Raw genomic sequence first — 231,882 nt, 5'->3', positions numbered from 1 at the left:
TTGGCACCAAGTGAAATACTCACTTCATAGCAGAATTAGCTTTGTATGTGGAAGAAATATTTTAAGTGCTGGGGACTGTGGCCATTTTCTTTTTCATTCATTTTAAACTTTGCTAGGATTTCAAAAGAATGATATATTTTAGCATGTAATCTATTTAATTTTATTTACTGGTCTTCCTTGTGTGAATATTTTCTCAATTAAATACAAAAAAGAAACTAAATATTCATGTTAATTTGTGACTCATTTCATGGCCATATATATGCATTATAGAACTTTACCAATTGTCTTTCTACCATTCAGTGAGTCAGAAAATACTTGATCTGTGTTACTTTGTTGGAATTGATATGGATATTAGAAAGTTAGTTATTTATGCATCACAAGGAAGCAAACATAAGATTATTAAAATATTTTTCAAGGTATTTTAAATGCAATTTAGTGAGGTAAAGCTGATATAAATATGTTCCAAATTGTTGGCTGCGTGCTACCTTCACCAGGTTTTAGATGTCAGATAATGGGAAACTCAATATTTTAAGAGTCAGAAGAGTTCTCCAGATGGAAATGTTCTCTGAAGTTCTTGACATATTTCCATCATTAAAGTATCTTTATTCAGCTTCATTCACTGCTTAAATTCAGTGTGGGATTTTATTCCCCATTAGGGAGAACAGTGTGGAGAGTGCAGTGACTTGTACAAAGTTCGAGTTACCTGGTGTTCAAATATGTGATTGGTACAAAAGTACCATGCCACTGTGGCTTTTTGAGAGATGCTACTGCTGCTGTTCAAATAGATCATTTGGAGTCAAAAAGAGTGATTGAAGTGGAGAGTTTATATCTTCAGAATCTTTAGATACCAAAAGAAAATGCCATGGATGCGGGGAAAAATGAAAGCGCCTTTCAACAGGTATGCAACAGCAATGAACACAAGGGACAGAACAAAGATCATACATGCTCTTGAAATAGTAGAATACTTGAAATAGGAAGTAACTGATTTGCATAATAACATTGTGAGTAGTTTTGGGTCCCATATCTAGGAAGGTTGTCCTGGCATTCCTCGAAGAGGACCACAACCTAGTCATAAGATTTGGAGGCTTGTGTCCCTCAATGACCTGGAGAGTTATGTTAGTTGGAGTTGGCTCTTTGGCTCTTCATAGGGTCACCCATGCCAAACAGATCAAAGGGTAGAGGCCAGACTAAGAGTTGTCTACCAGTCCTCCAGGTTTGGGGATTCAGCTCGGGACCAACAACCCTGGCTGGTCAAAAAAAAGAAATTGTTACGGAACCAGCAATGAGGAATCCTTAAGGGACCTTTATTGTTCCCAAAATGCCCTTGGCATAAATGACAGCAAGTAAGTGATGTCCTGGCATTGGAGGGTCCAGACAATGATCCCAGGAATGAATGGGTTAACATATGAGGAGCACTTGATGACTCGGGGCCTGTACTCACTGGAGTTTAGAAAAAGGGGGAATGGTGGGAGGAAATCTCATTTAAAACTACCAGATATTGAAACCTTTGGACAGAGTGAACATGGAGAGTGTGATTCTCATTGTGAGAGAGGCTGTGACCAAAGGAACAACCTCGCAACAGAACAGAAGGACATTCCTTCAGAACAGAGATGAGGAATTTCTTTAACCAGAGGCTGGTGAATCTGTGGAAATCAATACCGCAGACTGTTCTGGAGGCAGAGTCATTGAGTATATTTAAGGCAGAGGTTGATAGGTTAATAAAAGTGTCACGAAGGTTATGAGGAGAATGGGGTGAAGAGGAATATTAAATCAGCCATGACCAAATGGCAGAGCAGACTTGATGGGCTGAATGGCCCAATTCTGCTCTTGTGTCTTGTGTTTGTATAATGCATTCATGCATAATGTAGGAAAAGAGAAAAAGAACGAGAAGATGTTAAACACACAACTTTGAATATATTCCACACTTCATGAAAGTTGTATGTGAAAGACATAATTTAATACCAAGTTCCACTTTCAAATCTGATTAGATTTGCAAAGAAAATTAGCATGGCTTCATGAGTGCCCTCTTGTGAGGCAGTCTCATTTAAAAACAGAATTATTGTTCAAACTGTGCCAAACTGCACCTACAAAAAGCAATTGATATTTACCAAGCGACAGAAGCTAACAGAACATTTGGGAGTAGAGCAGATGTCACTTCATAAAATGGAAGGAGTAAACAGATTAAGCTGGTCAGTAATAGATGGTGAGGTGCAATGTGATTAGGAAAAAGTACTTGAATGAATAAATCACAAAGTGCATACACTCAATTCCCATTTTAATAGGTATACCTGTACACCTTGTTAATGCGAATATCTAATCAGCCGATCAAGTGGCAGCAACTCAATGCCTAAGAGAATGCAGGCATGGTTAAAGGTTTAGTTGTTGTTCAGACCAAACATCAGAACGGGGAACAAATGTGACTGAAGTGACGTAACCATGTTGGTGCCAGATCGGGTGACTTGAGTATCCCCAAATCTGTAGATCTCCTGCGATTCTCATGCACAGCAGTCTCTAATGTTTGCATAGAAGGGTATAAAAGCATCCAGTGGGTGGCAGTTCTGTGAGTGAAAATGCTTTGTTAATGAGAGAGATCAGAGGAGAGTGGCCAGACTGGTAACAGTAACTCAAGTAACCACCCATTACAATAGTGGTGTGCAAAAGAGCATCTCCGAATGCACGACATGTTGAACCTCAAAGTGGATGGGCCACAGCAGTAGAAGACCAGGAACGTACATTCAGTGGCCACTTTATTGGGTATAGGAGGTACCTAATAAGGTGGCCAATGAGTGCACTGTATATGCAGAACAGATTAATTTTATTTATAATATGTAAAACAATCCTATTAGAGAAATAATATGATCATGGTAGGGTTGATGTTGAATAGTGGGTGTGATTTAGGAAAAGAGTGCTGAATAGCATGGTGGCTTTCAGTTGAACAATAAATTGTTCTTTTTAAGTTCACGAGCTTTTTGTAACGTCCAAGGACGAAGCATACGAATAGTTCAGTTGAGACACAGGCCAAGAGCTAAAAGGCGTCTTCACATTCTTCTTCATTGTAGTGTCCAAATATCTGCCACTTTGCAGGCACGTCTGAGCTGGATTTAGCCTTCTGCTCGGAACTCGCAGAATGGAGCTGCCACGCCGCCTGCCGGCACAAACTTGGGGCTGAGCCCTCATCCTGCTGGCCAGCTGGGGATCCGATATCAAATGTCCCATCCCAGAATTCCCTGGCATCCTTTGACAAGACGCATGGTTAAGATGATACTTGCCTCCTGTCAAAGGTGAATATGCTTTTAATTAGTTGTTTCATAAATATGTTTTAATGGTGTAAAAATTAAACAAGTAACTAATATCCAAATACTTTAAAAATAGGTATGGGTATTAGTTTATTATTGTCATATGTACAGAGAAAATCTTTGGCATGCATGTGGATAATGCCATACATAAGTACCTTGAGGAAACAGAAAGAAAAGTAAAATGCAGTGTTGCAGGTACAGAGAAACTGTAATGCAGGTATGCAAAACTAAGAGCAAAGGCCATGACAATGTAGATTGGGAGATTAAGGGTTCATCTTTAGTGTATGAGAAATCTGTTCATGAGCCTGATAACTTCAGGATAGTAACTATCCTTGAGTGTGGTGGAATGTACTCTTGAGCTTTTATACTCTCGTCGGACAGAAAATGGAAGAAAGAATGGGAGGGGCCCTTGACTGCAGGCTGTTTTTTTTCCCTGAGGAAAATGTGTTAAAACACTAAGAACTATGAACTTAAAATTACATTAAAATGCTTGGAAATAATTAAAGTGATAAAATAATGTTCTTGCATTTTAAAAATCATATTTTTTCATCTCTGTTCCAAACAGCATGTTCACATGCAATAACTGTTTCTTATCAAAAAAAACCTTTATATTTCACACATCATTGTTTTATGCCAATCTTAAATATTTGTATTGCTTGATTATACCTTTGCAAAGCATTAAGTTGTTTTTCAGTCTATCATTCTTCCTGACTTTCTAAGGTTATAAAATGTTGACAAATACATATCTCATAAAACATTACCAAGAGTTCAATGGTAATTGATTAACTGCGTACTTACCTATTCAACCTATTCAACCTATTCAAATGTTTGAAGTTCCCTGCTGATAACTCTGCAAATATTTCATGGTTCTTTAAACATTTTAGGATTACAATTGCTTCAGGTTAAAAAGGGAACAGGAAAATATGATCACACAGAACTTATCTGATACTTACTTAAAGACATGCATTTTGCCTTACTAATACTTTATCTCTGAATTGGTTAAAGCTCCATTTTGAGTTCATATGCGGGATCATCTAAATTCTGGTTGGCTGCTAGCAATTTTCCATTTCAAAACTCTGAACTGCTTCTAGCTTATTAAAGTAATTGCAACTCACTTTGCCTGTGTGCACCCGTTGATAAATACTTTATTCTGATTAACTTGGAATGGCACTTTTTTAACAGCTAAAAGTCAGAGAAATCAAATGTGCTGGAGATGAGAGATAATAAAGTGATGATTAATAATTAGACATGAGTTTGTTCAATTGCTTAACGCCAAGATTTCAATGCTTAACTTGCTCCTTTTGTCAGGTGAGTGACACATGAGATAATGATTGATGGAAATTGATTTAGAGGTATACTCAAAAGCTTCAACACTGCTTTAAAGTTATTTTAAAGTGAGCATGAAGAAAATGGAAGACTCCAGCCACACAATGACAAAGAAGGCAAATAGTGGGCATGATGCTCCTGCACTGAGTGATGAGAAAGAGGGAAAAAAAGTAAAGGTCCAGACTCGGGAGACTTGGTCTCGAAAGATTGAGTTCATGTTGGCAGGAATTGGTTATTCCGTGGGATTGGGCAATGTTTGGAGATTTCCTTTCCTGTGCTATAGAAGTGGAGGAGGTAATTTTATTTTTAATGCTCATTGATGAAATGCCTAATTCTAAAAGCCTTGGATGATTGGGTTTGTGAGTTGAGCATTTACTTCTAAAAATATCTTTGAAAGCTGTTGCTTAAGTAAGTGGAATTTTTTTTCTTGATCCCTGATGACTGATTAATGGTTTTGTTTCATTAATTCACTTATTACAGTGTAGATTTGTATTCTTACATTCATTCAGAACAGTTGCCTGGAAATCCATTGCTGAACCCAAATTATAGCAAACCAATAATGAAGGGAAATGGTCCCTTGACCTTCATTTAAAAATAACCAGGATCAATATTGTGTATTTACATTCTCTCTGTATTTTGCCAAGCGTTCACCTTAATGTTTTGTGCACCTTTAGCACAGTTTAAGGAATAGCATGTTTGTTTTTCTCCCCAAGATCTAATGATATCAAATTAAAATGGGTTAAATTAGTAAACCAGTGCCAAGGAGTACAGGGATCCCAATGGACAATTAACCTACAACCAGAACTGCTGAGCCTATGTTCCTGCTCACTTCAATTATTTCAGAACACTGCCAATCTAGTCATGTTGTTTATTGGCTGTGTGCCTCATGAAACATTCCAATGTTCTGAGTACCTGATTTTGTTTAGCCTGCAGAACTTAAAAGGAGGTATGTTGTGGTGGAGCAAGTTGTTCTGTAGTGCTCCAAAGTAAATATGCTCTGAGAAACACTTTTTTAAAATATAGAACTGGTTAAGAAACTCTCTGGGGAAAGCAAGTGGTAGATCCTATTGGAAGAGTTTCGAAGCAAATTGCTGAGGTCATTCGGCAGAATGCCTCATCAGTTAAACATAAAAGCAAACTTGCCTGATACCGAGAAAGGCCTTCCCTTTAGATCTATCATGTACTGAATTCTCATTACATCCTTTTCCGAGAGCTTATCTCTTCTGCTCATCCTCCTCGTCATATGGTGCTTGAGGTGTTGCTAACACAGTGGTTAAGGTATTTCCAATGTGCCATAGTTAGCAGTGACCGGTTGATATGATCTCGTAGTTATTTAACAATTGTTGTTCAATGTTGTAAGGGCAAAGGCAGAAAATTGCCCTTCCCATCATTGAGAGCATCTTTAAAAGGCAGTGTCTGAAGAAGGCAGCTTCCATCGTTAAGGATCCTTACTCTTTGGGTCATGCCTTCTTCTTATTACCACCATAAGGGAGCCTTACAACCTACATTTAACAATTCAGAAACGGCTCCTTCCTCTCCTCCATCAGGTTTCTGAAGAGTCTGTGAATATGACCTTGTTATTTCCTCTTTTACACTGTTTATTTGTAATTTATGGAAATTTCTACATCCGCTGCTGCAAAACAACATATTTAGCATCATACATCAGTGATAATAAACCTGGTTCTCACTCTGATATGATCACATCATTTGATGGGAGGGACTTCAAAGAAGTTTTCTTGATGCTAAGGTATGGGAGAAGGAGGAACGAGTGCACTAGGTTCAGTGAAAACTTCATCTGTGGAATCTTCTAGTAATTATTGATAATAGACTATTAACTATTCTTTGCCTGTCCATCCTATGCTGTCATTGCACTTTCTGTATATGATCTTAATGCACAGTTTAATCGAAAGGAAATTTCATAAGCTTCCACTGCTGTTGGAGGAGAATGGAAAATAGACAGCCTTATCTGCAGGAAGTAATTCCAGGTAGTTTAAAGGGCAAAGAAAACTCACTGTGAAAAGCTGATCCCAAATACAGAATAAAATTTCTCTATCTCCTCCCTTCAAACTGTTTCAGCTGTTAGAGCTCAAACCTCAGCTTAGCAGAGAGCTGGCGAGTAATTATACCTCCAATTGACACTTATCGCTATGATGTTGGGCACTAGCAGGCACATTTGTAGGATTGTCCTTTAAGGAGAAGGGAAATTAGGATTATTTTAACAGTTGAAATTGGATAAACAGAATCTTCTGTCCTATTAGCATTTAAATGCATCCCAGAGTTCAGAATGGGCCTATGTTCCATCAATCTAAAAGTACTTTAAATGAAATAGCCAACAATTTCAGAACATCTCTAGGTGAACAAAATACAGCCAAAGATCCTAATTTGCCAGCGTTAACGGTTAAGTATGACAGCAATCTCGGTAATGTATTTCCAATTTAACAGAGGTGTAAATGAAATATTCAACTGTAATATATACTGATGTTCAGAGAAAAAAGACAAAAGTAAAAATATTTTCTTTGAATTGTAGGCACCACTATACATTTAAAGAATGAATGAAATCATTTATCTTTTAACTATACCATCAAATAATACAACACAGGAGAAGGACTGTCAGTTCATTACTCCCGGCTAGGTCGATTGGCTCTTTGAAAGAGATACCGAATTTCTTCCAATTCCTCTTCTTTCCCCACTTCCTTTCATGTTGACTTTAATTCCAATTCCATTTTAAACTATCAATGGATGACCTCACTACTGTACACTCCACTCACACCTGACTGCATGGCCAAGTAATCACATTGTCAAGTTCGCCGATGACATGACAGTTATGGGGCTCGTCACCAACCACGGTGTGACGGCCTATAGGGAGGAGGTGGAAGAGCTTGAGGTCTGTTGCCAGGCAAGTAACCTCTCCTTTAATGTCAAAGGAGATGACTACCGACTTCTGTAGAGCTCATACTAATCACACCACCCTCCTCCCCCTGTACGTTGGTGGCACAGCAGTGGAAAATGCAAGCAGTTTCAAACTCCTGGGGAGTGCACATCTCACACAACTTCTCCTGGTCCCAAAACACATCCTTCACAGTCAGGAAAGCTCACCATCGCCTCGACTTTCTGAGGAGGCTGGACAATGCACATCCACTCTTGCGTCGTTCTACAAATGCACAGCCTTCTTCTTTCTCCTTCTTCTTCGGCTGACCATCAATTTCGATGTTGACTGAGGCCTGGGCAAGGTTGTGTTGAAGACCGGCATTTGCCCATGCTGCAAGTCTCCCCTCTCCACGCCACCGATGTTGTCCAAGGGAAGGGCACTAGGCCAATACAGCTTGGCACCGGTGCCTTCGCAGAGCAACGTGTGATTAAGTGCCTTGCTCAAGGACACAACACGTTGCCTCAGCTGAGGCTCGAACTAGTGACCTTCAGATCACCAGACCAATGCCTTAACCACTAGGCCATGCGCCAACACAAATGCGCAGTAGAGGGCATCCTAACAAGCTGCATGGTATAGTACCTGCACTGCGCCGGACAGGAAGGCTCTACAATGGGTAGTCAAAACTGCCCAATGCATCATTAGCACCAGTCTACCCGCCATCAAGGATATATATACACAGAAAGATGCAGGGAAAGGGCCAGTAGCATCATAAAGGATCTCACCCACCCTGCTCATGGATCATTTGTCCCACTCCTGTCAGGGAGGAGGCAACGTAGCATCCACGCCAGGACCTCCAGAAAACCAGTTACATTACCCAAGCAGTAAGACTGATCAACACTTCCACCCACTAACCCACCCTTCCACACTTCCAACAACCACTACTTTATTATTTCCTGTCAGTCACCTTATGAACAGATGCTCTTGTGCCTAGCATGATTTTATGGACCAAAAAAATCTGTCTACGTATGTAAACTATCTTAGGTATTTTTTATTTATTGTGGTTTTGAAATAATTATTGTGTTCTTTATCTTTTTTGCTGCATTGGTCAGGAGTAACAATTATTTCATTCTCTTGTGTACAGGGAATGACATTAAACAATCTTAAATATACTCAGTGGCCAGTTTATTAGGTACCCCCTATATTTAATAAAAAGGTCACTGAATGTCTGAGGTCTTCTGCTAATGTAGCCCATCCACTTCATACTTGGACGTGTTGTGCATTCAGAGATGCCCTTCTGCACACTACTGTTGTAAGGTGTGGCTATTTCAGTTGCTAGCACCTTCCTGTCAGTTTGAACCAGTCTGGCCATTCTCCTCTGACCTCTCGCATTTACAAGGTGCTTTTGTCCACAGCATTGCCACTCACTGGATTTTTTTTTTGCTTTGCTTTTTGCACAATGCTCTGCAAACTCTAATTGTGTGTGAAAATCCCAGGTGATCGGCAGTTTCTTGAGATACTCAAACCACCCCATCTGGCACCAACAATCATTCCACAGTCAAAGTCACTTAGGTCACATCTCTTCCCCAATCTGATGTTTGTTCTGAATAACAAGTAAACTTTTTGACCATGTCTGCATGCCTTTATGCATTGAGTTGCTGCCGCATGATTGGCTGATAAGATATTTGCATTACTAACAGGTGTATCTAAAGAAGTGGCAGCTCAATGTAGAATTCATGTTTTAATGTTCATGTTTCTCGGCATTACAGAACTTCAACAGAATTGATGCTGTTTTAGGAACAGAAGTAGCTGGCTAAGCAGTTTGCCAGGTAGTTGAAGATGGGAATTTATAGTTTATAATTTTTACTATTTCCTGTTGGATTTTCATTCACTATATGCAGAGGAGATTTCACCGAGTGAGTCTCCAAAGAATGGGTCTCAATTTACTTCATATCTGATCAATTCCTGATTGAGACCAGCCATCAGTCATTTTTTGATGTGTATTTAATATTCCAGTTACATTTGAGTAATCTTGTGTGTATATATATCAGTTGATTAAGCACTCTTGTTCATTTAAATTATTCATTATGAGTTATATGTATAAATGAGAAAATTACACTAACACATAATACACTTGAAGTAAATGCAAAGTTAGAGCTGCATTCCTGGACACTTGTGTCTTCCTTTGAATTGGTTTAATGTTTCGAAGTTACATACGTAACGCTGGTGATGAACCCAAGACCATTACCAACCTGTATTGAGCACAGTGAGACGCTCAAACTAAAAAACAAACAGCAAGAGCTTGTCAAGTTACAAAAAGCAGCACAGCAAGTGTTCCTCAGAAGGGAAGACATGATTGAGCTTTTATTTTAAAGAAAGGCAAAAAAGCAATATGGTTTACACCCAAAGTGAAGGGCAAATTTATTAAAATGGAACCAGATACTGCTTCAACTGTTTCAGCCATTCCACCAGATGAGTTTGAATGACATTTCAAAGATACTAAACTGAAGGTTGCAGATATCCAACTAAGAACGTATACTGGAGAAAAGATCATTTCTGTGGGACTGACATTTGCAACAGTGAAATACAGAAACCAACAAGCCAATTTGAACTTATATCTGGTACAAACAGGGAACCTGCATTGTGGGGGTGTGATTGGCTGAGACAGCTATAATTTGATTGGAGATATTATATTTGCATGCCGCATACCCTACAATAAAGTCAACTGAAAGAAAGTTAAGATACCACAGCAGTTTTCAAGACGGTATTGGGAAACTCAAACTTATCAAGGGTAAAATAGAGTTAAATGAAAATGTCGCACCCAAGTTTTACAAAGCCTGCGCAGTTCCTTATACCATCCATGATACAGTAGCCAGTGAACTAGAACGTATGAAGGCCAAAGGAGAATTTTCCAAGGTTGTGAGGAGCCCAAGGGCAATGTGAGTGGTCCCAGTAGCCAAAAAGAATGGGTCTGTCAAGATCTGTGGTGATTTTAAGGTCACCATCAACCCAGGACTGAAAGTAGATCAATACCCTCGGCCCAGAGTAGAGAATATTTCTGCAAACCTTTCTGGAGGAAAATAGTTCAACAAAGTGGACTTACCTGAAACCTACTTTCAGCTGGAGATGGAAGAAGAGTCCAAAGTGAGTCTCAGCATAACCACTCACAAGGGGCTCTATCGCTGTAATGGGCTTATTTTCAATGTAGCATCTGCTCCTGAACTCTGGCAGTGCTACCCGGATGACATTGTCGTTACCAATAAGGATGACAAGGAACATCTCCAAAACCTCAAGACAGTTAAAAAGATTAGAAGATTAAGCACACAGAGAACAATGCAAATTCTTTAAACCAATCATCACTTACTGTGGTCACACTATTGATGCACAAGGTTTACATACATGTACTGAGAAAATTCAAACAGTGGTAGATGCCCCAAGGCCAAAGAACGTGTCACAGTTGTGGTCCTTTTTAGGACTTGTCAACTACTATAATAGGTACCTACCGAACCTGGCTACTGTGTTCCACCCCTTATATTCATTACAGCAGAACAGGAAGAAATGGCAATGGGCAAAGCAGTGTGAGATGACTTTCCAAAAGGTAAAAGAAATGGTGACGTCAGACACTGTACTGTCACATTATGATTCACATCGTCCAGTGAAGCTTCCCTGTGATACCTCACCTTGTGGTACTGGTGCAGTCACGTTACATGTTATAAGTGATGGAAGTGAATGACCCATAGCCTTGGCATCACATTTTCTTACCACTGCAGAGAAAAGTTACACGCAGATTGACAGAGAGACCTTAAGTCTAGTTTGGGGTGTGAGATGGTTCAACTCGTATGGGAGAGGGTTTACCCTCATTACTGATCATCAACCACTAGTGTCCATTTTCAATCCACAGAGGGGTGTTCCACTAACAGCAGCAGCACAAATGCAGAGATGGGCTCTGTTTCTTGGAGGACACAATTACAAGATCAAATTCATGAGGACAACTAGTCATGGAAACGTTGATGGGTTGTCCTGTTTACTTTTGGAAAAGGAATTACAGGAAAAATTTACAAAAAAAGACACTCCTCTTGATGTAATCTCCCTAATGCAAATTGAAAGTCTCCCTGTTATGACAGAGATGATCCAAAGGGAAACTAGAAAAGTTCCCTAACTCTCTCAGGTCCACATAGCAACCCAAAATAGCTGGAACGTGCAGTAGAAGCTCCGGTTCCCCCACTTTTACCAGCGCTGAGATGAACTTACCCTTGACAGAGGTTGCTTTATGTGGGAATTGAGAGTTGTTGTAACATCCAAGCTGAAGGCTGAAGTGTTGAAGGAGTTCTATACCAGTCATCTAGACATAGTCAAAATCAAAGCTTTGGCTCAAAGCTTTCTTCTGGTGGCCTGGGATAGATCAACAGCTTGTACGGGATACCAACTTGTTCAAAGTTCAAAGTACATTTATTATCAAAGAATGTATATTTGTCTCCTTACAGGCAGCCACAAAACAAAGAAACCCAATAGAACCTATTGAAACAAAAGAACACAGAAGTGAATCCACAGCCAGGCAAATTAATTTGAAGGCCGCAGCCGCAGTCAATGCAGAGACGAGTCAACCATAATTGCATCCAGCCCCAACTCTCTAACATTATTATTCTTGCCCAGAGCTTAAATCATCCAAGCCTCAAATTGTTCCTTGTTTGCAGACCGCTTCACTTCACTCTCAGCCTGAGCTCCACTGCCTCGATTCAGCCCAAACCTAACATTTCCAAATCAGCTCAGCACTTAAATCGATCAAAACTTGGATCTTTCCTCACTCTCAGGCCCAGGCTCTGCCCTAACTCCGCCTCGTCTCCGCTCTCCTCACTTTGGTTCAGCTGCATCAACTTTGCTCCAGATCCACTCCAGCAATGGTGATAGATCAGGCTCATTCCCCGCTCTCCAGTCCGGGCCCAGCCACAGTGACTTGGCCTGTACGTGCCACACCACAACCTTCCTGCACCTTCAGGTCTTCAGTTCACACCATAAAAATGTCAGATCGTACAGGCAGTTCAAAAGCTCAACTCGGACGGATAAATTGCAGGCTATTGATCATTTACCAGAAAAATATATGATTAATAAAGTATTTAGTTGTTTACTTTGTTGTATTTATAAGTAGCCGCTGGGTTTAGCAGCACTATCTTAAACCAGAAGATGCCAAGAGCAGCACCTCTCCAACTCTGGGAAAGGCCTACATTGCCCCAGTAGCGGATTCAGGAGAATGTTGCCGGACAATTCATGGTAGTAGTGGATGCAGCTACAAAATGGCCAGAAGTGTGCCCAATAGCCTCCACTACAGCCTTGCAGACTGCTGATGAATTGAGAAGCATTTGGACGGACTGGTGTTCCAGAACACTTGGTCAGTGACAATGGACCAGAGTTTGTTGCAGGACAGTTTCAGTCATTCCTGAAAATGAATAGAATAAGACATATTACATCTGCACCATAACCGCCCAGCTGCCACTGGCTTGGGGGAAGGTTTGTTCAGAGACTAAAGAACACATTGCAAGCACTGACAGCAGAACATTCTCCACCCCACCAAACCAGAAGCTCGCCAATTTCCTCCTTGCATATCGCAATGCAGCATACTCCACAATCAACAACTCACCAGATTTGCTGTTCCTGGGCCGTCCCTTGTGCTTATGCTTGGATCTCCTCAAACCCAATCTCAGAAGGAGTATGCAGGACAAAGAGCTGAGACAAATTGTGGACTCCTCGAACAAGGAGTTTTAATGTTTCACACTGAACAAATAGTCCTGTCGAGGGACTGCAGAGGTAATCAAAAGTGAGTACTCAGAAACATTAAGGTCAGGACTGGATCACTCTCCTACACAATGAAGGCTGTGTCTGATATCATCTGGAGACAATAGATCAATCAGTTGAGAAGAGCAGAGTCAATTGTTAGAGAAGAAAGTTGGCTACCTCGATCAGAACCTCTTCCTGGAGCCTCCGAGTCAACTCCTACAACCACCATGGAGGCAGCCCCCAGAACGTGAGATTGTTCTCACAATTACAAGTTACACACGTGATGCACCATCTATAACTCTCGGAGACGGGAGGCGAACGATAGGCTTTTATTAGCTGCAAGAGACCACGATTAGCAGCAAGAGACCACCACACAACATCCTAGAGACTGAAGGGGGGGAGCAGTGCCTCCAACCGCCTTTATACAGGGGTTTATGGGAAGAGCCACAGGAGCAGTCAGCAGAGGGGCGTGTCCAGACAGGTATATGTAGTTCACCACAACATGCCAAGCATTATGACCACCCTTGTGAGGAAAGATGCTATCCCACAAGAGTAAGAGATCCTCAACAATGATTAAATCTTCTGGCTTGAATGAAAGCATTTAAAATTTACTATGCTGTGGATGTCTGCATGTTAGTTGTGTTACGAATGTGCCACAACTCTGAGGGGCTGAAGGGTACAAAATTGCCCCCTCCTTGTTGAGGATCGCAAGATCGCTATTAATTCAGGTCTGGGACCCACGAAATGAGAGAGAATCCTCGTTTGGAATGTGTCCTGGCCTCTGCAAGACAAAGCCACGGATACCGGCCATTGTCTCTTGAGACGGAATTGTGTATTGATTACTGTACTATTCATTGACACCCTCAGGGGATGACCAGAGTGGGCTGGTTGAGGGATTGCATCATCCCAACCTGATTGACATCTGAGACCCCGTGAGTAAGGATAAAAGAGGGTCTGGGGAACAACCCCTTTAGACGCACCAGGAGAAACGCTAGAAATCCTGTGACAGCGTTTAATAGCGACAGCCGGTGGAGGGCTTGCGTGCATCCTTTTCCCTTGCCTGGGAATTGGCGAGCTCGCCACGGAAGAACGGCTTTAGCTAAAGGAGAGGCCACACCAACAGAACTCTCGAAGGATCGAAATCATAAGAAGGAAAAGCTGGCAAGTTTCTAAAAATCTCTCTCTTGACTCCAACCAAAGGCTGCAGCCTGAATGAACTGAGTGACTGTTATATTTCCATCGGACAATACATTATCCCCTAGACAACGATAGAGTTTATTTCTTATTGATTATTATTATACCCGCACTTTTAGATTTAGTATTGACGACGTATGTTATCTGTATGTTTGCATTGATATTATTTTTGTGTATTTTTACTAATAAATACTGTTAAAAATAGTACCATCAGACTTCAACGGACCTCTCTATCTTTGCTGGTAAGTGACCCAGTTACGGGGTTCGTAACAGTTGTATTATATAGTTTACTGTGTATATAGTTGAAATACCTTCTATATCGAGATGGAGTTAATAGCTAACTAGAGAGGACTGTTATATATTTAATATTCCAGTTATATTTAAGTAATTATGGATATACATATTGGTTGATTAAGCATTCTTGACCATTTAAATAATTCATTATGGTTTATATGTATAAATATGAGAATTGCTAACTCTTCCTTTGAATTAGTTCAATGTTTTGAAACTTATCAATTTTCACTGATCATTCACATGCATTTCAACCCCAAGTATTTGTGGCAAGGTGTCGATTTCTCCGCAGAGATGCATGAATAGATCTTCTTGAAGCAACAAACTGCTTTGATGTGGTGGAGATCTTTGCGCGTCGAAGAATACTGAACCCATACTGAGTGAGGTCGCTCACTGGGAATCTTGGTGGATTCTCAGGCAGTGAGCCAGGATGGCTCAGTGAAGCTCTTGACAGAAAACAGAAACCCCCTCAGAAAGCAGCCACCCTGTGGCTGGCAGAGCTGGAAAGACGTGCCGAGGAATTCAATTATATGGCACTGTTTTTCTTTAGTATTATGCAACTGAAAAACACTTCTTGTCTGAAGAGAGATAAGATGAGTGAGTGGGGCCGCTCTCTGGGCTGCTACTTCATAGTTTCAGCATCTTAGTTTCACCACTGATCTCCAATACAGTCTGTGTTGAATCTGTACATTTGCCATGTGCTTTGGGTATTTACTGCTCCGATTCCATATTCAGATTCAGATTTATTTATCAAAACGCAGAATGAAATTCATCGCTGCCGTTAACAACCAACACACCCAAGGATGAGCTGGGCAGCCGGCACTTCCCATTGCTAACGCAGCAGGACAACACAAAATGCACCAAAACTGAACATAGCAAGTGAAAAGCAACAAGAGCAAAATAAGACTCTTCTCCTCCCCACTCACCCAAGTGCAATACACAGTCCTCTAACCCCAGACAGGCCATCTTGTTTGGCCTCCAGCCTCTGGCAGGCTCATGGATTCGCAGACACTGAGCCTTCGACTTCCCCAGCAGACTCGCAGAGATTCACAGACTCAGGGCTTTGGCCGCTGGGCCTCGACTTCTGGATGCCCACACTTATGACATAGAGATCTCATGTTGTGGCTCCCTCTAAACTGCGCACCACAGTGTTAGAGAATCTGCATTAAGGACACCTGGATACAGCCAAGATGAAGAGTCTTGCCTGGAGCTATTTGAGGCTGCCAGGAATAGATAATCAGATTGAAGACTTGGCTAAAAATCTGTTTGGGATGCCAACAAGTTCAAAATGGACCCCCACAGGTACCATTACACCCGTCTTCACCATGGCAAAGTGCGCATATTGATTTTGCTGGGTCATTCAACTCCAGCAATTTGGCAAAGAGCAATAGACCAAATGATCCAAGATATCCCACTAAGGAACACTATGATGAAATCATCATGACTGGCAAGAATGATGAAGAGCACCTCCAGAGCCTGGTAATAGCTGAGGGATTTGGATTTTACAAAAGGAACCAGTCAAAGAATGAAAGCATTTCTGAATTCATTGCATATCTGCGCAAACTTTCCCAGTACTGTGACTTTAGAGATGGACTTTCTGATACGTTAAGGGACTGGCATGCATGTGGCATGCATAGTGAAAGTACTCAACAGAGGATACTGTAAGAAAGAGATTTAACCTTAGAATGGCCATCGACCATTGCAATATCATTGGAGACTACAGCAAAGGATGCAGCAGAACTAGAATGTGAAATGCACAAAATGCACTAAATGATGCAAAAAGCATAAAATGTTATCGATATGGCAAATCTTCCCATGATGCAAATGACTGTTCATTCAAAGAAAAAGTTTGCAGAAAGTATCACAGACAAGGTCACATAGAGAGAGTGGGCAAGGCAGACAAAAAATACAACCGAGTAAAAAGTTGCAAATATAAAACTAAGCAAATATATAAAGTGAATTGAATCAGACAACACAGCATCTGACAAAGGTGGGCTGTCATGCCTAGAACTGCATAGTATTACTGAAGCAGATTACAAAACCATCTGAAAATGGAGCTGGATACTGGGTCAGTTTGGCCATAATTCCAGAGGCTGACTACAGCAGACTGTTTTCAGAGCTACCATTAGTGAAGACCTCAGTGATGCTGAAGACTTGTACAGACGAAAAAGTGTCTCCCAAAGGCAAACTGAAAGTGAACGTGGTGCATGGAGGCCAAACTCAGCAGTTAGAGCTTTATGTATTGAAAAGTGAAAGGATGGCACTTTTTGGTTGTGAATGGTTGAGAAAAATCCAATTAGACTGACACACAATCAAGGCTCTCAATGTGTTATCAGCAGGCATCTGCAGCCCAAATGGTAGCACTAACCAGAGATTGTCACAGCTGCTTAATGCCTAGAGAAGGTATTTGAATAGGGGATTGGTAAACTCAAAGGCACAAAGGCCAGAATTGAATTGAATGAAGCATTAACACCAAGATTCTATAAAGCATGTCCAGTGTCTTACGCACTACATCCCAAAGTGGATGCTGTACTGCAGAGCTTGGAGATGTCCAGAATTCTCTCCAAGGCGGAGTGGAGCGATTGGATCATGCCCATTGTCATGGTGATCAATAAATGGAAGGCCAAAGCCATTCATATATGTGGGAATTTCAAGGTGAGCATCAACCCCTGCCATGAATAGAAGACATTTTTGCACCTTTGGCAGGTGGGGAGAGGTTTTCAAAGATTGACTTATCACAAGCCTATCTGCAAATGGAAATAAAGGAGTCAGGCAGGAAGTTCCTCTCAATCAACATTCACAAGGGACTGTTCCAGTATAATCATCTTGACTTTGGCATGGCATCAAATCCAGCAATTTGGCAAAGAGCAATGGACCAAATGATGCAAGATATCCCAGGAACACAATGATGACATCATCATGACTGATAAGAATGATGAAGAGAACCTCCAGAACCTTGTTAAGGTGCTTACCAGGCTGAGTGAGTATGGTCTGCGAGCAAAGAGAGAGAAATGTGAGGTTTTTGAGAATGAAACCTCACATTATTGACATGTCATTGCCAAGCACAGCTTATGTTAGTCACAAGAGAAGATTGAAGCAATGCTACTGGCACCCAAACTGGAAAATTTGTCACAACTCAGATCATACTTGGACCTTGTAAACTACTACTGCCAGTTTCTCCCAAACATTGCTACACTGCTGCACCCATTGAATGCATTGTTACAGACAGGAGCAAAGTGGGAATGGTCAGAAAGATGTGAAAAAGCATTCGAGGAAACAAAGAGACTAATAACATCTGATGAACTGCTCACTCATTATAACCCATCACTACCCATCAGACTGGCGTGCAATGCATCCCCTTATGACATTGGAGTTGTTTTATCCCATATTATGAAAGATGAATGTATACGCCTGATTGCATTTGCTTCAAGATCATTCATGAGCACAGAATACTACTATGCACAGATCGATCGAGAGGCCCTTCGTCTAGTATGGGGAATAAAGAAGTTCTATGACTACCTCTACGGACAAAAGTTTACACTAGTGACAGATCACCAGCCTCTTGTGTCCATTTTCAATCCCAGGAAGGGAATTTCAGTGATGATTGCTACCTGATTACAACATTGGGCATTGTTCCTAGGAGTCCATACTAATGACATAGAGTTCAAGGCACCAAACAAGACAGCAACATTGATCATGCACTGTTGGCAACTGAAGAAGAAAAGTCTTCATACCGTGACCCAGCAGAAGTTTTCCACACAGCACTGGAGGACCAATTGCCAGAAACAAATTTGAAAATACAAAGGGAAACAAGGAATGACTCGACATTGTCAGAAGTCTGTGAAATCACCGTCCAGCTCATGGTAACTCTGTTTCCAGAGTTCTCAGTGAGAGGAGACCAACTGTTGGTATGTCAAAGAACCCTAATGTGTGGATCTTGTGTTGTGCTTCCCTCTAAACTGCGTACCAGAGTGTTAGAAAATCTGCACGAAGGACACCTGGGTACAGTCAAGATGAGCCTTGCCTGGAGCTATATGTGGTGGATGGGAATAGATAAGCAGATTGAAGACTTGGCCTAAAGCTGCTCAGGATGCCATAAAGTTGAAAATGCATCTCTACAGGTTCCATTACACCCGGTGGGAGTGGCTGTCTTCACCATGGCAAAGAGTACATATTGACTTAGCTGGGCCATTCATGGACTCCATGTTTCTGGTTGCTGTGGATGCTCGTTCAAAGTGGCTGGAGGTTATACCAATGAAATAAACCGCCTCAGCAAAGACTGCCTCCACTCTGAGGAATATCTTTGCCAGAAATGGATTATCAGAACAAATTGTGAGCGACAACGGACCACAATACATGTCAGAAAAATTCTGACTGTTCCTAAAGAAAAACAGCATCTGACATTTCAATTCAGCTCCTCACCACCCAGCAGCAAATGTGTTAGCTGAAGAAGCCCATTAAAGTGATGGACAAGAAGCACATTTCTCTAGAGCACAAAGTGGACAATTTCCTTTTTGTGCTTCAGATCTCTGTTCATGCAATGACAATCAAACACCTGAGATCTGAGATCTCGCATAGACCTCCTGAAACCAGACCTCCCGGGGGAAGTGCAGAATAAACTGTTCAACCAGTTGCCAAGAGAAGCAGCAAGGAGCTTCGAGATTGGACAGGAAGTCCTAGCGCATGGTTACTGAAAATACAAGTGAACACCTGGTAGGACAGCTACAAGAACTGGACCAGTGGACGTTGAAGATCAGGAGATGTCATTTGGACCAAATACTGGATGCTCAACTGAAGCAAACACCTGAGGTTATTACATCCCACAAGATGGGCACATTAGAGTCACCTGACTTACCACTCGGTGATGATCATATCACTGACAGCAACTTTGTCTTAGACAAGACACCTACCAAGCCTGAAGCTACGCCACAGGTCCAGAGCAACTACCCTGAAAGAGGCAGAGTGCCACCCAAAAGACTGAATCTTTAGAACTGTGAAGTTAGTTGTGGACTGTTATTGTGAAAGCATGTTTATTTGGATATGATTTATGAAAGGGAAATTTAATGTTTTGTACACGTACAGCTTTATATTGCATTAATCTAAGTGGGAGGAAGTGGAATGTATGGGTCTATTTCTTTCAGATTCCTTTAGCCCTACGTAAGATCTGTTGTCTGCACAAGAGTATTTGGGTTTTCAGAAGGCTTTTGACACATGATGCAGCTTAACAAGCCTCAAGGCCATGGTATTACAGGAAAGATTCTAACATGGATAAAACATTGGCTGATTGGCAGGAGGCAAAGTGTGGGAATAAAGGGTGTCCTTTCTAGTTGGCTGCCAGTGACTAGTGGTGTTCCACAGGGGTCTGTGTTGGGACTGATTCTTTTTTACATTCTGTAATTTGGATGGTAGAATTGATGGCTTTGTTGCAAAGTTTGCAGACAATGAAGTTAAGTGGAGGGGCAGGTCGTTTTGAGGAAGTAGAGAGGATACAGATGGACTTAGATAAGGAGAAAGTGCAAAGAAATGGCAGATAAAATACAGTGTTGGGAAGTATATGATCATAAACTTTGGTAGAAGAAATGAAAAGGCTGAGTATTTTCTAAATGAAGCGGAAATACAAAAAAATGTGGTACAAAAGGACTTGGGTGTCCTTGTGCAGGATTCCCTAAAGGTTAATTTGCGGGTTGGGGCTGCAGTGAGGAAGTCAAATGAAATGTTAACATTCATGTCAAGAGGACTAGAATATAAAAGCAAGGATGTAATGTTGAGACTTTATAAATCACCAGTGAGAACTCACTTGGAGTATTGTGAGCAGTGTTGGGTCCCTTATCATAGAAAGGATGCACTAAATCCAGAGAGGGTTCAAAGGAGGTTCACAGAAATGATTCCAGGATTGAAGAGCTTGTCGTCTGAAGAGTGTTTGATGGTTTTGGGCCTGTATTCACTAGAATTCAGAAGAATGAAGGGGTGACCTCATTGAAACATGTCAAACAGTGGAAGGCCTTGATAGAGTGGATGTGGAGAGGATATTTCCTATGGTGGGAGAGTCTAGGACCAGACAACATACCCTCAGAATACAAGGGTGTCCTTTTAGAACGGAGATGAGGAGGAATTTTTTTATCCAGAGAGTGGTGAATCTGTGGAATTCTTTGCCACAGGCAGCTGTGGAGGCCAAGTCATTGTGTATATTTAAGGCAAAGGTTGATAGATTCCTGATTAGTCAGGGAGAAGGCAAGGGATTGGGGCTGATAAGAGAACTGGATCAGCCATGATGAAATGGCAGAGCAGACTCGACGGGCCAAATGGCCTAGTTCTACTCCTATACCTTATGGTCTTAGTGTAGAGTGACATGGTAAATTTCATGAAGTTATGCTGTGTTTTCATTTTAATGTGGAAATGGCACTTATTCAGCAGTTCATTTTTAAAATATCAGCAATTCTTTTTTGTGAGTCTATTTATTGGATGAATGAACTAATGAAATGTCATGAGACGAGCAGTGCATTCAAAAGGGTTTTTTATTGTGTTTGCTTTCATCTCTGCTCCTCCCTTTCACCCAACATGCATCCCTCCCCAACCCACCCTGGCCTACTACACAAACCAACTGTTGACAAATGTGTATCTTCACTCACATCACGTTCCTTACACTTCGAACTGCAATAGCTTCCCAAGTCTGTAACTTCACCATCCTTGTCTTCTACCAATCGCAGTTTAGTTATCTCTTTGAAGCTGAGAACAGCATTTAGATCTTTTATATTGGGCCCAGTTCACATTCCCTTTTCTCTACCGGTTATTAACTTCCTGCCTATTCTAGAATCATCTCCCCTGCAGTTTTCCTGGGAGAAGCTACCCCTAAGATCATTCCATCACAACTTTACCAAACTAGCATTGCAACCTCTCCCTGCCCTGCTATTACATTGCCACCATTGTTCTCTTCCACAGTTCCCACCATGTTCACTGTCCGTCTGAACGGTGATAAGAATGGTGCTCGTAATCTGAGGAACACCAGATACACAAGAGATTCTGCAGATGCTGGAAGTCTTTACCCTTCATGGATGCTACCTTACTTGCTGAACTCCCCCAGTATTTTGTGTGCCTTGCACCAGATAATTCAAGAAGTGATGGGCAATTGATTGATCGGTGTTGAAAGATGTATACCAATGTATATAACATAAAATGGTACAGGTATGATCAAGTCACTATTTTACTTCAAAATTTTTGAAGTAGCATATAGGATATTTAAATCCAAGTCAAGAACCACCTCCATACTTAAAGAGTGCTGAAGGGTTAATGTAACCTGATAGAGAAGATAATAGAGGCAATATCAAGATGACTGCGACCATGGGAGAATTGGAATGCTAAATGGACATTCTCTTATCATTGGTCCAGAGTATTTTCTGATGATGTAAAAAGGTGCTGGGTAGCTTTTCCGTCCAGATACTTTCTAATTTCCCTCTTCCAGCTGACATTTGAGATTCTCATAACAATTGCCACATGACCTTTGCTGCTGTCGCTTCCTCACGCTCCATTTAGTATCTTTGTTGCTCTGCGCAAAGGAGGTGCTTGCTTTGCTTGGTAATCCTTTGTTTGAAAAGAAAACTAAAAGGTTTAGTTTGTCGTGGTGCTGCCGCCTCACTCTATTGAATGACCCGTATTTCACACATGCCTTTGTTACTCAAAGAATCACGAAGAAATATCCAGACTCAGATTTCTTTACCACATGTGCATTTGTGTGAACAACCAACATACCTGCCAAAATGATGGGGACAGCCTGCAAGTGTTGCCACAGATTCCAACTCCAACAAGGCAAGCCCACAATGCTCAGTGGGCTTCGGCGAGAATAGGCCAAGGCTAAGGGTGCTGACTTATTTGGAATTTATTAGTGCTGTGCTCAGTTCTGGTCACCTCACTACAGGAAGGATGTGGAAACCACAGAAAGGGTGCAGCGGAGATTTACCAGGATGTTGCCCGGATTGGGGAGTATGCCTTATGAGAATAGATTCAGTGAACTCGGCCTTTTCTCCTTGGAGCAATGGAGGATGAGAGGTGACCTGATAGAGGTGTATAAGATGACGAGAGGCATTAATCGTGTGGGTGGTCGGAGGCTTTTTCCCAGGGCTGAAATAGCTAGCACAAGAAGGCACAGTTTTAAGGTGCTTGGAAGTAGGTACAGAGGAGATATCAGGGGTAAGTTTTTACGCAGAGAGTGGTGAGTGCGTGGAATGGGCTGCTGGAGACTGTGATGGAGGCGGATATGATAGGGTATTTTAAGACCGTCCTGGACAGGTACATGGAGCTCACAAAAATAGAGAGTTATGGGTAACCCTAGGTAATTTCTCAGGTAAGGACATGTTCAGCACAACTTTGTGGGCCGAAGGGCCTGTATTGTGCTGTAGGTTTTCTGTGTTTCTATGTCTCTTATCACTTCTTTTGTTGTAGAATCTAGCCTTGAGCAGTTAGTCTAAAAGGTATGACAAGCTCAGAAATGGCTGAGAAAGTGACTTAGGTGACTGTGAAACTGAAAGGTTTCAGAGAAAAGGCACAGGTAAGAACAGAGATATATTTTTTGTTGTCTGTATATCCTTAGTCCTTAATTCAGTAAGCTTGATGGTAGTTGAGGCCATGGAGTGCTCATCCTGTAAGATGAGCGATTTCAGGGTACCTGACCGTCTCCCTGATGAATACGTCTACAGGAAGTGTACCCAACTTCAGCTCCTGGAGCTGGAGCTGGACATACTCAGGATCATCTGAAAGACTGAAAAACTCACAGGTGGAACTTCTACTGAGGTGGCCACACCCAGAGTGCAGGCTTCAGGCTTCAGACAGTGGACAGGTGAAATAAAAAGAGTAGGCAGTCAGTGACCATTGCCCTCAGCAACAATTATACAGTACAACTTCGGATACTCCTGGGAGAATGACCTGTTAATGCACAGCAGCGGCAGCAGCTAGGCTAGTACCGGGGCTCAGACAGAAGGGTAAAGACAGGCAGAGTAACAGTGATAACAAGAGGGGCTGGAGATCCTGTGGCCCCAAAGGGATGGTGTGTTGCCTCCCAAGTGGTAGGATCCAGGATGTCTCAGAGTGGCTGCAGAATACTCTCAAGGGGGGAGGGTGAGCACCCAAAGGTTGTGGTGAACATTGGCCCCAATAACTTAAGTAGAGAGGGGAAGGAGGCCCTACACAGTGAGAACAGGGAGTTAGGGAAAAAACTGAAGGGCAGGAACTCCAAGGTAGTAATCTTTGGATTGGTCCTGGTGCCACGTGCTAGTCAGGACAGGAATAGGATGATAGTACAGATGAGTGGCTGAGGAGCAGGAGCAGGAGAGAGGGTTCCAGGTTCTTGGATCATTGGAACTCTTCTGGGGTAGAGGGTGACATGTAGATGAGGGTCAATGTTGCTGAACTGGAGGGAAACCAATATTCTAGCTGGGAGGCTTGTTAATGTCACTCAGGAAGGTTTAAACACGTTTGGCGGAGGATAGGAACCAGGCCAACAAGTCACACGGTGCATGCATGGGGAGGAAAGTAGATGTCAGGGCCAGTAAAAACGAGCAGGAGCAAAGTAATAGATGTGATGAGATGAATAGTTTGATATGTGCATACTTTAACGCTGTTTAATATGGGTAAAGATGATATTGTCCTTGATTGATAGTGCAACTCCCCCATCCCATGCTCTTTTTCCTCCCTCTCTTTCTTTTCTAAAACATCAAAACCATGGGGCATTAAGCACCCATTCCTGTTCTTCTCTCAACCAAGATGCTGCAATGGCCACAATATCATAGTTCCATATACTGATCCATGCTCTAATCAAGGACAGTATCACAGCTGCCCTCGGAGAGAACATAATGCAGGGCTCGTTCGTGAGGTCTCTATGGGTAGAACTCAAAAAGAGGAAGTGTGCAATCACTCTGATGGGATTGTACCACAGAGGCCCCATAGGCACCAGGACATTGAGGAACAGAAATGCAGGCAGATTAAGGAAAGGTATAAAAACAGAAGGGTTAATGTCATGGGGGGGGCTTCAACTTCCGTTATATAAGCAGGGACCTTCTTAATGCAAGAGGTTTAGATGGGGCAGAGTTTGTTAGGTGCATCCAGGAAGGTTTCTTAAGTCAATATGTAGATAGTCCAACAAGAGGAAGGGCTGTACTGGACCTGGTGTTGGGTAATGAGGCTGGCCAGGTGACTGATCTTTCAGTGAGTGAACAGTTAGGGAACAGCGGATCTCGATCAGAATCAGATTCAGGTTTAACATCACTGGCATTTGTCATTAATTTTTTTGTGTGGCAGAAGTACGTTGCAATACACAATAATGAAAACTATACATTGCAATAAGAAGTACATATACAAAAGAAAATTAAATGATTAGTGCAAAAAGAGAAGGAAAAAATATACTGAGATACATTCATAGGCTTGTTGTCCATTCAGAAATCTGATGGCAGTCCAACTATTGATAGATCAGCCTTTTGGTGTGCTATGTGATAGTATCAATCTGGTCTGCAAACTTCCTTGAACTAAATAAGTTAGACAGTGTTGTCTGGACTGATTGCCTTACACTGTATCTCTTAAGCAATCAATCTCTGCTCTATAGACTGTTGTTAGTTTGCAAAGTTGTCCTTTTAACTTCAGACTAATTATTGTTTGCCCTTTACATTAAGATCTGAATACTGGCTCCCGCTTATGATGAGAAGCTGCATGAAGAATATTGGTTCGAGGTTTAACTTACTCAAAAACAATTCTATGATCTCTACAAGTGTCAGCTGCTATGTTAGAAAGCTAATTCGCAATTCAAACTTGCAAACATAAAAATTTAATAAGATAGCACTATTTTAATGCACCATTCTAATGAACATTGCCACTTCCTGCAGTGGAATATTGACCACCTGGGTTCCCATGTTGTTTCAGGTCATTATGAAAATTTGCTTATGCACTTCCTGCTATGAATGGTACTTTAAAGTGCAAATAGTAAATGCAAAGCTTGTTATTACAAGGATTATTTGATATGTATATCACATTTGATTTGATGTGCTAAATGGATGTAGATAAATGAGGCGAGAAATGAGGGAGATGTTGAAAAGACCCAAGTGGAGCAGAAATGCTGGAGGAATTTGGTTGGTGTTAACTTCCATTTATTTCCACTGTATGGTAGCGCTGTGTAAAAATAATGGTTTTACACATCTCTGTCCTGGCTCAAAGTGCAGCCAAAGCTGTTGAAATAAATAGGCTTAAGGGGTCTGACTGACAGCTGGTGGATTTGTAAAGAAATGCTGGCTGCCCAACATTCCCAGATCAGCTTGTTCACACCAGCCCAGCCAAACATTGAGAGCAAGAGATGGGATCAGATGCTTGTACATCAGACCGTTTGCTCCACTGCCAGACTCAGTAATGGGCTGACTGGTGGAATTGTACCAGTTGTTTCTTGTGTCCAGCTCCTCAGCTTTACAGTGTATCTGGCCAGCTTACTAACAGCAACCCATTGCTTCACCAACTTTTCATAGAAAGGTAAGTAAGTTATTTTATGTCATATTTTTCAGGCCACGTGGTATTTTAATTAAATTTATTTCTACTTTTATATTTTTATGTTTTTAATAGTGTAAAGGGGGTTTCTTCTTTTTTCTTTGTTACTGTGTATGTAATCAAAAGGGCTTCTTTTGTTTTGTTAAAAGCAAGAATGTTTCTTTGTTGCGAGAGAGTGCTGGGAGAATTGTATTCCTTTGTAAACCAAATGGGGATTAATGTTCTTTCTTCTGAGTATGTAAGCTTTTGTTGACGGGCTTTTGGGGAGATCGGCGCGAGGGGGTCGAGAGAGAGGACGCAATGCTGTAAGCTGGGCGAGGAACGGACCCCAAGCGGGGGTCTGAGGCCAGGAGATACTCCGAGGAGGGGGGATGAAGCTAGATGTGCTTGGTTGACCACTCAGAGGGTCCTGAGCTGCATGTCGAGGAGTTCGGAGGGAATCGAATGGTGGCCAGAAGACTTCAGTAATTGAGCTCCAACGGTTGTGCACGAAGTGGTTTGGACTTTGATAAATTTGGCGCCTTTTCTTTATTTTTTCTCTTCATATATACTGTATCGTTATTAATCACTTAGTTATAGTAACCTTTATAAATTGTACTCATTTAATCGCATATGGTGTACTGTCTGTTTTTGGGTGAGGCAGGGACATCACACAGCATCCACACCAGCTGATTACCCAGTTTGGCGGGGCCGAAGGCTGCTCCCCCTAGACGAGAACGAGTGTGAGCGAGTCTGAGGTGACCCGGGGGTTACGATAGTTTAATTAAATTCAATTATAGAATCAAATATTTAATTTTCAATATATAATACATAAATAATTGAAAACATAATTATTCAATTTTATTTCAACAATCTGTAAATACCCTACAGTCATTGAGTCATAGATCATTACAGCACAGAAACAGGGCCTTCAGCCCATCTAGCTGGTGGCAACTTGCTTTTCTGCCTAGTCCCAGCTGCCTACAGCTGGACCATGGCAGTCCAATATCCCTCTCATCAAATGTTGAACTTGAACCTGCATCTACCAATTCCACTGGCAGCTCCTTCCACATTTGCACTGTGCTCTGAGTGAAGAAGAGTCCACTCAAGTCCCCCTTAACTATTTCACCTTCCACCCAAAACCTACCATCTTTAGTTCTAATCCCACCTAACCTCAGGGGGAAAGGTCCGTGCGTATTTACCCTATCAATACCCCTCATAGTTGTACATGCCTCTATAAGATCTCCATTCATTGTCCTATGATTCGGGAAATGAAGATCTAAGCTATTTATCCTTTCCCTATGACAGTAGAGCACTAATGGCTGAAGTTTCTGGGAGCAATTCGGGAAGAGCAGGATAGATACATCCCAAAGAAGAAGTATCCTAAAGGGAGGATGAGGCAACCATTGTTGACAAGGGAAGTCAAAGACAGCATAAAAGCAAACGAGAGGCATATAATAAAATAAAAATTTAGTGGAAGGCTAGAAGATTAGAAGACTTTAAAAAAAACAACAGAAAGCAACTAAAAAAAAGAAATAAGGAAGAAAAGATGAAATATGATGGTAAGCTACCCAATAAATTAAAGGAAGGTATCAAAAAGTTTTTCAGATACATAATGAGTAAAAGAGAGGTGACAGTGGATATTGGACCACTGGAAAATGACTCGGGAGAGGTAGTAACAGGGGACAAAGAAATAGTGGAGGAATGTAATAAGTATTTAGTGTCAGTCTTCACTGTGGAAGACACCAGCAGTTTCCCAAAATTCAAGAGTGTCAGGGAGTAGAAGCGAGTGTCGTCGCTATTAATAAGAAGGTGCTTGGGAAGCTGAAAGGTCCAAAGGTAGATAAATCACCAGGACCAGATGAACAACATTCTTGTGTTCTGAAAGAGGCAGCTGAAGAGATTGGGGTAGCATTACTAGTAATCTTTTTGCTGCCAGAGGTGAAAATACACTAGACCTGGCTCATACTAACATATCAGGTCCCTATAAAGCAGTCCTTCAACCCCACATTGGACTCTTAGATCACTTACCAGTAATATTAAATCCAGCATACAAACCAGTGATCAAACGGGTCAAACCCGTTCTAAGGGTGGTGAAAACCTGGCTTGAGGGGGCAATCTCAGCACTGCAGGACTGCTTTAATAATACAAACCGGAGAATGTTCAGGGAGGAAAATGTTGATTCTGCAACCAGCTACACAGAGAAGTGTACTGAGGATGTTACCATCACGAAACACATCTGGGTGAGGGCCAAGTGAGAAGCCATGGCTTACCGCAGAGATCTGTACATTGCTGAGGGATCGTGATGCTGCCTTTAGATCGGGGGATGTGACAGCTCTCAGGGAAGCAATAATTCTGCTTTCCCACTCCATCAGGAAGGTGAAATGGGAGCACTCTCAGAGAATTCACTGCCACCTCTGCGATACCAGAGACATGAGGCACATTCGGCAGGGAATTCAGAGGATTACAGAGTACAACTTCACCCTGCATGTCAGTGACCAGGATGCTTCACTCCCCGAGAGGCGGAACAGCTTCTATGCCCGGTTCGATGCACAGAATGAAGTGCTGGTGAGGAATGCACCCACACCTCCCCCACCCCCCAGGGGAGCAGACACTCCTTCCGGTTGAAGCTGAGGTGAGGAAGACCCTGGCCAGAGTCAACCCACGCAAAGCTGCGGTGCCCAGTACGTTACCAGGTGGGGTTCTGAAAGACCGTGCAGCCTAGTTGACAGAGGTGCTGACGGAGATATTCAATATCTCTTTGGAACAATCCATTGTCACTCAGTTTTCAAGAGAGCAATCATCATTCTGGTGTCAAAGAAGGTGACAGTAACCTGCCTCAATGACTATCATCTGGTAGAAGTAACATCAACCATTATGAAATGCTCTGACAGTCGGGGGACGTCACGTGATGACGTAGGATCGAGACGCTGGAACCCAGCCCTCCCGTAAAAAAATTAATAAATTAATGTTTAAGTGAAGAAAAGTTAATTAATACTTTTTTAAGGTTACTTATAAATTACTTTGGATTGTTTTAAGCTATGCCTCATAAACAGAGGACGAAGAAAACTGCTACCGTGAAGACCGCTCAAGTTGGAACAGAATCAAGTCCTACTTCTACTGAAGAACCGCGGACTCAGGTACAACACACCACCGGTGAAACAGAAAAAGAGACCGCGGCAGCATTGGCCATTTCTAAAGGAAAAGATCAACGAGAACTGCGCAAGCGTAAAGGAACGAGCATGCACAAAAGAGAGCAACCAGAACTACAAAACCCAGCAACGACTGAAACCGACAGTGAAAGTGAGTCTGAGAGAGAGTCGGACTCTCTGGAAAAATCAGACGAAGATGGAGAAGAAGAAGAAGATGAAAGTTCCTCTGAAAACACAAAAAAGACTTTGAGGCAAATAATGCATAAATTAGAAAAATTAAATGCATTAAAAGTAATTAAAAGTAACCAAAAAGTAATTAAAGAAAAAATAACAAATATGGAGGCTATGTTTGATAAAATGACAAAGAAACAGGAAAAAATGGAAAAGAAAATTACAGATTTGGACGTCAAAATGGAAGAAATGGATGGAAGAATGAAGAAGATGGAAGATGATAATGATGCCTGGACATCAGAAAGAAAACAACTCGTGGGAAAAATTGATAAGCTTGAAAATTTTAGTAGACGCAACAATATTAAAATTGTTGGACTTAAAGAAGGTACCGAAGGAGAAGACCCAATAAATTTTTTTCAAAAATGGATTCCTGAAAAATTGGAAATGGGAGAAGAAACTTTAATTGAGATTGAAAGGGTGCACAGAGCCTTAAGACCAAGATCTCAAGATGATCAAAATCCGCGATCAATTTTGATAAGATGTTTAAGATACCAGGATAAAGAAAAGATTTTGAGGGCGGCTGCCCAGGGTGCTAAAAGAAGAAAAGGTCCGTTGATGATAGCAGAGAAACCAGTTCTTTTTTATCCTGATATAAGTTATAACCTTTTGAAGAGAAAGAAAGAATTTAATCCAGCTAAAAATGTTTTATGGGAAAAAGGTTATAAGTTTTTAATGCGTCACCCAGCAACACTGATAATTTTTTTGGAGGAAGGAAAAAGATTTTTTTCTGATTATCAAGGCTGGGGAGCTTTGAATCAGTTACTACGGGATTCACGTGTGTAATCATGGCGATTGCCATGACCTGTACAATAGAGGGGGGTAATGTGTTTTTTTTTCTTTCACAACATTAGTAGGGGGGTATTTTGTTTTTTTCTTTATTTTCTATTTTTCTTCTATTCTTTTGCCTGGATGATTGGTGGGGACACACATAGCAACATGGAGACTTCTAAAAAGATTTCCCAGGATACAATGAAAGTTGAAAGATTAGGTATTATTATAGATTGGAGTAACATAAATAAAAATAATGACTAATTTATTGAATTTTTTAAGTTTAAATTTTAATGGGCTTAATGGACCAATAAAAAGAAAAAGAATTTTAACATATATTAAAAAAATGAAAATAGATATAGCTTTCTTACAAGAAACTCATTTAATGGATATAGAACATCAGAAATTAAAAAGAGACTGGGTTGGAAATGTTATTGCAGCTTCATTTAACTCAAAGGCAAGAGGAGTTGCAATTTTGGTTAATAAAAATTTACCAATTAAAATACAAAATGTATTAATTGATTCGGCAGGAAGATATTTAATTATACATTGTCAAATTTTTTCAGAACTATGGACTCTTATGAATATTTATGCACCAAATGAAAATGATGTAAAATTTATACAGGAGGTCTTTTTGAATTTGGCTAATGCACATGATAAAATATTAATAGGTGGAGATTTTAATTTTTGTTTAGATCCAGTTTTAGATAGATCAACAAAGGCTATTACAAAATCAAAAGTAGCAAAATTAACTCTATCATTGATGAAAGATTTAAATTTGATTGATATATGGAGAAGAATCAATCCAAAAGAAAGGGATTATTCATTTTATTCAAATAGACATAAAACATACTCAAGGATAGATTTTTTCCTATTATCAACAAATACTCAAGATAGAGTGAAAAATGTGGAATATAAAGCAAGAATATTGTCTGATCACTCTCCTTTAATAATGACAATGATAATGATAGATAAAGAGGAATCAATTTATAGATGGAGATTTAATTCAATTCTACTAAAACGTCAAGATTTTTGTGATTTTATGAAAAAGCAGATTCAGTTCTTTTTAGATACAAATTTACATTCAGTTGATGATAAGTTTATATTGTGAGAAGCAATGAAAGCATATTTGAGAGGCCAGATAATAAGTTATACTTCTAAAATTAAGAAGGAATATATGATAGAAATAGATCAATTGGAAAAAGAGATTATAAAATTAGAAAAAGAATCTCAAAGAAATATGACAGAAGAAAAACGAAGACAACTTATTAATAAGAAGTTAAAATATAATACACTCCAGACTATCGAACAGAAAAAGCAATTATGAGAACTAAACAGAGATACTATGAACTAGGTGAAAGATCACATAAAGTTCTTGCATGGCAGTTAAAAACAGATCAGATTTCTAAAGCAATAAATGCAATTCGAACAAAAGTGAATGAAATTACTTATAAACCTCTAGAAATTAATGAGGCTTTTAAGAATTTTTATTCTGAGTTGTATAAATCAGAATCAAAGAATGATGACGTTAAGATAGAAGAATTTTTATCACAAATAACTCTTCCAAAATTAAATACAGAAGAACTGAAGGGATTAGGTATGCCTTTTACATTGAAGGAAGTTGAAGAAGCTTTGGGATCACTTCAAAGTAATAAATCTCCAGGAGAAGATGGTTTTCCACCTGAATTTTATAAAAAGTTTAAAGATTTATTAATTCCTCCTTTTATGGAGTTAATATATCAAGCGGAAAGAACGTATAAACTTCCAGAATCTTTTTCAACAGCTATTTTAATAGTATTGCCAAAAAAAGATAGAGACCTTTTAAAACCAACATCATATAGACCTATTTCTTTATTAAACACCGATTATAAAATAATAGCAAAAATCTTATCTAATAGATTATCTAAATGCTTACCAAAATTAGTGCATATGGATCAAACAGGATTTATCAAAAATAGACAATCGGCAGATAATGTAACTCGGTTATTTAGTATAATCCATTTAGCACAAAAGAGGGAGGAAATGAGTGTGGCAGTTGCTTTAGATGCTGAAAAAGTATTTGATAGATTGGAATGGGATTTTTTATTTAAGGTACTGGAAAAATATGGATTAGGAACATCATTTATAAAATGGATTAAAACCTTAAATACTAATCCCAAAGCTAAAGTAGTGACAAATGGTCAAATTTCAACATCATTTCAGTTAACAAGATCAACTAGGCAAGGTTGCCCACTATCACCTGCTTTATTTGTGTTGGCAATAGAACCACTAGCTGAATTAATTAGAATGGACCCAGATATTAAGGGTTTCAGAGTTAATCAGGAAGAATACAAGATTAACTTATTTGCTGATGATGTTCTACTTTATTTAACAGATCCATTACATTCACTACGCAAATTATCTTATAGACTAGAAGAATATGGGAAAATATTGGGTTATAAAATAAATTGGGATAAAAGTGAATCAATGTCGATTAATAACTCAATTTAGATGGCCAGCAAATGGTATAAAATATTTAGGTATAAGAGTTGATAATGATATAAAAAACTTATACAAATTAAATTATTTACCACTTTTGAAAAAAATTCAGGAAGATCTTGAAAAATGGATGGCATTACCAATAACATTAGTAGGTAGAGTAAATACTATAAAAATGAATATATTCCCTAGATTACAATATTTATTTCAATCATTACCAATACAATTACCCCAGAAGTTTTTTCAAGAGTTAAACAAATATGTGAGGAAATACCTCTGGAAAGGTAAGATGTCAAGAATATCGTTGGAAAAATTGACATGGAAATTTGATCTAGGAGGATTACAACTTCCAAATTTTAAGAATTATTATAAAGCAAATCAACTTAGATTTATTGCATCTTTTTTCGAGAAAGATAAACCGGCATGGATTAGAATAGAATTAGATAAAATAGGAGAAAATGTACCAGAAGATTTTATATACAAATGGGAATCTAAATGGATACTGGAAAAGAAAGAATCTCCTATATTAAAACATTTGATTGATTTATGGAATAAGATAAATGTTGATGATGAGACAAAAAATCTTTATTAGCAAAGAGATCTTTAATTCAAAATAGACTTATTCCTTTCACAATGGACAATCAACTTTTATATAATTGGATTCAAAATGGGATTAGATATATAAGGAATTGTTTTGAAGGAGGTATATTAATGTCATTTGATCAATTAAAGAATAAATATAAAATATCAAATAACACTTTATTTTGTTACTTTCAATTAAGGGCTTATTTAAGAGAAAAATTAGGTCAAACAATGTTATTGCCGAAATCTAATGAAATAGAAATTTTAATTCAAAAAGGAAATATTAAAAAATTTATATCTTGTATGTATAATTTGATTCAAAGACAGGCAATTAAACAAGGAGTCCATAAGTCAAGACAAAAATGGGAAAGTGATTTGAATATTAAAATTGAAGAAACAAATTGGTCAAGACTATGTCTTGATAGTATGACAAATACAATAAATGTTCGGTTAAGATTAGTGCAGTATAATTTTCTACATCAATTATATATTACACCACAAAAAATAAAAAAATTAAATCCAAATTTATCGGATCAGTGTTTCCGATGTAACCAGGAAACTGGTACTTTTTTACATTCGACATGGTCTTGCTCTAAAATTCAACCTTTTTGGACAAATTTAAGACTTTTACTGGAACAAATTACAGGAACACAATTTCCTCATAATCCAATATTACTTTTACTAGGTGATATTGAAGGGATAAAACCGAAACTCAAACTAAATAAGTATCAGAAAGAATTTATAAAAATTGCACTGGCAGTAGCCAAAAAAGCTATTGCAGTTACTTGAAAATCGGATACACATTTAAGTATAGATTCTTGGAAGAAAGAAATCTATGGCTGTATTCCATTAGAAAAAATTACTTATAATTTAAGAGATAAATATGAAACATTTCTGAAAATTTGGAGCCCTTATTTACAAAAGACAGGATTAAATATATAGATGCTCTGAAGATGAAACAATTGGTTATTAGGGGAAAGAAATAAATATACATATTAAAGTTATTACGAATTCCATGGAGCATGTGGAGATCTTCCAACAACCAGGCATTCTTTCTTTCTTTCTTTTTTTTCTTTCTTTCTCTTTTTTTTCTATAGGGCAGTTAGGGGGGAGGGGTTAAGGGGAGGGGGTAAGGGTTATATACATTGTTTTTTCATACTTTACTTTGTAACTACTTAAAAATGCAATTAAAAAAGTTTTTAAAAAAACCCATTATGAAATGCTTTGAACAGCTTGTCATGGAGCACATTAAAGTCTTTCTCCCGGCTACATTGGACCCTTTCCAGTTCACTTATCACTCAAATCGATCTACTGACAATGCAATAGCCTCTGCCCTCCACTCTGTCCAGTCCCAACAGGAAATGGCGACTCATATGCCAGACTGTTGTTTATAGACTTCAGTTCGGTGTTCAACACCATCATACCCCAGAAACTGGTGGGAAGCTGTCCTTGCTGGGTCTCTGCAATTAGATACTGGATTTCTTAACAGTAAGGCCGCAGTCAGTTCGTGCGGGCAGCAACGTCTCTAGTCACATTACACTGAGCTCTGGCGCTCCCCAAGGCCGTGTGCTCAGCCCGCTGCTTTCACACTGCTGGCGCATGACTGTGCGGCAGGATCCAACTCAAACCGTGTTAACGGTGAATGGCCTCATCAAGAATGACGACGAGACGGAGTATAGGGAAGAGTGGAGCGGCTGGTGGTTTGGTGTGAGAAGAACAACCTAGGCCTGAATGTGGAGAAGACAAAGAAAATCATTGTGGACTTCAGGAAGGTGCAGATGAACCATCCCCCTCAGCAAATACATGGCTCCTCCATAGAGAGGGTTAAGTGAACCTAGTTCCTGGGAGCTCTCAGCACAGGTGGCTTCACCTGCTCCCTTAATATCACCTCCCTGAACCAGAAGGCACAGCAGCGCCTCCACTTCCTAAGAAGATTGAGGGAAGCAAAACCTCCCATCTTAACTGAATTTTACAAGAGCACCATTGAGAGTGTCCTGACAAGTTGCATCTCCATTAGGTATGGGAGCAGTTGAGTATCAGGCCAAAAGTATTACAGGAAAGATACTGGCATGGATAGAAAATTGACTAACTGGCAGGAGGTAAAGAGTGGGAATAAAGGAGACCTTTTCTGGTTGGCTGCAGGTTGGGTTTCTACAGGGGTCAGTGCTGGGACCTCTTCTTTTCACGTTATATGTCAATGATTTGGATGATAGAATTAATTGAAATGAATTGAATTAACTTTATTACTTAAAAACTTCATATATATGAAGAGTAAAAATCTTTATGTTACATCTCTGTCTAAATGTGTAATGTGCAATTTATAGTAATTTATAATAAATAGTATATACAACAGGATAATCAATATAACATAGGAATACAGTTGAGTCAGCATGAGTTCATCAGTCTGATGGCCTGGTGGAAGAAGCTGTCCCAGAACCTGTTGGTCTTGGCATTTATGCTGTGGTACCATTTCCCGGATGGTAACAGCTGGAACAGTTTGTAGTTGGGGTGACTTGGGTCCCTAATGACCCTCTGGGCCCTTTTTACACACCTGTCTTTTTAAATGTCCTGAATAGTGGGAAGTTCACATCTACAGATGCGCTGGGCTGTCCACACCACTCTCTGCAGAGTCCTGAAATTGAGGGAATACAGGTCCCATACCAGGCAGTGATGCAGCCAGTCAGGATGCTCTCAATTGTGTCCCTATAGAAAGTTCTTAGGATCAGGGGGCCCACATCAAACTTCTTCAACCATCTGAGGTGAAAGAGACACTGTTGTTAAAGCTGTTCACCCTCTCAACCCCAGATCCATTGATGACTGTGGCCAAGTTTGTGGATGATACCAAGATAGGTGGAGGGGTAGGTAGTGTTGAGGAAGCAGGGCAGCTGCAGAAGAACTTAGACAGATTAGGAAAATGGCAAAGAAGTAGCAGATGGAATATATTGTAGGCAAGTGTACGGTCATGCAATTTGGTAGAAGGAATAAAGGCATAGATTATTTTCTAAAAAGGGAGAAAATTCAGAAATCAGAGACTGATCCCTATAGAAACCCATCCTGCAGCCAACCAGAGAAGGTCTCCTTTATTCCCACTCTTTGCCTCCTGCAAAGGAACATGGGAGTTCTTGTGCAGGATTCCCTAAAGGTTAACTTGCAGCTTGAATCAATGGTAAGGAAGACAAATGTAATATTAGCATTCATTCTGAGAGGGCTAGAGTACAAAAGCAAGGATGTAATACTGAAGCTTTGTGAGGTATTGGTCAGACCACACTTGGAGTACTGTGAGCAGTTTGGGTCTCCTTATCTGTGCTGGTATTGGAGAGGCTCCAGAGGGGGTTCACAGGAATGATTCTGAGAATGAAAAGGTTTACATACCAGAAGCATTTGATGGCTCTGGGCCTGTACTCACTGGAGTTTAGAAGAATGGGGAAGGGGGGGATCTTATTGAAACCTACCAAATATTGAAAGGCCTAGACAGAATGGATGTTTCCAACAGTGAAGGAGTCTAGGGCCAGAGAACACAACCTCAGAATAGAAGGCATCCCTTTAGAATAGAGGTGAGGAAGAGTTTCTTTACCCAGAGGGTGTTGAATCTGTGGAATTAATGGCAGCGGAGGCCAAGTCATTGGATATTTTTAAAGTAGAGGTCGACAGATTCTTGATTAGTCAGGCTGTCAAAGGTTGCAAAGAGAAGGCAGGGGAATGGGGTTGAGACGGATGATAAATCAGAAATGATGGAATGGCAGCCCAGACTCGATGAGCAGAATGACCTAATTCTGCTCATATGTCTTATGGTCTTGATCTGAGATGTCTGGGAACGTTCAAAAACCCTTAACAGCAGCAAGCAGTCACTGATATCTACATGCTGCAAGGACAGGGTATCAGCAAAATGACCTCCTGGGCTCCATTTAGATTCTATCCACCCCTCAGGATTATCTCCTTGAAACCTTCACGCCTGGAGAAGCCGGTGGGTGACATCTTGGGTAGGAAGCCCAGACTGCAGGCTGGGTAATTGTCAGGAACTTATGCTGAGTGAGTTTGGGAAAACCCAGTCTAATTCAAAGTGGGCAGCACTGTGTAATTGCATCATGTGTTTTGACATTAATTGACAATGTTGGCTGGGAAGCTGAGTAATTCTAGCAGTTTTTCTTTGTGCCATTGATGAAGTTCGGTGTGAGAAATGGAAAATATGCTGCATTTGCTTTCTGTCGTGTAACATGTCAAACAAAATACAAAGAAACTTGCCATTCATGCATATTTCCTTAATGTGACATGAAAAGGAAGAATAATATCACAAACTTGATTTACTTCTACATACTTCAGATCCCTAAGTGATGATTGGGTAGGGATTGTTCTTGGATTAAGTGCACTTTGTCATACAGCCAGAAACAGGATATAACAGGGTGCTAACCCTCTAGTCATATATTCTCCTTGCAAAATACATTGCATGCTAGCTGAAGCATTGTGTTAATGTGGTTCTCCTTGAAGAGGATTTAAATAACTTAACATTTACCCAGGCTCAGATAAAGTGGCATCTGTCACTCAGAATATTGCAACATAGCCAAGAGCTGTGATGGACCTTCTCACTGCTGGCAATGTGGCCATAATATTCGCAATATCTCAAGCAGTTTGCCTATCTGCTGAGAAGAAGGGAGGCATTGGACACAATGCCGCTGTGGTGGTATTGCAGGCCACAGCCGAGTTTGGAAGAATGCAGAAGGAGGAGGAGAGTATGGGAAGACTTTCCAGTTGAGCTGTTTGCTGTCTGTCAGCAACAAGGGGTGAAAACTGTGAATTGCTGTGTGTTCTGTGGATGAATAAAACTTGAACTCCGATCCCGTCACTGAAATTGATGGAAGTGAGGACTTTGAATCTTTTTGTCCACTCCTGTTTATTCAGTAGCTGAGGTTAGGCCCCCCTTAGAATTTATCATACTTCATTGTATTAGGCTGTGAAATCTTTATTGGTGTTTATAAGACCACAATACCATAAGGTATAGGAGTAGAATTATGCCATTTGGCTCATCGGTTTTGCTCTGCCTATTCATCCATTTTCCCTCTCAGCCCCAGTCTCCTGCCTCCCCCCATATCCCATCATGCCCTGACCAATCAAAAATCCTATCAACCTCTGCCTTAAATATACATGAAGACTTGGATTCCACAGCTGCCTGTGGCAACGAATTCCACAGATTCACCACTCTCTAGCTAAAGAAATTCCTCCTAATCTCCATCCTAGAAGGACATACCTCTATACTGAGGCACTGTTCTCTGGTCTTAGACTCTTCCATCATAGGAAACAGCCTCTCCACATCCACCCTATCAAGACCTTTAACCATTCGATAGGTTTCATTGAGGTCATCCCTCATTCTTCTGAATTCTAGTGAATCCAGGCCCAGAGCCATCAAACCCAGAATACAGGCCCAGAATTTGTGTGAATAAAGATGCCTGCTTGCTGGAACTGTAGGGACGTTACTCTTGCTGGAGTTTATGGAGGTGTTAATTACTGGTTGAATTTTTTCTTTCTTCTCCCAGAATGCCCTTTTCATGACCACTTTAGAAACCCCACATCAGAAGATCCTTGTTTCATAAAATATGACAGAATTAATGGGATTTTCTATAGAGAACCAGGTCCTTTTGTGGATCAATAATATTTCTGTATTGCTTCTGGACCCTTGCTGAGATGGGCTTTCTTGATAAACAGATCTCTCACTCATGTGCAAACACTTTTTCTGAGGGTTCAAGTAAGGCCAATAATATTTAAGCACCTTCTGTTATGAAGTACCCATGTTCTCCCTACAGATCATGGGCAGGTTGATCATATCAAAGCTTAGGAACCTCCAACTATTCAAAGGGGAAACTTTTTTTTGTTGTTTTGTCTGCCTGTAGTGGGCATGGAAAATTTATTTTCTGGGAAAGACTGAAATCAGAAAGCACCTTGTGGTCTCACAGTAGATGTATCATAAACTGCTTTCCAAATCCATTCACTGATAATATCCTCCGGGTTTGTACTACCACTGCTGCATGGAACCTCCTGCCCGGAGTAACCCTCCTCTTGACAAAACAAGTAGATATAGTCTCTCACTGACAGAAAAATTTCCTAATCAATATGAACTAGGGATCATTGAATGCCATTAGATGTCAGCAACACCCCCCCCAATCCCGAGATCTAGAAGGCATGTACAGAATATTGCTATTGATTAAAAGAGAAATAGCATTTCACAAAGTAATAAATATGTGGAAATAGTGTCACATCATAAAACATTAATTATAATGCACATGGAATGATAGATAGAAAGGGAGACTGGCAATAAAATATAAACCAATAAATCAAGAAAACAAAGTATAACGCATTTACAAATCAATGTGGCCGCAAAATTAATTACAGGCTCCTTGTCACTTCATTGTATTTGTTTATTTTCTAAGCAACTTACGGGAATTTGTCACAACAGCTTTGTTCTTATTTATTCACCAATAGTTCAATTTGCTGTGGACGTTGACATCCTGAACAGTTCATACAGTTAATTTCCACCGGCGTCTGCAGTAAGGTATTAATGACTGGGATGTAAGCACAGCAAGGGTTTTGAGTGATAAATAATACTTGACAAGCAGAAAATAGCAAAATCACTTCACGTTAGAGATTATTAATCCATTCCAGTAAACAAGCAGATAGCTATATGTTTGGTGCTGGTTAAATCATTCTTGAAAGTTGCATTGGTCCATTTGATTTCTTCATAGGGCTCAGATCATTAACTGCTACATTCTTTAATACACAGTGCTCTCAAGCATTTGATTATTATTCCCCTGTTGTTGGGAATAGTTTTAAGGGGAGCAAGGGGCGGGAATGCCACTATTTTCATTGATGTCACAGACAGCTCGTTGAAAGTTACTTTATGCTCGAGCACATTGGAAAAATTGACATTTATCTGATTCCTGTGATTAATTAGAAACCAATTTCCCTGTTCATTACCATAGTTTTAAGGTACCATCATCCATTTGTGTTTAGGTAACATAGCTAGCTGGGTGTTAAAAGTGCATTGCCAGTATTTGAATGGAAGTTCAAACCCATGCTATGACATGCATGTTATGTTGAAAATGAAGCTCTAAGATGATCTGAAGTGTATATTATTGTACTCATTGTAATACATGCTTGCACTTACTCAAGCAGGAGATGGAACATTAAACACAATTGTGAGAGTCTTCATGACCTCAGTAGTCCTGTCAATTAACACTTCAACTATCACTTCAATAATGATAGTTGAAGTGTTAATTGAAGTGATTGGTCTGGAATAATGATATTGCTAATACAGGCTTTTCCTGGTAATCATTCACAATACTTTGCAAGTATTGAGATGAGTAAGAGGAGTTTAGATTGAAACATACAAGACCATGACCAGTCTGAACATACTGGATTTGGAAAGGCATTTGTTCATGTACAAATCTTGAACTAGAGTTTACTAATTTAAAAAGGAAGGGTTGGTCATTTTAGACGCAGATAAGGCAAAGTTTCTTTTCTTTCAAATTATCATGAGCCTTTGGAATTCTCTTCCTCGAGGGACAGTGGGAGCTGATTGTTTGAATATTTTAAGGATGCAGATGCATAATGACCAAGGGAGGTAAAGGTTAATTTCGATAGGTACCCAGAGTTAAGGTTACAACTGGATACATTAGACTGTAAGATATAGGAGCAGAATTAGGTCATTTATTAGCTGTGAGTCTGCTCCTCTATTCAACCATGACAGGTTTTTTTTCAACCCCATTCTCCTGCCTTCTTCCTGTGCCAAGAGAGAACCTATCGATCTCTGACCTCTTGACCCCGGCTGCCTTCTGTGGCTATAAATTTCACATATTCATTCTCCTCTGGCTGAAGAAATTCCTCCTCATCTCAATTTCAAAGAAATGTCTTCCACTTCCACTCTATCCACACCTTTCAGTATCTGGTAGGTGTCAATGAGATTCCACCCTCTTTCTTCTGAACTCCATCGAGTACAAGCCCAGAGCCATCAAATGCATCTCCTACATTAAGACTTCCATTCCCAGGATCATTCTTGTAAACCTCCTCCGGACCCTCTCCAGGGCCAGCACATCTTTCCTTCGATATGGGGCCCAGGCAAATCTTATTAAATAGTGGAGAAGCTCAGGAAGCTGAGTAATCTACTCCTGAGACTAATTCATACATTCATAGTGTGTCCATATTCCCTCCTTTTAAGAACTTAAGTACAGTGAAGACAGCTGTGAGAAGAACAATAAGGAGTCATTTTCACTTTGTATGAAAGTATAAAGTAATCAAGCCATTTTACATCTTCCCTGATTTTTATTCCTCTTGATCTCAATGGATTCAAAATATCAGGAGAGGTCTATTCTGGGCTTAACACATTGATGCAATCATGAAGAAGACACTCCAGGGGATTTACTTCGACAGAAGCTTGAGGAGAGCTGGTGTGTCACCAAAGACTCTTACAAATTTCTACAGTGGTGGGCCTTCTAACTGGCTGCATCATAGAGCCTCCAATACATACGATCACAAGGGACTGCAGCAGGTTACAGACTTGGCCAGTTCCATTGCGGGCACAGCCATTCCTGCCATCAAGGACGTCTTCAATAGGTGTCGCCTCAGGAAGATGGCATCCATTATTAAGGACCCCCACCAGCTGGGACTTGCCGTCTTCTCACTACCATCAGGGAGGAGGTACAGATGCCTGAAGACCCACATTTAACTATCTTCTTCCCATCCACCATCAGATTTCTGAAAGGTCCATGAACCTCTGAACACTACCTCAATATTTTTTTTGCACTATTTAATTGTTTTTTCATAACTTAAAGATTTTCATGTCTTTTCAATGTACTGCTGCCGTAAAACGACAAATTTTACATTATATATTGGTGATAATAAGTCTGATCCTAAATGAGCTGCAGGTTCACTATCACCTGTGCCACAGCTGAAAGCAACTTCATTTAAGTTTTAACTGAAAATTAAGCTAAGCTATCTATACTCTTCAATTCAGAGCTAATTCTGCTGTGACCGTGTGTCAATGAAATGGTGCACAGTCCATGTTTTCAATATGTCAACAGAAATAAATGGGAGTAGATATTTTAATCTGCTAATGAGAATAGAGAATACGATTGTAAAGTTGACGAACTTCAAATGAGGGATACCATAAGAGCACGAGACCAAAAGCCATAGGCCATTCAGCCCACTGAGTCTGCTCCATCATTCCGTCATGGCTGATTTATTATTCTGCTCAACCCTATTCTCCTGCCTTCTCCATGTAATCTTTAATCCCTTAGATCTAGAACCTATCAGTCTCCACTTTATATATACCAAGTGATATGGCTTTCACATGAATTCCACGGATTCATTGCCCCCAGGTGAAAGAAATTTCTCCTCATCTTTGTTCTGAAGGGATGTCTTTCTATCCTGAGGCTGTGCCCTATTGTCCTAGACTGTCCCAATATTGGAAACATCCTCTCCATGTCCACTCTATCTAGCCCTTCCAATATTCAATATTCTCAGATCAGAGTAAATGGGAAATCATGATAAGCATTGAACATTTCATCCAAATTAAATAGTTCTCAGTATGGCACTAATAATTTAAACATAGATTTGTTTTTTTGCCAACTGTGACAATTCTGATGCTCCAGCTGAGCTCCTGTGTTTGGTGTTGTAGTGTGTTAATGCTCTTTCAATGAACTGAGTTTACTACTTTTCAAAATATCACTCAAGGTTATAATTACTAAATGAATGTTTATTTGGATAAGTACAGAATAAGTACAAAAGTTACAGATTCCAGTCCAAATATTTGTTGAAAGTATAAAAAATAATCCAAGCCTCTGGGAAGGAGAGAGGGGTTGGCGGAAACACAGAAAATTAGGTGGGATGTGAATTTGACATTTCTCCAATAATCCTTGTCCTCATCTGAGGCGGAGGGAAGAATGGTTAACTTCTCTCCTGATGCCAGCTGTGCTGATTTCTTATCAAAGGCAGCAGAGCAAGGATGAATAAAATTGAATACAATCTCGAATAGTGAATAAGAGTTTCATTAATTTACCTATGGGAACTAGGAAGCCATTTTTAGAACCTGTTGTAAACTGATGAGTTGATATACTGGAGTCCATGACAGTGAGAATGAATGTGCTATGCTAAAGAAACAGAGCTGGAGCAAAAAGAAACTCTTTCCCATGATTTACAATTTTAATTTCAGGTAAAGCTTTTGGTTAGGTATAGTGATCAGGGAACTATACAGCAATGTGGTATAATACAGATATTAACAAAACAAATTCCCATTGCATGAAGTGTACTGGGAGTACTAAGCCTAGGAAATGGGAAAACAGCTGACGATTTTATAGGATCATTTACCACTTGCCTACAAGTCACAAAAAAGCAAAAGAACAGAGAGAAGGATTGCATGTGAAAGGTATCACGGGAGAAATGAATAACCTCACTTGAAAGAAGAAGTTGACCGAGAAAGGGAATTACTATAATTATCATATTATTTATTACAATCTTATATAACCATTCTCGCTAACTAACATGGAGTGAAAGAACAGACATAGAAACCTGACTGAGATCAAGAAAAAATTACAAACATACATTAAAAAAGAAACTTTCTTCAGAAATATTGGTGGAAGGAAGGAGAAAATTATAGGGTATTGAGACAAAAAGTGAAGGACCATTAAACCCCATTCTATATCATTAGACTAATTACTGATTTATGTTCCGATTATAATCATTTTAATCTCACTTTATTTCCTCTCTTTCAGGAGCATTTCTGATTCCTTTCTTTATTATGCTTGTGCTGCTCGGTATCCCACTTCTCTACATGGAAATAGCAATTGGACAGTATTTTAAAGTTGGGCCAGTTAAAGCTTTAGCCAAGATTTGCCCACTGCTCAAAGGTCAGTGCAATCGATTTATCTACTGCCAATCAGGCAGCCTTGGAAGTGATGCACTTATATATAAAAAAGGAATTAAATGATAACCTCGAGCTGCAAGAGTTTACTAGAGCTGCAGGGGCAAAGGAATCAGAGCTATCGATAAGGTCAAACATTGTGCCCAGAAATGAAATTATAGAGGTACACGGCTCAGAAAGAGCCCAACTTATCAAGACCAAGCAGGATGTATTCCTGAGCTCGTCCCACTTCCCAGCCATTAGTCCGTATCCCTCTTAAGTTTCCTATCCGTGAACCTATCCAAATGTCTTTTTAACATTGTAATTATCTCTATCTCTGCCAGTTCCTTTGGCATATTGATCCATATACTCACCACAATCAGTGTTAAAAAGCAAGTTCCTTTTAAATATGTCCCCTCTCACTTTTAACCAATGTTCTTCGGTTTTAGTCTCCCATAACCCTGGTAAATGTTTGTGATAATCCATCTTCTGTACAGAACATAGAACAGTACAGCACAGTACAGGCCCTTATGCCCATGATGTTATACTAATCCTTTAACCTATTCTAAGATAAATCTAACCTTTTCTTCTCACATAACCATCCATTTTTCTGTTCATTGATGTGCCTATCTAGGAGTCTCATAAATGTCCCCAATGTATCTTTCCCTACCACCACTCCAGGCAATGCATTCCATGCACCCACTGCTCTCTGTGTAAGAAACCTACCTCTGATGTCCCCCCGATACTTTCTGCCAAACGCCTGACGGTCATGCCCCCTCGTATTAGTCATTTCCACCCTGGGGGTAGGGCTGGAAATTGCAGTGGCAGCGCACTCTAGCACTGCATCTTATCATCTTATATACCTCTATCAAGTCGCCTCGTACCCTCCTTCAAAGAGAATTACCCTAGCCCACTCAACATGTCCCCATAAGATATGCTCTCTAATCTAGTGCTCATCATGGCAAATTTCCTCTGCACCCTCTCTAAAGCTTCCATATCCTTCCAATAATGAGATGAGCAAAACCTAATGCAATACTCCAAGTGTGGTCCAAACAGGTTTTTATAGAACTGCAACATTACCTCATGACTCTTGAACTCATCCCCCTGACTAATGAAGACCTACACACCATACACCCCTTAACCACTGTCAACTTGCTCTGGAACATTGAGAGATCTATGGTCATGGAGCCCAAGATAGCTCCATTCCTCCCCACTGTTAAGGCTCCTACCATTAACCCTGCCTTCTGCCTTCAAATTTCACTTTTCAGAGTGAATCTCTTATCACTTTTCCAGATTGAACTTCATCTGCCACTTCTCAGCCCAGTTCTGCATCCTATAGATTTCCCAATTAGCACTGCTTCAATATTCAGTTTCCTGCATATCATTAATTCATGGGACCTCATGTGGAAGAACCATATCTCCTCCATTAACAAAAAGTTCAAAGTTCAAAGTAAATTTATTACCAAGCTACATATTTGTCACAATATACAACCCTGAGATTCGTTTTCTTGTAGGCATTCTCAATGATAACCATAATAGAATCAAAGAAAGACTGCAATGACAGGGTAGACAACCAGTGGGCAAAAGACAACAAACTGTGTAAATACAAAGAGAAAGGAAAGAAAAGAAATAGTAAATAAATAAGCAATAAATACCTAGAACATGCAATGAAGAATCCTGGAACGTGAGTCCATAGGTTGTAGGAATATTTCAGTGATGGGGTAGGTGAAGTTGAGTGAAGTTATCCCCACTGGTACAGGAGCCTGATGGTTGGGGGGTAATAACTGTTCCTGAACCTGGTGGTGTGAGTCCTGTGCCTCCTGTGCTCCTAATAGCCACAGCGAGAAGACAGCATGGCCTGGGTGGTGGGTCCCTGATGATGGATGCTGCTTTCCAATGACAATGCTCCCTGTAGATGTGCCCAATGGCAGGGAGGGCTTTACCCATGGATTGTGTCATATCCATTACCTTTTGTAGAATTTTCCACTTAAGTGCAATTGTGAAGAAAGCACGGCAGTGCCTCTACTTCCTCAGGAGTCTGTGGAGATTCGGCATGACATCTAAGACTTTGACAAACTTCTATAGATGCCTAATGGAGAGTGTATTGACTGGCTGCGTCACAGCCTGGTTGGGAAACACCAATGCATTTGAATGAAAAATCCTACAAAAAGTAATGGATTCAGCCCAGTGCATCAGTGGTAAAGCCTTCCCAACCACTGAGCACATCATGAAACATTGTCCTAAGAAAGCAGCATCCATCATCAGAGATCCCCACCACTCAGGCTGGGCTTTCTTCTCACTGCTGCCGTCAGGTAGAAGGTACAAGAACCTCAGGACTTGCACCACCAGGTTCAAGAATGGTTACTACCCCTCGACCATCAGGCTCTTGAATTCAAGGGGAAAACTGCACTCACTTGCCCCATCATTGAGATATTTCCCATAACCAATTATCTCACTATTTACCTCATTATCTCATGTTCTTGCTATTTATTATATTTGCATTTGCACAGTTTGTCATCTTCAACTCTGGTTGATCTTTCGTTGATTCTGTTACAGTTATTATTCTATAGATTTGCTGAGTATGCCCACAGGAAAATGAATCTCAGGGTTGTATATGGTGACACATACGTACCTTGATAATGAAATTTACTCTGAACTTTGCACCACCCCCTATCTATTACCTCAGTCATTCCACTGCACTGTAAACACTTTTAACCTCTTTTTATAATGCTGTTTGCATTGTAAATACAGGCTGTTATTGATGTATTTATGCATATTTAATGCAAATCTGTATTTTCAATTTTATTTTTATATATTTCTTTATTCTGTATGTTTGTTGAATGTTGTCCCTTTTTGTTGCATGTGGCTGCAACAGACCACAGCAATTTCCTAATATATGTAAATTTAGAAATGGCAAGTACAGTTGATCCCTGATCCCTGATCCATTGCAACCTACTATAATCTTCCACACTATTCACAACACCAACAACTATTGTATCAAACTTATTGACCCAACTTTCCACTTCCTCATCCAAGTCATATATAAAAATCACAAAGAGCAGGGTCCCAGAATAGATCCTTGCAGAACATCATTCATCATTGTACGCCAGGCAAAATCTACTACAAACCCTCTGCCTTCCATGGGCAAGCCAATTCTGAATCCACACAGCCAAGTTTCCCTAAATCCCATGCTTACCCTGGAGAACTTTGTTAAATACGTTACTAATATCCATTTATACCACATCCACCACTCTATGATTATCAATGTGTTTAGTCACTTCCTAAAAGAAGTCTATCAGACTCATTTAGGCTCTTCCTTAACATTGGCATTTTCTAGCATATTATTCTGTTCTACCTAGACCTTACATTCATCAAGGTCCTTCTCAATGGTGAATACTGAAGCAAAATATTAATTGTGGAACTCCCTTGACTACTCCAACTGCAGGCATGTTGCCTGTTTTATCCCTAATTGGCCCTACCCCAACTCTAATCATCCTCCTGTTTTTCACGAGCATGTAGAACTCCTTGGGGTTTTCCTTAATCCTACTTCTCATGCCCCCTACTAGATCTCCTAAGTCCATTCTTAACATCCTTCCAGGCTACTTTGGAACTGTCTAGAGCCCTGTCTGATTCTTCCTTCCTAAACCTTAAGTTTGCTTTGTTCGTCCTCTTGACGAACTGCTCCACATCTCTTGTCAGCTATTGTTCCTTTACCCTAGCATCCTTTCCATGCCTCAATGGGACAAACCTATTCAGAACCTGGGCAAATGCTGCCTGAGTAACTTCTACATTTCCATTGTGCATTTCCCTGGATACATCTGTTCCCAATTTATGCTCCCCGGTTCCTGCCTAAGAGCACTGTATTCCCCCTCCCCCGCTTAAATACTTCCCCATACCATCTGAGGCTATCCCTGTCATGGAGTTGCGGTCACTATCGCAGCAGTAGTGAGAGCTCACTGAGAGCTCTGTCGCCTGAACAGTATCAGATCTAATATGGCCTCTTCTTGAGTTGGCCTGTCTACATATTGTGTGAGGAATTCTTCCTGGACACACCTAACAGATTTTGTCCCACCTAAACCTTTCTATTAAGGAGATACCAATCAAAATTAGCAAATTTTAAGTCCATAAAACAACCTTGTTATGGTTGCATCTTTCCAAAATCTACCTCTCAATCTGGGGTTGGAGAATACTCTTAACAGAGTGGTTGCTCCCTCTCTGTTTCTGACTTCCACCCATTCTGACCCAGTAGACAATTGGTCCACAATGTCCTCCCTTTCTGCAGCTGTGATACTAACCCTGATTAGCAATGCCACTCCCACACTTCTTTAACCTCCTTCTTTGCCCCTCTAGAAACATCTAAGCCATGAAATATCCAGCTGCCCTAGTGACAGCCAAGTCTCTGTAATGGCTGCGGTGTCTTAGTTCCATCAAGCTCTAAGTTTATCGCCTTTTCCCAAATACTTGTTACATTAATATAGACATATTTCAACACATCCAACTGACTGCAGTTATTCCCTTTCTACTGTTTATCTGTCCTCACAGTCCCTTTACACGCTGCGTCTCCTTTACAACAACTGCCTCATCTTCTGACCTATCACATTCATTCCCATCCCCCGCCCCCAAGCTGTAATGAACATGTTCACAAGTATATTGGTCTCCCTCCCCCCCCCCAACCCCACCAAGTTCAGATATAACCTGACCCTTTTGTACAGGCCATATGATCCCCGGAAGAGATCCACACCAATTCCTCAGCCACACATTCATTTGCCAAATCATCCCATTCTTACCCTCACTGGCGCGGGGCACAAGAGATTACTACCCTTGAGGTACTGCTTTTCAGATTCCTGCATAACTCTCTATATTCAGGACCTCATCCCTTTTCCTACCAATATCATTAGTACCAATACCAATGAATAGTCAATACTTTTGGTCACTCACGTTCCTCCTCAAGAATGCCATGGACTTGACCTGAGATGTTCCTGACCCTGGCACCTGGGAGGCAACATATCATCCAGGAATCTCCTTCATGTCCTCAAAATCTCTTGGCTGTTCCCCTGTCTATTGAACCCTCCTATCACCATGACTCTCCCTTTCTTCCTCCTTTCCGGCTGAGCCACAGAGCCAGACTCAATGCCAGAGACCCTTTGATGGCAGTTTCCCTGGTAGGTCAACCCCCAACAGTATCCAGAGGGGTATTCTGGTTACTGGGGGGGGGCAATGACCACAGAAGTACTCTGTACCAATTCCCTTTCCCTCTGCTGGCAGTCACCCAACTACCTGCGTCCTGCAACTTAGGGGAAGCTACCTCCCTGTAAGTCTTATCAATCACCTCCTCAGTCACCTGAATGAGCCAAAGGTCATCCAGCTCCCTAACCTGGTTTGTAAAGGGGTGCACCCAGATCTCCTACATCTTATACGATGACATGGGATCAATTCTCACAGCTCAAGCTGGGCACTAATAAACAAAGAAAGAGAAACCTGACAGAAACTTCACCTAGCCTCCACCTCTCTCAACGAACACTGTTGGGTTAAAGCCTCTGCTCCCTACTCTAACCCTCTCCCACTTCCACAATGGCCACTCCGCATATACCCAACTTCTTTTTATTGCCCCTTGCCCAGTGCCTCTTAACCCAAGTGATCTTATTGCCACAGAATGTCCTGACAGGCCCCGCTTACCTTTGAAATCTGGTACATAAACTCTACAAGCAATTGTCTCCAAGAAACTCCCGAGACTCCACCCACCTTTAAGATCTGGCCCTTAAATCTCCTCAGGGTTTTATAAACTTAAGATCTTCTATCCTCTCTCCTCTAGGTGTTGGGATTGCATCAGTGGCCATTTCCTTCATTTTGTGCACATATTACAACCTCATTATAAGCTGGTCTCTTTATTACTTAATCAACTCTTTTCGGAACCCGCTGCCCTGGCACAGTTGCAACAATACCTGGAACCATCCGGAAACCTGCACAGGTAGCCACAGCGTCAGCAACACCACAGAATCAGCCAGCCAGCAATTCTTTGAGTAAGTCCTCCATGTTACAGCACATTAAAATATTTAAGAGGATTATAAGTGATGTAGCAGAAAAGGTACCTGGCCTAATATGTGTGGCAGCCGTCGGTTGTGGTCGACCATGGGGACTGTGCCTCTGGTAGTCACTAGGAGTGGACTCTCCAGGGCGCAAGCCAGGGCAGAGTTGATATGGAGATCCATCTGTTGCCCCTGCAGTGGGATCACCCCCACCCCTATGCTGAGGACAGGTCCAAAGGAATGACGAAAGTTGGTACAGTTTGATGCCAGCAGCTTCGCAGGAGTTGCCGTGCCGGTGCTGGGTACAGCAGTCAGCCGCCTTCGGGACTCCGACTCCGGATTTTCCCTCAGGGTTTACTCCCAAAGCCTTTCCCGTGAGCGGGTATAACCGCAAGGCAGCGGAGGTTTGAAATCGGAGTTTGCCCTTTCCTAGATGAGCTACCGTCCGTGGTTAACGAGCCCCATCTGCCCGGAGCAACTGGTTTTAAGGTGCCAGTGGCCCGTCTTTGCCCCTTCTCCTGTCAGTGAGAACAGCTCTGCTGGGCATAAGAACTGTGCCACACGTGAAGGCCAGGAGTTGGACTTGGTTGTCAGAGGCTGTTTGAGACGCACGCCATGAAGAGCATTTGTTTAGCGGTGCGAACTCGTCTCCACTACCACCCTTCGGCTATGACTACCTGACCTAATAACACCTGCAAAAATAAAACTAGGGGGTCACTGTTTGAAGCCTCACCTTCACCGTGACCCCTAAAGACTATAATTAGCGGTCACAAAACTGCACGCCCAATATTAATAATGCAGAACAAACCTTTCATTTTCAGAAGCTTCATTCAGCTTCTTCTAAAGAACCTCATTGAACATTGGTAAAATTATGGAGTTTTTTTAAAGCAAGAAGGTAGAGCTTGAGAAGGCTCATTTCTCATGGCCCTGCTTTGCAGAGTTTCTTCCGTGCCTTGATTGGTTTTGCTGGTTTGGCCTCCAATGTTTTATTTTAAATTTATCTCAGGGGTTTGCATGATTATTGTTCTGGCTTGGACATCGCACTTCATAAAGAGATGAGACTGAGCAGTTCTTTGGGAATTCCAAGCATTCCGAGAAGGTAAAAGGTTTGTAACACAAACACGAGACAATCCGCAGAGAGAATGAAGGGTCTTGGCCTGAAACATTGACTGTTTACTCTTTTCTACGGATGCCGCCTGGCCTGCTGAGTTCCTCCAGCATTTTGTGCATATTACTTTGGATTTTCCAGCGTGTGCAGATGTTCTTGTGTTTGTGCTACTACTACACTGCAAAGTCGCTTCCAGGGATGCCACGCCTGCAAAGGTTTAAATCCTCCCTTCAAAACCCTCTCTCACTGCTCCCACTCTATGATCTCTGCTGCCCTCTAGTCCTGATGAAGGGTCTCAGCCCAAAACACCGACAGCTTACTCTTTTCCATAGATGCTGCCTGCCCTACTGAGTTCCTCCAGCATTTTGTGTGTGTTGGTTGAATAGGATTGTAAGACAGGCTGACTGACTGATGATACCAGCAAATTAGTGAGTGCTGGTGCCTTGCTACTGCTCGTAAATTATGAACCAACATTTCATGTGTAAACTGTAATATTGTTAATAAATTAGCAATTTTATTGGAATGGTGAGGGCAGGAGTTTCAGATAAACGTATTTAACAAGTTTATGAATAACACAACAATTTCGATGACGCACTTCAGATAAAATGGATTGTCCAAAATCCTTTGTAGCAATATTATTTTAGGGGGTCAATTAGAAAGGTGCTGGGTAATTGCTTTTCATTGTGCTGATGCTCTCTCTCTCTCTCTCTCTCTGTGAATATCAATGACACCACAATAGGGTACATTCCAAAGTGCAGAGCACACCGAGCCCAAATACAGATGCTGCTGCTTCTGAATATAATTTGCTACAAAACAAAGCAATTAAAGACAAATCTAATTCTGTAAGAATTACATGCCACTGCAGACATGCAGTAAAATTCAAAATTAAGGAAATTTTTAAACATAAAATATAGCAATAATCAGGGATTGTCACTCCAGGCAGCATCTGTTGTGCTTTCATTCATCAGCAAGGATGATTAAGTTACCAGCATCTTTACAAATTATATAATGTGACACCTGACACAAAGATCTAGGTCTTGTACTGTTCATCTTCAGAAGACAAACCTACACTTGTCATACTTCCTCAGTTCATTCAAACTGAACTAAATCCTGATTTGAATTTCTTCTTCTGCTCTTTTCTGTACTTCCATTACTTTAGTACTTCCATTACTTTAGTTTGCTTTAACTTTTCTTAACATCCTTAGCATCTTTCCTATAGTTGCGGCTTAGTGTGATGAAATATTGGAAGCAATTACTCTAGCATCAATTTCAACAATGCAGTACAATGCGGGATTGTTATCTGTTCCATTTGAAAGCAAAATATTAAATCTGTGCCTCCTCTGAGATGCAGTGAAATGAACTCACCTGCAGTGAAATGTAATAACTAATTATGAGGGCAAACACATGAGGAAGTGTTCTACGTGGCTCGATTACATGCTGCTTTGATTCAGACATACAGTGCGGAAAAAGGCCCGTCCAGCCCAATGACACTGTGCCACCCAATTATATTCATGGGACCAATTAACCCACTAACCCGCACACCTCGTAAAACGGGAAGAAGCTGGAGCACTTGGAAGAAACCCATACTGTCACAGGTATAACTCCTTAGAGACAGAAGCAGAACTGAACCCAGGTCACTGGCACTGTAATACCATTAAGCTAGCTGCTGTGCTGTTTAAATTTTTTGGTATCTATGCTTTTCCTCCAAGGCAAGAATCTATTGCCTGCCTCAAATTGCGCTTGAGATGGTGAGCTGCCTTCTTGGACCACTGCAGGCCTCAAGTCAAGTGCTCCCTGTGCTTTTCTGGACGGTGTTCTAGGGCTTAGATCTGGCAACACTGAAGGATCAGCTGCATAATTCCAAATCAGGATGGTGTGTGACTTGGAGGGTAACCTTCAGGTTGAAGTGTTGTCATGCACATGCTGCTCGGGTCTTTCTTGCTGATGGACGTCAAGGGTTTGGGAGGCATTGTCAGTGTAACCTGAGCATTTAGTAGCTGGAGGGGAAAAACGTTCAAGGTGGGTGCCAACATGCCATCAGATACATTGCATTGCCCTGGATATTGTTGAGCCTCTTGATGCTGCAAACTGAGAAGCTCCCATCATGCTCCTGACTTGAGTCCTGTAGGTGATGAAAGACTTTGCACGTCAGGACATGAATTAATTACCACAAGATACCCAACCCCATACTTGCACTATGGATACAGAGTTTCTGTACTTGGTCCATTTGAGCTTCTGGTTATGGTGATACTCCAGGCTGTTGATGGTAGGTCTTTGATGATGGTGCTGCCATTGTTGTCAATGGTAGATTGTTAGCAGATGGACATTCCCTTACACTTCTGAGGCATGAATGTTACTTGCTACTTCCCTGGGCTACCAAGATCATTCTGTTCAGACAGGGTGCTGAATACTGACCTAATATTGCCATTTGAAAATGGTCCAGACTAATCTATATCTTTATATACAACATTTTTACACTCAGTCTTCATCTTGCATTTCAGTAATTTTTCAACAAACTTCACTCCGCCCCATATGCATAACTACTTACTCTGCCTCCTTCCCAAGTTTCAGCATAGCTTAAGACAATTTCAATTTGAAAAAGCTAAAATCTAGCAATATTTTTAATTATCGTTAGAATCATAGTGAACCATTAGAATCCAGCACAAAGATGGCCCTTGAGCCCATCGTATCTATGCCAACCATTATGCCTACCTTTACCGATCCCTCTGTCCTACATTAATTCTACCCTCTGTGCCTTACTTGTTCAAGTTCCTTTCTAGATGGCTGTGAAATGTTTTTACTGATCCTGCCTCCAGCATTCCTCTGGCAGCTCACTCCAGATACCAACAGCTCCTCGTGTGAAACATTTACCCCTCAACTCTCCTGTAAGCCTCCTCCCTCTCACCCTAAAACTATCCCTACTTGTTTTAGACAGTCCTACCATGGAAACTTAAGCAAGCTTTCTACCCTATCCATGCCTCTCATTATTTTATATACCACTGCCACATGACCATTCAGCCTTCTTTGCTCCAGGGAAAACATTCCCAATCTATCCAATCTTCCTTTATGACTCAAATCCTCCGATCCCTGTGAACATTTTTATTTTATTTGGAAATACTGCACGGTATCTGCCCTTCCAGCTCACCGAGCCTACGCCTTCCCCCAATTACACCCGTGTGACCAATTAACCTACTAACCCGGACGCCTTTGAGAAATGGGAGAAAAGCAGAGCACTCAGAGGAAACTCATGCAGTCAAGGGAAGAAAGTACAAATGCCTTACAGGCAACAAAATGGGAATTGAATTGGGTTGCTGGCACTCTAAATCTGTTACACTAACCACTACACTACCGTGTCGCTGCATCCTCTCTAGCAAAATCACAATATTCCAACCAGAACTGCTCACACTACTCCAAGCACAGCCTAACCAACATTTCATACGACAGTAACATAACATCACACGTCTTGCACTCAGTATCTCAGCCAATAAATGCAAGTATGCCATATGCTGGCTTCACCACCTTATTTAGCACTCTAAGGATCTATTTACTTGTTTTTCTGCTCCATAACATTCCCCCCTACCCAACCTCCCTGCCCAAGGCCCTGACATTCATTGTGTACGGCCTGCCCTGGCTTAACTACCCATAATACATCATTTTGCACTTCACACTAACATCACAGTTCTGAGAAATCAGTGAAGACACACATTTCAGCGAGGGACAAAAGCTGCAGGTTGGTTTACTGCTTCCCTGATTCACAAACTGAGAGTCTGAACAGGGAGCCACAGGTGTAAGGGTTTTAACTTTACATGTTACTGCCACCTACTGGTGTGCGTCTGAACATCCTCTAGAAGAGATTGTATAAGAAATGCATTCGATTATGAGAGGAGCAGATAGAGACAATGGCAAAAGCCAATACCAGAGGGCACCCATTTAAGGTAATTGAAAGAGATGTCAGATGTAGTTTTTATGAAGCTCTTTTTGTAAGTCATGTGAATCATGGAATTTATAGGATTGTAATATATATGATGCTGTAACCCCAGAATAAAGCTCCTTTGAAAAAGGGGAAAAAAGGAGACCTGGTGAAAATAAAGCCAGTGTGCGTCAAGAGAAGACACTCCCTTCTTTGGAACATCTGCAGTCCATTTTTTGAGAAGGGCGACTTTTTGTGTGCAGCTCCCGAAGGAATCAAGTATTTCCATTTGTAAATACTCCAGCTGAAATCTGCAGCCGCCAAGACATTGGGTCAAGCCGTTTCAGTAAGCTGGTAATTTTCAGAACCAGCAGACCGGGCACTGCAGACCACCCAGGGGGTGAGTGCAGCAGCCGTAAGCTCAGGGAAGAGCGCCATAGGTTCAGGATGCATGGCTTTTGTGGAGGGTTCCAGTCAATACCAAAATGCCCACACCATCCCCCTGCTAAAGTACAGTGCCTGAAAAATAAAACTGAAGACCTCAGGGCAAGATTGAAGTAGCACAGGGACACCAGACACTGCTACATAGTCTGCTTCACAGAGACCTGGCTCACACCCGACAATCCTGACGTGGTGCTCCGGCCCAAGGGCTTTACCTTCCAACACACGGACTGGGCAGCAGCATTTGCCTCATGATTCACTCATCATGGTGCACAAAAAGTGGCTTTCTCTCATTCCTGTTCCACCCCCCAATCTGGAGCATCTGGAGGTCAGCTGCTGCCCTTTCTGTCTGCTGAGGAAGATCTCCGCTGTCGTTCCAAGCGTGGTGTATGTTCCACCCCTGGCCAGTGCCAGGCTAGCACTGGAGGAGCCGGGCTCTGGCGTCAACAGCCACGATGCCTTCCCAATCATTTCAGAGGACATCGACCAGGCTAGCTGAAGAAGCAAGGATCAGACAGGGGCCTAGAGAGTGGCAAGGTATCCAGGAAAGAGGTTAAAAATGGACTTAGAGGAGCTGGAAAGGGACATGGGAAGATCTTGTTGAGTGGGATTAAGGAAAACTCATTTGCAGATGACGCAAAGGTGGGTGGTGGTGTGGATAGTGCAGAAGGTTGCTGAGGGTTGCATTGACAGTATGCAGAGCTGGGCTGAGAAGTGGCAGATGGAGTTCAACCCAGAAAATTATGAAGTGAATCTCTTTAGAAAATCAAATTTGAAGGCTGAATACAGGGTTAAGGGCAGGATTCTTAGTAGTGTGGTGGAACAGAGGGATCATGGGGTCCACATCCTTAGATCCCTCAAAATTGCCTCTCAAGTTGATAGAGTTGTCAAGAAGGCATATGTTGGCCTTCATTACTCAGGGGCTTGAGTTGAAGAGCCATGGGGTAATATTACAGCTCTATAAAACCCTGGTTAGATCACGCTTGCTCCCAGTTCTGGTTAGCTTGTTACAGGAAGGATGTGGAAGCTTTAGAGAGGGTGCAAAGGAAATTTACCAGGATGCCGCCTGGTTTGGTGAGCATTCTATGAGAATAGGTTGAGCATGCTAAGAATTTTCTCTTTGGAGTAAAGAAAGATGAGAAATGATTTGATAGTACTGTACAAGAAGATATGAAGCATAGATCAAGTGGACAACCAGAGAATTTTTCCTAGGGTGGAAATAGATAGTACAAGGGGAAAATTTTAAAGTGACTGAATGGGGGTGATCTCAGTGGTAGGCTTTTAACACAGAGAGTCGTGGGTTCATGGAATGCATTGCCAATTGTGGTGGTAGAGGCAGACACATTGGGCGGGCGAAGAGAAAAGGCAAGAGGCCAGAGCGGGGAGTAGAAGAAGAGGGAAGGAGAAAGGGAAAAGAAAAATAGAAACAAATTACGAGAGAAAACGGTGTTCGTGCCGTCAGGTTGAAGGCTACCTGGACAGAACGTGAAGTGTTGCTCCTCCACCCTGAGAGCAGCTTCATCATGGCAGAAGAGGAGGACTTAGATAGGTATGTCAGAACGGGAATGGGGTCAGGAGTTAAAATGGTTGGCCACACGAAATTTCCGCTTTCTGCAGATGGAACAGAGGTGCTCAACAGAGCGATCTCCTCAATTTACATCAGGTCTGATCGATGCAGAGCAAGCCACATCAGGAGCACTGGGTACAATAGATGACCCCGACAGATTTGCAGCTGAAGTGTTGCCTCACCTGGAAGGATGATTTGAGGCCATGAATGGAGGTAAGGGAGGAGGTGAAAGGGCAGGTGTAGCATTTCTGTCACTTGCTGAGATAAGTGCCAGGAGGGAGGTTAGTAGGAAAAGATGAATGCACAAGGGAACCATGGAGGGAGATATCCCTGTGGAAAGTGGTGAATGGAAGAGGAAGTAAAAGTGTAGGATCCTGTTAAAAATGGTAGAAGTTATGGGGAATGATGTGTTGGATGTGAAGGTTCCTGAGATTGCAGGTGATGACAAGAAGGACTCTTTCCCTGTTGAAGTGGTGGGAAGATAGGGTGAGCGCGGATGCTTGGAAAATGGAGGAAATGCAGGTGAGGGTAGCATCAATAGTGGAGGAAGGGAAACCCCATTCTTTGAAGAAGAGAGATGTCGCTGATGTCCTGTAAAGGAAAGCGTCATCCTGGGAACAGTTGTGAAGGAACAGAGAAAAGGGATTGGCACTTTTACAGGAGACAGGGTGGGAAGAGGCATAGTCAAGATAGCCGTGCAAATTGGTAGGTTTATAAAAGATGTCAGTAAGCAATTTGTCTCCAGAGATGGAGACAGAGAAATCAAGAAAAGGAAGAGAGATGTCAGGAATGGACCAAGCAAATTTAAGGGTAGGGTGGAAGTTGGAGGCAAAGTTGATGAAATTGATGAGACAGTCATCAGTGTAGCACGGACAGAGATGGGGAGCATTTTCAAGGAATGCTTGGAACACAGACAGTTACACATAGTCAATGAAAAGACTGGCATAGCCGGGGTCTGTGCAGGTGTCCGTGGCTACCCCTTGAGCTGAGAAGAAAGGGGAGGAGCCAAAGCAGAAATTGTTGAGGGGGAGGATATTTCAAGAAGCCTTTTACCACTTCCTTAATAATAGATTCTAGTATTTTCACTACTACTGATGTCAGGCTAACTGTTTTCTGTTATTTATCTAACTCTTTTTTTTAAACAATAGGATTACATTTGTTACCTTCCAATTTGTAGGAATCTTTTTAGAATATACAGAAGTTTGGAAAATGATAATCAGCCCATCTACTATTTCCATAGCCACCTTCTTACAAGTTCCAAGTCTTGAGTATTTGTTACCTTTCAATCCCAGTAATTTGTCCAACACCAGATTTTTCCCGTACTAATTTACATGAGTATCTCAATCAATGTGGAACTGCTATTCTGTTATATTTCTGCAATGTCTTTTTGTATCTTCTTCCATGATGACAAACAAAAATAGAAATATTTATTTAATTACTTGGCAAATTCCATATTCCCCAATATATATTCTCAGTGTCTAAATCTGTTAGGAACCCACATTGGCTTTTGCTGTTCTTTTTTATATACGTATCTATAAAAGCTATATAATAATTTTATTTCTGTTTCTCATTAACTTCCACTGTTTTCTCTTTCGTTATCAATGCCTTTGGGTTCTCCTTTCCTGATTTCTGAAATATCCTCTGCCTCGCTGTTTTTTATGTTTTGGCAACACTTTATATTTTTTTTCTGAGCAACGCACACAAAATGCTGAAGAAACTCAGCAGGTCAAGAGCATCAGTGGAGATTTATTCCAGCCCTTTGTCCTTTAGCTGACAACAGTAGTTTTTCTGCATCATAGACAGGAAAAAATAATCTTTGAGTCATTGTCCTTTCATCAGAATTACTTTTAACTTCTCTTTGGAGCCACATTGGATCATTCTCCCTTTTTGACTTAGAAATACATATAAAATACACTGTATATGTTTCAATATATGTGTATATAATTTATCGATATTTATATATTAATTCTTCAAAAGTTAAACATTGCTTATTTACTGTTATGCCTTTCAATGTAATTTCCCAGTGTAACTCAGCCAACTCTTGCCAGAGCTTTTCCATACTACAGATTTAAGGCTCCATCTTCAGATTAACTAATACGCTTTTAATCTTAATTTTTAAAATGATATTTTGATCAATGTTCCCTACTCGATCTTCAATGAGCTCTTTCTCATTACACAACACAATATCTACTTGTTCCTTCACTGGTTCCTCAGCATACTGGTCAAGAAAACCACCCATTTAACATCCCATGAATTCATTTGTTGCTCTACTACTGCTAATTTGATTTGCTCCATTTATAGGTAGATTAAGATCCTCTGTGATTATTGATTTACCTTAGCAATATGCAGCTTTAATTTTCTGATTTGTATTATGCTGTACTCGTTGAGGGCCTACAAGCCCAGGAACCAGATTGCAAGCAATTGACCATCGCTTCCATGGTAAATACATTTAATGCCCATCCATAGTTGTCGTTGAGAAGATGGTGGTGAGCTGCCTTTCTGGACTGCTGCAGCCCACGAGGTGCGGCTTTATCCACAATGCTCTCAAGGAGGGAGTTGACTCAGTGATCCATTTACAAGTCAGGAGTGTGTGGCTCGCAGGGCAACTTCCAAGAGGTGGCGTCGCCTGCTTTTGTGGCTCTCCTCCTTCCAGATGGTTAAGGTTGTGAGTTCAGAAGATAGTGTCTGAGGAGACTTGGTGAATGGTTGCAGTGCATCCTGGAGCAATTCACCAGGATTACTATGTGTCGTTACTATGTGTTGGTGGTGGAGTGAGTGAATGCTTCTGGGTGCCTGTTGAGTGGTCTGCTATGTCCTGAATGGTGTCAAGCTTCTTGAGTGTTGTGAAGCCGAACACATCCAGACAAGTGTTGATCCATGAATGTGCCGCTTTAATTCTAGTGTTTAATCTCCACAAAACCAGCTTTCAACAGAGCAACATCAGGATCTGTTTGCTTTGAGTACTTGTGTGTTAACACCACTAGTACTGTGGCATCACCTGAACTCATGTCGCAGTCGTGCCAGAATTGCAGACAGCTGCTGGACTTTACTGAAACAAAATCGGGTTTATTCTAGCTGACGTATGTCGTGAAAGTTGTTTTGTGGCATCAGTACAGTGCGAGACATAAAGTTACTAAGTTATAAGTTACCTAAATAAGTCTCACAAAAGATGAATTATGAGTCAGTGTTCATGGGTTCATGGACAATTCAGAAATCTGGTGGCAGACAGGAAGAAGCTGAGTTTGGATCGCCTGGCTCCTTTTCCTTCTCCCTGTTGGCAGGAAGGTGAAGAGGGCATTTCCCAGGTGGTGAGGGTCCTTATTAATGGATGCCACCTTCTTGAGGCACCAACTCTTGAGGATGTCCTCAATGGATAGTAGGGTTGTGCCCATGATTTTTAAGGATCCTTGGAACACCATAGATTTCTCCTTATCACCTAATTCCAGCTTCTGGCTTTCAGTGAACTACAGAAACTTTTCCACAACTTAGGGTTAACCACAAAATATTAGTATGCATAAAACTAGTAAAACTTCATACACATGATAACCTTCATTCAGCTCTATGTCTAATTATCTGTTCATAGCTGATACAGAAGTGCTACATTATCAAACATTTTCACTGACGTTCTGTTAATACCCTTGTAATTGGTAATGAATAAAACATGGAAATCTATTAAAAATATTCCATTAGCAATTTGAATTGGCATTATGGTAAAATTACCAACTGCAGGATGCTCTTCGATGTTTTGAAGCTCCCAGATTCTGTCTGCACAAACAACAGACATGGAAAATGGAAACAGAAAATATTGAGTTAATATCTCAGATCGATGATCCTTCATTGGAGATGGGGAATGGCTTTCAAAACTAATCAGTAAGAGGTTTCAAAATTCATTGGCCCTCTCTGAGCTTCTGGAAGCAGATGGACGGAGCAAGTTTCCAAAGCAAAAAAAAACAAAAGTATGGAGTTTTTTCTTATAATTAGAATATGTAGACATTATGTCTAAATATAAGGCTAGACAGAGTAAATTAAAGGATGCATCTTAGATAGTGCATTCACTGACAGACTGTATAATTAGACTGGTTAAGTTCTACCTTCAGCTTGCCCAGATAACTTATTTACTGCATGTGGTTCCTTATTAGTAGAAACATAGAAACATAGAAAACCTACAGCACAATACAGGCCCTTTGGCCCACATTGCTGAACCAAACATGTACTTACTTTAGAAATTACCCAGTCCTCTATTTAGCCCTCTATATAGCCCTCTATTTTTCTAAGCTCCATGTACCTATCCAGGAGCTCTTAGAAGGCCCTATCATTTCCGCCTCCACCACCGTTGCTGGCAGCCCATTCCACACACCCACCACTCTCTGCGTAAATAACTTACCCTAGACATCCTCTCTGTACCTACCTCCAACTACCTTAAAACTGTGCCCTCTTATTATTACTTACTAGTATAGTGGTTAGTATCCCTGCCTGTCATTCAGAAGACTGGGGTTCAATTCCCTGAAAGGGAGGTGTTTATTGATACAGGTACATTAGAGCCATTTAAGGCAAGCCTAGGGAGGTACATGGATGAAATGGCAACAGAGGGCTTTTGGGGGGGAAGAGTTAGATTGATCTTGGAGTAAGTAATGGGCCAAACAGCTGTATTGTGCTGCAATCTTCTATGTTCTATGTTTAAAATGTGGTTATCACTGGCAATGCTAGCATTCATGATTACCACAAAGTTATGAGTCAATCACATAATGGATCAAGAGGACTGTGCGGGTCCTAATCAGGTTAAGGAGAGCAGATTTCCTCCTCTGAAGAATTGGACCAACTATGATTTTATAATGAGCCTGTACCATCAAGGAAAACATCGCTGACACTAACATTTACTGAAATCAGATGGTGAACTTAATTATCCAAATCTAAACTCCACAGTTACTTCCATGGGAATCATGAAAAGAAGGAAATTAAGAGGAGCTGCCCATCTGATTGCTATCCAGAAAGTCCGTGTCAGAAGCGGCCAAATCTGGACGTTAAGGAGAGGATTAGACTAAACTGTAAATCCTTATGTACAATCACATGTTCTTGATGGTTATTTCAGTGAAGAGTTTCTGAATGGGGCATAATTATGTAGCACCAAATTAATACTTCAAAGAACAGAAGGTACTGAAGAAATTTGGCAAAGTTAGGGATTGAGAAAGATGAATAAAACTTTATAAACAGTCACTGAAGTAAATGATAAAAGGATGCTGATCATTGCACAAAAACTAAGCGAAAGGCTGGTTGAAAAGAAAGATTTTCAGAAGGTCGTTAGTGACAAAGAAAGGAATCGTTGTAGGGTATGACTCAGAGAGGTTATTCAGTGACTGGCTGAGTCAATAGTGGAAGAAGCCAAAAATAAGGAGCAGTCAACACTTCTGATGATGGATAGATTGGTGAATATATGGGAGGTCAAGACAATTTTGCCATCATTGTCCATGTCGAGATTTCTCTCAAGAATCTTCGCCATCATTATGTGCCATGTTGTATGACGTAGGTGATAATGGCTCCATGACCATGACTGTTATAAGCAAATTTTTCTACAGAAGTGCTTTGCCTTCTTCTGTGCAGTGTAATTATGAAATGGGTGACCCCAGCCTTTATCAATGCTCTTCTGAGTTGTCTGTCTGGCATCAGTGGTCGTATAACCAGGACTTGCGACATGTACCAGCTGCTCACATGACCATCCACCACGTTACACCTTACATATGCAGGCTAGCGGAGGAAAGGAATGCCTAATTCCTTCTTTGGCAGAGACGTATTTCCACCCCACCACCAATATCAATGACAGCTGTCCAAAATACTGCAGTCTAACTAGAAACAGCAACAAATGGGAAAGTCTTCTTTCTGCACTAGATAAAGGGCATTCTGATATTCCAGGGAAAGTTACAGTTATCCTGGTGCATTTACACTTTGATGAGTATCAAAATAAGTTTTATATTTCAAAGCACAGATATGAAACCATGACCATTTACAATTTTAAAGTTTTTTTATTACCAAGTCTACCAAGCTTTCATTCTTCTGTTTCTCCATCAACAGAAATTACCGCTTTGGATACTGTTTGGGGATAGGGGGCAAACTACTGGGGGTATGACTGGGTCTCTGGCACTGTGGCTCAGTAGGGAATGGGGAGAAGAGGACTGGAGTAGTGATACAGGATTCCATAGTTAGAGGAGTAGATGTGAGGTTCTGTGGACGCGATAGGGACACCTGAATGGTATGTTGCCTCCCAGGATTAGGGATATCTCGTATCGGGTCCGTGGCATTTTGGAGTGGGAGGGTGAGCAGCCTGAAGTCTTGGTACATATTGGCACCAATTGCATAGGTAGGAAAGGGAGGAGGTCCTGAAGAGAAAATATTTGAAGCTAGGTGGAAGACTGAAAAGCAGGGCCTCCAGCGTAGTGATCCCTGGATTGCTGCCTGGGCTATATGTGAATGAGGGTAAGAATAGGACAATCTGGCAGATGAATGCATAGCTGAGGAGCTGGTGCAGGGCGGCAGGGTTACAGATTTCAGAATCATTGGGATCTCTTCTGGGGAAGGTATGACCTGTACACAAGGGACAGGTCACATCTAAACCCAAGGGGGTCCAATATCCTTGCAGGCAGGTTTGCTAGAACTGTTGGGGTATGGTTTCAGCTCGTTTGGCAGGGGGATGGGAAACTGAATGATAGGGCTGAGGATGCGGCAGTTGGTATATAAGGGGAGACAGTGGGTAGTAAACCTTATCAGAAAAGAGAGGCTGATGATAGGGCAAAATTGTATTTAGTGGAATGAGTTGCTGGTTAACAGGGGGACAAAATCAAAAAGGATGATGAACACAACATTCAAGGAGTTATATCTGAATGCACATAGAATACAAAATAAAGTAGATGATCTTGTAGCACAGTTAGAGGTTGGTGGGTAAGACATTATGGGCATTACTGAGTAATGGCTGAAAGATTATATTTGGGGACAACATCCAAGGATTATATCAAAAGGATAGGCAAATAGGCAGAAGGAGTGGGGTGGTTCTTTTGGTAAAAAATGAAATCAAGTCCCTACAAAGAAATGACATAGGATAAGAAGATGTAGGATCATTGTGGGTAGAGTTAAGGAGCTGTAAGTGTAAAAAGACCCTGCTGGGAGTTACAGTATATGGGGGTTGGAGGGATATGGCCCAGGTGCAGGTCAGTGGGACTAGGCAGAGAAATGGTTCGGCACAGCCAAAAGGCCTGTTTCTGTGCTGTAATGTTCTACAGTTCTATGGTTCTATATACACAGTAGCCAGGATGAGGGATACAAATTACAGTGGGAGATAGAAAATGCATGTCTGAAGGGCAATGTTACAATATTCATGGGGGATTTCAATACGCAGGCAGATTGGGAAAATTGGGTTGGTGATTAATCTGGTTCCCAAGAGAGAGAATTTGCAGAGTGCCTATGAGATGGCTTTTAGAGCAGCTTGTGGTTGAACCCAGTAGGAGATCAACTATTCTGGATTGGGTTTTGTCTAATGAACTGGATTTGATTAGAGAGCTTAAGGTAAAGGAACACTCAGAAGGCAGTAAACATAATATGATAGAATTCACCCTGTAATTTGAGAGGGAGAATCTAAAATCGGATGTATCAGTATTACGATGAAATAAAGAGAATTACAGAGGCATGATGGAGGAGCTTGCCACAGAAGGATACATGAGTAACAATGACAGCAGAACAACAGTGGCTGGAGTTTCTAGGAGCAATTTGGAAGCCACCAGATAGATACATCCCAAAGAAGTATTCTAAAGGGAGGATAACACAACCGTGTCTGATAAGGGAAGTCAAAGCCAACATAAAAGCAAAAGAGCAAAAATTAGTGAGAAGTCAGCGGATTGGAAAGCTTTTAAAAACCAACAGAAGCAACTAAAAAGCCATAAGGAGCAAAATGATGAAATATGAAAGTAAGCTAGCTTATAACATCAAAGAGAATATCAAAACTTTTTTCAGATATGTATGAAGCGTAGAGAGGGAAGAGTAAATATCAGACCACTGGGAAATGAAGGTGGAGAGGTAGTAATGGGAGACAAGGATGTGCTGACATTGGAGAGGCTTCAAAGGAGGTTCATGAGAATTCTGGGATTGAAAGGTTTGTCAATGAGGAGGACCTGATTTAGAAGAATGCGGGGGTATCTCATTGAAGCCTATTGAATGTTGAAAGGCCTAGATAGATGGTATGAGGAGAGGATGTTTGCCATAGCAGGCGAGTCAAGGACCAGAGGGTACAACCTCAGAATGAAAGGACATCCATGTAGAATGGAGATGAGGAGGAATTTCTTTAGCCAGAGGGTGTTGAACCTGTTGAATTTGTTGACACAGGTGACTGTGGATGCCAGGTCATTGGGTGTATTTAAGGCAGAAGTTGATAGCTTCTTGATAATTCATGGCATGAAAGGTTACCAGGAGAGGCAGGAGAATGAGGCTGGGAGGGATATGAATCAGCCATGATCAAATGTCAGAGCAGACTCGATGGGCCAAATGGCCTAATTCTGCACATAATTCTTATGTTTTAAATAAAACATTCTGAAAGAAAACAGCTTTTCAGAATCTAATCACCTTCCAGTTCAATGTCATTTTGCCATTTTGGCTTGAGGGTTGTTTGTAACAAACAGTGTGGTATGTAACCATGGCCAGTTGCATCTAAAATACTAAGAAGAAAACTGATACACTGCTGTTATTGCCAGCATTACTTGAAATTTGAGTCAGGCTCTCCTTGGGACAATAAATTATAGTGGCTGATCTGGCAATGGGCGGGAGCTAGAAGTTGCATTTTATGCTGTATCTCCATGGGAAAGAGAAACAATTAAAAACTTGTTTTCTAATCATAGTCTAGCTTGGTGAGAAAGAAGTTCTTGATGGATAGGGATGTGGGAGGATTGGGTGCGGGTAGGGGGTGTTGAGAGATTGAGGTAGGAGAGGATGGGGAACAATACTGTAAAACACCAAAGAACCCCAATCTGCCTCCACACCAACCAATTCCGTCAAGAAGTGAGCAGCTAAACAATTACTAGGAGGCAGTCTGGTTATTTGAATATGTTAATGAGACAAAGAAGTTTCCCATGTTGCAAGTTTGGACTATTGGGAAGGAAGTGGATGAAGAACAATGCTAAGGAGAGAATGAATGCTTCCCCCAGCATCCCAGTAACCCCTCTTCTCCACAGCTCACTCAAGTTCTATGTTGAGCAAACATTGTAAAGAAAAGAATTAGAAGCCTATCCTCTCCCTTTCTCCTGACACCACTAATTTAAGATCAGGGGCATTCCCTTGTTCCTTGCCTTACTGGGAGACAAAGTAAGCATTCAAGAGCAAACGCGAGGAAATCTGCAGATGCTGGAAATTCAAACAGCACACACAAAATGCTGATGGAACACAGCAGGCCAGGCAGCATCTATAGGGAGAAGCACTGTCGACGTTTCGGGCCGAGTCCCTTCATCAGGACGAAGGATCTCGGCCCGAAACGTCGACACTGCTTCTCCTTATAGATGCTGCCTGGCCTGCTGTGTTCCACCAGCATTTTGCGTGTGTTGATTCAAGAGCTAACTTCTGAGTAAAGAAGTTGTCAGTGACAAATGACACAGGCAAATAAGAGCCCACAGCCTGTGTGAAAGTCCAGGCCCACCTAAAGTTCTGCTCCCACCCTATTCGTGCTGATTAGTTTAGTTTGCATAAATCGTGTCTTATTAAGCCATTAGCTCTTGGGATCCACTAATACAACCACGGCCACAGAATGGGATTCCATGGAAGACCATACACCATGAAACAAATGGGTCTGCCCTAATCCTTTCCACAAATAGAAATTCTACATACCTCGCTTTGTTGTTCTGAATGAAAAACACGACTATTTTGGGATATCTTTATAGGATTTTTTTCCTGCATAAATGTCCCTTTTCATTTTTTAAAATATGATCCTATAGTTTAGACTGTTATATGTCTGGCTACAAGCTCATGTTAAGCTATTGGAGGATCAAGAAACTGTTGTTCATTGCTGGTACAATTTCCTGTGACACCCAGATGGTTAATCATTGCCTCTGAGTCCCCAGTGGATGCACCTTGTGTTACAGTGACCAAGTCTAGAAAACGATCCCGATTGTAACAGATATTTATACAAGTTTAATGGCCACTGCCATGTTAATCTTTCAGTTGCAGCTAACGCAGTTGCCCATTCAAATAGAGTTCAGTCATGTTTTTAATATAACACAATATCTTAATTTCTTCAAAACTTCACATTTGAGTATGTTAGCCAAGTGAAAGAATCGTCAACAATATTCTCATCCAGCAATTATTTTATAAGATGTCACCATTGAACCATGGCTAAGTTCTGTGGGTTGCTTACAAAACTTCTCAATATACTTCTTTTGAATGACTTGCACTGCAATTTGCAGCATGTAATTTCCCCTTAAGCAACGTAGTTTTGAACTGACTTAATGAACTACAGATTTCACAATATTCTGAATGACTAGCGGACATAACTCTCCAGCAAGAGTTATGTCCTTTAAAAGCACCTTTAAGAGGATGAAGGTCATCACCTTGGCCGGGGCAGCTCAAAGCCAGGCTGAAGCACAGAGGAATGAGACCCACTTGACCCAGAATCTTGTTAGAAAATAGGCAGACACTGGAGAACAAGATGGAGAACCTAAGGGCAAGATTTCTATAGGGGAGGGAAATGAGGGATTGTTGTGTTCTGTGTTTTACCAAGACTTGGCTTGCTCCAAACATGCCAGATTCAGCAATCAGACCCAAAGGCTTCTCAAAACACAGGATGGACTAAACTGTTGATTCAGAAAAGGCAAAAGGTGGGCATATGTGTTTCATAACAGACTCTTTATGGTGCTCCAATGCGGCAGTTTCGTCAAACGTGTGTTCCCCCTGACCTGGAACACCTAGCGATCATGTGCTGCCCATTGTATTTACCAAAACAGTTCTCCTCCATGATCCTGAACACAGTTTACATACCACCATCGACTAGGAGAAAAGGATAGTCTGTTCTTTGGAATGCAGGTGAGTTGTTAACATGAGCCTGGACACTTACACAAAAGCCAAAATACAGGAATTCATATCCTTCTTCACAAGCATAAACATCCACAAATACACTCACCACAATAAGATCACTATGACATTGCACAACAAATCACCTTTTCAGGGGCCAGCACTCTCCCACATCCCCCACTGAGCACGCACCACCACGAACAGGCACCTTTTTTAAACATCCACCCATCAGCCGTCCTGCATCCTTCAGCTGGAAGGAACGACAAACGGGAAGCATCAAAGAATGCCATCGTCCTGGAGTGCGCAAGTGCAATCAAAGCCGTCCGTGCTGAGCATTAGCCCAGCATGTGCACCTGCTAAGCACAATGTCAGCACTGCCAGACAGGGATTATGAGAATTACAGGGCTACTGGGGGGAGGGGAGGGGGAAGAAATTACTTGGAAATCACTTGGGCTTGCAACAACAAAAAATCGGCGATAAGGTCGTTAATTCAGAGGAGCAGTGCCAATATTTACCCCCAGGCCATACTTCGCAGTGTTGAGATCCTAGTTACACCCATTCAGTTGCATATAGGGCAGGCTATGTCATCATCAGTGTCTCAAAACAAAACCGATGTTCTGTGCTCTGCTGTAGGAGGACATTGCCAGGCAAACAGAAATGTACGTTCCTTCAGCCTCTTAGAAACATCTTACTCACGACCACGCATTGTGGGGAAGGGGCTTTCAGAAATGTACTGAGAACATTGACACTTGGCCTCAGGAACGCAGAGAAGTGCGCACGGGGACAGAGGGTGTGCAGACCTCACAATCTACCCGTTCGCCCTCCTTTCAGCCATTTCCTGCCTTATCCTATTTCAGCTTCACGAACTTCAGGACCCACAAAGCCAAAGTGGAAGGAAGACATCCTCAGTCCCTAGGAAAACAATACGTCTGAGGAGTGGCAACGCCCACCCCCCCCCCCCCCCCGCACCCATCAAATCGAAAGGGCATGAGATATGTGGAGGAGAGTTGCAGGATATGGCCAAGGATTCCTCACACCAAGAGTTAATATTTTCTGTAAAGGTTCAGGAGCTAGGGGAGTACTGGGGGCTGAATCCACTGTTAAGTGAATTAACAGTAGTGATCTCTTAAAACCATCTACTTATAGATGGTTAACCATATATTAGGTCAGGTATCTTGACTGTCCCTTTTGTATATGGGCCAGATGTCTAATAACTGTGAATCCGTTACTGTTCCCTTCTCCCTACTGAACAAAATGGTGGCCAGCTACCCGTTCCTATGGAAAGGGACCGTCAGTCAACAACAGGCCTGAATCCAGAGCTCAAGAGAGCAATCTGCAAACTCAGCATTCTAGTTCCTGCATTACTCATGATGGGAAAACTAGAATCTGTACCTTTGTTTACCCACCTTTAACTCAGACTTAATTAATTTTAATTAAAATGAACATTTATATTAAAACAAATTTATATGTGACTTACAAAAAGCCCTTACTTGGTCTAACTTTGTATTAAGACTGTAAGATATAGGAGCAGAAGTAGGCCATTTGGCCCATTGAGTCTGCTCCTCCATTCAATCATGGGCTGATCCAATTCTTCCAGTCGTCCCCACTCCCCTGCCTTCTCCCCATACCCTTTGATGCCCCGGCTAATCAAGAACCTATCTATCTCTGCCTTAAATACACCCAATGACTTGGTCTCCACAGCCGCTCGTGGCAACAAATTCCACAGATTTACCACTCTCTGACTAAAGTAATTATTTGTCTGTTTTGTAGCTTTCACGTTAACTCTCTTTAGTTTGTTCTAAGATAAATATTTTGTCCATTGTTAAAACAGAACAGGAGATGGACACAGAATCTATAGAAGCAGCAGTGAGGTCATGGATCCTATACAGATTACAGAGGAGGTGTTTGCTGCCTTGAGGCAAATCAGGGTGGATAAATCCGTAGGGCCTGACAAGCTGTTCCCTCAGACCCTGTGGAAGGCAAGTGCAGAAATTGCAGGAGCCCTAGCAGAGATATCTAAATCATCCTTAGTGACAGGTGAGGTACCAGAGGACTGCAGGGTAGCTAATTTTGTTCTGCTGTTTTAGGAAGGGTCTAAAAATAAACCAGGAAATTATAGGCCAGTGAGCCTGACATCAGTAGTGGAAAAGTTATTGGAAGGAACCGAATATATGAGTTTTCGATAAACATAGACTGATTCGGGTTAGTCAGTATAGCTTTGTGCATGTTAGGTTGTGTCTAACCAAACTTACAGAGTCTTTTGAGGAAGTTACCAGGAAAGCTGATGAAGACAAAGCAGTGGATATTGTCTACATGGACTTCAGCAAAGCATTTGACAAGGTCCCGCATGGGAAGTTGGTCAAGAAGTCACTTGGCATTCAAGATGAGGTAGTAAATTGGATTAGACATTGGCTTTGTGGGAGAAGCCAGAGAGTAGTAGCTGACTGGAGGCCTGTGACTAGTGGAGCGCCTCGGGGATTGGTGCTGAGTCTGAATGACCATTGGATCAGCAAATTTGCAGATGATAGCACATTTGGGGATGTGGTGGACAGCGAGGGAGACTGTCAGAACTGGCAACAGGATCTGGACCAGCTGGAAAAATGGACTGAAAAATGGCAGATGGAATTTAATGCAGACAAGAGCAAAGTTTTACACTTTGCTAAAACCAGTCAAGGTAGGTCTTACACAGTGCACACCAGGTCACTGAGGAATGCAGTGGAACAACTGGATCTGGGAATACAGCGCCATAATTAATTGAAAGAGGTGGCAGAGGGTGGTAGGGTCAGAAAGAAAACTTTTGGCACATTGCCCTTGATAAATCAAAGTACTGAGTACAGGAGATAGGACGCTATGTTGAAGTTATATAAGATGTTGGTGAGGCCTAATTTGCAGTATTGTGTACAGTTTTGGTCACCACCTACAGGTAGGATAAATGTTGAAAAAGTACAGAGAAAATTGACGTGGATGTTGCCGTGACTAGAGGAACTGAGTTTTAAGGAAAGATTAAATAAGTTAGGACTTTATTCCTAGAATGAAGAAGATTGAGAATGGATTTGATATATACAAAATTATGAGGGATATAGATAGGGTAAATGGAAGCAGGCTTTTTCCACTGAGGATGGGTGGGACTACAACCAGAGGTCATGGGCTAAGGATGGAAAATGAAATGTTTAAGGGGAGCTCTTTACTCAGTGGGTCGTGAGAGTGTGGGATGAGCTGCCAAGCTTAATTTCAGTGCTAAGAGAGGGTATGGAGGGTCATGATTCTAGTGCAAGTCGATGGGAGTAGGCAGCTTAAATGGTTCAGCACGGACTAGATGAGCCAAAGGACCTGTTCCTGTGATATACTTTGCTATGACTCTATAAGATCTGTCAAATCTCTGGTTGCCATTTTGAGGGAACTGGTAAATACTAAGGAGCTTCTCCTTGACTGCTCACAATCAAACGTAGTTCCCACAAAATTAATACAAAATGGAAGTCTATCCACATAGTATATAGAAACTAACATTATCTTAGGAGGATAACATTTTGCATTCCCAACCTTGTATATGTATTTTGAGATCACATGAATCCCACAATAACACCAAACCTGTTAGGGTGAGAGTTGGATGTGAATCAGTGAAATTTGTTGCCACAACAATAACATATTCACCATGTTAGAACTGAGTGCCAACAAATAATAACTTCCATATGGTACCCTGTTACATCATGTGGAAGGGAGCAGTCTTAAGTACAACCTTAATCTTCAGTATATGCTTGGTTCTCAAGAGCCATTAAAGTGGCCTAGAAAGTCATTAAATTGTACAATGCATTGAGAGAAGTCAAAAAACTTAATCCCTACCTTCTCAGGGAACTAAAGGTATGCTATAAGTATAGCAACAGTAGTGTTATGTACATCTCAGGAACAAATAAAGGGTCTTCCTCACCTGTATTAATCCTGAATCAACACCACAGTAACTTCATCACATCCAAAATTCCCCATCTTAATCCTATCTTCATTAGTAGATTTCCATCGCAACACACACAAAATGCTGGAGGAATAGGTCAGGCAGCGTCTTTAAAAATGAATAAACAGTTTGGACCACCATCCATTAGAAAATCTCCAGTTTTTTTATGTGTTTACTTATTGTTATCAATGGCAGTAATTCTTGCTCATCCCTATTTGCATCTTAATCTAGTAATTTGCTAGGTTGATTAGTGGAGTGTTGCATTAAGATTGATTTGAGAATTATCCCACAGGTAAGAGTGACTGACTTCCTTCCCTGATCAATTACCTGACTAATGATGTTTAACTGAAAGTGCTGTTCCTACAGTCTAGCGATGAATGCTCCCATTACTCTGCATGTGTTTTGTGTATAAATTTGTAATCATCATTGGCTTCCATTTTACTCTAGTCAATTAACGTTTAAGAAAAAGAAATAACTCATTAACAATTAATCACAATTATCACTGCTATACTTCTTTTTCAAATCGAAATATTAAGAAACAAATGTAATTTGATGGCCACAAAGGGATTCCCTGTCCTTCTAATTAAGTACTGTTTCCACTTTTATTTTCAATGAGGTTATTCATGATGATTACTCAGCTTTAAAGCATCAGTCTTTTTTTTTGTTATCTTCCGGAAGACAATGAAAGAACTAAAAGCGCAAGCTAATAAAAACGGAAGCTTTTGTTCAGCTTAAATATTTCTTGCTGCTGGTAAATGGTGTGGCGTCCACAAGGAAACGTGGCAAGCAATATCGTCTGCAGTTCTCTTTTTCTATGGCATTCACTTTGGAACATTCCATTTCGCCATCTGACGAATCGACAATCCATTATTCATAAAATGCAAGTTTAATACCTAGATGAAAATACAGATAGTTTCCAATGCACAAAAAATGTCACCGTTGATCCCTCCCCCATCACGGAGTTCAGTCTGATTTCTCCTATATTCCGCTAGTTCAAGATTACTTCGAGTCTCAGCGGTAATTTGTGTAAAACATTGAGAAGTCTGGACAACCCCAATTCATTTTACTTGTTTTCCTTTGTTGTGCTTCATTTCAGTTCTGCTTCAACTATCTTTTCTCATCTCGGTTTCTGCTTATTGTCATTACCAGCAATGGAGAAGAAAAATCTACTTGTAAATGAATTGTGACCGCTGAGATTGCATTATCTTTGCCTCGTTTGTTTAGTTACCAGGTTCTTCAGAAGACAAGTGGTCTGGATAACCTTGGAAATATGCGCTGGGAGCTCTTTGGTCTCCTTGCCCTCGCCTGGGTTATTGTTTACTTCTGCATATTTAAAGGGGTTACCTGGACTGGAAAGGTAGGTTTATAATCAGTTATTAGACAGTCTGCTGGCTTTATTTGGTCACTATTTAATAGGTGACCAAGATTGTAGTGTGATAGCTATTTCATAAGCCCAAAAAAAATTAAGTACTATTACACATTCTAGTGTGCCTCGCTGTAATTTCAAAGCATTTAATCTTCTCACCTCTCTCAAAATCTTGATGCTTGTTAGAGTATAGGCACAAGAGAGTAAAGTAACTCATTCGAGTGTACATCCATCCATGGCCGCTTCCACTGTCGTGATGAGGCCACGTTCTGGTTGCAGGAGCAACACTTTGCAATCTGTTTGGGTAGCCTCCATGGCGCGAACATCAATTTCTCAAACTTCTGATAATGCCCCCCACCACCATTTCCCATTCCCTTTTCCTTCTCTCACCCTGCCTCCTTGCCCACCCTTTGCCACCCTCTGGCACCCTCCCCTTCCCCCCCACTTTTTCTTTCTTCCATGGCCTTCTATCTCTTTCACCAGTCAACTTCCCAGCTCTTCATTCCTCCCACTCCAAGTTTCACCTACCACCTTGTGTTTCTCTCTCCCCTCCCCCCCCACCTTTTAAATCTACTCCTCAGTTTTTTTTTCTCCAGTCCTGCTGAAGGGTCTCAGCCCAAAACGTCAACTGTACTCTTTTCCATAGATGCTGCCTGGCCTGCTGAGTTCCTCCAGCGTTCTGTGTTTGTTTCCAGCACCTGCAGATCTTCTCTGGTTTCTCATTAGTGCATGGCTCCTTCAGCAGTGAGTGCTATCGTTGAGTCTAAGAGAATACTAGAGCTTTATAACTCGAATGTAGAGCATCTGATTCATTATATCATTGCTGGCCATTTAATGGAGCAAACCAAATTTAAGGTAAAAAGCACAAACTAGTGGAGGAACTCAGCCGGTCAGACAGCATCTATGAAAAGGAATAAACAGTCGACGTGTCGGGCCAAGGCCCTTCATCAAGACTGGAAAGGCACGGAGAAGAAGTTAGCGCAAGAATGTGGAGGTAGGGGTACTAACTGGAAGTTATCAGGTGAAGCCAAATTAGGAGAAGTTAGGCAGGTGGGGGAGGGGAAATGAAGTAAGAAGCTGGAAGGTGATAGGTGGGAAAGGTAAAGTGCTGAAGAAGAAGGAACCTGATAGGAGAGGAGAGCAGACCTTGAGAGGAAGGCACCAGGGGGAAGTGATAGGCAGGTGAACAGAAGAAAAGGAGTAAGAGGGGAGCCAGAATGGGAAATGGAGAAAGAGAGAAGGGGGAGGGGAGAACATCACCAAAAGTTAGAGGAATTGATGTTCTTGCTATCGGTCTGGAGGCTATCCAGACAGAATATGAGCTGTTGCTCTTCCAACCTGAGGGCGGCCTCATCGTGGTAGTAGAGGAGGCCGTGAATCAACATGTCAGAATGGGAAGTAGAATTAAAATTGGATTTCTCTAACATCTAGTAAGTTCTCCCCAGGGTTCAATGCAATATTTAAGGGAAGTTTAGATAAGCAGATGGATAGGAAGGGTATGAATAGCATGGTCCAGCTGGGATGAAGGGCCTGTTTTTCTGCTGTAGCAGTCTATGACTCTCGGACCAGGGGGAGCTGAGGACTCGCCCAGCTTCAGATTCACATTCAGATTTGTTTATTTCTATGCATTCCAGTGTGCAATGAAATTCCTTGTTCGTACAAAGCTCGCGGGGTAGAACAGCATATGCAGTAATAATAAACGCAACAGTAAACACAGGGACATTGTAAACCAGCAGAATGGTGCAAAGTACAATAGACTGGTGCAAGCAGGTGGGAAGGGCAGGCATTCCTGACAGGTCCCCCACACAGCAACACTGGTGGCAATGCATCGTTCTATATATCACAATGAGGCACTTTAGCACTCTGATTCAATGCGCAGCCTCGGCCCTGGGAGCACATTCTGAGCACCATGCAAAGCACCAGTGTATTACAAAGAGCGAAACAAAGAATGGGACTGCAACTTGAGATTAAGACAGGAACCGAAAGTATCACGAAAAAATTATTTAAAATGTTTAAAAATAGCAACCATTCAACCAAGGATGAAATTTTCTACATGGCCACTACAGTTAAATCTCTCCTTTCACACCTTAATGGCCCTAATTGCAAGCTAATTATTCTTTTACTTTATATATGCTTACAAAAGTCTTTCGTTTCCTTTTATATAGTTAGCCTTGTCACAGATCACTTAAAGGCCTTTTAATTTCCCTCTCCATCTTCCTAATGCATTTTGTATTGTCATGATTATCTTTAGCTGTATTAGTCTGAAATCTTTGTCATATGAAGTTAATGAGTTCCTAAAATTTAATGACCCATTCCAAAAAATTACAGAAAATTTAACATCAGACTGCAAGAACATTTAGATCAAAATGTCATTGTCTGTGCCCCAATCACTCCTGGCAGAGATTAGCACACTAATAGCAACATACATGAAATGCTGGAAGAACTCAGCAGGTCAGGCAGCATCCATGGAGATGAATGAACAGCCGACGTTTCGGGCACTGAGAAGGAAGGGGGAAGATGCCAGAATAAAAAGGTTGGGTAGGAGGGGAAGGAGACTAGCTGGAAGGTGATAGATGAAGCCAGGTGGGTGGGAAAGGTAAAGTGCTGGAGAAGAAGGATTCTGACAGGAGAGGAGAGTGGACCATAGGAGAAGGAGGACAGGGCCCAGGGGGAAGTGATAGTGACATGTAGCTGAGAAGAGGTGGAAGGTCAGGGTAGGGAATAGAGGCAGTGGGAGGAGATTTTTTTTTACCAGAAGGAGAAATTGATTTTCATGCCATCAAGTTGGAGGCTATCCAGACGGAATGCAAGGTGTTATTCCTTCACCCTGAGGGTAGCCTCATTGTGGCATAAAAGGAGGCCTTGGACCGACATGTCAGACTGGGAATGGGAATGGGAATTAAAATATTTGGCCACCGGGTAGTTGCGCATGTGGTGGATGGAACATGGCGTCCTTCGCACACGAATAGCTTGCCCAGCCTCCTGCATCCCAGGTTCTTCATCATCAGCTTGACAGTGGACAACATACTCATTCCCTCTAACATCAACAGTGTCAGAACATAGTCATCAATAGAAGAAATTAATGGATTATTTTTTATCTGATCTTCACTGATCACTACATTGCTAACTATTGTGCCTGTGCATTGCCACGCTGAAGTGTGGTCAAGCACGACAGAGCATTTAACTCCCCGTTCTGCCCCTGGACTCGGCACAGACAGTGGCTGTGAATGAGGTCATGCTGAGATAATGAGTCCAATCAACTTCCTGCCCCTTTAACTTCATGTTAGGCAGAGCAGGTGTAGGTCCTCCCTGGGTACTGAGCATCTGACTTATCGACACTGCGTACCTACAGTACAGGCGAGTGTTTGGAAGACCCACGGGTCAAATATTCCACCTACTCAGGGCTTCCAGGCTTCTCCTGCCAGGTGACAAAGTGTCTGCTCCACATGCCTTCTCTCAGCACGCCACCCTGCTCCACCCCCACACCCACCCCCCCCCCCCCCGGGCTGTAACATCTGGGGGTTGGTTTGAGCCCGGCAGAGCTGGGAGCGCTGGGTGAATTCACTCACCCTCCCACTACATCAGTGAGGCCGGCTGGCAACCATTCTCCCCTCCCATCACAACATTCATTTCCAATTTATGAACTGATTGAGTCACGAACGGTTCTCATGAACCAAACCCAGTGGTAACCTGTGCTCTGACATCACCCCAAGGGCTCATCAAGCCTGGATTCAAAAGATGAGAGCAGGTGTTTATATTTTTCTTATTATTAATATTTAATTAATTTATTGTTGAAATATGAATTTAATTTAGTACTTTTAATTTTTTAATCTATCCCATCTGTTTTTAATGACAATTAGAAACGAGGAACTATCAAAAAACTGTATGCTGTCTCCAGGCAGGGCCTTTGGGCCCTTGTCAGGTTCTAGGGACCTGCAGTAGGCCATCCGCTCCAAATAAAGGCCGCATAGCAAAGCCTACAGTACAACTCGATGTGACCCATGAAAGGAAAGGGTGGTCATAGGAATGCGGTGGGGTTGAATGCAAGGCATAGATTGTATCGCACACAGTCTGGTCTTGCCACTCCATTTTTTTTCCCCCTGCTTATCCCAGAGGTGTATATGCTATCACAGAATGGTATTGTGTACACCAGATTTTTCTGCTGTTTGCAACAAGTCATTTGCAGTACAAACGCAAGAGGTTCTTCAGATACTGGAAATCTTAAGCAACAATCACAAGTGCTGGAGCAACTCAACAAGTCAGGCAGATCTATGGAGGGGCTGTAAAGAGTCTGCATTTTGGGCCGATGAAGGGACTCGGTGGGCTGTTAATTCCCCTCCGTAGATGATGCCTGACTTGCTGATTTCCTCCAGCATTTCGAGTGTGTTAAGGTGACCTTTTCAGCATTAGTTTTGCACTTGTCACATGCACGTTGAGACAGCGAAACGTGCAGTGGAGTGCATTATTTTGTGCCAATGACCAACACAGTCCGAGGATTGTGCAGGGGACAGCCACAAGTGCTGCCATCTGCCAGTACCAACTTAGCATGCCCACAGCTTACCAACCCTAACCCGTTTGTCTTTGGAATGTGGGAGAAAACTGGAACACCAGAGGAAATCTATACGGTCACAGGGAACACATACAAACTACGTGGTCTCATTCTCCTCGATTCCTCCCCTTCCCCACACTGGCCCACCCTAGCATCCCTGTGGGGTTTTTTTTCACTCAGAATTTACTCAGTTCCACCTGGGAGCATCTAGAGAATTGAGGATTCACCACTTCTTCAGGCAGAATCGTCCAAGTCATTACAGCTCTGTGTTGGCCTTAGTTCTAAGCTCTTTGACCACTGGAAATGGCCTTTCTTTATTGGCACTTCCACACTTTTCACTGACCTTTTATAGTGAATGTCTGAGCTAAAGCCAAGCAGAATGTGAATGAATGGTAGGCCACTTTAAGAAAATGGGGAATTGATGAAGGAAAAATGCTTGTGGATTCAATTGTTCTAATTAACTGCAATTCTCAATAATTTAAGAAATATCTATTCTTGCATATGTTTAAAAGTAGACCTTCTCAAACTGTTAAATGTTAAAGAGCTTTTAGTGCATTACTCACCGCTAGGTAATATCACAAGATTCAGTTCTATTTTATTAATATTGGTACCAGATATTTTAATGAGAAACTGAAGGATTGTCTGGCATTTGATGCTGCAGTGTTTGCTTTCTGCTTAGAGAAATGATGCTTTTGTTGTTGTATCTATTTCATTAGTGGTTTAATAATAGCCTGGGACTGTTTCATTACTTCACTACAGAAAATTAAAGTGATTAGTAATTCTATCATTTAAAATGGATAACTGTGGAATAGCTGAGTCAGCTGGAACCCCTCAGAGAGAGAAAATGAGATTTGTGATCATTAACATATGGCTTCCATTTTACAGTCACTTAATCCATAAATGGTGTATACTAAAGTTGCTATCTACAGCAAATATCCAGATCCTATGTTTTGACATAACTGATATTTTAAGGTTGTAGTGCTATTTCAACAAATAAAGCTCCACGGGAACAGAGGCAGCTCAATCAATCCTTCAGCTCTTTATTAAATATGGGGATTATTATACCCAATGTCCTACACTTTTCCCTTGATTCCTTTTTCTTCAAGTATCTATCTTCTGTTTAAATACCTTTCAAACTTGCATCTGGGGGAGTACATCTTACCTTCTTTCACTCATTGCATCAGAAGATCTTCTCAGATTTTATTTTAACTTTGAAACTGAAATTATTTATGCTTATGTCTGCCAGATTCTTACCTGCCAGTGCTCTGTGAATTCCCCAACACCTCAATCAAATCACTCATCACCCGAATTCTAGAAACAGGTAGTTTTACCTGCTAAAGAAGCCTCATTGTAGTTTTGCCCACTACTATGAAACTTCTTTATCCTAAGTACCATCGCACACAGTTGGCAATGTATTTCCAAGCTTTTGTCCTTCCAAAGGTGAAAACTTCACTTCAAACTCTGAATGATGTCTAAGCTGTGCCCTGTATAATTGCAGAGGGGTTTCCTTCTGCCTATCTCCTAACCTCCTTGGCATGAAGCACCATTCTCTAAGCTAACTTTTAAGAATGTATTTCCCTGCTCGCAACATCCTTCGATTCATCTGCCCCATCTCCGTGATGAGTTACTGTTCAGATTTTTCCTGGAAGCCATTCCCATTAATCAATTGGAAGTGTATTTGTATTTCTCTCTATTCTGCCAGTTGAAGCACCCCCCCCCCCCCAACTTACCCTCCCCTTCACCTGTTTTCACCTAGCAACTGCTAGCTTGTACTCCTCCTTAATCTGGCTTCTTTCCACATCCCCCCCTCCTCTCCAGTCCTGATGCATCATCCTCTCCATAGATGTTGTCTGACCTGATGAGTTCCTACGGCAATTTGTGTGGGTAAGCTCCCTGAATTTCATAATTTACCACACAATAAACTATTAAGCAAAATTAGACTGGATGGTATTGGAAGCATTAAATAAGATGCTGGAAGAACTCAGCAGGTCAGGTTGCCCCTCTGGAGAGAGTCTGTTACACAAAAGAGTTATTCCTCATGACATCTACTTACAATTCTCCCTTTCAAAATCTCTTTTCTCCCTACCTTGCTCCTACCGAGACATAATTCCACTGGCTCGAGTTGGTTCCCATTCTTTACATGTGCCAGAAGGTGTTTTTGCTGCAGGGTCTTTGTTCTTTGGATTGCTACCCATCGAAGGATCAATTGTACTGCAAGCTCCCAGTCCCATTTGTGCCTTTCATTGTGGAAGTGGTACAGAGTTTGTTTTATGTCATACAGGGACTAAACATCCCTCAGCTTCCATTTGCTGTCGATTTGAAGCACAAGCTAGATAAATGGTAATGTATAGATTATTGTAACACCCAACCAGCTGGAGAAGGATGAGGTAGACAGGTAGAGTAACAGTTAAATATATCCCAAAGATCATCTGCAGACACTACCCTAATGCTTGCCCATCCTTTCTTTGTAACCAGATTGTGTACTTTACTGCGCTCTTTCCTTATGCAGTACTGTTGGCCTTGCTGGTTAACAATACACAACTCCCAGGGGCTCCGGATGGAATCAATTACTTTGCTAATCCGAAGTGGGAGAAACTTCAGGAAGTCCAGGTAAGCGTTCATGGATATTTTAATGGATTTTGGAATGTCTAATGTTGGTTTATGTTTCAATACTTCCGCAAAAATAAAAAGTAAATTTGTTGGGATGTCCCAAAAATATTTCTTCAACAGTGAACGTTGTTTTTTTTCTGCTTTTAATTGTTTAATGCGAAAAGGAGTGATAACTATAGTTCACTCTATGCCACAAATCATCCCTGTGACAGTAGACACAGGGATGATTTTTTTAAAACTGGAAATCTGAAATAAATTTTAAAATGCTGGAAGCATTGAGGCAGGACATACAAAATTCTGATGTAGGGTCTTCAATCTGAAACATTCATTCTGTCCCTCTTTCCACAAACGCTGCCTGGCTTGCTGAGTAATTCTGGCATTCTCTCTTTTTGCTGCCAGACGTAATGTTTTTAACTTTCAATGGGCGCACTGGTGTTTAACCGGAGGAATCTGCATAAAGCACTAACATTAGTAAGCTTGCTGTGAAGCTGGGACTCTCTTACGTTGTTGTATTTGAATGCAGGAGATCTGGAGAAAAAAAGGAAGAAATACATTTCCTTCTAACAGGTATTTCCATCCTAGGATTGATTAACGATCGAGGCAGCCTATTGCCCTATCAAGTGTTTGAATCAGATCAGTCCATGAAAATAGATTTGACTTTTTATGAGCTTTCATTGATGTGTAACTTCCAAAAACTGCCTCACCCTTCCAGCTTGTGGTCTGATAAGAAAGATCAAAGTCAAAGTCGAGTTAATTGTCATGAACACAGGTACCTATATGCACAGGTGCAAAAAAACCTTACTTACAGCATCAGAAGAAACTGTTACGAACCCCGTGATGGGTCACTTACCAGCAAAGATAGAGAGGTCCGTTGAAGTCTGATGGTACTATTTTTAACAGTATTTATTAGTAAAAATACACAAAAATAATATCAATGCAAACATACAGATAACATACGTCGTCAATACAAAATCTAAAAGTGCGGGAATAATAATAATCAATAAGAAATAAGCTCTATCATTGTCTAGGGGATAATGTATTGTCCGATGGAAATATAAAGTTTACTCAGTTCATGCAGGCTGCAGCCTTTGGGGACCATTGGGTTGCAAAGGTTGGACAGAGAGAGAGATTTGGAGAAAAACTTGCCTGCTTTTCCTTTTATGATTTCGATCCGTCGGAGTCTTGTTGGTGTGGCCGTTCACTTGTGGCCTCTCCTTTAGCTAAACCATTCTTCCGTGGTGAGCCCGCCAACCCAGGCAAGGGAAGGACGCACATGAGCCCCCCACCAGCTGTCGCTATTAATTGCTGTCACGGGATTTCTAGCGTTTCTCCTTGTGCGTCTAAAGAGGTTGTTCCCCAGACCCTCTTTTATCCTTACTCACGGGGTCTCAGATGTCAGTCAGGTTGGGATGATGCAGTCCCTCAACCAGCCCACTCTGGTCGTCCCATGAGGGGCTTCAATAAATAGTACAGTACTCAATACACAATTCCGTCTCCAAGAGACAACGGCCGTTATCAGTGGCTTTGTTTCGCTGAGGCCAGGACACCTTCCAAACCTTGTGGATTCTGCGTGTCTCTCTCTCGTTTCCTGGGTCCCTGACCCGAAGTAATAGCGATCTTGCGATTCTCAAAAAGGTGGGGGCGACTTTGTACCCTTCGGCCCCTCAGAGTTGCGGCACATTCGTAACAAAACACATTTACAAGAAAAGCCTAAGGAAGGCTAAATTATGTGCAATTTTTACAAAAAGAAAAGAATTCAAACATAACAAGAACATAGGCAAGAGAAGAGACTGCTGGGGCCTTGACCATGTCCTCTCTAGCCACAGGTGAGGTCCCAGAGGACTGACAAATAACTAATGTTGTTCCATTAACCAAGAAGGGAACCTGGGATAGTTCTGTGACCGGTGGGTGAGTCTAATGTCAGTGGTAGGGAAGCTACCAGAGAGAATTCTTAGGGACAGGATTTATGAGCATTTGGAAAACTGTGGCCTAATTAGAGAGAGCCTCCATGACTTTTAGCAAAGCAGGTTGTGTCTTACTAACTTGATTGAGTTTTTTTTTGATGAGGTGACAAGGGTAGATCTGTGGATGTCACCTACAAGGTGTTTGACAAGGCCTCTCAATCAGAAAATTAAGATGCATGGGATCCATGGTGAATTCAGAACCGTTCTGCCCATGGAAGACAGAGGGTGGTGGTTGATGGAGGTTTGTGATTAGTGGTGAGCTGCAGGCACCTGTACTGCAACTGTTCGTGCAACTATCCCAATGAAAATGTGAATGGGTGGGTTAGTAAGTTTGCAGATGATAGGAAGACTAATGGAGTTGTGGATAGTGTAGAAGACTGGCAAAGTGTACAGTGTGAAATAGATCATTTGCAGATATGGGTAGAGAAATGGCAGATGAAGTTTAACCTGGCCAGATGTGAAGTGTTACACCTTGGTAGGTCAAATGTAAACAGAGAGTACATTGCTGGAGGACAAGACCACGAACAGCGCTGATGAGCAAAGGGATCTTACGGTCCAACTTCATAACTTCCTGAGAGTGGCTACACAGGTAGGTAGGGCCCTTAAGAAGGCTTATGGCACACTTGTCTTTATTAGTCGAGGCACTGAGTTCAGAAATCAGGACGTTATCTTGCAGCTTTATAAAGCTCTAGTTAGGCCTCATCTGGAGTACTGCATCTGGGTAGCTCCACATCTAGAGGATGCAGAGGAAGTTTACCAGGATGTTGCCTGGATTAGAGGGCATTTGCGATATAGAGAGGTTGGGCAAACTTGGGTTGTTTTCTCTGGAGTAACGGAAGCTGAGGGGAGATCTGATAGAGTTTTATAGGATTTTGAGGGGCATAGATGGAGTAGACAGACAATATCTTCTTCCAAGGGTTGAAATGTCTGGTATCACAGGGCATGCTTTTAAGGTGAGAGGGGGTAATTTCAAAGGAGAAGTGAGGGGCAAGTTTTCTACACAGAGAGTGGTGTGTGCCTGGAATGTGCCTCCTGTGACGGTGGTGGTAGAGGCAGAAACATTAGAGACTTTTAGATGGAAATGCAAGGAAAATGAAAGGATATGGACATTAAGTAGGCAGAAGAAATTGATTAATTAGCTGTTTGATTACTAATTTAATTGGTTCAGCTGTAGGCCAAAAAGCCTATTTCTGTGCTGTATGGTCGATGTTCTAAAAACCTCACTCCAGCGCAGTGGTCATAGTCTATAATTTATTATTTGTTTATGGTTGTGCAGGTTTGTTCAAGAACCTCATGGTTGAAAAGAAATAGCTCCTCTTGAACCTAGTGATGTGGAGCTTCAGGCTTTTGCATCTCCTGCCCGGTAGTAGCTGTGAGGAGACGGCATTGCCCGGATGCTGGGAATATTTGATAACAGATGTTGCCTACTTGAGGCAGTGCCTCATGTAGATACCACATATGGGAAGAAGGGATGTGCCTGTGGTATCTAAGGCTGAGACCACTATTCTCTTATGTTCCTGTGTATTCAGATAGCCTTACCAGACTGTTTTAATTTACTTATTTAGAGATACAGAAGGGAAACAGGCTGTTCAGGCCCAGTGAGCCCATCCTATAACAGCCGTGTAACCAATGAACCTACTAGCCTGTACGTCTTTAGAATGTGGGACCCAAAGGAAATCCATGCAGTGTCAAGGGGAACATACAAACTCTTTAGAAACAGCATCAGAATTGAACCCGAGTCACTGGTGCTGCAACAGCATTATGCAAATGCAACACTACCATCTCGCCCCAAAAAGTCGATAACGTGGATCCTAATGTACTGGTGGGTTATTTAATGAACAGTATAGAAGAAAGTCTGTGGCTAGAGAAATAAAGTCAAGACCGAACCTTAAATGAAGCACCAAGTTTAAAGCAATGAACTCGTAATCCCTAGAGATGAACGTCCCATTATAAAGGGATGAAAGGAATCCTGTTCGCACTGATATTTTCACGTGTAACACTCGCTTCGCCTAGCGGCTTGATCTTGGGGGTGATAAACCCCACCCCCCTGCCCGGCCAAACTTAAGAAATCTCATTTGGTGGATGCTGGGCGATGTCCCCTGTTACAAATCAGTACCCCAAAATAACAAACAGTACACGATATGCAATTAAATGATCAAGCTTTATAACTCTTACTTTGACTATGTGGTTAGTAGAGAAACAAAATATAAAAGAAAAAGGGTACCAATTTTATTAAACAGTCTGTGCACAATCTTTGGAGCTCACTTCCTTCCACCATTTGATCTCCCCCAAGTGTCACCGACCTTTGGGCCCCCGCTCGGAGTCCTCTCCATCTGGAGGCCCACTGAATCTCTCCATTCGCGTCTTCTCTCTTCATCCCCCTCTCGCCCTCTGGCAAAAGCCTGCAAAACCAGCAGCTTCCAGAATCACCAGGCAGGGCAACAGAATCCAGACTGGCTAACATGCATAATTATCTCCAGCCATAATCCAAACATTTCGGCTACAGAGAAACCATTACCTCAGCGGTTAACATTACAAAGAAGCTATTATATTAAACTTAGCAGTGAAACTTTACAAAGAAGCCATTACACACGTTTTAGTATCCAGCAAACCATTTATCAAATGCCTTCAGGATATTCACACTATTAACATCTATAATGCATGAGATAAGGGATGATTGCATTTCCCAGTGTGGACGTTTAAGTCCACCAAAAATCATCAGTTGTATTTATTTACACAACCTGATAATGAATTTCACTTATTTCAACAAACACCACACAGGATAGTGTCACAAATTAATTTTCTCCAAGGGAAAATAGAAAACTGTTTTTTAGCTTAGGTATTTAGAATTCAAACTGTATTTTGTTCAGTTTTGAGTGTCCTGTTTAAATGGGAATGGAATGAAGTTTCATTTTTAGAGTTTAGTGATAGATCCATTTTATAACATTAATAATGGGGCTCTGAGTTTCCTAATGCTGAGAGCAGAATGCTAATTTTAGACCGAGATACATTTTTGCTTTGCAAACATTTGCACTGACTTCTTTTTAATTTATTTAGTATTAAATTATAGTTAGTTAATTAGTTTGGTTATCAGTGATTGATGTGACACATGGCTGTGCTCAAGTTAAAAATCACACTAATATATATGCTCCACTACAGGACATTCCATTTACATTCTTATAGTCTGTATCATTACCTGAAAGACATTTCATCTGGCACAGGAAATACTCACCCACTTAGACATTTGTCTACTATCCCTGAGGATTCCCGTGGATAAACCTGTCAAATATTGAAAAGCCTAGATAGAGTGGATGTGGAGCAGATGCTTCCTATGGTGGGGGAGTCTAAGACCAGAGGCCACAGCCTCAGAATAGAGTGATGTCCCTTCAAAACAGAGATGAGGAGGAATTGCTTTAGCCAGGGAGTGGTGAATCTGTGGGGTCTGTTGCCATGGGCAGTTGTGGAGGCCAAGTATAAGGGAGAGGTTGATAGATTCATGATTGGTCAGGGCATGGAAGGATGCTGGAAAAGGCAGGAGAGTGGGAAATGGATCATCCATGACGAAATGGTGGAGCACACTTGAGGAGCCAGGTAGCCTATATCTTATGGTCTTATCATCTTGGATGGATGATGAATTGAGTGAAGTGACTGAAGTAAGGAACAACATTCAAGAGCCGCTTAGATGAACACATGAACAAGCAGGGAATAGAGGCAAACTTGTGTGGATAAAAATGCTAAAACTATTTTGTTTATGGCCATTGTAATGGAGCCCTGGACTACGTCCATGTAATCACTGAGTCTTTGCACAAGTTCGAACTGATTCCATCTCAATTCACAGAGCTCCTCCTGTTGATTGCACATCAAACCTCTCTGGTTTGTGTTGAATTGGTGCTTTTGTTCTGACCTTGGAGTCTGTGTGATCTCCCCATCTTCCCTTTTATTTTTCCTCTTCAACTTCCGCAAGGATTGTGAAGATGTTTTTGATTTTCAGTCTTTAACTGGAAATTGACGAGAGACAGATTTTGAACCACAGCTGCATGATTTGGAAGCAGAACTGGTGTCTTCATCATGATCCCTCTGTTCAGCACTGGCATCCTGACTGTCGTGCCGGTGTCGCTGGTATGGATGACTATGGAAAGTGGAGTTCTTGTGCTTCTCTTCCATAAGCATTGTCTGGTCATCTTTGGTCTTGTGAGGCCACGATGAAATTTCTTTCCACAAGGTTGAGTCAGTCTTAATATTGGCTGTACTCTCTTATCTACAACCAGTAGTTGTGCCCCTTGTGTGTGAAGTTCAATATACAGCCTCCTTCTATCAGAACATTCTTTTCAGTATAGCCAGTCACTTTTAACTTCACTGGCAAATCTTGCTCTTTACTTTGAGATTCTAGTAAACATACATGGATAACAGATTCACCTGGAGTCAAGCTTGAATGGATTACTGTCTCATTCACAGTCACTGGATCAATCCATGCTGTCTTACCAGCACCAGCAGTCTGTAGAGAATCCACAAAGACTTCCTCCATTTCTTCAGCAACAGTGTGCACCTTTCTCTTGCTAGCCCCGGTTTTGCAGGACTTTGCAAATTGTTTCTTCTTCCCACAATTGTTGTGGGACTTTCCTTAAGCAGGACGCTTCTTTGGAAAATGCCTACCTCCACACTTGCTGCTTGAGCCTATCTCAACATAGAAACATAGAAAACCTACAGCACAATACAGGCCCCTCAGCCCACAAGTTATGCTGAACATGTCCTTACCTTAGAAATTACCTAGAGCTACCCATAGCCCTCTATTTTTCTGAGCTCCATGTACCTATCCAGGAGTCTCTTAGAAGTCTCTTTGGTTTTCCGTTGCTTTATGAAACACTTTGTGCTCTGTCCCTGTTTTTCACAGCATGCACTGTGCAGCTCTTTAGCTTGTGCTTGTGTAGTCTCCACTGCCCTACACATATCAACAGCTTTGTCTAACATTAAATCTTTATCACTGAGCAGGCTTTCTCCAAGTCTATTATCTGGGATTCCACAGACCATTTGACCTTTAGCTGGTGAGTCTCTCAAATCACCAAACTCACAGGACTTACTCAGTGTATGAAGTTCAACTAAGTGTTGGTCAAAGCTGACACTTTGTTTCTGGTCACAGGGGAAGAACTTCTATCTCTTAAACACGATGCCCTTAAGTGGGACAAAATACTCCTCAAATTTTGTCATCAGCATGTCCAATTTAAAGTTTATCTCATCAACTTGAAAGCTGTTGTAGATGTCCAAAGCATCTTCGCCAATTACTTGTAGAAAGATAGATACTTTCCATTTTTCCTCTGCCCCGCCGGGTTTGCTCGCCACTAGTTATATATTGAATAGCCATTTGAAGTGTTTCCAATTATCAGCTAGAATGATGGTAAACTGCATAGGTGCAGGTGGACTTGGAATATCCATAACTGAATATTTCAGGCTTCTTTCACCCAAATCTCTTGGTGAACTTTGAGACAGCGTGCTCTCTTGCTGACAGCTTCTATCCGTCAGAACCTAGCGTCTCTTTCTTAGATGCTCGCAGTATTCAGTAATGCTTCATATTTAGACCTCACGATGACTTCTGTCACCGTGTTATTTTTGTTCTTTAACAAAGACAAATAATTTTATTTACAGATTTACAGAATAGATTCAGCTCGACCACATTTTCCTTGGGAAACTTTAGCCCACCAAGAGTGTGTCTCCCATTCACCAACGTCACTTCCAGTTCCGGGTGAATCACCCACATTGCACACTGGAAACTGAAGTTTTTTTTATTATGTGCATACATAATAATTGAATTTAGTTCAAATTGAATTTCTTACATCCTTCACATACATGAGGAGTGAAAATCTTTATTATGTCTCCAAGTAAATGTGCCACGTGCTATCATAATAATTTATAATAAATAGAACAGTCAATGTAATATAGAGTACACTCAAGTCAACGTGAGTTTATCGGTCTGATGGCCTGGTGGAAGAAGCTGTCCTGGAGCCTGTTGGCCTGGCTTTTATTCTGCGGTACTGTTTCCCAGATGGTGGCAGCTGGAATAGATTGTGGTTGGGATGGTTTGGGTCCCCAACGATCCTACGGGCCCTTTTTACGCACCTGTCCTTGTAACTGTCCTGAATCATGGGAAGTTCACAACTACAGATGTGCTGGGCTGTCCTCACCACTCTTGCAGAGTCCTGCAATTGAGGGAAGTACAGTTCCCATACCAGGCACAGATGCAGCCAGTCAGGTTGCTCTCAACTGTGCCCCTGTAGAAAGTTCTAAGGATTTCTAAGGACTTCCTCAACTGTCTGAAGTGAAAGAGGTGCTGTTGTGCCTTTTTCACCACACAGTAGGTGTGCACAGATCACATGGTGTCCTCGGTGATGTGGATGCCGAGGAACTCGACCTACATATCTTTAGAACGTGAGGGAAAAGCAGAGCCCCTGAAGAAATCGCACCTGCTGATATTGAGAATTCACATGGCTTTTGAGGTCAGGATTGAATGGGGGCTGCTGGAACCGTGTGCTAGCTGCACACTACGCCGTTCCACACCGTGTCGTTTTAGCCTCTTTGTGGATAGGCCTCACTGCACACCAGCGAAACGACGACAGGAATCAACAATTTGCCACGGAGTAATACCCTGCCGCTGTGAATTAGACACACACTGCCCAGTGATCCCACGAATTCTAAGTTGTCGATAAGTTTGCCAGCTTTGAGTTTAGGCAGCCAGTTCTGGCCCAGAGTTTTGTTTTAACCAATCTTAAAGCTCATCTGGCTGTGATTGGGCACAACCGTTTGCTCTCAGGTTTGCTCCTGAGTTGTACATTTTCCCCTGCCATTCAAAGTTGTTTTACTGTGCCGTTAGTACCTTAGCTGTGTTTAAACAACAGGATTTAGAATGCACACGGTGTAAAAGGCAACTCTCATAAAAAATAATCAGCATGAACAATTTCTGACCCACTGTGTTCAACTTAGTGCTTGTGCACTTAAGCTCCTGGTATGGAAAATTATGTATCTACAGCTTCCGCTATCACTTCCATATAGAATTTAAACATTTTACACACTTCTTTACAATGAAGTTTATCTTTTTGGTGATTTATTGTTCATTTAATGAGGCAAAGGGAAGAGTTCTCCTTTATATTTCAAAGATTGAATTTAGTTTCAGAGAAATGCATACAATATACATCCTGAAATGCTTTTCCTTCGCAAAACATCCATGAAAACGGGGAAGTGCCCCGAAGAATGAACGACAGTTAAAAGTGAGAACCCCAAAGTCCTCCCAGTTCCCCCCCCTTACATCAGCAGCATCGAGCAACAATCCCCCCTCCCCCCAGCAAAAAAAAGCGCACCCGCCACCGAGCACAAGCGCGAGCTAAGCGATAGCAAAGACACAGACCTTGCAGTTACCCCAAAGACTATGGCAATTCATTCGGCAACCCACAGGTTCTCCCTCTCTCCCATTTTCACATTGAGCGGGAGACACGACGACAACCTGCTGGTTTACGGTGTTGAAAGTCCGTTTTGTCACTTTTTACAAGCTCTGTGGCCGAAGATGGCAAAGATCTCAGGTCTTCGGGCCTACAGCGAAAGATTTTCCGGCCCCCACGACAACACACGAGTCTCCTGCCGTGTGTCATCTTAATGCCATTTGTTCTGGTGTTCAGGATCTAAGAGTAAAAGACAGCCTGTGGTACTCTAGTTATTGAGTATTGGGTACTGAGTGATAGAGTTAGGATGCCTTTTAAGGTTGATCAAGCATTCATGTCAAGAGCTCAAATAAGTATCAGACTGAAGCCATCATCAGGAGAACTGATGAAGTATCTTGGATCTGAAACATTCACTCTGTTTCTCTTTCAGTGCAATTTTTGTTTTTATTTCAGATTTCCAGCAATGACAGTACTATGATTTTCAATAGAGCTAACCCAGGACTGAAGCTTCAGGGCTGCTCTGAGGAAGGGAAAAGATGAGGAAGAGATTTTTTTTTCATACAACCACGCAGGCATTTTGCAGCTGCAGTTGGTTCAGTGTAACTGATAGTGGTTATTTCGTAAAGCTTCCCGTCAATGCCTCACTCAACAGTGCAGAAACTTTGCCCAATACTCTCTGCACTGCAGCTGCTGCTTTTGCTCTGGTTCCAACTCTAAACCTTTGTTTTCTTCTCAGGTCTGGGTTTACGCTGCAGTCCAAGTCTTCAATTCCCTGGGTATTGGTTTTGGCTCATTGATTTCCATGGCGAGTTACAACAAGTTCAACAACAAAATACTTAAGTACTTTCTCCTTTTTCTTGTTTTGCCTTTATAAACTGTACCAGTCTTCATTTACTGCAGTCAACATAGCCCAGCCAAGGAAGTCCAAGAGACCATAAGACAAAGGAGCAGAAGCTGGCCATTCAGCCCATCAGGACCCATTTTATCATGAGCAGATCCATTCTCCCATTTAGTTCCACTCCCCCGCCTTCTCACCATAACCTTTGATGCCCTGGCTACTCAGATACCTATCAATTTCTGCCTTAAATACACCCAATGACTTGGTCTGCACTGCCGCCTGTGGCAACACATTCCACAGATTCACCACCCTCTGGCTAAAAAAATTTCTTCGCATCTCTGTTCTGAATGAGTACCCTTCAATCCTTAAGACATGTCCTCTCGTACTAGACTCCCCCACCATGGGAAACAACTTTGCCACATCCACTCTGTCCATGCCTTTCAACATTCGAAATGTTTCTATGAGGTCCCCCCTCATTCTTCTAAGCTCCAAGGAGTACAGTCCAAGAACAGTCAAACGTTCCTCATATGTTAACCCTCTCATTCCCGAAATCATTCTAGTGAATCTTCTCTGAACCCTTTCCAATGTCAGCACATCCTTTCTTAAATAAGGAGCCCAAAACTGCACACAGTACTCCATGTGAGGTCTTACCAGTGCCTTATAGAGCCTCAACATCACATCCCTGCTCTTATACTCTATTCCTCTAAAAATGAATGCCAACATTGCATTCATCTTCTTCACCACCGACCTGTGCCAAAGTCCTGTACCAAAATAAAACAGAGTGTACCGGAAGTACTCAGGTAGCTTCTGTGGAGTTGAAGAAAGATGAGGGTAACACAGCAGGTCAAATGCATTTCATCAGATCAACAGCTAGAAACTTCAATGGTTTCTCTTCTCCACAGACGCTGCCTAATGTGCTGACTATTTCTTGCATTTCTGTTCTCAGCCAGGTTTGCATCATCTGCTGTATTTTCCTTCTAAATCCTGTACTGTATCCCTTTTTGATTCCACTTTCAAATGGGTTTTATGGTTGGACTAATAAATGAAGGAGGTATTGCGATTTCCCTCAGGATTCTCACAGCCCTTGACTGCAATGAGGCCCCATGTTTTCAGTACCACAAAAAGTACAAAAGATAAGCAATCTATTCCTCCAGTGCATGTGAATGAAAGCTTATCTCAGTACTACCGAGCCCACAGAAAGCCATTCATGGTTCATACAAAAATCTGTTGCATAAAACTGGGAAACTGGCCCAGAGCAGGATGAAGGGGCAATAACAACAGACGATGCATTAGAATGTAAGAAATTGGACCAGTGACCAGGCAAATGGTTCCTTAAGCTCATTGTGTGATTTAAAGAGACCGAAGTTGATCTTCACTTTCCTGCCCCTCACTATAACTCATACTGCCCAAACATCCATGGCTCTGTCTCTTCTGTTACTCAGTAACTGAACATCAGCAGCTCTCAGGGATAGGGAATCTCAAACTTACACGCGTCTCTGAGTAAAGCAATCCCTTCTCATTTCAGCCCAGGGACTACGGTCTCTGGTTTTAGATTGTCCAGCCAAGCATGGCAACCTCTCTGCAACATACATTATCAATCACTCTGTGATATTTCATACATCTCGTGACTTAACCCGTCCTGGTACATTTAAAGGGTGACTGTTTTAAATACATGATCTGAGTTGTAGCGATGGTTTACAGGGGCTTGTCAACCCGGTGATCATTAAAACAGTCATGCTGTGTTGAACTCCTTGTTTGAGTCAAAAAAATTACACAAGGAAACCTAAACATTACACCACTTGTCCTTAGAGAATGTGAACCCCATTCACTCCATTTCTCCTCTTGGAACAGACTTCATCCTAGGAATCAGACTGGTGAATCCTTCTTCCGTTCTCTGTCTTGCTAAAGTTAAGGTGGCCAATACTGTACAACTGTCAGCACCTCCAGTTGAGCTCAGTCTTATTGTGTGTGTCCCCCCTGGCTGTCAGTCTGTGATTTTGTATTGCCACGTGCTCCTGTCCCCACTCCTGCTCCACTCCGGTCCCTGTATCACTGCGTCTCTCATCTGTTTCTCATTGTTACCTGTATTGCTACTACCTGAGTCTCATTGTGCTCCACCTATCATCTGCCTCTCTGTTTATTGCTCAGTGTATTTCAGTCCTGTGTTTCCACCTGTTTGTGGCTAGACTGTACCAGTGAGTTTTCCTGAGCCTTTCCAGCATTTGTATCTGTGCTCTATCCATCTGAATATTGACTCTGCCCGGTTCCCGATTCTGGTTTTTGGATTTCTCTGGATGTTTTGATCTCTGCCTGAACTTTGCCCCAACTTCATTTGCACCTTGGGATTTGTTACTCAATTGAGTAACAGTACTGGGTCTGTGATTGGATGACTGCTCCAGCAGCCTGACAACATCATATTCCAAATGGGTCCCTCCAAAGCGGTATAGCAGCAATGTTGCGGTGAACATTCTTTGAGCAACAGACGTTCTCTGTTCAATAGACATAGCCTGATTGATGGTCCTCCTCAAGCAACTGGCATTCACTTAGCAAAGAGCATTCTCTGAGCAACGCATGTTCTCTGAGGAATGAACGCTTTCCAAGGATCTCTGAGCAAAGAGCACTTAGTGAGCAATTGGTATTCCCTGAGCAATTGATGTTCTTTTCTCAAAGGATGTGTGAGAAATGGCTGTTCACTGAGCTACTGACACTCTCTGAGCAATACACACATTCTACTCAGCAGACATACCCTGAATAACGGCTGTTTCTCGAGCAAATGACAGTCCCGAAGGGATGGGTTTTCTCTGGGCGATGGAAATTCTCCAGCCAATAGACATACGCAGACGATAAAAATTCCCTATACAGAGCTCCCCCGCACCAAATTAAAATTTAACCCCAGACTTAAAGATAATGAGTTAGAAACATTTCTGTTCATAAATCTCAAATGTTTGATTAATTTGTACACACAGAGCTCACAGCTACAAATTAACACTTGGTAATAGTTTTTCAATTTCCTTGCAGTGACACATTAGCCATCTCACTGACGAACACAGCTACAAGTATACTTTCTGGATTTGTTATCTTCTCTGCTTTTGGATACTTGTCCCAAATGGTTAACGTTCCAATCCATGAAATCGCTGTGGATGGTGAGTGAGCGTATGAGGTGCAACACAAGGTTGTATAAGTTGGTGAGATCTGAACTAGGCTGACGTGTTTTAACCACAGAGGGCATGGGATTTGTTAATTGCACATAGACTATTTCTGTTGCCAATAATTTCAACAAGAACAACTATAAACATCAAGCAGAGTGCATGGATATACAGTATTCAGGCATTTCACGTTGCAGTGTAGAGAGGAAAGTACGGGGCAAAATTCCTCAACGCGTTTAGTGAATGAAGGAGAGTGGAGTTTGAAATCTGCTCTTTATTAATGTGAACTCAGTCAAAACAATGCCACAAATAATCTCTGCTGCTCTGGGTGAGAGACAGAGAAAGGAGAAACTGAGTCAAAGTTCCTGCTGTCGCTCACTGCCCAGCAAGGACTCTAGTTATATGGTTAAAAGAGATAGAACATTTAGAACATAGAACAATACAGCACAGTACAGGCTCTTCGGCCCTCAATGATCCTTAAACCCAGCCTCCCATATAACCCCCCACCTTAAATTCCTCCACATACCTGTCTAGTAGTCTCTTAAATTTCACTAGTGTATCTGCCTCCACCACTGACTCAGGCAGGGCATTCCATGCACCAGCCACTCTCTGAGTAAAAAACCTTCCTCTAATATCCCCCTTGAACTTTCCACCTCTTACCTTAAAGCCACATCCTCTTGTATTGAGCAGTGGTGCCCTGGGGAGGAGGCGCTGGTTGTCCACTCTATCTATTCCTCTTAATATCATGTATACCTCTATCATGTCTCCTCTCATCCTCCTTCACTCCAGAGAGTAAAGCCTCCCTTAATCTCTGATCATAATGCATACTCTCTAAATCAGGCAGCATCCTGGTAAATCTCCTCTGTACCCTTTCCAATGCTTCCACATCCTTCCTGTAGTGAGGCGACCAGAACTGGACACAGTACTCCAAGTGTGGCCTAACCAGAGTTTTATAGAGCTGCATCATCACCCCGCGACTCTTAAACTCTGTCCCTCAACTTATGAAAGCTAACACTCCATAAGCTTTCATAACTACCCTATCTACATGTGAGGCAACTTTCAGGGATCTGTGGACATGTACCCCCAGATCCCTCTGCTTCTCCACACTTCCAAGTCCTAACTTCTGAAGTTGGGTAGGTTACCAGTCCTTGTGTCACTGGAGTCTGGGCTCTTTTAGAAACAAAGAAAACCTACAGCACAATACAGGCCCTTCGGCCCACAAAGCTGTGCTGAACATGTCCCTACCTTAGAACTACCTAGGCTTACCCATAGCCCTCTATTTTTCTAAGCTCCATGTACCTGTCCAGGAGTCTCTTAAGAGACCCTATTGTATCTGTCTCCACCACCGTCACCAGCAGCCCATTCCACGCACACACCACTCTGCGTAAAAAAACTTACCCCTGATATCTCCCCTGTACCTACTTCCAAGCACCTTAAACCTGTGTCCTCTTGTGGCAACCATTTCAGCCCTGGGAAAAAGCCTCTGACTATCCACACGATCAATGCCTCTCATTATTTTGTACACCTCTATCAGGTCACCTCTGATCCTCCGTTGCTCTTTTGGTGCACTAACCGTAGTGCTTGTTACACTATTGTCCAATCTGACGTTAGAAAAGTAAATTCTGGAACTAGGTAAAAATCCACCGGCAGTGGAATTCTGCTCAGCAGTTTGTGAGGCAAAACAGGGTCTGTGTGGCTCCTGGATGCAGCGCTCTCACCTCATGGCCATCAATGTAGAGCTGCAGGAGAGGCCAGCACAGAGGAAGGAAAGGTGTTGAGGGTGGGAGAGGGGGAGAGAGACACTCCAGTCTGAACAGGCCCGATAAACTCCAGTCCTGGGGGTGAACCCACAACACAACGGGCCAGCATCCGAACAAGGCCCCAGCAATCACAACAGGAGGTTCACACTTGATCTCAAAGCTGGCTGCAGTCACCTCCATGATAGTGATCACAGGACACGGTGGCTGGGAGCCACTGTGGGTGGAGCCCTGATATATTATTGGTATTGGTTTACACCAAGATATATAACTCCATAAGATATAGGAGCAGAATTAGGCCATTTGGTCCATTGAGTCTGCTCTGCTGTTCCATCATGGCTGATCCAATTTTCCTCCCAGGCCTGACCTCCTGCCTTCTCCCCGTATCCCCTCATGATCCCAACAGCTCACTGACAGTGTAGACCTTTAGTCACTACCTCAGTCCCAGATCCTGCACAATGTCCTTGCCAGCCACCTACAGGAAAGATCGAATGAGCGCAGGGAAAATTTACAAGGATGTTGCCAGGACATGAGGAACTGAGTTATAGAGAAAGGTTCAGACTATTGCCTGCAGTGCAGGAGAAGAAGGGGAAGATCTTATAGAGGGAAACAAAGTTATGAGGGGTATAGATAGGTGAAAACATGCAGGCTTTTCCCACTGAGGTTGGGTAAAGCTTGAACTAGAGATCATACTATAGGTTTAGGGTGAAATATTTAAGGAGATCCTGAGGGGGAGCTTTTTCACTCAGGGTGTGGCACGAGCTGCCAACAGAAGTGGTAGATGCGGGTTCAACTGTAATGCTTAAGAGAAGTTTGGATAGGTACATGGTTGAGAGAGGTTTGGAGGGCAGTGGTCTGGTGCAAAAGTAGATGGGCCTAGGCAGAAGGCCAGGTTGACATGGACCAAGAGGCCTGTCTCTGTGCTGTAGTACTGTGTGACTTTATGTGTTCTCGTGTGCTTTGTGAGTGAACAGCTAAGGTCGTCTCTTTCCTCCCTGGTGAAGCTCCACTGTCTGCCAGCAGTGGAGGAGACTCATGGTTCTCAGGCAGAAACTCAGGAGTGGTACAGCTGATGCTAGCCTGTGACAAACAGAAGGCAGAAGCATTTGGGGCAAAAAGTGCATGAAGTGGTGCCAATGCAAGCTAATGTGTGGGAAATCAATCTCTGGGAGGCATGCACATAAAAAACAAATGGGCCTAATTTCTAGGCCTCAGTACCTTCCTCACATGTAATCAGTGCGCCGCTCTGACGACTTTTATTATATAGGAAGACTGCAGATCACTAACTTCAGTTGACTCCGAGTGCTCATGCACAAACTGGAGCCTGCGGCCTACCTGTCTCAAACACTCAAACGTGTATCACAAAATGAAAACTAAAAGAGAGATTCCCTCTGTTGTTTGCAGAGCTGTACCCAGCAAGAAATCAACAGCTTCAGAGGAAAAGGAGGGGATAAAATAGTAAAAATGTTGGAATAAGGGACTCCATTTGTCTGAAACGCCATTTTTTACTTGTGTTGAATATTTTATTACTTACTAACACTGTGGTTGGTAATTCTTAAAATGTTTTTTCTTTCCTTCAGGCCCTGGATTAGTGTTTGTGATTTACCCTGAAACTTTCATTACAATGCCTGTCTCTCCATTGTGGGCGATACTGTTCTTTATTATGCTGCTGTTTTTGGGACTTGACAGTCAGGTAAGAGTCACTATTAAACTCCGCATCTTCACTCGGACAGTGTTGACTGCTAAAAGGGAGCACCTGCTACATCCAGTTCAGATTACGTACAAGCTGAAGCTGATGAGCTGCATCATCACCAGTGTTCTGAACCAGTCAAAACTTCTGCTGAAAGCTGAGACTCGGGAGAGTACAGATGCTGGGATCAGGGGCAAAATAAAAAGCGCTCCAGAAACTCAGTGAGACAGACAGCATCCGTAGAGGAAAATGGAGACTGATATTTAACAAGTTAAGAGGCCATGGTATTACAAGATGGACAGAGAATTGAATATTCGGCAGTGAGCAAAGAGGGGGAATAAAGGGAGCCATTTCTGATTGGCTGCCAATGACGAGTGGTGTTCTGTAAGGGTCGATGTTGGGACCGATTTCTTTAGCCAGACAGTGGTGAATGTGTGGAATTCATTGCCCCAAGACAGCTGTGGAGATCAGGTCATTGGGTGTATTTAAGGCTGAGATCGATAGGTGCTTCATTAATCAGGGTTTGAGAGGTTATGGGGGAAGACAAGGGTATGGGGTAGGGAGGGAACTGGATTAGCCATGATGGAACAGACTCAATGGGTTTATTGATCAAATTCTGCTTCAATGTCTTATGATTAATAAACAATAGACAATGGGTGCAGAAGTAGAACATTTGGCCCTTCGAGCCTGCACCGCCATTTTGAGATCATGGCTGATCAACTACTATCAATACCCGGTTCCTGCCTTGTCCCCATATCCCTTGATTCCCCTATCCATAAGATACCTATCTAGCTCCTTCTTGAAAGCATTCAGAGAATTGGCCTCCACTGCCTTCCGAGGCAGTGCATTCCAGACCCCCACAACTCTCTGGGAGAAGTTTTTCCTTAACTCTGTCCTAAATGACCTACCCCTTATTCTCAAACCATGCCCTCTGGTACTGGACTCTCTGGAACATCTGGAACATATTTCCTGCCTCTATCTTGTCCAATCCCTTAATAATCTTATATGTTTCAATCAGATCCCCTCTCAATCTCCTTAATTCCAACGTGTACAAGCCCGGTCTCTCTAACCTCTCTGCATAAGACAGTCCAGACATCCCAGGAATTAACCTCGTGAATCTACACTGCACTTCCTCTACAGCCAGGATGTCCTTCCTTAACCCTGGAGACCAAAACTGTACACAATACTCCAGGTGTGGTCTCACCAGGGCTCTGTACAAATGCAAGAGGAGTTCCTTGCTCTTGTACTCAATTCCCTTTGTAATAAAGGCCAACATTCCATTAGCCTTCTTCACTGCCTGCTGCACTTGCTCATTCACCCTCAGTGACTGATGAACAAGGACTCTGAGATCTCTTTGTATTTTTCCCTTACCTAACTCTACACCGTTCAGATAATAATCTGCCTTCCTGTTCTTACTCCCAAAGTGGATAACCTCACACTTATTCACATTAAACGTCATCTGCCAAGTATCTGCCCACTCACCCAGCCTATCCAAGTCACCCTGAATTCTCCTAACATCCTCATCACATGTCACACTGCCACCCAGCTTAGAATCATCAGCAAATTTGCTGATGTTATTCTCAATGCCTTCATCTAAATCGCTGACGTAAATTGTAAACAGCTGAGGTCCCAATACCGAACCCTGTGGCACCCCACTAGTCACCACCTGCCATTCCAAGAAACACCCATTCACCGCTACCCTTTGCTTTCTATCTGCCAACCAGTTTTCTATCCATGTCAATATCTTCCCCCGATGCCCTGAGCTTTGATTTTACCCACCAATCTCCTATGTGGGACCTTATCAAATGCCTTCTGAAAATCGAGGTACACTACATCCACTGGATCTCCCTTGTCTAACTTCCTGGTTACATCCTCGAAAAACTCCAATAGATTAGTCAAGCATGATTTACCCTTGGTAAATCCATGCTGGCTCGGCCCAATCTTATTACTGCTATCTAGATATGCCACTATTTCATCCTTAATAATGGACTCCAGCATCTTCCCCACCACCGATGTCAGGCTGACAGGTCAATAGTTCTCTGTTTTCTCCCTCCCTCCTTTCTTAAAAAGTGGGATAACATTAGCCATTCTCCAATCCTCAGGAACTGATCCTGAATCTAAGGAACATTGGAAAATGATTACCAATGCATCCGCAATTTCCAGGGCCACCTCCTTTAGTACCCTAGGATGCAGACCATCTGGACCTGGGGATTTGTCAGCCTTCAGTCCCATCAGTCTACTCATCACCATTTCCTTCCTAATGTCAATCTGTTTCATTTCCTCTGTTACCCTATGTCCTTGGCCCATCCATACATCTGGGAGATTGCTTGTGTCTTCCTTAGTGAAAATAGATCTAAAGTCCTCATTAAATTCTTCTGCCATTTCTCTGTTTCCCATAACAATTTCACCCAATTCATTCTTCAAGGGCCCAACATTGTTCTTAACTATCTTCTTCCTCTTCACATACTTAAAAAAGCTTTTGCTATCTTCCTTTATATTCCTGGCTAGCTTGCGTTCATACCTCATTTTTTCTCCCCGTATTGCCTTTTTAGTTAAGTTCTGTTGTTCCTTAAAAATTTCCCAATCATCTGTCCTCCCACTCACCTTAGCTCTGTCATACTTCCTTTTTTTTTAATGCTATGCAATCCCTGACTTCCTTTGTCAACCACTGTGGCCCCATTCCCCCCTTTGAATCCTTCCTTCTCTGGAGGATGAACTGATTTTGCACCTTGTGCATTATTCCCAAGAATACCTGCCATTGCTCTTCCACTATATTTTCTGCTGGGATATCCATCCAGTTAACTTTGGCCAGCTCCTCCCTCATGGCTCCATAGTTTCCCCTGTTCAACTGTAACACTGACATCTCCGAGCTGCCCTTATCCTTCTCAAATTGCAGAAAAAAATTATCATATTATGATCACTACCTTCTAATGGCTCCTTTACTGCAAGATCGCTTATCAAATCCTGTTCATTACTTAATACTAAATCCAGAATAGCTTTGTCCCTGGTCGGCTCTCGTACAAGCTGTTCCAAGAATGCATCCCGTAGGCACTCTACAAACTCCCTATCCTATGGTCCAGCACCAACCTGATTCTCCCAGTTCACCTGCATGTTGAAATCCCCCATAACTACTGCGACATTACCTTTGCCACATGCCAATGTTAACTCCCTATTCAACTTGCACCCAATATCCATGGTACAGTTTGGTGGCCTGTAGACAACACCCATTTGGGTCCTTTTGCCCTTACTGTTCCTCAGTTCTATCCACACAGACTCTACTTCTCCTGACCCTATGTCCCCCCTTGCAAAGGACTGAATCTCATTCCTCACCAACAGGGCCACCCCACCCCCTCTGCCCACATTTCTGTCCCTACAATAGCACGTATACCCTTGTACATTCATTTCCCAGGTCTGATCTCCCTGCAGCCATGTCTCCGTTATCCCAACAACATCATAGTTACCTATTCGCACCTGAGCTTCAAGCTCATCCGCCTTATTTCTGACATTTTGTGCATTCAGATATAGAATTTTTAGCCCATTTCTCCTCTCTCTGTTTGAATCTCTGCCTATCACTGTTTAACCCAGCTCCCCGAACTCCCATCAGGCTATACGCCCCTAGAATTTTGTTGCCCTTCCTAAATTTACTTATTCTTTCAACACATTTAACTTCATGTTCCGTCAGACCATCCCTCTGTACATGTGTCCTCCTTATTACTTGTTCCGCCTCATCTTTCTCTACTACACACTTAATATTCCGGAACCGTGTAGTCCCCACCTGTCCTTTATTCTTCCTCTCACTATCCTCTCTCACATTCTGGATCCCCGCCCCCTGCAAATTTAGTTTAACCCCCCCCCCCCAAGAAGCACTAGCAAACTTCCCTGCAAGAATGTTAGTACCACTCCAGTTCAGGTGTAAACCGTCCCTTCGGAACAGATCCCACCTTTCCTGGCACAAAGCCCAATTATCTACAAACCTGAAGTCCTCCCTCCTGCACCATCCTCTCAGCCACGTATTAATCATTATAATCTTTCTGTTCCTACCCTCACTCGCACGTGGCACAGGTAGCAATCCTGAGATTGTTACCCTGGAGGTCCTGCTCTTCAGCTTCGCACCTAACTCCCTGAACTCCCTATGCAGGACCCCCTCACTCATCCTACCAACGTCATTGGTCCCTCGAGCTTTGGTCGATGTTCCAATAAGGCTGAATGTCACCTGAGGAACTGCATCTAACGTCTGAATAGGTCCTTAAGATCCAGCACTTTCAAACTATCAGCCACTCCAACCTTACTTCACATTTCTGGCAGGGGTTTCTTCTCCTCTGTTATTGCAGATATTATTGGTCTCTGCACATTTACACCTCCCTGCCATACATGTCTCTTTCAGCCACACCATCTCCAGATACACCTGCTGGGACCCCTGTCAGGAGAGAGACCTGCAGGAGCTAATAATAAACTACTGCTCCTCCTGCTGTGACAGCTGTTTACAAATTATTTCACTATGGTAAATAGCATATGAACTTCCCTGATGTCCAGGCCATTGTGCATTCTTCAGCCAAGTGCTGAAATAAATAACTTGGTCATCTACTTCACTATTACTGTCGGACTTTGAATAGCAAAGACATCCCGCATCCCGACATGTTTTCCTATGACTTTCCAAACTTCAAAATTATTTCTTCAGCTGCAGAAGAATTTGTACACTGAATACCTTACTTACAGCTACAAATCCTTTCTCTCTCCTTTCAATTCTAAGTATAAATGTTATTGTTCATAAATAATAATAGGCATCCGTTAGTCTCGTGAGACCATGGATTTGTGCCTTGGAAGGTTTTCCAGGGCACAGGCCTGGGCGGGGTTGTATGGGAGTTGCCCAAGCTGCAAGCCTTCCCCTCTCTACGCCACCGATGTTGTCCAAGGGAAGGGTACTAGGACCCATGCAGCTTGGCACCGGTGTCGTCACAGAGCAATGTGTTGTTAAGTGCCTTGCTCAAGGACACAACACGTTGCCTCAGCTGAGGCTCGAACCAGTGACCTTCAGATCATTAGACCGATGCTTTATCCACTAGGCCACACGCCAACACAGTTCATAAATGGTATCAGGTATATTAGCCCATTTCTTCTGGATCTTGAGTGATGAACTAAGTGCTGGAGGAACTCAGCAGGTCCTGCAGCATCTGTAAGGGGAAAAAGCTTTGCTAGTATTTTGGGTTGAAGCCCTCCATTAGGATTGGAAATTTCCCATCTCCTCCACCTGCTTCTTATTGGATTCCTGTCTGCGGATTTGCCTTATTTAAGAAATCATTCCACAAGTGTCTGCTTGAAAAGAAGTGTTTCTTTTATATTCTCCAGGCAACTCAGATTCAAAAATTAACAGGAATTACCTTAACTAAGAAGGCAAGCCAATCTTGGCTGTGCATCCGAAATGCATTACTTTTTCTATAAATGTGACATAATTATATTTTGAATGTTTCACTCCCACCTCACACTATTTACATTTCAATGGCTCTCCCCTAATCAAGCAACAATCTCAGGATCACGTCAGGCTATAACTAGCTCCAGTATCCTTATTACTCAATGAGTAATGTTTAAAATGACAGCTACTGAAAAAAAAACAGCAAAGAAGGCATACAATTTTAGTAATATTTATGATTCACTTCTACTTTTTGTATTGAATTGAGTTATTGTTGTTCCTTTCTGGGCTCAACCCTGCTGTTTCTTTTTCCAACGCTTAACCCAGCATGTAAGGAACCTGCCGGATTTGAACCTGGGACCTGGGATTTGAACTTAAAGTCCAGTGCTGATACCTCTACACCACCAGCCAACGTGTGTATTGAGTTGTAATAAGGAAGAAAGGGTTAGAGTTATGAGATTTGACTATTGGCTATTGATGGCAGCAGTGGCTGAGTTGGGGAGGGTTGATGGATGGGATGATGGTTGGATGTTGGGGTGGTCACTGACTTGGGGTAATCGACTGAGGGGAAATCAGTGATTGAGAAGGGGGAGCATTGCTGAACTGGGAGAGAGATCAGCGACTGGGAAGTTGCCAGTGACTCAGAACGTGGGGTTTGTGCTAGCAAGGCTTGGCTCCTGAGGGTAGGTCGTGAGGGAGGGAAGGGTTGGAAGAGTCAAGCTAAGGTCATGGGCTTGGTGGGTGATGGGTGAGTCAGAAGCATGGATGAGGAATGAGACAAGCAAAATAAAGAGAGCTGATCTCAGTCAGGTTCTCAATACTAGGCTGATACCCACTTGAAATCAAGCTTGTGAAGAGAGGGTAGAGCTTCTGAAACCTGATTGAAGTAAGAGGGCAGCAGATACATCGCTGAACAACATGGTGTACCGCCTCTCATCCACACTTTAACTGCGCCACACACAAAAAGCTCAGAAGGTCTGGCAGAGTCCATGGAGGGAAAGGGACAGTCGACATGTCCTTTTGAAAGGTTTTGGCCCAAAGCCTCAACTGTTCATTTGCCTTCATAGCTGCTGCCTGATCTTCTGAGTACCTCCAGCATTTAGTGCGCATTGCTCAAGATTCCAGTATCTGTAGAATCTCTGGTTTCTACTTTAAGTGGACAGCGCAGCAGAAGTGAGCCCAACCTAGAACATGAACTTCTTCATGACCAGAAGCTGGGGAAAGAATCAAGCTTCCTAGAATGCACAGAGAAAGACAGTTCTATGTGATCAGACGACTGGGCACGTCTCCTCACTTTGTACTATCGGCAAGTTGGGACTCATTATCTGTTGCAGATGTCTCAGGTTTAACCTGCTGCTCAAGTGGGCAGATCTTCTGGTCTCGGAGGTGGAAGTCCATGGAGAACCCACAGGCTCAGAAACTCAAGCAGCGGGCCATAACACACTGCCAAAGGCTCAAGTCTGTCCTCATCCAAGTCTTTTATAGAGATCGCAAACAGAAGTGATCACATCCCTGCATCCTGTGGCGCTCCAGCAGTAACAGTTATAACAGCCTAATCATAGCCTGCTGCTCTTCATCAATGCTAGTACGTGACTCCTCAACTCCATCAATCCTTTACTTTATGTCAGAAATTTTGTCAAAGACTTTGTGTCAGTGACTGAGCCATAATGTTAACTCTGGTCTGCTAACTATTCCTATCATTTTCTACTTTACTTCAGAAGTCCAAAATATGGGTTTTTTTTTTTTGCTTTATTCTAGGGGTCATTATGAGTCAAATATCAGTATTGGCAGACAGGAAATGAGTTGCAAAAGCCAAGGTCCACAAATTTTCCTTGAAATGTAATTCAAGTTAGCACTTAGCTGCTCTCAGCTATGATCTGGTAAACTGCTCAAGTAGGGAATGAGGAATAAACGCTGACTTGGTTAGCGACAGATTTTAATGCAACAGGTATACCTTCCTCAAGAAACCAAGAACATATTTAAAATACGTTCATGAAGTCGTCTGTTTCTTCTCTTCCTACTCTGCAGTTCGCCATGGTTGAGGTGATGGTGACAAGCCTCATGGACACGCACGACAAATACCTATTAAAATACCTGAAGCGGAAGGAGTTCGTGGTTCTGGCTGTCTGTGCGGTGGCCTTCCTCTTAGGAGTTCCAAATGTGACCCAGGTAAATGCCTTCCATCAGCCACCACTCAATCAATCCACAAATGGGCTTTAATCTCCACAATGTTCGATGAGCTTACTCGGATCCAGCTACCAGGGAAGCCATCTCTCTCATCTTAGCATTTGCTACTTTGAGTGAAACATGTGGGTAGTTTTCTCCTACAACAATATTTTTGTCCTGAGTTCACTCTGAAGTTGATCTCTGGGATAAGGCTCAGAGAGCAACACAACTCAGGACCTCTTTAAAGAGTTTATTAAAAGCTGGCCAAACGCCACAAATAAAATAATGCAAATACAGCCAATATAAATGATAAAACTTATGAAGTTGCATTGAGTTATCAAAGACATGATATGAAACGTTGAGAATTTCTGCTTTCTTATGGGACCTCTCTATGCTGTTTCATACACACTTAAACCTTTAGATTCAGCTGCTGAACCCTCTCTCCCCTTAGGTTTTCAGCTGCCTTACCGGTTACTCTTTTAACTCCTTCAAGTTCAGGTTATCCTTCAAGTTCAGGTTGCTTGAGAAGGAACTCACCAGGCCAAATTAGGTGACATAGCTTCAAAGTTCATGGGAATAGATTCAGGACAGATATGAGGCGAAACTGTTTTACCCAAACAGTAAATTCTGTGGCATTCTCTGCACAAGGGAAGCAGTAGATGTTACCTCATTAAATACATTTGAATCACAGTTAGCTAGAATCACAGTTAGCATAGCAGGAGAATTAAGGGTCATGGGTAAAAGGCAAGTAGGTGGAACTAAGACAACAGCCATGTTGAGTTGAGTTGGGAATTCTTTTCACCTGCAAGAGGTGTCGACAACTGTGTTGTGATTTTTTAGTTTTATCTGTGTGGGAGGGTTTGATGTTTTTCTTTGAATGACCTCCATGGTTTTCTTAGTTTTGTGGCTATCTGGAGAAGACAAATCTCGGAGTTGTATACTGCATACCTACTTTGATAATAAATGAACCTTTGAACTTCAATTAGCCAAGATCTTATTGAATGATGGAGCAGGATCAACAGGCTAGACGGCCTAGTGCTGTTCCTAATTCTTATGACCACTCAGGTCATTCTGCAGCTGGTTCCTCACAGAGTGTCCTTTCCATGCCTTTAACTCTCAACTACAGCCGTTGCTCTCTCTCCCTAGGCATCCTTTTCTTGTGATCCAAAGAAAATCACACCTGTGACAATATGATTAACCTTTTGAAGGTACCACCTCCAAACTGTTTTTCTTTCCCTTCCTGCTCACAGTGTGTTTGAAACATTTATCTCTGACGCTGGGCCCCACAACACCATTAAACAGGGATCTCTGTCAACCTTTTGTTCATTTTTCAGTCACGGTGAATCATGTATTTTTGCTACAGGCATCTGACTACAAACACTTCAATAATTTAATATTTGCACAATTTTTAAGTGGGCTTAATCATACTATTGAATAATAATGAACATTTGATTTGGGAATGTGAGCCTATTGTAAATGTCAAACTGTTCTAAGAATTTGCAGCTTATTTTATTCAATGGCCTCTTCTTTCCCTGTAATCCTATTCAGAATTTCTACCCAAATGCTCCAAGTTGGAACAGATATCCACATTTCATTTCTGTTGATCCAAATGACATTGTGATAATCCGAGTCCTCCCAGTCAGTGGAAGATACTTATCTGAATCATTCCACCATGGAATCATAGAAACATAGAGAACCTACAGCACAGTACAGGCCTTTTGGCCCACAAAGCTGTGCCGAACACGTCCCTACCTTAGAGCTACCTAGGCTTACCCAAAGCCCTCTATTTTTCTAAGCTCCATGTACCTATTCAGGAGTCTCTTACAAGACCCTATCATATCTGCCTCCACCACAGTTGCCGGCAGCCCATTCCACACACCCACCACTCTCTAAGTAAAAAAAATTACCCCTGACACTTCCTCTGTATCTACTTGCCCGCACATTAAACCTCTGCCTTCTCGTGTTAGCCATTCCAGCCCTGGGGAAAAAGCCTCTGACTACCCACACGATCAATGCCTCTCATTATTTTGTACACCTCTGTCAGATCACCTCTCATCCTCCATTGCTCCAAGGAGAAAAGGCCAAATTTACTCAACCTATTCTCATAAGGCATGCTCCCCAATCCAGGCAACATCCTTGTAAATCTCCTCTGCACCCTTTCTATAGTTTACACGTCCTTTCTGTAACGAGATGACCAGAACTGAGCACAGTACTCCAAGTGGGGCCTGACCAGTGTCCTATATAGCTTTAACATTACCTCTTGGCTCCTAAACTCTATCCCACAGTTGATGAAGGCCAATGAACCATATGCCTTCTTAACCACAGAGTCAACCTGCGCAGCAGCTTTGAGCATCCTATGGACTTTGATCCCAAGATCCCTCTGATCCTCCACACTGCCAAGAGTCTTACCATTAATGCTACATTCTGCCATCATATTTGACCTACCAAGATGAACCACCTCACACTAATCTGGGTTGAGCTCCATCTGCCACTTCTCAGACCAGTCTTGCAACCTATCAATGTCCCACTGTAACCTCTGCCAGTCTCCCACACTATCCACAACACACCCAACCTTTGTTTCATCAGAAAATTTACTAACTGATTCCTCCACTTCCTCATCCAGGTTATTTATAAAAATCACAGTCACTTTAATCCATAATCCAAATAGCATTTGCTATTTCGACCGTGAAAGGAAAATGAGTACATTGAAGAGGGTACAGTGCTCTTTCAGTGGAGAAGAGCACATTCCAGTTTATGGTTTGTTCATCTAATGCTTCATCATATTCAAATATTATATTTTCTTTAGGGACCAATATGTGTCAATAAAAATGACCATGGGTACTCCAGCTTACTTTCTTTTCACTCTATGGACGTGGGCAGGGTGTATCACATAGTGAGGGAGGCTAGGACTATAGGGTGCAGCCTCAGAACTCAACAATGTCCCTTTAAAATGGAGATGAGGAGGAATTTCTTTAGCCACCAGAGGGTGGTGAATCTGTGGGATCCAATGCCACAGACAATTGTGGAGGCCAAGCCGCTGACTATATTTAAAGCGGAAATCGATAGGTTCTTGATTGGTATGGGTATCACAGGTTATAGGGAGGAGGCAGGAGAATAGAGTTGAGAGGGATTATAAATCACCCAAGATGCAATGGCGAGACAGACTTGATGGGCCAAATGGCCTAATTCTGCTCCTATGTCTTATGGCCTTTAATACCTCATCTTACAGAGGGATATATTAATGATTGTCTATTAATTATGCTTATTTGTTTCTAATGGTCTTCCTCCGATCTTTCAATATTCTTGTGTGTTTTATTTTAATCTTGGTATCTTTCATTTGAGCATTGGCACACCAGTAACATCCTGTCTCCATCACATGCCTTGAACATCATGTCATTTCAGGGTGGGATTTACGTTTTCCAGCTCTTGGACCATTACACCGCCCAAGTATCCATCGTTTTCCTCACCTTCTGTGAGGTGCTCGCAGTTTGTTGGCTTTATGGTAAGTCCACCGTCAGTCTTATTGTCAACAATTGTTAATATAGATTTGATCAAATCAATTGGTGTCAAATGCACAACATACAGCAGTCCCTGGCTGAAAAGCAGTTGGTATGATCACTGTCATGCAAAACCTATCAAGCAATGGAAAACCAGGTAACACATATCAATCTTTACCCTGATCGTTATGGGAATTAAATTTAATTTATCCTCCTGTAATTACCCCACTGCGCTGGAACTATTAAGGTGACATGCATCCACAAATGAGAAGGCACTGGAAGGGCCAATCACAACTCAGGACCCTGAGAAGGATGTCACATTAAATGATTTCTCACAGTAACCACGATCTACGTGCTGGAGATGGTGAGGGCTTATTCGCGCTACCCCATCTGCCCCCTGATCATCCAGGGACAACGGTTGCATCTGCACAGAACCTGATGCATCCTGCTCACAGTCAAGTGAGAGTGAATGTGAGAGTGATGGTGAGAGAGTGAGAGTGTGTGTGAGAGAGAGAGAGAGAGAAAGAAAGAGAGAGAGAAATAGAGAGAGAGAGGGAAAGAAAGAAAGAAAGAAAGAAAGAAAGAAAGAAAGAAAGAAAGAAAGAAAGAAAGAAAGAAAGAAAGAAAGAAAGAAAGAAAGAAAGAAAGAAAGAAAGAAAGAAAGAAAGAAAGAAAGAAAGAAAGAAAGAAAGAAAGAAAGAAAGAAAGAAAGAAAGAAAGAAAGAAAGAAAGAAAGAAAGAAAGAAAGAAAGATAGATAGATAAAAAAACATAAAAAAACAGTTAGGACCTCCTTGGTCCTGAGATGTCTGGATGATCCTGGTCCAAGATCACCAGAACTTCAGTTGTGACACAGCACATGCTTAGAGGGCCAACTCCAAGCTATTGTCAGCTTGTTCACCAAAGCACAGCAGAAGATACACAAGTCTTTCGATCTGCCCCACTGCACAAATTCTAAGAATAAAAAATGCTGGAGAACGTAAAGCATTTCTCATATCTCCCAAGCCACCATTCAATGTAAGCAGGGACTGAAGCTGAAAATAAGCTCCACTTTCCGTTTGAAGGTCCAGGCCTCGGACCTGACACAATAGTCTGGCAATCCAGCTGCCTACATTGATCACTCCCCTCTAAGGGTCCTTCTGAGGCCGGGGCCACCTAGCAGAGCGAACTCGGGGCACAGGAATGCACCATTATTGCCACAATATCTCCAAACTCACTGGGACGATGAATGAATCACTGCCAGTGTCCTGTCCTAGACCAACATCCACAGTTACACTCAGTCATAATAGTCACCTCCACGCCCAGCAGCAGGGTCCTGGGTCAGGCACTGCATGCTGAAAGAGATCAGAGATACACTGACAGCTTGTGTGAAAAATGACACATCCCCTCTAATTCCTGGGAATCGCAGACCCCATCGCTGCTCAGAGTAGGGATGGAGCAGTCAGGGTGCTATTGAGAACCTCAGGGTCTTGCGTTGGATGCACAGAGAAGGCCTGCACGAGTGGCAGAAAGGTTGCATCACCCGACAGACGTCAGGTGGTTCCTGCTCTCGCTGAGGGAAGTTTGTAACTCCCACGTCAACCATCACAAAGCCAGCAGAACTAGAGTGGCTGTAAGTTACCTTCAATCTGCAGGGACGTCCCATCAAGGGGCAGTGAACTTTCACTGCTGGCAAATAGCCCTATCATGCTTAATACGCAAGAATATTTGGTGTTCTTTTAAATGTTATAGCACACATAGTTCCATTATCTATCCACTTTGGAAATATTTTCCTTAAGTAAGTCAAAGAGTTTGCTGAGGGAGAGTTTTGGTTTTGCAGACATTAGCTGCAAATTTCGAGATTATCTTCGCAGAGGCAAGATCTCTTAGGAGAAATGAAATGTGCTGAAACGGGGGATGGGGGGGGATTTGCCATTGTACTAATTCATTTCACGTTATCTGAGCAGTTTAGTCCTGCAGACAGCCTCCTGCAGGGCAAAAGTGAAGACTACTGTTGCCTGCAAACAGCTTTCCAGACAAGTGGCAAATCATAATCAAGTTCAATATCACCAGCATTTGTCATGAGATTTTTTGTTTCGCGGCAGCAGTACATTGCCATACATATCAGTGAAAACTGCAAATTACAATGAGAAATATCTATTAAATTTTTAATTAAATAAGTAGTGCAAACGAGAAAAAAAGTAGTGAGGTAGTGTCCATGGGTTCATTGTCCATTCAGAAATCTGATGGTGGATGGGAAGAAACTGTTCCTGGAACATAGCAATCCTTTTGCCATTCATTCAGACCTTCCCAGAGCAATCATTTTAATTCCGATCCCCATTCCCATTCCGACATGTTGGTCCACGGTCTCCTCTTCTGCCATGATGACACCACTCTCAGGGTGGAGGAGCAACACCTCATATTCCATCTGGGTAGCCCCCAACTTGATGGCATGAATATCGATTTCACCTTCTGGTAACTTTGTTCCCCCCTCTTTTCCATTTTATTCCATTCCCTACTCTGGCCTCTTCCTCTTCTCCTCAACTGTCTATCACCTGCCCCGGTGCTCCTCTTCCTTCCCTTTCTCCCATGGTCCAATCTCCTCTCCGATCAGATTCCCCTCTCCCCAGCCCTTTGCCTTTTCCACCTATCACCTCCCAGTTTCTTACTTCATTCCCCCCCCCCATCCCACCCCACCCCTGAGCTGGCTTCACTTATCACCTTCCAGCTTGTGGTTTGTCCTCCTTCTCCTGCCCCAATCCTTTCATTCTGACATCTCCCCCCTTCCTTTCCAGTCCTGATGAAGGACCTCAGCCCAAAACCACGGCTATTTATTCCTCTCCATAGATGATGCCTGACCCTGTTGGGTTCCTCCGGCATATTGAGTACGTTGCTCCTGAAACATTGCTTCTTCAGACCCCTGAACCTCTTCCTTGATGGTAACAGTGAGAAGAGGGCAGACCCTGGGTGATGGGGGGGGGGGGGGTCCTTAACCATGGATGCCATGTTTTAAAGCATCACCGTTTGAAGACGTCCTCGATGCTGGTGAGGTTAGTGCCTATGATGATGCTGGCTGAGTTTACAGCTTTTTCAGATCCTGTGCAGTGACCTCTCCATACCAGAAGGTGATAACCATATAAACATATAACAATCACAGCACGGAAACAGGCCATCTCAGCCCTCCTGGTCCGTGCCGAACTCTTAATCTCACCTAGTCCCACCTACCCGCACTCAGCCCATAACCCTCCACTCCTTTCCTGTCCATATACCTATCCAATTTTACCTTAAATGACTCAACTGAACTGGCCTCTACTACTTTTACAGGAAGCTCATTCCACACAGCTATCACTCTCTGAGTAAAGAAATACCCCCTCGTGTTTCCCTTAAACTTCTGCCCCCTAACTCTCAAATCATGTCCTCTCGTTTGAATCTCCCCTACTCTCAATGGAAACAGCCTATTCACGTCAACTCTATCTATCCCTCTCAAAATTTTAAATACCTCGATCAAATCCCCCCTCAACCTTCTACGCTCCAATGAATAGAGACCTAATTTGTTCAACCTTTCTCTGTAACTTAAGTGCTGAAACCCAGGTATCATCCTAGTAAATCGTCTCTGCACTCTCTCTAATTTATTGATATCTTTCCTATAATTCAGTGACCAGAACTGTACACAATATTCCAAATTTGGCCTTACCAATGCCTTGTACAATTTTAACATTACATCCCAACTTCTGTACTCAATGCTTTGATTTATAAAGGCCAGCATTCCAAAAACCTTCTTCACCACCCTATCTACATGAGACTCCACCTTCAGGGAACTATGCACTGTTATTCCTAGATCTCTCTGTTCCACTGCATTCCTCAATGCCCTACCATTTACCCTGTATGTTCTATTTGGATTATTCCTGCCAAAATGTAGAACCTCACACTTCTCAGCATTAAACTCCATCTGCCAACGTTCAGCCCATTCTTCTAACCGGCATAAGTCTCCCTGCAAGCTTTGAAAACCCACCTCATTATCCACAACACCTCCTACCTTAGTATCATCGGCATACTTACTAATCCAATTTACCACCCCATCATCCAGATCATTTATGTATATTACAAACAACATTGGGCCCAAAACAGATCCCTGAGGCACCCCGCTAGTCACCGGCCTCCATCCCGATAAACAATTATCCACCACTACTCTCTGGCATCTCCCATCTAGCCACTGTTGAATCCATTTTATTACTCCAGCATTAATACCTAACGACTGAACCTTCTTAACTAACCTTCCATGTGGAACTTTGTCAAAGGCTTTGCTGAGGTCCATATAGACTACATCCACTGCCTTACCCTCGTCAACATTCCTCGTAACTTCTTCAAAAAATTCAATAAGGTTTGTCAAACGTGACCTTCCATGCACAAATCCATGCTGGCTACTCCTAATCAGATCCTGTCTATCCAGATAATTATTAATACTATCTCTAAGAATACTTTCCATTAACTTACCCACCACTGATGTCAAACTGACAGGTCTATAATTGCTAGGCTTACTTCTAGAACCCTTTTTAAACAATGGAACCACATGAGCAATACGCCAATCCTCTGGCACAATCCCCGTTTCTAATGACATCTTAAAGATCTCCGTCAGAGCTCCTGCTATTTCTACATAAACTTCCCTCAATGTCCTGGGGAATATCCTGTCAGGACCTGGAGATTTATCCACTTTTAAATTTCTTAAAAGCGCCAGTACTTCCACCTCTTTAATTGTCATAGGTTCCATAACTTCCTTACTTGTTTCCCACACTTTACACAATTCAATATCCTTTTCCTTAGTGAATACCGAAGAGAAGAAATCGTTCAAAATCTCTCCCATCTCCCTCGGCTCCACACATAGCTGACCACTCTGATTCTCTAAGGGGCCAATTTTATCCCTCACTATCCTCTTGCTTTTAATATAACTGTAGAAACCTTTTGGATTTACTTTCACCTTATTTGCCAAACCAACCTCATATCTTCTTTTAGCTTTTCTAATCTCTTTCTTAAGATTCCTTTTAAATTCTTTATATTTCTCGAGCAATTCCTTTACTCCATGCTGCCTATATCTATTGTAGACATCCCTCTTTTTCCGAACCAAATTTCTAATAGCCCTTGAAAACCATGGTGCTTTCAAACCTTTAACTTTTCCTTTCAACCTAACAGGAACATAAAGATTCTGTACCCTCATAATTTCACCCTTAAATGACCTCCATTTCTCTATTACATCCTTCCCATAAAACGACTTGACCCAATCCACTCTCTCTAAATCCCTTCGCATCTCCTCAAAGTTAGCCTTTCTCCAATCAAAAATCTCAACTCTAGGTCCTGTCCTGTCCTTCTCCATAATTATATTGAAGCTAATGCTATTGTGATCACTGGACCCGAAGTGCTCCCCAACACATACATCTGTCAGCTGACCTATCGCATTCCCTAACAGGAGATCCAACACTGCCCCATCTCTAGTCGGTACTTCTATGTATTGTTGCAAAAAACTATCCTGCACACATTTCACAAACTCTAAACCATCCAGCCCTTTTACAGAATGAGCTTCCTAGTCTACGTGTGGAAAATTAACATCTCCCACAATCACCACCTTGTGTTTACTACAAATATCTGCTATCTCCTTACACATTTGCTCTTCCAACTCACGCTCCCCATTAGGTGGCCTATAATACACTCCTATCAGTGTTACTACACCTTTCCCATTCCTCAATTCCACCCAAATAGCCTCCCTAGAGGAGCTCTCTAATCTATCCATCCAAAGCACCGCCATAAGATTTTCTCAGACAAGCAATGCAACACCTCCTCCTCTGGCCCCTCCTACTCTATCACACCTGAAGCAACTAAATCCAGGAATATTTAGTTGCCAATCACACCCTTCCTACAACCATGTTTCACTAATAGCTACAACATCATAATTCCAGGTATCAATCCACGCTTTAAGCTCATCCACCTTTCTTACAATGCTCCTAGCATTAAAATAGATACATTTAAGATACTCTCCACCTCCTCCTCTCTTTTCATCCCTAACAATGCATTCAAATTTATTATCCTTTTCTTTCTTCTCCCCTACATCTTTGGGCTGAGCGCATCCCTTCTCCATCACCTGCCTTTCCTCCCTCACACACTGTCTCTTTACTTGCTCTACTGGTGAACTAACCTCCTCTCCCATAGTTTCCTCAAATTGATTCCCACCCCCCCCCCCATCTTACTAGTTTAAAGTCTGCCCTGTAGCTCTAGCAAACCTCCCCGCTAGGATATTGGTCCCCCCAGGATTCAAGTGTAACCCATCCTTCTTGAACAGGTCATGCCTGCCCCAGAAGAGGTCCCAATGATCCAGAAACTTGAATCCCTGCCCCCTGCTCCAATCCCTCAGCCACGCATTCATCGTCCACCTAATTCCATTTCTACTCTCACTGTCGCGTGGCACAGGCAGTAATCCCGAGATTACTACCTTTGCAGTCCTTCTTCTTAACTGCCTTCCTAACTCCCTATACTCTCATTTCAGGACCTCTTCCCCTTTCCTTCCTATGTCATTGGTACCTACATGTACCACGACCTCTGGCTCCTCACCCTCCCACTTCAGGATATCTTGGACGCGATCAGAAACGTCCCGAACCCTGGCACCAGGGAGGCAAATTACCATCCGGGACTCCCGATCACCTCCACAGAACCGCCTGTCTGAACCCCTGACTATCGAGTCCCCTATTACTATGGTCCTCTTTCTTCTATCCCTACCCTTCTGAGCTACGGGGCCGTCCTTTGTGCTGGAGGCCCGGCCACTGTCACTTCCACCAGGCAGGCTGTCCCCCCCAACAGTACTCAAACATGAGTACTTATTGTCAAGGGGTACAGCCACTGGGGTACTCTCTAGTACCTGCCTCTTCCCCTTCCTGACCGTGACCCACCTATCTGCCTCCCGTGGCCCCGGAGTGACCACCTGCCTGTAACTCCTCTCTATCACCTCCTCACTCTCCCTGACCAGGCGAAGGTCATCGAGCTGCAGCTCCAGTTCCCTAACTCGGTCCCTCAGGAGCTGCAGTTCGGCGCAGCTGGAGCAGATGTGGACGTCCGGGAGGCTCAGAGACTCCAGGACCTCCCACATCCGACACCGAGAACAACAAGCTGCCCTCACACTCATGCCTCCCAAATAATTGAAAATACAAGAACTAAAAGATAAGCCGACTGTGCACTCCTCCGCCTAAGCCCCCTGAGCCCAAGCCCAACACTCTGCTCCCGGTGCACTCCGCTGCCCGCTTCTTAAGGCTGCGTTCTTTTTATATCTTCCCTCCTTCCCAGGCCTCCTCACGCACCTGCGTAGTCCCGCCTCTCAGAACTCCGATCTGAGACGCAATTGGACAATTTGAAAACGGCCGCCACCGCACTTCCTTTCAAAGCCTCGCTGACCTCTTCCAAAAGAAGATGCAGCCTGTTAGGATGCTCCCCACAGTGTATCTGTAGAAATTTGCAAGAGCTGGTAACATATTAATTCTCCCAAACTCTTAATGAAATTTAGCTGCTGTCATGCCTTCTTTGTAATTGCATCAAAATGTTGAGCCCAGGGTAGATCTTCAGAGATGTTGACACTCAGGTGAAACTGCTCACCCTTTCCTCCTCTGATCCCTCCTTGAGGACTGGACTGGTGCGTATTCCCTTGACTTCCCCTTCCTGAAATCCACAATTCATTCTTTGGTCTTACTGGCACTGTTGTTACAACACCACTCAACCAGCTGATCCACCTCGCTCCGGTACGCCTCTTCGTCACCATCCGAAATTCTGCCGACAATAATAGTGTCACCGGAAAATTTACAGGTACCGTTTGAGCTGTGACTAGACACGCATTTGTGGGTATAGAGAGAGGAGAGCAGCGGGATAAGCATGCATCCGCGAGGTGCGCCAGCCTTGATTGACAGCGAGCAGGGGATATACTTTTCTGACCCACACTGCATCAACATCGAAAATCCGTCACTGACGCTGAATCCTTTTAGTGGCTCCAACTGCTGCCAAACCTTGTCAAAGTCTTCCAGACCCTTTCTGCCATGATACCAGTTCATTTAAAGCGGGCGATTGCTAGAATGCAAAACCTGTTTTGTTTTCGAACAGGTCCTTTTGATTTGAAACACCCTGGCCCGGCATTACGTTGTTATTGCCCGTGGAAATTGCGGCGTGATTTTACAAATGACGGTTTCCTGTTTTGAAGGAGTCTCTCGGTTGTCACAGAACATCACAGAGATGCTGGGAAAACCACCAAACATTTACATCCGTGTGTGCTGGCTTGTGCTGTCTCCCATACTGGTACTGGTAAGTTCACATTACCTGGTTCAAGATTTTAAAGTGTACGTCACATGGCCCTGCGGCATTTGAGTCTAGTTTTAACCAATGACTTTTGATGAGCAAAGATTTGGCTTGATGGCGGCAGGCCCAGGCCTATTGTAATTGAATATTTAAAGCAGTATAGATACTGGAAATATGAAATAAAATCCACAAAGCTTGGAGAGGCGAAGCTGCCACACCGCTCCAGCAACTCAACTCGGCCTCTGACCTCAAGCGCTGTCTGTGTGGAGTTCGCATGCCCCGCCAGTGGCCGAGTTGGTTTCTCCCGGGTGCCTCCAGTTCCTCCCAGGCCACAAAGACATGCAGGTGGAATGAATGGCTGCTGTGAGCGCCCGGACTCAGAGGCGAAAGAATCCGAAGGGGAGTGGATGGGTGTGGGAGACACAATGGGTCACAAGCAAAATAAGTAGGGGTCAGGATGGATGGATTTGCTCTAACAGACAGTGTAGAGTTGACGGGCTGAATGGCCTCCTCCACATCATAAGGAAATATGAGCAACATTAGTGGGTCCAGCTAATTTAACTTATATTGCTATATATTAACTTTTTTAATCCACTCTGGTCTCAATTAAATTGGTTTATCTCTGCTTATTACTAGAAGCATCAATGTCCTCCCAAGGTAGCTGCCAGGACTGATGTCTTGAACAGTTTGTGATTCTGCTTTGTGGATGAGCTCCTTGCAGAAGCTCTGGTCATTGCATCAGCCCGCCAGTAATATTTTGGTTTCCGCAAATTCTTTTGCCCCTCACTATTAAGTTCTTCTAACGCGAAATATAATCATCCAGAATTACTGTCAGAAATTGTTGGCAGAACACTGCATGAATTTGGATGTTTTGGTTCTTTAATTCCTTGGCCCTTTCATCTGCCCCCCTCAGATCCTCGCTGTGTGCGTTGTCCTTGAATTTGAGCCTGCACGTTACGGCACCTACATCTACCCGGGGTGGGCCCAGGGCCTCGGCTGGTTTGTTGCCCTCGCTTCGCTGGTTTGGATTCCGATTGGCGCTCTCCACACAATGCTCACATCCAAAGGCTCCTTCTGCCAGGTGAGTTGCCCCATCAGCAGGTGTCAGTGGCCGTAGACGGCCCTGAAAGCAGAGTGTGGGTAAGCCAGCTCGTCTGCACTTCAACGCAAAATGCTGGAAGCGCTCAGCAGGTGGACGGGCATCCGGGGAAATAGAGGCCGATTAAAGATTCCGGTTGAAGAACACATCCCTGAACTAAGCAGAAGCTTTGACCACTGTTAAAGCCCCAAGCTCGGGAATCTCTCCCTAAACCCCTCCATCTGCCTGCTTCCTTCCTCATTCACTCCTCAAGATTCAAGTACGTTTATTATCAAAATCTGTATAAATTACACAACCTTAAGATTTGTTTGCTCACATGCAGCCACAAAGCAAGAAACCTGAAAGAACCCAATTAAAGAAAAATTTTTTTTAAAAAAGACCAACACCCAATGAGCAAGAGAAAGAAAAAAATTAAAAATTATGTGAACAATTGAAGTGAACAACTACGTCCTGAACCAAAATTGAGTCCTCAGATTCAGACCTCAGAGCAGCATGGAGTAGGCCCAAAGCCTCACTTATCAGTTCATCATATTAGCAGGCACGGATTACAGCAACCAGCCGGGCAGTTTTCATAGCCTCAGTACCATGGAGAGAGGAGTGACCATCATGGAGAAAGAGCAAAATCAGCTCTCATCTTGGATCCCGATACCCTGTCTTTTCTGTCTATCTGAGTCAGCATTTAAATTGATCAAACAATGGGCAGCGTAAGGCTCCAGTACCCTGGAGGGAGGAGTGAACAACATGGAGAGCGAGTGAAATCGGCTCTTGCCTCCGATCTGGGCTGGTGCTTAAATTGTCTAGACAGCAAATCGTACCTCCCACTTGTACCCGGCTGTCGCGGATGGCTCCAGGCCTAGGCCACACGGCCCAGTGCCTCGCTCGGGGCCCAAATTTCTCCGCCCAGCCCGAAGCCGCTCTCAAGCACTTCAGATCAGCTTGGCAGTCAGAGCAATCCAACCTTACACCCAGGCCATTCATAACGGCATCAGAACTGCATCTGCAACGATTCTGCAACACACCATCCCCTGAACTCGCCTCACCATCGCTCGCCCCTTCACTGTTTGCAGCAATGATTTAACACAGATTACCTGAGAAAAGGTGTTTTTAGTGATTTCTTAAAAAATTGATCTTTTTATGCATCTTTTTATGTGACAAAAACTACAAGAGATTAATACAGTGCAAGATAAACATACAGTAATAATATGGTTCAAAATAATGATGAAAAAGCACCCAAAATAAAGTCATGTAGAGTTAGTATCCACCCCCACCCCCCACAGAAAAAAAAACTCCAGACCAACCACTGCAAGATGTAGGAAATATAAATTGGAGCATTCAAACCCCCAAAACTGTAAATGAAAATAAGAACAAAAGATAATAATGCCACGGAAAAAGAAAGCTGAAAGTAAGGGACTGAAAAAAAACTTAAACTAAAGAAAAGTTATGGAAATATTCAAGAGAAGGTCCCCACACCTTAGGAAACTTTATGTCCGAATTAAGAAGTGAGTAGTGAATTGTTTCAAGGTCTAAACAGGACATAATATCATTGAGCCATTGAACATGAGTGGGTGGGGCAACATAAGAAGAATTAAATGTCTAGCCAAAAGAGAAGCAAAAGATAATGCTCGACATTTAGTCGGACACAAAGGTATATCCCTCTCACCCAAGGTACCAAAAAGAGCAATCAGAGGGTTAGGTTCTAAGTGACAATTAAGAATATGGGATAAGGAGTTTGGGATATGTGATAGTGATGTTTTGAGTCAAATTTCTTATCTTTTTAGCTACCAGAGGGCTGTTGTACGCGTTTGGTAGCAACATCTTAACCAGAAGTTTGAAACCTAGCCGTCTGGCCATGCTTTTATTCATCTCCTTCTGTGGGTAAATGACAAACTTTGTTGAGAATACTTTGAGAATATTCCTTTCCATCAACAGAGTTTCTTCAGTGCAAATGATGACTGTTGTTAAAAGGGTCCGATCCATATCGAAGGAACTGGAACACACTCCTGGAAATGCTGGGTCACACCACAGGACGGGGTAGATGGAGATGAACAGGAGGGTGTGAAAGTTAAACATGGATTGAATAGTTTTATGCTCAGTCTCAGAGCAGTGTCCTAGGCCCAGCCACGTTCAGCCGCACCATCAAGGACCTTCCCTCAATAAGTCAGAAGTGAGGATTTTTGTTGATGACTGCACAATGTCCAATTGCACTCTCAACTCCTCGGACGATGAGGCAGTCCATGCCTGCGTACAGCGAGACAAGGCATAAATACCAAGTAATAGTTATGCTAGGGAAGTGCCAGGCAGTGGTCAGTTCTAACAAGAGGAAGTCTTGCCATCTTCCCTGGGCATTCATTTCCATGGCCCACGCCATCAGCATCCCTTGATCAGAGACTCGGACACATAAACGCCATAGCTACAAGCGCAGATCAGAAGCTAGGTAACCAGCAGTGATCTCCTGCCACCCAGAAACGCTTTCAGCATCTGCAGGGGAGTCATCTGATGGAATACTTTAACTCACCTAGATGTGAACGCAGAGCCACCCAGGACTAAGAAGTCACCCTCCCCCACCCTGGATGGTCTCCTGCCTCCCTTCTTCCATCGAGCAGTAGAAAAGACTGAAAGCACAGACTACCAGGCAGCAGGGCAGCTTCCGCCCCGCTGTTATAAGACTATTAAACCGCTCCCTCATACGATAAGGGACTCTACCTCAAAATCTACTTCCCTATGATCTTGCACTTTACCTGCACTGCACTTCCTCTTTATTCTGAATTGTCGTCATTTTCCCTTGTACTGCCTCAACACGCTCTGCAATGATTTGATTTGAATGAACAGTATGCAACGCAGGCTTTTCACAGTACGTGTTACAGTAAGAAACCAATACCCATTTCTTCCATCCCAAACATTCATTCCCTCTGCCACCCGACCAGAACACCATCTACAAAACAGGCTGCTGTCACTCACCCAGAGCTATGAACTCTAACTCCCAGGAGGCCAAAGGAACTCCACCGCCCAGGTGACTCCCTTCCAAGTCACATACCTGCCTGATGGAACCATTTTGCTGGTCCCTGGGTCCAAATCCTGGAACTCCCTTTCCCCAGCAGTGCAGTGATGTTCAGATTCAAACATTCACATTTATCACGTGTCCGTTGAAGAGAAACCATGAAATGTGTCATTTGCTTTAACAACCAACACGACCTAAAGATGTGCTGGGGGCTGCCCGCAAGTATCGCCTCATATTCTAATGCCAACATTGCACGTTCACAGTACTCGGCAGAACAACACTAAATACACACACAAAAAAGAACAGAACAGAACAAGCAACAAAATAACAACAGCAAAACAACCCCTCCCCCACTTTCCTCCCTCCCACCCACTCATCTACGCAGGCAGTCCTCCAACCCCAGGACTGGCAGCTCCGGTCTCCGGGCTTCGAATTCTGGACTTCTGCTCAAACTTCGGGCTTTGATCTTTGGTGTCAACCCCAGGACTGGCCAATAACAGGACCCCAAACTCCAGCTCAAGCTCTGGTCTTGCCCACTCGCCGGTCCACGAGCCTCCTGCCCACACTGACATCCAATCCCAGGACCGGTCAGTACCTTTCACCAGTCAGACTGCAGCTTTTCAAAGTCGCTCACTGATACCTTCCCGGGGGCAGTTTAGGGATGTACAGAAAATGCTGGCCCTATAATGGTCTCATCCTTAAAACAAAATGTTAATGTCCTGCACAGTCTTCCTCACTTGGGAGTCTGTCAAAGGCCTGAGCCAAGTACATATTTGGCTGGATCCACTGATCCTTCAGGTATCTGGGCACCACAGTACTTGTTCTGGAGCAGTGAATATCAGCTCTAATGACAGCTCCAGTGATGAGTGGGTGTCAGGGAGAAGGTGGGCACTTGTGGAGAAAAGGAAGGGGTAGATTAGAGGCCAACTGTATAACAGTGGTTTATCAACTCCCTTGTGGTTCCAGTGACCCCGGTTCAATTCCGACCTCCAATGATGCCTGTTTGCGCAGAGTTTGCACGCCCTCCCTGCAACTACACAGGTTTCCCCTGGTTGTCCTAATTTCCTCCCACTTCCCCAAATCAAGTGGATTGTTGGTAAATTGCCCTAGTGTGTAAATAAGTGGTAGAATCTGAGAGGACTGGGTGGAGAAGGGGTTAGGGTAAAAATGGATGCTTTATAATAGGCATGGACCAAGGGAGCCCGTTTCAGTTTGTTCTCTCTCTCTCTCTCTCTCTCTCTCTCTCACACACATACACACACACACTCACTCAAAGCACATCAGTAGAAGGGAGAGACAAGTCAGTGACGGTAAAGGAAGTGAGCCACATAGATTTATTTTGACAGATATTTTTGTTATCTGAACTCATCGCTGGAGGACTGTGATTATGGTTTCCCCAGGAGTACCCAATGACCTCCAGGATGTTGACAGACCGAGGAAAATCTGGAAAATCCAAAACACCGCACACGAAACGCTGGAGGAGCTCAGCAGGTCAGGCGGCGTCTATGGAAAAGAGTAAACAGTCGATGGTTCGGGCCGAGACCCTTCTCCGAGGCACGTGAAGAAGTTTTTCGGCCCGAAATGTTGACTGCTTGGCCTGCTGGGTTCCTCCAGCATTTCGTATGTGTGGTCCAGGATATTGAGCTCTGTCTCCTGCATGTCTCCAAATGGAACGCCATACAGGGAATAACACCACCACACAAATCAGCCATGAGTGAATCTCAGCACAAAGCCTCAGCTGATCTTCACACCTGCCATATTTTGATCAGGAAGTAGTTGCATACAGCACACAATTTTCTCTGGATTAGATGGAATTTACATGATTTGTTGTTTTTTCCTCTGCACTTTGGGTCTCTGACGGTCTTTCTTTTTAATGGGTTTGTTCTGGGTTTCTTTGTTTTATACCTGCCAGTAAGGAGACGAATCTCAAGGCTGTATAATGTATACATACTTTGATAATAAACGTACTTTGAACTTCGAACTTAAGCCACGTGGCACTCAGTGGGGTGAACTACGTGTGCCTGTCTGGACACGCCCCCTGCTGACTGCTCCTGTGGCTCCTCCCACAGACCCTGGTATAAAGGTGATCTGAGGCCTATGCTCGGCCTCTCAGTCTCCAGGACGTAGTATAATGGTCACTCACTCCTGGTTCCTTCTTCCAGTCAATAAAAGCCGATATCTCGCCTTACGTCTCAGAGTGAGTTATTGATGGTGCATCACTCAGTGATCAGATTTCTCAGAAAATGGCTTCCTGAGAAGGACACAGGTACGTTAAAAGCAGGAGTAGGCCTCTCAGCCTTTCAAGTCTGCAATTGGTTTATTATTGTCACATGTACCAAGATACAATGAAAAGGTTGTCTTGCATACTGTCCATACAGATCAAATCATTACACAGTGTACTGAGGTAGAACAGGACAAACAGCAGAATGAAATATAACCTGCACCACCATTTACTGAGACCTAAACTGATCTCACTGTAACCTCCATTCTGCATTCTCATGTATGCTGGTAACCTTTCACCCCTTCGCTTATCATGAATCAGCCCCCTCCCTTGCTTTAAAACCAAAGATCGACTCCACCAACCTTTGAGAAATAAAGTGAAGAAGATTTGCAACTATGATTTAAAAACATTGCTTCATCTCTAAGTGATTAGAGGACCAGAGATGCAGAAACCCATCAGCATGCCATTTAAAAACTAATAGTAATATGACTGTGAGCTCACAGTTGCCCTCACTTGAAGGCACTGGGAGATACTTACCCAAAATGGCCACCTGGTGGCGCCACCTCATTGCAATCAGGGCTCCCCAATTGAACTATTTATTCCAGATTAGCAACTGAATTCAAACCCAGGGAGACTGTTTTGCTTCATTAGCATCTAATATATTTTTAATAGCACATTCTATTTAATGTAATAATTTTAAAAATAATATATTTTGTTTTGATTCTCTTGATGATGTGAATTAGAGCTGGAAAAAAACAGGACCTGAAAAGAGAATTGAATAAAAGAAAGGTTTAACCTGTGAGCCTTCTGTTAGCTCAAATTTACAGCCAAGACACTAAGGTGGCATTTCTCTCTTCAGGACCCTTCCAGCATTCTCTATTTTTAATTCAGCAAACTTGGTATCTTTTTTTTATCTGCAAGGATAACATTTTCCCAATATTGTGATGGGCAAAGTGATATTACATGGTACGTTTTTGGAGCTAATGTTGCCTCATTAGGTGGCCTTAATGTTCTTTAGCCTCACAGTTGCCATCTGGCTGTGCAGTTCATTTTGGGCTTTCCAGCTCTCCATGGTGAGGGCTTCACTTTCCCTTTTATATCCAACATGTCTTCTCACTCCTTCCTTTCCAGCTCACCTGGAGAATTACTTTCAAAATCAGAATCACTGACTCAAGTGAGGTGATTTTTTTTTTTTTTGGCTTTGTGGCACAGCACAGTGATGAGACATAAAATGACTGCAAATTATAGAGTGCAGATGGAAAGGAATAATGAAGAAGTGTCAATGGACTGATCAGAAGATTGTTCCTCGATTACTGAGTTTAGGTCTTCCGGCTCACGTACCTCATCCCTGATGGTAGTAACCTGGATAGTGAGGGTCCTTCGTGAGGGATGCCACCTACTTGGGTCTCCTTCTAAAGATGTCTCTGAGGTTTGGGAGGGCTGTGCCCGTGATTGAACTGGCTGCGACTACAGCCCATCTAGAGCCTCTTGTGACTCTGTGCGCTGGAGACTGTGATGCAACCGATCAAAATGCGCTCTCATGGTGCTGCCGATCACGTCCATAGCTCTGAAAATAAGAATACCTAAAGATATCGGCCTGGCGTTTTCAGACATTGCAGAAAGTACTCTGAAACCCCAACTCTCTGTGAGAGAGGCTAGCAGGCTTTACTTTAAATGACTGAAAATTGAGACTTCACCACCATTAGATGGGAGGGAAAGTGTTTTCCATACATTACCATGTATATTTTAACCGTTTGTCCTATCATCTTCACTGGGTTTAGTTTGTTTCTCTTCTGTTTCCAGTTAACAGCATATTTTCTTCCCAGATGCTGGGGGTAGAGTATTCACTGCCAGCATTTAGACTTCTCAATTTCCAATTGTTTCCATTTTCCCTGTTTCTGTTTCACAAATAATTCAGGCTTAGATTTTGAAAGACTTTCTTTAGATTTGTTTTTTTTTTCCTGGAGGTTAATATGGTATCTGCGAAGGTTTGATATCCGCAGTAATGAAATCCTCATTATCAGCAATGAACCCCACAACTCAGGCCAATTCTGTTAATGTGATGCTTTAGATCCTTACTCATCTATAACACAGCCAAGTGCTGTAATAGCATGGAAAATACCTTTAATAGAACATCTTTACGAACTTTCAGCAGCTCTTGAATTCTAACAGTTAGCCATCGTTTCCTTCCCTTTTATTTCTTCCCAATCATTTCACCGCTATTCCTGGACCTTTACTATCTACCTGATTCCACCTCCCCCTCTCCCCAAGCAACCAATCTCTACAAGAGACTGCAAGATGTTGGAATCTGGAGCAACAAACCATCTGCTGGAGGCACTCAGCAGGCTGCCCAATATTTGGTGGGAAACTGTCAATGCGTCGGGTCAGACCCCTGCATTGGGACTGATCTGGTCTTGAGAGGAATATTTTTCTTTATTCCCCACGAATTATCTTCATGGATTTCAAGCCCCCGTGATGCTGGCTCTTCTTCTATTGTCTTCACTTCTGTTGTTTTTTTCTCTCTTCACTCAGACCCCTTGCACCCGGACATAGCTAGACCTCTCCGGTATTAACTGTTGATGAGGTATTAACCGTCCCAATTTCTCCGCTCCACGTACCCTGAATTCCTGCTGTGGGTGGTGAATCCCCTGCGAACGTTTAAAGAAGCAGATAGGTCATTGAAGAAATTGAGATATATGATTTAGTTTCAATTGGCGTAAATGTGAATGCTCCAGTTGTCTGAGAGAAGTGGTTTTTATGCAAATCTGAGCCCTCTGCAAGCATGTAGTTAAACTGGATCACTGGAGCCAAGGATGGAAAATGATTGTTGTGTAGTTGGATGCTTTTTGCTTCAATGAGCACAATTAGCTCCTTGGCTTAATCGGTTCATGTATAGCCCATTCATACATGGGACTCGGATATTTCCCGTGTCTTAAGGCTAGGCTTCACTTGGACCTAAGGTAACTTTTTGCTCTGGTTTCTTTTCAGAGGTTAAGTAAATCAATCGTTCCTGTGGCTCTCACCCGCGAGTTGAAACCGACCGACGCCGCTGTCACTGAGACTGCCTTTGCGGTTTCAACGGGGGAAATGTCGCCACCGCCGCAAGTCGACGTATTAAAGAGCACGCTTGTTTAACTCCGGGGTTACTTCGGAAGCACTGCTGGTCCGATTTGGATCGGGTTCAGATTCAGGCTAATTTATTTATTACTCGCCCACCGGAACGCATCATTCGTATTAAGAACCAGCTTCGAGATCCAGGTTGCCGGTCTGGAGTCAGGTCCGACTAGACTCAGCGTCTAGACGTCTCGGCTGTTGTTACGAAAGTTCATACGTTCAATAAAGTAAAATGTTGTAATTTCATCGCAGATGTGGGTTTGTTTTATGCGAGTCCATGGAGTATAGGTACAGCGCCAGGAAATTCTCGGTCAGTCTGGACACCCCGACTCGCGGAATATTTTACAAAACTCTCGGTGGCAGCAGTCCCGAGAATGTGTAATTACACCGAGAGGAGCCAAAAATTCCCGGGGCTGGAGGGCGCAACTGACTGCAATTTGGCAGCTCTGCACACCCGCTGTGAAGTCCCAGTTCCACGCCAAACACAGGAGGCGGCGCCGGGAGGCGAAGTACAGTAACCAACCTCCCGGTCGACGTGAGCGTGGCCTCGGGATAATGGCTCCGTTATCTGCAGAATCCTCTTGTGCTGCTTGTTCATTTTACTTTCAATGTCAGTGCTTGAATGGTCGGGGAGAAGCGTTGCACAAAAACTTTATAACCAGGTAGTCAAGAACGCTTGGAATTTGCTGACGGAAATTTTACGTACGGCAGTACCAAGTTCCCATCACAAGAGTTTACGTTTTTCACAAGCAATTCTTGTGAAAAGCTCAACGACTTCTGTTTTTGTTTTGTTCAATCCAGTTAAACTTAGATTGTTGTGAGGTTTTCTGGCTGGTTGAACAGATTAACCAACAGCTGGGGCAAGTATTTCCACCGGCTGCATGCGTGGACTGCTGACTAAGATCACGTGAACCTCTATTGCGCGTATATTCCACGTAAAAAAAATCTTCTGGGATGTTTCTTTCTCGAGACTAAAATTTATGCAGGCGAAACACAAATTCCCCAACATCCTTGGAGCAAATACTGGTGGCTACGTGCCGGCCCGTATGAAATGGGCTTCCAAAGGACAGGGAGGGGACTTAAAAGAGATTGAAGTTCTCGAGCCTGTGTCCCAGGTTCTCAAAATGAACGTAGGTGTACTGTAAATGCTGCAGAGTGTGTGCAGGCTTGGGGAGAGGAGCAGACATCCAGAAGCCAGGGTGAAGGGCTTCCACAGGCAAAGGACGGCCGACTGACAGCTCGGCTGGATTAGCCACACATGCTCAAGGATGCAAATGTTTAACTCGACTCCGCAGGCCGCACCTCATGTGTGTGACAGAGTGACAGAGGAAACCACAGACACCAAGGGCAGTGCAAATCCACACAGCCACCAATTTTTTAATACTCTCGTTTCACTCCAAAGAATCACAGTTCAAGGGCTTTTTTTTCTCTGTGAAAGAAAGATAATGATCACTATTCCAAATGATTTAGGTAAACAATTAATTCCGAACTATAGGAGTCGAACATTTGTAATGATTTTTGTGCCTTTGTCTCAACAGCCAGACCAGAAGGCAAGTAACAATTTTGAAAAATTCACAGTACAAACCATCCATTAAAGGCTAATGATTAAAACACTTAAAACACATTTAAATGCTTTATTTAGTGAAGCAGTACACAATTCAGTGGTTAATTATTACACTCCAGCTTCATTAGCAAACTGGGCATCGATTTCAAATATCTTTAGTTTGTGATACAAGAGAGAAGCTTCATTACTATATAAGACCAGGTATTGCATCATAGCAAGTGCAGAAAGCAATGGAGCTCAATAAGGGTGATTGTGATTTAAAAATAAACTAAATTATTCCCAATTAGAGGATGGACAGCTTCTCTGTTAGTAGTAACTACATCAAGATATCAATGTCACATCAATGCAGAGATGATGTCTGCTAAGTTGCAGCTACAGTTGCCAATTGAACCAAGGCCTTCATATTCAACCAGGTCAACAAATAGGCCATCAACTGCTAAATACAGAAAATGGTGTACACAAGAGAATTAAGAACACAAGACATCTCAAATGGAGAACTGATTCTTAGTTTAGTATACAAATTAGGAGGGGAATTTGAGTACAGACTGGGCACTTTTGAGTGCTCGATCTGAATACTAATTTGAGTACTAATTGGTGACATTATATATTGAACTTGTCACCAATGTCTATCTGTTAATTGGAAAGCTAAAGCTTTAGAAAACATCGCATTTGACTATAGCTTCTCATCAGTGATAACAATGTATTTTAGCTCAGTGGATCAAGTGCCATTACCAACTTTGCTTCACTGGTCGAATGGTAATTTCTCCAACCTAGACAGGAAAGAAAAGGCTTTGAGTTCATTTTTGCAGATATACAATATTTGTTTTCAGTTCACTTATCCTGACAGAGAGTGCAGTTATTTACAATATTAAAACATCAAGATTATATCCTTATATTCTTTCTGCAGCACTTACAAGGGTTTCCAAAGGAATTCATGCAAATGAATAATTGGGACAACATGGAAAACAAACCCACAGAAACCAAATATTTCTCTGTGTGTCAAGCTGATGACCCAGAGTAGCCCCATATCATCTCACCACCTGCACAAATTAAGTATCAAGATGATTTGGGGCAATTGATCAACTAAAGTGCAGATTTTTTTTCTTGCCAAAGATAGCAATAGGCAATGAGAGAATCTGCTTATTGCAGATTTATCAAAATAGGCATGATCAGAGACTCACTCCCAATGCACTATGCCCTCTAGACACCTGTGGTGTAAACTTGACTGCCTACTCCTTTGTGGACTGTGCTCTTGGCAAGAAGCTCTGAAAAGGACACAAGGGTTCTTGTTAATGTTCATCCCATGGTGCTGTGCAGCAGAAGACTCTCTGGTCTCCGGGCTGTTCCTAGCAATGAGCAGCCAAATGATAAACATCAGCTGCTGCTGGAAAATCAATAACCTGGTGAAAAAATGCCCTCTGGACTGCCCTAACTTTGTCTTCCAGTGCAATGGGACATCCATCACAGGGCACAGGGATACTTTCTCAAGCTTGAAAATAAAGATTTCATGGAGGACCACAGTCTAAGGTCTTCCCATCATTGAACACACCCTCTTAAACACTTCTCAAGTGTATTCTTTTAAAAGCAACACTGGTAGTTTTGATTATTTGTGATGTATTCCATCACAGTCATTGCTCATAAAAAATACAAGAAATACAAAGTATACTTTAAAAAAATATTAAACAGGCGAATGTCTTAGTGAGATTAAGTTAGTTAAGTGCTATCACTTGAAATAAATTTACAAGTTAACACAGCAGATAGAGATACCAGTTAAATTCTCTTACATTCAAATTCGGCGGAGCACTGAGGGCAAATATCACAGCAGAGGAGACGTCCTCTCCACTCAGAACCTTCAAAAAACAAACAAAAAAATTACAGGGAGAAAATTTATTGGTAGAACCATAGAGTCATAGAGCCATATATCACGACACTCACAAAATGCTGAGGAACTCAACTTGTGAGTGTTATGTTGTATGGCTCTATGACTTTAGCATCTATGGAAATGAATAAACAGTTGACATTTTGGGCTGAGACCCTTCAGGACTGAGAAAAAAGGGAGAAGACCCCAGAATAAACAGGTGGGGGGGGGAGGGAAAGGAGGCTAGCTAGAAGGTGATAGGTGAAGCCAGGTGGGTGGGAAAGGTAAAGGGTTAGAGAAGAAAGAATCTGGTAGGAGGGCAGAGTGGACCATTGGAGAAAGGGAAGGAAGATGGGACCGAGGGGGAATGATAGGCAGGTGTGAAGTGGTAAGAGGCCATAGAAGGAAAGGGGAAGGGAAGGGAATTCTTTTTACTAGAAGGAAAAATCAATATCAGGTTGGAGGCTCCCCAGACAGAAGATAAGGTGCTGCTCCTCCAACCCAGGGTGGCCACATCTTAGCACAAGAGGAGGCCATGGACCAACAAATCAGAATCAGAATTAAAATGTTTGGCCACTGGGGAAGTTCAACTGTCAGTGGAAGGAGCAGGGGTGCTTGATAGAGTGGTCCCCTAATTTGCAACAGGTTTCACCAGTGTAGAGGAAACCACATCGGGACAATAGACAACCCCAGCAGATTCGCAGGTGAAGTTTTACTTCACCTGGAAGGACTATTTGGGTCCAGTTCAATGCTACACCTGCCCTGGGGTGAGGAACGAGGTGAATAGGCAGGCGTAGCACCTCGGCTGCTTTCAGGGATAAATACTGAGAGGGAGATTAGTGGGGAGAGGCAAACGGACAAGGGAAGCGGCGAGAGGGAGCGAGGTAAAGATAGGTTTAGTGGCGGGATCTCTTTGGAGATGATGGAAGTTGCTGAGGATGATGGGTTGGATGTGGAGGCTCACGGGGAGGTAGGTAAAGAGCAGAGGAACGCTATCACCATTAAAGCGGTGGAAAGATGGGATGAGAGTGGATGTTCTGGAAATGGAGGTGCAGGTGATGGCAGCACCAATAGTGGAGGAGGGGAAAGAGGAAGAAGGAGGACATCTCTGACGCCCTGGAAAGGAAAGCCGTGTCCTGGGAACAAATGCAATAGAGGCAAAAGAACTGAGAAATAGCAATATTTTTTTTATAGGAACAGCATAAGAGGCATAGACAAGATAACTGTGGGAATCGGGAGGTTTATTAAAAACGTCTGTTGAGCCATACAACTTAGAATTAGACATTTTGCTCCATCTGGTCCATGCCGACTAAAATACTGAAAACCAAGTTAGTCCCATTTGTGAGTGTTTGGTCCATAACCTTCTAAAGTTTAAACCTTCCCATTCCATGTACCTGCCCAACTACCTTATAAAAGTTATTGTACCTGCCTCGACCACTGGTAGCTCATTTCACATAGACATACCTTCGTGTAAAAAAAGTTCTCTCTCAAGTCCCTCTTAAATCTTTCCCACCTTATCTTAAACCTTTACCCTCTAGTTCTTGATACCTAAACTCTGTGCACTCCCCTTCACTTTAAGGAATAAAGTCCTAGCCTGCCCAACCTTTCCTTATAACCGAGTCCCACAAGTTCAGACAGCATCCTTGTAAATAATGTCTACATTTTTTTCCCAGTTTAATAACATCTTTTCGATACAAGGCAGCCAAAAGTGGCATCCTGTACATCTGCAACAGTGACCTGCCAACTTTATAGTCAATGCCCTGACTCCTAAAGGCCAGTGTGCTGAAAGCCTTTTTCATCACCCAGAAGAGAGAGCTTTGGACACATTGGCCTTCATAAATGTGGCCTTTGAGTGCAGGAGTTGTGATGTTATGTTGAAGTGGTGAGGCCACCTTCGGAGAATCTTGGAGCCACAGTACACTACAGCACAGAATCTGAAGATGGTGTTGACAAGTGGCGACCGTTGCGTGCAGCTCCAATGGGAATCAATAGATGTTCCCATTTAGAACAAATACAGCTGAAATCCTCAGACACAGTTTTGTGTATTTCAGTAAACAACGTCGATTTAAGACGTTTAAGAAATCTATCGATACTCAAATCTAACGATATCAGCAGTTCCCAGATGGCAGACTCAGGTCATGAGTATAGTTCCTCTTTAAGAAAATGGAAGCACAGAAAACATGTCGGTATGCAAGTATATCTGAAGCTCAGAGGTTTTAGTCCCCTGCTCCTGACTGTCCTGCTGGTGAATGTACAGTCTCTGAAAAATAAAACTGAAGGCCTCAGAGCAGGATTGCAGTACCAGAGGGACACCAGGGACTGTTGTCCCTGCTCACAATCGCCATTTTGGACATAGCGCTGCAGCCCAATGGCTTCACTGTTGTCCACAAAGACAGGACAGCTCTGTCTTTTAGAAGGTAGAGGAGGTGGAGTATGCTTTAGGATTAACTCATCGTGGTGCACAGACATGGCAGTTCTGTCTCAATTCTGCTCACCTGACCTCAAGCATCTTGTGGTGAAGTTCTGGCCATTTTATCTGCCGAGGGATTTTTTTCCCGCCATCATCCTGATAATGGTGCGCATCCCACCTCAGGCCAACATCTGACTGGCTCTGGAGGAGCTGAGCACCATAATCAGCAGTCCTGAAACTGCGCACCCCGATGTTTTCCCTATCATCATGGGGGATTTCAACCAGGTCAGCTCGAAGAAGTCTCTGAATAACTATCACCAGAGGGGCCAAAGTGCTTGACCACAATTATACCACTGTCAAGAACTCTTACAGTGCCATCTCACGCCCACTCTTCGCAAAGTCCAATCGCCTGATTGTACTTCTACTCCCAGTGTATAGGCAGAGACTAAAGGCATGCAGCACCGGCGGTGTGGACCAATAGTATATTGACAAGGGAGGCGCAGCAGAGCTTACAGGGATGCTTTCAATATGCAGCAATGCTTACAGGGACTGGGCAATATGCAGGGACTCGTCTTCAAATCTGAATGGACACGCCACAGTTGCCACCAACTTCATCGAGACCTGATGAAGTGTGTGCCTTCGAGAACATACCTAAAACAAAAGCTGTGGATAAACCAGGAGATTCATAATCTGCTGAGGGCTAGATCTGTGTCAATCAAGACCAGTGATCCAAAACTATATAAGAAGTCCATGTTGACCTATGGAAGGCTATTTAAAAAGCAAATAAATAATTCCTACTGAAGTTAGAGACAGAATTAGGTGTACAGTAGGGTTTGCAGACCAATGACTTCCTACAAGGCAAAACCCAACATCATGAATGGCTGTGATGTTCCAGTTCCAGATTATCTCAACACCTTTTAGACATGCTTCAAAAGAGAAAATGAAACTAGATCTGTGTGGATCCCTGCAGCATCTGGTGAACCCTTGCAAAGCCCTCTGGCCCTGATGGTGTACCTGGTAGAGTGTTGAAAATCTGTGCCAACCAACGGGCAAGTGTGTTCAAGGACACCTTCAATCTCTCCTGCTGCAACTGGAGGTTCCCACCTACTTCAAAAGGGTGACAATCATACCAGTGCCCTAGAAAAGCAGGGTGATCTGCCTCATTGACTATCACTCAGTGGCACTTACATCTACTGTGATTATGTGCTTTGAGAGAGCGGTCAGGGCCAGAATCAGCGCTTCCCTAAGCAAGTACCTGGACCCACAATAGGTCTACAGCAGATGCAGTCTCACTGGCTCTCCACACGGCCTTGGATCACCTGGTCAATCAGGCTGCTGTTTATTCACTTCAGCTCAGCATTCAACACAATCGTACACTGGGGTCTAATCAACAAGCTCCTAAACATGCGCCTCTGTGCCCCCCCCCCCCTGCAACTGGATCCTCAACAGGAGTCAGTGGGAATCAGAAATAACACCTCCTCCTTGCTGAGAATCAGCACTGGCGCACATCAAGGATGCATGGAACCACTGCTCCACTCGCTCTGCACCCGTAACCGTGTCCCTAGGCACAGCTCAAACACCCACATAACTTTGCTGATGACACAACTATTGTTGGCAGGATTTCAGATTACGAATGGTGAGGAGGCATACAGGAGTGAGATAGTTCAGCTTGCTGAGTGGTGTCATAACAACAACCTTTCACTCAACATCAGTAAGACCAAGGAATTCCCCTCTGGAAGGGGAAGTCAAGGGAACACACACCGGTCCTCATAAGAGATCAGTAGTAGAAAGGTTGAGTGATTTCAAGTTTCTGGGTGTCAACATCTCCAAAGATTTATTCTGGGTCCAAGATATCAATGCAATTCCAAAGAAGCCACGACAATGCCTATATTTCACTAGGAGTTTGAGGAGAATTGGTATATTATCAAAGCACTCTCAGATCTCTACAGATGTACTGTGGAGGGCCTTCCAACTGGTTGCATCACTGTCTGGTCTGGAGGAGCCACTGCACAGGGTTGGAAAAAGCTGCAGAAAATTGTAACTCTACCAGCTCCCCATGGACACCAGACTCCCTAGCATCCAGGACACCTTCAAAGGGTGATGCCTCAATGAGGCTGCATCCATCATCAAGGACCCCCATTACCCAGGACACACCTTCTTTATACTGCTACCATCAAAGAGGTGGGACCGGAGCCTGAAGCCTGAAATATATATACATTTCTTATTGCAATGTATGGTCTTTAAAACTATTATTATGTATTGCAGTGCACTGTTGCTGCAATCAGCAAATTTCACAACATATGCCAGTGATATTAAACCTGATTCTAATTCTGAAACAGGCCCTTTGGCCCATCTAGTCTCTGCCAGCCTGATTGTCTGCCCAATCCCATCTACCTGCACCTGGACCAGAGCCTTCCATACCTCTGTCATCAATGCACTTGTCCAAGCTTCTCTTAAATGTTACAAATGAACCAGCAGCTACCACTTCTGCTGGTAGCAAATTCCACACTCACACCAGTCTCTGAGTGAAATGGTTCCCCCTCAGATTCCCTTTAAATGTTTTGTCATTCACCTAAACCTATGACCTCTAGCTTTAGTCTCACCCAACCTGAGGAGAAAAAGCCAGCATGTATTCACTCTATCTATACCCCTCATAATTTTGTATAACTGAGCAAGATCTTCCCTCGTTCTGCACAGCCAGAAGTCCTAACCTAGTCAAACTATCCCTGTAACTCAGCATGTCAAGTCCCAGCAATATCCATACAAATTCTCTCAGTATTCTTTCAAGCTTATTGATATCTTTCCAGTGGAGAGGTGACCGGCGCAGAACACAACAATCTAAATTTCACCTCACCAACATCTTATACAATGTCAATATAACATCCCACCTCCTGCACTATGTGCCTTAATTTTTGAAGGCCGATCTGCTCTCTTTACAACCCTATCTGTTTGTGATGCCACTTTCAAGGAATTATGGATCTGTATTCTGCTGCATACTTCAGTGGCTTACAACTGACTGTGTAAGTCTTGCCTTGGTTTGTCCTCTCAAAGTGCAACCAGCTGATCCCAATCACCCTACAAGTTTTGATAGCTCTCCTCACTGTCCACTGCGCCCCCAGTACTGGTGCCATCCGCAAGGTTGCTGATCCAATTTACCACATTTTCTAAATCATTAATATAGATGACAAATAGCAAGGCACTGATCCCTGTGGCATACCACTAGTCATGGGCCTCCAGTTAGTGAGACAAATCACTACCACCACTCTCTGGCTTCTGCTGCTATGCCAACATTGAATCCAATTGACAACTTCGTCCTGAATGCTAAGCGAATTAACCTTCCGGACCAGGCTCACATGGGGAACTTCGCCAAATGCCTTACTAACAAAGTCCATCTCCTTCCCTTCATCAACCTTCTTGGTAATGTCCTTGAAAAACTCTATAGAATTGGTTAGACGTGACTGACTACGCACAAAGCCATGTTGACTTTCAGGCCCTGATTATCCAACTCACAAATGACATCAGGCTCACCAGCCTATATTTTTATTAGTTTCTTTTTTAATACATTTTCTACATCGCTACAGATAAAAAAAACCCAGATCGAAATGAAGAAAATTAATACAGTGCAAAAATAAACATACAATAATAATATAATACAAAAGAAGATAATTGAGAAAGCACCCAAATTGAAGACATGTAAAATTAGTATCCTCCCCAAGCCCCGCAACAAAAAAAAACTCCAGACCAACCACAACACAATATAGAGAATATAAATCAGGACATTCAAACCCCCAAAACTGTAAATACACTTAGCAACAGAAGATATTAATGCCTAGTACCAAAAAAAAAGGAGCTGAAAGCAAGGGACCGAAAAAAAAACCTTAGTTAAGAGGAGGGTTATGAAAGTACTCAATAAAAGGTCCCCAGACCATATGGAACTTTGTATCCGAATTAAGAACTGAGTAATGAATTTTTTCAAGGTCTAAGCAGGACATAGTATCATTAAGCCATTGAGCATGTGTGGGCGGGGCAACATCTCTCCATCTAAGGAGGATTAAACGTCTAGCCAGGAGAGAAGCAAAAGATAATATTCGACACTTAGTCGAACTCAGACGTAAATCTGTCTCACCCCAGAAACCGAACAAAGCAATTAAAGGGTTAGGTTCTAGGTGGTGATTCAGAATATAAGATAACGTTATGAAGACATCTTTCCAGAATTTCTCCAAGCTAGGACAAAACCAGTACATATGAATGAGAGAGGCCTCGCCCCTTTTGCATTTATCACAGAGAGGACTAATGTTAGGGTAAAATCGAGATAGTTTGTATTTAGACATATGGGCTCTATGAACAATCTTAAATTGTAAAAGGCAATGGCGAACACAAAGAGAGGTTGAATTAACCGATTTGAGAATCTAGTCCCAAGTCTCATCAGATAAGGAGATATTTAAATTGTTACGTACTCGTGACACATGACAGTGGTACCCTTGTCATGTGACTGGGGTTGAAGCTATACTGGACTTGAGGTAATGGTCTTGTGATGGTGGAGTGACGTCATTTTCCCGCCAGTAGAGATCATGTGACAGGTTTTTTTTACAGGTTATAAAAGGAAGACCCCACCCTGTGAGGAGGGGCAGTTTGTGGCTGGATTTGCCAAGTTGACTTCATGCCACTGCGTGATTTAATGTGATGAATCAGTTTAGTTGAAAGATGAAGTTTTATCTAATGTCTAAAATTTAAAAGGTCATTGCCAGCAGTTTCTTTACAATACTGCTAGTTTGAGAAATCAGTGGAGAGTGAAGATCGGAGTTTGGGAGTTAAAGATCGAGGAGTATCGCTTTACGATGGTGAAACAGGTTCGACCTTTGTTTGATCCTTATTTGGAAGGATTTCATTGACTATTCTCGTGTTAATCCCTGGGAATACCAGAAAGGATTGAGGATAGTGTGGAAGGAAAGGTCAGTGCCTTTAAGCCGTTCCGTTTCGTAAAATTCTTCGTGGGAAAAGTTCAACATCGGGGACTGAAAAAAAACGACGTGAAAGAGAATTTAAATCGTCTTATAAAGTCTCTCCTTTTAAATGAACTGTGAGCATGTTTGAACTTTTGGCAATACTACTTTAAAGAACTGTTTTTGCAACATCGCTTTAAGAGCTGTTTGAGCTGCCGCACAGCAGCTGATTTCCGGTTACTTTAGTGTTTGTTTACTTTTGGGGGTTTGTTTTCAGTGCTTAATAAATGTGTTGTTTGTTATATAAACCCTTGCCGAACTCATATATTTATTGTTGCCTGAATACGTAACAAAATCATGCTCCCAAGCCATTCTAATTTTATCCACTGGGGCACGCCATAAGAATGCTAATTTATCACGAATAAATGATATTAAACCTTTACCTAGTGGATAAATAGAAAGAAATAAATCCATAACATTTTTTCAGGCATTTCAGGGAAGTTAGGAATTAAAGGATTAATAAAGTGTCTAATTTGGAAATATCTAAAAAAATGTGCATTGGGCAGATTGAACTTGGCAGAGAGCTGTTGAAAAGATGTGAAGCGATTATCAATAAAAAGATCTTCAAAATGTCTAATGCCCTTCCTATACCTATCATGGAATGCTGAATCATACATAGTAGGTAAAAAAAGGTGATTATGTAAGATAGGGCTAGAAAAGGAAAAACCATGGAAACCATAAACTTTCCTAAACTGAGCCCATATACGCAAAGTGTGTCTAACAAGAGGATTAACAATTAATCTGGACAAACTACTAGGGAGTACAGAGCCAAGAAGTGCAGAGATAGATAAATCTTTAGTGCAACTCAACTCCATTGCCACCCAATTAGGGCACTCGGGTTGGCCATGGAAAAAAGACCAAAAAGTAGCACAACGTATATTGGCTGCCCAATAATATAAACGAAAGTTAGGTAAAGCCATGCCACCCTCTTTTTTAGATTTTCAGCCTATATTTTTAGACCCTTTCTTGAACAACAGGACAACTTTAGCTACCCTCCAGTCCTCTGGTACATCACTCGTGGCTAAGGACATTTTAAATATCTTTTCCAGGGCATCTCCAATTTCTGCACTGGCCTCCCAAAACATCTAAGGGAATACCTCCTAAAGTCCTAGGATTTATCACCATAATTCTCCTCCAGACAGCAGCACATCCTCTTCCATTTTGTCCCTTGCTATCCTTTTGCTCTTAATAGAGCTGTAGAACCCCTTGGGATTCTCTTTCATTTTATCTGCCAAAGCAACCTTACATCCTTTGGTCGTCTCTGGATTTCTGACTTTAGCATTTCCTATACTCCTCAAGCACCTCGTTTGATCCTAACTGCCCATTCCTGGTATGCTTTCCTTTTTTTTCTTTACCTAAACCTCAATATTATTTGATTACCAAGACTACCTAAACATGATAGCCTTGCCTTTTATTCCAACAGGAACAAACAAACCTCACACTCTCAATGTTTTATTTATCATGCATCTCTTTGCTGGAGAACACCCACTGCAGTTCATGTCTACGAGATCCCTTCTGATGCCACCAACATCGCCTTTCTCCAATTTACTTATTTTATTGAGACAAAGCGCAGAACTGGCCATTCTGGCCCTTCGAGCTGTGCTGTCCAGCAATCCCCTACGTAACCCTAGCCTAATCATGGGACAATTTACAATGACCAATTAACCTACCAACTGGTGCATCTTTGGAGGGTGACAGGAAACCAGGGCTCCCGGAGGAAATCCATGTGGTCACGGGAACATCATACAAACCCCCTGCAGGTAGTGGCGGGAGTTGAACCAAGGTTGCTGGATCTCTAAAGCGTTGTGCTAACCACTTCACGGCCGTACTGCTAATTTCAAATCCTAACCCGAGGACCAGTCCCAATCTACTCCATAATTATCTTGAAACTAACAGAATTATGATTGCAAGATCCAAAGTGTTCCCCTGCACACATTCTGTCACCTACCCATCTCATTCCCTAAGAGGAAAATAGTTCTCCTTGTGTACTTGTACCCCAAGGTCCTTCTCCACTACAATACTCCCAGGTCTCTGTCATTCGTTGTCCATCCTACCTGGGTTTGGCTTTCCAAAATGTAACAGCTCACACTTATCAGAATAAAGTTCAATTTCCCATCCCTCAGTCCACTTAGCTGGTCCATATCCCCTTGTGATGTTTGGTGACCTTCTTCATTGTCCACTACACGTCAACTGCAAACTTACTAACCATGCCTTGTACGTTCTTATCACTGATATAGATGACAATACACCTCTATCAAGCCGTCTCTTATCCGTCTTCACTCCAAATGCATTTTGCAGCTAGATGCACTTGTCGAAGATGTAGTGATCAGGGACACTGGAGGTCTCCATGATTTCCCACATCCTGAAAGAGGTGCACACTGCTATCCTGACTGCCATTCCCACATCACTAACTGTGCAATAAGAATGAATATTCCTTAATTTTGTTGAAGTTAATTGCAAATAATACTTACATCTAAGTACTACATAGACAATACAATGACAATTACAATTACAATGGGACTGCACGTTTATAGCCCAGCGGCGGCAGTTGGTGCAGTATGGACAAGACAAGACAGAACTATGTCTTACCCTTTCATCACAAAAACTATTTTTGATCTTCAGGTCTCAAGTACTATTTGTCAGCTTTATTGGGGATCATTCTGGAGTTATGACATTATGGATAGCTAAATAGTAGATTAACTAAAATGAGAATCAGTCTTCAGGAAATAAAATTGTACACAATTTAACTTTGTGGCTAGTGAATCATTCTGATTCTGTCCCATTGAAACTATGTAGGGGAGGTTAATTGCAAATAATATTAAATATCAATATTGTAGAAACATTAGTAGAAATATATTCTACCCTTTCAGCACAAAAACAACTTTTTAATCTTCATATCTGAAGTGCTATTGCCAGCTTTACTTTGTATTCTGATGCCACTTTCTTTTTCTTTAACGATGCCCTGCTGCTGCTTGTGTGTGGGAGGGGGCTTTGGGATCTAACGTTTAACTATCATTCAATCTTTGGGGCACTCCTCTGTTTTCATGGATGTTTACAAAGAAAAAGAATTTCAGGATGTACATTGTATATATTTCTCTGACCTTAAATGTACCTACTGAAACCTACTGAAAGGAATACGTTAAATCAAATCGGCTGGTGAGTTTTGGAATTCCCCCGGCTTCCCAACATTTATCTTTGAAACATACTTCTTTGACCAAACTTTGAGACCTGCCATAATACTGAGATCTTTTTCTGAAACTGCTTAAGAAGTCCTTTTGAATGTCCTTGTACATTAAAACTGCAGTCACAGTCTTTCGCTTGGATACTCTGACTACTGTATGGTAACAAATTAACTCACTTTCTCATCAAGATCTTCACTTGCTTTCTGCTCACCTCTAGCATCTGTGTGACTTACCTTCATTCTGCCATATAATTTGGAAGCTGAAATTGAAGTATTCTCAAGCAGGCGATAAGCAAACTCTGTTTTCACCAATCCAGGTGATATACTCTGAAAATAAGTACATCATTTAGAACCATTAAGTTGATCTCAAGTTCTTAATAAAGAGAAGATGATAACATGATGTAAAGAATTTGCATGAAATGAAAACATGACACATCGAATACTGGTGATGTCAGAGGTTCCCAACCCTTTTTTATGCCATGGACCCCTACCATTAACCAAGGGGTCCGTGGACTCCAGGTTGAGAACCCCTGGATAATGGGGCTGTATTCTTTAATAACTGCACAGCAAAGTAATCTCAGGTATAAATTAGTTTAAGAGGGTTAAGAGTGGCAAGATGTGGCTTGTTGGCAAGGTTCAGAGGTGGGATTGTACAGTGGCATGCAAAGGTTTGGGCACCCACGGTCAAAATTTCTGTTGTTGTGAATAGTTGAGTAGAAGATGAACTGATCTCCAAAAGTCATAAAGTTAAAGATGAAACATTCTTTTCAACATGTTAAGCAAGATTAGTGTATTATTTTTGTTTTGTACAATTTTAGAGTGAAAAAAAGGAGAGGAGCACCATGCAAAAGTTTGGGCACCCCAAGAGAATGGAGCGCTCAGCTAACTTTTACCAAGGTCTCGTAATTAGCTTGTTAGGGCTATGGCTTGTTCATAGTCATCATTAGGAAAGGCCAGGTGATGCAAATTTCAAAGCTTTATAAATACCCTGACTCCTCAAACATTGTCCCAACAATCAGCAGCCATGGGCTCCTCTAAGCAGCTGCCTAGCTCTCTGAAAATTAAAATAAGTGATGCCCACAAAGCAGGAGAAGGCTATAAGAAGATAGCAAAGCGTTTTCAGGTAGCCATACCCTCAGTTCGTAATGTCATTAAGAAATGGCAGTTAACAGGAATGATGGAGGTCAAGTTGAGGTCTGGAAGACCAAGGAAATGTTCCAAGAGAACTGCTCATACGATTGCTAGAAAGGCAAATCAAAACCCCCATTTGACTGCAAAAGACCGTCAGTACGATTTAGCAGACTCTGGAGTGGTGGTGCACTGTTCTACTGTGCAGCAACACTTGCACAAATATGACCTTCATGGAAGAGTCATCAATAGAAAACCTTTCCTGTGTACTCACCACAAAATTCAGTGTCAGAAGTTTGCAAGGGAACATCTAAACAAGCCTGATGCATTTTGGAAACAAGTCCTGTGGACTGATGAAGTTAAAATAGAACTTTTTGGCCACAATTTGCAAAGGTATGTTTGGAGAAAAAGGGTGCAGAATTTTATGAAAAGAACACCTCTCCAACTGTTAAGCATGGGGTTGAATTGATCATGCTTTGGGCTTATGTTGTCTTCAGTGGCACGGGCAACATTTCACTGGTAGAGGGAAGAATGAATTCAATTAAATACCAGCAAATTCTGGAAGCAGACATCACACTGTCTGTAAAAAAGCTGAAGATGAAAAGAGGGTGGCTTCTACAACAGGATAATGATCCTAAACACACCTCAAAATCCACAATGGACTACCTCAAGAGACGCAAGCTGAAGGTTTTGAAATGACCCTCACAGATCCCCTGACCTAAACATCATCGAAAATCTGTGGATAGACCTCAAAAGAGCAGTGCATGCAAGACGGCCCAAAAATCTCACAGAACTAGAAGCCTTTTGCAAGGAAGAATGGGCGAAAATTCCCCAAACAAGAACTGAAAGACTCTTAGCTGACTACAGAATGCGTTTATAAGTGGTGATACTTGCCAAAGGGGGTGTTACTAAATACTGACCATGCAGGGAGCCTGAACTTTTGCTTTGGGCCCTTTTCCTTTTTTATTATTTTGAAACTGTAAAAGATGGAAATAAAAAGGTAATCTTGCTTAAAATATTAAAAATAATGTGTCATCTTTAACTTTATGCCTTCTAGAAATCAGGTCATCTTTTACTCGCTTAGCTATTCACAGTAACAGAAATGTTGACCAGGGGTGCCCAAACTTTTGCATGCCACTATAAACAGTGTACTTAATACCAGTTACTTGAAAACTATCAAGACAGCCAATTTATATTTAAGCGCAATGTTCCATACAAAACAAATGAATGAATTCTCAGTTAATTGGTCTTTGATGAAATTAGTAATAGGATCGTAGTAAACAGAAACCCCGACACTCTTTTAATAATGCTGGGGATTTTTTTATGTCCATTTATGCAGGTGCATAACATATATTATGATCAGCAGAGAGTCCATTCCTCTGATCAAAGGTTCAGTGGCTCCATTTAATATTGGAGGATGCATACAGTATACACCCTGAAGTTCTTACTCTTCACAGACATCGATGAAATAGAAGAACCCCAGAGAAAGAGCCCCAAAGAAGAATCATTGTGTCAGCATAGATCTTGTCCTCAAGGTCGGAAATATTAAACACTGTCTTCTTTTTCTGCAAATCAAAGCATCACCTATGAATTAAATGGTACCTACAAATGAAGTATAATACACAAAATATGTTGGTACAGTTGACTGTTAATTTTGTTGTACAATGAGACCATAGCACAGGGGTTCCAAACCTGGGGTATGGACCCCTTCCTTAATGGCACTGGTCCATAGCATAAAAAAAAGAGTTTGGGAACCCCTGCCATAGAAATTCCAGTCAACTTCAACCTACTCCAATTTGCCTACCACTGGCGGATGTTATCAGCCTGGTCCTACACTCCCCTCTGGAGCATCTGGGTGGTAAAGACACCTCCATTAGACTATCATTTATGGACTGCAGCTCCACCTTCAATATTATAATTTAAAGTAAATTTATCACCAAACGCCAGAACCTGGGAGTCAACACCTCCGACTGAAACCGGATCCTCTACTTCCTGACCAACATTCTACAATCCACTAAGATAGGCAACAAAACATTGGTGCTTCACAAGGTTATGTCCTCAGCCCCCTACTCTACTACTTGTACTCCCATGACTATGTGGGCAAACCCCATATACAAGTTTGCAGATCAGACCTCTGTAGCGACCTGTATCTCAAATAATAAAGAGTTGGGAGTACTGGAAGGAGCTAGAGAGCTTCATAACATGGTGTCATGACAACACTCTCCCACACAAAATCAGCAAAACAAAAGAGCTGGTCATTGACTTCATGAAGGCCTGGCCCCATCGGCAAGCGTTGAGGTTGCTGAGCTCCTCCGTTGATCAGGAGTGACCGTGTACATTAATCCGAGCTGTCTGGATACACAAGCTGGGGCAGTACAATATGGAGAGCAAGCTGCTGCCCTCTCCATGCAGGTGATGAGTCCAAAGGAACGGGAGAGACAGATACAGTTTGGCACCTGCAATGTTGAATGAGTCGCCAGTCAGCGTTGAAGTCAATGTAGGACCACCTTAGGTTCTCCAACTCCAAATTTTTCGAACGGGTTTACTCTGCCGTGAGTGGGTATAGCCACAAGGCAGTGGAGGTCTGAGATTAAAGTCTTCTTTCTATGAGGTGAGCTGCCATCTGCCTGAAGCGACTGGTTTTAAGGTGCCAGTAACACACCTTTGCTCCTTCTCCTGTCAGGAGAAACTTTTCCACTGTGCTTAGTAGCTAAGTCGCACATGAAGGCCAGGAACTAGACTTGGTTGTCAGAAGCAAATTGAGACACACACCATTGAGAGCTTATCCCCACCATAATAACCTTAAGGAGCCTAGTAATGAAGCTGAGAGCTTCCAGTTCCTAAAAGTGAACATTACCAATAGCCTGTCCTGGTCTGACTGTAGACTAGAAAAAGCTCACCAACATCTCTGCTTCCTCAATGGGCTAAAGAAATATAGTATGTCCCATTAACCTTTACCAATGCACGTAGAAAGCATCCCATCAGGATACATAACAAATTGGTACAGCAACTGCTCTGCATGTGACTCCAAGGGACTGCAGTGTGTTGTGGACGCAGCTCAGCACATCTTGGAAACCAGCCTCCCCTCCGTGGACCGTCTGTACTTTTTGCTGCCTCAGTAAAGCAGCTAGCATAATCAAATACCTCAGCCAACCCTATCACTCCTTATGTTTCAGTCCTGGTGAAGGGTCTTGGCCTGAGACTCCAACTGCTCATTTCCCTCGGTAAAGTGCTGAGTTCTTCCGACATTTTGTGCGTATTGGTCAAGATGCCCAGGGTCTGCGGAACCTCCTGTAACCTCCAAACATTCACCCCCTCTCCCCTCTCCCACTGGGCAGAAGGATGCACATGCCACCAGGCTCAAGACGGCTTGGTTCCAAAGGACAATCTGATGGAGTCTAACTGCTCACAATCTTGCAACCCTGCTGTCTACCCGCACTGCAGTTCCTCTGTAGCTGCTACACTTCAGTCTACATCCGGTTATTTAACTTTATTCAACTGCAGTCCACTGTGTAATGATTTGATCTGCGCCAACAGTACGCAAGACAAGCTTTTCATTGTATCTTGGTGCATGTGACAATCACAAATCAATTACAGTTCACGACACGGCCGTCCAGTTTATTTCGCTGCGCTGGCGTTATTGAGTTTTAATTCCATTTATGTTTTCCCAAAGTAGCTTTGCATCACCCTTAAGTTTTGAACTAGGTTTCAATTAAATTTGAAGAAACCTGGGGACCATTTATTCGACACTTTCATATGAATTAATTTGGCCTATTTCAGATCCTTCTCTCTACTTATCCTTGTTCAGGTATGGAGTTCCGGAGTTCTTTTCTTGACACCTTCATATATTTATAAAGTGCTATTATTGCCCATGTTAGTTTAGTTTAGTAATTTTTTTTCAATATATATTTTCTCATATATATTTTCAAATTTTTTTTTCTTCTTTTTTGATGATTATTTTTGTTTTTTTTTCATATATATTTATATAGACTTGATTGATTTATGTACCTTTTGTTGATTGATGTTTAATAGGATATTATTATCCTATTACTAATGTAATTTCAAGTTTATTGAATTTGTAATCTATTCATTATCATGTGTTGTTTTTTTAATATGAAATTTAATAAAAAGATTGAAAAAGAAAAGAAAGTTTTGAACTAAAGTTTTTTTACATTTCAGCGACAGTGTTCTCTGCCTTTATCAGCCAAATACAATTTTAATTTTATTTGGAGATACAGCGCAGAGCAGACCTTTCCAGCCCAGCAACCTACCTGTTTAATCATAGGGCAATTTACAGTGACCGATTAATCTACTAAGCGGTCCGTCTTTGGACGGTGGGAGGAACCCCACACACTCTCGGGAAAGACATACGAAGTTCTTACAGAGGATGCCGGAATTGAACGCGAGCGCCCCGAGTTTTAACAGTGTCACGCTACTGTCGCCTATCTGGGTAAAGAAATACAATCTAAATCTATGCATTAAAAAAAACCTTCTGCCTTTCTTGATACGGCAATGTTCATTTCATTGGTTACACCGATGACATTCAATTGTCAGAGACTGGATTCTATGCTATCCGAAAAATATAAGCAACAGGGGGGAACTGGAAGAATCTGGTTATCTTCAGAAGATAGAGAACAAAAGGCATTGGGACAAGTCACCCTCAATTGCTCACAATGCTCTTTAAATTAATTTTTTAGAAGGAATTTGAAAAGATCTGGACGCTTGGGTGTGCAAATGATACTTTACACAAAGTTGTTCTTCGTTCCGGCTCGCTAAGGCAGAAAGAAAGAACCCCTAATTATCGACTTAGAACTACAAAACTTTGTTTATTAGGACATAGTAGCAAAGCATTAAAACATTTATGAAGGCGAGTTCGAGACCCTCACACACGATGTGCGGCGCCGTTTGCGACCAGCCGGTCGGCGGGGCCCCGAGAAACAACCGAACCCCCAGACACTCGTCATTGATAATGAGGTGTTGCTGTAAGTACGTTAGCACCAGATCAAACCAGAACTTGCCACCGCTCTCCACGGGCCTTCAGCCCCGTGTTCGTCAAGCTCGCAGGTCCCCACCACCGTGACCCTCACGGCCACCGCGGCGTGATCGGGCGGTACATTACAGTACATTCTCAAAGCCGAGGTGGCGAGACATTCGACAAGCACGAAGATTAACCCTTTACAATACAGGTACAGCAGCGTTAGACACATAAAGGAGAAGGAAAATCGAGGCACAAGGCAGAGAAGCGTGGAAATGCAAAATCACCATGCATGGTGAAATACCAATTACTAAAGGGGAATTTTCGTCGTTGCAAGAACAGGGATGAACTTTACGGGGATCGTTAACTTGTGATGTCGAGGATGGACTTACTGTGGCACGGATGCTGCTACTCTGGTCACACAGTTCATACCGAAGTCCTTCAGTCAGTGCAGTCACAGCATACTTTGTCACACCGTAAAAGTGGACCAGGTTATTTGGGTGCGGAGCGTGGCCCATTACGCTGAAAGGAGAGTGAATGCAGGCCATTATAAAAGAGGCAACTAAAATATTGACGCTGGAACAAAGTTACATTGCAGTCAGTAAATACTAATTGCTTTTATGGTTCTGCCTTTGCTAAACTCTAGAAAAACTTCTCAAATAACAGTTTTTAAAATTATGAATTTAAAGTTAATATATTCTTCCTTGTAATGCAAGTGTTGCACACAGAACCAACTAACCCTTTCAATTATAGATCAGGGGTTACGAACAAAGTTTCCAAAAGCTGTACAGGAAGGCAACTTGGCAGCGCTCAACCTGCTATTTCTCCTCAAATTTGCTTGTCAGCTTGTATTTTCAAACTAAGAATGGAAAGTTTACCTTTTCAAATTATCAAATTATTATTCTATGATCAGCTACATATGAACTACATAAACGTGTGCAGTTGAAATGCAGTCTAATATCCCTACAAAAGCGTGTCCTGTAACATAAAACTGTAGCCAACTTTTCCAAACAAGACGTGACAAGAAAGGAAAGCAAAAAATAAAGCCAAAATTTTCATTTTATAAGCCAGATCAAGATTTACTTTAATTTTGTCTCTGACAGCACTAATGAAAATGGCCAAATCAATCCTCTGTAGGTCGCACGCAAATGGATTCTGTAATGTAGATCAGCTTTACCATTCTTAAAAATGTTTGACTAATTTATATACTTAAACTAAAAAGGATAACATCAGTTTCTGTCTGTAGGGGAAAGCATCTAGTCTCACATGGGTTCTTGAAAATTAAACAGATTCACAATGACATTGCTCTAATGTTGAATCGGTCCACAATGAAATGTTGGGGAGGCAACTGATTATTAAACATGGTCTGCTGAGTTAAAATGGAAAATTAATATTTAATCTCTTAAGATTTGCTGTACTTCCACACCAGAGAAAACTTCTGTTTAGTAAGTTACACAGAGTTGAAATCTTACTTGGGTTAAGTACAGGCAACTGACTTAAATTACTTCATTGACACATGAGCCTCTCCAATTCAGCATGCAAGGTGTAATCATACATGCATGATAATTATGGGCAAACATACTGCAAATTAATTAAAAGTACTGGAAGCTCAAATGTAGTGGAAAATTTGCTCCAAATTATTTTTGACATAAGTCAGTTAAAACAGTTCAATAAAAACGAATTAATTGTCTGATGGAATATTTGTGCATTTCTTGCCTAAAAGCAATGTTCCTTTCTGGCTTGGGTAGTTGATCTAGATAAACTTAGTTGCCAGTTAACCACAACTGTGAGATAAATGGCATTTGATAATTAACAAATACTGTGATATCATTGCAACTTAAAATCATCAAAATGCTTGGCAAAAAAAAACAGTAACCACAAAACATGCAGAAAGTTTTGCTTTGGAGAAAATATCATTTTATAAATTCTATCATTGAATTATTGAAATTCACAGCAGGAAGAGGCTATTCAGCCTGCTGCACTTTGTGTCAAGTAAGATAAAGAGCCATTCAGACTGACCCCATTTTATATGAACATAAATTCTGCAGACGCTGGAAATCCAAAGCAATACACACAAAACTCAGCAACATCCATGGAAATAAACAAACACAGTCGATGTTTCGGGCCGAGACCCGTGATCCGTTGCGCGAAGATTGCAGAAAATTATCTGAATAATTTCATTGAATCTAAAAAAGGTTCTTGTTTCCACCTCTCCCTCAGGTGGCAAATTCTGGACACACAGTTGAGGAAAAGCACCCAGATGATTCTACAAATGACCTTAAAACTAGTTAAGATCCTCTGCTGAATTTCCCCATTCTGTCTTTCCGAGGTTCTCAATTTTATGCATCTGAATTACTTCTCCTCGCAACCTCTTCTGCCTATCATTTACCCTAGTCGCTCTATTCCTACACTTAAAATTCTTCAGATCTGACGTAAATCTGCACCCACTCCAATGCCTCCAGTAGCTATTTGTAATGTGGTGACTGGAAATGTCCAGGACTCCATCACTGAACAAAGCAATGATTTTGTAGTTTATCAAACACTCATCATATTTCAAGCCTCAACAAATAAAGCATTCCATGCTCCCTCTTAACTGCTTTTTTGATGAATGATGAGCTACTTAATATGTTACCTCAGATTCTTTCTTTGAAGGTGCTGCCCAGTTGGCTGAGTATTTCCAATATTGCTTTATTTCTAATTCCTGACAGTCTTTCCTTTTTGAATCAATCCCGTCCACACTTTCTGCTATCTTTAGAGGTCTGTGGGGCCATAATCTCATTGTACTCCTCCACACTTCTCAATATCCATCATTTATTATGCATCCCCTTGTGGGTTTTGCCCTCATTGGGATTTCCACAAGTAAATTAATTTGTCACTCTGCCACTCATCTGGCTAATCTATTGATACCATCAAAGCATTATTAAAAGACACCAAAAGATTCTGTCTCTCTATTGGGGGGAAAAATCTGGATCTCTCCTGACATATTGAGATGAAACCACAGTTCACCCTTCCCTCAATATTTTTTGTCATGTAGCCAAATCTGAGAATTTGGGCCCAATCCAGACTGACTACATTGCCCAAGGTGCTACTTAGAATTTCCATGTGTGCAAATGGAAATAGTCAATTTCACAATCCTGTGATGTTACCAGTTTCAATCCTGGTATCCGATGCCATGAGGAGTTTCCATGATTTTCCTATTATTCAGAGCCTCCTGTCGGGGTTTATGATTTCCTACCACACCACTGAAGCCTTGTAGGATTGGAGATTAGTTAGCCACTATAAGCAGCCTTGAGAGAGTATAGGCAAGAGACAGAATCTGGAGATGGTTGATGGACTCATGTAGTAAACAAAGTCGGAGCTTGTTGGTCAGCTGGTATCAAGTAGGCCAGAGAGAATGTTGCTGTTCTGTATGATTCTATGAATGTGTAGGTATGCTAGACAAATTTATCACAACTATCATCAAATACAGATTAATTGTTCATCACACAAGCATCAGACAACAATCTATTATCCTTTAGAACTGCCTGTTTTGAAGTCCTTTGGTACTGACTTTCCATTTATCAATAACCTTCAGCTATAAAAGGCAGCACAAAAGTAATATCAGAGGGGGAAAAAACTGCTGGAAGAACTGAGTGTGTCAACAACATCTGTGGAGGCAAAGGGGTGATTAACATTCTGGGCTGAGACCCAGCACGAGTTCCTCTGGCTGGTTTTTAATCACTCTCCAGATGCTATCATCTGTAGGCTCATGTATCTCCATAAGAATAATACACATGCTTGGAAAACATCTGTAGTTCCTTTCATCCATGCATTTCTTTCAAGAGTCTATAATTATGTATTTGGCTCCCAATCTTTGCTTCTGCCTACTCTTCCCCACCCATCCCCTGACAAGTATCCATTTCACTTCTATGTCAAGAATTATATACTGCATTCTTGAAAGTGCTAACTGCAGTTAATGTCCAGATCAAAATTCTGTGGAAATGTGATGGAAAAACTCAGATAAGGTGGCATCTGCTTAGAAAAATATCATGATCTGTAACCTTCTGAGTTTGAAGTTACAGAAGAGCAGGTTTTATAAGGCAGAGAGAGAGAGGGATGGAAAGAAAGTGGATGTGTGCAATAGGCTGGAAGGCATATATTATGTTGCCATGGTATAAGGTGTCGGGTGTTCAGTTTAGGTCACTCTGCTATGGGAAAGTTGCTATTAAATTGGAAAGAGAATAGGTATAAGGATGTTGCTGGGACTGGGTTATGGAGAGAGGATGAGCAGGTTGGAAAGTTTTTCATCATAGTGTAGGAGAATAAGCTTATAGAGGTGCATAAAATCATGAGTATTGACAGGATCAACAAACAATCTCCCCCTCCACCCAGGAGTTGTTAAAATTAACTAGGCCATAGTTTGTGAGAAGGGAGAGATTTAATAGGAACCTGATGGCATCCTTTTCATCCAGAGAGTGGTCAGTGCATGGAATGAGTGGTTAGAGGAAGTGATTGAGGCAGGTACATTAACAAATATTTAAAAGGCACTTGGACAGGTACATGAATAGGTCCTGACATGGGCAAAACTTGGGAAAATTGGGCTTAAATGGGAAGCCTGGGTTGGCATGGGCCAGTTGGGCAATTCTATATTGTATGACTCCCTGTTTCAGTCCACATCAATTTAAAGGCAACATCTCTGACAGTGCACTTACCCTAATTTATGTAGATGGCAACAGAAGGGAAAAGATAGTTTAGAGAAGGCATAAATGGAAGTAGAATCTTCATTTTTCAATTACAGAAAAATACTGCAGATGCTGGCAATTTGAAATAAAGGCACAAAAATATTTGCCAGCCAGTTTTACCCAAATGCTGAGTCCATAAGTTTTTGCTTGCAGGAATGAGAGATATTGTGGTGGTTCAGTCAGAAGTCCACGGACTCCGGGTTTTCCGGCAGTCCCTTGCTGTGGTTGGACTTAACTAGAAACACCTAAGGATCATATTGGAACTGGGAATATAAGTGGCCCTGGTATTGAGTGTGGTTGGGTGTGTCCTGTCAAGATACTTATGGTGTAGATGGCTGGTAGAAGGCTAGAATGGACTCTTGCCAGCCTTGGGGCTGTGTTGCAGAACCATGGCTTCTGGGAGCCTTGCTGGTAGTAGTTGGAGTGGTCATTGTGGTTTGGATTCAGCTGTTTCCTGGGCCAGCTGGGTGGCCGTCAGCCACTCTGAGCTAGGTAGGGATCTGGTTGTTTTTGTAGCCAGCCAAGGCTGCTGGCTGTAACCCTGATGCAGAGGTGGAACTGTCTGTTGTTCCTTAGTGTTTGTCTCTTCCTGTCCTTGCCCTGTGGGGTAAGTCAGGCTGTTCTGCCATTGCCCTGTGGGGGGAATCTGTCTTGTCTTTGCCTCTGTTGGGTAGGTCAGGCTGTTCTTCTGTTACCTGATGGATGGTCCTGCCCCACCTTGGTGTGGAGTTATAGATGAGTACTGGCTTGTTGGAGGATAAGTCCTGGCTCCATGTTGATGTACAGCTCCAGCCTCTGAGTTCCTCAAGCTCCAGCCTCTGAGTCCCTAGCCAAGCCTTGTCATGCCCTCACCTGGGTTTGGGGGTCCTTGCCTGAGGCAAGACCCAGGTTCTGGGTCCTTTTCCAGTCTCTGGCTTGGAATCCACCCCAGGTTCCTTGCTCCTAGTCCCTCGTCCTGGTCCTCGTCCTGCTTCCCCTGCCTATGCTGCATCCTGCCCTGTCCTTGGGTTCCAACTTGTCCTATTTCTGGGACTCCAGTGTCTGTGCCCTGCAGTTGGGTCCTGATTCAACACCTGACCTGTGACAGATATAATATCCAACTGATTACACTGGAAGGCATTTTGAACAAGATGACAAATTAACAGATTTTTGTTTTTTTTTGATAGAGGGAACAAAAATATGAAATGGAGATACAAGAAACTGCAGAAACTAACCTGGAGCATTTAAAAAAAAACACTGAACAGCTGGATCAGTTGAGTAAATAGTATCTGAAGCAGAGGGATAGTTGGTACTACAGGTGCTGATACAGGAGTCTTGCCCTAAAATGTCAATCATCCCTCTGCCTCCATGGATGCTGCCTGATCAGCAGTTTCTTTTTTTTTCCCAAGGGTATAAAGCTAACTTTTGCACACAGTGGTTAAAGACTGACATTGTGATGAAGAGTTCATGATGCAAACATGAGAAGGAAGTAAGTACAAGCTTTGTTAATTTTGAGGCAGTCCACATTAATGCCAGAACACTACTCAGGCCCAATGTGCATACAGTGTTTGTTATTTATCATAAACATTTACTAGAGCTACAGAAATATAAATATTCTTTGTTAATTGCAATTTGCATATTATTCCAAATATTGCAATAACCTGATCATACATTTAAACAAGTCCTCTCTTCCTGTGGCTCAGCTGCTCCTGTTTCATATACAAGATACTACACAATTTTTAATCCTTTCCACTCCACTAGACAAAATATTCAATTTTCAGCTTTCATTCAGTTGCTCAAGCCTTTTGATGAAATGCTATTTTACTCTTGTGTTTAATTGTATCCAAAGCAAAGCCTCAATTTTAAAAAATTGCTATTTTCTACAGGACAGTAAACTCTAGATTCATGACTGTCAATTAATAACCACTTAATGCAGCCAGGCAATCATTAATGTTCCTTGATTGGAATGCCTAATACTGGCCTTGGGGAGCACAGATTATGTGAGTACTTCCTACAGATATCTCCCCCACATAGCTGTTAACATTCACTTACATATTGAAGTTAAATACTCATTAAATTTCTTATTACTGTTTTTTCCACAGCAATGGCAACTGCAGAATGATTAAATGGTGTACTTTGATAATAAAACATGTACCAGGGTTAATTATCAGTTACTTGTTCTGTCTTTTAAACAGTAGTTGGTGTTTCTCAACCATTTGTTAATATGGCAACTTTTACTGATAGTTTAGTTATATTTTAAATATCTTAAGGTGCCCTCACTGCACAGTGAAGAGGTAGAGCCTCTCACACCTGTGTATTCACCTTTTAGTTAATAAAAGCTCAGCAAGCTTTCTAAAGGCACTTGTTCCAAGAGACGCACAGATATTAATGGGCAATGCTTAAATGTCATTGAGAAATTAATATTTGTTTCCTATCCTGTTATCCATCATCTTTGACTGGAAAATTCAACAGGGGAGGTGACTTCAAAATCTGCCTGATTGCATTGGGAGTACTTGCAAGTTATAGTGTGAAATGCATGCAAGGTAATTCTTCTTTAGATTAAGAATACCTAACTACAACCAGCACAAGTTTTCATTAAACAAAATACATAAAGGAGAGAAAAGATGAAATATGAAGATAAGCTAACCGATACTATAATAGAAGATGCCAATTTTTTTCATAGATATATGAAGAGTAAGAGAGGTGACTGGTTGGTTGCTGGTGACTAGTGTTTTCTGCAAGTGTTGGGACCATTTCACATTATATTTGCATGACAGTTGTTGGTTTGCAACCGATACAAAGATAGGTGGAGGGTCAGGTGGTGTGAGGAAGTAGGGAGTCTGCAGGACTTGGACAGATGAGGAGAATGGGCAAAGAAGATGGAATATAGTGTAGGGAAGTGTATGGTCATACACTTCAGTAGAAAGAATAAAGGGGTAGACTATTCTAAATGGGGAGAAAATTCAAAAATCTGAGGTGCAAAGGGAATTGGAAGTCCTTGTGCAGGATTCCCTAAAAAGGTTAATTTGCAGCTTGAGATGGTGGTTTAAAAAAAGGCAAATGCAATGTTTTATTTGAGGACTAGAATGTAAGAGCAAGGATGTAAGCTGAAGCTTTATAAGACATTGGTCAGATTACATTTTGGGCTCCTTATCTAAGAAAGTGTGTGCTAGCATTGGAGAGGGTCCAGAGGAGGTTCATGAGATTGTTTCTGGGACTAAAGGGTTAACATATGAGGAGCACATGAGAGCTCTTGGCCTGTACTCACAGGTGGTTAGAAGAATGGGGGGGGGTGGTGTGGAGAAGGGGGAGGACCTCATTGAAACCTATTGAATATTGAAAGGCCTAGATAGTGGATATAGACAGGATGTTTCCCACAGTTGGTGAGTATAGGACATTTAGAATGGAGATGAGGAGAAATTTGTTTAGCTATAGGGTGGTGAATCTGCAATTCATTGCCACAGAAGGCTTTGGTGACCAAGTCAATTAATCTACTTGGAGAGTACTTTGAGAGGTTTTTGATTAGTCAGGGCATCAAAGGTTATGGGCAGAAAGCAAAAGAATAGGCTTGAGAGGAATAATAAATCAGCCATGATGGGACAGTGGAGCACTTGAATTAGGCTGATTGGCCTAATTCTGCTCCTGTGTCTTATGGTCTAGTATTAACTAAACCAAAGAGATAAGGGTGAGAATAACAGCCCATCATCTGGTAACCTAAGATACCAGTTGGGGGAAAAAAAGAGAAAACAAAAAATTGGAAAAACTTATGCACTGGTTTAAACAAGCAGGGAGGTTTCAGTAACAATTGGAACCCAAGGGTCATGCTTCATATTTATTTCATTTGGAAATTCTTAAAATTACACCAAAAGTAGTAAATGCTACTTTTAAGAGAAATAATGAGTCACCCAATCACAATTCATAAGAGCATAAGATATAGCAGAATTAGGCCATTTGGCCCATTAGGTCTGCTCTGCCATTTCAGTATGGTTGATCCATTTTTCTTCTCAATCCCAAACACCTGTCTTCTCTCCGTATCCATTCATGCTCTGACCAATCAAGAATCTATCATCTTCTGCCTTAAATTTAGATAAGGTCTTAGCCTCCACAACTGCTTGTGGCAAAGAATTCCACAAATTCACCACTTTCTGGCTGAAGAAATTAAAGAAACCCCACATGGCTTCAGTGGCTAGTTATGCAGTGACACTGGCATAGGCCTAAAGCTCAATTGCCTTCTTGTCATGCTGGCTTATTCAATTAGAAAATAATACAATAATCAGAGGAATAAATAGATATAATATTCACTTCCTATTAGGGTTTTGAACAGTAACAAAATGAGATGTTCAATTTGGTGTCTCCCCAAGTTCTTTATAAGATACTTTTACTGTACATGTAATGCAGGAATGATTTACAATTGGATATTTAAATATTACAATGTTGAACCACAACATTTAAATTCAATATTTCATACCTGTGCCTCACAATCTTGTCGGGGCTGTGCATGTTCACAATTGGCAAATAACATTGTGTTGCAAGGACTATCCAGATGTTTGAAAGTGCCAAGTATCAACATGTTTGCAGTGCTTATTTCAAAATGATACCTTTAATACAATAGGATGCTGCTATTCCATGTTGTACTTAATGTCCACCATAAGTAAAAGCAGTTTTACGACCTTGCGTGGTTTTTTGTGCCAGTTCCATTCCTATAGTTTATCAATTATTTGATTTTATAAAAGGACCCCTCCTCAAGTGACAATGAAGAAACTAGAAATAGTATTGCAATGAAGTTGGATAAGTGTGACAAATATCAAAACAATTCCATAAGCTAAAGCTGTGCCATGCCTATGTTATTGTTCACAATGTGACATGCTGAAAAGGGTGACTAGAGCATTCCCGAACTTTTTTTTTAATGCCATGAACCCCAGGTAGGGGAACTCTTGAACTAGAGCAAGAAAATGTGATTGTTAAAATACAAATATGAAGCTATGAGGAAGAAAGTGCCTTTTAAAGTTGCATTGAGTTTCTTCAAGTATCCCAACTTAACAACACTTGTACAAAAGAATACAATATTTATATTGGGTGCTTTAATGTGCACAATGCAAAAGTAACATGAACATTAGACAAAGGAAACTTGTAAGGTTGCAATTTTACATAACACTTGCAATCAATAACTTTGCTACTGTCCTTATCTAATGATCAGAACTTTCACCAGTGTGATTTCACAATATTCAGCAGATCCAGTATCATAACCAAAGTTAGTTATATAATGACTCAAGAAATACTTCACATTTGTTAATTTAGCAGCATCAGTTAACTTCTACAGAAACAGTACAATAGTGTTGATTAAATAGTAATTGAAAAACTTGCACTTACTCAAAACTAACTCCACATGTTAAATATAAAAACTGTCGACAAACCAAGTTAACATGAGTAGAATTGAAATAGTTTGCTAGCGAACAATTTTTCACAATAATTCATCACCAAGATATGTCTAGGTCAATCGAGGTTTGCTAACACTTTTGTCTTCTGCCCATCCATATGAAGTACAAGTGAATTTATTTTTGCATTAAGAAAGCCGAACTTTATAGAAGGACAACACAGAATGAAATTAATAAATGAAGGTTTTCTACTATTTGATGACAAACAGTGATCAGATCAGAGGCAGGAATAATTAAATAGTAATCTGTTGAATTTACCTAAATTGATCGAGCACTAATTGTCATGTGGTTAGCAAGCAAAAGTGAAGAATTAGGGTTTGAGAAAAAGAATGAAGTGCAGACTATATACAGTTTGAATGCTTTTAAAATCATGGACAAAACAGCTGGGATTTTAAACCTTGGTCATCTTTCATGATGAAGGATAATTGCAACTATGCTGCTGGAACAAATGGAAATTTCTGAACTAACAAAAATAGATGCTCAACAGAGTAAAGGTAATGTTCTCTCGCTGGAAGTCACAAGTTTTCAGCTCAGATTAACCAACTATGTTGAACAGTATTTTATTTAAAATTTATAACCAGCAGTTAAAAGGGAATTTACTGCAGTGAAGATCAAGGGTCAATCTTTTGAACATCTGTAATGTAGGTGTGCCTTCAAACTTCACAAGTTAATTATTTTTAATACTTGCTCCTAGCAGTGATTATCCAAGTGGCAACTATTCAACTTCTTGTTTGCAAAAATTTGCAAACCTGGTGATGAAATCACCTCGCTCACACCCCTTTTACATCGGCAGCACAGCAGTGGAATTGCCAGTGGTTTCAAACACTCGGGAGTTCATATCTCAAACAACCTCTCACGGTCCCAGAACACATCCTATGCAATCAAGAAAGCTCAACACACACCACTTTCTGAGGAGGCTGAAGAGAGCTGAACTATGCGCATCTATACTTGTGGCCTTCCACAGATGCACAGTATAAAGCACCCTAAAGTGCTGTATCACTTCATGGCAGTGGACAGGAAGGCTCTACAATGGGTAGACAAAACTGCCCAATGCATCACTGGCTCTGGCCTACTGTTTATCAAGGAAATATATATATATTTATATATATAGAAAAATGCCAGGAAAAGGCTAGTATGTAGGAGAAGGCTATGTAGCAGCCACACCAGACTCAGCAGCAGTTACTTTCCCTAAGTAGTAAGGCTGATCAACATCTCTATCCACTCCCCCCCAACTAATTTATCATTTCCTGTCAGAGCCACCTTTTGTACAGACACTCCTGTACCTGGTATCATTTTATGTACATACAATCAATATATACAAGTTATCTTACATATTTATATTGACTGTTTTTTAAATATTGCATACTTCATATTATTGTATTTTTTTGTGTTGCATCGAATCCAGAGTAATAATTATTTAATTCTCCTTTACATTTGTGTATTGGAAATGACATTAAACCATCTTGAATGAAATGTCAAAAAGCCTTGAAAATGCACTAGCCATGATATATGTAATTAATTGAAAGTAAAATAACATAATATGGACTATTAAACAATCTGGAGAAAATTTAAATGGCTAGAACTTTTAGTTCTAGCATTTGATAATTGTCCCAAAGTTCATGCTAGTGAACCTGAACTGTTTCAGCAGTTACACCAGTAATTGGTAGAGTATTAAACCAGAATACAGCTTTGGATGACAGCAACATTTCATACTTCATGTGGCCTTTCACTTATGCAAATAACCTATGAAGAAACTGTACACAGATTAAAACAAAATCTAGTTGTATTACCAAAGCATGTGAGATATTAACCTTGCTGCCAAGACGGTAGCATTCATTCACAGTTAAGGATAATATAAAGGTTTCACAGATGTGTGAACTGTATTTCAAGTGCGGACAGTAGAATCTGACAGAAACAAGAGTTTGAAATGATTTTTGCCTGAGCACTAAATTTTACAAACAGTTTTCAAGCACACTGCATGGCAAGAACTATTCTTCATACTTGACGTTGAATTATTCATGTGAATATCGTTTAGTGAATAAATGCATTTTTTAAAAATCACGGTTATTTAGATAAAAGAATTGAGCACATGCTTCAGTTCATGGTGAGGAGGGGCAGTCGAGCACTTAGAAAGTGGAAAACACAATTTTAGGGGATTTGACAAATTGGGATCATGCCTAGAATTTAGATGGTTGAGAAAGATAAACAACATGGTTATATCTCAAGCAGGCTTGATCGTTAGCTCTCAAAGCCACAGCAATGCTATTTTATCATTATTCAGTTGTCACATATTCAACATCAATACACAGATAAATAATTCAGTAACACCATGCAGAATGAGAACGTTATTTGGAGGCCATGAACAACACAATGGAATTCTGCAACTTTTCTCAATTACTGCATCAATGCGAAAATTTTGTAGTTAGGATGGTTATACCGAGGCAGAAATCATTCTCCATGTTTGACAACAATTATTTGTGTGCATTATTATTCAGAGAATAAGCAAACTATTACTTATACCACTGGCTCAGAGTTCTGGATTTACTAGGATACAGTGCTCAAAAATAGAAAATCCTGCTCAAGTTCCAGGCACGAATCATTACTCAATTATTTCAGCAGGAAAGCAAATACATTAATAGGTCAGACAAGAATTGGTTGGTAGCTGTATAGGTTGACTCTGTTATAATAAGAGAATGCACACTTGTGCAAGTTAGCAGGCAGTTTTGAACTTTAGAAACAAGAAGTGGTCAATCTCCATTTATTTCCCCCACTCTAAGCATATGAGAAAACACCCACTCATGCACAAACTTTGCAATGGGACAATTAGATAATGGACAGAATCATCAATCTGGGCAGAATTTTCCCGTTCTGTTTTGTCCATCTGCACTCTTAAGAAATGATGGAAGGAAAAAGTAAAATAGAAGTCCAGCATTGTTGCAGAAAAACAAATATTTTCTCAACAACCTAAAACTTGCAAAGGCTAAAGGTTTACTATACACATTCTCTTACCTTATTTTATTGATTTTATTTAAAATGTTAAAAAAACAGCCAATGTTGCATTTAGTGACAAAACTGTGTCTAAAATTGTATGAAATATATGAGGAGCTGGGTAATTCAACTCACATAAGATCTTCTGAATCAGCTCCAGCAGGAAGTTGATTAGTAACTTTGAATTTAATTTGGCACTAATAAGAACACATAAATAACTGGAGTTCACTTTGAATAGTTCACATGGGAGTTAAAAGTGGTAGTGCAGCACAGTGAAATCGTGATGCTTAAAAGTGACAGAATGGGATGATATGACAATCAAGAAAGAAGCCTGTCCTTACTCTTTTTAATTTATTGACATTTAATAGCGGAACAGCTCTTCAAGCCACACCACTCAGCAATCCCCCGATTTAATCCTAATTTACAAAGACCAATTAACCTACCAACCACTATGTCTTTGGACATACTGTCACAGGTTAGTTAAAGTCTGCCCTGAGCCTTATGGGCTCATCAGGCCGGTGCTTATGCCTGTTTTCATGGCATGAAGTGACTGAGAATACGAGACTTCCCCCCCCCTCCCCCCCCCCGACAGGGGGCCAGTCTATCGTGAGGTTAACACCATTTTCAGCGGGGTGGACAATGTGTGGTTAAGTGCCTTGCTTAACACAACACGTTGCCTCAGCTGGGGCTTGAACTCACGACCTTCAGATCGCTAGTCCAACACCTTAAACACTTGGCCATGCACCACACACTGTCACAGGGAGAACGTACAAACTCCTTACAGGTAGCGGTGGGAATCAAACCCACAGGTACTGGTACTGCTAAGCATTGTGCTAACCACTATGCTACCATGCCATAACTTGCAAGAGATTTATATAAAAGCTGTTTTAAACTCTTAATATAAATATCCCCTTTCAAACTTTATTGATTAGGGATAACTGACCATTGCACCAAATTAGCATTCGAATCACCAGAGGGTGTATTTTTACAAAACAAGTTATGTGGAATTATCCAGGCTTCAGTTATTCACATTTAACTATTACACTGCTGTATGATGGTCTCTTAAAAGAAAGCCGATGCTCCCCTTAGAAGTACAGCACAAGGTTACAACCAAACATTGCAGGTGTACTTTGTACAAAATCATCACAAGGCAATGTGTGTTCAGTCGCTGCTGAACAATAGACTTGGGAAGCAAAATATTGTTTACTTGTTTAGTTATTTTAAATTACAGTACATATTTATTAGTCATTATGACATTAGTCATGCATATCATTTAACTTTTAAGATTGAAATGAAAACCAAGATCTAAAATCATTAGCACACGTTGAATGGTCTGAATTTCAATATAATTAAAATCCCCAAAATTCCCTTCAATTTTGGATTAAAATGATGTGGGCCACTGAAGACCATTGAACAATTTTCTTCAGCAATCCTCTGCGTGCATATTCATAGATCTCAGAGTATTCAGTCAGGAAGAGAAAACAGTAAGAGATGGTTGAACATTAATAGTCAAAAGAATCTAAAAAGAGAATTTTAAAATTTGTTTTGGAATCATACGGTTTCATTATTATTCTGTAATCTAGGTTCCTCTGTATTTAAAAAAAATATATAAAAACTAGATCAACCTATTTCCTGGTGTGTAATATTATTCTAATCCATAATGAAGCAGCAATAAAAACATAAGTAATTAATGTAATCACTCTATAGCAATGAGACTAGTTATCTATTACAATCAATTTTCAATTATAACTTTTTAAATAATCCTTTGAAAACAGTTTACATTTTCACTTATCTTTACTAAATGGGATTTTCAGTGCAAACCAGTGTGGAGATCAGCAGATAATGCACACCTACAAAGTCACACAGTTTAACAATAAAAAAAAAATCTCTATGAGCTGAAAGGTTAGGTGGTCAAGCATCATTTTCTCCACATACATAAATGCAATCACCCTTCATACATTTTTGTACCTTTACTGCTACAGTTGGCACTAAAATGATCTGCAGCAGTTCGAGGAGACATAAAATAAAGTTAAATGGTTTGCCTTAAAAGAACAGGCTCTGCTCCTACAGCAAGTTTGCCCAGTACTGGCAAAGAATATCTGGAGCAAATAGAAGACAAATTCTACCATTTAAGTATGGCCAAATGAAGTAGAACATCTATGTCATACACACTCCTTAGCATAACATTATTAAAAAAACTGTCCAGCAGAGATTTTCGTGCCATTACGTATGTTGCTAGTTGAGTATGGTTGCATTTCAAATTGCTATAACAGTTGTTCTGTTGGCCGCATTTGAAGGTCTCCAATCTGAGCCAAAATAAAAAATATATAGTCAGTTAAGTAACACCAATACATATTTTAGATGGCAGATGTCACAGCCATTGAAAGTTTCAACATTAGTAAACTTCACTTCATTTAAAGAATGGAGTTCCAAGACAAAACATAATGAGATCAAGTGAAAATCAAGACCATTACTATCAATCATTTCAATATACTTTCTTATATAAAAAAAACAATGAAATTTTATTAATAGAATAACAACTCCTCAATGAGCACAAAAATGAAAAAAAATTGCAGATATTAGAAACTAGAAACAAGTATCAAATGCTGGAAACACTCAGCACAAAGAAATGGAAACTGAATTAACATTTTAGGTGAGAAGTGATTTCTTCAACTTGAAACTTTTTCCACAGATGCTGCCTGACCCAATGAGTTTTCCCCATCATTTTGTGCTTTTATTTCAGTCATGGACAAAATGTTTGAGGGTGGGATTTTTACTGGAAAGAAAGAGTTATTTCTTGGACAGCTGAGGAAGACAGCACCAGCAGATATGGTGCTCTATCAATATCTATGATAACTCTATCAAGTGCTTTAGAGATTCCATAACATACATGCAGAGTACTGGGTGCCTGCCACAAAGGTAAGCATTTGTAATTGAAAATATCTTTTGCAACAAATCAGGTACAAGCCTCTAAAGGAGAAACTTCAAAGGACAAAGACACAGATCATTAGGAGGAAATGAGGAAGGCAATGTGGCAGATACACTCCAGTGGCCACTTTGTTAAGTACACCTGCTTGTTACTGCAAATATCTAATTAGTCAATCATGTGGCAGAAATTCAACATACAAAAATGTGCACAGCAGGTCAAGAAGTGCAGATGGTATTCAGACTAAACATCAGAAGGGGAAGAAATGTTTTTGACCGTGGAATGATTGCTGGTGCCAGACAGGGTGGTTTGAGTACAAGACCACAAGACCATAAGATATAGCAGCAAACTGCTCACAATATTCCAGTGCTTTATAAAGACTCAACCTTACATCCCTGCTTTTATATTCTAGTTCTCTTGAAATGAATACTAACATGGTATTTGCCTTCCTCACCACAGACTCAACCTGCAAATTAACCTTTAGGGAATCGTGCCCATTGAGTTTGCTCTGCCTTTTCATCATGGCTGATCCAATTTTCTTCTCAACCCCAATCTCCTGCCTTCTTCCCATAGCCTTTCATGCCATGACTAATCAAGAATCTATCAACCTTTGCCTTCAATACACATAAAGACATGGCCTCCACAGTGGCATGTAGCAATGAATTCCATGGATTCACCACTCTCTAGCTAAAGAAATTCCTCATCTCCATTCTAAAAAAACACCCTTCTGTTCTGAGGCTGAGTCCTCTGGTCTTAGACACTCCCGCCATAGGAAACATCCTCACCACATCCACTCTATCAAGGCCTTTCACCATTTGATAGGTTTCAATGAGGTCACCCCTCATTCTTCTGAATTCCAGAGCCATCAAACGCTCTTCATATGACAAGCTATTCAATCCTGGAATCATTTTTGTTAACCTCCTTTGAATCCTCCCCAGCTTCAGCACATCCTTTCTAAGGTAAGAGGCCCAAAACTGCTCACAATACTCCAAGTGAGGCCTCACCAGTGCTTTATAAAGTCTCGACATTACATCCTTGCTTTTATATTCTAGTTCTCTTGAAATGAATGCATTTGCCTTCCTCACCACAGACTCAACCTGCAAATTAATCTTTAGGGAATCCTGCACAAAGACTCCTAAGTCTCTTTGCACCTCAGTTTTTAAAAACAAATTTCCTCTTCATTTAGAAAATAGTCAACTCTTCCATTTCTTCTACCAAACTGAATAACCATACTCTCTCCAACTCTGTATTCATTCTGCCATTTCTTTGCCCATTTTCCTAATCTAAGTCCTTCTGTAGCCTCTCTACTTCCTCAAAACTACCTGCCCCTCCAGCTATCATATCATCTGTAAACTTTGTAACAAAGCTATCAATTCTATCATCTGAATCATTGACATATAATGTAAAGAAAATCGGTCCCAACACAGACCCCCATAGCCAGGAAAGGCTCCCTTTATTTTCACTCTGTGCCTCCTGCCAATCAGCCTCTGCTTTACCCATGGCTAGAGTCTTCTCTGTAATACCATGGGCTTGTAGCTTGTTAAGCAGCCTCATGTGTGGCCACTTGTCAAAGGCCTTCGGAACATCCAAGTACACAACATCAACTGGTTCTCTTTTGTCTATCCTGCTTGTTTTTTCTTCAAAGAATTCCAACAGATCTGCCAGGCAAGATTTTCCTTGAGGAAATCATGCTGACTATAGCATATTTTATCACGTGCCTCTAAATACCTGGAGATCTCATCTTTAATAATCGACTCCAACTGCAGATCAACTGGCCTATAGTTTCCTTTCTTCTGCCGCTCTCCCTTCTTGAAGAGTGGAGTGACATTTGCAATTTTCCAGTCTTCCAGAACCATTCCAGAATCTAGGGATTCCTGAAAGATCATTACTAATGCCACCACTATCTCTTCAGTGACCTCTTTCAGAACTCTGGGGTGTACACTATCTGGTCCAGATGACTCACCCACCTTCAGTTTCCCAAGAACCTTCTCTCAGTTGTGGTAACTTCACATATGTCATACCCTATGATGCCTGGAACTTCCACTGCACTGCCTGTGTCTTCAAACACTTATTCAGTTCATCCATTACTTCTCAGAAACTGCTGATCTCCTAGAGTTCTCAGGCACAACAGTCTCTAGAGTTTACAGAGAGTGGTGCAAAAAATACAAAGAACGGCAGTTCTGTGTGTGAAAGCACTTAGTTAATGAGAAGGGCCAGGAGAGAATAGGAACACTGATTCAAGCTGACAGGAAGGCAACAGTAACTCAAATAACCGCTATTATTTGAGCAGAAGAGCATCTTTGAATGCACAACACATCTAATCTTGAAATGGATGGGCTATAGCAGCAGAAGACCACAGACATACACTCAATAGCCAATTTATTTGGTAGAGGACTTTCCTAATGAAGTAGCCACTGAGTGTATAATGCTATAAACTACAAAAATGAAATAAATATTTAGGTTTCCAAAAATTTAACAACCAAGGAGAGTCAGACCATTATCAGTGTAATAACTTTCCTTTTGAAAACACCATAAGACCATCATCAAACCATACAACAAGATCCCAAGCTTAATGGTCAAATTTTCAATCACAGCAGATAGATTTTAAAGAGATTCCTGTATGGTGAGAAGCCAAATACAGACATAGAAAAGGCAGGTCAGACGTCTTGGAACCAGGCCTTTTGGACTACCTAATCAGTATTAACACTAAACTAGGCATGAAAACTCGCCTCAAGAGCACTGAAATGTTATGTTTATCCAGTTATGCTATATGACTCAGAATGTTGGACAATAACATGAGGAAACAAATTGAAGCAGCATAAATGTGGTTTTTGAGGAGGATGCAAAGAATATCATGGACGAAATGAATATCTAACGAGGATGTCATGAACAGAGCAGGCACAAAAAGAGAAATAATGTATGAGATCACGAAAAGGCAACGAATCTTCATTGGACATGTGATTAGGAAAGAGGAGTTAGGATGCACAGTAATTATGGGAAAGATTGAAGGGAAGAAAGCATGAGGAAGGCAAAGGCAAATGATGATGGAGACAGCAGCCAGAGAACTGGAAATGAATACCAATGAATTGATCCACTTGACCTGAAACAGGAGTGTGTGGGCCATGGCAGTCAAAGCTCAAACTGGGCATGGCACCTGATGATGATGATGAATAGTGAAAGTTTCACTAATCCCATTTTTTCTCCGTATTTCGATCATCAACCTCCTACCACATTGCCCCCTACCTCCCTTGACTACAATAATCACCGACAGAGGCAATTAGTGATTAATTAACCCAGTTATCTTTTGGTGATGTGGGAAGAAACACAAGCACATGAAGGAACCCACAGTCACAGGTAGAACATGACAAATGAAATGTTGATCTTCATTGCAAAATAAATTGAGTACAAAGGGAAATCTCACTAAAACTTTGCAATGCATTAGGAAGAACATTCCTGTAGAACTGTGTACAGTTTTTGCTGGCTTATTAGAATATCTCCCCAGAAAGGAGCCCTGTAAGCAGTGGTGCACTGCAGTGGTGCTTGTCATAAATGAATGATTTCAATAAGAATCCAGGTGGTTATGATTTGTAAGTTAGGAAAACTGGTGATCTTGTGGACAGTGAGAGGTTGTCCAAGGTTACAGCAGGATTTAGGTCAATAGATGAAAATCACAAAAGGATGCAAAGTTTTATATACTCAGCCAACTCCATCATGACCACAATTCTCCTCAACATCGAAAGGCTCAGGAAGGCAGCATCCACGAGGACCCTCATCTTCTGGGACATGCATGGAGACGACTGTCATTACTACCATCAGGGTTAAGATAAAAGAGCCGGAAGCCTCACGGTGAATGATTCAGGAAAAGTTTCTTCTCCTCTGCCATCTGATTCCTGAACAGCCCAAATTATTCTACCACATTAGTCCCTTTCCTTTTTTCAAAATTTACTTTTGTGCTGTATAGCTGCAGCAAAACAACTACTTCCATGCCATACAAGTCAATGATAATAATTCCTATTTTGAACTGGAAACGTGAGCAAGGTAATGCCAGACAAAATTTAAAATCAAGACAATGCAAGTGATGCAATTTTGAAAGCCAAACAAAGGCGTGAATGACAGGTCCCTAGGCAGTACTGCTGAACAAAGACACTTTAGAGTTAAAAGTCCATTGGTCCCTGAAAGGTGGACAAGGTAACAAGTGAAGCACATGCCATGCTTCCTTATATTAGTCAAGGCACTAAGTACATGAGTTGGAATGTCATATTACAGTTGTACAAATCATTAGATGACATTTGAAGAATTTTTTGCATTCTGGTTGCCACACTGCAGAAAGATATGATTAAGCTAAAGGGTGTAGAAAAGATTCAGAAGGATGTTGCCTAGACTGACGGATTCAAGTTATGTGGCAAGAGTGAATAAGCCAAGTCTGATTTCTTTGGAGCAGGGTGGCTGAGAGGATATGAGGTATATGAAATCATGAGGGGGCTAGATAGTGTGGAGAGCCAGAGTCCATTTACCATGCCACGGGTATTTAAATTACAGGGCAGAGGTTTAAGGTGAGATGGCAGGTTTAAAGTGCATCTGAAGGTTAAACCTTTCACAGAAAGTAGTAGATAACTAGAATATGCTATTGAAGGTGGTGATAGAGGTAGGAACAGTAATAACATTTAAGATACATGTGGACACATACCTGAATGAGCAAGGTATTGAAAGGTATAGAATTAATGTAGAAAGGCATCATGGTGGGCTAAAGCTTGTTTCTATGTTATTCTATTATAACTAAATAACGTTGAGTGCTTGGCATGCTGTTGTGTGGTTTTATTCAAACGTATGACTTTGATTTGTGAATTCAGATATTCAAACTCCTTTGATCTTTTATCCTTTTGTATTCTTAGTTTCCAAATAATTCTTTATTTTTGTATAAAGTATAGTATACCCTTACCTACAGTTGCAAGAAAATGCTTGTGAATCCTTTACAATTACCTGGTTTTCTGCATTAATTACTCAAAACGTGGTCTGATCTTTATCTGTCACAATAATAATTAAACACAATCTGCCTAAATTAGAGATTTCTGCAGGTCATTTGCTGTTACCCTTAGGTTCTTTGTAAACCTCTTCAACAATGCACATTATGCTCTTGGTGTGATCTTTGCAGGACAGCCACTCCTAGACATCAGTACTGAATTTCCTCCATTTGTAGATAATTTCTATTACTATGGACTAATGAACACTCAGGTCTTTAGAAATGCTTTTGTAGCCTTTTCCAGCTTCATTCATCTCTACAATTCTTCTCCTAAGATCCTCTGAAAGTTGTTTTCATCGAGGCATGGTGCACACAAACAGATCTTTCTTGAGAAGAGCAGGCTCTGTCCCTAACCTGACTTTGTGTGTGTGTGTGTTTTTTTTTAAATAGGGCAGGGTACCTCTACTACCCACACCTTCTATCTTATTTAATTGATTGGAACACCTGACTCCAAATAGCTTTTGTAGAAACCATTACCCAGAGGTTCACATACCTTTTTGAAGCTAGACTGTGATTGTTTAGATGGTGTAATCAATATTGGTGACAAGAAGTACAACTGTGTGTTAGGCAGATTGTGTTTCTGTTATTGTTATTTAGATGAAGATCAGATGATATCTTATGAGTAATCAATGCAGAAACCAGGTAGTTACAAAGAGTTCACAAACTTTTTCTTGCAACTATATTTTTCAAGAAGTTTGGCAATCATGTACCAGATTGAAAGTTCACTGCTATTAACATTGACTGTTCTTTCCAATTTGTTTTCAAATATCAGATTTATCTCAGTTTAAATTTTGTTTATACTGTACCATTTATGGACTATAGTGATTTTAAATGTATAATTCTGAGTTCCACAGCTTAAGGATAAAGTGTTTTTGAGGTATTCTTAATTAACACTGCTTCCATCAACTTTGATGGTTAACTATAGCTGCATAAGTATTGAAGAGCTGTGTTCCCTGGAGGTCCCTTCAAAGTGTAGATCACCTGTCAAGATGGTGGGATTCCACTTAAGAATTAACTCCTGCATTAGGAGACAGTAAGAAAATAAGATGGAATTTAAACTCTTCAAAGTGGAAGAGGAATAAAAGAATCACTAAACAGCGTTGACAGGCCTGGTCATGATCACATGCTGAGGTAAGGGATAGAAGGGCAATCAGTCAGAGCTCTAAAAATTGTCATGTATATCAGGAGCCACTATGGGAACAATGTCTCCCTTGTCTAGAAGATTACTTAATTACAAAAATGCAAAATAAAATAATGCCTTGTTTCTGGGCAATTGCCCATGTAAAAATATAAAAACGGTTCATAATTGTGATGATATACAGCCACTTAAAATGACAATCAAAACCATTATCAACTGCTTCCTCCAAGGACCCACCCTTATTCTTGCATTTTTCAATTTATGGCTTCTTTAATCTTGCTTACAGTTGTTTGAATGCTTGAACGTGATATCACCCCTTAGTTTTCATCTCAAAGCACCACTTTGAAAATCACTAGCAGCAATTATGCTGGTAGCAAAAGCCTCATAATTCTGTAGCTGACTAGCCCATCCTCAGGTTTAGACCTCTCTTTGTGAATTACCATGACAGAATCTTATACTTGAATGTAGACAGCACACATTAAATAGCAGCTTCCCAAATCATTTCCCAAATCTTCAATGGAATACTCCATGGATGCAAATGGATATCTGCTTTTACTTCTCTGACGTTGCCCCTCAACTTTGTAAGCCAATGTCACTCGGTGCTCAGCCACAAAAGCACCATTCTTCATACAACCCATTCAAAGACATGTTGGCTTAAGAACGTGTTTAAACCTCATCAATTCAACTAAGCGTTGTCATCTCCCAATTTCTTCACTGTTCAGTGTGATTTCTCCTGGGAGTTACCTTGGGGGCATTATCTGCATTAACAGTAATGATATACAAGTTTAATCGCTGCTGAAAAGAATCAATGAACATTGATTAAATCACTGGAAGGAAATGGATTTTCTGTTATGAAATACCCTTCATTTTTTATGCCACTTGCCTGAACATGAGATGGTGTGCTCAAGATGTAAACAACTGCATTGGCCAAATCCTCTGCCTTCAGACACTGAGGGAAAACAGAAAAAAAAAAATCATAGCTGGAGCTGTACAACAGAAACTACCAGTTTTCCTTTTGAGTCTGCTATGTACTGTAACATTGCCGTATTTTGTTTTAAAGTGATATAAACAGAATTGGGATAACAGGGAATGCAAAAACAGTAGCCAGAGGGAATACAGAAGGGAAAGTCTGATTGAATAGTTAGTTTATTTGTTTTTAAGAAAATCTATCACTTTATTTTTGAGAATGTATGCAGCAGGTTACATTCAAGGAGGCGAATAACACTGAGGTTTTCAAAACATTCATGCAATGCAAAAGCTTGTTTCCCAATGAACTCCCAAGCAGAACACTGGTGCAGAAAATAGAGGTCAGCATTGGGGTTCTGTACATTATCATGGATGGAGAATAAGTACATAAAAATTAAATCAATTCAGGTGAGCAGATTGCTATTAATGGATATTGCAACGATTAGAACTAGGCTCACAGATTCTTACAATGTTATGATTTGGATACTTTGCTGTGTTTCCATTCATCCAGTTTTGTTGGCAATGTATGGGAAGATGGAAAGTAAGGGCACAGAGACTAAGAGATTATAGATAATTTGGGTGAATGGGCAAGGTGCTGGCAAATAGGAAAATCTAAGTGCTTAAGGACACAAATATCCTTGGATAGGAAACAAAGCTAACATACAGTTACAGCAAAGAATAAGACAAAGGATTCCAAAATTGAAAGCGGGACCCCAATGCTTTTCTTCCTACATCATTAGATTTTCAAGAAGCAATTTCTGGCCGAAAACCTCCTGCACCCTCTCAGTGATATCCCGGGCCCAAAACAGCATTTATGATTTTCATCAGGTGCTACAGGGAAGTTCACTGTCTTTCTATAGTTTGTTGAACTTTCCACCTTCACTCACTTTCTCTAGCCCTATGAGTGCTTTAGGCTTCACCCTTCATTCCACCTGCTGTATTCCAATAATGCTGTTTGATGCTGAGAAGTGGTTTGAAGGTGCAAGGGTTTTTCCAATGCTCATTTCCTTCTACTTTTAAAGATGATCAACTATTTACCATTCTTCACTTTTCCCATACACATGGTACAACTGATCCTGGAACACAAATTCCCAGTTTGCAGATTGGTTGTACAGTAGTTCTAGTTATTCCTCAAGCCTGGAAATCCAACGGCCAATTCAGAACAATTACTTTTGCTTGCGAAACAAACCAAGACACATTGTGTTCTCAAATGGCACTGGAGTTATAGGTAGATGTCAACTATCTCATAACTTTGCCTTAAATTTTCTTTCAATTCATTGAATTATGCTAATATACTCTCTCATTGGCTCCTTAAGGTTGTTATAGCTGGGGGCGGTAGTGGGGATAAACTCCCACTGTAACAAATTTAGAAGTGATGTTAGGATGTCAGAGAAGATGGTGCCAGCAAACAATGTGACCAAAGGTGACATCCTTCAGACAGTTCAGGAAACTGCTACTTTTACTTCATCTTTCAAATATGATTCTGCTATTACTAGTACTTCTGATTTACATTTTGATGGTGTGTTTTCGGGCCGATTGAGCGAACTGGTGCTTTGCTGTCTCTGAGGGAGCTCGGTGAGATTTCGAGCAGAAGTGTTCAGCAGGGAGGCCAAGAAGCCTGGTGACGGGATGTGAGCACAAGATCGACTACATTTCGCCGATTCCGCCCATCAAAGCTTCGTGAGAAGATTGAAATCAACAAGGATGAGAGCAGAAGGCAATGGGGTGTTCAGCACAGTCTGCCTGCATTGATCTCTCTCTCTCTCTCTCTGCTCCAAGAAGAATGTGCTAACCATTCGATTGGGTCTCCCTCTCACTTGATGCTGCCGGAGTCTTGGGTCTTGGGCAAGGTTTTATCAATACGTTTGTGGATTTGACTCTGTGTGTACATGTTATGATGTGCTTCTGGTTTCTGGTTACTACTTTCTTTAAAATGCTATTTTGTGCGATTCTGATCAGGGTGGTCTAGCTCTGCGGAATGCAGTCAATGAATGACAAAGTGCCAAATTGAACTGAACTGAACTGAATTAAAGTGAACATTCCTAGACTGTTTCAAAGACTTTGTGGTTTGAGGTTTTGTATTTTGTGTTTTTTGTTCGTTATTTGCCGTCTGCGCAATTTGCTTTTTTTTGTATTTGGTGTTTGATGTTTTCTTTGAATGGGATCCATGGTGTTTCCTTGTATCGTGACTGTCTGTGGGAAGACAAATCTCAGGGTTGTATACTGCATACATACTTTGATCACAAATGTACTTTGAATCTACCTATTAAATGCTCTCAATGGCGTGCATCTCAAGAATTTGCTGACAATCAGCTCCAGCTCCTGGCCTTCACATGTGGCTTATCTACTAGGCCCATTGGAACACTCTACTTATAGGAGAAGGGGCAAGTGTGGGTTACTGGCGCCTTAAAACCAGTCGCTTGTGAGTATGCAGCTCACCCAGAAGGAAAACTCTGATCTCAAATCTCTGCTGTCTTGTGGTTATACCCACACATGGGGAAGGCTTCGGGAATAAACCCCCAAAGATAAATCCTGAGCTGGACCTCCGAAGGCAATCCTATGCTGAGTTCACACAGACTGGCAACTCCTGCGATGCCACTGGTGCCAAACTACATCGGTCTCTGCCATTCCTTTGGATTCATCAGCTAAATGGAGCAAGGCAGCCTCTTACATGGGCAACAGCTTGCTCTCCATATCATACTGCCCTGGCTTGCGAATCATGTAAATAGCTGGGACTCAACACCCATAGTCGAACCTAACCAAAGGAGGGCTTCATACTTACTAATCTTTAAAAAATCATTTGCATTTCTCCATCTCTACCTTCCTCTCAAATCTGTACATTAGAAGAGACTCCAAATCATGTGCACTGTCTTTGTGGAGGTGCTTCTAGTTGATCAATCTCAAATAAAACACTCAAAATTATTTGAGAAATTTAGTTTACATAGCCTACCTAAAACCCCAAAATAAGAAATACTATACAATTATTTCTTTTTAATCTTTTTCAGGGAATTGCAATTATTGATACAGAAATCCAGACATCATCATTTGTCAATAAGAGCTTCTAAGTTTTCATAAAGAGTGCCCACATTGTAACATCTAGGACTCTCTCACATATCACAGATATAATCTGATCATTACAAAAATCCAGATATCCAACAGCACAAAGTGACACAAATTTGCACATTCATTTCAAGATTAAGCATTGCTAGAACCATTGGTACTCCACATAATTTCCATTTGATAATAAATTAGCCGATTATTGTCACATGTACCAAGATACAATGAAAAACATCTTTCATACCATTCATAAAGATCAATTCATTACAACAGTAAAGTAGTACAAGGTAAAAATAAAACCAGAATGCAGAATGAAGCATTACATAGAGGTTGGTGCAAACGGACAATAAGGTGTAAGGTCATAATGAGCTGGATGGCAAAGTCAAGATCCATATTATTGTACTAAGGAACCATTCAATTGTTTTATAACAGGGGACAGAATTTGTCCTTCAGCCTGGCAGTACAATGCTCCAAGTTTTTGTATCTTCTGCCTGATGGAAGAGGAGAGAAGCCAGAATGTCCAGGGTGGTGGGGTCTTTGATTATGCTGACTGTTTTACTGAGGCAAAATGTAGGATCAGAGTGCAGGTCCTTGTGATGTGCTGAGTGGCTTCCACAACTCTCTCCAGTTTCTTGCCATCAAGGGCAGACTAGTTGCTATACCAAGCATCCAAACAGGATGCTTTCCATGGTGCAGTGTTACAAAGTGGTGAGGGTCAAAGGGGACGTGCCAAACTTCTTTAGCCTCTTGAGGAAGTAGAGACACTGATGAGCTTTCTTAGCTGTGGCATCTATATGCTTGGACAGGACAGGCTATTAGCAATGTTCACTCCAAAGTACTTGAAGCTCCCAACCCACTCAACCTCAGCACCGTTGAGTTAAGTTCGAGCATGTCCACTGTCCCACTTTCTGAGGTCAAAGACCAGCTATCTTGTTTACCTGACATTGAGAGAAATGTTGTTGCCATAGCACCCGTGTCACTAGTCTCTATCTCCTACCCATACACCGACTCATTGTTATTTGAGATATGATCCATTAAGGTGGATTCACTCGCAAGCTTGTAGAAAGAACTAAATCAAAATCTGGCCATACAGTTGTGAGTGTATAGGGAGTGGGGGGGGGGGGGGGGGTGGTGTTGAAGATGCAGCCTTATGGAGCACCAGCATTCTGAGTAATCATAGAAGAGGTGTTGCTACCTATCCTTACTGATTGCGGTCTGTTGGTCAGAAAGGCAAAGATCCAGTTGCAAAGGGAGACGTAGAGTCCTAGGTTAACAAGTTTGGAGATGAGTTTGACTGTAATTATAGAACTGAAGACCGAGCTGTGGTCAATAAACAATTGTTTATCCTGATTCTCTAGAAATGAGTATAAGGGAAGGGAGATAGCATCCATGGTAGCTCTATTTCAGTGGTTGGTGAATTGCAGTGGGTTAAGGTTGGCTGGAAGGCTGCAGTTAACGTGTGCCATGATCAGAATCTAAGAGCACTTCATGATGGTGCATGTCAGAACCATTAGGTGGTAATTACCATGGCATGTCACCTTGTTTCTCTCAGGTACCGGAGTGATAGCTTAAAAAATCACAGTCTATCATGAACACCAAAAATGAAAATCAACAATTCCTGAATCTTAATCATCATACAAAATAACTGAGTGCATAAATATTTATAACCTCAATGTTGCTAACAAACCAGCTGCACACTCTTTCATAATAGTTTTTTGTGGAAAACCTGTTTCTTACATTGGTTTGTACAATAGAAGATGGACTTCCACATAATTTCTGTTTGGCTGTCCACATGTTGTGTACTATAAACTTACTCTAACTTCCTGGGGTAAGGGAGTTGATTTTGGTGTGTGAAGAGAAGTTACAGAACAAGTTTAGAAACATTTGTACGTGACCCATCAGCAGCTGATCAGGAGATGCTCTAATGACCTTTTACAACATAATGATCATCATTTATCTTATAAGTGGTGGCTTGATTTAAGACCAGGCTTGTCAGTACATTCCAGTTAACTTGCATTGATAAAGGGACAAGAGAAAGTTCATCAGCAATCAAACTGGTTTTAACTATTGCTTACCTTTCACAGAAACCTCCATCTCCTTGTGACTATCTCTCCCTAATTTGCCCTACTTCTCTCAAATTCCTTTCTCCCTTGAGTGTGCATCAAGCTGCCACTTTAAAACCTGCAAATATTATGTATTGCAACCATTCCATGTTGACAATTCTCTTTAATGTTGCTGATATGTTAATAGGGCTGATGAAGTTGCAAACAAAAAGCTCCAATGATTATGCAAATCACGCACCAATATGAATAGAAATAATTAATATTAACCTTTCACAGCTAAGAAAAGTAAGTTGAGAAAAAAAAATTACAAAGTGGGTTTTGGAGTGTAGGAGATTGGTTTGATGGAAACCTGAGTAAATATTAAAGATTGTTAACCTTTCCTTGGAACTGGGTAGTCTTGATACAATCTGTAAAGGATAATTACATGAAAACATTGAATTAAATACCATATCCTGAAGGATGCAACGCATTCAGTCAGAATGCATGTTGTTACTCCTTGAGGTTATGTTGAGTGTTGTTGGAACAGATTAAGAGGCTATAAACAAGAGATTAATACAAGAGTGGAGTGGAGAATTAAAGTGACAAAATAAGAAATATTTGTTAAGTTCACATCATTTCTCTCCAGAATTTCAGGTTATCATTTGGCTTGCATCATGACTAAAATTCTGCATTTTTAGCTTCAATTACTTACAGCTGTCATAAGGAGTTAGCAAAATTATTGCACAAAATTGCACAAAATACCTTCAGGCTCTCGTACGTCGCTGCAGCCTTTTCTGGGTCATTGTTATGAAGCCTGAATGCAAACTCTGTTTCCACCAGCCCTGGAGATACAGACTGTAAAAAGGCAGGACATTTAAATATAGAAAAGCATAGAAATCATAGAACAGTACAGTACAGGCCCTTTGGCCCACAATCTTGTGCCGACTTTTTAACCTACTCTAAGGACAATCTAACCCTTTCCTCACGCATAGCCCTCATTTTCCGTTCATCCATGTACCCATGAGTCTCTTAAATATCCCTAGCGGACCTGCCTCTACCACCACCCTTGGGAGTACCTTCCATGCACCTACCACTAAGTGTGCTTTTCTTTTAACCTCATTATTTTTGCTCTTACACTTTTTAAAATATGTTCTTATTGTAATTTATATTGTCTTATGTACTGCACTATACTACTGCCACAAAACAACACATTTCACAGCACGTCAGTGATAATAAACCCAATTTTAATCCTGTCTTAAAAAAAACCCTACCTCTGACATCCCTGTTATACTTTCCTCCAATAACCTTAAAATTATGCCCTCGTGTATTAGCTATCACCGGCCTGGGGTAAAGGTGCTGGTTGTCCAATCTATCTGTCTCATATCATCTTATACACCCCTATCTAGTCACTAATTATCCTCCCTCACTCCAAGGAGAAAAGCCTTAGCTCACTCAAACTATCCTCATTAGACATCCTCTCCAATCCAGGCAGCTTCCTGGTAAATCTCCCTGGGAACAGAGAGCTTTAAATTAAAATTTTCCAGTTGCAATATAATGCATGGCATGAAATATATCTGAATGGTAAATTTTCTTTGCACCTCTCTAGAGCTTCCACATCCTTATAATGAGCTGGCCAGAAACAAACGCAATACTCCAAGTGTGGTCTCACCAGAGCTTTACAGAGCTCCAATGTTACTTTCCAACTATCCCCCAACTATCGAAGGCTAACACACCATGTACCTTCTTAACCATCCTATGAAACTACACAGTAACCTTGAGGGATCTATAAATTTGAACTCCAAAATTCCTCTGTTCTCACACACTGCTAATAACCCTGTCAAGTTCGACCTTCCAAATAAAATCATGGAATGGGTTTTGAGATGCGGGAAACTGGTTTGATGGAAATCTGAAGTCCGAGTAAATATTAAAGGTTGCTAACCTTTCCTTGGAACTGGGTAGTTTTGATACAATCAGTAAAGGATAATTACATGAAAATGTTGAATAAATATCAAATCCCCGAAGGGTGCAATGCCTTCAGTCAGAGTACAAGTTGTTACTCCTTGGAATTCTTAAGTGTATCACTTCAAACTTTTCCGGATTGTACTCCATCCAGCACTTCTCAGCCCTGTTCTGCATCAGTGATCCACTGTAACCTACAACGACCACAATACCACCAAATTTTGCGTGATCCACAAAGTTAGTAGCCTACCTTTCCATTTTCTCATGCAAGTCATTAACTAAAAAATCAGAAAGTGCAAGAGTCCCAGTACAGATCCCTGTGGAATACCACTGGTCACCAATCTCCAGGCAGAATACACTACTACATCCATTGCCTTCTATGGACAAGCCAATTCTAAATCCACGCAGCCGAGTTTCCCTGCGTCCCATGCTTTCTGACTTACTGAATGAGTCTACCACGGGGAATCTTGTAAAATACCTTACTAAGATCCATATACACCACATACTGTTCTACCTTCATCATTGTGCTTTGTCAATACTTTGAAGAATTCCATCAGATTTTTGAGGCACAACTTGCTCCCTATGCCATCCTTAATCAGACAAAGCTCCCCCCAAATGCTTGTATATCCTGTCTGAGAATCCTCTCCAACAGTTTGTCCACCATTGACATAAGACTCACCATCTATAATTTCTACTAGTACCTTTCTTGAACAAAAGAATAACATTTGGTGCAGTCCAATCTTCCAGTGCTATTCCTGTGGCCAGTGAGGATCAAAGATCATTGCCGATATCTTCCCTTGTTCCTGTAGTAATGTGGGTGTATTCCAACTGGCTACAGTAATTTACCCATCTTAATGTTTTCCAAAAATTCTAGCTAATTCTTTTTTTAGTGTTGACATGTTCCAGTATATTGGCCTGTTCTAATCTATCCTCGTATTACTCAACCTCCATTTCGCTGATAAATACTAAAAAGCAAAGTATTCATGAATGATACTTTGTGGAGATAGGATACTCCCTATCTCCACCATATCCAGGTACACATTCCTCTTTTATCCCTAATCTGTCCTACCTTCACTTTAGTGATCCTCCTGTTCCTCATGTATGTGTAGAACACCTTGAGCTTTTCCTTAATCCTACTCACATGACTTTCCCCATGACCCTTTCGATCACTCCTAAATCCATTCTTAAGCCCTTTCTTGGCCATCCTGTAACTCTCTAAAGCCCTGTCTAACCTTTGCTTCTAACAACTTAAGTATGGTTCTTTCTTCTTCTTGATGAGATGTCCCACATCTCTTATCAATCATGGTTCCTTCACCCTATTATCCTTTCTCTGCCTCAATGGGACAAAAATATCTATAATACCATGCAAGTGCTCTCTAATCAACTTCCACATTTCTGTTGTGCATTTCCCCAAGTACACCTGCTCCCAAATTCTTGCAGAATAGCATAACTTGCCCTCCCCATTAAATACTTCCCCATACAGTCTGCTGTTATTCCTGTTCAAGGCAATGCTGAAGGTCATGGAGGCATTGTCACTGTCTCCAAAATGCTCACCCACCAAGAGATCTGACACCTGACCAAGTTCATTGCTTAGCTCTAGATCTACTATGGCCTTTCCTCGAGTTGGCTTGTCTGCATATTGTGTCGGGAGTCCTTCCTGAGCACACCTAACAAATTCTGCCCAGAGGAGGTGCTAACCAATATTAGGGAAGTTAAAATTACCTATGACAACAACCTTGTTATTTTTTCACCTTTCAAAAATCTGCCTCCCAATCTGCACCTTTGTCTGTTGCTGTTGGGGGGGGGAGGGGCTCTATAGAGTACTCCCAAATAGAGTGATTACTCCTTCTGTTTGAACCTTCCACCCACATTGACTTGGTAAACAATCCTCCCACAGCGTCCTCCCTTTCCACAGCTGTAATACCATCTGATTAGCAATGCCACTCTTCCAGCCCTTTTACCACCCTCCCTGTCCTCTTGGAACAAAGCCATTCCTGCCCTTGTGACAGCCAAGGCTCTGTAATGGCAACAATGCTCCATGTACAAACCCATGCTCTAAGTTCATCACCCTTGTTCCTGATACTTCTCATATTAAAACAGACACATTTCAACCCATTCAACTGTCTGCAATTCTGCCCTGCCCGCTGCCTATCCTTCCTCACAGTCTCTACATGTTGTATCGACCTTTACACAAGCTGCCCCATCATCTGACCTTTCACTCTTGTTCCCCTCTTCCACCCAAACTGGCTTAGGCCTCCCCAACAGCTCTAATAAACCTACCTGAAAGGACATCCGGTTCCTTTTGCACAGGTCATATCTTCTCGAGAAGAGATCTCAAAGATCCACAAATTTGAAACCATGCGCCCTGCACAACTTTTCAGCCACACATTCAACTGCCAAGTTCTAATCCTCACTGGTGCGTGGCACAGGCAGCAATCCAGATATTACCACCCTTGAGGGCCTACTTTTCAGCTTCATACCTAGCTCCCTAGATTTGTTCCTTAGGACCTCATCCCTATTTCTACCTATGTTGTTGGTACCAATATGTAGCACCACTTGTGGCTGATCACCCTCCTCCTTAAGAATGCCGTGGACCCAATCTGAGACATCCCTGACCCTGGCACCCAGAAGGCAAAATACCAGTGGGAGCCTTTTTTGCATCCACAATATCTCCTATCTGTTCTCCTAACCATTGAACTACCTATCACCACAGCTCTCCTCTTTTCCCCTTCCCTTTTAAGCTACAAAGCCATACTCAGTGCCTGGTCACTGTGGCTTTCAAATGGTAGGTTGCTCCCAAACCCCCACCTCCAACAGCATCCAAAGTGATATACTTGCTATTTAAGGGAATGGCCTAGGGTTATTCAGCACTGTCTGGCTATTCCCTTTCACTCTGCTGAGCAATCTGCCTCCTGCAACTTTAAGTGTGACTATATCCCTGTAGCTTCTATCTGTCAACTGCTCCTTCTCCAGGATGAGCCAGAGGTCAGTCATCCAGCTCTAGTTCCCTAAGGAGCGGCACCCAGATGCACTTCTTGCAGATGTAGCAATGGGGAGACTGGAGGTCTCCCAGATCTCCCACATCTTGCATGAGGAGCACACCACAAACCATAGATCCATTGTTCCTACTCTAGCTAGGTACTAATAAAGAGGGAAAGAGAAACTTTGCTGAAAACTCATCCTAGTCTCAGTCTCTTCTTATCAAAACTTCTTGGCACAAAGCCTCAGCTCGCTACTCTAACTTTTTCCCCATTCACACTATGGGTGCTCCCACAATGGCAGCTCCGTTTAAACCTAACTTTTTATTGGCCCTGCCAATTGCTTTATAACCCGAAAGATCTCAAGCTCTGTGGAAAGTCCCTACGGGTCCCGTTTGCTTTTTAAAATCCGGCTCTAAACTCCACAAGGTATTACAGAACTTTTATTTATACAGTCATTCACGTTCTAAGATGATTCATGGCACTGGAATCAGATAAAAAAAAATGCTTCCTCACCCGATAAGTATTTCCAGCAGTTATATGGGTTTTATTACAAGAACAAAGTGGATGCTGTAACAAAGTAACCACTAGACTTCCCTTTGCTTTTAAGAAAGAGATCTTGCAACTAGAAGTTGTCCTCTTACATCCTAAAGAAGTTATTCTAAAAAGGTGCTGGCAATCACAAGCAAGAATTCAGACTCAGCACTTAAAATATGAGCAGCTTTTGGAAGGTGACGCAAAAAGGCTTCCCATTGCGATCTGTTCCTACAAGTAGCATGGATTTCCAGGCCACCTGGTTATACCAGGTCGCATTCTAAATTATTGGGCCAGGTATCACACTTCATTAATGATAGGCCTGCGGCATTGTACTGCAACCAGGAAGCAAAGGAGAGGGATACAATTTGAGCGAGTTCAATATTGACTGGGATAATGTTGACAGCAAAACGGGTGGTAAGCCATTCACAGCAATGGAATCAAGCAAGCTTGGTGGACACAGAGAAAGCAATCTTGCTCCTCATGGACCATACGCAGTACCTAATTATACCGGCTGATAGAAACAACACTCACTGCCTTCATAAAGGTAACAGGGAGAGCCTATGGAATGTCGGATTACCAGGTGAACTTGCTGCACGCTTGAGTGCTCGGTGGTGGAGGGGGTGTCAATGCTTTTTTTTTTGCTGGTGGGGGGGGTCGTTGCCTTGCTGCTGCTTATGTGTGAGAGGGGGAAGCTGGGGGGGGGGGAGCTTTGGGGTTCTAACATTTTAACTGTCATTCATTCCTTGGGGCACTCCTCTGTTTCTGTGGATGTTTGCGAAGAAAATAATTTCAGGATGTATATAGTGTACATTTCTCTGATATTAAATATTCTTATTGAATACCAAAGCCCTGGAAAATACGGCTTAAAAAAAACACAATAGTGGAAGGAAACTGCATCAAAGCTTTTTAGGTTGGTTGACACCTCAAGAAATGACTGACCATCTCCATCAAAACCAAATTGGAAATTTTGCCAGATGTTAATTCCTACCCATACTCATCCCATACGTCCTAGGCAGATGTGGAATCAAACAACTGCTGTACTTCTTCCCAGAACTTGAACAAACTGAGAACCGATATGTTACTGTGCATTAACCCAGATTTAATCTTTATTTCTCCCCATAAACACAGACCTTTCACCAGAAGTATCTCAATAAATGTCAAGAACATTAATGGAATAGTTTAGCTTTACAAAATTTGAGGTCAAGTTTAATTCCTACGAATATGTAAATGATTAGCGCTTCTGTGAATTAATTGTGTTTACCTATCACTGCAACAATGCTGCCTGACCTGTTAAATATACTGACTCATTTAAGTAAATGAATCATATAAAAGGAAGGAGGTCCAAAATATACACCAAAAAATGCTGGAAATACTCACGTTATGTGGCATCCGAGGAGAGAAAACTAGACCACATCCACACCGCATGTTTTAACCACGTGGAGCACTGCAGTATAAGATCGATTCAGTCTTCACCTGACAGCCATCCTTCAAGATCCAGCAGTGAAAAACAATAAATACAGCCCTAGCTGCATTTTCACCTTCTACTCAGGAGGTGCTAATGCCAATTTCAGAGTCCATCTGCATTTCTATAAAATGGCAACACTTTTGAAACTAAACACTTTCACAATGACCCATCAAAAGATGTCTCAGTTCATTAAACTTCTTACCGTAGCCCTTATGTGCGTCTTGTTCTCTCGGAGCTCTTGCCTTAAGCCCTCAGTGAGGGCAGTTACAGCATACTTTGTAGCAGCATAGAAATGCACGGCCGAGTTTGGACATACTCGGTGGCCACTCATACTAAAATGGCAGAAGAGGGGAGAAGAGGTTGCATAAGATCTGCTGTAGCAGAAATTGCTAAGTAAAGCACAACAAATAATCAGGACCTAAGAGAAATATACGTACCTAAACAGGTCAGCTGTACAAATATGGCTTTATTCCATGGAATGTAACATGTGTAAATGAGAATGGGTACGATTAAATTTAAAAAGAAATCCAGCTGATCCATGAACATCTTCAGAAGAGTTACTTTCCTGTAATATGTGATTGGCTTTCTGAAAAGTTTTTAAAATGATAAAGCAAAGCGTGATTTGCTACATGACCAACAAGAGTATTTAAAGGTACCCAACTTAAAAGGAGTCCAAAATTTCACTTTGGCAGATGCCAAAGTTTTATCCACAAAGTAGCAATAAAGCCAAAGGCAACTGATGCATGTAGTCTAGCAACAGTAATGTGGCACTGGGAACAGAACTACAATGATAAAAAGGACAGACTTGATTGGAAATTATATTGACATTTCCTCAGTCCACCTGGTTAGTTTCCAGAAATCCTTATAAAACCGTTGTGGTTTCTTGGTAGCAGATGTGCTAGCTTATGTTTGTTATTTCTACAGCAAGTGTGATCTCTGGACTGAATTTTAAATTACAGGCGTTTGGCATTCTGACCATCTCAAACACAAATATCACTTTGGTACCAATAACGTTGGACACTAAATTATAGCGCAATTTCACAATGGGCAATTTTCTCATGAAAATGTGCAGTTTAAACAACTGACGGACTTACCAGCGTTTCACTGGGTTTGCACAGCTTTTCCATATGAATATTAAAATAACATTAAACCTCAGAATTATCAATCATGAATTATATCTTTAGGTAGTCTTCTGCAGAAAGATTTATTTTTAAGAAGTCCCATCTTGATGCACAGATCCAACTGCTCAATTCTTCCGTTCCAATCATAGGTCCAGGCAAAAGATCACAACTTCATACATGAGTAGCCACATTTGTTGCTTAATTTTTTTTTCATATAACCAAGAGAAAGACAGCAGCCTACGCAACAACTAGAAGTACACATTACATCGGGGTGCTTTTAAATAAGAAAGATACAAGAAATAAGACTCCTCTTGGAAGTGAAGAGTAGAAGCAGTTCACAATGTGAAAAGCTTCAGAAGTTCATTTGCTCAGTTAAAAGACTTTCAAGATCTATTATGAAATGGATCAATGTAATCATTCAAAGCAACGATGAGTGTGGACTTCTGCTCCTTCATACGTTACAATGTTAGGATGAAACACAGCACTTTGAGACTTCAACAGTAGCTGACCTTCCCCACTGGGCAAAGGCACTTACTTTTACTACTCATAGCCACAGGTCTTGGAAATACCATTGGCAGTAAATCACCTTGTGTGGAATATACACACTTGTCTTTGAAGGTCAAAAGAAAGTGTAGTTACTGTACTGGTTCGACACGTACGGAAGTATTATTCATTTCTCATCTCTGACTGCAAAGTACTTCAACCTAGTTAATAATTATCCAAGAAAAACTAGGTGAAATCTTTGAAGAATTTGTGGTCAACAAGCACTTCTCATTCAGAAACCTGACTAAAAGGTTGATGCAATTTTTTTAACCTCACTACAAAGTACCAGGAGCCCATCCACCATCATTCTTTCTTGACCCGATTAAACTCAATTATATCAGTTAGTTCAGCTTAGCATTGGAGCTATGAGGTTTGAAGGTTTGGAGTTGCTCAATGCAATGAATTGGATTCTAACAATGCACAAAGGTTCCATTGTTTTGAGCTGAAGGTATAGCTAACTGATTTTCAAAAAACAGAAAAGTATTGGAGCATTAATAACATTTTCAAGACATTGGTAGCCATGCTACCAGATCTATTATACTCATTCAAATGCATTCTTGCCTCACAAAAACAAAAAATATGTTTGTGTTTTACCCAAATGAACAAGAATTCCACATCAATTAACTTTTATGGCAGAGATGTATTAACATGATAAGAGAGATTCAGGATTTATTTTTAATAACAACGATTGCTATACTTTACTGAAATTGACTTTTTAAAAGTTAACTTTTAATCTGGGTAAAAAAAATATTACAATGGATTCCAGTTAATTGGGCCACCAGTTAATAGGACAGCTGCATATTCGGGACAACTCTTAAAGAACAAAAATTAATCGAGAAAACAGCTGGGATTCCCTACATTTATTTGGGACACTATACCTCCTTAGTTACACAGTAGACTGTTGCCTGACAGTTTATAACTAGCATCAGTCACATGTACCTGTGTGGCCGTTAAGACATTATACTGAGCTTAGAGCAAACAGTTTTTAAAGAATGTCAGTTGCGTTTTTCTGGTTTTTTTTAAAAACGTGATTTTGACACTGCTAGTGGGCAAGGAGTAAGCAACAAGACAATTCAGAGTTATTTTGCCCACTGCGGTTTCAAGCATACAGGCTCGGATATGCCAAGAACAGCCAGGGGTGAAAATGAAACTATTTCACTACTTTAACAAGTTAGGAACTATAAAGAATTTGAAGGTATTGACAATCATCTTGAATGTTACAATGAAAATGAAGATTTGGAAGATGCGGTCATCAAAAGCATTGTATAAAGACAGTCCATTATTTGCTCTAGCTGATTTTGTTTATTTACAGTCAATCAAAAGAACATGGCAGCATACAGCGGATTAATTCCTTCATCAAAATCTAGTAGGAACTAACATAATTTTATAGTACTGTAGTAGTATTGGTATTATTCTAATTTGTTCTGCATTTCATTTAAATACGTAATTTGTTGAATTTATTGGTTAAATAGTAGTTTGTCTCTTTTTAAAAAAAATCTTTATAGCTATTTCCAAGAAACCGGCTAATTGGGGCAGCCACTTAATTGAGCTAAAATGTACTGGTCCCAATTAATCGGAATCTAGTGTATTTAAAAACCACTTAATTAGCCACTATCATTTAACCATTATAGATGTAATTAGACCATTTCCATAGCAACTGCCAACAATTAATAGTGAGTTGATGCATGAACAGATTACAATGGACTGAATCAAAAGAACTAGACAGCCATGAATTAGAGTGCTGATATTTGGACTGTTGACACTATGTTGAAATACCCCTCCGTTAGCCACTTGGATGCCATCTTTCTTCCTTTTTCTAATGAAACTAACCATTAATGCTTCCCCTTAAACTTTTACACAAGTAGTCCCAAATAAAAACACCCATTAGATAAACTGAGTCATCATAGTGTACGTTAGCTGCTATTTATTCAAACTGGCACAAAATTGTAAGGCACTTCCAATTAGCAAACACAGATGTTTAACTTTACACTGATGGCCAATGTTATTATTCATTCCAATAAATATAAAAAGCTATTCCAAAATCCTCCAGTAAGATGATTTTTAAAAAATACCAAATGTTAAAACTATATAGCTGTGGCAGCTTTAATCAGGAGCTAGTTTGGACCAAATAATTATTTAGCTATGCTTGGCTTCCATACTCAAAATATTCTAACATTCTGGAAAAGTGGCATTTTTCCTAGAACTCCTTCAATGTTGAAGGTTTGAATTTGGACTGCTGACTACAGATAAAAACCAGAAGACAGATTTAATCTCTGAACTAGGATGCATGATTGTTTGTAAATAAAATGAACATAAATAGTAATTTTTCCATACAAAATATTTAAATTCCTCTACCTATTAATATTTATGATGTGTCCATCATCAACATTCCGCTCTTTCATTGACTGGTAAGCCTCTCGGGTACAGATAGCCATTGCTATCACATTAACCTGAAACAAAGTGGAGATATGAGTTAATCACCTTTTTGAGGGACTACCAGGCAGAAAAATTCTTAAGTAAAATCCAGTTTTGAAATCTATTCATAAGGCTTCAACTGATTCCAAATCTTTTTCATGAAAGTGAATACTTTGGGCTCAGCCATCATTAGAATCATGACGACTAGGGTTACGTGCTATTATGTGCTGCCCCCAGAAAGTCTTCAGACAGTGTAGTTTGCAAATGCAAGTGAGACATTTCACTGTATGTTTCAACGCATGATTAAGAAATACAGTAAATCTGAAATATTGAGTATAAAATCATGCTGCAAAGTGTCCTGACTGTTTGACACAAGACAGTCAGCTCTTAAGCCTAAAAAATAAAATAACATTTGGGAACTATTCCAATTTTGAGAATTGAATGCATTTGACCTGTCTACACAGACCCTACCATTCTGGCTATGGCTCTTGAGAACTGTGCTTTAGAACTAGCTACACTCTTAACAGAACTGCACATACTAGAGTGTGTAGTTATGCCCTATCTACAAAAACAGCTAAAATGGAATCAGCCAGCTTAAGCTATTTTTGAAATGAAGTGATGAAAAGAATTAGCTACAATGCTATCAATATATTTACTCAATATATCCAGTTCGCTCATGTTCACTTTGAGTTTTTCACAGCTATTCATTCCACAACTACTGAAAGCCTTGGGCCAAACAAGACTCAAAATCTAGAGTTGAGGAAGGAATGACAGCCATAGATACCAAAGGGAGTGCACAACCAAGTACAACTTAAAGTTGCCTCGCAAAACTGGTCTATGACAATAAAGTGTCCAGTGACTCAAGTCATACCTGGCACAGTTGTTGTAACCCTTCATAAAATTGCCAAATTTGAAGTAATAGGCCAATTACAGCTGCTTTAATGAATTGCATTATATAGATTTTGACAACCGATACAGCTTTATTAAACACTGAAACCATGGCAACAGAAGCTTTCAGAAAAATATTGCTCCCAGAGTTGCTGTGCAGTGAACTGGAATTAAACAAACTGATTATTAATCCATGCACATTTTATTCATGGCAGCTGAAAGAATTCAGATTCCAGCATCCCTTGAAATTGATACTTCAGTTTTGTATTACAACTAGAATTTTATTCCTCCTATCTAATTTGCTTTAAATCTCATGCCCTTGGAATGAAGCTTTGGGCCAACAAAATTCTTTAGAATGTCATATGCCAAGAATAAAAGAAACTCAAGCAGGCCACCATTTTGGTCTTTGAACTTGATCTGCCATTCATTGAAATCACGGCTGATCTCAACACCAGTTACCAATAGCACAAGGTTCTGATACAAAGTAGAAACAACTTTTTAAATTTTAACAGCAGGAAACAGACTATCTCACAGACCATGCTGTGCTTCAGAAAAGCAGCCTCTTCAATACAGTTCTAATCTACTTCTGTTTAATTTCCCCTCTACCCCTGAAACTTACTGTCTCACACTGCCAAGAACTCCCCAATGATTCTTTCACCCATTATGGAATGACTTAAAAACAGCAGACTAAACATGGAAGAAATCTTTGGGATGTGGGAGGAAGATCAAGTACCCGGCAGAAACAAGCAGCCATGGAGAGATAAAAGTCCACAGACAGTAAAGTCAGGTCAAGATCAGACCAAGGTTCCTGAAGCTACTACATAACTGGCTAGTTCTGCTTTTATTATGGCTCTGCACGAGTCACAGGAGGTTATTATTTTAGAATCTTTCCTAAAGTAAAAACAGCACACTGGGATACAATGGGCCTAACCTTATGATCCAGTCTCCCAACAGCTCTACTTGGGAGGCAACAGTAGCAGCCCAACACTTTACAGTTAGCACAACACTTCACAGCACCAGATGTAAAATCAATTGAAGTTCAATTCCCTAGGCATTTGTACCTTCTCCCTGGGACTGCATGGGTTTCCTCCAGATGCCTCCTTTCCTCCCACATTCTAAAGGTGTACAGGTCAGGGTTAGTAAGTTGTGGGCATGCTATATTGGCGCCAGCAGCATGGCGTCACTTGCAGGCTGCCCCCAGCACATCCTCGGATTTGTCGGTCGTTGACGCAAACAAGGCTCATCACTGTATGTTCTGATGATTCAATGTGCATGTGACAAATAGAGATAATCTTTATCTTATCTCTTCACTTATTTGGACAGGTTGCTTCCCATCTCACTGGCTCTCTGCCTTTCGAAGAGCAGCAGCATGACCAAGGCAGATAAAGAGAGTCTTGGCCATCAATGTGCAGAGATCCAACTCCAAAACCTTGATAGCCAACACAGTTAGGGACAATGCTGTGCCTTCCGTGGAAGCCTGCATTATATTGTAATCATTTTCACAACATTAAAGATGTTTTCACAATAGTTTTCACAGATTTACTTAACTACCAACACTAGCTAAAATCTTTAAACTTAAAAAATAAAAATACATTAAAATTAATCATTAAATAAATTGATTTTGTGCATAAAGTAATTAGCCTTCAGTTGTCTCCTGAATCATTATCCTACAATCCCCATTCAACTGAATCAGCAGTCAGCAGCTGAAATCAAATAATCTCAAACACACTTGCCTAACACAAAACTTTACTGTCAACTAAGACAAGCATCGCAAATTATGTCCTTTAAGTTGTGAACACCCATCTTAAGTCCGTCACTTTCCAAAAAGGTTCCATTTGTTATCTGGTATCTCCATCTGACATCCAATTGCAAATTTGAGGAAACTCAGCACTTTGCTACTGAAGTACAAAAATCAGTAAATTCTCACTTTTGCAGAAAGTCAATGAAATGAAAAAGTCGGACATATTTAGTAAAGCCCAAGGACAAATTGGAAATGATGACTATATTTGATGTAGTGTTTTTTTTTTGGCCTAATTCACGGTAACTGCCGCTCTGTTTCAACACGGAGACTTTCATTACCCTATAACATTGGAATAAATCCAGTTACAGGCACGATATATGTAGGATAATTTACGATTTTTTTGGCACTGCTCAATGTAATATAAATGTAATTATTTAGAAAGCAGTACAGCAAAAGTATCCACATAACACTGGACTACTTCTTAACCTAAACAAAACGACATCATAAGGAATATTCTGCTTAATTAAACTGTTTGGTGACAGGAGTTCATGTTTTTACTACTATTTTAAGGATTATTACATTAGCATCAATGTACTGAGTCTGCTTTTTAAAATAACCTGTGGGACAAATTATTAATATATTTTACAGCACTTATACGGGAGAAATGAAAGAGTTAGAATTAAGGTTTAAGCAAAATATTAAAAACCTGAAAAGGAAGCAGCTGCACACTCTATAACCAATCACAAGATCAAACTTTTCAATTTATCCCCAGCTCCTGTATTTCAACATGCCCGTGATAGTAAGCTCTGTCATGGGCACCAGCCACCGTGAGTATCCAGGACATCTTCAAGAAGCCATGCTTTGAAAAGGTGCTGAGGACCCTCTTTCCACCCCCCCACCTCAGTCACCCAGGACATGCCCTCTTCTTATTATTACCACCAGGAAAGAGGTACAGAAAACAGCTTCTTCCCCTCTGCCCTCCAATTTCTGAATGGACATTGAAAACGTGAACACTACCTCATTACTTTTTAATTTTTTTGCACTACTTTCTTAATTTAACTATTTTATAGATATATATTTTTTCATGTTGCATAGAACACAGAAAACCTACAGCATAATACAGGCCCTTCTGCCTACAAAGCTGTGCCAAACATGTCCCTACCTTAGAACTACCTAGGTTTTACACATAGCCCTCTATTTTTCTAAGCTCCATGGTGCTATTCAGGAGTCTCTTAAAAGACCCTATCATTTCTGCCTCCACCACCGTTGCTGGCAGCCCATTCCACGCACTCACCACTCTCTGTGTAAAAAACTTACCCCTGACATCTCCTCTGTACCTACTTCCAAGCACCCTCTTGTGCTAGCCATTTCAGTCCTGGGGAAAAGCCTCTGACTATCCACACGATCAATGCTTCTCATCATCTTGAACACCTCTATCAGGTCACCTCTGATCCTCCTTTACTCCAAGGAGAAAAGGCCGAGTTCACTCAACCTATTCTCATAAGGAATGCTCCCTAATCCAGGCAACAATTCAGTTTTTTTCTATTATGTATTGTGTTGCTGCTGCAAAGTTACTAAGTTCCACGACATATATAGTGATATTAAACCTGATTCTAATACTTTCTACTTAAATATGTAAAGGTAATAAGGCCTGGTACATCTGACAAACTGTAAAAGTCATGCAAAAATCGTCCTTGGCAAATGGTGTCTGAAGCTTACTTTACACCTCAAAAGACTTACTGAATTGTTGTGCTACTCTGGAAATATCAAGAAGCATGAAAGTATTCATTATACCAATAGACACTGTGCTATATACTCTTCCAGGTGTTTTGGGGTTAATGCATATGTAGCACCTCCCAGCCGCTGCCTCATAATGCAATTGTCAAAAGGTATATCAAAGTCCTCAGGGTACAGTTTGGTACTTCAAAGTCATTTTTCTGTGTAGGTTGATTGAGTCACCTTTCCAGTTAAAATAGGTTTATCATGTTTATTCATGAATTGAAATTCCTGTCTGGTAATTCAATGCAGTGAAAATCCATCAGAAATCCCATTCTCCCGTCGTGCTTGGCTCCACAATAAAAAAATGTTGCACTGTCTGAAGGAAGCTAGGTACATGGGAGATACCCATCACAATTGTGGTTATTAAGACAAAAAATAACATGGAACTCACTTGAATATCCAAATGTGACCAAATCTACAGTTTTAATACAAATGTGAAATACGCTTGGCGTTGTTATACAGTGCTTAGCCAAAAAATCCATCATTTCAGCACAACAGCAGCCAAAAGCCAGATTCAAATTCAAATTCCAAAGCCACTCGACCCTTTTTAAATGAACTTGCCCATTTCACGCAAGCTTAAGGCAGAAGGAAAAAGAAACAGACAGGAAAAACTGACTAACTTGTGTAATTATGCATTACTAAGTGAGGTCTTACATAGTTAACGAAGCAATGAAAAGCAATTTCCAATGTCTGGCCCCAGGCTCTATTCTATCATTTAGTGACGCACATGCAGGTGTATAAATGCAAGCCACATTAGGCTGTCTGATACAATATGCACAATATTAGTATTGCATTTATTCCAAGATAAAAGTCCTCACAGGATACTTTAAATAGTAGTTAATTTTGACTGATAAGAAGGAAGAACAACACTTGTAAGCAATGACCTAACATAATAAGTAATGTTTTAAGTCTATGCAAGAGGCACTCGATAATCAGCGCCTCTTCCAAAGGAAGGTGGTAGCAATTGAAATAAAAGCTAAACAGTGGAAAACGAGGAAGAGGATGAGCAGGGTAGCAACTACCTTTAGTGTGCTTGGTTTCATTAGATCGCAGGTTGGAATGGGATACAGAAGGTAGGTGGCAAAAAAGACAGAACACAGAGTAGTAGAAGACAGGAATGGATCCTTCTGTTCACTGTGTTTGTACAGATCAGGATGGCAATTTAAATTAAATTTAAATCTGCCCACGTGTTTTGGCTGGGCAAGTTTGGCAAGTTTGGCAAGTTTTGGCATGGGCACTTTAATGAAATCATCCCAATCTTGCTGGCTGAGTGATACACACAAATTTCCACCTATCCTCTGTCAATGGATCGCATGTGGGTCAGAAGGTAGGACACAAATTGGCTGAAAATAGCTTGCTTTCATCTATCTGGTTAAACCTCAACTTAGTGGAATGAGGAAATGCATACTGCATAGAAGATAGAACTGTACAGTCCAGTAACAGGCCAGTCAGTTCCACTGTTGTGCCAAACAAATCCTTTAGTCAAATACCTTCCAATTAGTTGCATCATAGTTATTATTTATTGCCAATTCCACCTTTTGATGTTTAGGGTAATAATGAAGGTCTTCCATCTCTGTCTGCTCTGAGCCGCTCTTCATTGCAGTTTCTGTGAAAATTTTGTTTGACAGGTCAGGGTTGTTAGTCCTGAGCTGAACCCCCAAAACTGGAGGGCCAGTGGACCCCCTAGTCTGGCCTCTATCCTTTGCATGAGTGACCCTACCAAGAGCCAAAGCATAAAGCCCCAACTCCAGCCAGCTCAGGCAGGGGAGCCTCCAAACCATAGCACGGCTGTGGACCTCTTGAAGGATTTTAAAGTATGCTTTTAAAAATTTAAGTGCTTGGGGCCTTATTTGTTTTTAGAAAATTTCTGAACATCAAGGGCATCCAAAAGCAACAGTTGGCAACTTGACAAAGCGGGGAATAAATAGTCCCAGAGGAATGTTGTTTCGTTTGGCTGTGTTTATGTGTATGGTTGAATGACAATTAAACTTGAACTTGATCTTGTCAGCAGCATCCAAAAGGGAATCATGGGCAAGATTTCTTCTGATCGGTCCACATCACCTGATTACCCAAAGTTCAAGTTCATGTTATCGTTTTGGGCTTCAACTGTCAGCAGTAGGCCAGTGTTAACCAGTTAGATCAAGCATCCCACATTAAATTAAACCTGATACCACCTGACTAGCTGACATCTGGATGGTGAGACCTGAAGGAGGAATGAGTTTAAAAGAGAGAACAAAAGGTTTCAAAATTTCAAAAGAAGAAATAACAACAAAATTCCTGAAACACTGAATGTCTCCAGTAGCATTTGAGGAAAGAGAAACAGAATTAATGCTTCAGGTTGAAGGTTAGCGAAAAGGGAGTCTTCTCATTTGGGCACGGTTAAGTTTGCTTAGAGATAGGATAAATAATCTGAATTATGAATTATATGGTGAATAAGTTAATGAGAGCAGTTAGAGAGAAAAGAAACAAAAGAAACACAAAAGCTGTGATATGCAGAGCTGTATGAAACTCCCAGCTGGTTAGGCTGTGCTGGGGAGAGAAGAATTGAGTCAGCATCACAAATGGGATGGCCAATAAAAGACCTGGACAGCCTTTGATCTATGTAAATTGGCAAATTTGTTTATTGCTGTACTGAGGTAGAGCATTAAAACTTGCTATGTATTCTATCCAAACAAATTACTTCATTACAACAAGGCCTTGAGGTAGTACAAAGGAAAACAAAAACAGAATGCAGAATTAAGTGTTACAATTAACAAAGCACAGTGCAAGCAAACAAAAAAGTACAAAGCAGTAACTCAGTACGTTGCATACTAGGGGACTATTCCTTGGTCCTATAACAGCGATACAGAAATTGTCCTTGAGCCTGATAGTATAGCTTTTTGGCTTTTGTATCTTCTACCTGATGGGATGAGAGTAGTGTACAAGCAGATGAGCTGAAGGCATGCTGATTTGCTATTACATTCATTAAAAAATGTGGTATAAAGAAAGGCAAAAATTGCATTTCATCATTCCTAGTTGCAAGGATTTCAGGGTTACAGGGTGTAAATTAACTAGATTCTAATGAGGTTTATGACAAGTACCGATATGGCACAAAAAAATCCAAAAGGCATGAGTGATCAAGAGAGGACAGTGAGACAGAGGACAATAACTGACAGGTGCTTTAGAGACTCGAAGGCTGTCACAGGTGGAATTCCATGTGGTTCAGACTTTTGCTTTTGTTGTATATACTAATATTTTTACTGCCCATTGTGCCACGGTCGTTTAGAGCAGCAATTTAGGGCACCACCTCTGGCAGCGTTCAGAGCTTCCTTCATCATGTTAGTAGCCCCCCCTTGATTTTCACTCCTGTTAGTCATGCAAGTCCCAAATAGAGACTCACAAATACCATCACACTCAGATGTAGAAGGATTCCTCATTGCTGTTTCCGTAACTATTTTGTTTTACCAGTCAGGGTTGTTAGCCCTGAGCTGAACTCCCACACACCCGGAGGACCAGTGAGACACTCTTAGTTTGGCCTCTACCCTTTGACCTGTTTGGCATGGGTGACCTTACCAAGAGCCAAAGCATAAAGCCCTGACTTCAGCCAACAGAGCGCATTGACACACACAAGCCTCCAAACCACAACAAGGTTGTAGTCCTCTTGGAAAGTATGTATTAATGATTTAGACTTATTTCAACTTTAGGAGAATAGATATGGTCTGGTCCATTTGGCATAAAAGTGGAATTTAATACAAAAAATATTAAGTGATGCACTTGAGAAGGTGAAATATGGCCTGGACATAAACAATGAAAGGATGTTAAGAAGTACAGCAGAACAATAATCTTGGTTTGTACATTTACAAATATTTAAAAATGTAACACAATAGGCAGTCATGGTGCCAAAAAGTAACGTGAAATACTTTCCTTTAATAGCTTAGGCAAAGAACAGTAAAGCAGGAAGGATGACCTCGAATTGTTAGACTGCAACTTAAGTACAGAGTGCAGAGCTCAGATACCATTACAAGAGTAAACAAAATTCAGACTGTGAAAGGATGCAGAGGTCGTTTACAAGGGATGGCACCAAGAAGGGAGTATTTTCTTTGGAACAACGGCAGGGTAGCAAAGACAAATGAAGAGAATGGCATTATCAGTTCTCCCCCCATTTCTTCTCCCCCCTATCCCTCCCCCCACTTCTTATCCCCCCTCGACCATCCCATGTTACTTCACTCCTGCTGAAGGGTTTCGGCCCGAAACGTCATCACTACCTCCTCCCATAGATGCTGTCTGGCCTGCTGAGTTCTGCCAGCATTTTGTGTTTTTATTTATTTCCAGCATCTGCAGATTCACTCATGTTGTCTTTAAATAGGAAAGACCCCATTTCCTTTGGAGAGTCAGAAAATAGGCATGCTTAACAAAAGGTGGTACGGTTGGAACTCACATTGCAATTCAAAAATACTTGACGAGCTGTGAATCATAGCATAATAGTTCAATTTACTTTATTTTATTGTCGCCAAACAATTGATACGAGAGCATGCAATCATCACAGCGATATTTGATTTTTCGTTTCGCACACCCTGGAGTACAAATCGATAAAAATATAACAAAAATTTTAAATTATAAATCATAAATAGAAAAGGTAAAATAAAGTAGTGCAAAAAAAAACGAAAGACATGTCCGAATATTTGGAAGGTACGGCCCAGATCCGGGTCAGGATCCGTTCAGCAGTCTTATGACAATTGGAAAGAAGCTGTTCCCAAATCTGGCCATACGAGTCAAGCTCCTGAACCTTCTCCCAGAGGGAAGAGGGACAAAAAGTGTGTTGGCTGCGTGGGTCGTGTCCTTGATTATCCTGATAGCACTGCTCCGACAGCGTGCGGTGTAAAGTGAGTCCAAGGAAGGAAGATTGGTTTGTGTGATGTGCTGGGCTATATTCACGAACTTCTGCAGCTTCTTCCGATCTTGGACAGGACAACTTCCATACCAGGTTGTGATGCACCCTAGAAGAATGCTTTCTACGGTGCATCTATAAAAATTAGTGAGGGTTTTAGGGGAGAGGCCAAATTTCTTCAGCTTTCTCAGGAAGTAAAGGTGCTGGTGGGCCTTCTTGGCAGTGGGCTCTGCTTGGTTAGACCAAGTCAGGTCATTTGTGATATTGACCCTGAGGACCCCAAGTGCGGGAAGGTGCGATTAATTTTAAATAATTACACTAATGTTCTTTTCTATGATTCTACAGAGCACTGATCCAAACCTGGTGTTTGGAGTAATAGAGAATACAGAAGGACAGACAGGCCCCACACAATGAAGTGCACACTATTACTGGGGGACACCAAGTCACAGACAGCAAATACTTTTGAAAAGAATCTTAAGGATTCTTTCACTTCCTGAGAACTTCAGAATGTGGAGCGTTCAATTTCAATCAGCAGTAAAGGTGCCGAGTTCTGACATTTTTCCCGTTACGTCCGTAGCCCCCTCCTTTGTGAGAATCGCAAGATCACTGTTGGGTTGGGTCAAAGGGCCCAGGAAATGGAAAAAGAGACGTGCAGGCTGGCTCGTTTCCCCGGCAATGTAAAGCTACGGGACATGGCCATTGTCTCTTGAAGACCAATTTGTGGATTGAGATACTATGCTACATGAACGCCCTCAGGCAAAGTGGGCTGGTTGAGGGAGAGAGTGCACACCCCCAACCTAATTGACATCTACGACCCTGCGAGTCAGGATAAAAGAGGGTCTGTAGGAACAGTCCCTCAGATGCACCAGAAGAATCGTTAAGCGACCACGTAACAGCAGGAAGTTATCTGAAGGAGGCCACGTGCGTTCAGTTCCGTGGCTGAAATTGGTGGCTGGAACCACGGAAAACAGCTTGTAGCTAACAACGGGGGGAATCCGCTCCCAGACTCAACGGATTGGCATCATAAAAGACCTGGGCAAGTTTAAACCGCATCGCTCTTAAACCCAACAACGCTGCAGCTTGAACGAACCGATAGTGACTGTTATCTTTCCATCGGACAATACATTATCCCCTAGACAACGATAGAGCTATTTCTTATTGGTTATTATTATACCCGCGCTTTAGATTTAGTATTGACGACATATATTATCTGTATGTTTGCATTAATCTTATTTTTGTGCCCTTTATCAATAAATACTTTTAAAAATAGTACCATCAGACTTCAACGGATCTCTCTATCTTTGCTGGTAAGTAATCCAGTTACAGGATTTTGTAACACCTCATGTAAAAAATCACTGAGGAGGAGACCGGCAGTTTGCCTCAAGCTGTGATCTCGAGTTCTCCATCAATCTCAACCTTCTTCCCTTTTGCTGCTGACAACACATTTTAACTCTTTCCAGAAGATAACAGTGGGCAGATAACTGGGTTTATCCTTTCTTTTCTTCGCAAAGAACACAATTTTCCCAAATATGTCAGGCAGAAACCATGGTTATATCAGAACTGCTTGATTTGAGTTGGTTTCACTGCACAAGCCTTTTGCTCTACAGTTGAAATATTGTCTGATTCGTTTGCCTTTTCCATAACAAACTCACAAGCATTCCTTACTGTGAGATGGAATGAACTAGTCAAAAACTGGCTAATTTGAAAGCAAAGACCACGGAAGAAAACAGAAAGATCATCTAATGGACCTTACAATCTGTTCGGATATTACATCCTTGGTTTTAATGCATGTAGGTTGAAGGTGGAAATATTTTTGGAGCCTGAGCTGACTAATAGTCCACCAGCATTCACCGTTGAATGGCAGCAGAACTACAGAATGATCATATCAGTTGTATCTGGATTGATTAGCTACATCCTTGTTTCCACTGTTTGTCCAAGCAGATCGATCATCCTCCATTGCACAAAACCTTCAGCATGCTGTGGAAGTTGCGGCAAGCTGCAGTAAAGACAACAGAAGCCGGGGCAGTTGTTGTCAAGAGAGACTGCCAGAGGCAATTCTGCTTACTACAGATGAGCTACACTGCGACAGTGTGTACTCAAGCCAACTGAGCGAGGCCTTTGTAGTGAGACTTTTCCAGAAAGGTCTTCCTAAAACATAATGTCCCTTTACACAACAGGGGGTGCCAGAGACATTGGAGAAAACAGAAGGATGTGAAGCATTAAGGCTCTATTGACTTTAACTTCAAAATACCATGAATGGTGATTGATGCACGCAAAATCCTGGAGAAACTCCAGCATTTTGTGTGTGTGTTGCTTGGACTTCCAGCATCTGCAGATTTTCTCGTTTATGAACGGTGATTGATCTTGTAAGTAACAAATTAAAACCTATAAAATTTATGATAATCAATATATGTAATTGATTAGCCAATTCTGTGTAAAAATAGAAGTTTTCTGTTCAGACTTCATAACAGTGTGAGTGACAGGAACCATGTGGTTCTCCCTTAGCAAATGTAAAACAAACAGAATGTTTGAATTGTAAGAATGCATGCACTCTGGGCCAGGTGGGGGGCAGTTATTTTATTATCGGTGATGCCAAAATGGCTAAACTTCGGCATTGTTACACAGGAGAAAGAAATTCAGTCCCGGTAACCAAGCAGCCCTAAATCCTAGGCTGCTCATATTTAAGAAAAGGAGAGCCTGCTGCTGGAATGCAAATTTCCTCCTGTATGAGTAAGTCAAGGTAAACCACTTTAGTCACCGACATAAGAAAACTGCATCGTTTTAAAAAAAAGACTTGGTCACAGCGGGCCATGTTGATGTCCTACACGAGGTGTTGCCGTGGGCCACTGTATCCCGCATGAAGCACAGGAGAATTCAGTCAGTGTGTTCTTAAAGAAAATAGCGATTCCAAAATGTGCATGCACAGCCTGATTTTTGTGAGTGAGAGAAAGAAAGAATGATAATGTGAAACTCCACTGTCCTATCTGGCTGGAGGAGATACAAGGCAAGATAATTTGATTCCAAGCAATTGGTTTATTAATCAATACAGAATGTCTCCCGCTCCATTCCCCTATTCCCAACCATGATTCCCCTCTCCCTGACCCCTTCCCACTCTCAGTCCACAACAGAGACCCATATCAGAATCAAGTTTATCATCACTCACATGTCATGAAATTTATTGTTTTTTTTACGGCAGCAGTACAGTGCAACACATAAAATTACTACACTACTGTGCAGAAGTTTTAGGTTCCCTAGCTATATCCACATGTGCCTAAGATTTTTGCAAAGCACTGCAGGAGTTCAGAAAATATTTCCCCTCACACTGTTGATCAGTGTAAAAAATGTCGGGCAGGAGACAATGACGTTAATAAATTTGTAGAATGCAAGCATAAATGTTTACAAAGTGATCATAACATGATAAATTAGTGATCATAACATGATAAGTTTTTATCTACAATTTGAGAGGGATAGGGGCAGATCAGAGGTGTCAGTGTTGCAATTAAATAAAGGAGACTACGGAGCCATGAGGGAAGAGCTGGCCAAAGTTAAATAGGCGGATGCCCTGGCAGGAAAGACAGTGGATCAGCAGTGGCAGATATTCTTGGGCATAATACAAAAGATGCAAATGCAGTTCATTCCAATGAGAAGGAAGGATTCAAAGAGGGAGAAGGGGCCACAGTGGTTGACAAAGGAAGTCAGAGATTGTATAGCATTAAAGAAAAAGAAGTATGACAGGGCTAAGATGAGTGGGAATACAGATGATTGGGAAAGTTTTAAGGAACAGCAGATCTTAACTAAAAAAGCAATACGCAGAGAGAAAATCAGGTATGAGCTCAGTCTAGCCAGGAATATAAAAGGGGATAGCAAAAGCTTTTTTAGCTATGTGAAGAGAAAGAAGATAGTTAAGAACAATGTTGGCCCCTTGAAGAATGAATTGGGAGAAATTGTTATGGGAAACAGGGAAATGGCAACAGAATTTAATGCATACTTTAGATCTGTCTTCACCAGGGAGGACACAAGCAATCTCCCAGATGTATGGATGGGCCAGGGTCATAAGATATCAGAGGAATTGAGACAGATTGACATTAGGAAATAAACTGTGATGAGTATACTGGTAGGACTGAAGGCTAATAAATCCCCGGGTCCAGATGGTCTGCATCCGAGGGTTCTAAAAGAGGTGGCTCAGGAAATTGCGGATGCATTGGTAATCATTTTCCAATGTTCCTTAGATTCAGGATCAGTTCCTGAAGATTGGAGAGTGGCTAATGTTGTCCCACTTTTCAAGAAGGGAGGGAAGGAGAAAACGGAGAACTATCGCCCTGTTAGCCTAACGTCAGTCGTGGGGAAGATGCTTGAGTCCATTATTAAGGACGAAATAGTGGCACATCTAGATGGCAGAAATAGGATTAGGCCGAGCCAGCAGGGCAAATCATGCTTGACTAATCTGTTGGAGTTTTTTGAGGGTGTAACAAGGATGTTAGACGAGGGTAAGCCAGTGGATGTTGTGTACCTAGATTTTCAGAAGGCATTCGATAAGGTGCCACATAGGAGATTGGTGAGTAAAATCAGAGCTCATGGCATTGGGGGCAGGGTTTCAACATGGATAGAAAACTGGTTGGCAGATAGAAAGCAAAGGGTAGCAGTGAATGGGTGTTTCTCAGACTGGCTGGAGGTGACTAGAGGGGTACCACAGGGCTCTGTATTGGGACCACAGCTCTTTACGATTTATGTCAATGATTTAGATGAGGGCATTGAAAACTATATCAGCAAGTTTGCTGACGATACTAAACTGGGTGGCAGTGTGACATGCGAAGAGGACATTAGGAGAATACAGGGAGACTTGGATAGGCTGAGTGAGTGGGCAGATACTTGGCAGATGTCATTCAATGTGAATAAATGTGAAGTTATCCACTTTGGAAGCTGGAACAAGAGGGCAGAGTATTGTCTGAACTGTGTCGAGTTAGGTAAGGGAGAAATGCAAAGAGACCTAGGAGTCCTAGTTCACCAGTCAATGAAGGTGAATGAGCAAGTGCAACAGGCAGTGAAGAGGGCAAATGGAATGTTGGCCTTTATTACAAGGGGAATTGAATACAAGAGCAAGGATGTTCTTTTGCATTTGTACAGGGCCCTGGTGAGACCACACCTGGAATATTGTGTACAGTTTTGGTCTCCAGGTTTAAGGAAGGACATTCTGGCAATTGAGGAAGTGCAGCGTAGATTCACTAGGTTGATTCCTGGGATGGCAGGGCTGTCTTACGCAGAGAGATTGGAGAGATTGGGCTTGTACATGCTGGAATTGAGGAGATTGAGAGGGGATCTGATTGAAACCTTTAAGATAATTAAAGGATTTGATAGGATTGAGGCAGGAAATATGTTCCAGATGTTGGGAGAGTCCAGTACCAGAGGGCATGGATTGAGACTAAGAGGTCAGTTATTTAAAACAGAGTTGAGGAAGAGCTTCTTCTCCCAGAGAGTTGTGGAGGTGTGGAATGCACTGCCTCGGAAGACGGTGGAGGCCAATTCTCTGGATGCTTTCAAGAAGGAGCTGGATAGATATCTGATGGATAGGGGAATCAAGGGATATGGGGACAAGGCAGGGACTGGGTATTGATAGTGAATGATCAGCCATGATCTCAGAATGGCGGTGCAGACTCGAGGGGCCGAATGGTCTACTTCTGCATCTATTGTCTATTGTCTATTGCCTATTGTACTCAGATTAACTCTATAAGCGGGGACGCCCATCTTAATAAATGTTAGCGTAAGTAAGCTACAAGCTAGGTTAAAGGAACCTCCAAGAGGTCCACAAAATTGTCGTAGGGTTTGGAGGCTTGTATGCCTCAATGACCCGGAGAGCTATGTCGGCCTTGTACTTTGACTCTTGGTAGGGTCACACATGCCAAGCAGGTCAAAGGGTAGAGGGCAGACTAAGAGTGGTCCACCAGTCCTCCAGGTTCAGGGGCTCAGCTCAGGGCTAACAACCCTGACTGGTAAAACAAATTTACAGAAACAGCAATGAAGAACTCCAAAATTTTGAGGACCTCTTGGAGTAGTGAAAACCAAGAGGAAGCTGCCGGCATGATGAAGCACCACTGAGATTAAGACCAAAATTGGTTTTTGGAATGTATGAACCATGTACAACACTAGCAAGCTAGGATAGATAACTACAGAAATGCGTTCTTACAGCCTACATATATTGGGCATCAGTGAAAGCAGATTGACAGGGTCTGACAGACTAAAGGCAGCAACTGGTGAAACAGTTTTACTCCGGAAGGGAAGATGGTCAGCATCTTGATGGCATAGCAAGTCATATGGAGATCAACCAAGTACAGCATCCACTCCAAGGTGAAGCTGTACCAGAGCTGTGTTCTGTCCACACACTTGTACGAGTCAGAATGCTGGCACGTGACACTGTACAACCTTGCCAAGCTGTATCATTCCACACCACGAGCCTCCGGAAGATCCTCCATATTTTCTGACCAAGAAAGGTCTCCAACCATGCCCATTGTCACCAAAAGGACATGGCCACAATCATCATGAGGAAACAGCGATGGATTGAGTATGTGATGAGAAGAGAAGCCAGCTCCATAGTCAAGACAGCACTTCACTGAATCCTGAAGGGCGGAGGAAACGGAGGAGACTAACGACAACTTGGCACCGTACCACAGAGGCCGAAGTAAGAACCCTGAACTACACCTGGGGCACAATAGAGAAGATGGCTAAGAACAAACAGAGATGGAGGATCTTCACTGCTGCCCCAAATAGCAGGGGCATAGCAGGCAATAACTAACTAACTAGGTTGAAGAAAATACATATACTGTTATTTGTATGAGATGAGAAATGTGAATACTTTACAATATTGCCAAAACCAGTAACAACATCAAGGGATTAAAGCTGTTAAGGGGAATGGGTACAATATTTGTATGAGACTTCCCGGGCTGTTCCATTATAGCCTCTGGGCAATACTGTTTGTTACTTTTGAAGTATTGCAATAGCTGCCCCATCCAATTTGAATGTTATTTTAAACTTCTAGCTTTGTTTTAGATTTAACCAAAATTGAGAGTGACCAAATTTTGGCTGATCATTACCAGATTAACTTCTGCTCAAAGTGTCACCGTTAACTTTGGGTTTTTAAACATTACCTGCTGTATACACTTATGCTTCATGTGACCCACTTGTGAGTGGTAATTTTTATTTTTGAACAGTGTAATTGTTTAAACAATACTATTCTAAATGTACAAGTTTGATCCAACAATCATGGAAATGGGATTGTGAACATACGGATGTTCATGCGGGTTACATTTTTGTTTGCAAACAGACTGGCCACTGGGCTCAGAGCTGCCCTCGGGTCAAGGCAACTTTGATAGCAGACACAAGGTACGCTGGGGTCAAAGCAAAACGTACAACAAGCTGGAGGAACTCAGCAGGTCCTGACAAAGGATCTCGGCCTGTTCGTTTCCACGGATGCTGCCCAACCTGCTGAGTTCCTCCAGCTTGTTGTACGTGTAACTTCGAAAGCAGTTTCTGCCTCCATCGCCACCAGCACCATACAGTTTACTTTCAATCCTGAAGGGCAGAGGAAACAGAGGAGACTAATGACAACTTGTCAAACTGTACTTAAGAACTTATACAATTTTCAGTCTGCCCATTGTAAAATGCCACCTTATGCAAGCCCAAATATAATTTTTCTTTGACAGCTTTTCCTCCCGACCTGATACTAAAAAAGGCTAGTGGAATATTTTAGTGGATATGCAGTATGTGCATGTCAGAAACTGTAACAATTGAGGTGGCACAGCTGCTTTCTCCCCTGCTCTGCTCAAGCAGCCGAACCTTCTTGCCTTAATAGAAGTTGGAATCTTTGCAGCCAGTGCACTGAATCTTGTTATGCCTTAGGAGTAGCACACAACAATGGACAATTAAGGAAATTACATGGGTTTCTCACCTCTTGAAAACTCCAATAACTATGGTGAACTAACTATGACTCTTTTCCTGCTTTTTAATTACTTACTACAATTGCTATAAACTATGTGACTCAGACTAACGGGAAGGATGAAATAACTGGAAGGGACAAGCAAGCTGTCTCTATTGTTACAGCAGCAACTGCAGATCTTTGTGGCCACGTAGCACCCCAGTGTGATCAGGCTGCCAAATCTTCCCAAATGAACTAATAAAATTATAGTGTGATGTGTCAAAGGCTAAATACACTTTATGGACTAAAGCACACTATGTGTACACTATGGGTATAATTGAAAATGAGAGATTCTCAACCATAGCAAGAAAAGTAACAGCAACTGCATGATTTGCCAGAGACACAATCTCAAAAATCTCTGTCACCACTGGACTTCCCCTCAGAAGTTATTTGTACATCTCCAAAAGAACTTTATGCAGTTACCTAAATGCATGGGTTGTGATTTTACATCTGTTATTGTGTTACCTCCACGGTTAGAAGCTTATCAAACTGCTGTAACTGTTGCTAAATTTTATTATGAGAATTTACTCCTAGGCTTGGGATCCCTGAGGAAAATCTTACGACAATGGCTCTCCCTTTATGGGTAATGTTAGATAAGACCTATCAAAAATCTTATAGTGTAAGCATCATTTCACTGGCCCTTACTACCATCAATCTTACAGGGCAGCTGAAAGACAGATCAGGACCCTGAAAAACAACTTAGCTAAATTGCACTAAGAGATCAAGCTAAAATGGCCAGAGGCATTCACTGGCCCTCATCAAAATGTGCTGCGCTCCAAACTATATAACAGGCTTATCACCACGTGAGATAGCTTTGGACATCCCACTCGCTTTTTAATTCAACAGACGGGCAACCATACTATGTTGCAGTATTGTATAGCACTAAGTAAAGTTCTTAAAAGTTCCCATTAACAGGTACTTGAAGCCCAGAATATCGGGCTGGCTGCAAAGTGTCAGACCTACCCCTTGGGAGACTGGATACCCTCCCAAATCCTGGAGCTCTGCTGGGCAGGTCCATTCCACATGTTACTGACCACATTTATCGCTTTATAGGTCCAAGGAAAGCAGGTATGGATACGTGCCTCACACATTAAGCCAGTGGTGCCACCTGACCAGCGAACAGGGAGCCAGAAGAATGTTAACGCTAAGAACTGACAGAGTGAACTCCTGATCTTTACGATTTGACACCTCAAGTTATCACTGTGCATTATAAGTTTTGGATATTCCAAACATCTATTTTCTGCCTAAATTGCAGAAGTATCTCATGACATTAATATTCCTAACACTTTTCTTCGCCTCCGTTATGAATGTGCACCATGTACTAACCAGTCCGGTTGTTGGGTGTTCTCTAGAGAGCGCCCATACATCCATACATTCAGAAGGTGTACTACCAATGCAGTCATACCGCTGAATCGTAGTGTGTTGATTCTGTGTCCTATTTCAATGACAAAGTTAGAAGTGTGAAGGGAGCATGGGTCTGCACTGCCCATTGGAATGACTCTTGCCAATACAACTGTTTTGAGGAATACTAGTAAGGAATAGTTGTCCTAATCAAAACAAGCGCATATACCCTACTCCTTCAAGGCAGCTACTTGAGGAATAGGGGTAAAGTATATTATTGTAATTATCAAGGGACAGGACTAAGGTAACAGTACGTGCAATGCCAAAACTACTAGTGACCCTCCAAACCCCGTTAATGGTACTTACTGGTTATGTAACTCTTCTAAAAAGTGATCTTTGGCCTGAACTTAAATCATGGACCTGTCATTGTTACCTGGCCATAGATGTACTACCTGCCCTCTTTCTCTCTCTCTCTCTACACCCTACCCTGGGGTTGGCATTAAAGGACTATGGAGATTGCCTGTTCTAGGAACCTGCGAGACTGGCTCATGAGAGCATTGACATGGCCTCAGCACTGCTGGAAAAAGTGGTTACTAATGCAGCCTTAGTGCTGCATGGCACGAGCCAGGCCATCAATGACATTACTGCCGAAATGCTGACAATCCGCACTGTCACCCCCAAATCAACTAGCACTGGGCTTTCTCTTGTCTAAGGTAGGGGGTCCTTGTGCCATTATTAGCCAGGAGTGTTGCCCCTGATATCAACAGCCAACAGTCCCTCGTTAAACTGTCAAGGATTTTCAGAGACTCTGCGTTATTAAAACTCTCAGATTAATGTTGTCCTCTACAGGACAAAGATAAAAGAATGTGGAAGTTGTGGTTAATTTTCAATAGTTTGGGGCAGTTGTAGTCAAGTGCAACCACCGAAGGGACCTCTATTTACTGCAGACGAGATAAACTATGACATTGTGTACTCAAGCCAAACAAGTGAGCTCTCTGCAGCAAGACTTTTCCAGAATGGTCTTCCTAAAACATAGCACAAGGCTCAGAAAAAGTGACACAACAGACTTTTATCAACAAAAATCAGCGAGTTGTTTTGCTATATCTCCCCTCTCGCTGTGAAACAGGGACACCTCTTTTTCCCTTATGATGGAAAGAGAGAAAGAGCCTGTGGTATGTCGAATACTGGGTGAACGAGCAGTTTTTGGGGTACTGCAAGTCCGCATCTTTACGGATGCTTTGCTGCACGCTTGAGTGCTTGGTGGAGGGCGCCGATGCTGTTCTTTTGCTGGGGGGGGGGACATTGCCTTGCTGCTGCTTATGTGTGGGAGGGGGGAGCTGGGGAGGGGGCTTTGGGGTTCTAACATTTAACTGTCATTCATTCTCTGAGGCACACCTCTGTTATCCTGGATGTTTGTGAAGAAAAAAATTTCAGGATGTATATTGTATACATTTCTCTGACATTAAATGAACCTATTGAAACCTTTACACAACATGGGGTGCCAGAGACAGATGAGATAACAGAAGGATGTTAATCAAGCCCAACAACTAAGGCTCTATTATCTTCAAAAATAACCTCAAAATATCATTGGCTGTCTGCTTGAAGTTTTGATTGACTTTAGCACCGCTACTGTGGATGGCGACTGATCTTGCGAGTAACAAATTCGAACATATACAATTTATAATGACTAATATCCATAACCAATAAGCCAATTCTGTATAAAAATAGCAGTTTTCTGTTCAGAGTTCAGAACCGTGTGGGTAACTGGGCTTGTGCAATTCTCCTTGTGCACAAGTAAAAAGATTGCTTGAGTTGTAAGAACTCTTGTGTTCTGGGACCAAGTATTGGTTATTTTATTTGAAAAGCAGCGATGACAATTAGACAATTTTTGATTAACATGGATCCCCCTGCTTGATGTTCATAGTATATCATTTTCTCAGGATCTGGGCATCACCAAAGAAGCCAGCATTTACTGCTCATTTCTGACTGACCTTGGGAAACTGGCGCTGGGTTACCTTTTTGAATTTCTGCAGTTAGGTACTCTCAGAGTGCTGTGAAGAAATTACAGAACCCAGATTAAGTAACCATGAAGGGACAGGGATATATTTTCAAGTCAGGTTGGCATGCAACTTGGTGGACGTGCAGATAGTAACATTCCCATGCAACTGAAGTCCCTGTTGTGACAGTGGAGGTAAAAGGACTGGTTGTTACAGTTGGCATACTCGAAGTAACATCAGTGCATTTTGTAGACAGGACACTCTACAGTCACAGAACCAATTATTCACTAGACCCTTTGAGTACAAATTCAATCCAAAGATCTTTGAATTTTGGTTCTATAAGTCATACTGGCCCCAAAATGATTGCTCATGAAAGCTGTTAGCTAGAAAGTATACCTATCTAGTTCCATGTAGAATAGGGAAGCTCAAAGAAATTGCAAGTACTATTTCTCTTTCATAATTTCACTCTGAAAACCACAAAAACAAGAACAGTTTTAAGTGCCGAATTAAGAAACTGTTTGCTATCTATTCACTACTCAGTTTCACTTAGCAATATTATCATGCCAATGATTTATCATGAGAGAAGACGACATACAGAGAGCGATAATGGAGATTCTTACAAGTTCAGAACTAGCAAGATGTCCTTTGCATTGAGAAGCATTAATGTTTATAGTGCTTCAGGGCCAACTGAATTCCTTAAAAGCTCTGCTCATGTTTAACTACTCACATCAATCATGTTTCTCCACAATTCTGTTCTCCCCGATAACAGCGGCTCAGGGTGGGCAAGTCCTGCATTATTGATGCACACATCCACACCTTGATACAGTGTCTTGATGGCAGAAAACATGGACAGAATCTCCTCCTCACTGGTTAAGTCGCACTTGTACGGGATCAAAGTGCCTGAATAGCCTGCGCTCTCGCATTCAGCGGCCAGCTTCTGCAAGGGAAAGGAAATGTTTAAGAATGAAGAAAACACTTCTTTCCTCAACACTTGATGCGATAAACTATAATGAAAGATGGTCAGGTTTTCAACTCCAGCTTAGTAAATTTACAAACTCTTTCATTTGCAAGTGGAAGTGTTTTTTTTAGACAAATTTATGAAGATTATTTAGCCAAGAGATATACAGCACAACTCTTTTCGCATGCAGTGCAAAATTCAACCAATTTATAACAAAATAAAGATTGCTTGTCTAAGACCTTAATTAACATGACTAAGTCCTATGCTTCCCTGAGTGTTTACAGCATGTATAAAAAGGCGAGACTGAGGGCTTGTTAAATAGGCCTGGTACACCAATGACCAGCAAACTGCCTAAATTTATCAGATGTTCACCATCAAGTACTGTTCTGACAAGAGGCAGGCTACCAGCTGATTGGAAAAGCCCTGTACACAACAGGGTTTTTCAACTCTGCAGCAACCTTCCCCAAAGGATTTCACTAAATTCACCAGAGACAATGCTGATGCTGCATGAACCATCTGTGGTAGATATGTCCATCACCCCGAGGCCAAAAGATAGCACTGGCCTACGTGTGGCATGGGCAGGCCCAGAGACAGGTAAATGGCCGTGGGTGGGTAAATCTCATGTCAAAATGATTTTTGTGTAATGAAAAAGGCATGTTTATTAAACAAAAAATCTATAATAGGACAAAATTCTGAATAAAATTATTTTAATATCTACAAAAATTCATATTTTCCTTCCCACCACTTTTATTCACCAAGAACTTAAAAGTGCCTTGCACAGTGTAAGTGTTCATTTTCTGCTGACAAATTGTACCAAAATATTTAAAGATTCAGATTAGATCAAATTAGTCACATATACATCAAAACATATAGTGAACAGCATCGATTGTGTCAACAACCGACACTAAAACTAGGGGACATAGTCTCAGGATTCGGGGGAGTAGACTTAGGACGGAGATGAGAAGGAAGTACTTTTCCCAAAGAGTGGTGAATCTGAAGAATTCTCTTCCCAATGAAGCAGTGGATACTTAAGACAAGATTGGACAGATTTTTTCATAGTAGGGGAATTAAGGGTTATGGGGGAAAAGCAGGTAGATGGAGAGGAGTCCACGGCCAGATCAGCCATGATCTTATTGAGTGGCGGAGCAGGCTCGACGGGCCGGATGGCCTACTCCTGCTCCTATTCCTTATGTTCTTAAGACACGGTTTGAGAATATGCTGGTGGCAGCCCACAAGTGTTGCCACGCTTTCGGCGCTAACGTAGCATGTCCACAACAATCAGCAGAATAAACGCAGCCGACATACAAGACAGATACAACAACAGCATTACAAACCCTTCCCCATCAGGGCTCACTGATCCATGTCCTCAGGGCCGACAGATCCTGACCACGGGGATCACATGTCTTCGTCCTCAGCGCCTGCCAACCCAAACTCCATACTTGGGGATCGCTGGAGTCCAATATCTAAGCCCAGTGACCAACCTCAAACCTCTGGACCTGGCAACTGATCTCAGGCCTTAATTGTTTCTAGATTTTTCCTAATTCTGCAACAAGAGGTACTTGCAAAAAGGCACTATACACGTGTTAAAGATTATATAAGTAACCCTCTCACCGTGGCTTGTAACAAACTAGGCTCGTTATCCTGAGCAGCTGCATCACGGCCTGGTTCAGAAATTGCAATATCTCGGATCACGAGACCCTGCAGTGGATAGTGAGGTCGGCTGAGAGGATCATCAGGGTCTCTCTTCCCGCCATCACGGACACTTACACTACACGCTGCATCCGCAAAGCAAACAGCATAATGAAGGACCCCACGCACCCCTCATACAAACTCTTCTCCCTCCTGCCATCTGGGAAAAGGCACCGAAGCATTCGGGCTCTCACGACCAGACTATGTAACAGTTTCTTCCCCCAAGCTATCAAGACTCCTCAATACCCGAAGCCTGGACTGACACCTTACTGCCCTATTGTCCTGTTTATTATTTATTGTAATGCCTGCACTGTTTTGCGCACTTTATGCAGTCCTGGGTAGGTCTGTAGTCTAGTGTAGTTTTTTTTTTCTCTGTTGTATTTTTTTAAACACAGTTCAGTCTAGTTTTTGTACTGTGTCATGTAACACCATGGTCCTGAAAAACATTCTCATTTTTTACTGTGTACTGTACATAGCAGTTATGATCAAAATGACAATAAAAGTGACTTGACTTGACTAGTGACTCAGTGTTGCATGGATAATGGTGAGAAGGCCACCTTCAATAAGCAACACATGTCTAAGGTTGGCATAGTTCGGTTTCAACCAAACAGGAAAGTTGGAATGTTCCGACTTTCTTCCTCTTCCTCCTTGGAACCATTCATCTGCACAAAGCTCTTCTTACAACAGGATCTCCCCTTCGGGTGGGATTCTCCGAGCATCTTCCATAGTGCACTTCTTCGTACCTCCTAACAAAAGGCCTCAAACCAGACTACTATCCTTCAGAAATCTGGTCCCGCCCAGCCCTCTCGAATATTTAATGGCATCCCACCGGACAGCATGCTACAGCATGTTACCAAACAAACCCAGCTGGTTGATACAACATTCCTAGGCTGAGCAAATGCTCCTTATCTCAGTCAAAATATTAGTCTATGAAGCTTAACTAACAGAACACACTGTGTTTGCAGAAAACTACAAAAATAAAAATACCTCATAGCAAAGTAGTAGAAATACAATAAAACATGTTCTTAACCAGGGCATTACATTTTCTCCCCACCAAAAATAGTAATGACTTTGTAAGTCTTCAGAACTTATCAATCCATTATTAATAGCACAGTATTCAAATGAATTTTGTGCTTTCAAGATCCCCAACCATTTAAAAATGCAATAAAAAAAGTTTAAAAAAAAGATCCCCAATCCATTTGTAAATAGAAGTAACATATCTCACCATGGGGAATGACACAACACTCTGTTTCCCAGGTGCATCATATGCCAGCCTATCTGGGGACTTCCTGACCTTCTGAGACCTCTTTATCTCATCTTCAGTTTAGTCAGCCTCAGGCACTCCTTGTGACTGTTCCTGTTTACTTGGGGACGCCTCCCCGTCTATCACTCGTACTCTCTGACTACCCAGTCCCCCCTGACCCGACTGAACTCAGCTCCCTTCACTTTAAGTAGATGCTGCCAAACATCTTCAACCTCCTCGGCTGCTAACTAGTAAGACCTCCCTTGTAAAGGGGTGTCCTCTGTTACACTAACTACTCCTCCAGGGCGTAACATGACAGATTTAGACTGGGTGTGCCACATAGTTTCTCATTTCTGCTCATCAGCCTGCTTAAGATAAAGCAGCTCTTAACACCGGGTGAGCAGACAAGATTTTCAAAAAATCCTATTTCTCTCCTTGCATGCTCCCATGAGCCTTCTCACAATGGGAATATTTGTTCCCACAAGTATGGCAGCTTCACCTTTTTCCAACCAGAACCGGGCAGACCAACGCTAGCATACCAATAGTCTCTGCTACTCCAACAACTGCTTCTGAAAACTGCAGTTTCAACAACATGTAACCATCGTACGGGTAATCATCAGCACTAAGCTCCCAAATCTCAAGGGCATTGAGTGGCGTCAATGGTAAATGAGTCAAATACTGGATCTGTAATGGAAAGTAACTTGAGAACCTATATCAAGTATAGCTCTAGCACAAGAACCTTCAATCCGCATGGATACATCAGTGCTTGGTTCCACTAAACCTTCAAGAATAATGTTTTGCACTCTAGTATTTCCCTTGTTACGCTGATTGGAACGTGGTCTCTCTGAGATGCCAGGCCATTCCTTTACTGGGTCCCTCCGTAGTTTTGCTTCTTTTCTTCTCTGTCTGATTAACTGCTGACTTACTTTTCAAAGAGTTTCCTGTCCCTGACAGTTTTGCCTGAAATCTCCTCCTCAATTGTAACATAAAATACTGTTCACCTCCACACGCCTCCCCCCACATTTTAAGCCAGTTCTGGCAAAGATCCAGCGGCCAAGAAGGCTGTGCTGCAACACTTTGTGGAGAGTGAAGGGTACGACATGGCACAGAAGGTGTCATAGCTATCCACTGCAGCCGAGGGAATCTCGTCTCGTCGTGACGGTTCTTTGTACCACTGGACCAAAATTTTTGAAAGAGTGGAACTGCCCAGTACAATGGCTTTTTCACTATAAAACTCCTCCCACACAGGTTTACATCACAGACAACCAACACTCGCCCAAATATACTGTAGTCAGGTATAGGAAAGTTAAATGGAAAAGCCAAAAACATTCTTTATTGGTTAAATAATTCATTACATGTAAGGGTACGTGAACATCATCAGGCATCACGCCACTACATCATATACCCTCGCCTCACTTAGTCAAAATAAAGCTAAGACTCGTTCTCCTGGGCTCCTTGAAGATCAGTATGAAGCTGAAGGGGCCATGTAAAGTGGGGTCACAGTGGCATTCTATCATTTTGGCTAGTCATTGCTACAGTACGTTTTCACCTGAGACAATATTATAGTGCTAAAGTTTCTCCTCACATATTCCTCATACCAAAAACAGATGATTTTGAAATAGAGTGTACCAGAGACAGTATTGTACAAGTCTAAATGTTGATACTCGTGGACCAGGTGACCACATTAATTTTGATAACCAGCAAGAATTTGCAACTGATTTCAAATAACCAGTACATAAATGGTAAGAGTCATCTTCAGCCATACAAAAGACTATAAAATTAAAACTACGTTTGTAAAGTTAACAAAGAAATGTATAAGAAGGTGCCTCATGAGACAACTGATAACAATAACCCTGGAAACTAACAACTGCAGAAGACAACTCCGAGCCTCTGACTCTGAGGGAAACTCGCCACATCAAATCCCAGTCAAGTTTATTTATGGAACACGTAGTAAGTGAAAAGAGTTATTGCGTTTTGGAGGCTACAAAGTGGTTTGTAATGTGTTGCATTTAATTTGGCTTAATTGGCAACTTTACAGTTACAACTGAAAATATTTGGTTATATCATGTACAGACAATACAGTTAAGACTAATGTCATGTTCTGAAACTGGGGAAGAACAACAACTCAATAAAAAAATTGTAAAGCTCCAATAATTCAACATGCTCAGGACTTTGATGGTGTCAGATTGGCAGATTTTCCCAACTATTCAATGTTACTTGCATTAATACCTTAGCTGCTAATTCAGATTTGTACTGTAATCTAAGCTATGAAACAATTTCTACGAACTATGAAGCAACTACTCATTGTTGGACTCAATATTTAATTCTCTATAAAATGCTGACAACTCAAAATTAGCAGGCCCAAATAAACACAACTATTTCCATGAGTAATAGAATACTACCCTCAAATTAATAATGTCCTATACTCTATAATATGGGTATCTTGAAACGGCTATTAAATTAGCAATTAACAGTTGCATGGGCAATCATTCCTTCATAATGTGAGTTTCTATTCATATGCACAGTCCTTCCTGCAGGTCCTTTGTTCCACGGTTCCAAGAGGGTATTAAAAAAAAACTTCCACAAAGCAATTCATATAACTTGCACAGTTGAAAGCTTTTTGCTTTAATCCTGCTGATGATTTTCAGCAACTTTCTCATAGCAGGTGGCAAACACAGCCTAAACCTAGTAGATAAAATCATAAAAGACCAATCCATCACCCCGGGCAGGCCCTCTTCTCATTGTTACCGTCAGGAATGAGGTACAGAAGGAGGCACACACTCAGCGATTCAGGAACAGCTTCTTCCCTTCTGCCATGCATTTCCTAAATGGACATTGAACCCAAGAACACTATCTCACTAATTAAAAATATATATTGCTTCTGTTTTTGCACTATTTTTATTCTATTCATATACATATATAGTTACTGTAATCAATTTACTTATGTGTTTTTCTATATTATCATGTATTGCATTGTACTGCTGCTAAGATAACACATTTCACAACACATAATAAACCTAATTCTGATTTATCCAGTGCACGTACAACAGAATAGAGATCAAACTAGACCCTCACTATATCACTGAAGAATACACCTAGTAAAATGTAGGCTGATATTATAAGCACACTGTTTTACATCTGGTTAGGCATCAGATACCATATTCAGTCATTCCTTTGATTTTATCCATCCTGAATGGATGTTTGTCAGTGTTCGTTACATACAGTTTTTAAATAAATTCTACTGTATTTCTTTATTTCTTTGGGTTTAAGAAGGTGCTACTGAAGTTGGTTGACAGCTTACTGATGGTTCACAAAGCAAGGAATATGACTAAATACTTTATTAATAACACTTTTTCTGTGGTAAACTACCAAAGTTCATAGTAAAATTTATTATCAGAATATGTCACCACATACAAGCCAGAGATTCTTTTTTCTGCAGGCATACTTAGCAAATCTATAGGACAGTAACTGTAAACAGCAGCAATGGACAACAAACGGTGCAAATAACAGGAGCATGAAGTAAAAAGATAAGAGTCCTTAAGTGAGTGTAGCTATCCCCTTTTGCTCAAGAGCCTCATGGTTGAGGAGAGTAACTGTTCTTGAACCTGGTGGTACGACACCTGAGGCACTGACACCAACTACCTGATGGCAGCAGTGAGAAAAGAGCACGGCCTGGATGGTGAGGGTTTTTTGTTACAAATGTGCCACAGCTCTGAGGGGCCGAAGGGTGCAGGGTAGCCCCCTCCTTTTTGAGAATCGCAAGATCACTATTGAGTCAGTTCAGGAGACCCAGGAAATGAGAGAAAGACATGCAGAATCCACAAAGAGTTGGAATGTGTCCTGGCCTCCGAAAGGCGGAGCCATGGATACCGGCTATTGTCTCTTGGAGACGGACTTGTGTATTGAATCCCTGTACGATGCATCGAAGCCCCCAGGCAATGAACCGAGAGGGAGGTTGGTGGAGGGATTGCATCATCCCAACCTGATTGACATCTGAGACCCTGTGAGTCAGGATAAAAGAGGGTCTGTGGGAACAGCCCCTCAGACGCACCAGAAGAAACGCTAGCGATCCCGTAATAGCGAAAGCCAGTGGGAAGACCACGTGCATCCGTTTCCATTTGCCCCGGAATCGGTGGTCCTTTACCACGGAAGAACAGTTTTTAGCTAACAACGGGGAAATCAACTCCCAACGACTCTCGAAGGATTGACATCATAAAAGGACTGGGCAAGTTTTAACCCGTCTTTCTCTCCAACCAGAAAGCTGCAGCTTGAATGAACTAAAGTGACCTTTATATTTCCATCGGACAATACATTATCCCCTAGACAACGATAGAGCTATTCCTTATTGATTATTGTTATACCCGAGCTTTTAGATTTAGTATTGACGACGTATATTATCTGTATGTTTGCATTGATATTATTTTTGTGTATTTTTATCAATAAATACTGTTAAAAATAGTACCATCAGACTTCAACGGACCTCTCTATCTTTGCAGGTAAGTGACCCAGTTACGGGGTACGTAACACTTTAATGTTGGAATCTGCTTTTCTACGGCAATGTTTCATGTGGATGTGCTCAATCATTGGGAGGGTTTTAACCATGATGTACTAGGCTGAATCCACTACCTTTTGTAGGATTTTCCACACAGAGGCATTGCTGTTCACATACCAGGCCATAATGTAGCCAGTCAGCACACTTTCCACCACACATCGATAGAAGTTTGCCGAGGGTTTTGACGACATGCCGAACCTCCACAGACTCCTGAGGGAGTAGAGGTGCTGTCACGCTTTCTATTTATATTTATATGATGGGTCCAGGACAGGTCTCTGAGATTGCCACACCCTGGAATTTGAAGTTTCTGACTTTCTCCATCTCAGATCCTCCGATGATTACTGGCTCACTGAACTCATTTCCCTCTCCTGAAGTCTACAATCAGATCCTTGGTGATACTGACATTGAGTGAGTGGTTGTTATTTTCAATATCTCTCCTTTGATTCAGCAGTGGAGCTGTACTTGGCCACACAGTAAGTAGAGCAGGGGGCAAGTACACACCCCTGTGGTGCTCCGCTACTGATGGAGATCGTGGAGGAGGTGTTTTTGCCAATCTGAAATGACCTTCACCACTGCAAACAACGAAGAGATGAGCGAACGCAAAGCTGACTTGAGGGTTGAGGCATGCAGGTGGCAATACAAATTCGGAATGTGGCATGTTCGAGACGGAGATGGAGCCAGCAAATCGGAGAAGAGTCAGAGCGGAGGAGTTTCGGAGCCTGTCCATCTAAATCAGAAGCGAGGTTGGATTGATTGAAGCGCCAGGCTGATCTGGAAAGGTCAAGAACGGGCTAGAATGAGGCAGTGGCGTCCAGGCCCAAAGCACATCACTGTGGCGGGGCCTGGGTCCTAGTGTTGGGGGGGGGGGGGGGTGACCTGGTGTCTGGACAAGTTAAATGCTGGCCCAGAGGGACTGAAAAGGCAGGGTAGTTGGGCCCATTCTGCTCACTCTTCCACAACACTGAGGCTGTGAGGCTGCTCCAGTGCTCTGGGCTTTGTGTCCACCAGTTTCTTGGCAATTTGCCCTGCCGTGCGATGAGCTGAGGCTATAGGCCTGCTCCAGGCGTCGTGTCAATGGACTCCATTTCATTCTGAATGCTGTTGCTTGCTTTTATCTTTTGCATGATTTGCGTTTTTCCCCTCTCTCTACACATTGGGTGTTGGCCTTTTTTTTTAATTGAGTTCTTTTGGGTTTCGTGTTTTGTGGCTGTCTGCAAGCAGACAGTTTCAAGGTTGAGCAATTTATAAATACTTCGATAATAAATGTACTATGAACTTGTATTTCTTTATTTTCCCATAAATGGTTGCAAGAAAATGTATCTCAAGGTGGTATATAGTGACAGATACACATTTTGATAATAAATTTTACTTTGAAATTTGATCATGCCTTCTTGTGAAGTCTTAGTACTATCATCGTTTGTGATCTCTTGCTGGTATTTCCCTCTATTATAATCACCACAAAAAAAAGCGCTTGAAAACTCAGCCATAACAGCACTTTCACGACTATCTAGCCTATGGCCCTTCATTATCATGCTGCTTAGATAGAGGCTCTGTTGATTTTACATACTAATGATAGAAAACATTGACAATATCACCGTTGTGATAAACAAATCCTGGCCCAAAGAGATAACATAACTTGAGACTTCCTGGGTGTTCAGATTCTTACTGATATGATGTGCACACAAAAAGGACGAGTTGTTTAAAATTGTACGAGAGGTTAAAAATAAACACGGCATTAATCATTACAGCTCTGAAGTATTTTGTTTTAAAGGTGAATTAAAGACGAGAGTATAGAAAGGATGTGAAAGTTTTGGAGAGAGTGCAGAAAAGGTTCACCGGGAGGTTACCTAGTCTTGGAGTGTTCTCGCTATAAAGGAGACGTTGGACAAACCTGGACTGTTTTTATGGAGCCTTGGTGGCTGAGGCCAAATTGACTTTGTAGAGTTTACAAAATTATGAAAAGCCTGGAACTCACTGCAGGGGATGTAGTCTCAGTAATGATGTTTAAGGGGCATTTAGACAGATACATGAACAGGGAGGGGGCAAAAGGATAAGGATCATGTGCCGGCAAATGGGACTACATTAATTTGGCATTATGGTCAGTGCAAACATTGTGGGCTGAAGGGCCTGTTTCTGTACTGTACTTTTCCATGTTCTAGAAGGGAATTTGGAGCCACTGGGAATGATTCCCTCAATCCTGCACACTTTTCTGAAAATAATTACAAACGTTAGATTTTCTTAAAATGCCAAAACCTAAGTGATTTGAGGTCATTGTGCAACTCTTGCACAGTAACTGGTCAAGGGGTTATAAAATGTTCATCAGGTAGCCAAAAAAAACCAGAATTCCAAATCTCTGGCTTTAGACTTCCACTTTCTAAATCCTGCTTCCCCTATTCAGGATGTTTATCAGTAAGTTCACATCACCGAAACCCACAGTTGCCAATTAAATGCAACACTCAATAAAACACACCACAACATTGCCCAATAACGATATTAACCACGATTAGTTTAAACAACTCAAAGACGCACTGTCTACTTCAAAAATTACTCAACTCTTTGATTTCACAACCTTGAAGTTCAGAGTTACACAACACTAATTACTTTAACATCCAAAACATACCACTTGCCTTTACATATTACCTAATCTAGAAGAGCCCAGCCAGAGTTCAACTTGGCAAATTCTTCTCAGAATCTCAGACCCAGGATCATAGCCTTTGGTGGTTACTCTTTGGAGTCACTGCTGCTGATCACTTTGCAAGGCACCCTTTAAAATACATTTCTTCACATACTTTCTTAGTTCCTTCTGGCCAATTACACAGGTGCATTTCTAGTCCTGATCCACCCATGTATGTGTTTTAAACTTCTTCAAGTCTCCGTGAGCAGCATCCCAGCATTGCTTCAATGAGTTTGTCCATCGTAAAAGGTGCCTGTTTTGCTTTTGAAATTTACTGTTCTTCAGCTGGCGTCAGCTCCCAGAACAGAGCCGCTCATGGGGCCAGATTCAGTTCATAGATCTGGGTTGACACAATTCTACTTGCAATAAGACTGATCAGCGGTCAATGGGGTGACCTTCCTTTACTATGTTCTTTGTTCTGTGTTTCCCAGATCTCTCCCTTTCTAGGAAGCAAAATGTCTTCCCAGGACCTCTCTAGATGCTGTTAAATATGCTATTAAATATAATCAGTACTGGCTGATGGCGTAGTGGCATCAGCACTGGACTTCCGGGCGAGAGGCCCAGAGTTCGAATCCGGCCGACTCCCTTGCACGCTCCCCATCCGTGCCTGGGTTGAGTGTCGAGCTAGGAACTGGACTTCATGAAAAAAAAAACCTGGAGAGGGATGAGGGATGGGCTCTGCCGGGTTTCAGATGCCCGTATGATGAGCAATCACCAAAAAGATCGGTGCAAAAAGCTTGTCACGACGGTGGCGCCCCGACAACTCCACCAGGAGTTAAGGGTGCGCGCGCGCGCGCGCACACACACACACACACACACACACACACACACACACACACACACACACACACACACACACACACACACACACACACACACACACACACACACACACACACACACACACACACACACACACACACACACACACACACACTTGTGCCAGTGGTCACTGCTTCCTTTCCAGCTTAAAATTCCAGGTTAACATTTCTTACATCGTTTTTAAAGCACTTAATAATTCTCTCAATGCAGAAAAGCATGCTAAGTTTATTGATATTCTCTTAATTCCTTTTCAAGATTGTGAACCAGAAGGAGCAGCAGCACTATTTACCCAGCTTCTTCCAGTGCATTTCTCCGTATCTGCTTATGATTAAGTTGGGCTGTATCTTGTGTCGGCTCTCCGATTCCTCCATTCCCCGTAACGTATCCTCTCAACATTCCTGTTAATACAGATTATTCTTCCATCACCCACCAGAATTAATTTACAATGGCCAGTCGCAACAGCCACTATGAAATTTGGTTCCATGTAGTCACAACGAAAAGATGCAAACTCAACAGTCAAAATAGCACTGCAGTTCAGAATTCCCACCCCCTCCCAGGTTGGTGGAGTTGGAATTCAAATGAAGTACCTGCAGCTCTGCTGTGCCTTCAAAATTAACCTTCATCTCTACCCATTACACTTAACATAGAAAACAAACACGAATAAAGCACAGTGATCATTATCAAATGCTGCTTTCTTTTACTGTTGGCATGATTTGTATTTTTTTCTTTCTCTGCATATTGGGGGTTGCTCTTTTTTTGGGTGCTATCGGGTTTCTTGCTTACTGGCTGCCTGTAAGCAGACACATCTCAAGGCTATATAATTTATATGTCCTTTGGTAATAAATATACTTTGAGTCTTGGAAATAATTGAAAGGTTCACTGCTATGATTTACAATTCAACCTTCAGTATATCGATGACCTTTTACTGAACATTAATCACGATTTTTATATATAGTCTGCAGTTTAATCACAGTTAGAAAGTCTGTCCTTAGCACAATTTAGAGAAAGCAGAGATTCATATAAAAGGAACAAAAATTACTAACTAGTATGTTTAAGCAGAAAAGGAAAAACTGAGGACTGATATGAGATTGGGCTAAATTCAGATTTATGCTAAATGATGCAACAGATTTGATATTCATAGCACATTAAATTTAATTTCCATGCTCTGCGTGATACACAAGTAGTACACATTTTACTACAAAGGACAGTAGGGATAGGTACACACAGATCATCTACTATGTATTTAGTTGGAGTGGCACATATTAAACATACACTGATGCAATCTCAAATGACCTGTTGAGGCAAGAGCTGTGAAACTGCATTTCTGCGGCAGCTTTGCAATAGCTTACATCAGTCTGATACAGCAATTTGAATTTCACAACAGGACAAAATTACTCCCATTTTGAAAGCCTCGGGGATGTGCTGGTAATGAAATACTAGGTAATCTATGATGTGCATCTCATGGCATAACAGTCCCAGACATCAGATGATGATTACATGATGTCTTGATTGTGAAGCTGCTAGACTAACATCATCAGCAGTAGCAGAATCATGAGTCTGTAATATTCCCAGAATCCTATCATGATTCAACAGCTCTTGAAATATTCCTCAACAATTTAGTAGTACTTAGCTCAAGCAGCTGCTTTTAACCGTGTAGTAATCCCGAATCTTAATTTTTTTCCTAACTATATTAAAGGTGTTGCTTCCTGAAGTAATGCTATTCTAAAATTACAACTGTGCAGGAAGGTCAATGAAATTATCATACTAGCAATAAATGTTTAGTAATTTTGTTGCCACCCACCAACTGATTACACACCATCCAAAAGATCAATGAGATATACAAGGAATTCATTTCCTAATGCTGAGTCACATCCTGCAAATAGGGTCGGAAACTTTGTCAGTAGATTGATCACAATCATTTATTTTACATGCTCAACAAGTAGATAAAAGGTGGCTAATAAAAGCATACCTGTTACTCCATTAGCGAGAGGGTAGAAAACAAAGAGTGATATTATAACACCATTTAGGCTACAGCCTAAGGACGTTGTAGGCCGGTCAGCAGTGTAATGGAATCCGCACCAGACTTGCAGGTGAGTGGTCTCAGGTTCAAACCTGGCCGGTTCCTTGCACACCTTCCATACGTGCTGGTTGAGCGTTGAGTTGACAACTTGGCCTCATAAAAAGTGGTCAAAAAAAAAGAATGCTGAAGAAATGGAAAGGTTGCCACCCAATGTGCCACAACGCATGGAGAGGAGCAAGAATAACAACTCAATGAGAAAATCTGCAGATGCTGGAAATCCAAAGCAACAACAACAAATTGTTCATTTCGACGGATGCTGCCCGCTAAGGACATAGTGCAATTCTGTTTGCCACATGCCTGAAAGGGCGCAATTGCTATGGAAGGTGCAAAGCAGATTCAACATGCTTCCATTGGTGATGAACTGTTTCAGCTACAAGAAGACCGGATAGACTGCATTTGTTTTCCTTGGAGAGGAAAAGGCTGAAATAAGAGGTTTAAGGTAAAGGACAGGAAATAAGAAAGGGTAAGAGGTTACAATAATGAAGGCATCATCTCTCTATAACTCGCACAAGCATTTGTCTCCAAAACCACCCTATCTATAACTTCTATTTCCTTCACCAGTTCTCCAAATGACAGAACAAAGATAATAACCTATCAAAACATCTTGATGGAAGATGAGTTAGGAACCATGGAATAATAGGGAAAAGGAATATGAAATAATAGGGTAAGACGAGGCAACACACACCAATCCTCAGAGTGATCAGAAGTTGATAGAGTGAGCAATCTCAAATTCCTGGGTGCTACTATCCTTGAGGACCTAACCTAGTCCCAACATATCAATGCAGCTATAAAGAAGGTAAGGTAACGGCTATATTTCATTAGGAGTTTGAGGAGATTTGGTGTGTCATCCAAAATGTAAATTTCTACAGATGTACCATGGAGAGTATTCTAACTGGCTGCATCACTGTCTGGTATGGGGGTTACTGCACAGGATCAAAGTAAGCTGCAGAGAGTTATAAGATTAGTCAGCTCCAACACAGGCACAAGCCCCTGTAGTATCCAATACAACTTCAAGGAGCGGTGCCTCAAAAATGGTATTGTACTGCTGCTACAGAGTAACAAATTTCATGATGTATTTCGGTGATATTAAACCTGATTCTGACTCTGGACCCAATGTACAGAGACGTAATGTAACTCTCATTATGTAAAAGATCTATTGTGCTTGGTATTCTATTAAAACAGTACACCATTATTACAAAACGCAACTTCAAAATATTGTAGATAAAAGGTAAATGGCTATTAATGTTCAAAAATTGATCATTTAATTTTAATCTCAAATATGTTAGTTACCAGCAGATTCAATCTTTTGAATACTATGTTCTCATGGCATACGAAATTTCAAAAATCTCTATTTTTGGTTCTTCTTAACTCCTGTGAAAAATCCCTGTATAATCTCATGATAGTCAAGTGAGTCGTCTAAAATACAATCATCATTTGGGTTCACGCTAAGCTTGAATAGATTCAAAATTAGGTTGCCGAACAATTTCCGAACACTCACTTATATTTTGGAGAGCAGCGCTTTAACCAAAGTGGGGCGATTTGACTCTTTCAGTCACTCTCTGTGGCAATTAGATTGGTTTTCTTTCTTGAAGAACACAACTGCCATATCACTTAGATCCTTCTGACTATGTGAAGTATCTCTTCACTAGAAATACCACCTTCTCTTATGGTTTCAATTATTTTTCTTTTCATTTATGCCTTCTCAATTTGTTGAACAGGGCAGCAATAGGTTGAAAAATAAGTGACTAAATCACCCTCTTCTCCCCTTGGTGTCATCACAATGCTAACGTTTTAGCAGGATGGTACTACCTGGGATGGTCAATGGAACAGTTGGAATTTCAGTTGACCACCATCCAGGTTGGAACTAAGGAACAGATGGTTAACTATATAATTCCCACATTTGTTCATCTCAAATTGTCATGCCTCATCCAAGATTTTTGTGGATCCTCGAAAAGCAACTACTCAACCAAATACAAGTATTAGCACAAAAAGACTCAATGGTTGAGTAATTTCACAGCAAACTGCTTTTCTGTAACTTTGAAAGTATTAATTGCTGTAATGTGAACAAAGTCAGCAGAGAGAGACTGAGGTTGGTGGATATGGAAGTGGTTTATTCAACAAAATGAGACACTCTCTGGAGGAAGAGGACTGCTTGACCCTATGTTATATGATATTTTGTAAGCTAAAGATCAAAGGACAATTCTATATTTACAATGTATCTACAATGCTTCCTTTGAACTACATACAATTTTCATGGGCATCCTGGGCATTGCAGCCTCTGTACAGAGACTGGCCGTCACTTCCCCATGCACTCCATCAACAATCCCCCAAATTTCCACAGCCATCAATTCTCACTTGCAAGCAATAAATCACTTAACAGTTACTTATTGCTGGAGTTTGACTTACAGTTAGATACGACTTTCTTTGACTATAGGGTCTGAATAATGCTTCTGGAAGAAGCAGTGGTCTATGTTCTAAATTAGTTCAATATAGTGAAAGGGCCCTTCTCACAACAATGTTTATAAAATACAAAACCAATACAATACCAATACAATTTTTCCACTTTAAAAAAGTTATTCTAACCAATGTAATTGGATAAACAGAAGAGTCTGCTGTGCACACATTTCTCCTGTTTATTATTTAATGATCTGATGCATGTCCTACTATTTACTATGTCTAGTCCCTGAAATAGGCACTACAGATTAAATCACAAACAAGAGAAAATCTGCTGATGCTGGAGATCCAAGCACACACACAAAATGCTGGAGGAACAGCAGGCCAGGCAGCATCTAAGGAAAAGAGTCCTGCTGAAGGGTCTCAGCCCAAAATGTTGACTGTCTACTTTTGTCCATGGATGCTGCCTGACCTGCTGAGTTCTTCCAGCACTTTGTGTGTGTTACTACAGACTAAATGCATGGTAATATCAGCAGTGGTTTTCTTAATCCTGCAGTATCAAGGCTGAGAGTGAGAAACGACATGCTGCTTGGCCAATTTAAGCAGTCGGGGTGTCGGGGCTGGAGGAGAGGGACGGGGCAGTGTTTAGCTCGCTGTTCGTGAGGTTTACTCATCTCTGCGCTGAACTGAGGCCGTGGCCTGCATCTTGGATTGGCCGTGACTGGCTTCGTGGCTGTGGAGTCACTTTCGTGAGCTCCATTTCTGAATGTTACTTGCTTACTTTTATTGTTTGCTCGATTTGTTTTTTCTCCCTGCATGTTGGGTGTTTGATGGTCCTTTATCGTGGGTTTCTTTGTTTTGTGGCTGCCTGTAAGGAGACGGATCTCAAGGTTGTATAACTGGTGAGGCCAAATTTGGAGTATTGTGTGCAGTTTTGGTCACCTAGTTACAGGAAGGAAATTAACAAGGTTGAAAGAGTACAGAGAAGGTTTACAAGGATGTTGCTGGGACTTAAGAAACTGAGTTACAGAGAAAGGTTGAATAGGTTAGGACTTTATTCCCTGGAGCGTAGAAGAATGAGGGGAGACTTGATAGAGGTATATAAAATGATGATGGGTATAGATAGAGTGAATGCAAGCAGGCTTTTTTCCACTGAGGCTAGGGGAGAAAAAAAACCAGAGGACATGGGTTAAGGGCGAAGGGGGAAAAGTTTAAAGGGAACATGGGGGGGGGGGGCTTCTTCACACAGAGAGTGGTGGGAGTGTGGAATGAGCTGCCAGATGAAGTGGGAAATGCAGGTTCACTTTTAACATTTAAGAAAAACTTGAACAGGTACATGGATGAGAGGGGTACAGAGGGATATGGTCCAGGTGCAGGTCAGTGGGACTAGGCAGAAAAATGGTTCGGCACAGCCAAGAAGGGCCAAAAGGCCTGTTTCTGTGCTGTAATGTTCTATGGTTCTAAAGTATGCATACTGTGAACTTCACTGCACTCATTATATATATCTCCCTTCTTCAACTACAAAACTCATCTGTGCCACACTTCCTCCCAGCAGACCTTTAGGTCATTGTCACTCTTTCTAGTGAAAGCAGCAATATTTTCAGCTCTTTGGTTCTCTACGTGGTTGGCAGCTTCATTTCTCCCAAGTCAAATGATGCATTAGTAAAGGTGTAGTAAGGGTAAATACATTGAACAGATTGAAAGTTCAAAGTAAAATTTATTATCAGAGCACAGACCTGTCACCACGTACAATTGTAAAATTCATTTTCCTGCGGGGGTACTCTGCAAATCTATAGAACAGTGACTGTAAACAGGATCAAAGAACAAGAAGCTGGGCAAATACAAATAAATAGCAATAAATAACGAGCATGAAATAACAGAGTCCTTAAAGTGAGACTATCGGTTGTGGGAACACCAGATGTAGGAGGAGTTAACCCTTCGTGTTCAAGCGCCTGATGGTTGCGGGGAAGGAACTGTTCCTGAACCTGACAGTGTGAGTCCTCGAGCATCTGTACCTTTAACCTGATGGCAGCAGGGAGAAAAGGGCACAGCCTGGCGGTGAAGACCTTTGAAGCTTCATCTGTCACATGATATCAGTCCAAAGATGATCAGGAAATCACGTCTCAAGTATGATCAAACCTCTGAAGAATACCCATTGTCACGGCACAATCAACACCACAAACGTGACATTATTCAAAGACTTACTTTGTTCAGAAATAATACTGAGATGCCCAGAATAGTAAAAATACTTCCTATTGTCTACACCTATACATGGCTGTTTCTTTTGGCACCTCCATAACAATATTCATTGGGTTCTCAAAAAGCTACTCAAAAAGACCATGCTGTATGATCAAAATGCAGGGTTGCTCCCAATTATTTTTGCAATGATCTCAACAGCGTTATGTAATACTACCCAGAGGCAGAAGTCTAATATCAGAATGACTGCTCCGGACCTCTGCATCGACTGTGAGAAGAGTCTCAAAAGCTGCATTTCTCTTACAAGTCAAAACCAAAAGTCAGTTTCAATAACAAACTGGCCACAAATTCAGGTCGAAGGTCTAATCTGACAGCAGAGGAAATTGCAGTGACATTCAAGACAGTTTTACACCGCTCGATCCAGCGTATTAGGTGCGGCGTACTTTGTGGTATAAATATTAAACGGTAACTTCAAGTGCGGTGTGGAAAGTTCACTGTTCCAGAACTCAACTGTGAAATTGACGGAATCTCAGCAGAAGTTTGGGGAACAGGAAGTGACGCCTAGGAATTGTCGAGCCGGTGAGCTCCGTCTTTGCTGAAGCAGAATGGATGTCTGCGTTTACAGACCCAATCAGAGAAACACTCTACAGCTGCAAAACGATGCGCGGGTAGGAGATTAGCCCTGACCTTGAAGGCCAATCCTACACTTTCATTCAGAAGTTAACATATCTGACATTGAAAGGTGATCACCTCTGCCGTGTCATTTGGTTATATTTTTAGCTCAACTCAGGGGTGATTTGTTTTCCGGTGTTGAAAAAGGTTAGCTTCTGCTTCTGTAAATAAACAAAGCTTAATTATACGATGCTTTTTCCCTCTACGTACTGAAGCACCGAATTAGTATTTATACACGAGCTCAGGATCTATTTGAACCAAGTCTATGTCACCCTTCATTGACTGCTAAATGCCATCATTGCTCCACTACTCAGACCAACCCAAGCGAATGGATTTAGAGAACCATCCGCCACAAGCAGGACTTCACCGTGGTCAAACATTTTAATTACAATTCCCGTTCCGATGTGTCGGTCCTGTGCTGAAGGTGGAGGAGCAACACCTTGTATACGGTCTGGGGACCCTCCAAACTGATGGCATGAATATAGATTTCTCCTTCCAGTAAATAAACTCTCTCCACCCCCCAAACCACCCTTTTATTTCTCCACTTCGACCTTTTACTTCTTCGCACCCGCCTATTCCTGTTGGGTCCCCTTCTCCCGTGGTCCACTCTCCTCTCCCACCAGATTCCTTCTTCTCCAGCCCTTGACCTTTCCCACCCACCTGACTTCACCTGTAACCTTCCAGCTAGCTTCTCCACACCCCCCCCCCCACCCACCTTTTTATTCGGGCATCTTCCGCCTTCCTTCTCAGCTCGGAGGAAGGGTCTCGGCCCGAAACATGCACTATCTAATCATCTCCACAGATGCGGAGTCCCTCCAGCAGTTTGTGTGTCTCGCTCTGGATGTGCACACTTTCTCGTGGTTCGGTTGCAGAGAACTGACAGGCTAAGAGTGAGGCACAAAGGGCAAGTGTCTAAATGAGCAAATTAAAAGGCCATTTGTAACATACTTAAAGCAAAGTGAAAGAAAAATGTAAGCTCTGTACAATCTGACATGGACTTAAGGCGGTCTTCTCCGATAAGTATAAAATCAAAGCTGTGAACATGTGCATAAAACTATATTAAAAAACTGCAATACCAAGTGATAACAGCAGGAAAAATAGACAAGGCCAATACAACATTCCCTGAGTTCTAACTGTGAAAATTCGTACGTTTCTACAAAAAGTAGCTGCTTTTTGTAACTGATAAATAATAGTTAACAGTTTATTCGGTCATTGCATGAGCAGACAAGAAAGGAATCTGTGAAAGACACTGCTCTCTACCACCCAAACGCTTTTCCCTCCGCGCAAATAAAAAGGTAGCAAGTGGGAGATCTGACCCTGGTTGTCAGAGAGAAGGGACACAATATTCAGGAACAACTACTTCCAACACACGGCGGTTACTTCCGTGAACCCGGCTACGAGAAGAACAGGCTGCCCGCTAAGTGTTTATTAAGACCGACAGATTGGAAGAAGTGGGGGAATGCAGATAAAGAGAAACACTAAGAAATAATAATGCAACGAGATGACAAATGTTAACTTGGTAAAACGACCTAAGTGTCGCTGAGACAACAGCAGCGCACAATCAAATAAAAACGAAAGTAACAAAAAAATAGACACGTACCGTACAATTTACAGTCGGTGTATTCAACCAGCAAATGTCTCCAATTGAACGGCACAGTAATAACAGTTTGAGCTGAAGAAATGGTCACCTCAGTTTACGGACATCAAGCCCATATAATTATTGCAAAGACAATCGACACTCGATATGGTGAGATAAGTATACTGGTCGTTTAAACAATGCTACACATGGTGTCCCTTCTGCAGCAGACGAGATGAATTGCCCTCGCTCGCAAACTGGAGGGAATAGCTGACCGCGTACGACCCAGGGATTTCAAGGTAAAGTGTTGACCAGAGGGACACAGGAACCCTGTCAACGATACACCCCCACAACCCTATCGCACCGGGCTGGCGATCTCACCTCCACAACCTCCGATGGTCGTGACAGATGGAACTGCCCAACTTTCCAACAGTCCTTGGGCGAGGAACAATTATTCCGCCGCCGGGCGGGCGCGAACCCACGTCGCTCTGGGGAACACATCGCCGTCTGACAGCTCAAGCCCGGCAGGCAGCGGCGGCCTGGCTGCTGTCGGTGTGTCGGCGGCGGTTCCCCGGGTCCTTACCTCGATCTTGTCCACTCCACGGGCGCAGCCCACCACTTTCATGCCGTGCTGGACCAGGGCCCGGGCGATGGCGGCGCCGATCCCCACCGAGGCTCCGGTAACCAGAGCCACGCGTCCGTTCCAGCGCTCCATCGCGGCCGAGTGTCGGGGGTTCGGCGGGCAAAGGCTGCGGGAGGACGCGGAGACGATTCCCTTCACTCGTTCGCCCTCACAACTTACAAGCTCCGGCTTCACTCCCGACAGAGTCCGCCGCACTTGGACCCGCCGCAGAGCAGGCTGGGACTTGTAGTCCTCAGAGAAGCGATGCCGCGGTGCGTCCTGGGCATTGTAGTACACCGCGATGCATTCTGGGACAGAGGAAACCACTCAAGGATCAGAAGCGGGGTCTCGACCTAAAACGTCGGCAATCCCTCCCCTCGACCCGCACCGGGATCGTTCCTCCAGCAGGTTTCTTTTTGATTTGCTCCAGATTCCAGTATCATGCGAGCGTACTCAACGACCTCGGAGGCCGAGACGTGGTATTCTTACTGAGTGGAAATTTATAAAGGATCATATCCCCAGCAAAGCCGGGGGAAAAAACAGCACTAGACATTTCTGCGCATGCGCAAGGTCAGCAGACTCCCTACTCCCCTCCCTGGGGCTGATATTTGATGCCGAAGGAGAGCATGACTGTGCTCATCACAGTGGGAGACCCAGAAATAACTCCGTTTCCGAGAAATAAGATCACACTGCTTCGGTGGGTGAAGTTCTGTGAACAGATAACCCTCCTCCCCTTTAAATCTTGTTACAAATATCTTCACCAGGCTGCAAAAACCGGTTACTTATTTGTCATCAAAGTGCTTATATGTGATCATATACTAACGAGATTCATTTTCTTGCAAGTATGTATAGGGGAAAAAATAAAGTACAAAATAATCTACGAAAAACTACACATAAAGAAAGACTGACAAACATCCAACGTGCAAAAAAAAATTTTTAGAAACTGAATACATGAGATCTAAGAGTCCTTGAAAATAAATCTGAAGGTTGAGAGTTGCTGTCAGTGAGGTAGTCCACGCCGGCTCGGCAGCCTGATTGTAATAGGGGAATAACTGTTCCTGAACTTGAGGCCAATGCCTCCTGCCCAATGGTAGCACAGGCTGGATAGTGGGGATATTTACTGATGGGTGCTGCTTTCTTGTGGCAGTGCTAATGAAAATGTAGTCAATGGTGGGAAGGACTTTGCCTGCGAAGGACCACTTTCTGTAGTCCTTTCCAGTACTGGACAGTGGTGTTTCTCTACCAAGCAGAGATGCAACCAGTAAGGATGCACATCTACAGAAGTTTGTCCAGATCTTTGGTGGCACAACCTTCCCAGAAGGTAGAAGCATTGCTGTGCCTTCTTTGTAGCATAATGATTAGTGCTATCACTTTACAATCCTAACAATCAACGATCAGGGTTCAATTCCCACCACTGTCTGTAAGGAACTTGTAGAGTTTTCCCTGTGACCGTGTGGGTTTCCTCCGGGTGTGCTGGTGTCTTCCTGCATTCTAAAGGCATACAGGTTAGGGTTAGTAAGCTGTGGGCATGCTACATTGGTGCCAGAAGCATAGTGACACTTGCAGGCTGCCCCCAAAACATACTTGCTGATCTAATTTGATGCAAATGGTGCCTTTCACTCTATATTTTAATGTAAATGTGGAAAATAAATCTTTATATACTGGTCCAGGACAGATCCTCTCATATATTAACGCCAAGAGATTTGAAGCTACTGAACCTCTCACATCCCATCCCTTAATGAGGACTGGCTCATGGACCTCCTGCTTCTTCCTCCTGTAGTCGACAATCAGCTCTTTTTGCAGAAGTTGGGTGAGAGGTTCTTGTATTTATTTGGAGATGAGGCACGGAACAGGCCCCGCCCAATGAGCCAAACCCCACCTTTGTAACCCTAGCCGAATCACAGGGCAAATTATGGTGACCAATTAACCTACTAACCAATATGTCTTTGGACTGTGAGAGGAAACCAGAGCATCCAGAGGAAACCCACACGGTCACAGGGAGGACATGTGAACTTGTAACAAACAGCTCTGGGATTGAACTCCTGCCACCCTGAGCTGTAGCAGCATCGCGCTATCCACTACTTTGACTGGATGTTCGATCAATCCAGTTGGTTATTGATCCTAATTTTTCTTTTTCAGCAGGGTCTTTCAGAAACTAAACGATTATGTTTTGAGCAAGTGAACAGCTTCAAAATCTCTTTCAGCACCTCTATTCACTTGTGAGCCAAGTACTGACAGGAACCTGCCGTAGGCTAAAGGAAACCACCCATCTGGAAAAAAAACACATTCCATCAATGATCAACCTACACCGTTGTTATAGTGATGGGTTCAATTCCCTGCACTCCTCCGGCATCATCTCTTCTCTCAATCATGTCCATTTATTTCACATGTTGATTCATGTTTTCACTCTGCACCATTCATCTAAGAATCTAAAATATTCTTCAACCCATCTCAGCTGCTTCCTCGCTGACTTCAGACCCCATCCATGCCCTTTCTGGGACTAAGTTCATGGTCCTCCATCACTCTCACAGTATCTACTAGTAACACGCTGTAAGGTTTCACTGCTGAGGTAATGGTTTCTCTGTAGCAGCAGTGTTTGGGTTATGACTGGAGATACCGGGGCATGCCAGCCAATGAGCAGGATGTTGTCCTTTCTTGTGTGTCTGGGAGCCGGGGAGAGATGAGCGAATGGAGAGTCGGTAGACTGCTGGACGGAGTGGACTTGGAGTGAGGGTCCGAAGGTCAGTGACAATCGGAGGAGGTCGATGGTGGACCATCAGCCTTATCAGTGAGCTCCAACATTGTGCAATAGACTGTTTCATGACAACGGGCCCTTTTTCTTTTTTGTTTTCTTTACTAACCACATAGTCAAATTAAGAATTATAAAGTTCAATCATTTAATCGCATATTGTGTACTGCTTGTTATTTCGTGATACTGATTTGTAATGGGGACACATTGCACAGCATCCACCCAAACAAAATTTCTTTTTGGCTGGGCCGGGGGCTGTCACCCCCTGTATTAAGCCACCAGCTGAAGCAAGAGTTATACATACACTTCTACCTCATGGCTTCATCACCTCCACCCTCTCAGACACACCCAAGGCTATCCCTGCCTTTCACTCCTCATCATCTGCCTCTCCCAAGCACCACTTCCTTTATATCCACATTAAGAAAGACTCTCTCCAAGGGCACTTACGGCTGCACATTCAAAATCCAAACCGCCAACCACTTCATGCTCCGTTTGCCACAGTACTGTAGCTAGTGACTTGTTCATCGATGCTCAAACATCCGTAGCTGTTGGCACAAGAAATTCTGCAGTGCTGTGGTGCTCTCGATAATTTGCACTCTGTACGTCCCCAGCCGTGTCCACACAGAATCTTGCTTCTGTTACACCAGTTTAAGAGTTGAGTCTCCTCCAGAGCTTCCTTCTGGATCTCTTGATCTGCATCTTCTCATCCCTGACCACTGATCCAATTCAGACTAAAATAACCCAAGGGCTGTAGACTCTGGGAATCCACAGCAACACACACAAAATTCTGGAGGAACTCAGCAGGTTGGGCAGCATCTTTGGAAATGAATAAGCAGTCGACATTTCGGACCGAGACCCATCTTCACAATTGGAGAGGAAGCCAGAATATAAAGGTGGGGTAGGGGAAGAAGGAGAACCAGAAGGTGATAGGTGAAGACAGCTGGCAAAAGGCTGGAGAGGAAGGAATCTGATAAGACAGAAAAGTAGACCATGGAGGAAAGGGAAGAAAGGATACCTGGGGAAGGTGACAGGCAGGTAAGAGGCCAGAGTACGGGATAGAAGAAAAGGGAAGGGGGAGGGTTTTTTTTGACTGGAAGGAGAAATCAATGTTCATGCTATCAGTTGTAGGCTACCCAGACAGAATATGAAGTGTTGTTCCTCCAC

General features: G+C 41.8%; 2 protein-coding genes and 1 long non-coding RNA gene across 7 annotated transcripts; 1 reads left to right on the top strand and 2 right to left on the bottom strand.

Moving 5' to 3' along the window:
* The first annotated feature begins 4,662 nt into the window (after positions 1–4,662).
* On the top strand, positions 4,663–126,749 carry si:ch211-283g2.1 (sodium- and chloride-dependent GABA transporter ine). 3 transcript variants are annotated; one of them, XR_009512796.1, is made up of 14 exons: positions 4,666–4,916; positions 44,204–44,338; positions 50,144–50,351; positions 73,585–73,717; positions 80,751–80,885; positions 91,010–91,113; positions 94,130–94,254; positions 97,595–97,707; positions 105,140–105,280; positions 108,680–108,779; positions 116,977–117,077; positions 117,985–118,152; positions 123,331–123,434; positions 126,378–126,516. XR_009512796.1 is itself a non-coding variant. In XM_059973209.1 (13 exons), the coding sequence occupies exons 1-13, from the start codon at positions 4,697–4,699 to the stop codon at positions 126,522–126,524; spliced, it is 1,830 nt and encodes a 609-aa protein (XP_059829192.1). In that variant the 5' UTR covers positions 4,669–4,696; the 3' UTR covers positions 126,525–126,749. The 3 variants fall into 3 exon arrangements, 2 of the variants coding, with proteins under 2 accessions (XP_059829193.1, XP_059829192.1); XM_059973209.1 differs by lacking the exon at positions 123,331–123,434 and having other exon boundaries at positions 4,669–4,916; positions 126,378–126,749; XM_059973210.1 differs by lacking the exons at positions 117,985–118,152; positions 123,331–123,434; positions 126,378–126,516 and having other exon boundaries at positions 4,663–4,916; positions 116,880–117,017.
* A 1,374-nt stretch (positions 126,750–128,123) lies between these two features.
* On the bottom strand, positions 128,124–228,210 carry dhrs11a (dehydrogenase/reductase 11a). Of its 3 annotated transcripts, none has more exons than XM_059973211.1 (7): positions 227,931–228,210; positions 207,219–207,428; positions 185,853–185,947; positions 147,015–147,144; positions 140,754–140,846; positions 129,852–129,917; positions 128,124–128,837 (listed from the first exon to the last, which is right to left on the bottom strand). In XM_059973211.1, exons 1-7 carry the CDS (start codon positions 228,060–228,062, stop codon positions 128,796–128,798), a joined length of 768 nt encoding a protein of 255 aa, XP_059829194.1. In that variant the 5' UTR covers positions 228,063–228,210; the 3' UTR covers positions 128,124–128,795. The 3 variants fall into 3 exon arrangements, with proteins under 3 accessions (XP_059829194.1, XP_059829196.1, XP_059829195.1); XM_059973212.1 differs by lacking the exons at positions 128,124–128,837; positions 129,852–129,917; positions 140,754–140,846; positions 147,015–147,144 and adding exons at positions 156,382–162,051; positions 169,713–169,778; positions 175,657–175,749; positions 182,036–182,165; XM_059973213.1 differs by lacking the exon at positions 140,754–140,846.
* LOC132395971 (uncharacterized) lies at positions 225,774–227,722 on the bottom strand. The gene is made up of 3 exons (XR_009512797.1): positions 227,372–227,722; positions 226,487–226,655; positions 225,774–225,932 (listed from the first exon to the last, which is right to left on the bottom strand). It is a non-coding gene; the product is annotated as an uncharacterized LOC132395971 (long non-coding RNA).
* Positions 228,211–231,882: the final 3,672 nt, after the last annotated feature.

The sequence above is a fragment of the Hypanus sabinus genome, chromosome 6, assembly GCF_030144855.1.
Source record: "Hypanus sabinus isolate sHypSab1 chromosome 6, sHypSab1.hap1, whole genome shotgun sequence".
Taxonomy (NCBI): domain Eukaryota; kingdom Metazoa; phylum Chordata; class Chondrichthyes; order Myliobatiformes; family Dasyatidae; genus Hypanus; species Hypanus sabinus.
The sequence above is the reverse complement of the archived record's forward strand: the minus strand, read 5'-3'. Positions and strand labels throughout refer to the sequence as shown.

Bases quoted from the DNA above. Each gene is read 5' to 3' on its own strand.
- si:ch211-283g2.1 (XM_059973209.1), top strand. From the start codon at position 4,697: ATGAAGAAAATGGAAGACTCCAGCCACACAATGACAAAGAAGGCAAAT. The intron at 4,917-44,203 runs GTAATTTTATTT...CCTCTCTTTCAG, and splicing joins GTGCTATAGAAGTGGAGGAG to GAGCATTTCTGATTCCTTTC. The intron at 105,281-108,679 runs GTAAATGCCTTC...ATGTCATTTCAG, and splicing joins GAGTTCCAAATGTGACCCAG to GGTGGGATTTACGTTTTCCA.
- dhrs11a (XM_059973211.1), bottom strand. From the start codon at position 228,062: ATGGAGCGCTGGAACGGACGCGTGGCTCTGGTTACCGGAGCCTCGGTG. The intron at 185,948-207,218 runs GTGAGTAGTTAA...ACTTTGTTTCAG, and splicing joins TGTGGAGAAACATGATTGAT to GTTAATGTGATAGCAATGGC. The intron at 128,838-129,851 runs GTAAGAGAATTT...TTTCCTGTCTAG, and splicing joins GTGCTCCGCCGAATTTGAAT to GTTGGAGAAATTACCATTCG.